A 282912-nucleotide genomic window follows, 5' to 3' on the forward strand; every position below is an offset into this window, starting at 1 on the left:
ATCGGGGTCACTGATGGACATCTGAGGTCACAGCCTGTGCGGCGTTGGTAATATTACACTAGTTGTTCCTCGATTGGGAACTTGTTGGTCGGTTGAACATGTGGAATCAGCAGCGGGGCCGATCAATCGACCAATCACTGATTGTTCTTCAGCTAACAGGCAGTCATGGAGAGGAGAAACAATACTGTTGGAAACCCGGTTCAAACCACTAACAGCCTGTCCGTCAGTATCATGGACTCCAAGCACCGCCGCTGTTTGTGCTCTATAATCATCACAGGACTTGGTCTCCTGCCCCAGTCAATGGGAATAATGGGCAAAATTATGGGATGGTGCTGCCAATAATGATAATTAGTGCTCCATACACATTTTCAATGCAATGTGGTCTGCTCACGTTGGCCCAAGAAAAGACCCACACAGAGATCTGTATGCACAAACCACAGACACACACACACACACACACACACACACACACACACACACACACACACACACACACACACACGAGCAATGCATGCAAACATTTATGATTTCTTTCCTTTTACTCACAACACATTTGATATCGACAGTCACCATTAAAGTTTCACATAAGTTAAGATTATTCTCTTGATGTGTGTCTTGTTTTGTCTATTTTCTTTAAGAGGAGCAGAAACTTCAATTAAAATTCACATGTTTTGTGGGGGAACCCTGATGTCTACATCTCATAATTTCCTTCTATTATTTTTACGTTTGACCCACATTTTAATGTGGAGGATTTTGAGTTTGTCATGTTTTTAGAGGACGGATGGATGAATGAATCCCCTCCCAAAATTCTAGATAGCTTTTTTCTGACAGTTCCACCAATAAAAACAGAACAGGTAATACTTTGTAAAAAAAGGTGTGACATTTGACCTTTGGAAAGTTAGTACAGGTTCATTCAAGGTTGACGATGCGGCGCAGTCATTAAATACCCTCAGATGTTTTGTTAAATAAGGCTTTAGTGGAAAAGTTTGGGTCCATATTTTGCGATCCCATGACGGCTGTTTGTAAAGTCCAGTTAATAACCGCCTTCAGTAGAGAAGCCCTAAATGGACTGAAGGGTTCGGGTCACACAGATCTGCCCGCTGCACCGCCTCACTCACAGCGCCGGTCCGCATACCAAAGGCAAAGATAGAACTTATTAATTCCTAAAGATGAAAATTGATTTTCCTTTTCTTGTCTAAGTTTAAGATCCAAAGCATTAACGGATCAGGGTGTTAAATCTTTGGGATTATTACGATTTTCTTTCCTGGCTTCTTTTAAATAACGGAACAACTCAATGATCGCCTGGACAGAAGGTATGAAACATAAAGGTCAGGTAGAACTGTACCATGTTAACTTTAGGAGTGATGTTCCTGTAAGTTTCCTTTATCACAGATGGAAATTTAAACCTCAACAGAGAACCCTTTGGGACTATGAGGGTCAATGAAGTTGGATTTTTTTAAAAAATCTTATTTAAAAATTGTGGGTTTTTATGATGGTTGTGACTCAGGGGCTTGATATTAACATCTTGTATTCAATGTGGAAAAATAAAATCCATTGTATTGAGCTGTCTGAACTGTCTGTGTATTTTATTGCTCAGTTCATAAATAGCTTCAGTCTGTAAGCCTAAAATAAAATATGGGGGCTGAAACATTTTTGTTTCCAACTGTATTGTCAGATCTTATCTCAATCTGGATAATCCAGTTTAAACAAAATAACGTGCAAGGAAAGTAAAAATTAACATCAGGCAAACAATACGTTTATTTGGCTTAAAAGAGCCATAAATAAAATTTTATTCTCTCAATTTATTAACAAGCCACAGGAAGTCCGTGGCCGTCTAACACAGCACTTAAAACATCTCATTCTGGCGTGGTTCACAAAGACAGGAGGCCCTTTGGAGATCCTCGGAGCCGCCGATAATCTGAAGGCTGTCGTTCTCTCTTCCTTAGAAAATAAAAATAAAAATAAAACAAAACGTGGTAATACTGTACCAAACCGGAGGCAGAGCAGCGGGGGTATGCAGAAAGAAGTGCTTCAGAAAAGGGCGATGAACGCATTTGGAGAAACAACAATAATAATAATAATAACAATAAAAATAATAATAAACTATGGAAAAAAAAAAAAAAATCCCAAACTTTTATTTTTTTTTTTGCAAAGCTGAAGTAGAATGTGCTTGGCTTTCAACCACTGCAGGACTGCCACTCTTCTTCCCTCCCATCAGTCCGTTCTCTCCTCCTGTCTCGGTGGCGTTTTATTTTATTTTTTTTGTTTAAAATAAAAGTGAAATAATATTTAGAATGATAAAACCTATAGCAGCAGAAGAGTGACAGAGGAATAACAGCGAGAAGCAAAAAATGACCCCTGGATTTATAAAGGAAGGCATGAGTTAAGAAAGGTCCATGGATTTGGGCCCCGGGGGCCGGGCCTGTGATAAGTGGGGGAGAGGGGTTCCCCTCGACGCTCATCTCCTCTCGGCGGACGCCCTGCAGACGGCGGCCATGATGCAGCTGAATCGCTCGCACAGCTCCAGCGTGGAGTAGGTGGGAAGTTTGGGGGGGTCGTGGAAGCTTTTGATCTCCGTCGAGCAGTCCAGCAACTTGGGGAGGAAGTCGGTCAGCTTTTCCTGGAGGTTGGCTGCCGGCGGGAGGAAGACAGGAAGACAGATAACCAGAGATTAAACATCTGATTCCCAAACACAGAAATCTCAGGGTCAATATTTTCAGTGTGATACTGGCAGCAGATTGAAAGCATGTTCCAACAACAGGAGCAGATTGTAAAAACCCCCGCTGACAAGAGTCTGAGTGATAAAGCTCAGCTTTACACGCCGATCGTCCACCGTCTGAACTTCTGTTAAAAAAAAAATCCACCATTTCTTTATTTCCACTGACAGATCAGAAAACTATTCTTTACAGTCCCGCAAAATGTTATCCTTTTCATTTGTTTTTATATCAATAAGATTATCCTCGTAATTTTTTTTTTTTAATCTAACGGTTTAATTTCCACATGGTTGAATTTGAACCGCCGCTAAAAAAAATTATCAAGTGGACAGGAAGACGAAAGCGGCCGAATTAACTTCGAGCCGAATGTCAGGCGCTGCAAGGACTTCATGTGCGGCTATGTGGCTTTAAAGAGCAGTAAAAACATCGTTAAATTAAAGTCATAAGGCTGCAGCTAATGATGATTTCCGTCGCTGATTATTCTCAGTGAAAAGTTTCTCATTTAAGGAGCGAAAAAACAAGAAATATCTGCTGCTAACGAATTAAAACAACGACAGTTTAGTTTCTGAATCCACTGACTCTTAATAAGGTGTTTGTTTAAACAGGAAGGTTTCCTGATCTGTATTGGGGACCCTAGGTGGGATGAGTGTTTTTATTTGGGGGTGGGATGGGGGGGGTGACCTCACATTCCATCTCCTGGCCCAGGTAGGAACACCAGCGGTTCCTCATGTCCTCCACCGCCAGCAGGTCGCGCTCCGTCTCGTGGACCAGCAGCAGAGGGATGCAGGGCACCACCAGCTCGTTCATGATGCCAAGGCCCGTGGTCACCTCCGGCTCCTCCCCCGACTCAAACATGGCCGCCGCCTGCTCGTTCAGTTTCTACAGAGGGGGTTGAGAGGACGGGATGGGAACAGCGTCTTTAAAAACATTAGATCTTATGTTCACCGATCATCAACATTAGAGGGGTTAAACTAAGCTATTAGTCCACAATGGAGACACGAGGGCCGGTAGGATTGGTGGCAGCTTGAATCGATCACCTACCACTCCTTCGTTTCCCCCTGAGATTCTGACGGGGATACTTTAACGTGGAAGAGAAGCTGACGACTGACGTGATTGTTATTACTCTAAAACAATATTCTTTACCGTTTTGATCCTTGTTATTTTCTAGTTTCCATTCGTTCATAAAGGATAAGCAGCAGACAGCCGTTAAAGTGCCGACATTAATCCCATAGACATCATTACTGTCGCATCCCATCCTACGGCCACTTGAACTGAAGTGGCTCCTGTCGTTCCTAAAAAAAAATAATAAAAAAAACAGACCCGCGAGCTTTTGTTCCTGTTTTTGGAACACCTTCGCTGCGACGGACAAACTCGCTGACCTCCTCTGCGAGGAAACGACTCGTTCTTTCCAGGCAGGTTTGAAATCCAGGGGATGGGGGTGGGAGACCGGAGGGGGGGGGGTGGTAGTGGTGGGGGGCGGGGGACGACGACGACTGCGATCCAAGTGCAGGAACTGTGTCAACGTTAAACAGTGTTTTCAATTAAAACAAGAAACTGGAGGTAAACAGCTGAGCAGGACGCAGCCAGGAGTTCTGGCCAGAGATCCAAGATGACTGATGGCGGCTTTTTCTTTTTTGCAGAGCCGAGGTTTGAGGTTAGTCGAGGACACGCGCTTGTGTCTCATGGTAATGTGTTTATACTTTCTGGCTCTCCTGCTTCCTATTCCCACTCCAGTGATTACATTATGAGCACAATGCTGGTGTAAGGTTACCGAGTGCATCAGCGAGAGCGTTTCGCTACAGACCAGAATGAGAATGATCAAACCAAAAAAACCCAACAACAACAACAACAACAACAAAAAAACCCTCAACCCCTAACCATCACTCTTAGTGGAGGTGAAATCAAAAGACACTCATATCACGACGCTGAAAGGATTTTCATCTGTCAGTATCAGATGAAAAATAAATAAAATAAAAAACCTTCGCTGGAATCTATTGTGGGCTGCGAGCAAGCCAAAGCAATATCTCAGCAAAAGTAATTTGATTTTAGTACCACGGTTCGGTACTGAGGATGAGGAGGATGGGGGTGAGGGTGGGGGTGGGGTGGGTGCTTGGCTGCGTTAGTTCTGCTGAGTCACTTTGCAGAGGAAAGAGAGCGACAAAAAGAAGAGACCAAATCACAGGCAAACAACCAACGGACATAAAAAATAAAAAATAAATTTAAAAAAAGCATTCTGGAACGCACCCCGTGAGGCCATAACTCCACCTTTGTGATCCCCTTAATGGAGGAAATGTGACGTGAAGGAAATAACATATCCCCTTAATTTCAGGAGAGAATCGACGAGCTGTCCCGACATTAACCGGTGAGTTAGTGCCGGCGCCGCCTCACCAGCAAACACTCGCGCCGGTAATGGCCGAGGAGCTCCTCGCTGTGGCCTCTGTATAGCCCTTTGGACAAAAGCTCCTTGTTGTACTGGTAGGAGTAGATCAGATACATCAGGGCGTCCATGTAGCTGCAAGAGAGAGAAACACTCATGTTAACTTCAGATAATTTAGTAGCAGAGCTGCACTGAGACCTCAGAAAACTCTTTAAAGGAAGAAATGAACTCCATGAACTCCCTGCATTACTATAAACCCGGGAGGTTGCACAGACTGTGAGCTGCTGCCCCCTACAGGTGACATTCCACCTAGCCATAAATGTGATGCACGACACTGAACTCAGAGGTGGTAAAAGTTCTGGAAAGAGACTTTTCAACATCAGATATAAAGAATAGAGCTATAAAGGTGTCACCGTACTTTGTCTTCTGAAAGAACTCCAAGCCGGTCACCATGAAGACGGTGGTGTCGCGGAAATTCCGGTAGGCTTGATGCCACATCTGATTGAGACAAACACAAACAGCCACAGGCGAGACCGGTGACAGTCACTCTGATTGGCTAATAATGTTGGTGTGTGTTTCATATCTAACGACAGCTGCTGGAACAACTTCCTAATACTGCGTTAAAAGCATTTAGGAAATGACTCAAATCTCTTTCCACAGATTTTATTACAAGAGCTGGACGCGGCTCCGACGCTCATTCCTTCCAGTTTTTCCCCAGCGGTCATTTGTTGGGTGTTTCATGATCCAAAAAAATATTTTCCTTATAGACCACAATTGTAAAAGAGGCGTCTGTAAAATAGCAGACAGGACACCTCCAGCTGGTAAACGTGGTCAATAATTGCTCTTTATGTCCTGTAATTTAAGCCGGGATGGTTGGCGACGTTAAAAAGCACGAAGGCTTTATTGATGTTTGTGCGTCTGGATTGGCTGGGCTGCAGGAATGATGGGGTTAACGCAAAGGGGTAACCGGAATGCTTGAGGCTTTTTGACTCGATTCTTATTAGATTGAATTGGCACCACATTGGAGTCCAGCTCTTATAATGCATGCAGGTTTGAAGTTTCCACATGATCACCTCACAAGATATCAACATTTCAAACCGATTAGGAGTCGAATGTTTCCACACACCGAGAAGAAACGCCCAAAACAAAACCCAGAAGACATTCCTGCTGACCTCATATTCATCCATGTTGACCTCCTCAGGCTTAATCAGGTCCAGTTTGGCACGCGCCACATTCATAATGCTTTTACATCTGTGGGAGAGGTGAGGAAACAGGAAGTGGCGTTAGCCGCGAAACGGGCCAGAGACAATGTGAGGTAGCGCAGGAAATGAAAGAGTCCATTCCGCCTCTGGGCCTCCAACGCGCCGTAATGAATCGCCCTTCAGTGCTGAGAGAAGTGAAACGCTCCTCCGGAGGCTCCTATTCAGGCCACATGCACACACAAATCTAATTATCTCGCTCAAAATAGAGGAGAGGGGAGAAATCAATTTTTCACTCATGAATATGGATTGAGGCCAACAAGCCGTAGTTGAAAAGTTTGAAGAGAAAGTAAGGGGCTTTAGATACCCCCAATTACAGGAGCACGACAACATTAACATGGAGGGGAATCTTATTTGCCAGCAGTGTTATAAAAAAGTCTTTATTGGATATATATCTCTTCAGATTTCTGTTTGACGGAGACAAAAGTGATACTTTAGTGCTTTAATTTAAAGTACTGAAGTACTGTCCAAGTGATTCGGTTGAAACTGCAACGGGAAAGTCAGAGTCAAGCACTCTGTTGCCCTCTGCTGGACATTTTTTGAGAAGTAGTTGTTAAGTAGATGTTTAACACCGACCTCTCGTCGAAGGCCAGGTTTCTGTCGGCGAACTGCGTGAGCAGCGTTCTCTCCAGGATCTTCTTGGGCGCCTGGTTCTGGATGAAGTAGACGATGATGTGCTGCAGCCGGTAGTCGTTCTCCGGAGGCGTGTCCTCCTGGGCGAACCTCAGAAGACGAGCGTACTCCAACTTTATGGCCTGGACCAGAGAGACAGAGACGGAGGAGCTGCGGTGAAAACGGAATCGCAGCTTTGCAGGTGTCTGTATGACAGTGATCGCTGTGTTGACTTGTGAAAAAGATCAACAGCACAATTTAAAAGTGGGGAAGCAGTTTAGTACCCAACCACCTGTGAAATAACGGCCACGAGTTTCCCTTCTTCCAAGTTGCTGCGTAGAGAAACGTGTTTGTTGACGTATTAATGTCAGAGTGAAGCCAGTTGGATGAATAACGTCAGAACTTCATAATTTTTCTTTTAGATCAGGGGTGTCAAACTCATTTTTACCGAGGACCACGTCGTTTTTATAGCTGTCCTCAAAGGGCCAGACGTAATTTATAAATGTAACTCAATGTAAACTAAATGTAACTCTGAATTTATTAAACTTAATAAATTCAGAGTTAAATAACTCTGAATTTATTAAATTACAAACATTACAGTTGCACAGAAAAAGTATGTTTGTTTGTTGCTCTGTTATAATATAAATCTTTTTCATTTGTCAGGTTATTAAACCCACAGAACTCCATCAATCAAGGATCAAGAGAATAAAGAAAAATAAGATCAAACACAAGTTAAGACATTTACTTTGTTCAAAACTTTTTTTGTAAAAGTTAAAATAGGTTTATTTACTGCATTGTGGGAAATGTAGTTTTAGTTCACAGCACACTCTGACCTTTTATGCCCTCGCGGGCCACATAAAATGAAGTAACGGGCCACATTTGGCCCCCGGGCCTTGAGTTTGACACACGTGCTTTAGACAGTCGTATGAAAGGTGGGACGCGGGACAGGAAGGAAGCCAAATTAGGATGCAGACTTGCGTGGATGGGTGGGGCCAACAATACATTAGGATGTGGCGTGTTATTGAACATTTGACTCAAATTACACGAAAAAACTACCAAACCAATTCACACAAAGAATTTTAGGGGTGGAGGAGCAGGAGCCAAAAAGATAAATAGATATGTGTAGAATAAAGACAGCGCGTCGCGCTCCACTTGACGTGACCGGCCCCGAAACATCAGTCGCTTGAAAACGAGAGGGTATCGCCCACATCGGAGGTTGTGCTCTGTTCTGGATGTGACTGACGTCAGGAAGAGAACATGCAGCCCAGAAAGAGACGTTTCAAGTTGAGCACCAGCGAGCAGCAAATATATTTCCCCCAAGACCCCGTGTTTATTGAGTTCTTACTTACTGTAAAGGTTTTTCTTCATCTTAAGACAGTTTGACAAAGAACAGATGACAACAGCAGGAAAAGGGAGAGGTGGAGGTGTATGTATGGGGGTCGAGTGAGTGAGTGCAGAATGAGGAAAAGGTAGGAGGATAGTGTGTACCTTAAAAAAGGCAGCCTCAGGCCCATTCTTTTCATACACACTGCCGGATTTGCCAATGGCCATAATTACGCCCTGCATGTTGGGGGTCATCATTGCCTGCCCAGGAAGCAGGAGCCAAGTTAAACACAACAGGTCCATGTGATGAACTTGTGTCAACATCTAGGTTACCTGCTTGGAGGCACTAACAATAAAAAGCATACCACAGTCAGGGGGGCATGCTCCACATCACTCAGCACTTCATGCATTTGGTTAGAGTGACATATTTGTGAGGGAGGCAGCCGGTCAGTTAAACTGCATAGTGTGTAATCGTAAAAAAAAAATTAATAATAAATAAATAAATTAAAAACCAAAGGCAGCAGCCGTGTGACAGCTGTGTGTGACAGCCAGCCAAAAAAAAAAGTGCAGGGACACTCAAAACATAGTGACCTCCAGCTGTTACCAAGCAAAACTCATGAGACAAAATTAACAATGAATGCATGAAAAAACAGGATGTGTTTAAAAAAAAAAAAAAAAAAAAAAGCATCCCAGGGAAATGCTTTTTCTCTTTTATATATGCAGGTGAATATTAGCTATCAAATGGACAACAGGCTGATCCATAATTGTCCTTTTCTTTATTTTTCTTTCGGCTAAAAGGTCAACCTGCCTTTGTGCCAAGCGTAACACAAAAAATAAAAATAAAAAAAGGCCAAAGAGGTCCGTTTCGTTTCACATTTAGCGACGCCAATGGAATCAGTTGGCACAAAGAGTCAGATTTTCTCAGGTGTGAAAACCTGCTTTTGCGGAGCCGCGTGAAAAAAGGGCAACGATGCTCTCAATGCAGACATCAAACAGGCACAGACTCCAACAGAGCTGGTCTACGGCTACCTGATCATCATAGCCCCCCTCTTCTGACTCAATGACAAAGGTCCCCACATGGGGAATGGCAACCTCTATTGTGCGCTGGCCAGGGGACTCATCCTCCATGACCAGGTCAGGAGGATGTGTGGAGGGGGTGTTCGCCTCGGGCACAGGGGATGTGGGAGGAGGAGGAGACTGCAGAGAGACAGATGACACAGGATGGATAGAGTGTTGATGGAACGTCAAGGAACAGTAAATGTAAAGGAATACGTACAGACATATATTAGATCTGTACCCACAGCTGACTCTACAGATCAAACCGTTTTATTCTTTTTTTTGCAGACTCACAACATACTTTTGAGGAAACGGTGCTGGAAAGTTGAATATTTAAAGTAAGAATTAAAGGAAAGCGTTTTTTGGGGTTTTTTTTTGAGACAATGACTTGCCTGCGTGTAGAAAAAAAGCTTCCTTTCGAATGTTTTTGAACTATAACGGGACTAAATCTACATTTTATTCATTAGTGGTTACTATAATCCATCCTTTGCATAAACATGAGATGATCTTTTATTCACCTCGAGGCAGTGGAACTAAAAACAGCCGTACTGTATTGTTACAGTTGATTTGTCGAAGTTGTTAGCATGGGTTGCTTCCTTCTCTCGCAGTTCTAACCAAATGTAATGAGAAAACTTTGGACTTCAGACATGTGAGTCCAATACGCCCTTGTTTTTTTTTTTGTTTTTTTTAGCTGCGGTTTGGTTTCCAACAACTTTTGACAGACATTTCCTGCATTTTCGAGACGTCGTCGACAATCTCAGTTTCTATTCATGCTAGAAAACCCATGGTGATGTTTGGAGTCCTGACAGAAAACCCAAAAAGCTGCCCGTCTTGAGCTAGCATACACGACATGACGACAACTACGGATGAACGTAGTCACAAAAACCAAGAACTATAATAAAAAAATATCGTCGTTGCCAAATGTAACACTTTAGGAACCACAAATAAGACGTTTGTTTGCTTCATAATAATCCTCACGGGTTAAACTTCAGAAGACGTCCACGGGCTTCTCTCTCAACCTTTCGAGGACACATTGAACACAACAGATAAACGAGGATCCTACGGGAATCCTGAACTCAAGGAGATAAGGGATGCAGGTAAAATGCAGGTAACAATACAACCTTTTGTTGACTGATATGAACAAACTGACTTGTTTTTTGTTAAATGGCAGGACGTGTGATGCGTGACGATGACTGGATGAAGGTACGTCTGACTCACGGCGTTCAGCAGGGCTTCGGGGCTCCTTTCCTCCTGTTCTGCAACGGCCCTGGAGATGGCACGCTCCGTGTCCTCCTGCAGGTGTTTGGAGTCGTTGGTGGGCGACGGCTGCTCCATGTACTCGGGGTCCTGCTGGGGGGCTGCAGCAGGGACACCAGACCGCCAGAGAAACACACAATTAAAATAAAAATGGTTTAAAGCAGTAGTGGAAGACTGGAAGTGCCTTTCCTGTGATGGATTGCACATACTGTATCAATAGTATAAATATCAGGCAGCGCTCTCAGACTCAACGCCAATATTTCAAGGTTATCTCCCCATCCCTTAAGAACTCTCTAGGGAACCAGACGTCTTCTGTATTTATGTTGCCACAAACTATTGATTCTCAATAAGAGCTTTCATTTATATTCGGAGCGCCGTGACCCTGACCTGCGTTGTCTGGAGTGCTGGACTCGATGCTCATTGGCTGAGGGGAAGAGGAGGAAGTGGAGGTGTTGGACGCCGCCGAGGCGGCTGCGGCAGCCGCCACCAGGGCCAGCTTCTCCTGCTGGGCCTTGCGGGCCTGTAAGGTGTCCCACTCCTCGATTTCCTTGTCGAACAGTTCGTTGTCTTCCTTCACAAACTGCTTCAGGTCCGGGGGCAGTTTGTCCATGCCGCTGAGAATCTGTCCCGTTTCTTTGTCGAACTCCTCTGAACAGACAACAGAAAGGTACAAAGACTATAAGGTGATCTGTGTCAGGTTTTCATTTCCAACTTAGTTAAATCTTCACACTTGGAAAAATACACAGGTTTCAGCTCATAATAGGGGTCCTATTATGAAAAACACATTTTTTTCAAGTCTCTGCATATACACAATGATCCTCCTTCACCAACCAAATCCTACAATCTGGAAAAGAAACGCTTCCTGCATCAATAGATATATTAAAAAATGAAAAATCCACAGCAAATACGCTCTGATTTGTCACATTTTGGTTTGTGACGTGACAAACCGACTTGAATTGACCTATCCTGAGTCATATTTGTTTGTCCACCCGGATATGGACGTGGTCATCCCCGAGGGGGAGGTTGTTCAGGCTACGGTAGCGGTGTGCGGTAATGTCCGAGCTCAGAGCTACACACTGAAAGTTCCTCACAAACTGTTGAAGTCAGCTAGCATTTGGTTAACTAGTTAGCTCCGCTTCAGTCAGGTGTGTGTCTGCGTAAGGTGTATCTTCAGCGTCATAGCGAACACAGTCCACACCGCTCATAAACAAACAGCCGTTTTTAACAAGAGAGAGAAGAGAGAGTTACAAAGTTTTGAAAGAAAAGTTCCAGAATACGGCGATCGATCCGACGCTAGGACGCGCGCGTTAATGTGATACATGTAAACAAAATGCATTATGGGACCTTTAAGCTTTGGACGGTTGTTCCAGATCCTACCACTAGATGCCAGAATTATCCAGCAGATGTCCCCGTGGCTCCAAACAAGGATTCATCCACCATAACTTGTGATGTAACTACACCCATATGACCCCAACATGTTTTTACTGACCGGTGTTCTCTCCTGTGCTTCTATTTTAATGTGTTAACGAAACAGTTGTTCGCGAAGGGTGCAAAGCAAAGCTGCTGCCCGGCACCTCTTTGGATAATCTGTTGTCTACTTGTACTTGTCATGACAGTAATAAATTAAAATTAACCTGAATTCATCAAATAATAAGTCTTGATTCATTTTGACAACTATAATATGATTAATCTGAGCCTTTTTTTAATAAACTCATACTGAAATCCTATCATCTCTACTGTATATTCTTCTTCTTAGTCTTTATCCTTCTTCACATCCCATTTATCTGAAATACTGCTGTAATATTAGAATTTCCCAGTTGAGGATAATTAAAATATTTCTGTCTATGTCTTGTTTTCAAGCCTCTTGGTTTCCTCCTACGGGGTTCAACCCTCCATATCTACCTTCAATGAGGAAGGGCTTCTTGTCGTTGATGTACATGAGACAGTAGGCACTGGCGTTCCGGTAGCCTCCGAACGAATCCCTGACCAGCTCTTCCCAAGAAGACTTGGTGACAGAGATGTCGTTGTACTTCATCCAGCAGCGCTGGTGCGGGTCGTAGATGTAAGCCCAGTAGTGGCCGGCGTTAGCCTGGCCCTCGTGGACCAGCACAGCGTGAAGCCGGTATGGAACCTAGAAGAAAAACAAAAGAAGACTTAGAATTCTGATGCACAAATGGAGCAGTTTTTGTTTGATAAACATGAACGTGTCCGCTAAAATCACCGCTCACCTGCATCATAGATTTGTCAGAGTACATCAACTCTATGGTTCTGTGGATTCTTGTTATGCTGCCCTGCAGATCTGAAGGCAAGAACATAAAACAATCTATTGGAGCTGATTTTTTTTTAAAAACTTTTACAGTGTTCGTTTCCTTCCCAGTCCAGGGAGCGCTGCGGACGTGTCGCCCTACCTCGGGTGTCGTTTTCCACTTCACTCCTCCAGCGATGCAAGCAGCCCTCCAGCACACTCAACTCTTCTTCCGTGATGTTGCGTGGGGCAGGATGCATGGGGAGGTCGGGGGGTAACCTGGACTGGGTAAAAGGCTTATGAATGGGGACTCGCTGCTGCTGCTGCTGCTGCTGTGGCTGAGGCTGGGCTGCAGGGGGCGCTGTAGTGGGACCTGAGGCGAGGCTAGCGCTCTCTAGGGGAGGCAAGCAATCCTGCTCGGCCGTGCTGCAGATGACAGACACAGAATATAAATTCAGCGTTAAAAGAAACAGTTATAGATAAAGTATCTGACTCAATAGTCCTAAAAATTTAAGCACAAGCAAACTGAAGAACATTTAAGAAATGAAGATTAGAGCGCCAACAAAACATCTGTGGAAATTCCCTGAACTCTGTCCCGTGGTTTGTGAGGACATGTCGACAGACGATACACCTCCTAGTCACTGCCTGTCCCCCCCGGGTGACATAAATAGGCAGTGACCGTGAACAGTAGGCCTTCTGTTTAGAAACTTGCCTCGGTGGGGGCAGCGGTTGTCCTGTTGTGCCACCGGGCGGCGCCGACGAGTCGATGTCGTCGACGGGAGAGGTGCACACCGGCTTACTGGAGGCAAACTCCATGGCATACTGGAGGACATCTGCTAGAGGAAACCTTTTGGGGCCTGAACCGTAACTCAGATACCTGAGAGGGAACGGAAAGAAAGCGGGAGCGTCAAAGAGACAGAAGGAGGTCGAGGAAACACGAAAAAGTAGAGGGCGTAATGACAAACTACAAAGGACGGGTCCGGTGAGGAATTACTCTCCGCGGCCGTCCAGAGAGCGTTGCTGACCTTGGCTGAATAAACAAGTGCGGGAGGACAGGAAGTACCTCTCCAGTCGCTGCTGAAGCAGCGTCAGGTGCTCTTTGAGCCTCCGGATCTCCTCCCTCTTGATCCGGGTTATTTCCCTGTTCCTGTCCATGTACCTAACATCAGTAGGATCAGAGGAGACCATTCAGGTCTTCATTAGCACTGAGATCATTCCTGTATATTTTCCAAAAGCAACCAGCGCTGATATTTGTGTTACCTGTCCATGTAGAGCATAGACGGGAACTCCAGCTTGTTGTGGATCTTCTCAGGTCGTCCCAGCGCTTGGTTGAATTCAAATCTTGACAGTTCGAAGGTCAAAACAGGAGGGAGTTCTGTGAACCAGTGCTGAAAAATAAAGTTTTATTTGCTTAGCCAAGTTTGAAATTACACTCTGGAGAGTTTCTTTAACATTTTCACCCGTGACAGTATTAGTTCTGACAAACAGGAAGTGTGTGGTGATAACTCTTTCCACCTCTCTTTTCAACGTTTGTGCTGCTGAAAGTTTTCAGGTTTCAGCTCTTAAATTATAATTCAGGTCGCAACTGGAACTTTGGCTGTTTACTAACGGTTATGTCCCTCTTTTTGTGATGTCACTCTTAAGACGCCCCCACCCCCACCCCCTATCTCCGTGATGGCGGCTAGGGCTTTTCCAGAGGGCTTGGCGCTATGCTCATCTGTGCACTGGTAATTAGCTGCTCTCAGGTGCTGCGGGACTTGATGGGCGAGGCTACAGCTAACCAGAATAGCACGCCTCGTGTCACATAAGGGCGAGGAGGTCAACCCTTCATAGAGAATCTACCACAAAGGAGGAATTATTCTACCTGATTACAATAAGAAGACTACAAATACATCTGTAAATGATTTATTTCAAACATCTGAGGGTGAAAACAGGACTGCGTTCTTCGTGTCTTCGTGCTGCGTTGTCACCGACCTCTTGTCCGGACCTGGCAGAGTTCTCTGCCGAATGCAGGGACTCGATCTCGCCCTCGATCATCGCCGCCTCCAGACATTCATGGAGATCCTTGAAGCCGTTCACCTGGAGAGGGTACTGCCCGAACATCTCAGTGTTTTCAAACTTTTTACCTGTGGAATTAAACACATACAAGACAAAGACAGTCAGGATTACGCCAAACGTCCTTCTACCAGTTGTAAAACAAAGACTGTAAAAGGAAAAGCAGTAATGATCCATTTGACAATAATGAGTTCTACATGTTTGGCAATCGCTCATCATTTAGCAAATGTACAGACCCCCCCCGCGTCAACAAACTGACGAGACCCCCAGAAAAAGAACAGAGGAGTTGCCGGTGGACACGCAGATGAGACATTAAGGTCATTTTACGAGGACGGGGGCCCGCAGGCCAGGATTGTGTGGCTCCCAGCCAGTATTGTCATGCATAATAAGCACAATGTCAATCAGCCATCAAGGACTTCCACAATCAATGCAACTGCTACCCTCTTTTACATGGACCACAACTCATTACGACAAGGTCACCTTTCATTACTACGGGCTAGGACTTGCCAGCGTTCAGACTATTCAAATTCTTTATCTCTCTGTGCTTCTCCAGCTTTCGCTCAATGTTTAATCCAACGGGTCGGCTCACCTTCCAGGACACCCACAGCGAGGAAACGACCGTAGAAAAGCTCCACCATGGGATTCTTTGGCTTCTCACCCTCCCTAGGAATAAAAAAAAAAAAAAAAAGACAGCGTTCAAACACAGCGTAAAAGTCCTTACAGTGATTTTGCTCCACGTAAATAATCGACTGGACTCTGCACTCCAATGTAGCACAAATTGCACATCCTCCTCTTATAAAAGCTGTGGTTACCTGTCTTCCTCGGCCTTCATCTGGAAGGCATCCTCCAGCCAGTCGAGCAGCTTGTGGGTGAACTCGCTCACATCCTGCTGTAAAAGCACATGAATTCATAAAATTATGAAGGAGTCTTAAAACAAACAGAGGTCACAAAGTGAAAGTCCAGTCAGGAAAACGATGCTCTGTGTAACGTCTACTGATCTACGCTGGCCGGAGCTAAGGGCTGACTCGCTGACTGTTGGCAATCCACATCCTGCAACTCTCAGAAATCAATAGACGCTAGATATTCAGGTCAAACCCTGTCTAACCTGACTTCTACAGACTAGAGACATGAATGATGAACAGTGGGCTGACCTCGCTTCACCTCCTGAGACACTGGCTTAGTGTGAACGATCACATAAGGAGGGGAATGGAATGATTTTGTACAACTGCCATCCCTTCTTCACACCATACAACAGAAATACAAAACAGCTAAGTCTTTGTCGATATAATTTTTTTTGCAAAGTTCAGAGGGGATGATGTGGGTTTGGGGATTAATAGTTGGAGATTAGAGGGGTTAAGTGTCTCGGATTTAGTCAAGCCGAGTCAATAGAAACGGTGAAATTTAGCAGGCGAGCCCTTGGTGTGAAGGACTGGGTGAAAACAGAGGATAAAAGGTATTAAATAATAACAGTTCATGCCAAAAAAAAAAAAAAATTCTCCATCTTGGAACAAAAAATGTAGGAATAATTAAATCAGGACACAAAAGTGTGCCAGCAACTGAAGCACTAAAAAGTGCCCTCAAGTCTTACAACAACTAATCCGTATGTCTCAGCAAGATAAGAACTTATTTATACAAACATTCCCAGAAAGCACAGCAAATAAATCAGTCTACAAAAGCCAACAACACACAACATGGATACGACAGCTGTTTATAACCTTCCTTGTAAATATAAATAGGCAGGTAGCTTTAGGACTTTTAAATTGGAAACTATAACCAAGGCAGTCACAGACTGCAACATCCTGCGACGCCCCTGAATTCAAAATTTTACCCTGACCTACTTGCATAGGTCAAAGAGCAAAGCTAGTGCTCTGACCTACTGTCATTGATCAAAGCACTAGCTTTGGTCTATGGTCTTACACTGGCCTTCTCCCTCATCTTTCTATCTCATCCTGTTCTTGAGTGTACAAAAGTTGAAATTTGACCTTGACCTAGCTTTCTCAAGGTCAAGGTCACCCCATCTCATTTTCATCCCCTTTGTAATTAAGGCAATTAATTTACATACCATAATTATGTCCCTACAGTAAACAGAACTGATCCAGTCACAGAACGGAGGCAACTTATGATGCCACAAGTTTCATAGCTTCAAAGTGTCAAAGTTTCAGAGCAGATTGCGGGGAACTCCGCATTGAGTGAATGAAATGAAATGAAACATGAGGTCAGATATTTTCTTCAAGAACAAGAAAAAAAACTTTATTAACCGGTTACTATTATCTTTTTCCAGAACTTCAACAATATATTAAGTTTCTGATTTTGGTTTTCGTTCCATGAAGCGGTTCAAAGCCCTGCATGAGACACGCCTGCACTCTGACTTCAGATGACTGTTATGCACTTCATGTGTTTCTGCTCTCCTCCCTGCCAAGATAGGCAGCCAAAGCTCTGAGAACGTACCGTTTCAACCACTGAATTCAAATCAGTTTTTCTATTACACAAGCTGTTTTGGGGGGATAATTTCCATGTGAATAATCGCCATCACCCCCCCACACACACACACACCCCGCAGTGATTACAGACACCGTGACATTAATTTCCGCTGTAATCGCCCAAACCGGGTGAATGTTACTGCGTCAAGCAGTTTGTGGCTAGAAAGAGGCTTACCTGCTGCGACTCACTAGACTTGAAGGCATCCTTGAGGATTTCCACGGCCCGCGACGGATCCACGTATTTCCTTTTGGATCCCACCATGAGGGAGAAAAGGTTCCTCAGCTCCTGCATGAAGGGCAGGTTTCTGTGCTCCTGGACATAGGTAAGAACCAAACTTAGGCCAGAGCAGAGCTCCTCATCGCAAGGGTTAACAGAACATTTTCTTAGTTATAAGGTGGCTATAAAATGTGTTGATCAATGATTATTCAGTGGAGATGGAGTAAGATGTTGCAGCATCATAATGTCACAGTCAGAGGTCAGGGATTAAGACCAGAGGGAATAGCACAGAGATGCAAACATCCAGAGCAGATTAAACTCTCCCTGCATGATCATTTTAGTGGAACAGAGGGGAAACGCAGACGTCTGATCAGCCTGTGCTGGTCGGGATCAGGAACTTGTTCGCGCTGTGTTACGTGAATCAGAAGCGAAGCTAAGCTAAGCTGCTGCGACCTGGGGTCAAGAAGGCACAGCTGCTGCATAGAGGCTCATAGCACAGAAAGGGTTAAACCCTCAGAGCTTAACCACTGTCTGCTGCGATAATCTATAGACGGTTTGATGTGAGGTTCCACACACACACACACACACAGCCTTAATGACACTTTGGTTTCGTCGATGCTATGCATTTTCCACCCTGATCACTAGAAGAGAAAACAAAGGGGGGTGGGGGGGTCTTACCTTCTGGTTCCGAGGCAGGTCGTGGACTCGTGCTGGCGGCGAGTAGTTCAGCACCAGCCTCTGGAACTCCAGCAGGTTGAACAGAGACTTGAGGTAAAAGAAATGAAGACGTATTTAGTATCATCTCACTTTGTCCCATCAGAGGAAAACCATGTCAGTTTCTATCATATGCAGAATCACTGCAATACCCTGCTGATCCAGCAGGTGTCATCTGTGTGCTTTTAATCAGGTGTCGCTGGATGAACTCAATGTTAATGTAAATGAAATACATCTTCATGGATGATGGATGAGAACGCTAAAAGAGCTATTAATGCTGTAAGTTCTATTATTACTGATATAAAATATTAGATATGATCTAATGGGAGATTTTGGCCAAATCCCTCTATTATTTCTTCGCAGTTAAATCGTGTCATGATGTTTTTGATCAGAAAACGAACACACAGGTTGTGTTGTCTGCTTCAGAGACAAGAAGCTGTTTACTCCTGAGCGCAGGTTCCAGCACTGCCTCCTTTTAAGTCCAGGGGGGGTTACATTACAGCACCATGTGACGCTGTATCCGGTGTTCATCTAGCATATTTCTGCTCAGATCTATTTCTACCACTGACTCCGGCAGCAGATGAGAAGCTAAATCTTTGTGACAGCTTAGCTGGGATAAAGATTTCCATCATTTTTTTTCAGCGTGTAAACACCGTTAATGCTTCTAAGATGAGCGCAGGAAGATTAAACTGTTGATTTCTGCATCGATACAATATACTGCAAACAAATGGGAAGCATGAGAAACAGATATGGAGATGCTCATAGTTCACAGTCAGTTTTTAATGGATATCTTTCTATGATCTGGCTTTGCTGATGCTAACAATCGCAGTAAAAACATTCCTTCTCCATCTAGGCTGGATTAAATCCACATACAACAAGTATTTGAAGCATACGATCCTGAAAACCAGAGGCTACGCTGCCAAACGGCAGAAGTCCGTGGTGTGTTTCCTCTTGGCAACAAATACAAGTGTAAGAGCAACAGACAAAAGCTGTTTGGAACACAAAGGGTCTGCAGAAACATTCTGAATTAAAGGGCTGGTCATGTTTTTGTCACATCACCCCTTTTGGGCTCATGTGTGTATTTACACACCTGTATAACAGCACTGAACCAGCAGGTGTTGCCAACATTTTTGAGCCCCACGGGGCAGCTCTCTATCCTCTTTCTGTCGTGTGGGTTGGGCGAATCGCTCCATACTTCTGTGTGGGTTCGCTTCAGGCTGGCCTTGTTCTCCGCTATGCTGGCTTCCAAAACTCTACAAAAATACAAAAGAGGGAGAGAGAGAGAGAGAAGAATGTGGACTCAAATAAGACCATTGTACGGCGAGGAATAGTTTCTCTACCAAATAACCAGTAAGTTGATTTAACAATCATTCGATCGACATGATGGAAACACGGCTTCATCTTGTTCACAAAAAAACAAAAACAAACAAACCACTGTGCTGCAAACCTGGCTGAAGCCACAGCCAAGACAGAAAGTTCAAAAGCATTGTGTGATTCTCAGAAGTGACAAACTTCAACATCTTTAATGGATTCGAGGGGCTTTATCATCGGTTCACATCAGGTGAGTCAGAATGAGATTTAATTAAACTGCCAGAGAGAGGCTCCTGGGTATTGTGATTCAGTCAGGTCATATTGTACTCGATAATAAGGGTTTTGATTTAATGTCCGGTGTTCTCTTCAGTCAGGACATAATAAATTAATAGAAAGCATCCTGGAGCCTCACAGAGAATACAGCGCCACGGCTAAAACCCTTCTCTACGTGGCGTTTGACAAACCTACACTGACACAAAGCTGCTGAAGAATGTGGTTTTTAATGGCATTCAGCAGCATCGGCAAAATGTGCGTATACATATAGGGGTGGTGTAAGGGTAACCCCATACCCTCCCTGTCAGGGGCGTAAACAAAAGCAACGTCAATACAGGATCCTGCCGATTTTTATTCAGCGTTATATAACGTGAATGAATGCGGTATATTTTTCATCACACCCTGGGTGAAGATGGAGAAAACGTAGGAGGGAAGTGTTCAGAATTGGTCCAGAATTTCTTGGCGTGTTAGGCATGAGTAATGCTGCTGAGCCCACCTGCTGATGGCCTGCTCCTCATCGGTGATGCCTGTCTCTCTGAAGGCCCGGTTGGACTCCTCCAGGCTGAGAGCGATGGCCCTCTGCAGGTCATCTTTATCGTCCCCGGTCAGGTCGATCACGTCTGTGTGAAGTAAACCAGCCATACGTTAAAGACATACCGAAAACTCCCCGAAACCTCTCCGGAACTTCTTTGCCAAACCGCTAAGGTGAGCTGCTCACTGGTGTCTGCCTGGCTGCCCACGCTGATGTATCTGTCGCTGGCCACCTGCGATGTCTGGTAGTACGTCGTCTCATCTTGTTGCGGAACTTTGGCGTTCTTTTCCGTCAGAAACGCCACGGCCTCGGCCATGTCTCCATTGCTCACCTGCAGCGACACGTTAGGTGTTAAGGTTGGTGTCAGCTGGGTCATCCATACAGGGAAATAATCAGTCAGATTGAAAAGACCTTGTGTGCACGAGGAGGAATTGTATACATGGAAACAGTCTGTGTTATGTGATGAAAGAACACTTCGCTGTAAGTGTGAAACAGAAAGCGAGAGAGCAGCGCGGATCAGCAGTGATGTAAGGATTTAAAGAACTGGTGCGTTTGATGACGTACCTGCAGAGCCTGCTGAAGCAGCTGAACGTCTGTGGTGCCCGTCACTTCTCTCAACTGGTTTAGGAGCGTCTGCTGGTGCTGTGGAAGGACAGAACAAAGTTCAGAACGGAGTACGATGGGAAAAGAACCAAAATGTATATTTTCACATTAGAAATGTTGATTCATGAAATGAGTAAGTGAAGATTTATTTCCAAAACTGGGAGACTCTGCAGAAAGACAAACAGAATTAAAGGCTTGGATCATAATGACAAATGGGTTTCAAAGTGGACGATTGTGTACAGAAATGACCCTGAATGATACAGACTATGTGATAATTCATGATCTCCTAGGAAACAGGATGGCCTACCCATTTTTTCAACCTACAGACAATGATCTGTATTATATGTGTGATTATCTGTGATGAAATGTAAGTAAAGAACCATTAAAGGAGCGTTTTTGGTTTTCTTTTCTGACATCAGCTGATCAATTTAGGAATCTATACTAAAATTAACGTACAGAGCTGATACTGGACAGATCTGACCTCCTACATTCTCAGCCCCGTTGTTGAGTTCATGGAGGTCTGACTGGTTACTGATGTCAAACCCAGCTGGGCTGCATGGCCTCAGTACACACAGGCAGCCAGCGATGCACACTTAAAGTAAACGCAGCATAAATAGCATGGCAGTGCTCTTAATGTCACTCTCTGAGGCAAAACAATGGGAGCGGGACTTGCAATAAGGCAGCAGCACTGCACGAAGAATGCAGGCTTTCATTTAGCGTGTCTTTTGTGCATCGATTACCTGAAGTGCGTGAAATCTGTACAACCAATCTGAACAGATTTAAGATAAAATAAGATAAAATCGGATCTGCGTCTAAATCGTATGTCACAGTTAACCACCAAGAATGAATTTACTGCCGAAGAACATGACCGTAGATGTGGTAGGGAAAAATAACTCCCACTGACGTGAATGTAAACATCACATGACAACAAACACACAATATTTAGTTTACATTGCTCCTTCATTACCACCACTTGTTCTGGTCTGCACATTACATGCACAATTAAATGTTTTACTGTAAATCCTATCAGTTTCCGTTTCAAACTAAAGAATCCATGTCTGTGTATTCTGGCGTTTGTTACTGTGTCTTAGATGTTCAGTATAACAACAATGTAGTTTATAATAAAGTCAAAAAATGTTTTGTTTTTGAGGATAATATCGGAGGATTAATCAGCTCCAAAACTTGTTCTTAACTTATTTTTTCGGTCTTTGAAAATCAACCATCAGTTAAATTAATGAAGTATTCACAGAATTCTAACTTTTTTACTTGCAGCGTCCTTATATTTGACAGATTTTAATAGTTGGATTCAGGTAAACAGAAGATTACTGCGTGTTTTGGTCCCTGTCTGAGTCCAAAACACCCAGTCACTAGTGTGTGAGAGGGAAATTTATAACTGTGACACATTTGGGCCAAGTTAACCACAACGAACATTACACACACACACACACACACACACACACACACAAATACATGCACATACACACACACATTCACAAACACACACATTTCCATGTGACATGTCTGGCATGAGTGCTTGTTACACTGGCTGTCTGCCATCGGGAGGCTGCTGGTAAATAACACCACATAATTCCCTGCATGGGACGGGAACAAGTTGGAAACACCACAGCGATCTATGAACGGGGTATCCCCCCGAGAAACCAACAACTTCTCTGAATGTGGATCTGAAGAAGTTCCCAACAAAACAAAACAAACACACACAAAAAAAAACCCCCCAAAGCGCTCAGACAAGATCTCATGTCATTACAGGTCACTACATGAAAACCTCACCACACCCTGTTTTCCTGGAGTACTGATGACTGTAACTAAGTTCAACAGCACACATTTACACCCACAAAACAAGTCAAGTCTGCACACCTGTGAATGAAAACTACAGAAACAAAGCTAGATGATCCAAAAAAAAAAAAAGTTATATCATTTCATTTACAAATGCTGAATCAAGCACAGTTAAGAGGACATGTATTGGGCAATTTTAGTCTGATTTGGTTTCATTGTTTTTAATCATGGTTTAAACTTAGCCCATGAAAGGTCGCCCTGCATTAGAAGGTGTCTGTTACACTGCTACTTTGACATTTGAGTCATCGAGGGAAGGCTAAGTATTTATTTTATGTCAACGCTCCAGGCTCCTATCATCCCATCGGCGCTTCGCCTCACACAGCTAGCATCTGTTTGCATGTGGAGAAGGCTGAAAACAGTGGGTTCTGTGCTGCAGGACAGCGCTAACGTTGTGATTACGTAACCATTATGCAAACCTCATTTCTTTTCACGGGACTAGTTCAATTTAAGGGGCGCAGCTCCACCTAGTAGCGCAAAGATCTGGCGCTAAACCTACGCATGAACTACATCCGACCATGAGGTTACATAACTTAACAAGCACGTCGCAATGCTGGGTACATAAGAAATCCCATAACTGAGGATCTGCAATGAAAGATGTGGTTTTTATAAACGTGGAAAGACGTCAAAAGTATGACTGGGTGTAACCCGACAGGGAGCGATCACATGCTTTTTGTCTTCTTCCTCGCTGGATGACTTACTGAAAAGTGCGCCAGCAGCAGGGTTTCCACCCTCAACGCTGGTGATATCCAAGCATGTAAACAAAGCTAGGAGACAGGTGAACAGCGGGTTGTCTTTTAAGAAAATATGTCCACAAACAAACACGCAGGATCCAACCTTAAATGTGTCCTTCTCGTCGGCGCTAAGCGACATCATCGTGAATTCAGCAAAGACTCCCGTTCACATTAAATCTGAATCTGGCCTTGTTTTATTGCAATTGACGACACGGTTAGCTCAAGATGCTAACGCAACCGAGGGGGGGGGGGGTGTTGTCCATATGATTAAACACGGTAAATGACGGCTGTCGCTAAGGATTAATAATTTAAACACAGAATGATTTAACTTTGCGTCGCGCCTTTAGCTAACATTCGCCAATAGTGAGTAACGTATTGGGAGTGTTTGGTGCTAGCATTACGGTAGGCCTAGCATTGACAAGCAGACCTGTGGTTTTCAGCAGCACTCTCCAACGAGTAAACTCATATTAAAAATAAAACAGAAATGTAAGTCTTACAAATTAAAGAGCGGAATAGCCGCTCCCACGAATACTTTGAGTCATAAAACCACGCAGCTGTAAGCTTTGGCTAAAGTTATGTCGCCACCAAGTTAGCTTGCAAAAGCTTACCTTCTGAGAATGTTGCTGGAGGACATTCTGCTCCACAGTCATGGCGGGTTCAGAGACAGATGTGATTTAAGTCAAACCAGGAGTAGCAAACCACAAGTGGTAACTTCTCACTAAAACGAGTTTAAAACGCGATGCTACGATGTCCACTCCTTAATCAGCGACATTACGGGCGCCATGGCAGACTGACTAGCATAGGTCGTCAGCAGGCATGAAAACATTGCTCTGCGTTGCCTGCGATCTGGGATCGATTACCCATGTCTGTTTTGAGGTGCATGACGTCAAGGTACGGCCTCTAGAATTATAAAGAAGACTGCAAATAAATAAAAAATAATTGAAAATACAAAAAATAAAAAACAACGAGGACTGTAAATATAATTTACACGACCATAAAAAAAGTTTGGACACACTTTTTGCATTTCTTTATAATTTTTTTGGTCTACATTTTACAGTTAAACTTAAGCGAAATGACCAAAAAGAAGCGCGATGGCGTGCAGCATCACATGACCTGGCCTCCATAGTCACCTGACCTAAACCCAATGACAGTGTGCAAAGGAGTCATCAATATAAAATATGATTTTGAGTTGTTTGACATTTTTGTGTTTACTACATAATTCCATGTGTTCATTCATATTTGTTGTGCCTTCAATGAGAATCTACAATGTAAAGATCTAAACTTTTGACTGGTTGTGTGTATGTAAATGACTATGAAATATCTAAACAACTACTTTTGATCATTAATTGAAAATACAGTGGATAAAAATATCTTTCAAATGAAATTGGAATTAATATATTTTTCTGTATAGTTTCATTGGGAGACAAAGCTCAGGGATGGATTTGACACTCGATCGAGTTGCTAAAACACCTCACAGCTGGCTTCAGATCATTTGAACCACACAGACTCATCCCAGCATCCAGGCATCCTGCTGAAGCTTTGGTCCTGACATTTGAATTCACAGACAACACAGATTTTGTCACGGGTAGATAAAGCAACTAATTTGTTTTGTCAGACAGATAAAATGACACAAACATCCAAACAGCGGGCATCCAGATCTGTCAGCTTTGATTCATTTGTGTAAATTGGAAAAGAACAGTTCTCTCACTGAACTGGGTCATCCTTCAGATGTTCAGGGTTAGCATTGTTGTGATACTCATAACCGAGGCAGTCAGTATGCTCCATTAACATGAACTGTGTCATCTAACTAGTGCATATAAATATTAATGGAAGTAGTTAGAACTTTGCTCAGTAATTGAGCGAATGATTAAAAACAACAACTCTAATGGTTTGGATGTCATCAGGGTTTATTATACAGTATAAGTATTATAAAAATATATTTTACAACTATAATAATGTGTATATTTATGTCGAACACAGTTTTGTGTTAAATACACATCATTATATCTTTTTGTTTTATATTTGAATCAACCTGATCCGTTGAACGTCGTCCTGTAGTTCCGCCTTTGTCCAGCAGATGGCATCCTCCTCCTGTGGAGCGCTCCTTCCATAATGACCATCTCAAACAAGCAGCAGGAGGGTGGCGCAAAAAGAATTCATGAATATCATTCCATCTGGCAAAGCAACAAGCATCATATGTCACACAGCCTATTCTCCGCTTTTCAAAGCTGCACCTTAATCAATATTTTATTCTTCTATGTGCAGCATGCTAAAATATTGACCAGCCACCAGAGTGCATGAAGGTTACCTCGAGCATCACTTCAACCAGACTGCGTTTCCCAGCAGACACATCATACAGTGATGCTCAAGGCCGGATGCAGGGCTCTCAGTCAGAGAATCTGGGATGTTGTCATGTAACCAATCAGAAAATAAGCTGATGAATCAATAAGTCGAAGCAACGAGGAGCTGATGCAGCCTGAATAGATTTATGGCTGACAGACCGACATAAAGACCTCAGACTGTTTGTCCAGATCAAAACCTGTGTTGAAAGTGAGCCAGAGGGCTGAATCATAATAGCTGCACTCACACCAGGATATTTAACCCCCCCCCTGCTCTCTGATCCGCCATCGACAGAATGAACCCTTTACCAAAAGAGCCAGGCGAAATTCAAATAATACAAATCAACACATTCTGCTTCTATTTGTCAACATAATAACCTCACAAATCAAAAAGGAAGTCAGTGAGAGAAGTTGGAGATGAATTACTCAACATTAGTTGAAATCTTCAGGTCTCAGATGTTGGATGTGGGAGTCATCAGCCACCCCATCCACTTTGGGGGGGGGGGTCAGACATTGCAACAGCTGGGTGGTGCAGTGGGGGTGGCGTCACCTTTAGGGTGACAGATTGAGGTTAAAATATTTCAGAGCAAACCCCCCCCCCCCGCATATCCTTTTTTCACTGTAATGACACCCCTTTCCAAAACAGACCAGGGTGAGTTGGCTCGGTGCAAACACTGCATACCGATTCCGTTACAGCAATGCTTTAAAAATGAAATCATGAAACACATCTTTGCCCCCCTTACACACACACAGACACACACACAGACACACACACACACACACACACACTTCTCTGTGTTGCCACCTCCACTCTTTAGACTTACCAGTTTTTAAGCCAGGCTTCACTCCCGGAAGGTTTCAGGCTCCCGGGCTGCAGATGGATATTATAGCCTCATTGTGACTAAAGCAGTTTTTGTATTAACCAAAGGCTTGCAGCAGTTACATGTCTGTGAATACGGCTGACAAAGCATCGTCCATTATCATCCACACGCTCTGGAGCGGACAACTGGGTCTGTCACTGCAAGAAATTGAGTTGTGATCATTTTTATGGGTGCAGGCTATCACATAATGGCTCTAAGTCCAAATGAGTTGGCAGAGTCGCTTTTAAATTGGGTATAATTGTTAGGTTCTGGAGTACAGCTCCTCCAAGCACACTGGGACTCATTAGCTTTCACCATTGAAAGGGTCTGAGAGTGCGAGGGCTCAATTAGTAAATCTTAAAATTTAATTACAGGTTCTAAAACATACGATTTGGATATATATGAAGTTAGTTCATGTGAGAATGTTTTATGTAGCTTTGCAGTGATTATAACATTGTACCTGCGTGTCCTTTTCCTGCAGCAAGATCTCAGATGTTACTTTCATGTCATCAGGCTTCTAGTTCCCCAAAAGGATATTTATCTGTCATAAATACGAAACCATAAAAACCAATGTGTCATCCAAAACACATGTTTCTCCAGTCTAAATATGGCCCCTTATATGAGGTCTTGCTCTTTATATAAGAAAGATAAGCCTCGGTGTGTTGTGTGGTCATGGGAAATTACAGTGCTGCGCAGAGGTTTTAGTGACTGATCCTTATATTTAATATCAAACACAGACACGGACGTCTATCATTGATGCCAGCGACTGATATGGAAGCTATGAACTCGATGTACCAGAGGCATCGCAGCGCAGAACACAGATCCATGTGTTTTCCTGGAAACAGGTATGGCAGCAATAATACATAGCTCATTTAATTATAAAACACCACTGATTGTGTCCTTTTCCCTCGCTGCTCTTTTCCTCAGAGCTCAGTATGAGCATTGATTTTATGACAATGTAAAGAATGAAGTAGTTAAAGCCTGTCGTGGCTGGATGCAGCACATCCTGACGAGATACTTGTTTGTGAGGATTTCAGCCATTTTCTGCGTTTCCATGGTAAACACGAACACATCTGCTCCTCGTTCCTCTGCAGCACATTTATTATAATTCTGTTAAAGCAATGCTAATACTTCAGAATAGGATTCCTTTATTTGAAGTGGGTGTTTTTTTGGGGGGGGTTTTTCAACCACACAGCTGACATTTCCTTCACAACATAGAACACGTCCTTTGTTTATTTTTGTAAAGCGGTTTAATGTGTTATCAAGTCACGCATCAAATAATTTTCAACATCTGATGGATTGAAATGTAAGTATTTGGTACATCGGTGCTTTGAGTGCTAACTAAAGCACAGCAACATGCACACAACAGGATAAAGCGAACAGTCCTGATTAAGAGCATGAGCATGATAGCTATCTGCTAATTATCACTAAAAAAAATGAGGGAAAAATGGTTGTTCTGATACAAGAATATTTAATAAAAATATTAAATATATTTAATAAAGAAGTCCTGATTCATGGAACAATTTTCTTAAATAAAGCTCAACAAGACTAAATATTCTCCTAATTGCATCACTTGTTTCTGCAAATTACAAATGCATTCTCATCATCCTATCACGTCATTCTTCTGTCCTCTCCTCATATCTTCCAATGTGATCGATCTTTTAAATACTGTAATAGAAAGAGTAGCAGTGCACGACATGGCCCTAGAACACACGTGTCAAACTCAAGGCCCAGCGGCCAAATGTGGCCCTCCACATCATTTTATGTGGCTCGCCAGAGCAATAAATGGTCTAAGTGTCCAAAAATAAATAGGTCAAAAATGTCCTTTAAGCAAAACTACATTTCCCACAATGCAGTAATCAAGCCCGTTTTAACTTTGATAACATGGAGTTCTGTGGGTTTCATAACCTGATAAATTAAAAGGCATTTATGTTATAACAGAGAAACAAACACACTTTTTTTTCTGTGCAACTGTAACGTTTGTAACTTGAATAAATAATAAATGCAGAGTTATTCAACATTAAGGAGTAGTTACATTTATTTTACACTTAGTTACATTTTGCTACATTTATTAGTTACATCTGGCCCTTTGAGGACAGCCATAATGCTGATTGTTAAAAATGAGTTTGACCCCTGCCCAAGAGGATCACCTTAGAATGATCCTTCCACGGAATAGACAAAAATCATTTTTATTTACGTAACTCTAACCATAGAAGAAAATCATGTGGAAACAACTAAAAATTTAATTCAAAGTTACAATAATAACGTCATGGAAGACGTACAGGATACATAAAGTTTGTATTAACTAGACTTCATAGTTTGCATAGTTGGCCAGTAATGACTTTTAAATGAAATCCCGTCTGAAGGCTGGAGGCCTCTGGGTGACTTCTCTTTGCCTGGAACATCAAAACACAAAGTCCACCAAGTTAAATTTGGCATGCTTCGTCCTGAATGACCTTTAACCTCCGCAGTACACTCTTCTCATCGCGAGCTGCTCGGTTGACACCGGCTGCCCTTTCTCATCCTACCGAGGGTTTTTCTCAAAAATGTTTTCTTGTAAAGTTCGCGACCCCCAAACGGATCAGCAGCGGAGTCGTCGCTGGAGGTGAAAGGCAAAGGAAGTTGACGGGATGTGCTTGAGTTTTCACATCAAGGAGTTCCCGTTTGGGTTAAGCGGATGGCCGATGTTGGGGTCAAGAGGCAAAACATGTCGGGCGGCCGAGGAGGGGATTTTCCTTTATATTCAGATGGATGTGAACATCAGTGAAGACAGAATCTCCCCTCCGTCTTAGAGGATCTGCGGAGGTAAAGGACGCTGGCAGACACGGAACCGCCATCGCCAGTTCTCCCTAGCCGGCTTGTAAAACATTTACCCTTGTGCTTATCCAACATGGCAAACATCATCCATGTTCTTTCACTGTCAGCCAAGATGCCTCAAGCTGACAGGCTGAACTGTGGACCGCAGGGACTCGCCTGTCATGAATATTACATCGGCTCTGTTTACATGTGTGCACATGGCCACCAATAAGGATAGCTTCCTGCCATTGATCTTTGCAGCTATATAAAAAAAATAAAAAAAAGTTTGTACTTTGCCCCCCTGCTGGTGAAAAGGTAGTCTGTTCACTTTGACCCGTTCTGCAGACCTGGCACATGAAGCTTATTAGTCATTTATGACTGATTACCACTTCATGTGAGTAGAGCAGGAGGTTATGGGAAGCAGCAAGGGTCAAGAAGGCATCAGGCGTTAAAGGAGAGAAAGGACTTAAGCTGCGCTGCCACTCCGTCATATTTACACAAAACAGTAGAAGAATGGCCCAACTGTAAAGCTGTGGAGAGGAGGTGTGTGTGTGTGTGTGTGTGTGAGTGTGTGTGTGTGTGTGTGTGTGAGTGAGTGAGGGTAGGACGAGGGAGGGGGGGAGGTGCCACAGCTGCAACTCAGCAGTTGATCCTGTCCCGGGAAACAGGATCAACCAGGTCAGGGCGAAGATGGAGGGAGGGGTGGGTGGGTGGGGGGGGGAGCAAAAGGTCGCGACCCCTGGGGGGTTAAGGAACAGACTTCTCAAAGAGGTACATCTTCAAAAGCAAAAAGCCCCCAGCGGAGGAACCAGTAGAAGGTTGGGAAAATAAACCAGTTTGACCTGGTTTTTCTCGGAGCAGAAGTTTCCCCAGGTGTTTGCTTTAACCTCTTTATTGTTGTTCTGACTGGAGGCGCTGCTCTCTGCAGCCACATTACTCCAAGGCAAAGCGGTATTTAAGTATTTTGTTAATATATTCTGTCATTATGAAATTCCAAATGGGGTCATGCAAGCCATAAAAAAAAAGTCAATCACACCCCGCGCGCGCGCGTGTGTGTGTGTGCGTGTATGTGTGTGTGTGTTTACATAACATGCAAGGTCAAACCATGTGCTCAAACACTTGCATGAGGAGAGGGTGTTCGAACATCTGTGAGCATATTTATCAAACCCATCACCATGACAAGTAGTTACAAGTGTTAGCTCCGTATGACCTCCATCTGAATAAACACAACACCCAGTAAGAGCATCTCATTAACACTCAGCCCAATGCACGGCGGTGCAATCGCTGCTTCAAAGGGATCATGTGTTCCCGTGTTAAAAAAAAACAAAAACCCTCGACCGACACATCAAATGTAGTCATTAAGTTGTTGATCAGAGAATGAACGTTTCAAACTCCTGGGATGTTTGTTTTTTGAACTATGAAAACGTCTCGATATTCCCCCGCCTCTGTGTTGAGTCACTGATGTCGCTCACATCCTCACGCTGAGGTCAGGAAATCAAAGAGCCGAGCCACAGACAAACGGCCGATTGTCGAGTCTCACACCTTGACCTCGCTCTAAACTTGCGACTCCCTCCTTCATGTTTTTGCCGCTGCTTCGTCAATCTGAGGAAATCAAGAGGTCACTGCTGGTTCAAGCCTTGATAAGAATCTTGAAATGGAGAAGTTCACGGGAGGGGGAAAGGTTATGGAGAGTTTAAAGAGAGACACGTCAGTCACGAGCAACGTTAAGGGAAGTCGGGGCCGAGGAACTGGGCTGCGATTTCAAAACTCCAGACAAAAAGTCGTCTGTTCGCCCGCCGGACTTCGTATTCTTACCCAGAGCAAGAGAAGCTCAGCTTGAACTCGTCTTCACCTTCAGGAAGTCTGACGATACAGGATGTTTTTGTCACCAAAGAACGGGTTTTGTTTTTTCTGGAGTGAGCAAGAGAATTAAAGTTTTGTATATCGACTGTAAAATAAGATCTATTTTGGGTTCTCAATCAAACATATATGGCCTGTTTAGTGAGGCACATCCTCGGGTATTCAGCGTACATCTGGTGACCTCTAGGCGTCCTCCCTCTTTTCAATGTCTTTCCTGCCTTTGTTAAGTGTAAGCACTTTAATGAATAGCATCAACTCAGAAGCTCAAGTTCTAGGGCGATTACAGGACATCCTCTCGCTCTATGGACCGGAGACTTTGATTTTAAAAAGCGCAGATTGGCTTTGATGTCTTTTTTTTTTAAAAATATTAATGAACTATATGGTGAAGCAAATCAGATATTGCAATATAATTTGCTACAATTTCCCTACTGGGTGCTTTAAATTATGTTATATTCTGTACAAGGGTGAACTCACACGACCGCAAGATGAACTGCATAAAAAAACGAACGCTAAGAATCAGATGGTTCCCAATCTTTAACAGAAATATAACCGTTTCATGATTTTTTTTCACAGAACAATACACTTTTAAAGACAAACTGGAAAAAGAGAAACACACTGATACTAGGTCATGCATTTTAGTACTTTATTTCTGAGATATCAGTGCAAATGAACACCAAAAATGAAACCAAATGAAATAATGTTTCAGGTCTTCACATGAAAAAAAAAAATGAAAAAAAAAAAAAAAAGAAACACCTTTTTTTTTTCTTTTTCTTTTTAAATATTTGCTGCTACAAATGTATTTCTTCGATGCACAATGCAAGATGTATGATTGTACGTCAACCCCCCGCCTCCCAACCCACCCCCGCCCAGCCACTACAGCCCCGGAGCTCTTTCGCGGAGCTTTTGTTACCCAGTAACAAAAAAGAAAATCACAAAAATATTCAATGCACATTTATTTTTCACACATTTTAATCAACTTGCTGAGCAGTCTGTGGATATTTAGGGACTGTTCATATTCTAAACGGACCTCTCTCTGTGATAAAAAAAGACCTATTTTAAGACTTGACATTTTTCCCCCCATCACCAGTAGGGATACACAGGTAGTTCCCATGCGTCTGCATGCAACAGGCAGCAGTGAGGAGAGTCAGACATTATTACACAACACAGCGCAGGATAGATTATCATTTACCACATAGAGACACATGCAAAGAACAAACCAACCAAAAAGATGGGCATAGCATCCTCTGCCTTTGTATGTACACTTGTAAGCATATAATTCATATTTACATATCAGGGCATTAAAAACTAGGGTAATATCTTTTCTTAAACATTACAAAATAGTCATCTTTCATACTGAAAGTACTATTTACACAAATATATTTAACCATTGTGAAAATGTATTAATCAAAGAGACATACTTCATAGGTATATGTATTAAAAAGATCACAAGACTAAATGGGTAAAGCAGTGTGTGAAATTAACTGAAAGAGTACAGTACAATCAAAATAAAGGAGCTAGACGTCCCTCAACACACCAAAGCATCTTGGTGATTTAAATGGGGGCAGGTACACCTATCCAGCTGCTTGAAAAAACAAACGATGTACCTGTGGTATTCTCTTCATTATCATGCAATTCTTTTGACATTTTGAGTTAAAGAGACCGCCACAAAAAATAAAAAATAAAAAGATGCTCATAAACTACAACGGTTAAGAAATGATGAGAAAAACAAAACTCCACAAACCGTCAAATTCTCAACAGATAACAATACTGACATTTTCATTACATGCCATTAAATTATTCTGAAAAGGACACTGAGGACTCAGCTTGGATAGTGCAACCTCGGGGTGCTCCTTATGTCAAAGAAAAAAAGCCATGTGCTTCACACTTTTGTGTGCATGAAGAAAAGTGGTGTTGGTTTATCTAGAGTCATTTTACACGCCTCTCAAACCCTTTCGATTGTTCCTCCAGAAACCTCTTTACATACAGTTGCTCAAATGTAATCCCCCAAATACATACACACACACACACACACACACTCTCTGTTGACCCAACTGCACAATCTGCAAAGGCGTCATCGCCTTAAAACATTAAATAAAAGCAGAATTCAGAAAGTTGTGACCGTTCGAACCTCTGGCGATATTTTCTTCATACCACTTCATGAATCTTTAGAAAAAGCAAGACAAAGCATTCGTCGTAGTGGGATCCTCACTGAAGCAATTGCGGTGTGAACGTTGTTCTCAAAGTCTGTTTTACAATGAATGTGTCATGTACATTGTCGTAATAGACCGGTGTGTCTGCCCCAGAATGACTTTATTTAGAATCGTATCCAAAATTGATGGGACTTTGACTGTCTGAAAATATTCGGATAGAGAACATAAATAAATGCCCGCTGAACTGAGTGCTAACATTTTGGAATCAATAATAAATGCTGCCTGAATTGATGTTAATATTGTATTTTATGGCAGGCAACAAAAAGGACATAGAAGAGTGATATGTGTACAATTTAGATACAAATAATAGATGTAAACTAAGACCAAATTATAAAGCAAGGCTTCATAATAGACAAAATGAAATATGAAATGTGTGACAGTGAGGTCAGATTTGTGACAGTTGCGTCGTTCTGCTTGAATCATTAAGACAATTTGTCATTATAGAACTGTTTTGTACCATCGCAAGACCTCACTATTTGAATGCAAACCAATCCAGGTATACCTTCCAGTAGGAATTTGAATTTTAACTTGCTCTTTTCCTCAAAAAGAAATCTTTTTCTCTTTCTTTCTTTGTCTCATCAAAGCAATTTGGCAAGTCATTTACAAAGTACAAACAAAAAGAGTCAATGAATTCGATTTTTTTTTTCTGCAGTTGATACAACCTCTATTCAGATGATTGGCTCAGCCCCTGGCTCTCATGGCTGTGCTTTTCGTTGCGGGTCGGCGATTGTGGAGTGGAACTCAGACTGTGTTCATAGGCATGCATGTCACTGATTGGCTCTTCTTTAATTCTGATCACAGACTGGTTTCCCTCTACCTGATCCCTCATCTCTTTCCTCAACTGAATACTACCCTTCTGTAACATGTAATACAGAATGGGGTTGGAGCGCGAGAGCCGTGGAGAGTCCAGGTTGGAGTCACAACACTCCTCCTCTTCGTTCTCCTGATTACTCCATCGCACCGGGCTCTTGGGCTCCTGTTTCACAAGAGTAGGAGGTTCCCATTTTTGAGTAACTGGCCACTGAGCTGGGTGGCGGTTCCAGGGGGTGCAGACAGGGCTGTCACTTACTGGAGGGGTCGGTAGAGGTCTGACATTACTCAGAAGCCCTGAGTTGAGGGAACCATGAGGGTGCCAGCTGGGCAGGTGGAGGAAACTGTGATTATGGGAAGGCTGACTGGGAACGCTGCCATTGGCCTTGCCGTTGGCCTGTAGGATGGAAGGACTGGGTGTCCCCCGGGGCTGCTGAGCCAGCTCCTTTAGGCAGTTGTCAGAGAGCAGCAGTTGTTTGAGCACATTGAAGCCCCGACTCTCTCTGGTGAGAGTTTCGCTTGGTGGGCTCCTGGGTGGACCCTCGTCCTCAATCAGATTTTTCTGCTGTTCAGGCTGTTCCTGAACAGCAGAAGACGCAAACATATTTGTCTCTCCACTGTCCACCGCTCTCGGTGAGCTGATATTAGTCAAACTATCAGTCCGATCAGAGCAGAGGCGTCTCTTTTTGGGACTCGGGCTTGGGTACTCTCTCTGTTCCTCTTTAACGGGTCTGGGATGTGACTCAGCCTGCATAGCAGCACTAGTGTAGTAGGTAGCAGTCTGTTGTTTGAGCAACTGGCTGAGGAGACCATATTTAGCCACGACCTCTGCAGGTCGTGGTTCTTTTTTAAAGCCTTGATGAGACTCTGACAGGAGGTTATTTTTTTCATAGCCACTAGGTCTCTTTCTGCGATTCAAGTCCTCACCTGTGGCTGTGGATGGTCCAACCTCCTCCTTGATCTCCGTTTTCACTCTTATATCAAAAGGGGGGCTATTGGAGCTGTCACAGACAGTAGAGGTACCAGAGCTCTTCTCGTAGCACCTCCCCGCCATCTCTACACTCCTCCGGCCACTAGGCCTTTCTTTGCGGTTGACTGTAGTGGAAGTAGATCCCGTTCCGAGGAGGAGTTGCAGCACGGTGCGCCTCTCGAGAAGATTCTCAATCTGCGAAGAAGGAGGAGGAGTTTCTTTTGGATTAAATGGGGTACCACTGCCTGATGGTCTGTCAGAGAGAGGAGTGGTCGTGGTCCTATGGATTGGAGCATTGAGTCTTTCCAATAGGGCAAGGGGCCTACTGGCATCATGCTCCTGACCCACTCCTTTGCTGGAGGGGATGGGAGGGGAGGAAGAAGCGGTGCCACATTGAGCCAGATTCTGTAACAGTTTGCTGGCACTAAAGGCAGGCTCTGAAGCCTTCTCAGCAGGGAAGGCTTTAGACTTACATAAATCCAGCGGACCAGACTGGATATTGGGGGAGGGATAAGAATAAGGGGATAGTGCACTGCTTGGGTCATGACTGAATGAGTGCAGAGGCTGGGCTGGGGTCACAGGTCTATCTAAGGGACTTTTTTTCCCAGTCTCCTCCCAAGGAACCAGTCCCTTTGTTTGGCCTTGAGACATTGTTGCCATAGATATATCAAGTGGCAAATCTTGGTTACCTATGTTCTTATTAACCATCTCATTTTTTCTGCGCTCAAGAAGAAGCTGCATGAGTGTAACCTTAGGGTGGGATTTTAGGTCTGGACTCATTTCAAGCTGCTTGCTTTTGGACACCTTTGATCCTGATGGCTCTGGCTTCCACTTTTTAATTAAAGATTCTGTTAGTTTGTCCAGTGAGGATGCAGAGATGGAGGAGGAGGAAGAGGAGGAGTTAGCATTGGAAGCTACATTAGAGGGTGGTGAGAAGTTTGCGACGGATGGTTGAACAGAAGCTGGAGGGGAGAACGCAGCTGGGGTTAAAGAAAACACCGTGGTGGACGCAGAAAGGGAGGAAGTGGATGGGGAGAAGGTGGAAGAAGGGGTAGAAGTTTCGGGTGCCGTGTCATGTGTATTAACTCTGCTTCTGATGGACAGGTCAATGGGAGAGCAACTTGAGTAGGAACTCTCTGCATCACTGCTGTCCTTGATCAAGCTCCTCTCCTGTGTGGAACACTCACTGTCTGATGTTGCAGAAGAGGAGTCGATGGGGGGTAGAAGACCAGAACTGTCCTCCAGGTGCCCATTCTTTGTCAGCTGCTTCTGGTTGTTGTGGTTGTTGAGTAGCAGAAGCAGTAAACTGCTGCATGTCTGGGGGGGCCTGGTTGGACGCGAGTCAAAGCCACGCTTCTCCCTCGGTGGTTGGCTGTGAGTGTGGTTGGGAGCATGTGGAGGTGCGGGCGGGGAGCTTTGGCTATGGCCGCGCAGCAAAGAGGGGCTCTGTGGATTGGACAAGGCCGGTCGAGGGAGTGCTGTTGTTATTGTAGTTGTCGCCGTCATTCCATTTTGGGTTGTTAAGGAGCTTAGTGTGTCTGGGGCTCCAGGCAGAGTCGCTCCCACGCTAGGTGGTCTTTTGTCCTGGCCATGCTGCTGGTTGGCCATGGCAGCTAGTCTCTCACTGGCAGATCTTCCCGAAAGCTGTGCTTTGAGGGCATGCTCCCTAGAATACTGCTGGAGATGGGCTTCACTTGACAGCAGAAGGGCCAGTTGACTACATGCCACACTGGGCTTGGGTGAAGGTGCTGGACTAGAACGAATTTTCACCATGTTGGCCACGGCTTTCAGACGCTCGGCACAGGAAACAGATTCCGCGGATGCAGGAGCAGAAGGAGGCGTGGCACTGTGTGCTGACCGAGGAGACTCTGAATGCCTGTCTTGATTGTGGCACCTGCGACTGTACGGCGTATTGCTGTGATTTTGAAGTTTGTTCTTCCTCATGAGGCCCTTCAAGCGGCTTGAGGCCGAACCATACGCAGGAAGTGTCTCTTTGTCTGCCGGTGGCGCCTTAGCTGGAGGTGAACCCTCACTGGGGGGTTTATTAGACTGCTGCGACATTGCCACACTCTGAAGCCGTGAGCTGAACGACTGAAGCAGGGAAGCCAACAGGGTGCTCTCCCCGGCATGAGGAGATTCCTCTAGCGCTCCGTTTTGCGTGTCCCCTCCTTGGCCATTCAGCTCCACTGGGGGCGAACTCATCCGCTGGTTCGCTTGGTCATTCCAAGCACCAGAACGTAGCAGACGAGCCTTCTTGAGGTGCTGCGAAGAACCTAATGTGGGGCCATTGGTTCCAGATTTCGGAGCAGTTGGACCGTGGTTGGGCAGTTGGAAGGGCTCGCCAACCTTGTCACCTTGCTCCTGGTTGCTGTGGGCAGCCTCAGACCTACCGCTTGCCGTGGCCGCAGGCCCGGCTACCACTGGATGCATCAGTAAACCTTCCAGATAAGTTAGAACAGCTGAATCCTTGTGTGTCTCAGGGCCAGGCTCCTCCCCATGAGTCATGTTCAATATTAGGATCCCCTCGTATAATTCAGTACTGCTACTGGAAAACAAACGTTTACTAGGTCATCTGGCTGATAGTCTCATGTACTTTCAAAATACCAAAAACGGGCAACCACAAAATGGATGCACCGGCCAGATGCGATCCTACGACTCCGTGTTGAGTACAGTCAGTACTGTGCTGAAAAAGCATCCATGCTTGGAGGCAATCTGGGGTAAGGGGGCCTTCCAGGCATTGTTGTATGCCTTAAAACACCATTTAACACCATAAAGATCAATCCAGGCTTATGAGAGTAGCAAGCAACAAGTCAGTAGGATTTAACCACAAAGATGTTGACACATTCCGGGGCTGTGGACGTTTGGGATGTCAAGCCTAAATCCTGGCTGGGGTTTGGTAAGTGGTGGCTTTCAGCTCTGCAGATCTCACGTGGAGACCTAGGGGAGTGAGCGAGAGAGAGAAGAGGGGAGGGTTATGTTGGAGAAGAGAAAAAGGGGAAAAAAAAGAGAAAACTGTGTGAGAAGCAGGGATTTACACAGCACTATATCACATTCATTTCACCACCTCGTCTGCCATCTCTGTTACTTAGCAACATTTCAGATTGACTGCACACGGTTCCTTCTCGCCGCACTCTCCTCTTGCAGCCACAGAACAGACGACAAATGTAAATTAGGCCTGATTGGATCCAAATTGAAAATTCAAGCCCACTACCTTGAAACCACTCAGGTCTTGAGCTGCAAACCCCTCACAGCGATGTCTTTCAAAAGTGAAGGGCCTTGTGAGAGCTGTGAATAATTTCTTGTGCAGCTTGTCATTTCAGTGGATTATCCTCTCCTACCACCTCCTGCTCCTTACGCACTTGAGCAGCATCTCACGCGACGCAAACGTTGATCTACATAAAATGTGAACCCACCCACATGCATGCGAGTTTGCATCTAATTATTCATGTCAAGACTTAACTATGAAATGGGCACGGAGTCAGAAATACCAATATATGACAACTATGACACGAGCAGAGTTCGTACAAGCTGTTCCGGTATCCGTCTCGGCTGTGTATTACCGCCGTTTCTCAAAAAGTTGTGTTGTTTGACCGAAATTTTTCCATAAAATCAGAACACGAGAAACATTTCCTGACTTGATGTGAGCTGTGTTCCTGGGTTCACAGCAGGCACACAGTTCTCGTTGAGCTTTACTCGACTGTCAAGTGTGTTTGTGCGTATTGAAGTGTGGGGGTGGTTTAAGGATCAGGTGCACCTGTCACACCACACCACTGTCAGGAGGGCACAACTTGTGACACCGGGGTGAGAATTGTGCCAGTTGCCATGACAGTGTCAGCAGCACTGCCCTGGAAGACCTCTGAACCCTGTCAACGTGGTTCCCGTGGATACAGGACACCGCCGACAGTCCTGGCTCCATCCCATAAAGGTTAATTAATACAGAGTTTCCACCTCGCCTCAGCTGCCGTCCGTGTCCTTTAGCGATGCCATCCTCACCTTTAGCGTACTGCGAGCAAAACCACATAGCAGGTCACACAACAGGACATCAGCCCTTGTTTATAATGAAAGGGAACCGCAAGCGATGCAGCCACTAGTCTAAATACTTCACAGAGAGCACAAACAAGGGCCAAAAACAACAAGGCAACAGGCCTCTAATCAGTCTGAAATCCATGCCTGTGGCCAAGGTTCACAGGTTGTCATGACAGTAAGGCCAACAAGGTGGCACTTTTAATGCCACCTTGAAAATGAGCCGGGATTAGGGGGTGGATTTAAGTTCATCAGTGCTTCATTAAGGCTGAGTAGCAGCAGGACAAGAATCAGGTTGGCAGTTTTAATGAGCAAAAGAAAGAAAAAAACAAAAACATCCACAGGTTGACAACATTGTTAACAGCGCGCAGCGTTTACCGGAATAAATTCTTCTGAGATTGGCCCATCAGCATCAGTTACAGTTCAAGGCCATTATTAAGCTGCTGACCTAAATCTGGCAACAATAAAAGCCAACCTGGTCACACTGGGCCATCTGACGTCTGTGGACATGCTAATCTTAGATGCTCAGGATTAGGGCTATTTTCCCGCCAGTGAGCTTAACGCAATAATAGAATACTTTTTAGCGCTACATTACATGTACCCTGTAAACATGGACTTGTTTACCTTCAACATAACATATTAAAGTACTTCCTATGCTGTTATGCTGACTCCCAGTTAGTGAGAGAGGAATTAAAAATGAGAAACAACACTGACACACGGCCACAACAAGGCAAACTGTTAATCTCTGCTGCTGGCAGTGAACCTTTGGAATTATGGTTGACCTTGTCTATGATTTTGTCCAAATAAATTCGAATGTGGAGCAGAGTACAGGGGCACGACGACACTGCAGTATGAGAGTTTAGAGACAACAAAGTGACTTAACTCGCTATCTCACATTAAGTACAAATATTCTCGAAAACCCTTTAAACAAAGTGGGAGCCTTCAGGCGCTGTTGAGATATGTTATGATAGAGCTGTTAAAAAGACCCGCGACAGCAAGGGCAAGAAAAAAAATATGTTCTCCTCCGTGACAGAGTTCTGTTAACAAATAAATGACCTTAATATTGGAAAAGCTGTCCTCTATACGGAGCCCCTAAAGCATACAGCCCTCCTCCTTCTCTCTCACAGACTGTGTGATGTGCATTACTATTACATTATCTCCCCTGGTGTATACATTGAAAATGACCTTAAACATCTGTTAACATGTCATCTCATTGGCGGTGGCACCCAAAAAGCCTGACCTACACCCCCTTCCCCCCACTATGAGACGCCACAGCACCAATGAGCTGCTCCATAGTTTCTGTGGTGATTATCCATTATCCTTGACAATGTCAGCCAATGACAGAGCACCATTCTAAAGTGATTTTTACCCCTACAGTCAGCCACGTACATGTGAGAGGGTGGGCAAGTGATGGGGAGGGGTGAAAGCTTCATCATCCCCCCGGCTGGTGGGCTCTTCTTCAATTTCTCCCCGTCAGTTACAATCTCTTTTACTTAAAAGATAGGAAGAACAGGAAATGCTGCTCCACCTGCAACTATTTCCTCAGATACATGGAATTACCGGCTGATATAAAAAAGGAGAAAAAATGTGATCATCTTACCTCCAGATTGCACCCACGAACACACTTACTGGTAATACTGTCTCTTTTTTTTTACTTTAAAGGAAGCTCCAAAAAGACCTTCATTGTCAGGAATGGTAATCCATTTAAGCCATTTAAAATGTATGAGACCAAACAAAAGAATTAAAAAGGGGAAGTGCCAAAGGAGAGGCAGCTCAAGTCAAGGTCATTCATGCCGCCAAGGCTTTTCCACTTGATGCAACAGCTGGTGTCCATGCAAAGCTCTGGGCGTTAATAAAAAGTGACAATGCTGCCCAAGCCGTGTGTATTACTAATGTCTGACACCGGCCTGGCAGATGTGTTCTCCCCGCATTTAAAAGGAGCCAAGGTTAAAGGAGTATAAAAAGGAGAGGCAATGCCTAAACACTGTTATATCGTGTAATCTCCAGCCTGGTCCTGCTGCACGTACTCAACAGGGTACCTCACTTACACATGCAGTGTGACCGCTATTTGCAAATTCAATATGGCCTGACATGATCGAATAAGACAAAACATAAGTTACCTGACCAAAAAGGCAGTTGTTCCAAAGCCTTCCACAAGTGAACGGGTGCACCAGAGGGAAGTTGAATCAAAAACTCTTGCACAACATGCTTGAGAGCAAGCAAGAGAGATAGAGGAAGAAGATGCTGTCTGCAGATAAGTCGATCAGGACAAGCTAACAATGAAATGAGATACACAGACACATGCACGCCTGCATAATGAGAACTAGTTTGCTGTGACCCACTTCTTAGCTGACCAACAAGTCATGCATAGCACATGTGCCTCCATGTGCATGCAGGGAAACCAGTCACTGAACCCAATGTACCCAACAGGAAGCTATGTTGACTATAATATGTGACCTGCATCAAACAGTTATCCTACATGTGTCTATTCGAAAAACAATGCATGATGCTAACATTTCAGACTTGGACACAACAGAACCGGGGTGCTAAAGTTCTCGGCTTGCATCTGGCGTCAAATAAGGAGCTCAGGGGCGGATTTTAACTTCATCTGCACTCATTAGTACAAAGAGTTCTTGGGGTTGGGAGAGAGAGCATAGAACAATTCATGCACACTGACTGATGAGTCATCTAAGTGGTTGAGAGCCCAGCTGACTGGCAGAGAATCCTGCCAAAGCAGCAAGTGAAATGATAGTATCACTGCACTGTATCACAGTCCCTTAACTATTATGTCCAAGCTTGGATGGATGTGCACCCAAAAATGTTTGTGTCAATAGCAAATATTTGTGTGCCATTTGGAAGACCCACCCAAGGGCCATTTCCTGAGAAGCAGAAAATGACTGCATCAATTAAACACACAGACATTCCTTCTTAATGAGCCGTGCCTGCCATCAATCTCTACCTGATTCATTTCTTCTGGGCTCCGAGGTAATCTTCTGCTTACATCGCCCGTTTAAAATGGAGGTCCATTTCCCCTCCCGAAAACAACACACATTTTCCACTTGTAAACAATGCTGCTAGAAATAGGAACAGCTGAATGTCCCATGGCCAGATCACCAGAAGGCAGAGGTAGGGTCTGGAAACAGACAACGGCGATATCTAAGGGAAACAAGACTCTTTGCTATCAGTATCAAATGTCTCGTTGTCAGTTTGCCCCGAAACTGGATAAAACCAGCTGAAAAACCTTGGCCTTTAATGATTTCTATAATATTCTTGGCATGATCCCCTGCAATTTCATTGCCGTGAGTCAGCAGGATGTTTGCATTTATTGGGTTATGGGAATAAAGATTTTTTTTTTTTTTTACTTTAAGTAATTTGGGATTGTTTGCACTAATATGGTGTGACAGTGGTCCAAGTGATAGAATAAAGAAGCAGGCAAATCTCTGCTATCATTTTGCCTTACATAATGTTCTCCTTGACCTACTTTCTAGTTTTTAAATCATACTAATGCTCGCTGTGAGAGTGGATGAGAATGATATTACAGGGTACAGTGGGCTGTGAGGGGGCATTTCATTAGAATGATCAAATACCCATTTTGAGGTTCTTTTTTTTACATATCAAGAGGACGGTCTTTTTCGAAGTTGCACAATAATACAAATCTTTTTAAATGAGTAGGGTACATTTAACCCAATGAATTATAAAACGAGGATGCATAACCTGTTCTGTGGATATCTCACAAGCAACGTAACTGCCAGTTGGCAGGGCAGACTATAATGAGTGGAGCACTTCAATGAGATTAATCCTGCACCTGGCGCTGGTTCCCATCCTGGCATTCAAAAAGAAAAAAGCTGGTGCAACCAACAAAACCAGATTCACTGTAATTATTTCCGGCAGTCTCAGAATCTAAATTAGCAATGAGGTTAATAGCTGAGTCAACCTTCAAAAACAGGGTTGTGTGAGGTGAGGGTGACACAAACATCTCCACAAACCTGTTAGCTGAGCCGGCTGCCTAACTTAGTAACAAACTACGCTGAAATGTGTGAAGCTTATGATGCAACGACAAAAGAATTACAGGTGGAGAAACCAGACACAATGAAACGCTGACGTTTTGTGAGACTGTCTAACATCTCAAAAACACTCAAAACAAGCTGTAGATAAGATTGAAATTTTTTTTTGACTCGGATTTTACGTATATAAGTTTTTAGGCCGTAAAAATACAATGTAACACTTCGCATAACCGCTAACAGCTGCTAACGGTGCATTATCAAGACACAAGCCGTTTCCAGGTCACAACGATAAAATAAGAAACAGTATACTCGCCACCTTGCCACCTCAAAGGACCTCACACCACCCCTGCCTTTTAGTTACACAACGTGGAGAGGACCCAAGTACAGGCTTCAGACAATCAGGTAGCAATGTTAATCTTTGAAAGACTCATGCGACGGCTCCTCAGACTAAACACTAGAAAAAAAATTAAGCTTCGATGAACTTATTTAATTACAAGCACAGATTGAAATGGAGCACCTGCCAGAAACACCAATTTCGAAAATCTTGGGTGTCCTCAACGGGTTTAGATGTTATATAAGGAGAAGAAAAATGTACAAGTTATGAAAAAAGAAACGTTCACCTCCTTTTTCTATACACTTGGGCATTAGGATGTGACTTGCAATAAGAATGATGACAAGAAATTATTCTTGGAAAAAGAAACAAAAGGGAACTCAATATTTTACAGGAAACTTACTGGTGTGTATTTATTTACTCATAAATCTATATCTTTAAAAAGTTCATGACTGTTTTAAGACATAATTCTCTTTACACACATTTACTGTAAAATTTGCTTCAACAAGAAATAATAATTAAATACAAGAAGGCCTTTGCAATTTCATGTCTTACAAGATAATGTCTGACCCCAGGATGACTTGACTTTAGTGCTACTAATGAAGGACGGCTATCTTTGTATCGTGACTGCAAAGAAGAGTAACAGAACATGTAAATGTTAAATAATAAGATAAAACACCCTTTTATGCAGGGATTAAATAGACCAAGACACTTAAAGCGAATTCTCAATGAGAGTCAAGATCAGCCAGATCAAATTCACATCTATAGATGCTACGACAAACAGCACTTTTAACTTGACCTCCTAATTTGAGTGCTGGCCTCACAGTTAACTCTTAAAAGCCATCATCTGATGGTTTGTAATACTGTCTGTGATCCATAGGCCGACACTGATCAGCTCAGGTATCGGTTGTGTTGAACAGCAAAGACGTGATGCGGATCCTCTTCATCACCTCATCTTTCTTTTTTCTCTCCATCTCCTCTTATCTTGTGTCACTTCCTTTCTTAAACATGAGCTGCAATCCTTTTTCTTAATATTTTCATCTCTTGCCGGTGCAGAAAGTAAACACAGGGTCAGCTGATATTAATGCGCAAAGGTCACCACCCTCCACTGAGTTAGTCTAGTACTGAAAATAAATTAACGTGCACAAACTGATTGCACAAATTAATTTGAAAGGAAAAGAACTTCAGCTTTAGTTTGAGTTCACCAGTCTGATATTTAATGTATAAAACTGGTGTTAGCTAAGGAGCTAACTCTATCAAGTGAACCAGCCGGCGTAACAAAAGACAGATGAACAGATAAATGGGATGGACTGATAGATGTGGCATGAGCTGTTTGTTTTGATGGTATCTGGAAAGAACTGGTATGAAACAGAAGACTTGTTCAACTTCTGTGGTTAACCTGCATTGGGATCCGATGAATTCAGCTGCCAGTCCGGTTTGCTGACACAACCAGAACAAAGAGTTGTCGTCCAGCCAAAGATGAGTTCCTTTCTGACAAGTGCTTCATGACTTTCATCACGTACACCAACGAAAAATATCAACTTCCAACGATTTCCCAACATGAGTGAACAAAGGGGTCAAGATGTCGGCCGGATTTTTAACAAATAAAAAGACCTGACATCCTGAACATGATCTAGGACAGGGTTCACTAACTAGTGGCACACGGGCCAAATTCAAACCGTGAGAAGCTCCTATCAGGTCCGAGAAGCCCTTTGACATAAAGATGAACATTTTCGTCATTAAAGATACTCTGGAGTCCCAGGACGACCAGTTGCTAGCAAATCCTGCTGAGTAGAAAGTCGCTCTCCAACAGAGAGCTACACCCCAACGAGACTCTACATTCAACAGACCGCTGTACTGGATGTACCTCCCGACTTCTAACTCCCTGAGTGGTGAGTAGTCTCTTGGTGTGTTGCCAAGCTGAGGGGTGCGGCGACGTGCGCGGAGGCAGAATAAAGGCGACACACCAGGACCCACGTTGGATGAACAGCGGCGCCGATCCCGCTGCACACGGCGTCCTTCTTGCCAACGGCCATCGTCTCGTCAAAAAAACTGGACGATACGCGACGGCGGATCACAGTGATAACGGCGACCTAGCTGTAAGAGAACACCCCGCCACGAGTTAGCAATGGAGCTATCCAGCCGCACCCACTTGTGTGCAAATATGTGATTGGACAAGAGGAAGGGGAGGGTGCTACACGTGTTTCATTGCGTCATCGGTAGACGGCATGAGTAGTAATAAGTTTAATGTTCTTCTGGACTGAAAGACATTCATCTCCACTTCAAATATGAAGTTTATCCCAATAATACTGTATCTTAACCAGCCTGAGAAGAGAAGAACTAAAATTGTCCGAGGGGTAAATTATGCCAAAAACATGTCACTGCAAAACTGTTCACATTCTTTTCAAGCAATTTCAATCAAAAGCTTTAAAGCAAAAGCAGCAGCTTAAAAAGCAGGAAGCAGATGAAACAGAACGAGTGTCCAAAGCTTTGGGTCTCGTTCCGGTCATCAGTGCTCAAACTATTGCTGACTTTCTATCTCAGCTCATTTTAATTACTTTCCTACACTTGGATGCCTCATGTTGTCCCTGGCTGAGATTTTACGTTGCCAAAATGCAGACGTAAAGGTTTTGGTGGAAAGGATTCCATCTTCATCAATGACTAAAACAGACAAAGACTGACAAGACTGTCAACTAACCCCAACTGGCCAATCACTCTACTGTAATGGAAGATGGCTGTGAGGCCAGAGAAAAGCAGGGACAACGACACCCACGCTATGCTACGAACGCTAAAATGCTAACACACCTGTTCTGCCGTGGTTGGGGAGGTGAACGCAGACACAAATCATGCTCCTGTACCTTGTCATCCTTAGCTGGGGAGGCTGATACAGGTAAAGTGCAGTAATCAATTTGCTCTACTGGCAGGAGAGCCGCTTTAGAATACTAATCAGGCTCCAGCCCTCCCCTCTTCCCTCATCTCGCCATCCGTCCTCCGCACCGCCCCCTCCGCCTGTCTCCTTCCTCATTCACCTTTCTCATGACTTGACACCCCCCAGTGCCCCAGACCTGACCAAATGCTAAAGGAGGGCGGGCTGTCTTCTGCACAGATAACTGCTGCCACTAATCAAGCCTACGTGCACCGGGGCGTGGGATTAAAAGAGCTTGCACAGCTTGACTCAGGCACTGAATGGCGTTGGCGCACGCACACACACACACACACACACACGTAGACGCACAAGCAAAACACACACGAGGTCAAAATAAAAACTTCTAGCGAAACCCAGCAGCACCTCGTCCCAGAAACGCACACATGGACACATGGGGTGGGGGTGGGGGGCTCCTCAGAGTCGAACAAACAACACAACAAGGTCAAGCGGAAGAGCTGATGTTAGGTGAACATTCTCAGACAATATAAAGAACACACAAGAGGAGATTAAATCTAAATTTACTCCGCCAGTCCACACGGGGACTCGGTGGCGAAGCCACCCATCTCTATCTCTCGGAACACATGTCACGCAGGGAACGGCGGCGTCGCGTGAATCTAAAGCGGGAAAAAACGGGAACAAACTCGACTGAATTGACAAGGCCCTAATTCCTGTTGCAAGGATGGGAGTGAAAATGGAGGGGGGGGGGTCTCATATCAAACATGTAGCAGAGATGCCCGGAGGCTGTAACAAAAGCGTCATCAATGACACACACACACACACACACACACACACACACAAATACACAACTATACGGCGGGAGTGTGTACGTCTGTGACAAAGGACGAGAGACAAACGCCACCCGACGCATCAGCAGGGATATTTCATTATGTACATAACGAGTGCCATTAATCGCTCTTAACAAGAGGACACAACCTCACCTTGGCAGTCTCACACTCGCAGCAGGGAGGTGGGGGCGGGTGGGGGTAGGTGGAGGGTTGGGGGGGGGGCAGAGCCGTGGAATTATCTACAGTGCGCAAAAGAAATTAAAATTCGCCATAGTCGAGGATCCGCCGCCGCCTCCTTTTGACCGACCACATCGTGGCCCGGGGCGGGGGGGCGGGGGTGTTGGTGAGGGGGCGGGGGGGGGCAGCAGTCATATAGAAGCTGCTGATCTGATCGGCATGAAAATGGACAGAATAGTAAAAAAAGAGCGAGGAAAAGATGACAAGGCGGGGGGGGAACAAATATATAAATAAATGGAAAAAAGGGGGGGGGGATGCCGCAGTGGCAGTTGCTTGCGGGGGCTCATGCCCTTGACATACTGACATGGGTAGAGGAGGAATGGGGGGGGGGGGGACTGTCATGTGACACTCTTCTGATTCGCCTGAACGCCCACCATGCCCACCTGGCGCACACCTCGCCCACCGTTGAGCGACCTCACCCCTCCTCTGACCTGACCCCCCCCCCCCCCGCCATCCACCACACAAACATGCATACACCAATTCCACCCCTCTGCAGTCCCGGCGCCCTGTACGCCCCACCCCTTGTGCTATGCACCCCCCACCCCCCCTTACACCCTCTCCCTCCCCCGCGGCTGTGCAGCAAGGTCAGGCGGGTCACCGTGTCCTCATCTGTAATCCGCTGCCATTCGTCAGCAGCCCCGGCCCAGGCTGGAGGAGAGAGAGGCAGGCGCTCCGACGAGGGGAGAATGCCCAATTAGGCAGCTGTCACACACACACACACACACACACACACACACACACACACACACACACACACACACACACACACACACACTGAACTCAGCACAGGAGGAGAGAAAGAAAGGGAGGGATGGAGGCTGCAGAATCAGCCTACTGTCCACAGACAGACTGGAGGTGGGGGCGGGGGTGAATCCTTTCAGCTGTGTTTTGTGTGCACTGGTACTGGTGTGGTACTGTGTGTGTGTGTGTGTGTGTGTATGTGTGTGTGTGTGTGTGTGTGTGTGTGCGTGCGTGTAGCAGTTGGGGGTCAACGACAGTTTAGATATGTATGAATGCAACCTGAGGTATGTCAACAGGAGGGGCAGCAGACTTCTGAGGATACAGCAGCTAAGTGAAAGTTTACGACGGGGGGCGACCGCTATCGCAAAATAATAAAGGGTGTTGAGTATTTCATCGAGTGCCTCCCCCCCATCTATCGCTGAGATAGATCAGATGAAAGGAGGCGGAGCTACTGGGAACAGGAAACAACAAAGTGATCTAAAGGCCAGAGGGTCAAGGCGAACCCAGCAGAATGTCTTTAGCACCTGACCAGCAGCGGGATTGAAATGGATGAGAAATATCCCATAATTGGATCATTCATCAGCGGCAAACACGTGTGTTTGGAGTAATGGGAAAACTAATCAGCAGAAACGATGCAGAGACCAGACGACTCCACGTCGAGCCATCCAGAACTCACGCCTCCACCTACATCGATTGTTTCATCATTTCGAGTCAGAACGGCGTTGTCGAAACACTCCGGCCTCAGCTGGCGAGAGGAAACCACACTTTCCACCCATTCTGTTTTGAAATGTCAAAGTTCACCAGGGTTCATCGGTTAGCTTCAAATCCAGCTTTGAGTGGTTAGCGTTGGAAACGGATTGCATCACAAGTGCGGGGGACACTTATCCCATAAATCCTGTCTGAGTAGAAAGTACAGTTCATAGACTCTTAGGCTGGTTGTCATACATATGTTCTTTTACCCCCTTTGGGCGGGGGGAAGAGTTTCACAGGGCTACAGGTGTCTGGGGTAAACCCGTAACCCCACGCTTACAAAACAGAAGGGAGGACAATGCAGACGCAGGAAAAATACCCTGTTACATTAATATAGTTAGAGCATGCAACGGGGATAAACAGCGAAATCCCCTGAGCGGCCCTCCGCCGAGACGGCTTCCTCTGCTGCAATTTCAATGTCAATTTATTATTCATTACTGGAAGTGACTTTTTTTTCCAAAGTAGCAATGCTTTGGTTTTCATTAGAATTCCGTTGCTGTAAATCCATTTACTCTTTATGCCACCTTGTCTCAGTAATGTGATTACTTTTTTCTTTTTTTTCCAGTAGGGAAGTACAGTGAAAGGGATTACAGTTTGAAAATTATTCACTTACTAATCAATGGATCCAGATGTAAATTCTGACTGCTCCTTAAAATTAAGGAGTAAAACCCCTTCACATTATCAAGGCATCTATTTTAGTGTATATGTAATGGGATGAATGGAGAGCCTGACATACAAATCAAAGAGATAAAAATGTATAAACTGTGCATATGCTCATGGGATTATGCAACAGAGATTATAAAATATGCCGACTGTGTTGACTGGCGCTCATTAAAACAAGGGTGATTTTGAATGTCTGGTCTGGAGCAGTCATTTTGAACATTTTATTTTATTTTATTTTTTTTTGCAGATGACACTCAACTGTGTTTGAAGCAGGATCTTCCTAAAAAACACCTTTTCTTTATTTACACTAAAGCAAACCACATCAGAACAACGCCGTTCAACCACATGCTTAAAAAATAACACGCCTTGTTCCAGAACAAAAGAGCAGGGCGGATCAGGAGGACGTCACGCCGCCGCCCCAATCTGAAGACGTTTTCGGTTGTTTTCATCCTTCGAGCTAATCGCTACGTGCTACATTCTAAGTGTTACATCTTGTAGTTGTGGGTCACATATATTACAATGTTACTACCAAATAGACACCCCCTCCTATACGTCTCTTAATTTTTTTAGGCTATATTAAAAAAACTTTATTCTTTGGGGCGGAAAGAATTTGGGATGACTCTTTTTTTTAAAAAAATCTCATAATATTTGGAAAAAGGTGTAATAACGCGCGATACGAGCGACTCTAAAGTTCATCTCAGAACACCTTCCTTATTTCCACAGACACAACACATAGTTCTGAGAATACTTGAGAAATATTTGTTAGGCTTTATCACCGCGTCTCCACCCGCTTCTGTGATTGTTATTATAATGACTCAGAGTTCTGTCAGCCAGTCCTCGCTCTGTTCTTCCAGCACTGAAAGTACCTCGAGTGCTCCCAACTTTTCAGATTTTAATCTGTGATGTCATATTGATGCATGGCCTGAAGCGGCTTCATTAGAGGCCTGACTGACTTTGGGGAATTCATAGAACGTCTGCTTGTACTTTCGCATCTACCAAGAAATTTAGATGACGTTGATAGCTTTGTTCCAGAGAACGTAAGCTCAGCTTCGTCCAAAAAAAATCTCCCAAAGTACTTTCACCTTGTACTTTTTTTTTTTTTAAATCCCAAATCATTTCATATTGGTAAAACATATTGGCGAAATAAGAGCATAACATCTTCTCAGGGCTTAATTAAAGTGCATAAAGCGAGAATGGATTCCGGAAAAGGTAAACCCTCTTTCATTTCTATCAGAAGTGGGGGTCAAAGTTCAGACCCTCTGTTACGGGGCTGGTAGTGATCCAGAGTTTCTCCTCAATACGATACCTGCTGCCAAAAACAGAGACCTGAGCAGAGGTTCTGGGGCTAATAGATGGTTTCTGGAATCACGACAACACTCTGACGCGCTCCCCCTGATGTGAGCATCTGTGCGCCTTCGTTGGAGAAGACATTGAGCAGTCACGTCACGGGCGATGCAAGGCGACACCCACCCACCCGACCGACCGACCGACCGACCAGCGGACACGACGTAAACAAGAAGTGGACAAGCCAGTCAGCGCAGACTGGATCCTCTGAGCGACGCTCTCAGGATACACGGTCGATATTCAGCGATGAGCCCCGCCCCCCCCCCTTTTTTTTAATGACGATACCGTAATGGAAATGTGCAACCGCTACCTCCACAAATCCCAATTAACACAATCAACAAGGTTCAAGTTGACTTTCTGATGTCTGTCCAGAAACCGCAGATGAAAAATCAATTAAAGTTTAATCGATGTCCCAAGCGAAAAAATATGACGAGCGTTATCTTAATGAACTCACCTGTTAGACTCCAATAAGGTCTGTGTTTATCAAATACTGGCTGAAGATTACATAGAAATAAAATTTTTGAACTACTTTTATCTTAATAAGCATCTAATTTAATTATTATGTTGTACAAATTAAACAGAAGCAATTGGAATATTCAAAAATTTTACATCAGTGTTTATGCTAAAGTTGGAGCAATGCCATTGATGCTTTCAAGTCATCCTTCACCTGAAGGAGCCCACAACACTATCGCATTAAAGTCTTGTAAAATAAAACACGCATCCAACCAGAATGAGACAAAGTGCACTACCTGTATGTTTTTTATTCACAGCCGATCATATCAAATATTAGATGTAATGTCTGTTCCCCAACCACAGCAGCTACAACCCCCCCAGTCTGCGATGCGGTGAAGTCGAACACGGGGCGTTCGACAGCTTTGGCAGTTCTTAGCGCTGAGATACCGACAATAATTTCAAAAGACCTGGATATGCGACACGCCTGTATGCAACCGAACGCCTCCCCTCAGATGATGGGTATCAAATGAAGTGCTGGTTTCTGTATCATCACTTTTTTTTTTTTTTTTAACCAACACCCAGCTCAGGACTGGTCCGACCTACTGTAACCAACGTCCCCCCGCATGACCCCGTTTGTCACTGATGAGCAATCGAGTTCATATCCATTCAGTCGATATTCATTGATTCGACAAAAATGCTCATTCCATTTCATTTAGCTGCTATTCAGAGCGATTTAAGCAAGGATCATACTTCCCATGTCGGAACTCTTTAGTTTGCGCGACATAAAATACTAGCATCAAGGCCTGTGTGCGTTGTTATGGCAACAACAGACAGGACAGCTCCTCCTCCTTTCCTTAAAAAGACATCACGCGAGAAACATTATATATATATATATATATATATAATCGACCGCACGTGTGTGCCGTGCAACCAGTTGGAATCCAGAAAGCATGAAGAGAACTCTTGTGCGTTTGTGTTGTGACAGTTTGGTATGAAGTCTAATAACAAACAGTCACACGCTTTAACCGGCAGCTACTTTCTATATCGACACCACCCGAACTTGATGCACAATAGTTCACGGGTGTGTGCGATCTGGAGTGAAATGCATGATGGTCAAAAAAAATAAAAAATGGTGACATTCATTTAAGTGAAAACACATTTGAGTCTCAGCCCTCAACTGGCCGCTGTCCCTTTAAATAACTTTAAGACCTTTTTTCTCGACTTTACCTCCCTCCCCTGAGGTTTATCACAGTGACTTCTCTCTTCCATCTTTCCCTCTCCTCTCTCACACACACACACACACACACACACACACACACACACACACACACACACACACACTGGAGCTGGCAACTACAAAGCAGTTACCCAAGCATCTCTTGGCTCTGTGCAGAGAGAATAAGACACTCTCATTACTGCCCTTAAAAAGCTCTTGCCCGAACAAAATCCACCCTAGACCCAGACGCCTCTGCAGAAACTTACAGGAAAGATCCTTCTTTTTTCCACCTACAGCTCATTTATGTGTGACAGTGTGTGTGTGTGTGCATGTCTGCGGTCGACGTTTTTTGCCCCCCCCCGCTCCCTTGCCGTTCCCCTTTCCTGTTCCTCTTTAATGTCACAGGGCTGGCTCATATGACCTTGAGCAGCAGTGTTGGCACGGCAAGAGCGAGAGCTGCCTCGCCTGCGGGCGCCCTTGAACTGGATCTGCAAGACAAAAAAAAAAAAAAAAAAAGCCTTCACGAGGCCTGATAGACATCTCAGCCCCCCCTCCCCCCTCCTCCCCCTGAAGTTATCCTCCCTATTTCTCTTCAGCCCTTTTATTCAATCTACGCCACTCCTTATCTGTTCCCCCTGGTGGGAAGAGATTTATCAGGATGCTGTATCTTTAACCTCTCTATCAGACCGAGATAGAAACAGAATTTCAAAATGTCTGACCGGCCTGCACTGATTTATTTTTAAACCATCTCCTCCTCGAACAGAGCCCGGCGTCGTTTCATAATGTAGCGGTGGTGGTGTTTTGTTTTTTTTGGGGGGTTGGGATGGAGGGGGGGGAGGGGTCTTTATGGAATACACCTGTGTCAGGGAGGTGTCCGTCCACTCCAGAGGTGTTGTTTATGAACGAGAAAATTCCAAGCTGCTTTTCTCCCACACTCCGCTTCGAAGCCATTGGCACAGAGTGACCTGTAGCTTCAAAACAAATATTCCAGCCTCAGTTCCAAGGATGAGTGGCTTACAGCCCGACCAAAAAGCTCTCTAACTAAGAGAAGGGGGCGGCGCCTGGAAGCCATTGTTTTGACAGGTTGATGATGACATGCTGGGTCCCAATGAAGATTTTTTTTTCAAGGAAAGCAGCACGGTCCAAAGTCCAGCTCTGCCCCGTTGAACTCTTGCACCAGAGCTGAGCCTACTGTAAAAGCACAAAGAAGGATTTTTTTTTTTTTTTTATCAACATGCAAATATTGCTGCACCCTCCCTGTAACTGCAGCTCGAGGGCACCGGGCTCAAGTAATACAGTAAATATTTGCACTGCCTTGTTAGCGATGTGTTCAATACTGAGACTTTTGAAAATTCATAACAGGCCATCTCTTTTGACCTGACGGCACACACACACACACACACACACACACCGCGGGACAGCGTGTGAGGCCAGCCCAGCCCTCCTGCTAGTTCCCTTCATGGCTGACCTTTCAAAACTGCAATGTTATCACATGTCATACGCAGGGCCTGCTGGAAACCATCTGCTAAAGGCACTGTTGTGGCTTCTAATCACAAAAAAATCAACAAAATTGGTCAGAGTGGCCAAGCGCTGGTTCTGACTGGTTCCTCTCCCCAACCACCCACTCAGCACGTCTCACCTTCACACATACGCACATAAAAAGACAGACGCTGACACGCATACAAGCCCCTCAGAGGTTGTTGTTGAGCGACATGAGCCACGAGCAGTAGCCTCAATTAGTGTTAAGGGGCTTTTGCACAGAGACATGAAGTTCTGGGGCTAAGAATAACATTAGACAGGTCTGCAGGCTGGCAGCGGCAGGAATCGGGAGTAGCGGCGCTGAGGAGAGCCGGGCTGCTAATCCGATTCCCCCCACCACCACCACCATGTTCAGCCCTACCTCGGGATATTATGTTATGTTTGTTAGTATGACACCTTAGCTAATAGAGCAGCTTTTACACAGAGCGAAACCAATGTGATTAACATTAGTCAAGACTAAAATAGGAGGGTTTTTTTTTTTTTTTTAATAAAAAGACACAAATTCTAATGAACCTTGTGCTAATTTGCTATTAAATCCCCCTCACCAAACACAGACATCTAGTTTTAAATCAGGAGGATGAGTCTGTTGAAATATTAAAAGGCCCACTATAGATTCCCACTCCCCCCAAGAGCCAAAAAGCACGCTCGGTTGTAAAGATACCACGGCGTCCTCGGAGATTCATTACAGGCAGATTTGTTCCACATAGTGAAATATGAGCGAGCTCTACTGCCTGAAAATTGCACTGCTCCATAAGTGGACCCCAATGCAAGAATAAGCCCCGGTTCTCAGTCATTTGTGAGGAGAACAAGCCCAGCGTTTAACCCGCTTGGTCAAAGAAGACACAAAGGTTGTTAAACAGTGAACCGGAGACATCCCACGTGAAATAAATATCACGGATACGTGACGATCAGGGCTGAGTGCTGGCAAGGCAATGGTGATACGATATGTATCACAAAAACCGAGGGTTACAATTCAGTTGGAGTGGCAGGGTGGTATACGGACAGTCTTAGTCTAATTTTAGCAAAACTATAATAAATAACACACCGTCAGAAAATCACAGTGAAAGAGTTTTGCTTCTAATCCTGAGAAACGGTGGGATCATTTCTCTATAGAAGCAAAACATCTTAAACTTGAGGCAGTCAGAGACTGCAACATCCCATAACACTCCTGAATTTTAAATTTTACTCTGACCTACTTTCAGGGTAGGTCAGGGTACGTCAATGGATGTTGCAGTCTCTGACAATTTTACCCTGACCTACGTTCACAGGTCAGGGTAAATCAAAGCATAGGTAAGATCAAAGCTCTGATCTACCTATGCTTTGATTTACCCTGACCTACTTTCATAGATCAAAGCACTAGCTTTGATCTGTGGTCTTACTCACCACTGGCCTTCTCCTTCATCTTTCTATCTTATCCGGTTCTTGAGTGTACAAAAGTTGAAATTCGACCTTGACATAGTTTTCTCAAGGTCAAGGTCATCATCTCATGTTCATTCCCTTTGCTGCCATAATCTGCTTTTTGTTTCATCTTTCTACCTGCAATGGTTGCGAAGATATTTGGTGGACTAACAGACGGACGGACGGGCGAACACGCAAGCACTGACAATTCCGATACACCCCCCTTGTAAAAGATGTAAAACACCCTTCAGCACATCCAACAGGTGAACACGCCCCTTTGACCTAGAAACGGTAAGTTGGAATCAGCGTTAGCATCAGCCATCTTGACTTTTGACCCTGGAAAATGTGTCAAGATAAGACCGACTACCATTTTAGAATGGTAATGCCATCTATTGTGAACTCTGATGAGATTCAGGGATATGACCTTTGCCATCACATAGACCCCCAAAGATACCCAAAATGCATCACCTGCATGAATCTGAAGGCCGTCTCTGCGACGGTTCACCAGCTGGGGGAGTAAAGACGGATGGACGGAGGACAAATATTTGTGGATGACATCATCCGCATTTTTTTAGATAGTAATTTACCCAAAATAAAGTCCACACGAAGGAAATTTAAATTTTTTTATAAACGATAGGTGATTCGTTTGAGCAGATGTTTCAAAAGCTTGTTGTTGGTAAGTACCAAACATCTCTCGAAAGACAACTAAACAAATCGTCTCTTTACTTCCTGGCTGCTTTGGCATTGGCACAGATGATATGCAAAGAGGTCACTGCGGCTGAATAAGCATCTGTTTTGCTCGTTTCTAAGCCACAGTTGAACTTGGTACAGTAAATAACCTGACCTGAATAAAGTCAAGCAAATGTGGGAGAAAGCAGACTATATTTAGCAAACAGCAACCCGCGTGCTGGAGCCGGAGAAACGTGAAAAGATCCTTTGCTTAAAAGTGCGTGTGGCGAAGGCTTTGAGCTTGTCAGGTCTGACTGCGGTAATCAAACGCTATTACTGAAGACTGAGAGGGGAGAGAGGAACTTATAGGAGGTGGCAGGGCTTCAGAGACTCCTGCTCCACTGTAATGCCTACATGTGCGTGTGTTTTTTGAAGTGCGTGGCTGGGGAGTGAGGAGACCTCAGCGCTCAGCTTGGGGCGTATAATCTATGGTTCATTTGCAGCTTTTCTCCCCAGTATGACAAGCCGTTTACAAGACGTAGCCTCTGCCGCTGACCCAGTTCTGGAAGGCTGCGTCTCGCGACAAGGCCCTGCCTCCCCATCAGGCCCTGCTCCACGTCTAACTGACGATAACACCACCACCCTCTGCCTCTGTGAACTGTGGGAAAAAAAAATAGGTCGCCCTGACCCACTTTTCTTCTTTTTTTTTTTTTCCTCCCCTCCCTAAGATCGTGCAAAGAGTTGTGCAGAGCATGATCGAGGGAGACATTGAGAAAGAGAGAGAAAGAATGAGAGAGAGAGAGAGAGAGAGACAGAGATATGATTTTTGATTTTGAATATTACGTTTATACATAAAAGTCAAATTACAAAATAATCACGTTGACACGAAATCCAAAAGTGATTCATGTAAAGAGGATTCTCGATCGTACTGTGCGTTTTCTGAACAAAGAAACATCTAACCTTTAAACATTTATCAAACTAAAAAAAGCAAAAAACTAAGAAAAAAATTAAGAAAAATAATTTATCCATTCTCCACAATCATCTCTTTTACTTTTTGAGAGAGAGAGAGAGAAACAAAAGGGAAGAATCTTTGTGATGAGTTCCTGCATTTTGGTGATGTGTTCCTGTAACCTTTGGAATAGAAGAAACATTATCAAAAAAAAAAAAAAAAAAGTTCATGCAACAATTTCTCCTGACATTAGACACCATCGGGTATCTCAACACTCCTCTTCCTGGTGGTCTCTATCTGTGTCTTACCCAGAATGCTAACTAGGATCCCCTGCCTTATTTAAACACATGTGAACACACTCTGTTTTGCAGTCACTTAACACCAATGAAGGTATGACATGTCACCCAGCCGGAAAACTTGGGAGTTTTTCTTGGCTAGGGGAAGCTATCATGAGGCTAGCTGTCCTGGGAGTTGCCCTAATGCTTGGTAGCATGACCTTGCCCCCCCCCACCCCGAATGCCTCTGTGTGGGTTAGGACAGCTCGTGATATATCTCAGATCACGCAAGATGCTCTCATGCAACCCCCCTCCCCTCCCTAAGCTGCTCTTGCTCATGCAACCCTCTCTGAATCCCTTTATACATCAACCACGACTCCCATTGAGAGACACGCTCCTCCGATAAAGGCCCAGACTTACATTCGGTTACAAACACTTTGTTTTCAGATGGCCTTGGTATCAGCGCTGGATTCCTGTTTGAGTTGTGAAATGTCTCATCAACACACACTCTTGACTGTTAATTTAAATATTAATGCCCCAGCCAAAAACCACCGCACATCGCTCGGTGACTTGGTGTCACTTGGCAACCTTTGTTTAGCTTCTGCTCAACAGTTATGCGTAGCATTGCAAGTTGTATCTCATTATTAGTGTTTCAAAAACTTTGACCTTTTCAGATCAAACTACTTCAGTGACAATGAGGCGCGTTTTACCTTCAGACTTAAAAAAAATTTTTGATCTACTTCTGATATCAATGTCTGACACGATGCATGATTGTTTAATCTGAGGTTTGGTTTAAAGGCCATATCCGGGCCGGCTTTTCATACATTAGCACGATTTCACAGATCTTAGCCTTTCTTAAACCACAGAATTACTAGTGGATGTCAGATAGCTCTTTGATCCTTATCGTTAGCCTCGCATTAGACATGCCAGATCATAACCCTCACTGGATGCTAGCAAAGGCACGTGTTTGCGTGCCTACTTGTTTGCATCCCTCCATTGCTTGACACTCCAGAGGAGCGCTGACCTGCTGCTAAACTTTCACTAGCCCATTGCTAAGTCCCTGCGTGCTATTGGTGACCTAGTGCACACAGACATGTTGGTGCCTCAGAGACCTATCACGAAGCACTGCTGCTCCACTTTCCTCTGCTGCCAGACACGCTGCTAAACCCATGGAGCTCTGCTGAATCTTAACTCTGGTGTGGAAAAGTGCAGAAAATATGGCTGTTGGCGCAAGTAGAGCAGAGTGTCAGGTCTCTTTATTTGGCGAGGGCTGGTGGAGGTTCTAGTTCCTGTTAAGGGGGTGGATATAGGTCAAGCCCTGCCTCCTCGTAAGCACCAAGGTCAACACTGAATGGAAGGGAAGGTGGCTTAGAGAGAAAGAGGCCCTGGATAAACCACATTTGTCTGGCTCTTGTGCCAGCACTAACCCCACAAGTGTAAACACTGTTACACAAGCCCTCAGCTCCTCTCTGCAAATCCTTGGTGTGCTACCATTAAAAAAGGGTCTCACATGTTGATGCCTGGCTCTAGCATCCATTACCCTTCATAACCCAAACAAGGCTTAACTTAGAATGAGTCCAGTTAGCAACACTTACATCCCGCTGCTCTCTCTGGATGTAAAACTGTTACACAAGACAAACTCCAGCAATAGGTTGAAGCCAAAAGTCAACACATGCTAGCTACAGCTTACTCCTCCAGCATACAGCAATTCCAGGTGGGTGGCAAACCAGTATCTGATTTTAAAAGTCACGTCCTAGCAGGAGATCACCTTTATATTAGGTGTGTCTGAGTCTCTCCACACAATCAAGAAAGATTATTAAAGTGCTGGGACCACGGGGGAGAGCACTGCGCCATCAGTGCCAGGATCTGGAGTTCGGCTCCCGCTGGGGCCCATCCGTGATTATAGTAAAAAGTCTGATAAATAAGCCCTCAAATATAATTTTAATACTTGTCAAAGTGAAAAAGTAAAGGCACTCTAAGTGTTCAAACATCTCTTGGCGTGGGATATATGCTCATCTAAATCACCTAAACGCCGACAGTCGAGTCTCTCCGTCCATCTTGGCCACAATGCTTAAACCTGTCTTACTCTATCCAGAGTCTGAAGAGACTATGAAACCCAAGACCCTACTTGCATCAAAGATTAAGGTTCTTTTTGTCTCAGTCTTAAACCCAATCCTGGTTCTCCCACTAATTCCTACCCCTCTGTTCCTGAACTCCCCTGTAGGAAAGTGTGTCCCCTTTGTTTCGGGGATGGAGGGGTAGTGGTCGTCCAGGCGAAATGTTCTCAGACACACACTCAAAACAGAGGGGTCAAAGAAAATTCCAGAATGTGAACAGAGGCATAAATGTAAGATAAATAACCACATAAATGAATTAATATTTATTCAAATATTTTACTATTGTTGATATAAATCAATGCGTACTAGGATTATTGCAGTACGCACTTTAGAAAAATGACTATTTACATGTTTTTACCCATTAATTTAATTCAGGTCAGGTCAGACGTATCGTGTGTTGATAATGGCAGCAGCAACAGGTTTGTATAAAACAACAGTATCTTCAATGGACTCCTGAACAAACCAGACATCTAAATACGATTTCCAGTAGATTGCGTGAAGGGCAATTTTTCATTTAGCTAAATTAAACTTAACTTAATTTCAATTTGGTACATCACACTACATTTTTCTTACATTCAAGCAGGTCTGTTCAATGTGGGCAAATGTTCACGCGTTTGCCTGCAACTTGCATAAAAGGATAACAACAATAAATCCACTAGATTAGCAAATTCTTTAAAGACAAATCAGACTAGAGCGGAGGGTGATCGAATCATAGCCAAGTGAGCCGGGATCATCTACCCAGCCATATGGTAAACATATCCAAGAGGCAAGAATGTAAACTTACTAAAATAAAAATACTCAAACACTGTAATGAGCTTTAAAGAGAGACAGAGAGAGACAGAGAGAAAGCGGGGCAGCTGCAGGGAGCGAGTGAAGGCAACTGCAACAACACAAATCCTAGCAGCCAGCTCACTCTGGACATGAATCAGTCTGGATTTGAAACAACCTTTCCCTGACATACGCTGGTATCAGTGATTAAGAGTTGAGAGGATGACTAAACTTGCTCATTTCATCACCGCAGCCCGACCAGTTGGAAACCAAATAAAGATCCGGGCTGGGCGGGGATCGTCGGAGTTGCAAATGCTAATTCGAACATGACCTTGACCCCGCTTCACCTTGGGGTGATTACCGGATTGAATGACAGGCCCTGCAGCTGCATGCATGCACACCCGTATCCGCTGTCTCCGCCCCCTCGTCCTCATAGACATACAAGGTCAGGAGAGAGGATAGGGGGTGAGGCTGGGTGAAGGGTGTCACATGATTGGATCTCTTTCTGGAGAGTTACTTAAAAAGCCCTTTAGCAATCAGGTCAAGGTCGTGTTTTTGGCCTTAAAGCTACAGGAAAATAGACACGTCTGTGAATGTGAGCGAGGGAGAATGAATAAAGACAGACAAGCGGGAGGAGGGGTGACTCCGTACTCCTGCAGCAGTCCTGGGTCCTTGATAACTTGAAAACACAAGCTATGATTCTATTAGCTGTATTAATCTTCCTGCTTAGTGGACACTTTTATTCAAAGTCACTTACACGATTATCACTCTTGCGCATCTCCTTTCATTTCTACAGCTGGATATTTACTGGAGGAATCCAGGTTAATTGCCTTCGCTCAAGGGTAGAGGGTGAGTAAAGTATGAGCCAGCAATCTTCTGGTCACCAGTCCATTTTCTCATGGTAATAGGTCATATGGCTGCCTCAAGTCATCAATGCCATGCTCTCCGGACTATCAAATGGCCTCTTTGCTACCGTGCTCCTTCTAACATTGCAATGAGAAAGCTGGACATCTGAGCCTCAAATTTTTCGGTGTGTTCACCCTGCTCTTGCGTGGACAGGCTGAATGGTGCCACCTAACTAATGGATTTAAAAGTGGGCTGAAGCTTCACAAAAAAAGAAGAGGCATGTTTTAGGAATTCAAGAGACCACTTTCAGCACAAGAAGGGGGCTGGGGTTATGCCAAATGTGCTCCATAACTTGCTTTGAAGAGCAGGAATGCATTCATTCCTCCATTAAGACATGTGCCACATATTTAATCATCCGCGCGATGAGTCATTTATGTATTTTGTTGAAATATTTAATGACGACGAAAAGGGAATCTGTAATGAAAGAGCCATTACAAGGCCGCTGTTCATGCATCCTAGCAAACAGAGCCTAATAACGTATTACTTTAGATCAACAGCAAATCATTTCGCTTGTAACAATAGGCACACATAAAAAAAAGAGGTATTTCAAAGAGGAGTCGATGTCATATCTCTTTTGGGAACCCAGATAATGCGCTGCAGGTCTATCTGAACTCACATAGCTCAGGCTCTCCGTGGCCACCCGCACAGGTCCCTTGTTGCCCAGCAACAATTCAGCTCATCACTAGAAGCCAAAAAGTTACACAATTACCGCTAACGCCAAAGGAGGATTTGGATTGAGTAGAAACGTTAACAATCAGAGAGTTCTATCAAACTTCTACAAGACGTCAATGAACGAAGGGAAACCCCAGCTCTCGTCTTTCCCAACCATCCTGAGTAAGAAATGTGAAAGCACATGAGCGATCACATGATCTTACTGAAGGTAACCCAAATATTGACAGAAGAAGGCGTACTATGATGAGCAGCTCTCAGATTCATCGTTTAATGATGCCTGAATTTTCTCCGAACTTCACCCCTTTGGCGGCAGAAACAAATCTCGCCGACGGAGGCTGGAAGCATATACTGCATATGCATCCTCCCCCCCCCCCTCCCTGCCCCGTCGTCCTGTGCAATATATCCATCATTCATTCATAAATTCTGAAAACTCCCTCTTTAGTTAATTGCCTAGGAAAATTTAATTTCAAACGAAAGCTTTTAAAGGAGAAAGATATAATTAAGTTGCGGGGATCTATCCGTTCCCCTCCTGTCCGGGAGGGGGGACGAGAAGACGGCGAGGTTTGCAGCTCTGCACCGCACTGCTCCATGTCAGGGAAGTCATACACCCATGTTTAAAGCAGAACGTTACGTAAAGCCTCCTCCTCTGCACAGGCTTACTGCACCAGACACTGTGTCCTTGCCTGGGCTGCTCAAGGTTCCCAAAAGGACAGGCTGCTAAGAAGTTGGGAAGGACGGGGCCCTGTGATAGCCTGCAAAGAGAGGGAGAGAGGGAGGGGAGAGAGGGGAGGTAGGGAGGGAGGGAGCTGCTGCCTGTGACAGCTTTGGACTTTGAATTCAGCGCCAGACAGGCTCATGCATCAATCCCTCAACTTACAAAGACAAGCCACTAACCTTGACGAGGCCAGGGACTCTTCAGGAATGAGTGGCATTTTCACTTAGCCCCCGCTCCTCCTGCCACATAACCTGGTTAAAATAGGACAGCTGAATAACGGCCGACCTCGGTCTCTGGACTTTTCTGACCCTTTGTTCTAGCCTTCAACCCCTTTTGGCGTCTTTGACGATGCCAAGGACGTATGCTGATCCCGATGCCCCACCAGAAGCTGGGTTTTCTTTCCAGCCAGGCCCAACAGGAGCTGTACGCCGGCTAACTTTTAATCTACGTGCAACACCTGATTGTTGCAGCTGAAATCCGATCTGGAAATATCAGCTGTCTTTACACTGAGTATTCCTTTGCAACAGGGAGATATACACTGTCTATCCATGTAAACACAGGCTGGGTATTCTCCCGTCTGTGAGCATCTGTCCTCATTCCCCTTGGAGCTCTCCGACTCCGTCATGCCTGACATTGGCCTGCTTGTGACAAAGCAGAGACCTTCCCCTTGTCTTACTGCAGCATCCTGGCAGTGCACTCACCACAATGGTAGTGAAATCTTCCTACTGCACCTCTACAGCCTGAGGCCAGCAGCTCTGCTACAGGAGCAAGGGAGGCGGCAGAGAGGGAGGGAAGGAGTCAAGGAGGAAGTCAGCTCCTATTCGCTCCTCTTTGCTCCTTTTACACGACTGCTTGGTGGAAAGTTAGGCTTCCGTGGCTGTTGCTTCACGTGGGTAATTTATTTGACCGACAATCTTTCTCTTTTAGCCTCCGTCCCCTTCGGTGAGCAGTTTCAGCAAAGTCTAAATAATTCACGGCAATTGCAATCAGCAGCGATCAATCGCCGGAGATAATTGAGGGGCCTGTCATTGCGCCAAGGCCAAGGTGAAATGTGAAGGCGAGGGGGTGGGAGAGTTGGAGGTGAGGGTGAAGGGGGATGAGGAGGAAGATGAGGAGGAAGAAGACAAGGAGGAGGAGGGGAGTCATTCAACAGATGAGCTCCGGCTGCTATAGCACTCAGGGGTTGCAGAAGGAGGCGTCCATCTTTCTTTCTTTCGCATTTTGTCATTCCAGCCCGCATCCAGGAGCGATGGCTGTAAAGATGCATTTAGCAGTTCCTGCCTCGTCATCAAAATGAGCCCCATTGACTTTGGTTGCCTTCTGTTCACAACAGAAGCACCAACAGGAGCCCGAGTGATTGTCTCTGAACGAGATAGCGCTGATGTATAACCAGCAGCCTCTCACTGGAGCCTATCTTCTAAGCGGCACACAGTGGGAATACTCTAAAACTGCCTACGCAACCATCTCATTTCAGAAAGGGAAATTGACTTCAGGAGTTTTGTGCCTTGTTTTGTGATGCCGTCCTGCTCTTTGGATGCTCTGGTAACAGAATATCATGAGAAAACACAGTGACATAATGACTAAACAGCAAGTTTCTATTTGGGAATAAGTAAAATTTGCAAGATCAGGTGAGAACAGTGGAATCCCACTGAGATTTATGACTGAATAAAAATGTTGTTCAGTATCGTCTCGATTTCTCAACTCCAGGTTGACTTTGTTGTGTTGCATTTTGTGTTATTGCTGTCTCTACAGAGTTCACCATGTTTGCGCAAAATGCATTGAGAGATAAACAAGAGGAGTCAAACAGAAGACGAGGGCGCCTCCTCTGAAGACCCTGAAAAATGACCATTTAAACTGTCTCATCATCTACGACACAGATATGTCCATTCGACTCATCAAACGTCACAAGTCTGATGATGTAATTTACGACGTAATTGTTTCCGTCTCATTCTCTTCGCCCAATAACAGCCGTATTATTGGGTGTTGTTATGAGTCGAGCCTCTACTGAACAAACAAACCATAAAGAGAACAATAAAATGATTTGGCTTAATGCATGCTCCGCACAAGAATTATGGAGACCAAACAATTAGAGGAATGAGTATGTGGCCCAAAGGTCTCATGTTGGAATCCTCAACGGGACGACAAAGTATGGCTCTGTGAGCAGATGAGAAATTCCCCTTCTATTCCTCAATATCTACTGTCAAAGTGCCCTTGAACAATGTTCGATGGCCAACACCACAAGTGCTGGGCAGCTCCCAGGTCTGTAATAAATCAAAAACTCTGCAGTAAACGCATGACACTTGTTCTGGTGGATCGCACATTAGTTTGTTTTTCTCAGTTATCAAAATTGCCGGATGCCGTCCTCGACTTTGTCTTCCCCCACCGACAGACAGCGAGGGTTTGAGGCGGCGCACACCAGTAGCTAGAGAGACTGTTAGCAGAAGTGTCTGGGCTCTTACTCCCATATCTTTGGCATCACCTTGCATAACACCCAGCTATTTAAAGAAGAAAGAAAAGCCAACCAAGTCGAAGCAAGCCGTGCAATTCGGCGATTACATTTCTGCTTTTATGCTGCAATCGCCTTCAACAATCTAGAAAACCTGCAAAGAAAAAAAAAAAAAGAAAGATATGTAGGACACACCTGCAGAGCAATCGCACACATCAAAACATGCCACTTTCATATGGCAGCAGAGGCGATGGCAGATAAGATTCGCTGTCATGAAAGGCAGCCAGTGGATAAGAGACTAGAGTCCAGAGTCCTGGACTTTTGACTCTTCAGCAGCCTCAACATCATTTGCATTTGGACATTTGAATGTCCTCCACCTGTGTTGCAGGCGCCGACACATCACTCCACAGCAGCTCCACACAAAAGCTCATGGTCCACTCCATTATCCAACAAAAAAAAAGGATCCTTGGGTGGCAGCGCCGTGGCAAACCACTCAGACATTAAGTACTTTTGCAACTTTAAAGCTGGGCTATAAATGTGCAGGTTTTTGTTATCAATGGCAAATGAGGACAAGCTGAACTACCTTGAACATCTTGTGTAAGGTCAGGTCAAATAATTAAGCAGCTTAAACGTTCCAACAAAAGAAAGGCTAAAAGCCAGACCCCCAGACGCAGACAGTATTTAAAAAGGCTTTAAAGAACTTTCCTCCACGTTAGATTGTTAGTTGTAGAGTGGTTCTGTGAAAGGTAGCACATTAACTCAGACCTCCTGTTTTTTTTTTTCTTATTTAATCCTCATATTACGACATCTGTAGAGAAGCTGTGCAAATTGGCCTTTGAGAGCGCGAGGTTACCGTGTACTCTGCCCGGTAACAAACTTCAGCCCCTGCCCTTTCGCCTCCACACTGATCCAAAGTCCAATGAAGCAACAGGACAGTCAGTAACACCTACGCAGAGTCTATTCAGTCAGCCTCCATGGCTGCTAGAGAAAAAAAGTCTAACAGTCTGTGAAGTATATCAAAACATATCTGACATGATGGTACGGTGAAGTGACAGGCTACGACAGGCCGACAGCCGGCAACACAGGGAGCCAGGTAGAAAACAACCATTAATGGGTCACGATTGCAAATCATGAGTGACTGCTGCACATTTTTAAAAAAAGGCCAAATGTCAGCCTTCCTCCTGACTGTAATTCAGACCGGATGTGGCAATACACAGCAATACTGCTGGACAACATTTCAGCTGCCTTCACCTGTGCTGTGTTTACTGTTCATGCCTGGGGATTAGTCCACTTCCCCTGAGGAGACGCCATCATGCAAACCACAAAATGACACCCAGAGAGCATACACAAGTATGTATGAAAGGTACAATTGATGGGTACACATTAATATGATGTAGAACCAATCTCAACCTCCCCAAAATATGAGTTAAAGCCTCCCAGTGAGGTGTGATATGGACACAAATGGAGATTTCACATTAAATAGTGTTAATTCATTCACAAAATATATTCTAACACCCTATTCATGACTGGAAATCAACGTGTCACTACAGCTGGGTCCTTCCCAACACCTTGGGGTTCATTTAAAAGCCTTCCTTTTTAATTTTTACATCCCGCAAAGAGGTGATGAATTGTAATTACATCTCACGAAGGGGATGTATTTTAATTGTCAGTGTTTGTGAATTTGTTCGTCCCGTTAGTCCACCAAATATCTTTGCAACCGTTGCAGATAGAAAGATGAAACAAAAAACACATTACTCAAGCAGCAAAGGGGATGAAAATGACATGATGACCTCGACCTTGAGCAAACTAGGTCAAGGTTAAATTTCAACTTTTATACACTCAGGAACCGGATAAGTTAGAAAGAGGAGGGAGAAGGCCAGTTGTGAGTTAGACAATAGATCAAAGCTAGTGCTTTGATTTACCCTGACCTATGAAAGTAGGTCAGAGTAAAATTTTGAATTCGGGGGTGTCGCGGGATGTTGCAGAGTCTGACTGCCTTGTTGTTGTTTTCTAGTACAGTCATTATGCTGAGTTTTGAACTGCCAGGCAGGAGACCTAGAGGAAGACCAAAGAGGAGGTTTATATAAATGTAGTGAAAGAGGACATGAAGGTAGTTGGTGTGAGAGAAGAGGATGCAGAAGACAGGGTTAGATGGAGGCAACTGATTCGCTGTGGCGACCCCTGAAGGGAAAAACCCGAAAGGAGAAGAATAGTCATTGATGTACAGAATTGTGCAAATGTGACGAGTTTCCCATTGGTGGTGCTAAAAGCGACTTCAAAACTGGATTCTTGTCTCCTGTATTCACCCTATGTGATGAACCACGTTAACTGTACATGACAAGTCATTTGACACGGATACACCTACAGTGTGTGTGTGTTCTGTTTTAAACGAACCCAACAGGGTGGATTTTTATTCATCCGGGCTCCTGATGATTAATAAAAAAAATAAATAAATAAAAATAAAAAAAGCCTGAAACACACTTGAAATTGCGCTTGAGGTTCATTTTGGTCAGATTTTCCCTGATATTATGAGCCGTTATTACCGATCAGAGGCTACAGACCGTGGCGGTTATTACCGACAGACTACCAGGGCTCTCTTTCGGGTCGGAGCCCATTCTCCACATGCAGCGTTTTCAGCGCACCGTCCTTATGCGCCTCTGGTCGAAACGCTTTTTCCTATCTAAAAACACACGATGATCCAACAGAGTCCTGGACTCCGTGTCCCCACTATCCACCCCCGTGGATTTCCACCCCGCCGACGGTTCTAATTCTCCAGATATGACAGTGCGTTTATCCGCGGATCCCCTACCTGCGGTGTCCAGACCTCAGTCAGCCGGAGAGGCGCATCGTTATTATTCGACAGGAGGAGGCAAATCCAAAGAGAACAGTCGCATCGGTCTTGACACTCTTGGCAGGAAACAGAAATGGCGAGGGCAGGCTTTCGAATTAAAAAAAAAAAAAAGAAAAGAAAAAAAAAAAAAACGGTCGGAAAAAAAAAATGTATCGCTGTTTTTATGGTTTTGAATTTTGTTTTCTTCTCTTTTCTTTTTTTTTTTTTTTTGCGCTGCGGCCGAAAGAGCGCTGAGCTGTGCGGCGTGCAGTCAAGAGGAAATTGTTTATTCTCAGCGTCGGTCCCCTCGCTGTGGAGAAGTGAGCAGACACGGACACACTCCTCCTACTGACTGCTGCTGACACCACCCTTAAAGGAACACTCAGCCTCCTGCTGCACGCGCGCCCACCATCATCATCATCATCATCATCACCATCATCATCATCACCACCATCATCATCACCACCACCACCATCATCATCATCACCGTCATAATAATAGTAATAATACTAATAATAATAATTCTAATAAGGGGGACTGAATTCAAAATTTTACCCTGACCTACTTGCATAGGTCAAAGATCAAAGCTTGTGCTCTGACCTACTTTCATAGATCAAAGCTAGCGCTTTGATCTATGGTCTTACTCACACTGGCCTTCTCCCTGAACTTTGAAGCGGGATGTAATAATTTAAGCAACCAGGAGATGTAACAATAGTCTTATGAGTTTTTACATACAGTATTAAGATTAAGATGAAAGATTCAATTTCATTTATTAATTCCCGAAGGAAAATTATATGCTGACTCTAGTGTTAGATTTTTTTTTAGGTTTTAGGTTAATCACATGTATAGTATATATGTACACACACACGGGGGGGGGGGGCTGTAAGCATGTAGATGAGAGGTAGAGCAGCGGGTAGCTCCTTCATGGTGTGCCTCAATGAGCAGCTTATAAACGGGACGGCGCCTTGCTCATTGGCACCTGGGCAGTGCTCAGGAGGTGAACTGGCAACGCATTGGAATTTTCTGCCTGACACGGGTCTTGAACCGGCGACCTTCTGGTCCCCCCAGCCCAAGACTTACTGGACTGAGCAGCTACTGCTGCGTTATTTTGCATTAAGGCATAAAAAAAATAGTATTTTATGTTTTTCTGATGTGTTTTTCGCTGAAATGAAGTTTCGGACTTCATTCCGTTCTTTTTCCACCCAGCAGCTAAAGTCCCATGACGCTCTGAGAAGAAGCCTCCCTGACCGGATTCCTAGAATTCGGTGTCACATTGGTGTAATTATTAGTTGAGTATTTTGCTGACAATGATGTTCTTCAGAGTCTATCTCTGTGAATACATAAAAAACATCACCAGACAAATATTTGAACCCGTTCTATGAAATGATGCTGAAGACATCAAAATCATTAGATAATACATGTAGAGTCATGTGGTGAATGAGTCAAAACTGTGAATGAAGCATAATAAGAATTTATTTCAGCTTTTTAAAACAGCCGTCTCTTGTTTGTTGACTGATTTGTTGTCTCTTTGTTTTTCTCAAACCTCTCTTATAAAGCCTTATAAATCCAGGAATTTTACTCAGTTCCAGATCAGATCCAAACTGGTGTCATCCCTGTGTGGGATCCCAGGTAGCATCCTGGCTTTCCTCCAGCAAATGAACCATTAGTTATAGCACATAATGACCGACTTGACATTTTGACGGTTTGACTCACACTGGTCCGGTGACTCAGTCTCAACTCAAGGCCCATTCCTGATCTACGCTAGAAATAAAGATACCGATGGAGCTTCTGTATGTGATCCGACATTTTTTCTGAGAGTTTATGAATACGGATGTGACCAGATGGAGCAATATCGCTAGACAATGATTGAGTGTACTGTAGCTAGACATGAAAAATATGTTCAAGAAAAGCAAAAAAGGTCAGATAAAGAAGAAAAGGAAACTCTGTCCGAGCCTAACGGAACGTTACCTCCACTTTTCCTGCTTTGTCTTCTCTCAGTACGTCATCACAACCTCCTCTGACTGTTACCTTATTTATTGCTGTTGAAACTTTTGACACTGTCCTACTGCAGTTGTAGCTACATCGACATAAAGGTCATAAGAATGAATGGAGTCACTGAAGGAAAGACCCTATATGGACGGATGTATCTGTATATGTACATAGAGGGAGCACAAATGACTCTTTATTCTGATTTATTCTTTGTCTCAGATTAGGTGGAATACAACACTGGGAAAAGCAGAATATTTACAGTAACATGATTATTAATGTCATACACTGAATAATTATAACCAATTTTTCTCTTTTTGTTCTTTTTTGTTGGGCAAACATTAAGTATAATACAAAAAAATATCCTATTTTGTGACATCGACATGAGTGCATTTGTGCATCACCTCCACTTGTTTTATGTTAAAATGTAATCCACAGCTATACAAATGGACGGCCTTAATGGAGCCTGTACAATAATTTCTTGAACCTATAACAAAAAGCTGAAGAATAAAACGGCCTTTCGCTTAAATGGAGAATTAAGTAAGAAGCGCCCCAACCATCCTTTTAGTCAGCATTGCCAAACAAATCATTCGACCTTGCCTTGGAAGCGGTCCAAAATATGAGAGTTAAAAGAATATATCTGCCACAGTACTGGAGATTTACAGCCCCCCCGAGCACATAGTGACCAAATGGAGAAAATGAACAGCATCAACACCATCGTGGCGCCCTTGAACGAGGCTCAGAGGCAGCTCCCAGGTGTGAATGTGTGTCACCAAAGTGTGAAGCAGGGTGTCGTTGGCAAACGGCAGATGTGCAGTGGGGTGGGGGTGGGGGGGTGGGGGGAACCTTTACAAACATCACTTTTTGTGTCTTCGGCCGTCGTTGTCACGATACGGTTTCCACGGTTTCTCGCGATTGCACGCTATCGGATTTCCCCGCCTTGCCGCCTGGCTCCTCGACACGGCCTTGAACAAAATGTCTCTACGGACCGGGGGAACATCAGTGTTCTCATGAATAAGAACACAACAACATAACCTACTTCCACCCATCAATGTCTCCGTCCCCCCCCCCCCCGTTTCAAATCTAGGATGCGAGCGAGTTGCGAGTCCCCCCTCCACTGCTCCGCTATGACATCATAATTTGTTATTGACCACTTGCATTTGGGCGAATGGGACAGCGGGCCTTGCAGCCTGGTGTTTAAACAGCGATTCAGTCCATTGCCAGCAGGATAAACAGACGCTCAACATGCCAGTCAGGTAAATGTGATAGTTTTCTTTTACAAGGCTCTTGTTCACAGTAGGTTTTACCTCCTTTTAGAATTTAGAGTACAAGAGCAGTTTAAAAAGTCTGATCAAAGTCCTCGACAAAGTGCACTTCATAAAGATTTGATGCACCATTTATAGTCGATGTCCCGTCGCGCCACAACCCGACTGCATTCGACTGTTGAGTTGGACGAGCAGCTCAGCAATTTGGATGGCGTCTCACCTTGTGACCTCTAACCCCGGGTGACCTTTCATCTTTGATCTCTGCTCCTGAATGCCACACAAATGGAGATACAATGTCCTCCCTCTCATTCCACCCCCCCCCCAACCCCCACTCAACCACAGCAGGCTGAACTTTGCTCCTGAACCTTTTCCACAGAAATGTAGTTTAGCAAACTCTGACCTTTGACCTCAGGCACCGGGACAGACCCCGGGTCCTTCCTGAAGGGTTTTGTCATGATTTAATTGATGTATTCTTGTGATTTAACACCTTCAAAGGACGTTTAATTTGAGGTTCAACCAAAAGGCAGTGTTTGTCTTCGTACAGCTGTGACCGGTAATAAAAGAGGTGAAGAAAAGTGTGCCGCGTCATAAAAGGAAGGCTAACAGGCATTTTGCCATCGGGAAGTGGACTTTGCTGTTTTGTAACAAAGGTTGGCTTTTTACGCTCTTGTAAATGCAATGTCATATCAAGAGTGTAAAAAAGCTGGAACATACAGTAAAAAAGAGAATTTTAAACTCCGAACGTTGTTTCTTTAGCATTCTTTGTCTTCCCTTTGCTATTTCTAAAGGTTCTACAGTTAACGTTGTATTTTCTTAAACAATGGATGATGGATGATGGATGGCGTAACTTTCTATAAAAAAAAATAAAAAAAAATCAACATCACTGAATAAGAATCGACATGGAGTTCACTAACTGGTCTCTGGACCATCTCACCGTCCAAATCTTCACATGTGTCACACGGAATTGATTTGTTCTTCCATGCAGTCACAGAGGAAGCTGACCCCGACCTCTCTTGAAAGTATTTTTCCAGTTTTTTTCCTACTGCTAAACATCTAAAGGCACAATTAAATAAAAATACAGCCCAACAGCATCAACAGAGTTTGGATTCAGACGCCCGATTGTCTCGGAGGGAGGGAACAGGAGTGTCACCAGACATTAACCCTCCACCTTTGACCTCCACTCCCTAATTTCAGTAGTGTCTCCCAATGTTTGGAGTGACGGAAGGCCCTCTTGGGGAGGGAGGCAGGTGCAAGCTGCAGGGGGGGGGGAGGGCCCGCTAGAAGTCACACCATACTGTAACCTTTGAACTGGAATGACTATGGGATGGTTGTGACATTCCTCACGTATACAGCTGCAGGGAAGGTTAGACTAAAGCTGTATGATGCTGCAAACCCGACCCCACCGCGGGACGGACGAGACGATCCATCGATTGTCTTGAGTTGAAGGAAACCCAGCGTGATCAATTCAGCGAAGGCGATTCGAAGAGAGACGGTAAATCCAAAATTCAAGTTTTAAAAGTGGGGGGAGGGGGAGGGGAGAGAGTCGTGAAAGTGAATCTTTACGGGCTCGACTCTGGCCTTGTGATGAATGGATTACTCATTAACAAGTGTAACTGTCTTCATTGGTGCAACAAACTCTTGGAAGGAGGGAGAAAAATGCGTGACCTCTGTTCAAAATAAACAGATGAGAGTGATTATGAGCGGATTATGGCAGACATGCTTAACAGCCATCTCAGCTATCTCGGCAAATATTCCACTTTTGTCCTTGAAGTGTGTTAGAGAGATGAAACTGTGTCTGATAGACACGACTGATAATTCCAGTGCAACACCTCCGCGCTAATGGAGGAGATAGAAGAAAGTCGCAGCCGCCGAACCACTGATTCAGTATGATGACCCCGTCGCTCCCGTTTCACATTATTTTTTCATCAGACTCGCTATCGGTGCGTGCGGTGAGTTATTTATGTTTAGGAAAGCTCCAGGAAAGCAACGTTATATTTGACTGAGGTCATCGGGGGACGCTGAGAAATGTCTTCTGGCGTGGGGGTGGGGGGGTATTGACGCTCCGACAGTTGATACTATGATCACCGTCCAGGTATGTCAGTGTTATTTAGTGCAGCATCAACGTGTTGGGTTTCCCCAACCAGAGCCAGCGATCTGCCTGAAAGGATCCACACGCAGAGCCAATGGATATCATGATGTTGGCCTCACAATGGAGACGGTGTCCTCTTTCCCCATTCAAGTTTCTTGAGTCTGTGCGACTGGCAAAGGAGAAGAATAGACTTCATAAACACCCATGCTTTCAACAAAAAAAAAAAAAAAAAAAAAAAAAGGAAAGGAAAGAAACTACAGAGCCAGGCAGCCTGGAGGTGTTTTGTTAAGACGTGAAACTGGAGAAGGGTTATTCAATAGGGCTGCATGACCCAATCGCACATGGCACGGAGGGTTTAGAGGTCTAGCAACTAGTTGGCCTCAAAAAAAATTTTTTTTTTTTAAAAAAGAAAGAAAAAAGGACACCCTCATTCTTCATTTCATCACTTTCCTGGGTTTTTTTTTGTGTGTTTTTTTTAACCTGACGAAGCAAATGTTCAGCCAGTGAGCTAAACGCGAGGTTGCTGACAGAGTGGGAGCGTTCACATCTCCCTACGCCCCGGCCTCATATCTGATGCTTAACCCTAACCCACTTGCTGTGAAATGGAAAAAAAAAAAAAAAAAAAAAATCAAGAGGAATTTTGGAGTTGTTTTTGGATGTCTGTCAAAGTATAAGAGAGAGGGAAAAAAAACAGGTCACTGCATAAGCGAGGGCTGCCTCTGCACGGCATTTGAGTGTGTGTGTGTGTGTGTGTGTGTGTGTGTGTGCGGGGTGGCGGGGGTGGATGGATGGGTAGGTGCAGGGGGAGTGGAGGGGGAGGGGGGTGGTTCACTCGTGTGAATAGTCAAGACTAGGTCGACTCCTGTGTGGGTGAGGCAGCTTTCACGTCCCATGCATACACACTGGCCCCCGCATCTTGTTGACCTAGTTGGTGCCGTTTGACTAATCCCTGACGGTTCTGCGGGTGGTCTGGGAGGAGCTCTCCTCCAGTTTCCTCCGCATTTGAATATCGGATGGCAAAGGCGGGGCTTGTTAAAAAAATAATAAATTTTTTTTTAAATCTCTAAACTGCCAAGGGATTGGACTGGAGCGCCTGCCAACACAACACAGATTTATCTTTTCTTTTCTTTTTTTTTTAGTGATCTCTACACCTCCTCTCCCCCTCTTTCCAGCACCATCATGGCTCTTCTACTTTGTCAGACATGAGAGGCATCCATACTTTTTTTTTTTTTTTTGCACATATTGACCCACTGGTTTGAAGCGATACCGATACATCCAATGTGTGTGTGTGTGTGTGTGTGTGGTTTTCTGTTCGAGGCCTGATCATGTAGCCACACTCACCATTCAGCCATCAGTGCTGCTTTCTCACATGTAACAGGAGTAACAGGAGTTTTCTCACGGGCACAGCTTGACATGATGCCTTCTTGTATGAGGTTTTATTACATATGTTGGTGCCATCCCAAGTCCTCTGTCACCTCGTGGTTTCACGGCTCCTCTAACTTCACTCCTGATTGGTTATTTGCACGCCTGACGAGTGCTATCTGTCACTATTCCTCAAAAACACATCCAGAATCCTTTTTAAACTCGAGGTAAGAGTTGAAAAGAGGCCATCCGGTTGAAGTTCCGACTATTTTTTTGTTGCTATAGCGCCCGTGCCTCCTATAAAGTGCATATTTGTTTAACATGTGTGCGACGAATGAAGCAGCGGAGCGACGACTAATCCATCAAAGCGGCTGCATTGATGTTGGTTTTACACTGGATGAGCTGCTTTGTTTTGACTGTGGGGGGGGGGGGGGGGGTTGAGCGAAAGAGTCAAATATCAGGGACAGTAAGGTGTCTCTGTCCCTGACACACACACACACACACACACACACACATAGACGTGATGCTGAGCGAGGACAGTTGAAAACAGCCCGGTGGCCCCTGGGGCCCGTGTCCGTCCTCCACCCATCCACCAGCAGCCGTTCCCACGGGGCCGTTAACATCCTATTGACCCCGCTCAGTCATTATCAGATCAGCATGGAACACACTAGGGCACTTAAACCTACTCTGTATGCACACACACACACACACACACACACACATCCACCCACTCCACGGTAACACTGGTTGCGGATTACTCAGTCCTCAGAACAGTATTTTTGGCCCTGCGCTCCATAGTAACCCTCCCATCAGCACCACAGTGGGGCACTAAGCTCGCTCCCATCATCGCTCCTCGCTACGTCGGAGCTCGACGCCCCACCATGGGGGGATACGGCCAACCTCCGCAGACGCCCGACGGGGGGTCTCGCGGGACGACCGCGGTTTTCCCAGCATCCCTTGCTGATTAGACGCAAACATGTCGGCGTAAATGCAGCGTTGCTCCTAATGAGCTGTCAACCTGCAAACCACTGCCAACGCCAGACAGACGGTGATCTGAGCTTTTATTACACCAAGACGTCTAACAATAGATGAAAGCAGGACGCGTGAGACGCTTTATCTGAAGGCCCGGCTCGTCATCTGTCCAACACACATTCGACTGCAGTACGGACAAGTAGCTGGCATGACAGCCTCCTCGCCCGCAATTGAAATTCATGACAGGTTCGACATAGTGTGATACTCGTGTAGGCACAAAGCCTGCACGTCTAATGTTTATTGATAGCAAAAGCCTACATAGGCTGTTATTATTTCAGGGCAAGTATGGGAAGGCTTAGTTTCAGCGCCTGCGTGCATGCATGTGCGTGCAACAGCAACCCCGTGTGTGTGTGTGTGTGTGTGTGTGTGTGTGTGTGTGTGTGTGTGTGTACAGGGACTCAGTGTTTGTTTGTGTCACACAAAAAACAGATTAGTGAAAACACTGAGGTAAAATAAGCAGCCTGACCTTGCTCTGAAACTGAAAGGCAATCCTCTGAATGATCCGCGGGTCAGTAGCTTCGTCCTTCAGACAGTTAAAGTCTATCCTTCTCATCCACCCCCCCACCCCCACCACCCATGCCTGTCTCACTGCTCCCTCCTTCTATCTCTCTCTCTCTCTCTCTCTCATTTTGCTTTTTCTTCTACAGTAGTTGCACATTAAATCTCTGCTTTCAATGTAAAACTTATTCTCCTTTATTTCCCCCATCCACTGCAAAACTGTCTGTCTCGCTGAGGGTGCACACACACACACACACACACACACACACGTTTGTGCATAAAAAAAATAATAATTAAAAAAAAAACACATTCAGAACTCTTGATTAAGCATGTCATCTTTTCATGCCGGCTCTTTGAACACGGCTGTTTTGTGTTATTGCGAGACTGGATTGTTCCCGGTGACAAGCTGTGATGGCCCTGATGCGTCTGATCCGCCTCAAAGACGCAAAGACTGCGGAATATACTACCGACTGTAAAGTCTTTGAGCTGTGAAATGTTTGACGCTTTAAGTGCAAAACCAAAGCAAGTTGCCAGGTGAGCGTTGGCAACCACCCCCCTCCCCCCACACAGTTCTGTTCCATTTCCTGCTCATCATGTATAGGATGCCTCCAGAGTTCCGTCAAGTTTCAGATGTCAGTTATGCAATGTCTAATTACAGCACAGCTGCTTGTGTTCGTTAGAAAGCATTTATGCTTGTCTGTGTGTTTGTACACGTATGTATTTTTTTAGATTTTATTTGAGTTCTTCTTTATTTTAGGGTGTTGTTTTTTTTGTCCTGTATTGTTGTGGATGCGGATGAACGTCCAAGACTGCGACCGAAGCCACAGTATACAGACCTGCAGGGAGGTCACCGCAACATCTGGGGTCAACCGGGTCGATCAAATCAATAAGAGGTTCATCGGCAAATTAGAGCGACCAAACCAACATGTGACTGCGCATTAACATGAGATGAGAGCAGCTCAAGATGGAGAAATAAGATTAGATGTGTATCTGTGTATCTATATGCAGATGACACGCAAATGTGCTCTTTATCGTTATAGAGCGGGGCTGTCCAACTCCTTTTCACCAGGGGCCACAGCAGCATAACAGCTGTCCTCAAAGGGCCAAATGTAACTAATAAATGAACAAAATGTAACTCAATATCATGCAAAATAAATGTAAATAATCCTTAAGGTTAAATAACTTTGAATTTTATTATTTATTCAAGTTACAAAACATTTCAGTTACACAGAAAATCTATGTTTGATTGTTTCTTTGATTTATAACATAAATGCTTTTGATTTGTCAGCTTATGAAACCCACAGAACTCCATCAATCAAGGATCAAACTATCCAATGAATAAAGAAAAATAACATTAAACACAAATTAGAACATTTACTTTGTCAATTTTAAAATGGGTTTATTTACTGCATTGTGGGAAATGTAGTTTTGGTCAAATCACACTTTTGACCTATTCATTTTTAGACACTCTGACCTTTATGTTCTCGCGGGCCACATAAAATGATGTGGAGGGCCACATTTGGCCCCCAGGGGCCTTGAGTTTGACATGTTATACGAGTATGTTCAAATTTAATGAATCCTTTTTTCCACATTCTCCTGTCAAACCACCATTAGTCTTAAAATTAACGAAAAAAACGGAAACTTTGGAGCATATTTCCAATCTTTGGGAACCGACACCAACAGGTTTATGCTGGATTAAATTGGTGACCTCCCTCCTGTCCCAGCCTGACAGTGATGCAGAGGCAGACGTATCCTTTTTCTAGCGTTGACCTTTTAGCTTTGGTCCTGCCCACCAGACTAACCCCGTGTGGACCATGACAAACAGGAAGCATCCATCACTGTGAAAAGCATAAAGCAAAAAAACAAACAAAACCAAAACACGTATGAAGCAGGCATGTCGAACCACACAGGAAGGAACGCGGAGGAGGATGGGTCAGACTGCAGGTCATCGGTACGCTTATGAATACCGCTATGCTAAAAGTGGCTGTAATGTTATGAGATCATGTTGCCTGCCCCCCCCCCACCCCCAACCCTGGCCGACCCCCGTCCCCCCTGCCCCCCCCCCCCCCCCATCACCTCCACCTCTGCCACGGAATGACGGATCGATCGAAGAGTGACAGCAGCGAGGAAATAGAGAGAGATTCAGGATTTACATCGTCCTCTGACACGCTCATATAAACGCCCCCACCATCCACCACCATCCACCCCCCCACCCCCAACCTGACATGATAAAGAGACTACACTCTGACAAGGACACCAGTCCTCGATTAGCCGCCCGCAAGTTTAAAAGATTCTCCGTTTCCCCCTCCTCCCTTTCCCCGTTCACTTTCTCCCCACCTCGTCTTTCTTTTAGCAGATTTTCGGTGCAAAGCGAATGACCTTTGTGAATTATTTAGTTTATTGACCTCTGCTGGGGGATTTAATATGAAGGTCGTTTCCTGCTGGCAGAGCAGAGCGCCGACGGGGTCCTCAGGTGACACGGCCAAGGTCGCCCGTCTCCCTCCAGTTAATAATATATTTGTCACACGCAGCGTGTTAGCCCCCGCCACGGCGCTACTGCCTTCCACTTGATTAGTGCAACCAATAAGGACTGCCAAAGATAATAAAGGAGACGTTGGCTTAAGGAGATGTGTCAAATGTCCACAGCATCCTTTCTATCCCCCCCCCCCCCACCACCACCCCCCACACACAGATCCACTGTGCACAAACACACACAAATTCACACCCTCTCCTCCTCCTCTTCCTCTTCCTCCTCTTCCTCCTCCTCCTCCTCCTCGGTTCTTGTTTTATTGTTTTCCAGATGAAGGTTAAAGGGAGATGCTGAACAGACAGAACAGCCTGAGGGCCGAGGAGGGCCGAAACCACCAAAGCCCACCCCCCACCCACCCACCTTCGCCATCCCTCCACAAGTCCACACAGTGTAGCGGTATGTCAGAGGGGCAAGAGGGTATGTCAGCCAGAGCCACGGGGGCAAGTGGCTTACAGAATCTGATGTACATGTGGAAGGAGGGTGGGGGGGGGAAGGGGGGAGCTGCTGGTCCCTGACCGCGCCTGTCACTGATAATAATCCCAGAGAGCTATGGAGCCTTATTAGCCCCCGCCGTTCGGTTTGGACAAAATGGCGCCCCGTAGGTGAAACCCAGGTGAAATATGTCAAGGAGAAGGAAGGTATTAGAGCCGGCGTGGCAAATAGATTCTCACACATCGCTGGGAAGAAGTCGGTGGAGCCTGTGTGGGTACAGAGCAGCAGGTTTAAATCTTTAAAGGGTGAACAAGCCTTAAGTGCAACTTCATTGATTTGATTGTGCGAGCGCTGGTGATAATGGAACTGCAGGAGGACCGGCGATGACGGCGGCGGGAAAGGTGTCGGAGACAATAATGAGCTGCAGTCTGACGCCTGTTTTGTACCTTTTATTGTAAAAGATTGCAAGAATGCATGCAAGAATTACACATTGCATTAATAATAACTGTTTTATTAAAGGTAAATCCCTATCTTGTTAAGAATAGCGCCAATTCCTATCAGAAGTCATGTTTTTTTTTTTTTAAAGTGTTATTTCTAGTCAGCCGTCTGCCAGTGCAACCTCCTGCCACCTCACCCCCCCACCCCCACCCCCCACCCATACATACATATATTGGGTGATGTCTCTGTTGCTCCAGCAACAAGCAGAAAGTGGAGGCAGTAAGAAAACAGAATTGATGTCCAAAGGAGTCGTCTGGTGAAGTATGGATGTGTGATTGAGTGAATGTTTACAGCACGACAACGGTTTTGAAAACACACACTTTTGAAAAAATGAGTTCCCACGTTGAATCTTTTGCAAACGACATCGCACCGGTTTACCGGTTGTAAAAGAGATCGAAAAAGCAACTCCTCCGAAAGCGACGACAACGCTTCGTCGACAGTGATCCTATTCTGCGGTCGTAACAACGCGCAACTTATTTTGAAAATCTATTTGGCTGCTGTCTTAGAAAGTAAGATATCACAGGAAAAAAAAAAAAAAAAACCTCAGATGTGAATCGGTGACCCAATTTTGAGATGTTCCTTTTTTTTTGTGGTCATTTTCTCGCAAAAAAAAAAAAAAAAGGGAAAAAGCTCTTTGAAATCTAAAATGTCACTGGAAGCAGATTTCAAATTAAAAAGAGGAGAGCGAGTCAAGATGGGAGGTTAGCATTAGCATGGTCTATAATTTGACTGGAGGAGGGCCACGCTATATTTTCACAGAAAGAATAGATTTGTTGAGTCTATTAATGACCTTCTATTCCAGACCTTTTTTCTCTATTATCCGGACGTCCCATGCACATCCATAACTCGGCTGATTCCTATCTGATAAATCATTTGTTCCCATTCCCATCTTCACTCTATCGTGACAATTAGGCTCAATGCTGGGATTCGTGTTTGCTAAACCCCGATTAACTCATCCAGCCTCTGTATCTACAGAACATACGAGGAAGATTAATGGATGCAATGCGCTCCATTATATCTGAGACTGTCTTGTGTCAGAGGGAATTAACATTACCCAGCCCTTTAATCGCAGCAGTTAGTCCTAATGCCAGAAAGTGACGCATTTTTCAACCCTGACGTGGCAAAAAAAAAAGTTTAATAATATGAATAATAATATGAATAATAATATGAATAATAATATTATTATTAATATTAATTAATAATATTATTATTATTTTAATAATAATATTATTGAGTGATGTGTGTTTGGCTGGTGGAACCATGACATGAGTCCATTTTTTTTTTAAAAGTCTGAGAATTAAAATTCAAACTTGATGAATCTAACTCCGTCAGGTGAGGCAATAAAGAGTTGGTTTTTTTAAGGCTGAATAATTAATGAATAAATAAATAAATACATACATAAATAAGATAATTATAATTAATAATAATTATGACATTAATAATAATAATAATAATAATAATAATAATAATAATAATAATAATAATAATAATAATAATAATAATAATAATAATAATAATAATAATCCATGTTCTTGTAGATGAGACGATCACAATCGTCTGTAGTCGCTTATCCATCTTGTGAGTCACAGGTCTGGTGACTGTGGATGAAAGAAGGGGTACACCCCAGATAAGACGCCAGGTCTTCACAGAACCACATGGCAGTCACTCAATCGCACATGTGGACAATTTTGGTGTGACCAGTTCACCTTAGCTACATGTTTTCTACGGTGGGAGCAATCCGGAGAACCCAGAGAGAACCCACCCAACAGGTGGAGAAGACAGACAGGAAATCCAGATGAAACAGTCAACGGGAGCGTGATGCTTGCTGATCTGAATCAGTGTGTGTGTAAAGATAATGACTAACTCCTTTGGGGATTTCCTCCCCCGCTGGCCTCTCTGACAGGTGTGTGACTGGGGAGGTCACCAACGCAGACACTTATTGGCCTATTCATTATGGCAGACGGGGGGCAGAAGTCTGGGGTAAGGTCTCCAGTTCCAGAGTAACTCCGTGGCCCGGACCTCATTTGCAACCAGACAAGCCTATTGTAACAGCAAATAAAACAATATTGATTTTGCAAGTGGCAACGGGGCTGTGCATCTTATTGATCAGGATCAAGCACTTATCACTCTCCAGACCCAGAGTGTACCGGTGTTAAGCGCAGGTCTCAGGTCTTAATTATGATGCTGGCCTTTACATGGTCCCCCGCCTAATGATGCTCCAATTACACTGCTGTGTTTGACCTTCCCTACCGGCTGGGTGCTGCTCCTCGTACATGGGAAACAATTTTTTCCTTTTTTTGCACTTCAATATTTTTATAAAACGAGCAGACCCGTGTTTGATTTGTTTGCTGCACACTGTTTTGTTATTTATTCTCTTTAATTCCCTCCTCGGTATGGGATATTCTGACGCACCTGAGCTGAAACGTTCTGCCAGAACAGATCCATAGACACCTGCGAGCCCGCCGAGGTGTCAGGGTGACCTTGTGCATGAAGTACAGTGCTCCGTAAATGGAAGGTTACAGTTTGTACGTCACGCTTGACCACAGTGAGTCACGCCAAACCCCGAGGTGGAAAGAGAATGAGTGCATTTACATAAACCAGAGTGTGAAGTACAATTAACGATTAATATTATAATTATTATTTTAATTGTAACTTTTAAAGTGATTTTATCTCATTTATAATGGGTCCTCCTCCATCACGTCGGGGTAAATATTATGCTTTTTATTTGACTACATTTATCTTGAATGTTACTATGCTTCAGATGTGTCAATGTTTTTTAGCTGAAAATATAATCTTCTAGAGGGTGCAAATATATTTTTTTTAAATTAAATTGCTATCTAACCACTTCTGGAGGCTTATGAGCTGCATAGACATTTAAAAAAAATTTTTTTTTTTTTTAATCATCTGTTGGATTCTTAGATTGCTGTTGTAATGAATGGAAAATATCAGGAAAACCAAAAACAAAGGAGTTTGTGTTAATGTGGAATTACAGAACGACTAATCCCTCAAACAAATGGTTCTTTAATTTTTTTTATTTAATTTTTTATTTTTAAAGTCTCGATAAAATCCAAAAATAATCATGCGCTATCGTTTTTAGCTCAACGATTCCAACACCAGACATTGTGCATTTGTCGGAGACTATTTCCAGTCGTGCATTAATCTACATTGTACGGGCCAGTGAGTATTTTCTGCAGCATGACGGCGTATTTAGTACCGACTCAAAATAAACTGGAACGACACTCCTGCGCCAATACCCAACATTTACTAAATGTCTCATTTGCTATGCCGGTCCCTCCTTGTGCAAAAAAAAAGGTTTAGTAGTTTTTGTTTTTGCGCAATCCTACCGAAGAACGAGCCATCGAACAAAAAAAAAACAAACAAAAATTGGACACGGGTGAAGACGCCACCTCGTCGACGAAGACGAGTGCAGTCGATGCCAACCTGTGGTTGGATGGCGACGCAGAACAATAGGCATAAGACACATCAGGCTTCATGGGACTGTAAAGCAATTACACTGTTTGTTTGTTTTTTTGTCTTTCCTAGGATTGGATTGGTAGACGGCGTCGGCGCGGGTCTATTACCAGATGCATCTTTTAAATTGTTAACATAAACGGGCTGATAAGGCATTGGAACAGACTGCAGACACTCTCCCGCCGCTATAAATGCCTTAAAAGTGCAGCTGTCAACTCAGCGGTGAATATTCATGCGTTTCTAAGACAAATCAAGTTGTTTGCATTCTACCACCGTCGCCTTGTTGTGTCTCGCGCAGGAGGCCCCCCCCCACCCCACCCCCCCAGCAAATCATCTCACTTGAGCTCCATTCCGCCATTCAAGTCGGCCGCTGAACCTTGGCATATGATTGCCTGCAGACTGAGCTGAACATAATGATAAAAACAAAATGATCCTTTAATAGACAGTTAGCCATTATACATATAAACCCTTTGCTGCTTCGTGGCAATGGCGCACACCTTTTTTTTTATTTTTTATTATTATTGGTTTGCCTTGTAGGGAGCGAGGTTAAAGTCTCCATGATTGCAAACCTGAAGGATGCGCAGGGTTATGAAAGCCTAATGAAGCATTGAGAGAATCGTGAATACATACAATGACGATCCTTGATAAGAACGCCAAACACAAACGCGCGCTAAACGCTAACGTGAGGGGCGATCTGCAGATGCAGATGGGTGTTTTTTGTCTCAACGCGTTGGCCTCTATCTGTCTATCTACGTTCTACGTAACGGGGGGGTGGGGGGCGGGACCTCAATCATAGATTAGCGGGGACTAAGAGGGAGCGCTGCCACTCAAGGTTCTCCTGTCAATCGCTGAATCTCGGTACTAGGTCAATCAATGGTTCCCCTGCTCTGCCTCCATCCTTCTCCTCCTCCTCCTCCTCCTCTCTCTCTCTCTCTAGTGATCTTCTCAGATCAGTGGAGGAGGAACAAAAATCAATGGAGTAAAGTAATCACTTGGCGGAAGATACAGCGAAAGCCCGAGGCCTCACCCAAGCTACCTGAGTTCCATTTCACGCATCAGCGGCTGTAACACAAACACACAACGCTAGCCTGTACTCCCATCTTAAACAACACGAGCAGCCCAACACCGCCTTGCCCCCCTGTGACCTCTTCCTCCCCCAAGAGGAAACTCCCAGATTGCACTGCGAAGCGCACCACCACTGTCTACCCCAATAGCCGGCTATTGATCGTCAGTCGCACACACTCAGGATCTGACAGCTTACAGCCTTACCACGTTTTCCAAAATGCCAAGGAAATGGTGCAGCCAGCCCGTGTAATAAATTAAACAAAACTGCTCTATTTGAGTCATTCGCCATCAAGTCGAAGAGTCTCACGCGCGCTGATGCCGCTGCCGCCGCCGCCGCCGCCGCCGCTGCGAAGGCTACTTCAACTTTTATCCTGCTTGTTGAGTATTTCTTTCGCTCTCTTGTTCAACCTCCGCCCTCCCCGGCTAACATTCGGAGCAGCCTCCGCGTCGTGTCTGCTGTTACCTTTGACTGTCTTGGAAAAGAGAGTGGGTGTGGGGTCACCATGGGTGGTGGTGGTGGTGGTGGTGGGGGAGCCACAGGAGGCTATTTGTTTAAGAGTTCTAAAATGCAAATGGCAGCAGACACTGAGGAGCTGCTGTACTGACAAAAAGACCTAAGGGAGAGGTCAGCTGGGCTTCACAAGGGTCAGGAAAAGATGGAATGACCACTGCATTAAATCCTAAGCAGACAGAAATCAGCGTGTTCCGAGGTCTCAGCAGCCATGTTGTTTATGTAAGAGGTCAATACGGGACAATACGGGTTATCCATTTATTAAGCCGCCCTTTTAGCTTTGCTTTAGCTTCACGAGTTTACATAGGAGCAGAGGGGATGGTGCTTCAGCTGTGAACTATTGAGTTTAGTTTGATGGAGAGAATTCGAACGCAACGGTTTCGTCCAAAGCGTGGGACGAAGAAAACAAAAAAAAAAACCAAAAAAAAAAACGCCTTTGAACAATTATAATCTATTGTTAATTCAAGATGTGGATTTAAATGCTGGAAGATAACCGCCTCTCGTGTGTGGATGCCTCCACCCACCGGGCAGAATCACATCTGTTTGGACCAAAATAGAAATATAGGTGAACTATAGAATAAAATAAAAATTTAAATTAGGTATGCAAATCACAAAGTGTTGAATGTCGCCGTCTCAGTATTTCACCAAATGTCAAAAATACAGGAAAAACCTCTCCTCCTCCACCTGCGTTATGTTGTTGAATAATGACTTCATGTAGGACGTTACTATCCGACCTTTGACCTCTTGGATATAAAACGTAATTACATATTATTTCATCCTGTCGCTATCTGATCCATATCTTCTGTCCCTGTGTGAAATGGTCGTTGCTGCACACATGAGCGGGGGGGGGGGACGGGGGTAGGAAGACGTGGATGCGCTCCCAGCGTCTCGCCACGCGTTTAGGTGACACGTCGTCGGATATTATCATATGCACAATCAGCTTTTTTGAGACGACCAATCAGATGAAGACGTCCCTCAAACATGTGAAGCATCCCCTTTCCTGGTTGAGTAAATGTCGTCCGAGCCACCTGAAGTAAGGAGTTACCGTTCTTAAGATGATTTATCTACCGCCTGTTTTTAAAGATTTCTCCAGTAAATACAAATGGGCTCATCGAGCGCCCTGGGTGGAGCGCCACGGCAATCAATCTGCTCATCGTTGAGATATTGCCTTTTCCCTGGGCCACGTCGTTAGCATGTCTGCTAAGTACGGGATATCACCGGCACTATTCTCTATCCGGTTGACATTTTTATCACGGCTCATGAATACTAAAAGCAACCGATCCCGCGCGTCGGTTTAGACGTTTTGTTTTGGAGATTATATGATTTCATTGATTTCCTTTTTGCACTGCAATGAGGAAATGTGAGATGAATTATCTTGTTTTTAATTATTATTTATTCTTTATTTACTGAATGCACCAACTCATGTTTTGCTGCATGTGCAGATAATTCCACAAGCATTGAGAATTTTTTTTTTTTTTTAGTTTGTTGTATTTGTCGCTGCTCTGTTTTGCAGGGTGACGCTTCAGCTTCAATCCTCCTCACCTCCACCCTGGAGAGGTTACTTATTCATCCAAAATCTGTTTGTTTGCTTGTGAAAACTTGCGGCACGAACCCAAGAAAGAACTCCAGATTTTTTTTTTTTTTTAAAAAAAGGACAAAATCCAAAAAGCCACCAAACTGATTTCCGCTACGGTTTTTGCGACAGGGTCAGCCGAGCCAAACGCCCGTTTGGGAGGCTGTTCGACCTCGATGGAGCTTCCGCGCTCCGCTGAGCGCCATTACGGTTTGTAAAAATGTCATTCATTAAGAACACGCTGTACCGCAAGCCTAATTGGTAACGAGCCCCTGTGACCACACAAACACACACACACACACACACACAGATTTGTCCTTTTTTTTTTGCCACAGAGAAATGCACATCCGGATGAGACGCACACAATCTGAAGATGAAGTTTATTTTTCTTTGATGGTGGGAAGGCTCCATTAAAACTGACATATATCAAAGCGGAGTACCATCTGCTGGGAGGCTTTTGTGAGAGTGCTTCTGCTCCAGCCTGCAGCGTCTCTAATAACCTCTTTCTGCAGACGGCTTTGCAGCAGGTGTATATTCATCCTCTGCTTTCTTGCTCAGACAGACTCGGCTAAGTATTTCCACCCAAGGAAAAAAAAAAAAAAAAAACTCTCAGTCCGGGGTCGGAGGGCGGCGTGGCCCCCGCGCCGCTGGAACGTGGTCACCTTCAAGGCCGAGTCCCCAGGATGTTGACAGAGGAGAGATTATCAGGTGGCAAACTTTAGGCGTCTCCTTTACCTTATAGGCAGAACGTGTTCCTGAATGGCGCAGGGTCACCCTGATCTCTGATGACTCTCCTCCTCCTCCTCTGTTATTTTTTTCTTGTCTTTTTGTGTGTGTGCGTGTGTGTGTGTGTGTGTGTGTGTGTGTGTGATGTTATCTTTTCACTCTCCTCCCACTCACTGCTGTTCCCTGAAGCTGTCTCGAGGATGAACGCCTCATTGTTTTTGTCCTTGCTGCTTTCCAAAAAAAAAAAAAAAAAAAGTGCATTACTGGACGTGCAGCAGTTTCACACTCCGTTTGACCTTTTTTTTTTTTAAAGAAGGAAAGGGGTCACGTCTGGGCCAATTATGCTTCATGAAATTACGCGCTTCACTCTTCCAACGCGTCGACAATCAATCGAGTTCTCCAGGTCTACCGCGGGAGACGGTCTCGTCTTTCTTTTTGAAAGCGAAGATATAACCACGTTTAAACGTCTGACAGCTGAACATGTTGCCCTGAACCTGCACAGAGCAAAGCTACACGCCTTTAACACACACTTTTTTTTTTTGCAGATATCTGGCACAGCGCAAATATTAGATTATGGAAACGTATTGTAAGTAAGACTTTAACAACACCATATTGTTTTTTTGGGTTTTTTTTTTTTTGACAACTGCCTCCCAGTTATTACGTGTTCTCTGAAGCCGTCTAGCGCCACATGTTGAGGCTCGATCCATCTGTTTACACCAGGTTGTGTGTGTTTATTCTATATTCCGATCATGCACAGTTCCAGTTTTTCACACAAATCAAGCGCACCCTTCAGATGTCGCTTCTCCACGGGGGGCTGAGTGATCGAAGACGAGAAGTGGCGCCTCCCTCACTGGGGGCTCTAAAATTGATTTGCCCTTTGGTTCTAGTGAGGGTGACCTTAAAAAAAAATCAGAAACACTCAGCGAGCGGTAGAGTCACTGTCCTACTGCTGATCAATCTCAATCCTCCTCCACACTTTTTAGGCTCCAAGCGATCCGAAGTACACATGTGCTTAAATTCCTGTTGTGTGCAGGCGTTGGTCCACCTTGCTTAAAAATCGAGCGAACGTCTCGTGCATCAAGTAAATTACGTCAAATAGCGAAACGTCCAATGAGTAAAGAGAAAGCTATTGGAGAGGATGTGCGAAGTATCGCAGATGGTCCCAGAATTCAAAAGTGACAGGTCCTGTCACAAAGTATGACAAAAACTTCGGGATGAGCTACCCGAATCTGTCGTTTCAGACTTGGTGTGATTTCTGAAAGGATTTTTTTTTTATTTAAAAAAAAAAAAAAAAAAAAGTCGCTGTCACCAAAAGGAAAAGACGCGATGGGAGCTTTTTAGCGACATACGCGATGATGATGATGATGATGATGATCGCACTCTGGCTTGGCTTCGCATTTATCTGTTTGATAATTGCTGTTGTCCCTTTAGATTTCTCATTAGGGCGATGACCTTGGGGAGGTGCACGCACCATTGACATCTTAACTATAGAGCAGAACACGCTTGCATAATGCACATGCAGGGACACTCTGATCACATTGTCCGCTGAGGGGCCAACTGGAGCGGAAAAGGCGAGTGGAAGTTCAGGAAGCGTGGATAAAAAAACTGAATGTGATGAAGTGCTGCAAGGGCAAGACGTCTTCAATGACCCCCCCACCCCCTTCCTCTCCTCCAACACACACACACACACACACACACACATTGGTATTTCAAATGCCAGGACACACATACACACTCACTCCCAACAGCCCATTACCTCAACCTGCCTCTCCACCTCCTTCTGACCCTGTCATCCCCCCCCCCCACCCCTTCAGACACATTACTCCCTCACCGCCCTATCCGCCGCGTCTCTCCAGCCCTCCACCTGTTCTCTCCTCTCGTCTCGCTCCCCGCAGGTCGGGCGCTCTGTTGATGTCAAGGTGGGCGGCGTGGTGAGTAATTCTCCCGGCGATGCCGAGCTCCTGACCTTTCGTTGCACCTTTAAGGAAAGAAGGATTTCTCTCCCACCTCACCGGCGTCACTCCTCATCTGCTTTGACGGCTCCTGGTGCATTCTGGGGGCTTCAGCCTGGCTCTGGACTGGGAGGAGGTGGTGGGGAATGTGCTGTCATGACGCAGACTGTCAGGCCTGACCCCCCCCCCGCCCCCCTTGGGTGGCCTGGAGGCTGACAGCAGACAGACCTGCTATTTGTTGCCTGAAACACCTCTGAGGAAGATGTCAGGTGGCATCAGAGCCTGACATCACCTGCCCCGTCCCCCCCTCTCTCCCGTGGCCCCTCCGTGGACTCTGCCTTCACTTTTATGAACCCCTCCAGCCAAACAAGATACGTCTGACACACACAACATCCCTCATGTCCGACAGAAGCTGTCCATACATTTGCTGCCAGCTCCTATAAGCAATGCTCTCAAGTACCTCCACCATACAGGTGTCTTGGTTAGTTACCATAACGACTAAGGGATTACCACATCGGTGGACAAGCCAGGAGAGGTCCATGATTATTAGCTCGAACATATTTACCCCCCCCCCAGAGAAGAGCTAACGTAACCGAAATAAAACAAACGGATGAACATCACCCGTTTCCTTGGAGATACGATGACTGTCTCGTCTACAGCTGCTAAATCACCTTACAGGTCTGTCGGAAGCTAATCCCAGCTAGCTATGGGCGAGAGGCAGGGTACACCCCGGACAAGACGCCAGCTCATTGAGGGGTGACCGATGAACATTTCATTTTTATTCTGTAGTTCCTTCCTTACTAAAGTCAGGTCAGATCGCCTTTTTACTTTTCCACGTCACAAGCGCGATCACAATGAAACGAGCAAATTTCAATGTCATCAGGTTCAGGCTGGACTCTTTATTTTTAAAAGAAAGCTCCACCCACTTACCTATCTTTGTGCAAATCCTCCAATCGGACGCTTTCCTTTCACATAGTCATTCTACCTTAGATCTTTTTCTTCTTTTTTTTTAATTTAAAGGAGGGTGTTGGTTGTACAAGCTTCTCGCTCAGGAGTCCTAATTTCCTCCCGGTCCCAGAGTGACAAACCCGTAATCAGCGATGAGGGCTTTGTAGATATTTATGAGCCGAGGGAGACAAAAAAATTTTTTTCATTATTATTATTCCAAACAATGGAGCTCACACGGGGACAGAAATGGGTCACAAATGGATTATCTTTTTTTTTTTGTGTGTGTGTGTGTTTGTTTGTTTTCTGACACCGCTTTCACTGCGCTCTATATTTAGATGTTGTAAAGGAAGCGTTTCATTATTGTTGGGGGGGGGGGGGCTTTTGATAAAGTGTGATTTAGCTGCAGCGACGCGGGTGTTCGTTGGTGACAGTAAATGGAAACGCAGGAACGCTTCAGATCTGAGTTTTACAGTGAAGAGTTACCTGTCTTAGTTATGACTCTTCCCTGCCTGTTTGCCTGCCCCTTGTCTGCCTTGTCTGCCTGTCTGGACTGATTTACCTGCTACCTGAACTCTGCTTGTTAATTACATTTTCTGTGACTCTCAACCTGCCTGCTTGTCTGTCGTGCTTTTGGGTTCCCTCTGTCAGTGTGGTTGGACTTGTGACAACACCGGCACACTGTTGCCACGACAACCGGCAAAACGTAACAGAAATCAATGCCGAGACGGCCACTTCATGTAGAAACATTTAAACCGGTCTTAAAGTGTTGGCAGCATTAGAGTACTTTGTAACTCTCCTTCTCACACACACACACACACACACACACACACACACACACACACACACACACACAAACACACACACACACACATGCAAACACACACATCCTCTGAAGGTAATTAGCTTCACCATACTGGAGGGAATGAAAGGGCATCTTGCGACCTCTGGGTCACGCTGGATCAAAGGTCACTTTTGGGGGTCAGTGGTGGGACTAGTGACCAGGAGACTGTTGTCTGCTTCAGCCTCTCTGTATTATCCACTGCACCACTGAGTTTAAGGACCTACAATGACGCAGTAGGTAATGTAAAAGAGGAGCAAACAGCAGCCTTGGCCGGTGGGAGACGGGGTCCGACCACCCTTCTCTCTTTTGCTACATTACTGTAAGGTTGAAGGGTGAACGCGGCCCCGGGGACACGAGCCAGCGGATGGCGATGGGCTTACTGAGAGTGACATTTAAGATAGAATTGACATCAAGTGTGGCACTGCTGTGCCCCGTGGCGAGCCACCACACGGAGACGATGTCAGCATGATCTGACTTAACCCTAAAATACTGTGGAACCCCCACCACCCACACACACACATACACACACACACACACACATACACACACACACACACACACACACACACACACACACACACACACACACATATCCCTTACACTTGTCAACTGCTTCGTATGTCACTGACAGGTAACAAGATCTGCCATCTTCCAGATGTGGATTTGCCATTCTTGCCTCGAGGTGGATTAAACTGAATTTAAATGAAACACACAATAAATGTTCTTTTTTTGGGGGCTTTTATATATGTATATATATATATATATATATATATATATATATATATATATATATATATATATATATATATATATATATATATATATATATATATAAAACCTTTTAAAATTCTTTTTTTAATTTTTTTTTAGCATTGGTAACATTAAAGCAACATCCTTGTGATCTGCCTATCGGAGGTGTTCGGCTCTGTCTGGACTAGATGTGCTCTTGATGAACCGACGCGTCTTAGCGTAGCTGTGGTGTTGGATAAAATAGATTTCATATCACATGAGAGAAAAACGGAAAAGAAACGAATTACAGTTGTCGGGAAGAGTAGATGCATCACCCCGGTGAGCTCTCACTATCAGCAAGCCTCAAAATCCAATTATCTTATTCATACGTGGCACAGCGACCTTTGACTTATCATTCAAATGGTCAATTTTAGCAGAACTCAGAACCACAGAACGCCTGAGAAATTGTTTCTCCTATTGCTGAAAGCTAATCTTGAACCGTGGCTGTATTTTATAAGATATCTTGGGGTTTTTTTTGTCCTACATAAGTCATCAGAACTACAACTCCCAAGGAGAGCGGAGATCAGATAGGGAGGTCCGGCATCAAGGACAGGAAAGCCATTTAAAGGTGACATTTCAGTCGGCGCAGCAGATGCTGCCAATCTATCTTCGCCTGACTCTATCTCCCGGCCACGTTTTAAGTCCCTATCGTTTCTCTCTCCGCCTCTCCGCCTCTCTTTCTTTCTTTTCTTGCTTTCATTTTGTTTCTCTCTCCCTCTCTCTCTTCCTCTCTCTCCACCCCCACCCCCACTCCCACCCACCCACCGCTCTGTGACGTGCTGACGAGGCAAAGGAGGGGAGGAAGCGGCGTAATAAAAAGAAGCGCTAATGAAAGGTTGACCGGGGTCATCGTGCTCGCATACCTTTGTCGGACAAGGGGAGAGAGGTCATTTATTCCAAGGGGACAGACTGTTTCACTTTTTGACTGGGCGGTGTCAGAAGTTCAAAAGGTCGCAATAAAGGACACCAGGTCACACCCTCTGGGCTGCGGGTCTGTGGGTCCCGAGGTCAGAGGTCATGGTAGGAATGCAGGGTAAACGAGAGGTTGGGAGGTGGGTCAGAGGTGTGGATTCCACCCTCTGTTTGGACGGGCATGTCCGAGAAAACGTGGATTGTACTCGGTGTATTACCCACCGAGGTCACGCCGTTCCTCCAGCAGCAGGTTTGGGATGGAGGTGCAGCTGATTTAATATTATAATTATACTATACTGTAAGCGTATAATGGGAACACATTATATTCAGACTGTCAAAAGATGAATAACAGCGTTCAATTAAACATTTTAATAATAACTCTTGCTGCATTGGATGATATTTATGCAACTAATATAAGATCCCATGACGGCCGTTCATCCCAGACTCAAAATGAATCCTGCACACTGCAACAAATTAGACCGGAGGATTTTAAATTATTCAAATAAAGACGTGCGTAAAATTTACCATTAAGAAACTGTTAAAAAAAGAAAAAGAAAAAAAAAAAGTAAAAAAAATGATAATAATAACCAGACACTCAATGACGGACACGAGCAGGAAATCAGTTAGTGTCACACTGCCCCCTACAGGAGGGGTGGTGAACAGCCAGGGTGAAGCAACAGCGACTCAAAAACATTTTTAGCCAAAGATTTCTCTGAAGTATTTTAATTATAAATAAACCCTCCACTTAATTCTACATTATAAGTGCGATGTAAAGACACATGTTTGATAAATTTTTATTCTTTAACGAGGATGCAAAATTAGAAATGTGCTTTCATGTGCAGTAGTTTGTAATAAAAAACAAATGTAATAAACAAATGCAGCGTATTTATATGTAAAAACTGAATGAAAACATTAACCTTATCAATAATATTTATTATATAATTATTACAAGCATGTTATTTCAGCTCCATTCTCACCTGTAGGGTTACCATATGTAATGTGAGGGTTTTGGACGGTGGGAGAAACCACCTGGGGAAGGTAGGGGTGTGATGGTGGGTTCAGGATGTAAACCCTGTCCTTTGACCTGATGTTCTGGACCACTACCAGCAGGGGGCAGCACCACAGCAGTCAGCACCACACACTGGTCCATCAGGACAATGACAGGCCATCCCAGCACGATTCTGATGGTGTCATCCATAATTAAAAAAGAGAAGGTCAGATTCTCTTTCCCTTGTTTGGTCCCATTAAAAATTTTTTTTAAAAAATCTCCATTTTTCCTGCTCTGCTAATCATTTCTGACATGTACTTGGGATATTTTGGGGCTGTGACATTTGAGGCAGGTCTTTATTTAATTAGGTTATCGTAACTTAAATCTCAATAAGTCATCCCAACTGGAAATATGTCACTAAGGGGCTGACAGGCATGAAACCGGACAGAAATGTTTCACATTTCACAATTCTTGATGTCAGACATCAGGTCTGGTTGAGGCAGATGTTCTGCAGCAGTGATCACAATCCAGCTGCCAGACCGTGTTAAATATGCAGCCGTGACATTTTTAATATGCTGCAGCACTAATGGCTAATAGCTACTGAGAGCGCTGAGAGGACGGATGAGTGACAATGGACTTGAAGTAAAATTTAGCCCAGAGGAGAGTTTAACCCTCTGCTGCCCAGGGGGAGCAGAGATCATCTCCATCCTAGAGACACACGTATGTAACATGTAAATGAAGGATTACATCACAATTCATTGTTTACACTGAATAACTGCTGCTATGTGTCATTGTTCATCACTAAAGCTTTTAGACGAGAAAAATAAATGTAATATAAGGATGATGATTTTTTTTTAACCTCTCCTTGTCCCCAAACGTAATGAAAGTATACATCTAAATGACTTCTTACATTATATCAGTGCTTAACGGTGATGCTTTAAAGACTTCATGTTGTTTGACTTCAAATAGCCGAAGCCAAACGGGGATTTTTAAAAATTAGAATCACGCAAAATGTTATTTTCCATGCTAAATCCCCTGCTGCAGTAACACCAGAGATAATTCCTGTGTTTACTGCCCCACATCACAGGTAACAGCAGCATAAAAAAAAAAGACAAGCATCTGATCAATGCCAGATGAAAGCTCTTCTTTACCTCTGGATGAGAGACAAAAAGACAGCGGGGCAGGAGAGGGTGTGGACGCCTCTGTGGGGAGGGAGACGGGTGAGGTGGGGGGCTTTCATGGGGAGATTCAAATTGAGACTGACATCAATAATAATTGTAATAATGTTATTTTCAGAGGCTTGCTCGCCGGGACCCTCCCCCGGAGAGTAGAAGAAGCGGAAGCTGAAGAATTGATCGTTATCCACAGTAAAGATCAGCATATTATTATGGGATTTAGTTAAAAACTGATATAAAAAAGGTAAAAATCCTCACTTTTGGAAAGATATTTAGTCTGTCTGACAGATACGATCCAGGTAATGAATTGACCGTCTCAGAAATAATGTTCTTATGTCTCACACAACACATTTGAGTTCTAACCAGAATCATTTCTGTAAAATTTCTCATCAGATCTTGAGTTTATTTAATTACATCACCAGATCCCCACTGCTGACAACACACACAGCCATTCACCTTCTACTTGTATGTAACCACTCCTTTCTTTTTTCTTTTTTTTTTGCAGTGCTGGAATGCATAAGCCTGCTGGAGAAAAGTCCATTTGTGCTGACGCTGACAAACTACAACCTCCACTGGAGAATTAGAGCTCTTTTTAATTACACCATTGACGTTTGATTACCCCCCCACCACCACACACACACACACACACACACACTCCAGGGTTAAACTTGTTTACTCTCTGATTCCAACTATGTAAAACGTTGGTTTTAACACATGTTCAAACACACACACACTTCATTTATTTGTATTTGTCTGTGTGGAAACTCTTTGAGAGGAGAAGCTTGAGCCTCTTTTATTGATGACTTCTCCTCCATCGTGTCTTTATCATTTCAGACACATGCCAAACAAAGTGGGCTCTGTTGTTTATTGTGTTGCTGTCACGGCTGGCCCGGCTCTTTGTGAGGCCGCTGTCGGGCTCCCTGCATCTATTGGATTAGGTGAGGGATTTGGAGCTGGGATTAGGCCATCGGGCGGCAGAAACATGGGGGCTGCGTGAGCGTCTGAATCACGGGGTGCTCGTGCGTTTGAGTGGGAGGCAGTGTGTGTGTTTGTGTGTGTGTTTGTGTGTGTGTGTGTGTGTGTGTGTGTGTGTGTGTGTGTGTGTGTGTGTGTGTGAAAGTGTGTTTGTGCGTACCGCAGTGGGCTGCATGTCTCTGTTGGCTCTTTTTCTTCAAACATGAACCTGTTCTGCTTCACGCTGGTAAGAACCATCATCTTCATCATCCTCTTCAGAAAGCTGTTAAACCTCTGCAGCGTCAGGAGATCTGGTAGCAGGAGAAAGTCTTTGTGTCCTGTGGGAGAGAGTGATTGTTGTTGTTGTTGTTATTGTTGTTGTTGTTGTTGTTGTTGTAGTTGTTTAGGATCTGGAATGATCAGTCAGGAATGAGGCAGAACAAACTCTACATCCGATCCTTTGCTATTCATCCTGCAGAGAGGAACTCGTGTGTTTGCTGTTTTTTAGTTCAGTTTTCTCATAAAGTAAACGCATAAATAAACAAATACTTTTATTTATATATATATATATATATATATATATATATATATATATATATATATATATATATATATATATATATATATATATATATATATATATATATATATATATATATATATAATTCCAGGGATTATAAGCATTTTATAAGCATTGTGGCACACATCTCTTCAGATTGTGACATTTGTTTACAGAATGTGCAAAATTGTTGAACAGTTGACACAAATCCCACAGAGTAAAGTTTGTCCCGTAACCATGACAACCAGAACACTATAAATGGTGAAATTTTCCTGAATAGCAAAAAAGTACATCTTCTTTTCTCGGTCGTTGTATTTAAAGACTTTTTTCTTGCGGTGGGGATAAAAACAAAGCCGTACAACAAACGCTAATCGATATTCTAATCACGTGCCAATGGCTGCAAAATTTGTTGGTTTATTTGTTTATTCATTTTTTTGCATTTACTGATGCAACATGACTGCATGTTTTCCAAGAGTCCATTGGTGACAATTTGGACTTGATGTAACTCCAACTCCCACCTGGTGCCAGATTTGGAGCTTTTAATCTAAATTTAGTAACGACAAAATAGCACAAAATGTCACACGGAGTCACATGAAGTCAGATGATAACAAGACGGCATTGGATGTTCTGCTCATCGAAACAAACCGTGACAGATTTATGTCAGCGGTTACACAACCGGTGTCATTGGAGGCAGGAGAACCGGGTTTAATGTGGGCAAGAAGCTCTGAGAGCTGCTAAATTAATGAAAAGGAGAAAAATGTACATCAAAAACATATCAAAGGCAAACACACACACACACACACACACACACACACACACACACACACACACATTGAGATGGTACAGCTTACAGTATCTATGTCAGTCTTGAGGTTTAGATGATGAGCTTCCAACCCATCAATCCTCCCTGAGCTGCGAACGACAGGATGGACCAATCACAGAGGACCGGGAGTCAAACCACGCCCACGAACAAAACATCACTTTCATACATGTGATGTGTCAGTCATATGTTGTTTAAACTGAATTTCCATCGTCATGGCATCAGGGATTTCCATTAATTTCTGCAGAACTTCTCAACAGCAGCACACATGTGTTATAAACCAGACTGCTGCCACCATGCAGAGTGATGGCTGTTTCTCACCCCCCAGGAGGGCTCCACAGACAGCATATATGAACCACCCTACCGCCAAACGCTCAGGGAAGCCCGGCCCAAGTACCAGTACAGCCCCGCTCTTCTAAGGCGAAGGCTCGAATGGGGGGGCTCAGACCCATCCATCAGTTCTGTACGTTCATTAGTTTTCTTTTATTTCCATAACCTATTTTCTTTTATTTTCTTTTTTTAAATTTCCCTCTCTGATTATCAAGCAGCATTTAAAAAAATTTTTTGGTAACTGATACCAGCTTTTATTTCCTGACACCAGAGTGCAGTAAGAGTAAAAAGGAACAACAGGAGGTATGTGAGGTTTTTTCCCCACTCATTTTGCACAGAAATATTTTTAAACTTAATTTCTTATGCATAACTAATGATTAATTAATTTAATGGATACTCTGCAGTTTGATTGTGTTGCAATCCTTAATATTATTTGTCATTTCAGGTCGTGTGTGACGTCATCGCCTGTGGATAATGAAACATTAGGTTGGATAAAAATCAATGCGGTCACTTATGTTCATGTTTCAAATTTTATTATTTTTTTTAATCTATTTATTTGTTTGTTTGTTTGTTTGTTTTTGTTTACCATGGCTTTATTTTAAGCATCTCCAGGCTAACTCTAAATTTACGTCATGAAACTCGTACGTATACAGTCACGTGACGCAGTCGTGCCCTCTCCCTCTGTTGCAGGCAAAGACCTGAATGACGCCTGCCGGATCTCGTCACGTGACGGGACGGACTCGTCTCATCCAATCACAGTCCAGAAGAAAGGTTAAACGATCTGTAGTCCAGAGAACTGCTGTCACGTGAGAAATGACGTCAGAAAGCGTTCATACTAAACAAGGATGTGTGCGTGCGTGTCTGTGTATGTTTGCTTTACAGATGCGTCTAAAGTTGCTGCTTCCGGTGACAGGACACGCCCACACCTACCTGCTCAGGTGACATTAATTTCCTTTATCTTTATTATTCCTTATTTCTGGCTTGTACATTAATACATTCATCTCTGTATAACACATTTAATTCCTAATAGTGTCTAACATACTGTGTTTGGATTAGAAGAAATAAATATTTATTTCAGTATTTCAACATTTACAATTATAATTATAATATATTTAGAATATAATTGTTAATAATTATAATATATTTGAAGAACAATTATTTTGTACCACTAATAATGAAAAACGTGTGCACATGGCCCTGTCGGTAGTAATCCCAAACCCACATGACTGCCTGTTTGGGGCAGGTAGATATCTACTGTACCTGGATGTGTTTGCACATCTGTGCATGTGACCTCACCTCAGAAGCTTCTCTCCTATTGGTTGATTCCATCATAGAAAGCAGCTCATTAGATAATAACACGCAACGTCAGACGTTCTGATGTGAGATGGAAGGATGTTATTTTTATCTGGTCTTTGCACGGGAGGTAAAACGTGCGGGAGGTCATTGGTTTGTCAGCCGAATCAGATCCACAGTTCACTTTAATCTGCTGTGTAATCTTTAATCTGCTTTATAAGGGCCCCGCCTGCTTCACAACACCTGCATTGTGTTCCCTTTTGATGCTTTTCATGCCCGCAGCTGATGCATGATGATAGAGAGGGACATCCCAGAAGGACTGCAGTCACATCCACACTAAAAAAATAAATAAATAAAAATGTGCATGCATCTCATTGGAAGCATTTTTCTTAATTACAGGCTGTTTTAACTACATCTAATGCAGCAGAATCAGTGCACAGCACAGGAAGACTGAAGAAGCTGCAGAATCTTGTGCAAGCAAAGACGGGACATCTGGGTAGAAAAGGAAGGAGCGCAGACGACGATGGTGAAAAACCAGAAACCGTGTTCGTGCAAATGTTTCAAGAAGCTACGTTGGATTCATGATTGTTGACACTGACGGTTTCTGTTCATCCTCAGACCTGAGGGCCTCCAGTCCAGTGTTGACCTGTATCGCCTTGGGGACGAGACCCCAGAAGAAGACTCCTAAAACTGCTACGTCATCAAATCTACATGAACAACAGGAGGATCCGGATCCAGAGGAGGGGGTTTGGAGTCCCGCTGCAGGAGACCATCGCTGGAGCCCGTTTGAGTGTTCTCAGCCCTGGATTCCCTTCTACCACACCTGTCACCAGCAAGGGGTCAGCGGGGGTGACCTTTCGTCGCCCTGGACGACGGATTGGGATCGTTTTGAGAGTTTGATATCAGAGCTGGACAGCAAACTTTCCGATCCTTCTCCTCCTCAAACCATCAGCTCCGACACAGATCTGCAGCTCTCGCAAAACACCGTAAGACCAACCTCACTGGGTGTGGCCAATCATGTCCACCTCTGACACGCCCCTGCTTTTAGCTCCTCCCAGCCAGGAAATAGAAATGTTTTTTTTAAATGAATTAAAACAGATAAAATGCGTTTGAGAGCTTCGGTAAGATGAGCTAAGTTACGTTATTTCTCAAAATGACGTTCATTTTTGGAATTTAATTCACATTTTTGGTTGTGATGGAATTCTGAATCTATTTAGTTAATTTATAAAAAAAAAAAAACCGGCAATCACGCTTGTCAGAAAGGGAAATACATGCGTGTGAATTATTTGCAGGATTAACAACAATAGTTCTTACAGGTTCTTTCTGTGACAATAAAGCCTTTAACGGTCAGAGTCATGGAACAGATGTAGTCAGAGCAACGCTGACAGTTTAACTGAATCTAATGGCAACAGTGACTTGGGGAACTAATAAATGTATGACTGGCAGGGTTTAACCTAATTTATCACACAAAGATAAACGACCACCCAAGCGTTTACAATGTGGGGTCACAGGGGAACACACACACACACACACACACACATATATATACAGTATATAACATAACCATCTGTCACCAGAAACACACATTTTAATCTCTCTTTTCTCCAAACAGTCGACCAGATTTGGGAGATTTTCATTCAGAGAGCCTTTAATGAAACCACAGGATGACGGCGACTCTGTGGTGAGAGAACCAACCCCTTCAATCCGACAGTTTCAATTCAATTTTTTACTCTCATAACAGCAAATTTTGAAATTTAATCAGGAAATGCACATCATGATAAATTGGTAAATTCTGTTTATCGTGTTGTTTTCTTAAAACAGGAACGGAATGGCGATCTAACCAACGTAAAGCTGCCGAGAAGGAAGACGGAGACATCATCGCGTGACAAATGGAAACACGTGACGGCCTCGCCGGAGAAAATGACCGTCTTTGTACGTCATGCACTCCGCAAACCTCATGTTAACACAATCAGAGTTCATTTCACAACAATATGCGCTCACTGCGGGTCTTACCTGATGACAAAACATCCGTCCCCAACAGCTATCAGCTGTTTATCAAGTCCGCAAGCCAACAGTCACACCAGTAATGGTCAATAAATCTATTATTTACCATTTTCTGCCCCCTTGTCTGACTTACTTGGTTTAAAATGGTTACCATATAAAAACACGTTTTAAATACCGTATAAAAAAACAGCAGAGCAGTATATTTGTAGTGATATACGATCAATCACCTTCATCCGATTGGCAGGTATTACTCATGAAAACCTCGGTCAGAAAAAATGGGCAGTTTTTCACAGGGGTGAGAGCACATTCTTAGTGGTGCATAAATAATGAATGAGTCATGATGATTTAATGCATGAATAAGTGCCGGGTGAATTATGAGTCTGTGTTTATCTGGAGCTTACAGTGACAACATCCATCCATGCATGCTTTGACTAAACCACATTCAAGTCTCTTGTATTTTTCCAAAAATGACACAAAGCCTCTGGAGGGCCCGGATTATTGTCAGAGAGCCGTCACATTATGGAAACAGTTTAACGTCCTAATAGCTGATGTTTGGCACATTACTGATACTATCTGTGACTCGTCAAAATGTGTGTAAGAGTGTCTTCTGTTTCAGAGAGTCAAAACCAAATGGGTTCGTGCATTTTGAGTCATTTTTGCACTGCTGTGCGCTACTATCACCTATAATCTTAATTTATATAATCAATAAGTACATGAAATTACGCAATCGGTTCATGCAGTCAGTCAAATGTCAGGAATCATCAGTTCATAAATAGTTTTGTGACATCATACTTCATGATGTTAATGACCGCGGCCTGCTTGTGACTGCAGGACCCCGTCACATTTAAGAAGAGAAATGGTTATGATCATGTAGCCATGCCGACCGGCGGTAGTGCAGTGAAGTCAGCCAGTAAATGGGTTGATGCAGATCATCCACGGTGTGAAAGTCGATGTTCAAGTTCAGAAGTGAGCAGATAGTCGGAGATTAAGCTCAGGACACACCTCCCAGGTCACAGTTATAAAAGGCAACTCTTTCAGGATTAAGTATTTTGCTTGCCAGAAGCGCTGCGTGTCCCGGTGTAACGTAACGCCAAGCACACGAGGAGTCAAATGCAGCGGCTTAGAGCCCTGACTCAGCTGTCTGCATGGGCGGCTTTCCCTTGGGTTCAAAATGACAGCTAGCCAAAAGCGCGTAGGACGCAGAATCAAAATGTGATTTCATATTTTTTTTACTTCCGCAGAACGGAAACGCAAAGAAAAGAGAAGATAGTGAAGAGGGGCAATTCAAGAACTCTCTGGAAAGCCTTTACAGCCTCAAAAGTGGACAGAGCTCCTCAAGTAAGAGCCTTCAGACGCGCCTCACAACACATCACGATGAATGATGCGACTCTCAATTAGAAAGGGATGGAAATGGAGGCCTTCATTGAACACTCTTGAATGTCTTGTTTCCCCAGGTGGAGTCACCAGTGGGTCCAATTGTTCCAGTAACAGAGACAGCCTGAGGCTGGAGGAAGACCTGCCCTGCTCAAGACAGTCCTGTGGAAAAGCCAGAGTCCATACGGACTTTGTCCCGAGTCCATACGACACAGAATCCCTCAATCTCAAGGTATAAAGGTCGATAAAGTAAATAGAGACGACATGAACTGGTGGTAGACTGCACAGCTGAAATAGCATCGTGCTAACACGGAGTTTTAATTGGCTCTGGTGATGGCAGAGGTAGTCGTCTTCATGATGATGAGTCCTTTTAAATTTTCTCCCAGGTGGGGGATGTGATTGAAGTCATCGCCAAGCCCCCCATGGGAATATGGACCGGTATGCTGAACGGCAGGATTGGAAGTTTTAAATTTATTTATGTGGATGAGTTGAGAGAGGAGAGTCCTGACACGCAGGAGGAAGAACAAACGCACAAAGAGAGACAAGAATCAACAATCCAGGAGCTGCTGAGGCGCGTCGGTTTGGAGGTATCGTGTTTTATCTGATCGCTTCCTATTTGTGATTCTTAGGGTACGAGCAAACAGCTGCTGAATCGTGTCTTTTTTTCTTCTTTTTTTTCTTTAAAACTTCATTCATAGGAGTATTCCTCAGCTCTGCAGCTGAACAGCTACCAAACGATGGACGACTTGCTGACGCTGAGGGAGCATCACCTGACGCGGCTGGAAGTGACTGATCCGGAGCAGCGGTCCCATCTGCTCGCCGCCGTCGACTCCCTGCAGCAGCTGCTCTGTGAGTAGTGGAGGTCTAGTTCATCCGAGGACGGCGACGTCACGTGGATTTTTTTGTGACATGATAAAAGTGACACTTCGATTCAGAGAGGGAAAGTGGGATAATAACATCACGCCTCATAGAGATAAGGCTGGAGGGATGTTCGGGCTGCAGCTAAAAAGGTTAGGGGATGACAGGATAACCCGATGGAGTGTATCTGAGAGTAGGGGAGGACACCGGAGGAGGGCCGCTGAAGACAGCTAGGCCTTAATGGACAGGAGTTATAGCTGCAGAGGATTACTTCCTGCTCATCTATTCTGCTCTGACATCACACTGTACCTATCCTTATTCTCTGCTTCACAGCCGATAGCTGTTTGGAGAACGGGGCCAATCAGGAGGGCGAGAACCTGAAGGCGGACAAGAACAACTGCCCAAGAGACTCCGGCTGCCACATGCCACCATGTAGCAGCCCTGTTAGCATTACAGAGGAGACGGATCAGTGTGAATACCCTCCACCAGGGGAGACGATCGCCTCATGCGATTGATCCGTTTTTCTCCACGCATGTTTTATCACTTGCGAATCCACAGATTGCTTTTTATTTCTTTATGTAATTTCTGATTTAAAGACTTATTTTGAGATTTTGTCGACACTCATCCTCAGCTGCACTGCAAGGGCGTACAGTATTTCCGTAAGATGCATTCGTTTCCAGAAATAAAAGGTTTTATGAATCAGTGTTGATGTCATGATAGTTACACTACTCATTTATTGATCCTAATGATTTCAAATATCGTGCATATCCAAACTGTGTAAACCATATTCACTCATTTAAGGAGAATCCATTTTTGTAACCATAGTAACAAGGTGATGTGCGCACTTACTTCCTCTTGAAGCTATTTATATTATATAATTATGTCCTCCAGCTTAAGAAGAAACCAGGATGGTAGGTTTACTTCAAAAATCATCAATGGTGATAAGGCGCTGTACCTTGTGCATAAATGACACAGACAGCCTACTGACAGTTTGGGGCTCCTGAAGGTCGTGGAACATGTCTTTCATGGAATGGAAGATGATTCTTATTGGTTGAATTCATATTTGAGACACATTTGAATAATGTGGTGTCTAAATTAAGCGCAATGCACATCTTTAGATTATGTTCTGTTAAAGGAGCAAACAGGAGTTTGACACAAACTAATTTCTCTTGCTCTGCAGACTTTACACTGTGAGTTGACACAGTGCCTTATAGTAGCATGGTTTTGTAATACAACGTAATTAAATATAACTTTTTTTATTTCCTTTTTTTTTTCATTGCTGTATTTGATTTAGATTTTTCCTTGTTAGAAATATTCCAGCAAAGACGCTCAGATCATTTTACAAAAGATCCCTTTTATTTAACAGCAGATGGTTCTGCTGCAAAAATCTCTACCATTAGTAAACACAAAATGTATTCTGTTGCATCTACCAGTTCATTCATTTAACAAAAAGGCAGTTATGTGAAAGTCGTAATTATTAACACACACAGTAAGTCAATCATGGCATGACAGAAAAGAGGCAGAAAAAAAAACTGATTACTTTCGCCACGCCCTCATCAAATAAAACAGTCATCATGGATGCTCTGATCTGCTTTTCACACATGGTCATGATAATGAATGCAAACATGAAATATCCATTGAAAAAATAAAAATGTCAAACAACTCATATTTACACCATTTTATAATACAGAACACCAAACAGCCCATTTCTTCTGTTATAAAACAACAGTGATGTAAATTACAGCATCGCAGCCTTTATTAAACCGACTTCTGAGAAGGGCGCTCAAACACTACTCCACTTCCGCCAAGTCATCGGATAAAGTTCAGGCGTTAATAACAGCTGATTCATCGCACTTTTTTGGTGACATTCAGATTTTTCACTTAACCCTTCAAAGTCATGACAGGATGGACACACACCATCAATGTTTAAGTGTCATAGCATCGCTTTGTCCAGCCTGGAGATCAAGACATTACATTAGCAGATACAGTAGTGGTTTTAATGTTGAGGCTGATCACTGTAAGAGTTAAGACAGTCACTGACGAGCTCAGTAAAGCTGCGGAATCAAACTAACAACCGACAGCGTGACAGCGGGTCGTGTTCAGCGATTGTGGCCTCCGTGAGAGTATCTCACGTAGCCGTTCTCAGGAAACAGGGAGAGCTCCTCTGAACTGCTGAGCCCGTTGTTCAGCTCTGGAAAAGATACGGAAAAAGTATTAATGATGTCATCATGAATGAACAGCTGTAATTAATCTGATGTAATGGTTTAGCTTTATTTATGGCACATTTAGATCTTAAGCTACTCAAGTGGATGTGGTAGAAATGAGATTCTTTAACGCCCCCTGGTGGTCTGAAAAAATCACAGCAAACCACTCAAACCTCAGTTGTCTTTTACTGCATCGTGTTCTCTGTTTTCTGCACAGCTATCACCACTACATGTAATTCAATTCAAATGAGTTTTAGTGCCAGATGAAATTAAATTTCCTCCATGCATATCCATGCATAATAACAAAGGATTCTGATTCTGATATTGGATGTCCTGCAGAAGAGGAGAGTGGATTCTGACCCTTACAACATTCAACTTTTTTCTTTTCTTCTTGAAAATGTTAGATGTAAAACAAAAGCTTGGATGCATGAAAGGCACATTTTCCTCTAAATACCACTTATAAATAGATAAATATACCGTAAATAGAGATGACTTCAACTCTATGTTAGCATTATTCGCATATCCGACACACACTGCATGCGTGTCTTTTAATGGAAAATACTGCCTGGCGCTTTAATGATTTATTTGTAGGTGTAATTCTATTGAAAGCTGCACCTGAAAATATGAGCTTCTCCTTCATGATGTTGACGTCCCGGCTGGACGTACGCGTGACGGCGCTCAGCATGATCTGCTCTGGATTACAGTTCTGCATTCCGCTCATCCTCCACCTGACCCAGTGCACACAAAGGCATCATCAGCCCAGATGAATAATGCAAAAAAAAAAAAAATTATCCATTAAATGGAACTAGCACCGATAAACAAGAGGTTAAAAAGCACGGGGAATGAAGAGAAAGGAGTGGGCCTCGGGGCGTCAGGTAGAAAAAAAAAAACCACAAGGACGGACGAGGGAGAGGAAACAAATGCTGAGGCGGTCGCAGCAGTTACCTGATGGTATGATAGCTGACAGATGCCAGGGGCAGCGGAGGAAGGTTGCATGCAGATCAGGCAGAGAACAAGACAAAGTAAGGATGTCAAAGGAGAAAGCGACCCAGAGAGGACAGAGAGAGGTCACAGCTTGGAGGGCAAACACGGAAACGTTCAGACGGACACAAGGAAAAGAGAAAACAGAGACTGAAAACAGCAGAACGTGTGGAAGCAGCAGACCAGACCGGATCAGGTCTGATCAGGATCAGAGGAGCGTGAGCCTCTTCACATGAAGGTCAAAGGTCGGAAGAAGCAAAATAATATATGACTGACAATAAAGTCCTATCTTTGTTCATAAATATAGAGGCGAGTGACAAAAATATGAGTTATTTAAACTCTGATGTTTACAAAGTTATTATTATATTTTATAGTCATTTACTTTATACTGTATTATAATTTAGAGACGTTAAATAAGACCCAATCACAATGCATAGCAAACAGTCAACATGAGAGTCTTGGATGACTGTGTGTGTTTATGACAGTACAAACATACTTCTGGAAAGAGAAAATCCCCACGACTACAGCCAGGGAGACCAGATCTGAAGACATCCAGATGAAGTTATAAGCGTTTTGACTCTGCAAGACAAGAGAGAGGAGGCAGAGCTTACCATAAATTTATTTATTTATTTATTACACCATTGCACACACGCTTTTATATTGTACTTTTTTTTTTTTTTTTTGCTATTTGCACTCTGCTTTTCTTTTTTTGTGCACCAATTCTGCTTTATTGCCTTACAATGCCCCTTAGGGATTGTTTTCTGAATTGAATTGAATCAACGCGTCACCTGGACGGCGGCTTTTCACGCCTGTCCTGGATCCGTTAACCGGGGTCCGGTCGTTTTCTGATGACACACTGAGCTGAGGTCTGTCGCTGAGCTGCCTCGCATCGCTCCTAGCTGTGTGACCTTACCTGTATGTGTGTGTGTGTGTGTGTGTGTGTGTGTGTGTGTGTGTCAGATTGCAGGAGCTGTTTACCATGAGCCAGATGGGGTAAGGCACCTTTCGGAGGACTTGGGGGGCATCGGAGGACACTGAAGGCACCCCGCTACACCACAGGATGGAGTAGAGCCAGGGCACGTTCACCGGGTAGACAGTCACACTCACGTTGTTGGCCAGGTATTCCCTGAGGAAAAGAAAACACACTCTTTTCTAATCTGTCCAGGATGCTATTCACTATATTCGCCATGGCGACCGGCTCCACTGACTGTATGTCGTTATGGCTGGCCTTGCTGTAGTGGAGGGTGAGGCTTGTTATTCCTCTCTGTTTTATCTCTTCCATTGAAAGCTTCTCGTGTGCCGTCTGCTGAAGCCCCCGGACCCGCCCTCTGTCTGTGTCGGGGGTCCACGTCACCTACCACACACACACACACACACACACACACACACACACACACGGGAAGACTGATCAGACACAATATGGCTGACCTTCATGTCCGGGGGGGGGGGCTACACTTATAACAGGAAGTTATTACCATCTTAAAAACTAAATCTGGATCCGCAAGAACAATCAGAAAATACATCCACCTGTCCTGACTATGATTCTAATCCTGTGGGAGAGCACAGAAAACCTCATTATCAACCACTTCTAATCCAGATTATAATCTGGATCTAGACTCACATATATCAGCACCATCAGTATGTTTTTTTTTTTTTAAAGTCAATAATACTTGTTTCTTAGGTGCAAATGTTGAAAAATGCCCACAGAGGACATGACAACGTTCAGGAAAGGTATAGAACGTCTAAAAAAAACTACCCAGTAAAGTTTATGACGGTCAGATGATAAGTATTTTGGAGGGACCTACAGTCCTCACCCTCTTCGGGGAGATTCCTGCTTTCTGCACAGCCCACAGTGTGTCCATGAACCAGTTCCGGTAGCGTGGATGCTCCGGCGGAGGTTTGCGGATGCTGAGCAGAGCGGAGCTGTTGGCTCTGGCCGCCAGACGTAGCATTTCCACCAGGCTGCAGACCGTCTGGTTCCCGATTCTGCTCCGGTCCCTCGCTGTAAGGGTGTCGGCTGTCCAATAGGGGTCGCTCTAGAGGCACAAGAAAAAGAGACAGGGTGATTAAAGCACATAAACATCCTCACTGGTGTTATTGGTGTCATGAGCGCAAAAATGTCCCGTCTGTAGCTTGTGTGGCGTCACCCGACCGGATGGACGTACCTCCAGAAACCACTGGCCTGCGTTTAGAGAGCGGATCTCCGTCCAGTTGAAGAAAGAGGAATCCTCAAACTGCCGGGTTGGAAATATCTTCCTGACGTCTGTGGTTCTTCTCAGGGTGTGGTCCCGCATCAGGAAGGGAACCCCGTCCACACTGCCAGAAAATATGCAGTTGTATATATCGGTCATAGGGAAATAACCTTCTAAATATACTGTGTGAAGACATAAAAGTGAGCATTGCATTAAAAACCCAGGAATGAAATGTAAGGAGTGTGTGATTAATAACCTGATGGTGACGTCTGCCTGCAGGGAGCTGGCGCCGTGCTGCAAGGCTCTGTTGAAGGACACCATGGTGTTCTCTGGAGCCAGCTGGAGGACAGACAGGAGGACGGCGTCAGTCACTACGTCTCACAACCACAACAGCAGCAGAAATACTTCGTTATTGAATTTTATAAAGAGAGAATCAGCCAAATTGTTAAAGACAGCCAAAGAACAGAAAACACACACAAGCTATCTTCATAATAATAGAAGTGTGTTTGAAAAATGGGAGCGAACCTCGAAATTCTTCAAATAATTTTTATTTAACACAAATGCATTGGGGACACGGCACATTATTTTTCAAAGAAAAAAAGGTAGAAAAAAGTAATTGAATTTGATCGTATTTTACAGAAAGTCGAGAAATATAATGCTCAAAAACAGCAGTATTGACATCTTTATTTATAAACTCAAAAACGTACTGCATAAACTATAAAGACATGCTTGAAGATTCAACTTTCCTGAAAATCCCAAACTAATATTTAGTTCAGTACTTTGATCCATGATCCTTGGTATATGATAAATAGGACCAACACCATAGTACGAGAAACAAATATGGTAAAAACCATATGTATTTATTTAGACGCTGGACACAGATCAGCTGAGGTGCTTCTCAGAGTTGGGGAGCTGTTTTGATTTGGGTGCATGAACAGGTTTCTGCCTCCAGAGGGCGTTAGATCACATCTCTGAACATCAGGAGAGTCAGTTCACAGCCAGTCATCTGAAACAGACTTTGCTCTTCCAGCTGTGAAATCCAGCGTTCTTGGCTCTCATGCTTACTGAGCCAAATAACTGCATGTGCATTCATTGTAGATGGAACACTCACCCCCCACTGTATGGTGAAACACAGTGCACTCAGCCTATTAATGAAAAACACCTAATCCAGATGGAATTCTGAAGGGGAAATAATATTCTAGATTTTAATCTAGGAGGACCTGGACATCTGACAGGAGCTGCACACCGTCCATTTGGACTGCTGACTGGATCAGACAGTGACGTATGGCAGAGCTCCAACTCACCATGGGAGCTCCGCGACGGCCGATGATGTCTGGTCGAGGTCTGAGGCCGTGGCGGTCCATGATGCAGGGGCAGGTGAACATGAGTGGCGCCAGATATAGAGCCAGAAGGATGATGATGTAGATCAGCAGCACAATCACCTGGAACGCTGGTGGGAAGGGTTTTTTTTTTTTAACCCAAAGAAGATGGATAGGGTATATTTAGCAGGAATTAAAGTCCGCACTTACTCGTTCTCTCTCGGCGAATCACATATCCAGCTATTAACCAGCTGACGGCGGTGACTGTTGCCAGGGCTCCGAGGTGCAGGAAAGGGGCTGTGGCCTAGAAACAAGACAAATGCAGAAATATAGAGCACTAATTGCTCGTGAACTGTTTGCTTTTCCCAACCAGCACTGCAAATGCAACACAAAGTTATGGTTTGAAAGAATGTGCAGAAAAAACAATCTATATTAACTCTATATATGTTGTGTCGATCTCAAAATGTGTTTCCTCAAATGCCCTTTCCTTTAAATTGGAAGTAATATGCAGCGTTGAATGGGAATTAATTCTTTCTAAAAGATTTGCAAAGATTTTGTGGCACTAATTTTGGAATAAAAATTAAATGAAAAATATCAGTTGTTACAACATATAGTTGTGTGATTGTTCCTCTAACCTGCAGCGATACGAACAGGATGTCCCACTCGTCTCCCCAAATGTCATGAACGGAGACGACACCAGAGATAGTGGTGAGCAGCGTCGCCAGAACTCCGATCTGGACACACAAACAGAAGATGAAGAGCTCTGGATTTATCGTGTTTATGGAGCAAATTCATGGGAAAAAACATGAGGTAATTCACTGCACCTTGTGAACCCAGTAGAGGTTCAGCTGCTGGCCCAACGATATATGGAACAGCGCTAGAATCTGAGGCGGAGTCGAGATTGAGAAAGTTACGTAGGAGCCGAGTGATGAGAAACATGAGTGCTGTTAACGGTTTGTTACCATCAGGAATGTGATGTAGCTGAATCCCACGGTGGTGGACGCCAGGATGGGGATGGTCTCGTCTCTCCATTCTCCAGAGAGGTTGTATACTGACCTGTGGTGTCAACAGATCCATCACACATGACAGCTCAGGTCAATCAGGTTGGGGCAGCTCGTTGGACTGGCCCCACAGACAAAATGACTTTCGTTTCAACCATGGAAAACGCTGACTCACCAGTTGAACTCGTTGAAATCATTTTGAGCCACCAACCAGAAGTAGGTCCAAAAGAGAAGCAGAAAGAAAGAACTGCACAAGAGGAAGAACCATGTACACTCCCACTGCCAAGGGAAACACAACGACATTTAGAGTCAGATCAGATTCTACCTTCAAGTGTCTTGAAGGCAGAGACAGGTAGTAAATTCCTCAACCAGTATTTCCTTCTTCTTGGTTGCTTCCACTATCCAGACCACCCAGACCCCCAGAAGCTCACAGCAGACATCCTGTCCCATCCTGATAAGCTAGAGATAAGGTAGATACCATCTTCCACTGAGCACTAAGACCACTACATATTCACAGGTTGGCTTATGAATAGAACTCTTGGCAAAGGGTTTTTATTTTGATACATCCAGGTGTACAACAGTATCTCTAAAGCTTACAGTCAAAGTGGTTTGGATCAAGTTCCTGCATAGAGACTGACTTTCTCAAGTGACTTCATGAGGTCAGTGCCACAGCTCAAATGTCATTGCTCTCATAAGTCGGATGAGGCGTGAGGCCTTTGAGGCTGTGAGGACAGTAATGATGTAATATGTTCTTGTTCTACTTTTGCAGAACCGCCTTTGTTGCCGCATGAAACACAACAGACCAATCGGTTGGACACAATCATCATTGCTGCGTCATTGCCTCATCGGAACATTCAGCACAAACCAATGGCCTAGGTGTGCCTCAATACTGTAACATGGGGAGTTCTATGGTGATAGCACCTCCCATCCTGAGGAGGTGCTATCCTGTAAAGGCAACAACCTGCAGAAAGGTACCAGAACGCAGATCTCCATCAAAGTGTCTATTTTTGTTCTCTCCTCTGGATTGGCATGTGGGACAAAGGTGTAGAGGAGAGCTTGTGCAGCGTTCAAGGACTCTTCCCTTCAGCAGTTAACAGGATTAGGAGTTTATGCCATGTGAGGGGAGGTGCCGAGTATGATAGGCCAAGTCAACAGATCCTGTTGAGCATTGATCAGCTTTGCACCACACCGTTCCTGGACTCACGTTTCCAACAACTTATGTAAGATGTTGCAGGATAATTAGATGTGTGAAGAGCAAATGGCTTCGCTAATGAGCCATGGAGTTAAATGGTTTCACTTCGAATATCTCAGCACATGCTTTGACACAACAGCAGAAGTGAGCGAATGACAAGAACGAGGGACTGATTTTAATTGGTTTAACAGCTACTGAGAGGTCAGGTGATAAGGCACAGAACCAGAATCATCTTGTACATTTAGCCAATGCATCAAACAATAGCAAGACTTTCAGGACTTGTCAGATCGCTCTCCGAAAACGAAAGATGTTGCGACCAGAGATGCTCAGCCTCAGCTACCAGGAAACAGGAGCAGGAAAAACCTTTTGTGGTTGAAGGGGACTTACGAGACGATACATCGAGTTCAGGAAAGGAAATGCTTGAAGAGTTTTCATACTCTCATTGAATCCAATTTGTAATGTTTATACCTAATTGCAAGATTCGTCTCCTTGTCATATCATCTGACATTTAGCAGACCCTTTTCACTGCTGACCTCAGTGTGTGACAAACCTCTATGGGCTCTGTAACACATCAAGGGCTGACGGGCAGGAGCAATTCTGCTCCTCTTCCTCCTCATCTTCCTCACCTAAATACTGATGCATTGAACAGAAGGCTGGAAGACAAAGGCTGAAGAAAGAACCACATACCTGAACCTCAACAAGACAAAAGACGCTGTTCAAACAGCGACCACCAACTGTGGGTGCATTCAGCTTTGAGCAGGACTGAGACATGACTCTCTCGTTTGGTTTAATATGTTTTACAAACAAAAAAACCCTAAAAATTAAAGCTCTAAAGTGCCTAGAAAAACTCTATATATCTGGTGAGATACTCTACATGCTGACTGTTTGTATTTCAGCGACCCACCTCGCACTTTTTGCTAAATGGACTGATTTATGGAAGGGCCGCCGGCTCCTTGTGATAAAGGCATTCAGCAGCGGCAGCTCAGCTGGTGTCCAACCCAGCAGGACGCCTGGCTGTACTTAATAAACCCAAACACTCTTGTACCTGACTTCAGGATCTATTTCCATGAATCACAACGGTCTGGATCAGCAGTAACGTAGGGTAACAGTAAAAAAGAAAAAAATGGACGGACAACATCTAAGGGACTCAACTTCACAGTGAACATTAAGCCAAGAATTTAGTATTTTCTGATCTTGTAGGAGTTTGTGTATGAAAGCAACACCTCTGGTTTGGAGACAACAAACTGGGTATTTAATCAAATAATATACAATGGAGCTCGTATGCTGCAATAAGAATGAATGCAAGTGTATTTCAACGTACTGTAATGTGGTTCTTTGTTACTTCCTACAAAGCTCGTCATGTTTTTTGACCTTCAGAACCACTTTCTTCTTTACCTCATTTTTACACCGGGTAAGAGGACCATTCATGACTTGTAAGACTTTTTCCATCAGTCTTGAAAGCTCGAGTTGTAAGCCAGCCAGCATTAGCATTTAGCAGATCAGTTGTTTAGACTACAGCTACAATAATCTGTTCTCACTTCCTACTTCATCAAATCTGAAGTCTCGTCGGCTTAAAAATTACAAGTTAGCGTCAAACGTTTAAAGTGATGAGCAACAGTCGGAGCCTGAAGAACATCATCACTGCAACAGTCAACCAACATCACTCTACCGGACCCTAAAGGAACTTACAGGTTCATAATCAAAGACCGTAAGCTTTCCGGGATGGACGACTCTGTTGACGTTGTTGAGTTTAGATCTTATCCCTGTACTGGATCATAAATACGTAATGTCAGACAGGAAGCAGAACTCTGAAGCAATAATACGGCGTACACAGGATGAGACAGAGACAGAAGATATCATGGTGGATGGCAGGTATAGTAATGAGTGGGATATAATCAGTAGGATATCCACTCGCTGCTGTCTCCGCTGTCATACCGTGTTGAAAGCAAAGATACTATTGATTGATTTCAAACTTAGAAGGTAAACAAATACATTATGAATGAGAAAAGCACTCGTCAGCATGTTAAACTCTCTCTCTCTCGCATCTCATAAAAGTTAAAATACAAAAATTCTGGCAGGTTTCATCAGCACAGCAATGAAATCAAATCCAAATCGAACATCTCACAAAGACATCCGAGGTATCGTCTTACCCTGGAGCTGTCGTCTTGGGAACGCTGGTAGCGTTTCCAGCGGCAACCATAGATCCCAGTGACAAAGGACACAAAGACCTGCTTCTCGTAGACCTGTAAGGGTTGGTGCTTCACCATGCTCCTTCAGCCTCAACGCGCCACCAGTCTGTTAGCATCCCACACAAGACTGGGAACCCTGGAGAAGATCCAAAGCGTTACCACAAAACAAGCCTTCAAATGATCGGTTTGGTCAGCGCGACCATGCAATTACGTCCTTCATCAACATGGCGGGTCATGTCATGATGATGATTGTGTGTGTTTTCAGTCAACACGGCAAACATGTTGACAGGCCTGAGACCTGTTTGTAGAAACAACACCTTGGAGAAGAAGTCAAAGCTCCATTCAGTATTGAGTCACGTCTGGGAGTGACATAATAACACGCTTACATGCTTTACACAACCTAAGGAATTCTGATTGATGCTGTGGAGTCTGGAGGAAGATTCATTTCTGTTTTTCATGGATTTCCAGAGGAGACTAAACGATACAATATTCTCTTTTGGATCAATCTTTTTGATCCAGATCTATCTAGAAAGGAAGGAAGACCAGACTCAGCAGGAACTTTAGTTCTTCTTGGGGTTTTTTTTGTTGTTGTTTTACACTTTGAACAACGCACATTATCAGGAAATAAAGGCCAATAATCTTTCATTCTATTTTTTTTCCCTTGGAATAAAAAACCAAAATAATAAATAAATATAAAAAAAACACCTCTGCTGGACTGGACAGGAGCAACAGAAGCCGCGTCTGAACCTCCTCTCGTTCTGTTTCTGGTCGCGTTGATGTTTGCGAGGTTGACTGTTCTGCATCTCTAATGATAGCCGTGACGACCTGGCTTTGTGCTGATATGCTGACCCGCTGAGTGTTTCCTGGTCAACAGTCTTCAGCTAAACAAACTGCTCCATTGTTCTCATCTCTGAGCCGACCAATTATGGCCTGGTCTCCCCAAAAGGGTCTTTGAATGGCCCAACAATGTGTTCAGGTGTTAACACAAGCTGACACACTACTAAACCAAATGGTTATAGGATATAGGTTTCAGGATGAATATGTGAAAGAAAAATGCTTATATTAGCTAAAATTATAGCAATAAATGCACAAAACAAGAAATTGATTGTAATTTGAAGGTTGGGTTGACATTTGAGGGCTTGGGCTGGACTTTTTGTTCCAAACTAATATTATCAGTCCCTCTAGAAAACCCAGAGTGTTTAATTTAAAGGAATATAATTTAAACCATCTGCAGCCTTAGCTGAGGAGGAATTGGCAGACTCCCATTATTCCCATCCCTAAAACAAGGGCCAACTGGAGCTGAAATTCCAGACCCGTATTCCAGCTAGGTTGGCCTTTTGTCTCTCTATGGCTTCGTTTGTCATCAGGTGAACAAGGGGGCCGCTCAGTGGGGGATGAATCAATCCGTTCTTCTATTTCTGCACAATTTCCACAGAAACCACATAAAGGATGCAGCTACATACAGTTTTCTCTGACCTTTCTTTTCCAGTGACTGTAAACACAGATAGGGGTCAGTGCTACGTGTTTGTGTAAAGCTGTGCAAAAGAACAAAGACAACACATGAAGGAGATGCAATAATTTATTGCAGGATTTCCTATAAAAGAAGAAATGTGCCTTTGCTCCGGTGAATGTGCCGCGTAAACTATAGCGTGTCTCTGAAGGAATGTCTTCAACAAGCTCTATTTACAGTAAAGCCACAGGGAGCGACCACAGACAGACAACTCCGAGGAGACTAGACACAAAATATTTTGACCTCTGCGAATGTTTTTATGAGTCCGGCTTCGCCTGAAGAAAATATGCATTTGCGGTTTTTTTCACAGGTTGGAAGTTCAGCGGGGTTGAAGGAGCTCGCTGCAGTTTATTGGCTGCTGTGACTCAGCAGAGTAAGCTGCTCTTGCTGCAATGATGGGAATGTTATCAATCTGTTTTGCAGTTACATCTAATGTGTTATAAAAAAATTTTTATGTGATTACTAATTGGCTCGGTGAGTTTCTCCCACGTGATGCGCAGAATAGTCGATCCCGATCAGGAGCAGCTTGAGGATCCCAACGTTTTTTAAAAGTACATAGGTTCACCTCCAGACGCTTCGACTACGACAAAGCTCTCCATCCGGCAGCTTTTCAGCCAACACACTGCAGACATCTCATCGTGCCAAGGATGAGACCAAAGTTAGAACCATGTGCTCCTTGAATAATCATGCAATTTATCCACTAAATCTCATCCGACTGATTGATTCACACTCTGGGCCATATCTTTCTAATATTAGCCTTTTATCTCTGTCACTGTCACCTCGTTCCCAGGATTCTATTTCTCACTCCCTCATGAAATTTATATGTGCATGAAATGAGAGTATCCTTAATCTTTTAGCAGATTGGAACCAAAATAGAGTTTCTGTGTGTGTCATTATCCTCACACAGGGAGGAGTGCAACGCCGCTGACTGGAAACAAGTCTGCTGATTTCAGGAAATTCTGGTGTTTTTGTCTCCTCCGTGCCAACCACTATCCATCAGGTGTTCAGAACACAACGGGCTCTACTTGTTCCGAGTACTCGCCGCTCATCATTATTGCAAGCAACACCCGCCAGTCCTGGTTTATTAATGATGACGTAAGCCTGGCAGATAATGCCAATGCTGCAGGAAGTCGAGGGTACAGACAGGGAGGAGAAAATTGGTAGTCATCTGCTAATCGCATTTATGAGGATGAAAGGACAGACCAATGACATTAAATTTCTCCTTTGCTGATAAGATGACATCACCACAGGATTGTCATCGTTTAAACCCGTACACAGATTACAGGCTGAATAAATATTCAGTCAGTCTAACCAAAGGGGCTCTGTCTACCTCAGAAGTTCAGTGTTTCATGTGTCAGAAAATGTATGCATGATGGGAAATGGAGTCAAATTAACTCGGTGTGTTCGGTGTGTGTGTGTTTGTGTAGGGAGGGGTTTCCATCCATCCCATCCATCCTAACTGTCATTTTCAGGAGCATACATCCAAATATTTCTGTATAAAAGGCAATCATAAGATAAAGTAGTGATTTTTGCTTTTTTTTAAAAAATATATATATTTGTATTTTTTTTATCCCTATGGTTACAGTAAAGGATTAAAGTCATAAACTTGCTTAATACTTTTTCCATAAAGTTTCACAAACATACCGAAGAGGTATCTTTTGATATTTGGGGGAATTTCAGATGTACTTTCAAGCAGAAAATTGAATCTTTTCACAGAATAGCCCGTAACAACTTTAAAAAAACCCAGCTTTTTTATTCCCTTTAGGGAATAGAACATGAATACATATACATGTAGGAGTCTTGATTGCGACTGAAATAACACTATCTGACTTTATTATGGGGAGGGGAGGGGGGGTTTTCAGTAGATCTGAGCCCGTTTCTCAGGTTAAATGAAGACAATCCGATCACACTCACTTCACCTCCACGACAGCCTGTGTATCCCGTTACCCGCTGACGCGCTCGGTCAGTCGAGCGTTCCCGTAGATGCTGGCATAATGACGTCTCCTCAGGATCAATCTTTATTCCAAGTCTTGAAAGTTACTTGAGAATCCCGCGCATCAACCTACCGGAAGAAGAGATGATTTGCCTTAATATAAACACTATTATAAGATTAAAACAAAAGAAAAAGAAAAACAAAACAAAAAAGTTCCGGTAGATAACCGGACGGGTTCTCCCGGTACGAACGGACCGTCAAACGGAGTTAAAAGCTGTAAATCCGTCTGACACGATGTGGGCGGAGCCGAGCGCGCCCTGCAAAAAATGTTCAATTTTTTTTTTTTTTTACACCACCCACAGCGCTAAATGGTGCGTTCAGGAGCGTATTTTTTTACAGTGCGCAATAGCAGTCAGGTAAACCGGACCTGAGCGTTTATACCAGTAAAGGAAATAATTCTGTTATTTTGTGCTCTTTATTCACCAAATAAATATATTTTACTACCATTTTCTGCTGCATTTAAAGACTTTACGGGCTGTGATGGGATTATTGCTAAATAAATGATTGGTTTCCATTTATTATTAGTAATTAAGCTATCATTAAAGGACTGCTTACATTGACCACGTCATTATGGGGAGAATGAGCAGCGATCGATTTTATACAAGCCACAACCCAAACTGTTCCTTAAGAATGAAATGTAGTCGATTAACAGAAGTCTAGTAAATAATTGATCAATAATTTACTGTCGCTAATTTAATGGAACACCTCATGGCTCTTCACCACAAAGTCAATTAGATTCCAGGTGATATTTTATAATACAAGATAGAGTTCTGGAGTTTAAGAGTGAAAGAATGTCACATTATTCTCCTCAATAATTGAAAAGTTTTGTTTTAAAATGTAAAAGAAGGACATAAATAGATGTCTCCATGTAGCTCATGCATCATCATAATACAAAATCCCAGAAGATCTAGGAGCCAGAATTAAAAAAAAAAAAAAGTCATTATTTCAGTGTTAACTGTCTGAATGAAGCACCACACAAAAGAGAGAGAACTCAGGTAACAGCAACAAATTCATCTGCTAATTCCAAAGAAACATCAAATATTGTGCTATTTTAGATTTTAAAATCAGTTCCACATCTCTTTTAGACATTAGAAAGCAGGCTGCAGTGCTTTAATTGTAAAGCTCCAGACATCTTTTGCAGCTAAAAACTGAAGTTTTCTGAATTTCCACTAGCAGGGAGGTGAGCTGTTCTTTTGAATTACGTTTGATAAATTATTAATTAAAGTTACTATTTTTCATCTTCCATCACATCATTTTGCTGTTATAGCAACTAAAATTGATACTCAGTCAAATAGGCTACCTGCAATAACAAAACTATTGAAACTAGGCTAACTTAGTTAGTATGCAAAAGTCTTGTGTATTCCTGTGCATGACTGTATGTGACTGTGTGTAAACAGAGGCAAATAATTTCCTTAAGGGATTATTTAAGTATGCATTCATTCATGCAATTCAACTAGTAAAGTTGAATTTTTGGTCATGGAGTTATTTGTCATCCCCGGGCTTTTGTGGTCCACTGTGAAGGCACAGACAGACGCTGTGAGATGTTCTGACAGGGTTAAAACTGTTAAAGAATTGGGAGAGACAAAGTGATGGGGATAAGAACTTTTTTTTTTTAATCAAACTCCTCTTCAGGGGTCTGAAGTTACAATGGAAGGTTGGCATAGACCCCATCTCTGGGAAAGATTAGTGCCTCTTGGGATTTGCATAGCAAAACTACAGGGGGTGAGGAGATTTTTATGGTACACGCTGTTTCCACAGGAACACGCTTGAGTAACAATGAAGTATATGGTCCAACAATTAGTAACTAGATGACATGTATTCATTTATGAGCCCCTTTGATTTTGTTTTGTAAGAACGATCACAATCTCCCAGGAAAGTCACTCTCCTCTGTCACTGTCCAATTCAGACTCCGAGAAAGGCTGCATTTCATTTGTTTCTCCAGCCTGTTTGTCTCAAAAAAAAGTCAAATTTGATATACTGGATGTAATTACATCATCTCCAAAGGCTGAAAGAACAAACAGTCTGACATTTACTGTTGACGTTACATTCCTGACAGTATCCAGTCTCGTTGGAAGGTTTCCATGAGACTGATGGGGTCAAAGAATATTCTCAGAACACAGAGAATCTTCCAGATGAGGTTTTAGGCCTGGCAGGACTCTTCACTTACATTTAAATGAGCTAGCATTATTAGCAGTTAGCATTCCAGCTGGTTATTGTTATAATTATGAAGCATTCAGTTGTACAACACTAGACCCAAGTGCATTACCCCCACCACCTGACAAAGAGGTAGGGCAGATGAGCAACGTCTTGTAAGAGATCTATTCCAGGCCGAGCACTGGGAGATTAACCCTTGGCTTGGGATAATTACGTCACACTCCTTTAATCTCAAACAATTTAGCAGTGGCAGCGGCCGTTCCTCAGATAGAAGTTCCTTTACAGATGAAAAAGCATGTTCCTCCTGTCGTGCTGTCAGGAATGGGAAACATGCATGGTGAATAATGGCATGACAGAAATATGTTGTTCTGTAAAAACTGATCCTAACTCCAAATTTGACAAGTTTGAATTTTCAACCTCAAGCCATGATAGTTTAACTAACTTTAACAGCTCCTTATGATGAAGGTAAAGGTAGCAGTGGTTGTCATGGTGACATATCCTGAAGGAGAAAAGCTGGTTTCATTTTAAGATCTTTGCCAGCCTCTAGTGGTCATGGGAATTACCCCCACTGCTCAGCTACAAGTCGGCATCTCAGCCAGCAGAGGGCAGCTGAATGAATCAATAGACCAAAAAAAAATAAAAGAGACTGACGTCACTGCAGTCCATTAGATTAGATTAGATTAGATTAGATTAGATTAGATTAGATTAGATATACTTTAATGATCCCAAAATGGGAAATTCACAGGTAGGACTTCAGGGATGATAGAGAAGATGAAGATGCTGGATGCTGGTGATGGAGTCGTTCTGGAGAGACCATCTGGAGGGTAAAACAAATACTATGGTAAAACAAATGAAATGATACTTTACTGCATTTAGTGGAGATAAGGTAACACATGAGGACAAAAAGACACAAAGAAAATTATTTAGCAGCAAGTAACTCATAATTCTTCTTTGGGGTGATAGAATTTAAAATCATCTGTTGGCACACAACAACAGATGAGAAGATGAAGACGATAAGGAGAACATAGACGGTGTTATTCCGGACATGTATCCGCTCCTTCTGTAGCTTCCTGCTGCCTGATTCCCCTCAACGCCTACCAGTGGGGAGAAAGAGGGGCGGACGCAACACCAGGAAGAAGAGAAGGATGCATTCATGGGAAAAACAGACCGTTCAGCTCACATAGGAAATACTCCTCCCCGTTTTTCTACAATATATCCAAAGAAATTGCTAAAACAAACAACAAAGAACCACCACAGCTCCTCCCAGCTACACGTTCTCAACTGACGTCTCATATGTACTGTCTATGTAATGATACTGTATCTGAAGCTTGTCTTCAGTGCTTCCTGCTGATGTGAGTGAAATTCGATCAAACTGTCATATCAAGGTTTCCTCTCTTATCTCTCGAGTATCGTGTGACTTTATTTTATTCATTACTGTTAGAGCATTTCTCCTTTTGGGAACAGAGACTATCTCTAGTACTGCTGAACTATGGGTTCCAACCATAATGAGGGGTTACTATTATGGGTCACCAAAGCTTCAGCTGGCTCTAGGACCTGGAGGGGGAGGATTCTTGTCTGGTTATCCATGGATACTATGGGTGGGACCAGTCTGGAAATAAGATTCCTCTGCAGAGATTTTCATGCTCTGACTATCCAGCATGAGAGCTGTTGTACCCATACAATTCTGTTTCTGACTACAGTAGTAGTACATTGACCTCACACAAAAGACAACAAATACGGGGATACATTTCTAAGTGGCCTGCAAACAATCAACTGACTCCTTGGAAAGCCAAATAAGGTAAGATAAGAGTGAAAGAATGGAGGGGGAGGGAAGTTATCCAAAGCTCAACTGGTGGGAAATGCCCAGGCTTGTGAAAAGACACCAGAAATTCAGATCTGAGATAGGCCGTCAAAGATTCCATGCAATGGCAGAATGATTTGTTGAAGCTGTTGCTATAAGAAAAAGCGAGAAAACACTAAAAGAAAGTGAGGAAAAAGTCAGATTAAGTTGGCATTTTGTCACAAAGTTGACCTGATCCCATCTGTGAATGGAGAAAGTATCTGTAAAACAATTAGAAAATCTGTACTGTAAGACAATTAGATAACGTCCTTAAAAGCACATGAATTTTACTAATGATGAATACATGAATGATTGCTTCCAATATGTAAACCAGAATTTGCATCATTCACTCAAAGTAGGGCAAGTTACTTTTCCAGTTAAGTATGTACAAAAGGCATTATTATATTAAACTGAATATTATGAAAGGTACTAAGGTCTACGGAAGATTCTGAACATGAACAGACATACGTACATTCATTAAATAAATCCATTTAAGGAAGAGTTTTCATAAAGTCACCTCAAGCACATCATCAGCATCAGAAAGATGTATTCATCCATAATTATTTTTATTCTGAGCCTGCACAAAACACAAAAGTCACTTTCCAGCATATGAGCTGTAATTTTGAAGTGACTTAAAGACTGTTCAGTAATAGAATGGTAAAGTTCACAAACCGATGTACATTGTATGCACATCCAGGAGTGCTTGTATAAATATGGAAGCTGTGGGAAATTATAATTATCTGTCAAGGTTTGTTAAAAACCGACCAACTCTAAAAGATCTTTTTAGGTTAAAACAATAACTCTAACCAGCCATATACAATGTTTTCTACATGAGTTGGTGGACTAGGTATAAAACCTTTGGACACAACCAATCATCATCAACAGAGCTCCACAGTTCACATACTTATATTCTGGAGAATATAAGTATGTTAGGCAGAGAGAATTCAACAGCTGGCCGGTATTTTGGCAAAGACTACTTCCTGCAGCTGCATACGTGGCTATTATGTAGCTGCATCTTGCCTTGTGGGACTTGCTGAGATTTAATGTGAGGGTCATGTCCTCCTCCTGCTGATTGAACTCTGAATATACAGCAAGTTCACTTTAGAAAAGTAATATTAACATGACATTTCAAACCGATGATCAACAAATATCAAGAGTTCATCTCTCTTTTTAGGATAGTTGGTTAAATTAATGACTAATGTCTGTCTTCTTGCCTTCTCCTAAGTCTTCACTACAGCATTGCACCATGTGGCTCACAAACCTGGTAGTCCTAGTCCTCCTGGTCACTTCGGCCTCAGCTGCTACCTCGGCCTCAGCAGACAAAGTCCTGAGCAACCATGCCACCATCCTGGCAGACAACAGCGCAAAACTGGCTTTCAATCTCTACCAAAACATCGCCAAAGAGAAAAATATGGAAAACATCCTCATTTCGCCAGTAGTAGTGGCCTCTTCTCTGGGTCTGGTGGCTCTTGGAGGCAAAACGGCCACTGCCTCTCAGGTAAAATCCATTCTGAATGCAGCTAAAGTCAAAGATGAGCAGCTACACTCCGGTCTAGCTGAACTCCTCATGGAGGTCAGCGATCCAAAGACCCGTAACGTCACCTGGAAGATTAACAATCGCTTATATGGACCCAGCTCCGTCACCTTTGTTGAGGATTTTGTCAAGAGCAGCAAGAAGCACTACAACTGCGAGAGTTCCAAGATCAACTTCAAGGATAAGAAGAGTGCTGTGAACTCCATCAATGAGTGGGCTGCTAAGTCTACTGATGGCAAACTGCCCGAGGTTACCAAGGATGTCGAGAAGACTGATGGGGCTATGATCGTCAATGCTATGTTTTTCAAACGTAAGCATGTGTTTAAAAAAAGGCAGTTCTTGTCCACTTGTTTCCAAATACCTCCAAAAGTAATAGTTGTTCTTCCGTCACAGCTCACTGGAATGAACAGTTTCATAACCAGATGGTGGACAACCGTGGCTTCATGGTGTCCCGAAGCTACACTGTTTCCATACAGATGATGCACCGCACAGGTAGGAAGGCTGTCCTTCAACTCTTCTCAGAAATGTTTTGGAACAACTTTTAAATCATGTTTTGTCTTCTATATGAATTTGTGGGAGATGTATCCTTTGCAGAGAACAAATGGGAACTGGAACGTGTCAGGTTCTCTTGTATCAGATAAGGCAACAGCATTTTAAATAAACTTCAGAGAGAAAAATGTGAATTAACTGCAATAAATAAAAAAGTTATGTCTTCTAGTACCCCACCGTCTTATTTTTGTCAACTAGTCCTAGACCACTTACAGTTTTACATGTGTGGAGTCCTGATGATTTAATTTCCTTCTCCAGGTATGTATGACTACTATAGCGATGAAACCAACAAGCTTACCATCCTGAGCATGCCTCTGGCACACAAGAAGTCTACTGTAGTGTTCATCATGCCTCGCCATGTGGAAACTCTGGAGAGACTGGAGAAGATGTTGACCAAGGAGCAGCTGGATAAGTGGATGGGCAAGCTAAAGCAGACGCCAGTAGCTGTGTCTCTGCCTAAAGTCAGCATGGAAGTCAGTCACAACTTGCAGGTAAATGATGCAATGGTCTGAAAATGACTGAGGTCTCAGCTTCTGCCGCAATCCTTCTGTTAAACTGAGCAGCACTATTTTCTTCCCCTTAGAAACACCTTGGGGAGTTGGGTCTGACAGAGGCTGTGAACAAATCCAAAGCTGACTTGTCCAAAATGTCTGGGAAGAAGGATCTTTATCTATCCAGCGTATTTCACGCTTCTGCAATGGAATGGGACACCGATGGAAATGAAATTGACATGAGCGTCTTTGGTACAGACAAGCTAAAGAACCCTAAACTGTTCTACGCCGACCACCCCTTTATCTTCCTGGTAAAGGACCTGAAGACAAAGTCCATCCTGTTCATTGGCAGGATGGTCAGACCAAAGGGAGAAAAGATGAGGGATGAGCTGTAACCCTGTCTTGACCTGGGTATCTTCAGTATACCTGACAATTCCTGACAGTGTGCTTGTGCGACCGGATAAGTCTCACGCCAACAACATTCCAAAAAATGTGACTGAAGAGATATGTTTTAACATTTTTCCCCATGTTTCATTGAGCAAAGAATCGTGCACACATCTTTTTTTTTTTCAATCTTCGAGATGCACATTTTGTTAAGTATCGGCTGGTCATATGGACTGAAGCCTTGCATAAGTATATATATATATTTTCTGGTTACAGTCTTAGGAATAAATGCATAATTGGAGCATACCTGTGAAATATTCTGTAAGCACAAAAGAAATCTGTCGTCAAGTCTTGTATAATCTGTTATTTTGGGAGAAGTGGTGCTCGTTTGTTTAATTCAGGGGTGTCAAACTAATTTCGAAAAGGGGGATGCATGCAACTTCATCTGATCTCTAGGGGGCCTGACCAATAAACTCACAGCAAAATTACATGGAAATGACAATAAATCCAGTTCTTTTCTTTGTATTAGTGCAAAGAAGAAGGAACAAATTATAAATATCTGATGCTGAACTGCACCGCCTAGCGGGCCAGATATTTGACACTCCTGGTTTAATAGGTCGGGCACAGCTACCTCTGAAAGTCTCATGATTTTGTAATTAATTTTTGCACTGCTTTCCTGCTTTTTTTTTTTTTTTTCAACATTGCAGTTTTGTCTTTTTCCTATTGATCTTCCCCTTAATGCACTGGTCCACACTGGCAAAGAAATAAAAGTAAAGCTAATATAATAAGAACAGACTTTTTAAAAATTGTGCACAATTTCTACAATTTCTAAACATGACTGTTACAAATTTCCAATGTTTTGCAATGATGGCATGAAAAATAAACTTAGTGATTTCTTTATTACATCCCACTTCATAGCAGTGATGTATTGAGATTGTCAGTGTTCGAGTGTTCGTCCATTCGTTCGTTCATCCGTTAGTCCACCGAATATCTTCGCAACCGCTGCAGATAGAAAAAGATGAAACAAAAAGCACCTTACTCGGGCGGCAAAGGGGATGAAAATAAGATGATGACTTTGAGAAAACTAGGTCAAGGTCAAATTTCCACTTTTGTACACTCGGGAACCGGATAAGATAGACGAGGGAGAAGGCCAGTGTGAGTATGATCGTAGATCAAAGCTAGTGCTTTGATGTATGGAAGTAGGTCAGGGAAAATTTTTGAATTCAGGGGTATCGCTGGATGTTGCAGTCTGTGACTGCCTTGGTTGTAGTTTAAATTGGTCCAGATATTTTTTTTTAAAAGACTGCAACCATTTTGCGTTTTCACTGGTCTCTAAATGAACATTGACAATCTCTCACATTGACAATATGTTCACTATAAACACAAGTACACTCCGGTCACTAGAGGGCGGCAGCAGTAAATTGTCATTCTAAGGTTTTTTTTTTCTATTAGTATGTGAACATTTGCAGTCATATCATTCATGCCTTTCACTCAGGCTCAATCTTTAATCCACACAATCATGGTCTAGGAAGCCCGTCATTATTATTATTATTATTACGATTATTATTATTATTAATACATTTCTTTTGATCATCACTGCAACGACAGGAAGTTGTTGGTTTTGTTTGCAAGTGAAAAAGACAGAATAAGCAGAACCCATCGGCCACCACCACCACCACCACCACCACCACCACCACCACCACCACCACCCCCACCACCACCACCACTGTCCGGACTCCGGAGTCACCATCGCCTGTTTTCTACTGTACTAACCCGATCCTCACAATCTCTCCTGGCCGCGGACTTTACACCCTGCTGGGAGGAGGGTTTAGGAGGAGCCCTTCTGTTGTGATGGGACTACAAATTCTCCACTTTACCCCCAGCCTCCTCCTCTTTCATCATGGCTCCGTCTATCGACAGGCAGGGATACTGGGGACGGCCGACCTCCACGCTCGACTGGTGTGAAGAGAACTATGTCGTGTCTTTCTACATCGCCGAATTTTGTAAGTAGGATGTTATGGCGTTATAAAATCCTGACATTTGTTCTGTGTTTGGTTTTATGGTTTTTTTAATTTTATTTTATTTTTATTTTTTTTGTGGTGGGGGGAGGTGTTAGTGCGGGAACAGCCGCTGAGGGTTCGTTACTGGACTGAAGGTAAACATCAAGTCGGATCCGAACGTCCGGCTAACGCGGCTAATCCTGGAGCTAAATGTTAGCTTCCAGACGTAGCTTCATTTTTATTGTCCCTCAAGTGTTCGCGAATCATATCGTAGAATATTAAAAAAAAAACTCTTTTCAAATCCACGCCACACCGTGGAACCACCCCCCCCCCCTTTTTTTTTTTTTTTTTTTTTTTAATGAAATAGTTCCATCGCTTCAAAGTAGCGCAGGTTGTCACGCAGTTTCATTTCACGCCCCTGACGCTCCGTCCGTTAGCGGACCGTTAATGTCCGTTAGCGGACCGTTAACGTCCGTTAGCGGAGCGTGTTAACGCTTCCCACCAAGCATTGACGCAAACATTCCCACTCCAAAAAAACACACAAAAAAAAACACACAAAAAAAACACGAAGCGAAAGTGCATCACGGTTGAAAATTATGAATGATAAAGAACAATAATTGTGCAACGACGTTACTCTTCACATCCCAGCCATTATTCATACATTAACGTGATAATCGATTAAAAAAATCGATATGGAATAATTAATTGATAGAATTTTAGAAACAGTCAGTATTGGCTGACTTCCGGTGGCAATAAGAGCTCCATTAATAAAATAATACCCAGATTTATCAAGTCTAGTTTGATTTTATTCCGAGTTCATACGTTTGTTATAACCATTATTTATTTGTTTTCTTTGTTATTTATGACTTAGAGTGCGGTTGTTAAATTCAGCAGTGTCAAATATTTCATATGTGGGTGTTTTCTTGCTGTAACCATCATATCTCATTGGTTGCCATGGCTACATTAACATGGTTTATTGTATGCTCACAGTATGTACTGTGTAGATAACCTCTGATCCCTGGACATTACATGACACACCGCTGAAATGCACACCGACTAAGACGTGACGTAACAATTAGTCCAAGGCGGATTCAATATAAGTGGGTCAGAGTTGATCCAAATTATGACTTACTCATTTTCAGTAGATTTTATAGTTATGCTCCGTGTTGTACGCCTACTCTCTCCATTCATTTCATTTCCTTTAGTGTGAACAATGCCACCAGTGTGAGGGCAGCGTATCAAGGCCACTGACAGCTGAAGCTCTTATCTGCACCAGTGTCACATGCGGGCTGAGCTAGAGAGTTGTTTCCAGGCGTAAAGGAATTGTTTGGCGTTCAAACTGTGATTCGGATTACAATGGCTGGAATGTGGCATTGTTCGCGCGGAAAAACAAACGATATACACGCCAGCGTGACTCTAAAACCCATTTCATGTCTCCTTTAAAAGATATCACGCCGACACTAGGTAAAGAAATGCAAAAGTTCAGGTGTTGGTTGTTGTCCTTGGAATGTGAGAAACAAAAATGCCATCATGCCGGATTTTGCTTGACGGTTCATCTCAAGGTCATTCTGAGGACTTTTATGGAAACATCTCGTGTTTTTATCAAAACATGCAGGACAGATGAAGGGAAATGATCCTGTTGGTTTTAGAAAGTACTCGTTGGAACATCCTGGTAACCCTGATTGTGTTCCACACCTGAGTTTGTACTCAAGGTGACCACACCCTGAACAGAACAGCCGTCTTTATTATATATTAACAGTATAGTAATTACACTCCAGTGTCCTGGTGGAGGGAGGCTTTCACACACAACTGCTCACACCAGTTTAACCATCGGTATCTTTTACAGATCAGCCTTAAACGTCTTGCTTGAGGGTGCGTTTCTGTGCGGTAGAGTCCATTTTTGTTCTGCAGCGATCAGGCTGGAATCAGCATCACTGAACACCACAACTTCTCTCCATCCACAACACTTCCCCGCGATATTTCTCCTCCCCTTACATTTTTTCCGTCGGGTGTCAAATACCGCAGATTTCATTTCACCTGGATCTAAAGTTCCTTTTTATTTCTCCCCCCCCCCCAACAGGGAACACCGTCAGCAACCTGATCATGATTCTCCCTCCCATATGCGGCGCCATCCAGACGTTTCGCGACGGCCTGGAGTTGCGTTACATCTGCTCCTTCCTGGGACTGGCAGGTCGGTCCGACGGAACCAGACGTCTCCTGGCTTTGCTTTGCCGATAACACCGATGCAATTTCAGTCCCTTATTTACACATAACGTGAACTAACAACACCCTCTCTTTGTTGACATTGTTTACTGCTGACACTGTGGGTCATGTGACCTGTGAGATTGCCCCTGACTTCCTCATTAACGTCATGTGGGTTTGTCTATGCGTTGCACAGCTGTTGGTGTTGGTTCCTGGTGCTTCCACATGACGCTGCTATATGAAATGCAGGTGGGCTGTAGTGTTACTCACGTCTTCTTCTTTGGTTTTTTTTTGTATCAGCTAAAAGTATATTCAGAATTACTTCTTGCTGAAACTGCATGAATCAAACTCATCCTGGCTCGAGGAGATATTTGAAATGCAAATACGAGGTCACTTTACTCAATCCGATATTGAAACAGTCAAAAAATTTTTTTAACGCTTTCTGTTTTGTTTTGTTTTGTTTTTCTTTTCAATTGCAGCTACTGGATGAGTTACCAATGATTTACAGCACATGCATCTTCGTCTACTGCCTGTAAGTAGCTTATTTATTGCTGTTTGAAGGCAAAAAACAAAGCGAAAGCACATCTTTTTCTGACGTCACTCTTAGACCTGGTGAACACCGGAGTACATTAGTAGGATTTTATTTAATTTAGATTTTGTAGTGTTTTTCTTATATTTCCCATTCCCTTGTTTCATTCCGGGCTGTAACGCCTGAAAGGTCGGGGTCGCTGTCACCTCACACTTTTTTTTGACGAATCACAAGAATTTAAACACTTCCAAATACAAAAAAGTCTGCACTTGTTCTGTTATTTACTCTCTGCTTTACTGAGATAAATATGTTTGGGGTTTTTTTTTTTTTTCAGATATGAATGCTTCAAACAAGAGAAGAGCATCAGCTTTTTTCTCATCACAGTATTGTTAATCTTCAGCGTCTCGGTCACCGCCGTGAGTATCCATTCCGACTAAAACAGTCGTCATCTCGCTGGGAAACCGCGGCATCACGTGAGTCGCTTTCTGTTTTGTCCCTACAGGTGTACCTGCAGTGGAAGGAGCCGGTCTTCCACCAGGTGAGGGTGTGTTCCGTTCAGCTCACCTGGTTCAGATTGCTCATTGTTTGCCATTGGGGCTCAGCCATTAGACTTCAGTCAGTTTTTTTTTCTCGTTTTTTTTTTAACCTTGTGCAAACAGTGTGTTTGCCGACATGTAAAACTCTTTTGCAAGACAGGTGACATTATCAAAATCATTCATGCAAAATCCAACATGCTTGGCCTTTTCTTTTGTTCTCTCTACAGGCTAAAACCTGCTTCTTATCGTTAACGTTTAGCGCGATAACCGGAGTTTCTCCTTTACCTGCTCAGCACTGAGGACGATGAAACGAAGCTGCGAATATTTACCCTCCTGAGCTAACTTTATTTACCCACCACTCGTCTCTGTGCTGCGGTTCGCATCAAGGCTCAGGACGTCGTCATTCTTGTTCTACCTGCCTTACCTTTATTTATCTGCCGACCTGTCAGATTAGTCTTTCAGGCCCTGGGTTGATGTCTCTGAAACAAATAATGTCAACTTTAATATAACATTGCTTTATAAATACTTTTAAGAGCAGATGAGCACATCGACATTGGGAGAGTGCAGCGATTCTGTGAACTAAATAGTTAATATTTATGTATATTTTTTTGTTTTGACTTTGCAATGTTTCCAACTAGTCCCTTGTGTTTCCTTCCAGGTCATGTATGGCGCTCTAGTCGCTTGTCTAGTGATGCGATCCATCTTCATTGTCACATGGTGAGCTTTGAGATGAATGTCAATATTCCAATGATATTGGTTAAACAGTGACTAATAGATTTCTTTTGCCGTTTCCGTGTCAGGGTGTACCCGTGGCTCCGACCGCTGTGTTACACCTCCTTAGGAGTCTTTTTGTTAGGGTTCCTCTTGTGGAACATCGACAACATCTTCTGCGAGACACTGAGGTGAGTACCCCACCTGGAAGAACCTCTAGCGGAGTCACAGTTTCAGGTTTCGTCAGCAGCTGACCTGAACTCTTCTTGGATACCTCAGAGCCAGCAGACACACACTTCCCTCCGGCGTTGGCGTCGTCACACAGTTCCATGCCTGGTGGCACATCTTCACAGGCCTGGGGTCGTACCTGCACATCCTCCTCAGGTAAGCACCCTGACGTAACAGCAGTCAGATGGATCATGACTCAGATTCATCTAATGATCACCGTCTGTTAGCCTGCAGATCAGATCAACCTACCTCAAGTACAGACCAAAAGTAAAGGTAAGGCTTTCCTCACCTGTATTTATTTAACTTCCCCTTCCTGTCGATCACATTAGTTTATCATTTCATTTGTCCTTCGTCCTTATTTTTAGTTTCTTTGCGGAGTTTGGCCGACGTTACACATCGAACCACAGAAGACCGGCTGAACTGAGCGGACGGGGACCAACTGACGGACGGCGACCGCCACATCCTGTCACTATCGTCACGGAGACCTGCCAGCGTCCACAGCTGGGACTTCAAGCGACAGCTACGGGGGCCGGTGGGCCCCTGAACGCCACATCAGGGAGCGTTTAGCTCTGCAATGTGGGAATTTACAAAGTATAGTACAGTGTGGCCCAGACCAGTACAGCCGGCTTCTAAGAACTGGAAGAGTTTTTTATTAAGCATCTTTTTTTTTAAAAACTAGCATCTCTAATTTTATTGAAAGGTAATCGTGTTATTTGGTCCTTTGTTTTCAATGCAAATGCAGTCAACTATGTGGCGGGGAAGGGGGGAGGGTGACTGTATAATTGGCTGTGGATGTTTAGGGTTGGGGGGCAGGGGGGTTAAAGGGAAAAGTCATTGTTACAGCATTGACATTAGCATGTTTATTGTCGTGTTTCACACTGTATTATATATCATAAGATCCGAAATTGAAACGTATTGGAATAGATTCCCAAAGGAAGAACGAAGGTCCGATCCCAGTTCCTCTTTTTAACCCCTCATTTTCCAGCACCTCTCGCTTTTTTTTTTTTTTTAGCTTGACCCTAAAGACCCTAAGAAAACATCAAAGTATTATAGTCCTACACAAATCTGTTGCAGCTGCCAGAATGAGCTAGTGATAAATCTGAACTCATTTCAAGAAGAACAGGTGAAAATAACGTAAATGGCACACAAAAAATATGTATTAATTGTCCCAAACTGCATGAGGTGAATAGGTAAAAACACCTAAATAGTGATTTTTGTAATATGTGTTATGGCAGTCCAATTCCATATTCAATTTCTTCTATATTAATCAGATGTCTGTGTAGGTTCTCAGTTATCCAGGTCATGGTTTTTCCAAAGTTGTTCAAATCTTTCTTAAAAGTCCAGTGGATTGATTTAAAACAGCTTTGGATACATGAATCAGACACTTTTTTTTTTTTTAACATTTTCATGACTATTTGTGAAGATATGTAACATTTATGCACTACTTTTACTGGAATGGTAACCAAATATCCTTTACGCTGCCGTTCTGGAGATTATCCACTACTATCTTCAACCCTCTGTTTTGAGAAATGGGATCAGGCTTCCTTACAGAGGAACAAATGTATAGAGGCGCGAGATTGGAGAACTGGGATTGAGTTTTCCTTTTGGTGCAAGTTAGCCAGTAGTTTTGGAGTTTATTATCCCCCTTTCAAGGAGTATTCCGATGCTAACTTTGGGTTACAAGCTTTGTTTTTATCTGATTTGTTCCAACAGCAACATGCCAAGCCTGGAATTATGCATTTCTTTTTTCTTTTCTTTTTTTTTTTTTTTATTGCCAAAGTTGCTCTGGGATTTTAACAGTAATGTGTGAAACATGTTAGCCTTCTACCTCATCATAATAATCAAGCAAGAGATGCAATGCGTATGCAGAAACCTCGTTGCACTGGATTGTCATTTTTGCTCCGGGCGCCTGTCGCCAGGCCTGATCTGGTCTCACGTTTCTGTGGACGGAGAAACACGTCTGCTGCTTTTGTTGAAGCGACGCACCTACACTCGTTTGTCCTCCGTGAAGGATTTGATCATCGGTCCTGTGGGTTCAAACAAACACAAGTAATGCAAATGGACGGAAATACTGGACGCTGGCTAAACTTGCACCTTATCACCGGCGTGACATCATTGTGTGGAGTACAGGTAGCTGTTAGGGTGGTTAGAGGTGACATGTTGGAACAAATAATGAAGTCTGCTAACAAAACTACCTTTCTAAGAGGGACATTTTTTTTATTTATGACTTAACATTCATGTTGATTTAGGTCAAAGGACCATTATTTACAGCTAACCCATGAGATGGCTGCATTTTATTTATTGCATTCTTATTTATTAGTCCTTCTGACTTTAATTTCCGCCCTAACATCAGAAAGCACTGAACCCGTTCTCACAGAGGACTCTGAAAGGGAAACCATCTGCTTTGCCACCACTAGGTGGTGCTGTTCCCCAGCTTGTTCCCCACATCGCATTGAAGCACTACCTACCCCCTCATACTGAACCTGTGGGGTGACATGAAGGGCTTTTTAACATTTTTTTAATTAAATTTCCAAGGTTTGATTTGCGACTGTGAATTCGTGAAGGTGTAACGGCAACAAAATGCAGTTAAATTAAGAAGATTCACAACACGCGTGTATCTGTGTGTCATTTATCCTGAGATGACATGTCAGTACATTCCTGTCACACCGATGCCCACATGTTGTGTCATTGTCTCGTGTGCTTTGGCACATGAACTGTTGGATCCCAGTGTTACAAGCACAAAGTGTTAACCATATTTCGTTAAAGTGTGTTCTTGTCTTGAAGAGGGTGCCTTATTATCCTTGCAGTGTAATCCAAGTTGCCTTGATGCTCACCTGAAACCATTCAACGTGTCCCGTTTTGATTTGCCCCCAGATTTAATGAAACACTAGGATGACACACAATAACCGCTGATTTTTTTTTGCCTTGCCATCGTTTCATGTGTCGATCCTCCAGGTTGTGATTATACAGCTTTATGTGAAGAGGAACACTTGGCCAACGTCTTGATTGATTTTTGATCATGTGCCAGACTTTATTGATGCCCTGTATTGTGAAATAAAAGAAAATGTGTCAAGTTTCCCAAAGGAAGGCTTCTTGTCTCGGTTCTTATCCAGAATACACCATTTCATGTTGACTTTTAGGGAAGGGAAGTGACACAAAAGAGAGGAATACTAAAGCGTGAGGTGATTCTTTAGGATATAGATGGTGCTGGTCATCATGTATTGGGTACACTGATGATGTCATGATGCTCTTTGGACTCGTGGATGTCAGGTAGTTTCCTGTTATTCATGATGATTACTTTCAGATAGATTATAGATAGATACTCATAGGTTCACACAATTCACAACACACCAAAACGATGACAGGACAAAATAAATACAGATAAACATAAATACATAAAAGAGACAACAATTGTACTGTAGAGACAAGATGAATGAAAAACGAGGAACACATTGATACACGACTGAGGACAGCTAAATAAGCAACTAGACAAACACAGAAGAGCGCACGTAAACATATAATAACACATCTACGCAAACAAAAGCAAGGAAACCTATAACACACAACTAAACAGACATAAAAGTACACAACCTAAAAATGAGCAAAAAATAAAAAAGCAGAAATGTACATCATCAACATCCCAATTCCACCCCAGTTCCACCAGCGTTGCTCATGAAAGTGGAATATTGAGAATAAAGAAGAGAAAACGTCAATGTCAGAATGATTTATTTAAACATTTACCTCATGTATTTGTTTGTTTAACATCAAGTCCAATTCACGTCTTTAAATCTGATCATTAACCCGTTGCGATTATCTTGATTAAAAAAATTTTTATTTTCCATTTCTCACACTTGTTCAGGAGATGCTTTAATAGTAGGATCCAGACAGAAAACCTCCAGCAGACTTTCTATCAGCATTGGATTGGATCGATAAAGACTGAACTTTAATTCACGGATGAGCTTTTCCTTGAAGAAGAAGTTCTAAATTCTTATATATATTCTTATAGTTATAAATAACAACATTATATTAAAATGTATTGGCGATGCACACAGCAGTTTTTGTCGATAATATTGTACACCAGGATGCAATCTTTTGTCTACTGCTGGTTTGTTTTGATCTCACTTCCAAACTACAAAAGAATATTAAAGTTTTGCTCACATTATCTGGATTAAAAAGTCTCTTAAACTATATATTTTCAACATTTGTCAATGTGAGGGCATTTAATGTCATCAGAAGGGCAAGTTCAGACAGAATAAGTTCTGTTGACGAGGTTCACTGCATTCCTCCCTGCATGTTACATCAGGGCAGTCGATGCAGAGGCGCTGCTTTGTCCCTGTCAGATACTGTAATCACACAAACACACATTTTCCAGCAGGATTTTCACTTCTATCCAAACAGAACTGTCATTCCCCAACGGATTGTGTCATTTTTGCTTCGGGCTGGACGTCATCCTGAACTTGGTGGAGATCCTGAACTGTCATTTGTGTAAAAACAGAGCGGCGGATGAAACCCTTCAGGGTCTCCACACCTGGATTTATGGGCTTGTTTGAGTTCCATCAGATTATTAAGAAACAGAGGAAAGCACCTCCTCAGTGTGGTGAACAAACTGTAAAACTCCCCTTCCTCTTTTGTGTTGGGTGACCAACTCGTTTTAGTCCCATTGAAAACAGTGAACAGTCACATCCCTCATGCAGACACACAGCTGACGTGATCGTTGTTGAAACACTCACCAAAAGACGTTTGTTCCACTTTGAGGCTCGGTTTCAGCAGCCTGAATGTTATTGGTGTTGTGCATGTCTGTCATCTAAGAAATGATTACCCAGGAGTTGCAAAACTGCACTTCATTCATTCGATGTGTCATAAAAGGCTTCAATATAGAGATTTATATTCATCTTTATCCTGCAGGATATAATGAGTCAATGTCAAAACTTCCTTTGACTCAGCGCTGGTTGTATCTACTGGATGTGGAGATTAGATTGTATTGAAGCGTAAAGGTTTGGTTCCATTCAAGGTGGGTGTCCTGGCTATAAAATCAGATTTAATCTGGGTGATGCTTTCCCAGTGTTAAACTGACTCACGATGGAAATGCCTGAAATGATGACACCAAAGGCTGCTGACGGACTTGGCATGATTTTTATTTTGAGTATACCTCTGTTTGCCCATAAATGCTGGAGGCATTTAAAAGAGAAAAAGAGAAACATGTTGTGTTGTGGGTTTTGTTGCTGTGGATTACAGATAAATCAAATTTAAAAAATATATTATGCCTCCACTCTAAAATGTGAGAAGTTCAGCTTACTTAAAAGAATCCGGGAAACAGATTGGACTTAAAAAGAAGAGTAAATATAATTAACCATGTGAAGTTAAGTTTACTGCATATTTACTTGCTAAATCTACTTCAAATCTAGTTTTATTTACTTAATGCCTTAAGTTATTTAAACTTAATAATAGCAAGTATAATTTCTGTGTGTGTGTGTGTGCGTGTGTGTGTGTGTGTGTTTGTGTTTGTGTTTGTGTGTGTGTGTGTGTGTGTGTGTGTTTGTGTGTGTGTGTGTGTGTGTGTGTGTGTGTGTGTGTGTGTGTGTGTGTGTGTGTGTGTGTGTGTGTGTGTGTGTGTGTGTGTGTGTGTGTAATGTTTAGACTAACTGAGCTGAACTCTTGTCTTCAAAGTCTTCCAGAATTCCATCAATCTTCCGTTTCTCACCTGCGGCAAAGACGTCATGGGCTTCCTGGTGAGTGATGTCATCAGAGGGCGGGGCAGATGCATCCCTGTGGCGATGCCTTCACTGATCCTTTGGAAGAAGAAAAGACCTGCTGTGTTCAAGCTAACTGGAGAAATGTTTGGAGCAATTATTCCAATCATTTCAGGATAAAAGTGAAGCACATGTTTTCTGGATTCATTATATATTATATTTGGTTATATATCAAATTTGTAAAATCTAATTTTCTCATACAACAAGAGGCTATTTCCCATCTAACACCCATTTTATTTTTGCGACTTTTCCAACTATAGATTCTAATCTTGAGCTCTGCCTATTTTGTTCATCCTATTAACCAGAAACTCCGCTATAAAAAATGCTAAATTTGCCATGACTGATATGTTTTATTTTGTTAGATTTGTTAGACATCCACTCCTGCGAAGACGACAATTAAGAGAATCCTCAGACGACATGAGCAGTGTGTGGTCAAAAGATTGTCACATGACAAAAGTATATCAGCTGAGATGAGATTAAACATTTTATACAGGTATGCCTCGGCTTACGTCATTCTCGATTATACATCAGTTTTAAAAAAAAATACACGGAAAAATAAAACTTGAGTTTACATCATTTTACTCAACTTATAAATAATAATAATTCCTGTATTTTTTAAAATAACCTTAAAACATTCATTCATTCATAAATAAAGCATCTGCGATGTAAACATCACCAAATTGTATTCTTAAACTTTTTTTTTCTGCACAATATCAAAAACTAAAATGCATTTGTTTGTATGCTTAAAATAGATTTGTATTAACCATATATTATTAAAAAATGCATTTGTAAATAAAGAACAGAATGGTTTCAAACTACATCAGTTATTGACTGTTTTTTTTGTTGTTGTTGTTTTTTTTACTATATTGAGAAGATTGTAAAAACTTAAAAATATATATAAAATATAAAAATAAAAATAAATAAACACCATAAATCCGACAACACCTGTCTGACTGCACAGTATAAAACTCTGGGATGAAAGCCAGAACAACTATCAACGCTTTAGCTCCTCAATTATTCTCCATCATAAAATGGAATTGAGTTGTTCTTTTTCCCCTTCCAGTATTCAAACACATTGCCAATCCATGGATCTCTAATGATGTTCTACCATGTGAATAGAACGTTAATAGAACTGTCTTGATTCATTATGTAGTGTCACGTGACTCTGGATTCCATATCTAATTATACATAAGAGGACTGAGCTTGCTTAAAGAAAGATTAGAGAGCACCGTCCTATGTGCTTGGCCTGCTTTGCTGTTCCTGTCGGGACAGGAGCGTAATAAGCAGGTGGTCCCCGCTGTAGCTTCCATATAGTCTTGTGTATCAGAAGCTTCACTGACTTGGTGGGATGACCTGTCAGAAGGGAAGATGCTCTGGTTCTGGAGTATTCTGACTCTTACGATGCAGGACAAGACGCCTTCCATGGCCATCCCTCTGAGAAACCCAGACCTGCCTGCAGGATGGTCTCACGCCGGAGCACCTGAAGCTGAGCGGGCGTTTGCAGAGGTATGGGATCTATGACACATTCTCTCCTTATACATCTCCTCACGCTTTGGTGTTTCCTAATCTATGGTAGCAATTTTCTGCAGTTAACAATTAACACTTTACATCACTGTTGAACCACTGACATTGATGTTATTTTTTCATAAAAAATCACTATGGAGATCTTTATCTGTCCACAGTCGTATAGCAGCGAAAGCTGGGTAAAGTTTCTGCTGAAGATCTAGGATGCTCTGGCTTCCTTCCAGTCTCCAAAAACAAAAAATGATAACTTTAAATGGGGAATAGTTTCTTCTTTCTGTGTGTCATAGTCCTTTAAAGCTGATATAATTTCTTTAATTTCACCAAATTACCTTAACGATAAGGATTTGAGTTATTTTTACTCAAAAAAACAAACATATTTTTTGATTAATGTTTATCTGAACCACCTTAACTGATTTGTTTGAGATGATCTCACCAGGTTTTACAGTGCATCTCCAGATCTTTGTGGTTTTTGTTGACACCTACAATTACACAACTGTTGCAATGTCTCAGCAATGTATTGTGATTAAAGGTTTTAAAAAACGCTTGGAATGTTTTACTGGATAGATTGCAAGGTAAGACAAGTTTATTTGTTGTACACTTATAAACAAAGCAGAATGTAAAAAAAAAGAAAAGAAAAAAAAAAGATGCATCGATATAAAATGCAAATAAAAAAAATCAAGTTAAAGTGCAACATACATATAAACATTTATAGAATTTAAACTTGTTAAATAAGTAAACGAAAAGCAAAGATTTTATCTGCTTGTTGTGATTTCAAATTTTTATTATATTACATTAGGTTGTAGAATATCACAATCATTTTTTGTTGTTTCCATGGAAACATTGCTTCAAGTGACTCTGAAAGGCGATCTTTTTGTCATATCCCGATGATGTCTTCAGATGCCTGTGCTCTGTTGCCTTCTTCAGGAATACCTGCGACGCTTCTACGGCTACAGGTCGAAATCAGCGAGACAGAAACGGACTTCCGCCACCGATGCGGATGTTGATCGGACGACAGAATTCTGCAATAAGGTTGAACAGATGCAACGCTTCTTTGGGTTACCTCCAAGTGGACAGCTGACCAACGAAACTCTGGCAGTTATGCAGAGGCCTCGCTGTGGTCTGTCGGATGTCGAACAATTCGGAGAGACGGTTCGTTGGAAAAAGAGGAACCTCAGCTACCGGTGAGGAGTAAAAACAGCTCAGCCTGAAAATAACGTCACAGATCAGTAAGAATAGGAGAATTCTGTGGCTGTTCTTCAGGATCACCAGCTACAACCTCCCCATCCAATCATCAAAGGTCCACAAGGTCTTCAAAAAGGCTTGGCGGCTCTGGTCCAATGTTACACCCATGAAATTCCACAAGCGGAGAAGGAAGGAGGCCGACATTGTCATCTCCTTCCACAATGGCGGTAAGCCCTGAAGGGACGATGCTAACACATCACATGAAGGGTTTACCGAGCTAAGGCTTCACTGTTGGCCTCAGAACACAATGACGGAACACCGTTTGACGGCAGGGGAGGAATCCTGGCTCATGCTTTCCCACCTGGGTTTGGTATTGGTGGAGACGTGCACTTCGATGCTGATGAAGACTGGAGTTTTACTAATACTGGTAATAACGTTAGTAACTTCACCTGAAAACAGCATAAAGACTAGAACAGAGTTAAGACTGTGAAACAATTTAAGTGTATTAAATCAAATGAATTCAACGCTTTTTAAAAATATCTTTGACGAAAAAAATGTGCCATTACAGTAATCCCTCGTGCATTCGCGCAAATTTTTAACAGGCAGTCACGTGATAGCATATGCGCATTCTATTGGCTGACGGCATCCGGAAGTGCGCTGCATTCTGTGAGTCTCGGAATGCGGCGCACATCCGTTACAACACAGACGTGCTTTAAAGAAGGTCGTTTATTATCACTATGGGGAGGGTTCATAAACGTTTAATTTACCGTAAATAATAAAATAAAGAGTTTGTCGGTTTTGCAGCTGCTTCCTGCTTCACTTTCACCCTTCACTGACTTCCATTATTTGAGGTAATCTAAATGTTTTTAAGAGAGCTGCCTTAACTCACCAGGTATTACAGTGGTGTTAAAGTATTTTTTTGGTAAACCAGTACACCTACAGTATTGTAGCTTTGCCTCTTCTCTGTTCAGTTAAGCCCCAGTGAGGTTTGTTCTCGCTGCAGGTTTTAACCTCTTTGCTGTGACGGTGCATGAATTCGGCCATGCTCTCGGTTTGGCCCACTCCTCCGACCCGGGGGCCGTCATGTACCCGGCGTACAACTTCGCCCCTAATTCTGAGCTCCAGCTTTCCCTCCAGGACGTCAAAGACGTCCAACGTCTGTATGGTGAGTGCAGCTGAATGCAAAGGATGAAGACCCAGAAGGGTCTCTGATTCTTTTGACAAACAAAATACATGCAACGTTCTGCAATAACATATTCTGCTGGCTTCAACGTCACCTCCATTTCTGCCTTAAATTGCGCACACAGAGTGTTTGTCTGTAAAGTATTAGCAAATGCCTTTACAGTGTATTCACATAGCGAAACATCTGTATTCCAACTGTAATTTGATTTCGATATCATTGTGTACATCCTGTGAGAAAAAAAAGACCCAGAGCTAAAACCACAATATCCTCTTTCTGAAGATTCCTCATCCTCCACTGAACACGCAAGAAAACGACCGACGTCAGAACATAAATTTCACATCTGTGAATGCAAAATATTCTGACTCACGGTTGTTGTGTTTCAGGAGAAGCGTATCTCTCACTTCCTATTTTTCATTCTTCCATGCAGTTAAATATTAGATATGTAATAATCATTCTCCTGTCGTCACAGGAGAAATTCTGAGGAATAATAATGTAACTTCTGTTTTCTGCAGGGGTTGGCCCTCATTTTGCTTCTCTATTCTCAAAACATCCTCCCCCAAGGACGCCTGACAAATGTGATCCCGATTTGTCTTTTGACGCCGTGATGAAATTAACACAGGAGCTCGTGTTTTTCAAAGACAGGTACGAAAAACCACCAAATCTCCTGCACGTTTGCACCTCGAAGGTGACCGACAGACGTTTGATGTGACTATAGTTTAAAGACACTGGACAAAAACATTCTTACAAAGGGTGTTTGAGATCATTTCCTGTCTATTTCTAGATTCATGTGGCGTAAACATCCGCAATTTGATGAAACAGGAATCACCTTGATTAGCAGTCTGTGGCAAGACAGCGTTCCTTCCTACCTGGACGCTGTCTATGAGAATGTGGAGAAGAAAACAAATCTGTTTTTTAAAGGTAAAATAATAAATAAACACACATTCTCATCCTCATGTACCACTGTAACCAGTATCGGTGTGATGTTGGCCTTTTGTTTCTGCAGGTCAACAGTACTGGGTGCTCATGCAGGTAAACCTGGAGGAGGGCTTCCCCAGAAACATCTCTGACCTGGGTTTCCCCTCCAGGATTAAAAGCATTGATGCTGCTCTTCACTTCAGAAATGAGGGCTTCACCATGTTCTTCACTGGCCATGAGTGTTGGAGGTATTCAGCATCCGTCACATGTTTGATCTTACTTCTCAATGCTAAACTAACCTCTTTTATGCTCTATAATCTCTATATGCTCAAATGCATTGTAAAGGCTCCTTCTTATGTTCTGACTTGTATATTTTTTCATTGTTTTTTTTTCTTCTTCTCCATAACATGTAGGTACATTGAGAGGCAGAGGATGATGGAGGGACCTCCAACACCTATCGAGCAGCAGTGGCCGGGGATTCCAACCCCGGTAGATGCAGCCGTCATCTATGATGGTACCGACATTCGTTTCCGTTCCTGCTTCCAGGTCCACACAGTTAGTGTTATGCACTGCTGATCGACCACCCAATGGTGCCCTTAAATATTAATAAAATACTGTACTGCTGAAAGAATCAATAATGCAGGTGTTGGCCCTGTCCTGTGAATAAAGAAGGTTGGGGGAGTGACAGATCACTTCCTGTCACATAGAGGGAAAGATAATATAAATTCTTGCATCATGTCTTTGAAAAGTGACATTATAATGATATTATAATTCAGTGTTTTAATCTGTTCGATCTCCAATCTCCAACAGATTTTGTTCACTTCTTTAGAGGAAACGTCCACTACAAGTTCGACTTCACCGCCAAACGAGTCGTCTCCGCCGGCCCGGTGAACGATCTGCTGGACTGCAGGAAGAAAACGACACTCTGACAGACAGACAGGAAGAGAGAGATGATGATGATGATGATGATGATGATGATGATGATGATGATGATGATGATGATGATGATGATGATGATGATGCAGTGTGTGTGTGTGTGTGTGTCTGCTAAGTGTTGCTGAGAAATGCGTTGCAAAAGCAGCGATGTATAAATCTAGGAAGTGGTTGAAGTTTAACATCCGTGTTGTTTGTAACACGACTCTGTGTTCTACTGAAATGTTTCTATGAATCTTCACAATGCATCTATTTCTCCTACAAGTACAAAAATGCATCACTATTATAAGTGCAAAACAACACATTGCCAACAGAAATCCAACATATTAACAGATTCCTATTCATTTTGAATAAAAAGGTGTTTTTTTCTTGTAACACAGTTTCTCCCAGACTGTTTGCTTTCGCTATAATTGATCAATTTTTCGAAGACAACACATTGCACCAGATGCTGCTGTTCCTCTCTGTCCACTATTAGGTAACATAGTTGACCAATTATGTGGCTTATAACCAACATTGATGCACAGAGTGGTGAGAAGTGATCACAGATGTGAGATGGAAAAATAACCACCTTTTGTTGAGTCACACATCTTCTCTATGAAGGCAAACAATCCTTGCAGTGGAGTGTGTTTAAATTTAATTTCTAGCTCCCAGCTAGTAACAAACACTGAACTCCTGAGGGTAAACAGTTGATTATGTGTTCCGAAATTTTGAAACTTCAATCAGATTTGGATAAATTTTTATCCAGCCTTTAATATGAGATTAAAAAGACGAAAACTCCTCCTCAAAACAAGCTGAAAAGCCGATGAGAAGACCAAAAAATTGCCCCAACAGATTTCTACTCCTGTTTTGGTCACTTACCTTCTAAGAGGATGAGGAGTAACTCTAATCAGGCCCCCAGTCCCAACACAACCAACCCACCCCCCACCATCTAAGATGACGTACCATCAGGACGGATTCATCACCAGCAGATCAATCAATGCGCTGCTGTGAAACATCTCAGTAAAGAAATGGCTCCGAATGTATGGAAACATTAACAATAATAAATCTTTAAATTCTACGCTTAATTATCATATTTTTGCACTTAATTTTGAATGTAAATTACACTATGTTTGCCGTCAACTGCAGCTCGCAGTATTGTATTTCATATTTGGTGATAGACTAGACCGTGATATTTTGAATTATCTTGATAAATGAGCAAATCAATTTTTTTAAATGCTTGTCAGAACAAATTATTCATTTGCAAGAATCTAAACATTTGAAATTGCAAGTGAATCACACAAATCTACTGCATGTTTTCTCAGCAAAGTACGAAGTGATCACTGCTTTCAGGATGATCTGGCTAACAGAAGAAATTTATAAAGTTTTTTTTGTTTTGTTTTTTACATTATATGGACTTACGTGCTTCGTTTACATTAAATTACCATATATAATTCAGTTTTAAGATACCCTGACTCCAATTAGTAAAAAAAAAAGATAACCGACTGGATTAAAATTCTGCATATTAGTACTTCACTGGAGAATGATTTGATTCTTTCAATGTTTATTTCATGAAATCTTCCCACAGAATGATTTGTAATATTGCCAACGGTGTCACATCATCATAATTACAGCATCTCACTTTGGGAAACTTTTTTCACGGATGACCAATCGATGCCTAACTTCCTCTCTTAGCCATATAAGGAATATTGAGTCACCAGCCGAGGCAGGTAGCGGCTGAACACGCCTCCAGCCTCAGACTATATAACAGCTGCCTGCAGAACACAGAGACAAGACGAATTCAACGAAACATGAAGACATTCACTCCGTGCATTCTCCTAAGCCTGGCTGCTGCGGTTTACTGCTTGCCGCTGCCACAGATTACTGCACAAGATGAAAATTTAGCAGAGGTATATAGTTTGATTGACTTTTTCCTTTATCCTGCAGTTTACAACTATTTTCTGCAGATAATGTTCATGTACATGTCTATCTCTTGCAGAGCTACCTGAAGAACTTCTTCAACCTGACGGAGGAGTCCGGCCCTGCCGTCAGACGGGGGATCAGCCCGTTGTCCAAGAAGCTGACTGAGATGCAGAAATTCTTTGGCCTCCACATCAGCGGGACGCTGGACACCAACACCCTGGAGATGATGAAGAAGCCCCGTTGTGGCGTGCCAGATATCCCAATTGCGCGTTTCTCCATATTCAGAGATGACCTCAAGTGGCAGGAGAACAGTCTGACGTACAGGTGAGTGGACCAAAGAGAGAAAACGTGTGAGAGAGAGTTCTGCTGTAAGGTTAAAGTACTGAATGTATTGTTCTGCCCTACAGGATAGAAAACTACACACCTGACATGTCTCAGGCAGAGATCGACGACTCCATGGAGAAAGCTCTGCAGGTGTGGGCCAAAGTCACACCTCTGAGGTTCACCAGAATCTACAGCGGAATCGCCGACATCATGATCTCCTTCGGCAGCCGATGTGAGAACATTTACACTTCATTGTCCTGCCAGTGGTTTGGTCCACGGAGCAGCAACTACGAGTGTTTTTCTGACAGATGTACAGATAAATGACAGCTGATCAGTTGATGATTTTTACCCTGATTGATTCCTGACATGAACGTGTTTCTTCTTGCAGCTCATGGTGATTACTACCCCTTCGATGGTCCTGACGGGACCCTCGCCCACGCCTTCGCCCCGTCCTCAGGCATCGGAGGAGACGCTCATTTTGATGACGATGAAACCTTCACTTTCCGCTCAAGAGCTGGTCAGTTCACTTTGTTCCCCACATCTCGTCTCTTCAGCTTCCATCATTAAGAGTTACCCCAACTGACCCGTGGTCGTATGTTTTCTGCTCCAGGCTACGTCCTCTTCATGGTCGCCGCCCATGAGTTTGGCCACTCCCTGGGCTTGTCTCATTCTCAAGACCCCGGTGCTCTCATGTACCCCGTTTACACATACGGTGACCCCGACTCCTTCGTTCTGCCCCGGGACGACGTCAACGGCATCCAGTCTCTCTACGGTTGGTGATGATTGGCTAAACAAAATCCCAGAAATGAAATCCAACACTGTATTTGTTACCGTTGTTGTGATGAGATTCTGATTTTATCTGACCTTCAGGACCAAACCCAGACAAGGATCCCCTTAATCCTGATCCTGAACCCCCAACCACCCCTGATGCCTGTGATTCAAACCTGGTCTTTGATGCTGTCGCCACCCTACGAGGAGAAATGCTCTTCTTCAAGAACAGGTAATTTTTTCACACGCGTTAAAATCCACAACGGTCTGAAAGCGGAGATCATAACTAGTCAGTTAAAAAAACTCTTCTTGAATTGTTTCCAGCTTCTTCTGGCGTATCTACCCTCAGAGCACCACCCCTCAACAAAGTCTCATCAGAAACTTCTGGCCAGAAGCTCCCAACGCGATTGACGCCGCTTACGAAAGCCGATATTCTGATAGTGTTTTATTCTTTAAAGGTATTCATCGTCTGGATCGACCAGAAATCACTAAACCAACTCTATTTCTACATTATTTTGCTTTGCTTGCACGTTCCTAAAGGATTTTTTCTTATACTTCAAACAGGTCGTCAAGTGTGGGCTTTCCGTGGATACACTCTTACACCTGGCTATCCAAAATCAATTTCCACTTTTGGTCTGCCTGAGAATGTGAAGAAAATTAATGCAGCCACTTATGTCGCCAGTTCTGGCAAGACTCTGTTCTTTGTTGGAGACAAATACTACAGGTGTGTGCAAACGGAAGTTTATTCAGACGACTGATGTCGACGATGAAGGCCGAAATATGTTAGTAGATAAGATGACGGTCGGTCTAATAACTGTTTATGTTCCTTCAGTTATGATGAGGATAGAAAGACGATGGACCAGGGATTCCCTAAGCGTGTGCGAGACGATTTTCCTGAAGTGGTTGACAGGGTGACGGCAGCGTTTGAGTTCAGAGGTGAGCAAAGACAGATAAATCCTAATCAACAAAACCCACACAAATAACCGATTTTCATGGAAACTAACAAGGAGTCTCTGTCCTGCAGATTTCGCTTACATTTACGGTAAAACAGTCATGCATGAGTACAGCCTGTATCCTGGGACCGCACCGCACTGGTACCGCGCCCTGGGGAACAACTACTTCCTGCCCTGCAATAACTACTAGAGGAGGATAACTTCTGCAAGCTGCCACTCTGAATGAGACTGAAGGAATGATTATTAAGTTGAATGAATGTTACACATTTAAGGGGATGTACTGGATGTATATCTATCCTAATAACAGCACCTTATGTTTTTGAAGTATTATTATTTTTGTAAGGTCAGCGGTCGCTCTCAAATATTGATTTATTTATATCATATTTACTATCTTAATTTTTTGCTGTTTTGTTGTTATGAGTGCTCATGTTTACACAGATTCATGCACAATGCCAACAAAAGACGTGAATAATGGAGAATATATGAGAATAAATTCGACTGATGAATATGCAAAATAAAAGTTGGTGAAGAAAACTTTAAGTATATTTTGTTGTTCTTGCACATATAGGTGAAAAGATAAAAGTCCGTGATCGTGACGGTGTATTTTCTCAAACGTACTTCAGAGGGTATGATGAACGTGTTCGCCATCTTTCTGCTAATTAGCAACAAACACCAGGCAAAGAAGAGAATGATGGGAATGTCATCGGTTTTGGAGATGTTTGGTGAAATGGTGAACTGGTGCTGAATGAAAAAGAAACGCTAATGAGTTTTAAATGACAAAATGTTCTTATCCCTCATATGATTTTGAAATATACTGAAATAACAAAAGCTGACCAAAAAAAAGAAGTGGCAAGTGGAAAACTGCAATCCAACAAAACACTGAACAATATTTGTTTGTTGGTCACTTCCTGATCAGGATTCTCCTGCCATCAGAAATAAAAATGTTACCTGTTTTTAAAAAAAAATCTTTTACATTCAAGGCAAAACATCGACTTAAAGGGGAATCAATGTGTGATTTCTGACATGCATTTGTTCACTCTGTCCTCCCTTCTTTCTCTGTGATGATCACTAGCTAATCATCAATGAATTGTTGGCTTTAGTGGTTATTATTTCCACCACTTTGTTTTTTCTGTGTACATTATATGTCTTTATTTGTGTATTAGCATCACTAGAAGTGGCCAGAAGTCCTATATACAATACACTGGTTTCATTTTAATATGATATTTTGTCAATTCCATCCTGTTGGTAATAAAAAAGTAATGCAAAGTAATGTCCTGTTAAGGACTTCAGACTCCAGTTGCTCAAACAGGAAGTGATGTCATGATTTGTTTTATGTCTACTTGTCATGATGAATAATTGAGGGGGCAGTAAAAAATAAAAAAACGGAAGTGATAAAAAAAATTGTTAGCACCAGCATTCAATACAATGTTGTAATATTGGTATTATGAGTGGCTCAGAAACAGATAATGTTTTCTTATCGTGTGTAAATTGCGACAAGTTTTCTGTTGATTCGTTGTTATGAACAAATATTTCCACTAGAATCTAAAGCCTCGCCAAAGCTCAATAGTCCCATGTAAGTCTCCTCTTTGATGCATTTGTGAATAATTCTGCGAATAAGCAAACTAAAAACAAATGAACAAATAGCAAAACCTCTTTGGCAGAAGTAAACTGCCTGATATCTGTAGAGCAACTGAGTCCAGGTGTAAACTCCAACACGTGGGCATGAAACCTCCATAAACAAACATTTAGATTAGAGAGAGTGATAAATATGTGCATATCCGTGTATGTGTGTGTGTGTGTGTCTCAATGAGGAAAAATTAGCATTAACATCTCAGCCACAAAGTGGCAGGCAAAGCAAACAAACTCGTATAGTCATGCCAGTGAGATTGAAGAATGCATCACTTCAAAAATCTCCTGTTGCATTACTAACTACTAAGTTCCGAACTGCCTCTGTTTGGAGTCCACATCTGAACAGACCAGTCAAGGTCAGACCAGATGCTTAGCAATCTTATATAACTTCCTAAATGGTTTAATTTACCTGATAAATGAATTCAACATCGAAGACTCTGCTTCTCCTCCTGTTGTCCTGGGTTGTGTAACAGAAGGTGATAAAGTAGTTTTCCACCAGCAAAAATGTGCAAATGTTACACAACACAAAACTGCATTTTTAAAATAAAATAAAAAACTGCACATATAAGAGTATGAAATAAACTTGCAGACAATGAAAAACAATATTATGACCTTATACATTCTCCTAAACTTGGAAGAATATGTTTCCAGAAAAATATTTGTTTATTGGCGACGCTATATGGTTGTGAAGTGGGTGCACGAATGAGTAGTCTGTGGTGCTCCAAATACCCCAAAGCTTGTCAGAAGCACTTCTGCTTGTGACGTGAATCAGCTTGTCAGGACCTGCTGATGTAGCACTGCAGGAAATAATAGCCTGAAGGCTGGAGAATGCATCTGGGGAGGAGACATGTTTACAATCAGGCCTGATAATCTCATCAAAATATGACAAAGAGACAAAGCAATCAGCAAAAACATTCACAATACAGATATTCAGCCAGGGTGTCTTGGAAAATGCTTTTTTTTTTTTGTAGACTTGCGTTTTGCGTTTAGACTTTTATTTGGTAGCAATGTTAATATTCATTTTTTTCCTGTAAAGACGTCTCATATCTTGACTGAGGGGCACCTAAATTTGGGGGATTTTTCTGTCCGTGTCATCTCACTTATCAAAGCCCATGTTTGGCGTCATCCACTTATGGAATGTTTGAGTCAGTGGCTCAGCACGCCCACTCCTCAACACATCCCCTCCTCAGCCTATATAGCAGTGGACTTCAGCCCACAAACACCAATCACCTCAAAGAGGAAGCATGAGGGCTCACAGTCTGTGCATCATACTGAGCTTGGGAGCTGCAGTTTACTGCATGCCAGCATCACAAGTGACCAATGAAGATGAAGGTTTAGCAAAGGTAAGCACGCGCATGTATTTATAAATTCACATAATTTCTAAATTCTGACAATTAATTTCCCAACTTTTTTTTTCTTTTCAGAGCTACTTGAAGAGTTTCTTCAACCTAACGGAGGAAACCGGCCGTGGACCCAGACGGGGGTTCAGATCATTGAGACGCAAGTTGAGCGAGATGCAGAGATTCTTTGGTCTCCATATCACCGGGACGCTGGATACCGAAACTATAGACATGATGAAGAAGCCTCGTTGTGGAGTTCCAGATGGCAACCTCGCCCGTTTCTCCACCTTCGGACGTAACCTCAAGTGGGAAAAAAACAGTCTGACCTACAGGTGAATGGCCTAAAGGGAGAAGTTATGTAGTAAACTATATTACCCAGCCCAATCAATCATATTTTGTGTCTTATTTCCGTTACAGGATAGAAAACTACACACCTGACATGTCTCCGTCAGAGATCGATGACTCCATAGAGAAAGCCCTTCAGGTGTGGGCCAAAGTCACACCTCTGAGGTTCACCAGAATCTACAGCGGAACCGCAGACATCATGATCTCCTTCGGCCGCCAAGGTGAGAACAACACCCTGATGGATGCTGGGAGAAATATTAAAATCCTTTACTTGGGTAAAAGTAGAAATAACAGGCTAAAACTACCACAAAATTGTATAGTAGTATCAAAAGTTAGAGGGTTTTGCTGGTTGACACCTGGAGCACAAACTGAAGTATATAATCCAGTGATGTTCATCCCTTAAAGAGAACCGTTTGAAGGTACGGTTCAGTTACGTAACTGGCATCACTCAACATGACAAGCAAACAACCATCATTCCATCAGTGGCGCCTAAAAGCCTGCAGACTACCTTTAACACTTTCAAGGGTTAAAAATGTGTAGTATTTTGGATTGTTACGTCCAACAAAACATCCAAACATAATCCATACATTCTGATCCATCAGTTTTAATGAATATGAAGAATGTGCAGGAGAAATTAAACATATGAAGTATTTCTTTTTTTATACATATTTCAATCCTGACATGAACATGCGTTTTCTTGCAGCTCATGGTGATTACTACCCCTTCGATGGGCCTGACGGGACTCTCGCCCACGCCTTCGCCCCTTCCCCAGGCATCGGAGGAGACGCTCATTTTGATGATGATGAAACGTTCACTTTCCGCTCAAACAGAGGTGAAGACAAACTTTTTTCTGTTCTGCTGGAATCAATTTTGAACCACTTTATACTTCGAAATATTTTATTGTCCACTTTGATAATCGTAACAATCAAACATATGTAGATGTTATTGGGTGAATGCGTTGAATTCAGTATTTTTTTCAAGAAAATCAAAGATTTTTCCAGTAAAACTGGGTTTTACTTTGTGTTTCTTGAAGTGTTTTGATTTATATGACATTTCCCTGAAGAGATATTTCCTCTCTCATTTGCCACAAATAGTTGCTTAATCCTTCTTAATCAATAATCTTTTGAAGAGTCTAAGAAAATGTATACAAAATTTGTCTAGCAGACATTTTTTTCCTTCCTTCATCTCTTGCTCATTTCACTATAAATTATAAGACCTTAAATTGTATATGACGTCTTAAAAGTCTTTAGTATTACTATTTAAATTCAGCTCCACCTCCAGGAGGAGGATAAAGCAATATCTCCACTGTGTTTTCACATGACGACTGTAATCATGTCTGTATCTGCTCCAGGCTACGTCCTCTTCATGGTCGCCGCCCATGAGTTTGGTCATTCTCTGGGTTTGTCCCACTCCGATGACCCCGGTGCTCTCATGTACCCCGTTTACACATACCGTAACCCTGACTCTTTCGTCCTGCCCCGGGACGACGTCAACGGCATCCAGTCTCTCTATGGTTGGTACTGAACTCCTGGATCTTCACTGACTCTTTGCTTGAGCTGCATTTGAGAAAACTCCCTCAAAAACTCTTTGGTCATACCGACTTGCAGTGTTTTGCAGCAAGGTGATGGATGGTTCCATAAATATTCAAAGACTACTCTTTAAAATCCAGGTTCCAACCCTGATAAAGATCCATCTGGGGAACCCGAAGCCCCGACTACCCCCGATGCCTGCGATTCAACCATGGTCTTGGACGCTGTCACCACCCTACGAGGAGAAATGTTTTTCTTCAAGGACAGGTATCAGACATCTATACATACGTACATACTTTATACACTTGTTCTCTTGGTGTCCCCAACAGTGGAGACTGTGTACTAATAAAGTCCATAATAAAGTTGTGTACCTCACTGGCCACTGTACTTGACCACCTCTTCCCAAAGCCAACCATAGTGTGACACTTGGTATGCATCAGAGTGATGCAATGGAATTTTAGGTCACCATGCACAGTGTACTTATGCCTACATACAAAATGTCTGCATTCCTCTTTGTTTCCAGCTTCTTCTGGCGTAGCTACCCTCAGAGCACGACCCCTCAGCAAAGCCTCATCAGAAACTTCTGGCCCAGCGCCCCCGTCAACATCGACGCCGCTTACGAAAGCCGGCAGTCGGACAGGATCTACTTCTTTAAAGGTGAGTGTTATTCTCGTCCTCCCGAGAGAACAATCAGACGTCATTATGAAGCTCTTCTCTGTAAATTGTGTTTCTTTCCTTCAGGTCAGAGAGTGTGGGCTTTCAACGGCTACCAGCGTGTTCACGGCTATCCCAAGAAACTCTCCATTTTCGGTCTGCCGAGAAATGTGAAGAAAATCGATGCAGCTCTCTATGACGTGGACTCCGGCAAGACTCTGTTCTTTGTGGACAACTACTACTATAGGTACTTCCAGCAGATATTTTCAATTCTCATTGGAGATTTTTTTGTCTGTATTGAACCCTAACGACTGTCTGTGATTCTTCAGTTATGATGAGGCAAGAAGGACAATGGACCAAGGATTCCCCAAGCGGGTGGATCGGTCCTTCTCTGGTCTGTCAGGCAAGGTGACGGCAGCTTTCCAGTACAGAGGTGAGCAATGTTTTATTTTATCAGAGTGGGAAAAAAATAATACTTACATTTTATGGTGGTTTAGAGAAGCAGATATTTATGTCCTCGAAGAAAATGTCGACTCCCTTTTATGAAAGAAACAAAAAAGATGCTAAGCTTAGCATAAAGAATAGAAACCAAAGAAAAGAGCTACAGCTCATCTGGCCAGAGGTCAGATGAGCTGTGCGACAAAATTATCTTAGTTGTTTGACAGAATTAGATTATATGTTGTGCCACTAGCCTGGCTGTATGCCAAGCTAACCATTTGCTCCAGCTTCATATTTAACAGACCGGTATGAGAGTGGTCTTTTTACCTCAGTCTTGGCCATAAAACAAATATATTTCCTAAGATGTTGAACTATTCCCTGTTGCTAGCTCAGGAGCTAAGTGTTGCTCTGTTCTGCAGGGTTTTCCTACATCTACAGCGGACCCTACATGTTCGAGTACAGCCTGAGGACCAAATGGTTGTACCGCGTGCTGAGGAACAGATACTTCCTGCGCTGCAATAACTTCTAGATTATTTAAGTTTTCATGTAAAATGTCAAATTATTGCTTTACATGTCTAAAATACAATGTAAAAATTTAATTCTGGGAATTGTACCTATAGTTGTAACCTACAGTTACATAAAGACTGTGTCTGTGTCTTATTTATGTGTATTTGATTCATGTTACATGTGACGCAGTTTAGTCATCTTGAGGATCACATATAATATATACATATATAAAGTATATACATATATATATATACACACGTATGTATGTATATATAAAACTATTAATTACATTAATTAAACAATTCTAAATGTCTATTTTTATATATATATACACACATATATGTATCTTTTTACCTATTTACGTTCTTGCTTGTCATAAATTCTTCCAATTATTTGTCAATTTTTCCTGGTAATTCTTCAATAAAATATGTTAATCACTGAAAAGTGGTTCCATATCAAAAGTTTTTCTTTTTTCTTTTACAAGTCCCAGACTCGAGGTTGCCGTAAGTATTCAGATAATTTCTGTCACCTTAGAGTAATGCATAAGAGTTAAGAGAATACAGTATAAGTAGGAGTTATTACCGTCAGTTTTGCTCTTATAATCGTTTAAGTATCTCAAGCATGTTAACAGCAAATTCAAAGCAACAGGAAGGAATGCAATTAAAAATAAGATAAGAAAAGAAAAATCAGATAGAAATTTATTAATCTAACTTAAATTTAACTTGATTGATCTTGAGGGAAATTCCGGTTCCAGGTTGCTCCAAACACTTACAGAAAATAAAAAAATAAGAACATTCAGTACATAAATAAAAGCACTGAACAGAATAAATATAACAATTATCAACAACACAAATGTAAATGTTTTTTGTATGTTTCTATGTAAAATATGAACATAAAAATGCACATGTTATTGCCAGTAAGACAAATACCCACCTAAACAACATGGCTAATTGGTAAAGCAGGCGGTAGAGCTTGTGTTTGTGTGTGTGTGTGTGTGTGTGTGTGTGTGTGTGTGTGTGTGTGTGTGTGTGTGTGTGTGTGTGTGTGTGTGTGTGTGTGTGTGTGTGTGTGTGTGTGTGTGTGTGTGTGTGTGTGTGTGATTAAGCGCAATACAAATAAAGGTTGATTGATATATATATTGCTATATACAGTATATAGATATAGATATATCAAAATAAAGGTTGATATATATATATATATATATATATATATATATATATATATATATATATATATATATATATATATATATATATATATATATATCAACCTTTATTTGTATTGCGCTTAATCACATCAGCAGACATTTAATATACTGTATATGCATGATTCATTCAACTAACTAGAGTGAGTGGCAGAGAAGTATGTTAGAGCAGTGCAGGACATGTATGAGGACTGTAAGACAGTGGTGAGGTGTGCTGTAGGTGTGACAGAGGAGTTCAAGGTGGAGGTGGGACTGCATCAGGGATCAGCTCTGAGCCCCTTGTTCACTATGGTGATGGACAGGCTGACAGACGAGGTTAGACAGGAATCTCCATGGACTATGATGTTTGCAGATGACATTGTGATCTGTAGTGAGAGCAGGGAACAGGTGGAGGAGAAGCTAGAGAGGTGGAGGTTTGTCCTGGAAAGGAGAGGAATGAAGGTTAGCCGCAGTAAGACAGAGTACATGTGTGTGAATGAGAGGGACCCAAGTGGAATAGTGAGGTTACAGGGAGAAGAGACCAAGAAGGTGGAGGATTTTAAGTACTTAGGGTCAACAGTCCAGAGCAATGGAGAGTGTGGAAAAGAGGTGAAGAAGCGTGTACAGGCAGGATGGAACGGGTGGAGGAAAGTTTCAGGTGTGATGTGTGATAGAAGAGTTTCAGCTAAAATGAAAGGAAAGGTGTACAAAACTGTGGTGAGACCAGCAATGTTGTTTGGTCTAGAGACAGTGTCACTGAGGAAAAGACAGGAGACAGAGCTGGAGGTAGCAGAGATGAAGATGCTAAGGTTCTCTCTGGGAGTGACCAGGAAGGATAGGATCAGGAATGAGTACATCAGAGGGACAGCACATGTTAGAGGTTTTGGAGATAAAGTCAGAGAGGCCAGACTGAGATGGTTTGGACATGTCCAGAGGAGAGATAGTGAATATATTGGTAGAAGGATGCTGAGTTTTGAACTGCCAGGCAGGAGGCCTAGAGGAAGACCAAAGAGGAGGTTTATGGATGTAGTGAAAGAGGACATGAAGGTAGTTGGTGTGAGAGAAGAGGATGTAGAAGACAGGGTTAGATGGAGGCAACAGATTTGCTGTGGCGACCCCTGAAGGGAAAAGCCGAAAGGAAAAGAATAAGAGTGTGCCACTAATTTCCCTTCGGGGAATAAAATCAGTGTGTAAAATTAAAACATTAAACATAAATTAACTATCATTAACTAACTATCATTAACTATCAACTATCTGTTAAACACAAAATGTTCCAGTGTTTCATTTTTTTTGACACATCATGTTCATGCAGGCCCAAACTATCCCAGATGTTGTGTTCAACTCACAACTTCTTCCCCCGACCCCCCACTCTCATCCTGCACTACTCTTATCCCTAATTTGGTTTCAAATGGGCCTGTTCAGACATTGCAGGAATGTTAATGTGAACTTGCATTTCTCTCTATTCTCTTTGTCTCACAAATTGAGGCTTTCAGGAAACAACCACACTAATGCGACACAACTCCGCATCTGAGCAGCACTGGAAGACTGATCCGTCTAGAGTTATTCTTTTCTCTGCAGCAGAAGAAACAGATGATGGAGGGGGCATTGATTGTTAAAAGCGTGATAATAGTTGTGATTTTGACACACTGTGGAGCGGTGCCCACCATTTCACCCAGCCCAGAAGACATCTCTAAAGCCCAGGTAAATGCATTTTCTCTGTTAAAATCTTGCAGTATTTTGGTGATTAAATACTGGACTTTACTGGAGTAAAGTTTTATTCAGTTTTTATTTGCAAAGTAAAAATAAAATTTACTTTTCATTCCAAAAAAAAACAACAACAACTATCTTCCTGGTTTACATAATTAAAAATTGGATTGTGATTAATGTTAGTATATTTGTAGCCTTTGTGGTTAACTTTAAAACTGTGCGATGCTACCAAAAAATCTTATGCTGCAACATTGATCACTGGAATCTTTAAGAATGTGCATAATATTGATTGATTATTACAAACATCCAAAGTAAAGAGGTTTTTGATGATATTTGATGATTGAGCCAACTCTACCAGTTTGAAACAGTTCCCTCTGGTGGTCACTGGGGTAACTGCAGCTAAACCAGCCTTCTGACTGTCACTAACTCCAAACTCATTCTATCATAACTAACAAGCAAACAAGTACAATCCCATATCCTTTACTCCTGTCTTCTTTTTCTAGGACTATTTGTCTGAGTTTTTCTCTGACGTGGGTGTCAGAGCCCCCGACAGTAAATTCCGCAGCTCTCTGGATTCTTTTGAGGACACTCTCAGAAAAATGCAGGAGTTTTTCAGGCTGGAGGTGACGGGTCAGCTGGACACTAACACCTTGGAGGTCATGAGCCGATCCCGGTGTGGTTTCACCGATGTGAAAAGATATGGTCATTTCGATGGTGGACCAAGGTGGGACAAGACTGAGATCACATACAGGTACTCCTCAAGATCTAGTCTCTAGAGCTTGATGTGTTGCTCTAAAGTCTAGACTCTAGAATCTAGAGCAACAGGTCTCAAGCAGTCACCCCAACATAAAATGTCCATTGAGAGATTCAATGTGCAAAGCAGTTTCCACTCTCCCATCAATATAGGATAACTCAGTACACGCCAGACCTGAGCCGGAGGGAAGTGGATGCCACCATAGCCAAGGCTCTGAAAGTCTACAGTGATGTTATTCCTCTGGATTTCAAGCAGATCAGGAGGGGCACCGCTGACATCATGATCATGTTCAAGGGTCAAAGTAATACAAGAGCCTTCAGCACTTTTGAAAATGTCTTTGATCAAGTTTGAGCTTAACTTCACCTTTGGAATACAGGCCATGGCGACTTTGCTCCATTCGATGGGGAGGGTGGCGTCTTGGCCCATGCTTTTTCCCCAGGGGAAGGGAATGGAGGTGACACCCATTTTGATGAAGAAGAGAACTGGACTCTCACCTCTGCAGGTGTTGACACATTCTGTTACTGAGGTGATTTAATTTGATTGACCACATTAACTTAATCGGCACACATCTGCAGGATCCAACCTGTTCCTGGTGGCAGCCCATGAGTTTGGCCATGCACTGGGGTTATCTCACTCTCAGGAGCCCACAGCCCTGTTGTTTCCTACCTACCAGTATGTGGATACAAAAGGGTACAAGCTACCAGATGACGACAGACAGGGGGTGCAGGCTATTTATGGTGAGAACAAAAGACACTGAGCATGAACCAACTCTTCTGCTGAATATCAAAGATTTTTCAGGTGCCACTTCTTTGTATTTTCCTTTTCAAAGGAGTCAGACAACCGGCACCACAACCTGAACCCAAGCCCACACCGGACCCTGTTCCAGACAGGTGCAGCCAGCGCCTGATGTTTGATGCCGCAACTACCATGCAGGGAAGTTTATACTTCTTCAAAGATAGGTAAGACTTTAAGCACTAATCCTTGGTCACAAAAACCATGTTGCTCCATTGGAAAGACTTTTTATTTTAATGCAACTGGTGATATTTGACTTCGCAGCATGTTGGCTGATTACCTTGGAACTCTTTTCCAGATATTTCTGGAAGAGGGCCAGCTCTTGGGAGGGCATCGCTGTGAAGATGATTGCATCCCTCTGGCCTCGAATCACCAATGTTGACGCTGCTTATGAGTACAAGAAAAGCAACACTACTATTCTCTTTGAAGGTAAAAAAATACTTCACTAGCATAAACATCATTCTTATCATTCCTAGAACACAACTTTCCCTTAATGCATCACAGGCGATCATTACTGGGGTGTTCGAGGAAGCACTGTCCTGCCCGGCTATCCCAAACCTCTCAGCGACTTCGACCTCCCTTCATCCGTTTCTAAGGTCGATGCTGCGATCTATAATCCCATCACAGGCAGAACCCTACTCTTTGTGAAGAACAAATACTGGAGGTGAGCTTTGCTGACGTCTAACTTTAGTCCAAACGTTGACCGATGCTGTATGTTGATGACTGTGTCCTGTATTTCTCATGCAGCTACAATGAAAGAAGGGGCAGAAAGGATCCTGGTTTCCCAAAATTAATTCGGAGAGGCCTTCCTGGGATCGGCAGCAGAGTGGACGCTGCTTTTGAGAACAGAGGTACCTTTCCTTCAAGGGTTTACTATCAGCAGTGTCACCAGGTCCTGGCTGGGGTGATAATGATGCTATATTTTCCTTTTCAGGTTACCTGTACTTTTCTTCAGGGGTCAAACAGACGGAGTATCACTACCAACGAAGAAGAGCACTACGCACTCTATTAAACAAGGCATGGATGGATTGCAACTAAAGACTCAAATACAAGCACACGCACAGAAAGTGGAGAGAATGCGGCTGTTGTTCACTCCGCTATGTTTTGCCTTCATGCATCAATACAGTATGATTTTATAAATCTTCAAAAGTAAAACACAAAACATCATCTATCTGTTTAACCATCTGTCCTGCCTCCAGCACGTCAACTTCAACGACAAAATCCTAATTTTAAATGTATGTGTGCAATGTACAAGTGCACAGATATTGTGTTTGCTCTGTCTGTTTCAATGCTTCGGAAAAATAAACTGTAAAATCAGAAAAGTATTTTATTATTGCACAAACCAGCATGGAGTTAGAAAAAAAGCACAAATTAAAACAATTTAAAAGTCAATCAGCAGAATACATGAAGTACTAGCACATTCCAAATTTAAACTTTAATTAAAGCTTAGATAAAAATAAGCATTGATCATGTTGGGTAGAGAGCAGGATTGCAGTTTTCAGCAGATCTGAGACTAAGCGCTGGTTTTGGTCGGCCTGACGATCACTGAGCTGCCGGTGAACAACGTGGGGAAGAAGTCAAACATGAACTGGTTCTTCACTCGGTGCAGAAAGTGGACGAATCTCACTCCGGGTCCGTATCCAGAGAAGACGTGTGACACCTGCAGGCCAACAGACAGACATGCAGTGAAACGGGTTAAACCTGGCCCGTTGGATTCCTGAACTCGGACAGAGGAACTCACCTCCTTCCATCTGTGTGAGTAAACGCTGAGGTCCTCGGTGGGGTTGACTGTGTGTTCGGAGATCACCGTCCTCTTGTCTTCACCCAACAGTTTGACATGCAGCTGGTAGATGAACTTGTGCAGCTGACTCTCCTCATACCTGGTAGAATGATAAATACACACAATCATAACAACATTCAGATAAACTGAACATTTATATCCTGCCTTTGAAGGAAAATAATCAGAACCTAAATCATATATTACACAATAAAAGTTCCCTCAGAAATAAAATGGCCTAAAGTTTTAACAAGGGTCACATGGGATAGACGTACATAATTTTATTACAATTAAACTTAGAATATCCCGTTATTATTATGCTGCAACATGTGAAAATTTAATAGTTATGTTTATGAAATATTGACTAATAACACTCCTATAAAGTCTCCAAACTGCATCCTGTCGCTTTTTCTCTGTAGACTTTGTGGTTGGTGGACAACGAATCCTCCTCCTCCTCACCAGTCTTGGACTAATATTTCAGGCTGGAACTCATCCATCAGTTCTTCCCACAGTCCCTCAGCCTTCAGGTCCACAATCTGCTCCATGGAGAACCAGCTGAGGAGACATGAACCACAAGGTTATTATGAGGTATAAACTTTCTTTACATGCTTTATAAAGTAGATAGAAGTATACGATCACTATATGCACCAGTAAACTCACCTGTATGTAGGTAACTGACAGATGACAGCCCCTTCAGGGATGCCGCTGGTGTCAAAGGGGAGAACTTCAGTGTTTGTGGTCCAGCCGCTGAAGTCGCCTGTGAAGACGGAGAACAATTAACATTCATTTCCTTCATTTGGATTTGCTGAATATTTTTTTCCTCTCCTCTCACCATCAGATTCAAAACGGGGAGGTCCATGTGACGGCGCTTCTGACATCGGAGGTTCTGGTGGAGGGGTGTCTTTGCACAAGCCTGAGAGAAATGAGACAAAGGGATGATAAATATTTCCCCAGACAACCAAATCGAGGTAATCCCAGCACAATTATCCTTAATCCAAAGGATCCATCTTTCTGACAGGGCGTGCCTCTGAGCGAGGAACACATCCCGTAAACATCAGTCAGAAAGAATCTGAATGTTCAAGTTTATTTTGTGAACTCTAACTATAACCTGCAGAAGGGTCCGTCTCCTCCCACGTTCATCTGCTGGTTGGTTTGGGAAAGTTAAGCAAACTGACGTATAATCAAAAACAACTTAATTCGAAATGACGTGTCCCCGTATTTTACTTATTTTATCGTCTTATGTTCTTCATGTCTCAAATAAATTTCATTTTGCTATAATTCGCTTATTTGGAATTGTTGCTTTGGATCTTCATATTACAGTACAATAATTATTAGTATTTCTGTTATTATTATTATTATTATTATTAATAATAATAATAATATTACGGCCCTCCTGGATTTACTGCTCATCACTTCATGGACTCTGCTTGCCTGTAAACTTTAATTATATTTAAATGAATTCACTGAACTGCATCCTAGTAAATCCACCTTATTTTTTCCTCTACCTGTGTGACGCTGCCTCTGATTGGCTCATTCCTGTGTCAATGACTGGTGAGTTGGATGATCCCACATTAAAGGCAGGTGGGTAGGTACAGGTAGGTGAGGATTAGAGTTTGTTTAAAGACCATCTTTTATAAACTTCCTCTATGGAGAGGATGTCAGTCAGCAATGGGGACGTTTTGTTGCACCATAGTTGAGATTGCATTAGTTCCTTAAAAAAATTGATCAACCTGAGCAAAGCTGATTTTAAATAGAGGAAAAAGACTCAGAATAAAGTCAGGTATAATGAATCCTACTGAGGGAACAGTCCTAGCTGTAGTTTCAGTCTAAAGGTTGTAACCTCCACTGACGTCATCAGCACTCACATCCATTCACATACAATCCCGCTGTGTGAACGCAAACCGTTCCTGGATCGGTACCGGACAGCTGACGCTGTCGTAGCGGCCTAACCCACCCTGAGGATTGGGGTTCTTCAGCAAATTCCTTCCGAACGGTTTGGCCTCATAGACGGCCTTCCAGTCCGGGCCGTCGGGCATCGGCGCGCCCCGCAGACTCCACTCAGCCCCGCATCTCTCCTTCCATTCAGCGGCGGACATGTCAGACCAGACCCGGACGGGAAGACTCAGAACTGAACTTTTACACCGACACCAAAAACCACACCCCCCCCAGGGACACGCCCCCTTAAAGTTACAGTTAAGTACAGCAGTTAAAGCAACAGAGGCTGTAATTCCAAAAGTCTCCGCTGGACTCCAGGGGGGCGCTGTGTCCCCAAAGTTTAATGAATGAATAAAAACAGTGGTGGTCGCTCATTCTGATGGTTATTTCCCCTCAAACACGTGACAACTTGAGGATTATGGTCTTGGTAACGCTATTCTTTGATAGAGATAGATAAATGCTTCGGTGATTCTTAAGGAAATTGTAACATTATACCTTTGTTTTTATAATATTTCAACTTTATTCTCAAAATAATTGATCTTCTATGTTAATGTAGTGTTAATCACTGCATAGAGTAGCTTTAATGGTGGAATCTATAACTTGTGTTTGTGAAGACCTTTGAACCATGAGTTCCTTACATTTTCCACGCTCTTTGCCCTTATATAATTGCTGCATGGTTACGTGTGAATTGTAGTGATACTGCTGCCTTCTCAGATCCATAGGTGTGATCTCTGGGTGGAGTTCACTTTATGTTCCTTTTGCACCAAGTAGATATACATCAGGAAACAAATGTCACATATTCGGGCGTGAATGTTTGACATTTACAGTTGTTACAGTATAGGATTTTTTTTTGTCCCTAGAGATTACTTGTGAACAATAAAGAGGCTTTAAAAAGGTGTGGTGTGTGGGTATTTTTGACATTGCATGACATTAAATCATGACATGTACCACGACTGTATAAATTCCTTTTACTATATTGATATTGTTATTTTTTTAAGATCTTTCTCATTCATTTTTATTATTTTTTCCATATTAATTTTTTTTTAATTTGCTATATTCTTAAAAGTTAGAATCCATTAAAAAGCAAACAAATCACAACACACATGTAGGATGACTGTAATACTTTATTTCTCTATCGGTCATCATGTCTTCACACATCTATTCATGGACACTTATTGATGATAGGCTGATAATAAGTAGATCGATTTACACACATTTCAAGAAAAAAAACTTCACACTTCCACTATATGTAAATATTGATGGTTGACAAATAAATTGCTCCCCCCCCCTAAAGCATTGAACGACCTGCTCCACCGCCGCTAAAGGAATGCATTGGCCGGGAATCGAACCCGTGTCTCCCGCGTGGCAGGCGAGAATTCTACCACTGAACCACCAATGCCTTTGGATTATGCTGGACATTTTTTAACAACTTTCCCAGTAATTCGTGAAGAATAATCTTTTCAGTCAAACTGTGCTGGTCAATTCAGCACGTTTTACTGGAGTGACTTTTTTTTTGTTTGTCATCAAAGCAGCACGGAGTCAAGGATTCAGGAACTCGACAATAACTCCAATTTAAAATGATGTATCTGTACGATCTCTGTCATGTTTACCAATACTTCTTCATGATAATTATCTTTAAACATCTTATCAGGGGAGAGCGCGAACGCAGTCCCCCACTACCAGAAATTATGCAGTCGAGATTCCCACATTTGGGGAATTCGCAGGGGTCAGCACCGCCCGAAGTGCAATGGCGGAGCCTCGCCCTGGGTGAACCACCTTCTTGATCATGGTATCTCCCCTGCCAGGTAAGTATGAGTTGTTCACGTCAGACACACCGACCCCATCCAGCCACACACACATCTGACCCACGGTGTCACGTCATCACAACACTACAGAACACACACACACACACACACACACACACACACACACACACACACACCCGATCATAACAAGCTAACGCACCGTCCACTAAGTAGATCTGACCCAAGAAAAGACACAAATATAATCACTGAACTCTTGCACCCATCATGCTTTGCGCGCCGCTTTACGTCACGTGGTGGTGGGTTACTTCCGTCTTTGACGTTCCCCGTAAACTAGTTCTAGATTTTCCCTCAAACTCCAGTCCGTTTTATCCGAGACGAGCGGATTTCAGACAGAATGTTTGCGCCTCCACAACGACCGATTATATTCACACTATTAACATGAAACACCTCAGAAAGAAAACACAAACAACAACACGTGTTTACATCACCACCACGTTTGAGGAGCTTTAGCGCCATCTGGTGACGAATCATATCAACTGTACCAGTGGAGAGGAAAACAAAGAAAGAAGAAATAAATACGCAAAACTATCAAACTGACAACAATTCGGTCACATTTTCCTCGCAAAAACTGAATTTGGAAATTTACAAAAACTGTCTACAATAAGTGACTTCAATTAGTTCCACGTGTTTCTGAAGAAACTTACCTGAGATGCTCAGACTCAGTCTTGGCGACACAAGAAGACATCATGTAAAGTCCAGAAAAACGCATTTAAGTCACGTCACTGTTATTCATCCAGCAGTACATAGCGTCATCGACTAAATGCCTACAAATAAACTGCAGAACAAATACGTTTAAAGATTAAATCAAGATAACATTTCCCCTCCGGCCTCTAAATACGCGTCCACAAAATGTTCCTAATTAGATGACGTCACGTGTCGCGTTGACCACCTAGAAATTGTCCCATCAAATGTTTCAGGAATGTTCTCCACTAGTGGTCAATGCATGGAAAACATCACCAGCCGCAATGACGATGAGTTTCAAAGCTAAAAAGCAAATACTGAAAATAGGAAAAAGTATAAAAGACAAAAATATGTATGGGGAGAAAAAAGTTATATATTATTATACATGATATATTAAGGACCAAGCCAATAGAGCTTGTTCATGGAATAAGGAGAATTTTTCTAGAAGTGTGTCTACAATGCAGTTGTAATGTATTAATTCATGCTACCAAGCACAGATTACATATTGTTAGAAATAAAGTTCCAAATCGAGTTTTCAATCAACTATTTTTATAGTCATGAGATAAGATAACTTGGTCGACTTAAACTCATCGCACTTCGGTTTTTATTGTCTCCCGATTCCCCGAGATCAGCGGTCCCCAACCACTAATTCTCATTATTATTATTATTTGATTTATTATTGATTTTATAATTGTTCCAATATAGACATGTTGGTTATCAATTTATATAAAAAGTTTTTTTTGATGCTTTTTTTCTCTGCAATTTACATAAAACCACTGCGTTAATTTATTATTAGACTACAGTTTTTCCACAATAGAACCGCTTAGATGAAACTGGTCTGTGGTGGAAAAAAGGTTTGTGGACAGGTGACTTGAGATAAATTAATTTGACCTCGACGTGATTTGAACACGCAACCTTCTGATCTGGAGTCAGACGCGCTACCGTTGCGCCACGAAGTCTTATTTCTTCAATAAGACAATGTCAGAATCAATGCATGTCATGATCAAAGCTTCCCCTACGGGCTCCGGCTGTTCTAAATACGCGTCCACAAAATGTTCTTAATTATGACGTCACGTGTTGCGTTGACCACCTAGAAATTGTCCCAAAGTTAAAAAAAAAAAAAAATTCCTCGAGTTTTTGGCCAACATCCGTAATTTCATTATTGATTTAACTGCGGTACTTTAATTTCTTGTCAATAACTTCTTTAGAATGTACCATCAAATGTTTCAGGAATGTTCTCCACTAGTGGTCAATGCATGGAAAACATCACCAGCCGCAATGACGATGAGTTTCAAAGCTAAAAAGTAAACCAAAATCACATGAACATCATGCATGCTTACTGGAGATGGCTCTCTAAAATAATCCTAGTCCTCAAAGGGGTAAATCAGGGATTTATTTTATATTCCCATAAAGTTGAGGCATTTACAAGAGACTGATTTAAAGAAAGAATTCAACTTAAGCCGGAGAGGCAGAGATATCTCCATCAATCATCTGACATCAGACCTTCCTTTGCCTGTTGAATATTCTGGTATGATCGATTAATCTTGAATAGTGTAGTGGCCAAAAACTATTGTAGAATACTTTGCAAGAAAATAATTGATTAGTTTTTCTAATATTACAGAAGATGCCATTGTTGTGTCATATCAATTTGACCAATGAATTTTTCTAAAAATAAAAAAAAATCCAACCCAGCGCTAGTTTGAATCATTTCGTCAGAGTTAGAGGTTTTCCTTTTTTTTTTAGTGTTGTGAACACAAGTCATCGAGCAAATATTTTTTATAATCAAATATTTTTGATTGCAGATATTCAATCCTGATGCTTTAAAATAAAAAAACACATTTTTCTGATTTTAGAGCATCAAACTCACATTTTCTGCTCAAAAATAAGAAACTCAAAGTGATGCTGATTTTATCATTACAGTCATTTGCTCAGTGGATGAAGCTCTAACATGTTTACTCAGGCTGTGTTCCATAATGATTACCCATCATGCATGAAGTCTGTGGTTCTGCCCCCCCAGCAGGGGTTAAACCAGTAATGTCCAGTAAGACCGGAGCTAATGGCGTCACCAACCGTCCTGCAGGAGTGGAACTGTTTGTTCAACTGCTTCACAAATGTGAGGAGATTAAGTCATGAATTATCAGGCAGTCGACAGTAACCTCTCAAAGTGCTCGGTAGACCACAATGCACTGGGGCGTGAAGGCAGATCACACATGTCAAGTCAACCGTGTGCATTCTGGTTCTGTGACTCCCTTTGCATTTGTAAAGACTTTTTCTTTGAAACAATAAAAACTGTACTAACTGACTGTTAGTCTTTCTCTGTAGCCAAACCCTGCTTTAAAAATTGATAATAATTTAATCCACGCGTAGACCAGTCTGTCCAGTAAAATGGATGAAGTACCAGGTAGCTGAGAATGTAGTCAAACACATCCAGTGTGCTGTGCTGGGTTTCTACTGTTGAATGACTCAAAGGGTTCAGAGTTTTACTGCAAGGCATTAGGAAAGAGTTTAAACGTATTGTAGAAATGTTGGAAGCTTTTCTCTTTGAGCCTCCGCGTGTTCGTTTGTGTTTGGGTAGTGAGAATGTTGGTCATGAAGAAAGACTGGAAACAGATGAAAAATTCTTCGAAGCTTTATTACAGAATATTCTGGGCACAATAGGCTTATCCAAAATGCAGTGCTAGTGTGCAATGAAATACAGAAATCACTCAGTATTTATGTTCTTCAGTAGGCGTGTCTTAACATCAGGCAATATTACACCACACTCAGTTCCCATGTGAAACTAACAGGCCTGTCTCTTCTCAGTAAAACATTCTTCAGATGACGTCGTTTTTTTAGGCACAAGTTACAACGCATATACTTTCATTTCTATATATGGAAACACCTTAATACAATTGAAAGGCACAACGGATATTGTCTTATAAGAAAGTGAAACATGCTCCACGAAGCAGAACCGGCTGATACAGGTCTCACTACAAAAATGCTGAGACCATACAGGAATACATCAACAAGAACTAGTTTAGGTGTAGTTTTTATTTAAATTAAATTCTATAAAGACATATTTAGGACCCAGCAGTGTGCTGCCCTTCAGCATTAGTCATTAGAGTTATACACTGCTGCCCCCTGCTGCTGCTGCCCTGACTTTTTATTTACCCCATGGATCATTCATTTTTTGTTTTGTTGGTTTAAGTATTAACTGCTCCTCTGTTAATATTTCTGAACTGAATTTGAATATTATTATTTAATGATTCGATTTACTTAAATTTTTTTGTATCAAATGGTGCAATGAGTTGGTCAAAATATTTACAATTTAAACCAGGATTTTGTTTTATTTCAGGCAAATGGATGCACTTAAAATCTTTTATGCATTAGATTATTATTATTATTATTATTATTATTATTATTATTATTATTATTATTATTATTATTATTATTATTATTATTATTATTATTATTATTATTATTATTATTATTATTTGAATGTAGAGAAAAAAATTACCTAGGCCTGCCTGTGGTGGGTTACTTCCGTCTTTGACGTTCCCCGTAAACTAGTTCTAGATTTTCCCTCAAATTCCAGTCCGTTTTATCCGAGACGAGCGGACACGAACAACCCGTGTCTACGTCACCACCATGTTTTGAAGCGCTTTAGCGCCATCTGGTGACGAATCATATCAACTGTAGCTGAATTTCAGAAGTAATTTTAGATATTTCTGGCACCATGAAGTGATCGACTCATTCCTAGTTGGAATCCTCAAAGAACCGTCAGTTTGAGTTGTGTCAAATCTGTTTACTGTTTTATTTTGAAAGTTATTAATCCATTGTGCTTTTGTTTTATTTTGAAAGTTCACTTATCCATTTATGCTTCCTGCAATTGCTTCTTATACCATCCAGGTCTTGTATTTCCTTCTGATTTCCTGTTCCGTTTTTGTGTCATCCCTTGTTCTTCATATCTCAAATAAACTTCACTTTCAATATTATTCCCTTGTTTGAATAAACTATCCTGGATCCATATTATTATATTATTTTGGCCCTGATGGATTTATCCAAATCCAAGTAAAGGAGCACAACAGCCTTTGTTTTTATATTGTTAGCTCACACTAAAATCCACTCCAACGCTGAGCCACTGCTGTCACTCTGGAGTTTCAAGGTTAAAAAATAAAGACAGGAAAAAGAAAAAAGTGGAAAAAATGAACAAGAAAGCAATTTTTTTAGAAGATGTCTTTGCAAATTACCAGGTTTGGTAACTTTTTAGTGATAATAAGTTTTAGTCTTAAATTCTTATAGAAAAACCGTGAAGTTGGGCAACTTTCTTAATTTGTCATTTTACCAATCCTCCCAAAATGTTCATCATGTATGATAATTAACAGGGGCTCGGTTCACAAATAAATTATTCTCCGCCTTTTTATTATGTCTGGAAATAGTAAAGAATTTTATGAAAACATTTTAATTCTTCAAAAATAACGTTTTCAATTGAGATGTAGAGATAGGTTTTTTTACGTTCTGCTGCCTTCATGTCACCTAAGGGGTTCAGTAGACCCCTTTAGGTGGAGTCACAGTCTCTCTATAGCTGTGATCATTACATAGATTGATTCTGACATTGTCTCATTGAATAAATAAGACTTCGTGGCGCAACGGTAGCGCGTCTGACTCCAGATCAGAAGGTTGCGTGTTCAAATCACGTCGAGGTCAAATTATCTCAAGTCACCTGTCCACAAACCTTTTTTGCACCACAGACCAATTTCACCTAAGCGGTTCTATTATTTCAATTATAAAATCAATAATAAATCTAATAATAATAATAATAATGAGAATTAGTGGTTGGGGACCGCTGATCTCGGGGAATCGGGAGACAATAAAAACCGAAGCGCGATAAGTTTACGTCGACCAAGTTATCTTATCTCATGACTATAAAAATGGTTGATTGAAAACTCCAACTTTATTTCTAACAATATGTAATCTGTGCTTGGTAGCATGAATTAATACATTACAACTGCATTGTAGACACACTTCTAGAAAAATTCTCCTTATTCCATGAACAAGCTCTATTGGCTTGGTCCTTAATATATCATGTATAATAATATATAACTTTTTTTCTCCCCATACATATTTTTGTCTTTTATACTTTGTCCTATTTTCTGTATTTGCTTTTTAGCTTTGAAACTCATCGTCATTGCGGCTGGTGATGTTTTCCATGCATTGACCACTAGTGGAGAACATTCCTGAAACATTTGATGGGACAATTTCTAGGTGGTCAACGCGACACGTGACGTCATCTAATTAGGAATATTTTGTGGACGCGTATTTAGAGCCCGGAGGGGAAATGGTTTCTTAACTTAATCTTTAAACATATTTGTGCTGCAGTTTATTTGTAGGTATTTAGTCGATGACGCTATGTACTGCTGGATGAATAACAGTGACGTGACTTAAATGCGTTTTTCTGGACTTTACATGATGTCTTCTTGTGTCGCCGAGACTGAGTCTGAGCATCTCAGGTAAGTTTCTTCAGAAACACGTGGAACTAATTGAAGTCACTTATTGTAGACAGTTTTTGTAAATTTCCAAATTCAGATTTTGCGAGGAAAATGTGACCGAATTGTTGTCTGTTTGATAGTTTTGCGTATTTATTTCTTCTTTCTTTGTTTTCCTCTCCACGGGTACAGTTGATATGATTCGTCACCAGATGGCGCTAAAGCTCCTCAAACGTGGTGGTGATGTAAACACGAGTTGTTGTTTGTGTTTTCTTTCTGAGGTGTTTCATGTTAATAGTGTGAATATAATCGGTCGTTGTGGAGGCGCAAACATTCTGCCTGAAATCCGCTCGTCTCGGATAAAACGGACTGGAGTTTGAGGGAAAATCTAGAACTAGTTTACGGGGGACGTCAAAGACGGAAGTAACCACTACCACGTGACGTAAAGCGGCGCGCAAAGCATGATGGGTGCAAGAGTTCAGTGATTATATTTGTGTCTTTTCTTGGGTCAGATCTACTTAGTGGACGGTGCGTTAGCTTGTTATGATCGGGTGTGTGTGTGTGTGTGTGTTTGTTCTCTAGTGTTGTGATGACGTGACACCGTGGGTCAGATGTGTGTGTGGCTGGATGGGGTCGGTGTGTCTGACAAGAACAACTCATACTTACCTGGCAGGGGAGATACCATGATCAAGAAGGTGGTTCACCCAGGGCGAGGCTCCGCCATTGCACTTCGGGCGGTGCTGACCCCTGCGAATTCCCCAAATGTGGGAATCTCGACTGCATAATTTCTGATAGTGGGGGACTGCGTTCGCGCTCTCCCCTGATGACGTGTTTAAAGATAATTATCATGAAGATCTATTGGATAAACATGACAGAGGTCGTTGGTCGGGTTGTATCCTTGAGTCCGTGCTGCTTTGGTAACGTGTAACGTTCTCCATCCAGACATCAGATGCTGATTCAGCTGCTCGGTGTGTTTTGTGCTGCCGGCTTCGACAAAAAACAAAAGTCACTCCAGTAAAACGTGCTAAATTGACCAGCACAGTTTGACTGAAAAGATTTTTCTTCACGAATTACTGGGAAAGTTGTTTAAAAATGTCCAGCATAATACAAAGGCATTGGTGGTTCAGTGGTAGAATTCTCGCCTGCCACGCGGGAGACCCGGGTTCGATTCCCGGCCAATGCATTCCTTTAGCGGCGGTGGAGCAGGTCGTTCAATGCTTTAAGGGGGGGAGGGGGGGAGGGGGGGGTGCTGTTCGATCCCCGCTCTCGCCCAGTCACCACGGAGTGTCAGCTGGCTATATAGAAACAAAACGTAGAGAGCAGTTTATTTGTCAACCATCAGTAGTCACATACAGTGACTACATTTTCTTGAAATGTGTGTGTAAATCGATGTAGTGATTATCAGCCTATCATCAATAAGTGTCCATGAATAGATGTGTGAAGACATGATGACCGATAGAGAAATAAAGTATTACAGTCAACATGTGTGTTGTGATTTGTTTGCTTTTTCATGGATATAAAATTTTCAGAATGAGAAAGATTTTTAAAAAAATAATATGAATATAATAAAAGGAATTTATACAGTCGTGGTACATGTCATGATTTAATGTCATGTAGTATCAAAAATACCCACACACCACACCTTTTTAAAGCCTCTTTATTGTTCACAAGTAATGCATAGGGACAAAAAAAACCCTGTACTGTAACAAAGCAGGCTGGGTTTGTACATGTCAAACGTTTTGTTTAATAGCTCACACCCGAATGTGACATTTGTTTCCTGATCTATATCTACTTGGTGCAAAAGCAACATAAACTGAACTCCACCCAGAGATCACACCTGTGGATCTGAGAGGGCAGCAGTATCACTACAATTCACACGTAACCATGCAGCAATTATACAAGGGCAAAGAGCGTGGAAAATAAACCGTAAGTGTCAGGGAACATTATTTTCATGTGGTGTGACAGTCTCTCCATTCAGACATCTGATGCTGCCGCCATCAGCTGGTTGTTTTGCGCTCTCGACAAAAATATCACTGCAGCAAAGCGTGAAGAAAAACTTGCGGTTACATCTTGAACAATGACCAATTATCACCGAGCTGGGACGTGGAAGCCGAAACATGCACATCTCCCACTCGTGGAGTGAAATCAATGCAAACCAATAATTCCAACAATCAGGTAAATGCATGGAAGACCATTCTGGTTACCACATTTTCAGCTCCTGCAAACAAGTAATGACAAAACCGCACTTGATGATTTAATGAAAAAGATGCTCATCGAAAAAGACAGAAAATTAATGAGATGCCAGATTCTCCTTTGTCTTAAGACCCAAGAGAGGGGCCGAGTTGGTGACCGGGTGTTTCTTAAGGTGATTCAGAGAAGTAATTTGTATATTGTGGATGATTCTGTGGTAACCATTTTCCAATGTTTTGGTTTGTAATTCCAGATTCAAAACTCTGCAAATTGACGTGAGAAATAAAGGTTTGTGCCAAATGAACAACATGGACCATTTCAAAGTTTTTTTTTTACCAACACGTTGTACAGATACGCCTCAATGATACCTAAAGGTAATAATCGGTATGTGTGACCAGTTAAAGGAGGACATTACAAGAAATCCTTGGCCATGTAATATTGGATGTGAGGATTATACGTTCAGCAAAGATGAATGGGAAATCATGGGAAAATTCAATCTTTATTATCATTGTTTCATTATTATTTTTATTATTTCATAGTTAACATACTGTATCATAGTTAACCAATCACATATAACTGGAAGTTTGTATTACACCTGATTTTCTTTGTTAATGATCAACATTAAGATAATTTGTCCGTTTGGGATGATAAAGTGGAGTTTAATCTTTTTAATCTTTTAACATGCAAAAACATGTGACCACCTACTTAAACTATTCAATGAAACTGTAGGAAAATTTGACTGATGTCTGTTTGCATCATTGTGCGTGTCTGGTTGTTTATTATAACTGGGTTATAATAAACAACTGTAAATGTTCGTAAATGTTAAACATTTACAACAACAAAAAACTTTCCAGCTAACAAAATGTTGCATTGCTTTTTAAGAGTTGTTTGCCGATGATAATATTTTGGAGTTATTCAAAATAATGAATAATGTCAAGGAGTAAGTTATAACCGGTCTGAAATATAATTTAAGGCTCAGAACAAAGTCATGCTTGAAAGAACCTCTGAAAGTGTTCACATTAAAAGATCATAAAACATGAAGACATTTCACATACGTCACACATAGGTCACCACGGAGTCTGATGAGCAAGTCAGTCTGAGGCGCTGACGCTTAATTCATTAATTTTACTTAGAATATGTGTGCCATTTTTTCTTTTATCTGTAATGTTTTTTGTTTGTTCGTCTGTACAGCACTTTGGTCGACTGTGGTTGTTGTAAAGTGCTTAACAAATGAAGTTGGATTGGATTGGATTGTATTAGACCTTCTGCAGTCAGTAACCGCTCCAAAGGGTACAGTTGATATGATTCGTCACCAGATGGCGCTAAAGCTCCTCAAACATGGTGGTGATGTAAACACGTGTTGTTGTTTGTGTTTTCTTTCTGAGGTGTTTCATGTTAATAGTGTGAATATAATCGGTCGTTGTGGAGACGCAAAGATTCTGTCTGAAATCCGCTCGTCTCGGATAAAACGGACTGGAGTTTGAGGGAAAATCTAGAACTAGTTTACGGGGAACGTCAAAGACGGAAGTAACCCACCACCACGTGACGTGAAGCGGCGCGCAAAGCATGATGGGTGCAAGAGTTCAGTGATTATATTTGTGTCTTTTCTTGGGTCAGATCTACTTAGTGGACGGTGCGTTAGCTTGTTATGATCGGGTGTGTGTGTGTGTGTGTGTTCTGTAGTGTTGTGATGACGTGACACCGTGGGTCAGATGTGTGTGTGGCTGGATCGGCTCGGTGTGTCTGACGTGAACAACTCATACTTACCTGGCAGGGGAGATACCATGATCAAGAAGGTGGTTCACCCAGGGCGAGGCTCCGCCATTGCACTTCGGGCGGTGCTGACCCCTGCGAATTCCCCAAATGTGGGAATCTCGACTGCATAATTTCTGGTAGTGGGGGACTGCGTTCGCGCTCTCCCCTGATGAGATGTTCAAAAATAATATATTTAGTCAATATTAGTCGGGCGAAGTTTATTGATATATGTAGAATAAGGAGGAAATACAAAACCCGGATGGTATAAGAAGCAATTTCAGGAAGCATAAATGGACAAGTGAAATTTCAAAATAAAACAAAAGGCGCAATGGATTAATAACTTTCAAAATAAAACAGATTTGACACAACTCAAACTGACGGTTCTTTGAGGATTCCAACTAGGAATGAGTCGATCACTTCATGGTGCCAGAAATATCTAAAATTACTTCTAAAATTCAGCTATTTGATTCTTTGCTGCATTCCATTACAAATATCCAAGGAGTATATACAGTGAAATTTCACATACAGGTTACTAATAGATATGGAATGTGGAATATAAATGAGCCATTGCCAAAATATTTACGTCAGACAGCACGATGGCTTGTGGTAATAATCATTCGTGGATACTTCTTGCAGTGCTGCGAGAAAGTTTTTGCCGTCTTCCCAATTTCCTGTTATTCTGCTGACTTGTCAACATTTAAATGTGTCAGATTTTAAAACAAATCTTTATGTCATGCAAATAATTTAAACGCAACTATACAGGTTTAAATGTTATTTAATTTATTTGGAGAGGAGGGGGATTCCCTGTGGAGATTCACGCTTCTACCCATCGGCGGACTGAGGCGCAGCATCCGGGATCATGTCCGTGACGTCAGTGAGAATCAACCAATCACATCACTTAAAAACACGCCAACGATACCGAGAAAGATAAAGCAGCCAATCAGAGAGCAGCCTCAGGTCACATGTCTGCAACTACCAAAACCAGAAAGTCTTCAGAGAAAAATGGACGGGATGTCGTTTGGAAACTCTTTGAGATAAACACTGTCAAACTGTTAAAAGTGTTGATAGTAATATTTCATAAACATAGTTATTCAATATTACCGAATTAATATTAACATTTTTCAGCAAAATAATTCATGAGAAGTTAAATTTTAGTAAATGTATGTCTATTCCATGCTCCCTTTATTAAAATTTTATTTTAGATTTGTTTTTACTTTTGATTATCTGATTATTCAAACCTCGATTATTTCTCAAATGTAACCCAATAATTTTGTTCGAAGAGAATAGGCCATGTTGCTCTTTGTCAGGACCATAAATAAGAGTAGGCACAAAGTTTGACCGCTAGATTGAGAGATTTATCTTTCAAGTTACCTTTCTCCACCACACAGCCCCTGTTGCCATGGGTAACCTGTCCTCCAGATAAAAAACCATCAAGGTCTCAAACCCATCAAAGTCTCCTGTGATGTTTTAGTGGATATATTAGAGTGGATTACAGGACAGAGACAAGTGAGTTATTGTAAACCGTTAAGGTACCAACCAGATTACAGTCTGTTACTCAGGTAAGACCCATCAAACACCTGTGAGTCAGGAACCGACCCAGAACATATCAGAAACATAGTCTGCAGCATCACATATGATCGGGACAGATGCTAGTGTATCTGTGATGGAGTCTTTAACATGTCGAAACAATTGTCAATCTACATTTACTTCCACATTTATCCCTCTTCACATCATCAGCTTCATTATGTGAGGGAGCCTTGAGGGGAACGTGGGTCAGATCTGTGCAGGTACTGACAACGGGAAATTCTAAAATAATTTAAAGTTACTAATCCAATTCTGTGAATATAATTATAATATAATCAAATTAATTTACCAGATTTCTACATCATTCACCTGCAATCCTGTAGAACTCCTTTTTGATTCCGACAGGTTTATCTCCAGGGAAATTGACAAATGAATATTTTTATATTAATTTATTTTATTTAGGCGCAATTCCGCGGGGGAGAAGCGCACATGTCAGCAGCTGAGAATGAAGTATAAAAACATTGTTCACACACACCAGACTTTTCCATCATTTCACGTGTCATTTTTATTATATCCCGCTTGATTTATTGTAATTGACAATGCGTTCGTTCGTTCGTTAGTCCACCAAATATCTTCGCTGCCCTTGCAGATAGAAAGATGAAACAAAAAGCACATTACTCTGGCGGCAAAGGGGATGAAAATGAGATGATGACCTTGACCTTGAGAAATTAGGCCAAGATCAAATTTCAACTTTTGTACAGTCAGAAATCGGGAGAAGGCCTGTGTGAGCAAAACAATAGATCAAAGCTAGTGTTTTGATCTACTTATGCACCAGCTTTGATCTGCTCTCAACCAAAATCGTGTTCTGTTAAATAATGAAATCTATATAAAACTTTTTAAAATTTATTTGAACAAGACCTTGATGGCAAAAAAAGTCATCAAGGTCTCAAAGCCATCAAAGTTTCCTGTGATGTTTAGTGGATATATTAGAGTGGATTAAAGGACAGGTGAGTTATTCCAAACCTTTGTTACATCCTGTTTCTCAGGTAAGACCATCTGAGTCACGAACCAACCGATCATACAGACAACTGTCTGCATATGACAGGACATCTAAAGGCGATAGAACAATATTCAATTCTCTGGGAATTAAAGCTAAGGTTTTTATCAAAAATGCCTCTAAAATACTGTTTTCGTGTTGCTTCGTTACAACTTTCTACTGTTTGCTACCCAGCAGTCAGTCACCGCTCCACGGGTACAGTTGATATGATTCGTCACCAGATGGCGCTAAAGCGCTTCAAAACATGGTGGTGACGTAAACACGTGTTGTTGTTTGTGTTTTCTTTCTGAGGTGTTTCATGTTAATAGTGTGAATATAATCGGTCGTTGTGGAGGCGCAAACATTCTGTCTGAAATCCGCTCGTCTCGGATAAAACGGACTGGAGTTTGAGGGAAAATCTAGAACTAGTTTACGGGGGACGTCAAAGACGGAAGTAACCCACCACCACGTGACGTAAAGCGGCGCGCAAAGCATGATGGGTACAAGAGTTCAGTGATTATATTTGTGTCTTTTCTTGGGTCAGATCTACTTAGTGGACGGTGCGTTCGCTTGTTATGATCGGGTGTGTGTGTGTGTGTGTGTGTGTTCTGTAGTGTTGTGATGACGTGACACCGTGGGTCAGATGTGTGTGTGGCTGGATGGGGTCGGTGTGTCTGACGTGAACAACTCATACTTACCTGGCAGGGGAGATACCATGATCAAGAAGGTGGTTCACCCAGGGCGAGGCTCCGCCATTGCACTTCGGGCGGTGCTGACCCCTGCGAATTCCCCAAATGTGGGAATCTCGACTGCATAATTTCTGGTAGTGGGGGACTGCGTTCGCGCTCTCCCCTGATTAATTGTATAAAGAAAATGATCAACATATGAACAATACGTTAATATATATATTATATATTTTGCGAATTCAAATTTTGACATAATTTTTATTGTGCATATACAATTTAGCCCTTGTCAGCAACATATTAGTCCCGCACAGAGAGGTTGTTCGTATAAATAATATCGTTGGTGTATAAAGTTGTTATAAGTACACCTGTGCATAACATGGTGTCTATTAACGTTATAGAAAACACAAAAGATATATAGTACTATTTATTACAAATAATTTTATTAACAATATTTTTAGTAGATAGATACTTTAATAATCCCGGAGGAAATTGCACAATAATAATAATCTAATGCATAAAAGATTTAAGTGCATCCATTTGCCTGAAATCCTGGTTTAAATTGTAAATATTTTGATCAATTTAGTGCACCATTTGATACAAAAAAAATTAAAGTAAAATAAAATCATTAAATAATAACATTCAAATTCATTTCAGAAATATTAACTGAGGAGCAGTTAATGCTTAAACCAAAAAAACAAAAAATGAGTAATCCATGGGGTAAATAAAGAGTCAGGGCAGCAGCAGGGGGCAGCAGTGTATAACTTTAATGACTCATACTGCAGGGCAGCACACTGCTGGGTCCTAAATATGTCTTTATAGAATTTAATTTAAATAAAAACTACACCTAAACTAGTTCTACAATACGTTTAAAGTCTTTCCTAATGCCTTGCAGTAAAACTCTGAACCCTTTGAGTCATTCAACAGTAGAAACCCATCACAGCACACTGGATGTGTTTGACTACATTCTCAGCTACCTGGTACTTCATCCATCTTACTGGACAGACTGGTCTACGCGTGGATTAAATTATTATTAATTTTTAAACTACAGTTTGGTTACAGAGAAAGACTAACAGTCGGTTAGCACAGTTTTTATTGTTTCAAAGAAAAAGTCTTTACAAATGCAAAGGGAGTCACAGAACCAGAATGCACACGGTTGACTTGACATGTGTGATCTGCCTTCACGCCCCAGTGCATTGTGGTCTACCGAGCACTTTGTGTGAGAGGTTACTGTCGACTGCCTGATAATTCATGACTTAATCTCCTCACATTTGTGAAGCAGTTGAACAAACAGTTCCACTCCTGCAGGACGGTTGGTGACGCCATTAGCTCCGGTCTTACTGGACATTACTGGTTTAACCCCTGCTGGGGGGGCAGAACCACAGACTTCATGCATGATGGGTAATCATTATGGAACACAGCCTGAGTAAACATGTTAGAGCTTCATCCACTGAGCAAATGACTGTAATGATAAAATCAGCATCACTTTGAGTTTCTTATTTTTGAGCAGAAAATGTGAGTATCGATGCTCTAAAATCAGAAATAAAATCAGAAAAATTTGTTTTTTTTTATTTTAAAGCATCAGGATTGAATATCTGCAATCAAAAATATTTGATTATAAAAAATATTTGATTATAAAAAATATTTGCTCGATGACTTGTGTTTACAAAACTTAAAAAAAAAAAGGAAAACCTCTAACTCTGATAAAATGATTCAAACTAGCGCTGGGTTGGATTTTTTTTTATTTTTAGAAAAATTCATTGGTCAAATTGATATGACACAACAATGGCATCCTCTGTAATATTAGAAAAACTATTTAACCAATTCTTTTCTTGCAAAGTATTCTACAATAGCTTTTGGCCACTACACTATTCAAGTTTAATCGATCATACCAGAATATTCAACAGGCAAAGGAAGGTCTGATGTCAGATGATTGATGGAGATATCTCTGCCTCTCCGGCTTAAGTTGAATTCTTTCTTTAAATCAGTCTCTTGTAAATGCCTCAACTTTATGGGAATATAAAATAAATCCCTGATTTACCCCTTTGAGGACTAGGATTATCTTAGAAAGCCTCGTGAAAACAAATAGCGTGCGTCTGAAAACAACCGTGTCGAACACAAACCAGAAACAAAAGGTGAAAGTTACGCACACGCTTCATACATGTCAGCTATATCTGGTCCCCAGGGCGGTGCCACTGAGCCAGCTGTAGTTCATGTTCTGTGTAATGACCCATGGTCACATACCTCTCTGGGGTGGCCTGTCTCTATTCATTCAGATGCACTGATACATGTTTGGCACGCCCCAAATAAGCATTCTCCAGTAAGCATGCATGATGTTCATGTGATTTTGGTCCAGTTAATCCTTCCTCCTTCTGCAGCACCTGCATGAATCCAGGTTTAATACTCTAGTAAAGGGAGAATGTGGAGGTCATCTTTATGTAATTTTACCCGCTGTTTCCTTTGCATAGCGTCAAAGTGAATATTCTCAGCACACGTCGTGATTACAAGGGTAAAAATAATGCAGCCGTTCATTAATTTTAGATTGCTGAAAATAATATTTGTTCATGCACAGATCGCAGTTTCATCAGCAGCTCAATCTCATGATTTTTTAGTCAGTGCTTCCCCTTTTCTGGACAGTTTTGCCAAGAGGTCCAGTCAATTTGAGATGGACGGACAACTGACTCGATGAAATTGAATCGGGGTCCCCGGTGGGCGGGGGCTTCTGTCTTACAGGGTGCAAACGGACCAACTAGCCTAGTATAATTATAGCCTCCCTGTTACCACACCATGCACACGTGACCCCGACAGCTTCAGTTTCAGTGGAGTAAATCCAACTCCCCATACTCCAGCAGGAGCTGCGACGTTTGGATTGGAAAAATGTCCAGTTGAATCGATATATCAGCATAATTGTCAATCAAATTTTCATTTCATTTTGCACAAAACATAGATCAAACATGAATTTTTTTTTTTTAAATTTTTTGAGGAGAAAATCCATTCCATTAAACTTCATGCTGTGTGCGTGATCTATAGCTCCAGGCTAACCCTGAACAGACAGGTGTTGAGTGGGAGAAGCTGTAAATATAGTCTGCCATAAAGGTGTTATTTATAGAGGCTTGCTGCGTTATTGTATTCGGCTGCCAAGCACATTTTCTTTCATTAAAAAAAAATGTCCCTAATGAAAGAACTCACTCCTCTACTAGTGGCAGGAATATTCCCCTCTCCTGATCAGAGGGGACTTGATCTGCTCTCACGCTGTACTCTGAATGTACCGCTGCTTGTAGCTGCAGCCTGACCCTGTGCTATTCTGATGCAGGTCGGTGCAGTTGGCATGCATTCCTCTACAAGGGTCACGCTGTATATGTTTCATCAGAGTTCTCCTGCAAGGCTACAAACTAATGCTCACTTCCTCCGACACGTTCTGCTGCACACACTGAAGGGAAGACAGAAATGAATCGCCTTCCAACCACCTGAGGCCTCAGAGAACGTGGGATGGGTACACCGAATGATTTCTTGATCATAGAAAACTTTTTTTTTTAAAAATACTCACTGGGTTGACCCATTCTATGATGGAAAATGTCCAAGGTGTAATGACTGAATATGTCAGTAGCTTGAAGCATCTTGTGAGGCTTAAGGAACTCAATCTGGAGGGGCATGAGGGGCGGTGAATTGAAATATCGCCAACTTGTTGCATAACTGTTCTAGACTGGATGCTCTGGGTTAAATGTCAGCAGCTAGCCGCCTTATCTGCCCTCTCGCAGGTGAAACGTTGCTGAATTTCAAGATCGGTTGTCACCCGTATGTGTGCTTGAAATGCAGCTAAAGTGCTTTCCTATCATTTGACACAAAATTCACGTAAATTCAATAATATCCATGCAGAGAGTTGCGTGCTGAACTGAGCGCAAAATCCTATCAGAGACTAATTTGGTGGCCTCTGACTCGGAGGGCGACAGGCAGCAGACAGCTGTGTAACCCGAGATAGGATTTCAGTTCAGCACAAGGGCACGGTGACCAACCAACACTCAGCTCTCCTCTATCTCTGGACAGAGCCAAAAGCAGAAGACGTGGAGTGACAACATTCAACAGGAGAAATGTTGGAGAACGTAAAAGCGTAGGCGGCAGAGGTCTGATGCGAGTTTGGCAGGGGTGGCAGGAAATTTAGGACAGACGGGGGCGTGTTCTACATGTTGGTTGTTTAGACAGGATCGGTAAGGACATGTGGGACTGGAAGAAGCAGGTGTGAACTGGGCAGCTGCCAGTCAAGGACAGCTGATTGGTAGCCGTCACCCCCCCCCCCACATATCTTGGACCAATGTCTCTGATTGCTCTTATTGGTCCTCATTGGAATTATCGCTTTACCTTCCACTTATCAGAATCTGTAACTGCTATTCTTTATCAACCATCATTACTAAACTTTTCAAGTAAGGATGGGACAACTGTCTTTCAAATCTTTTATTGTTCAGTGTTGTTGGGTGAGAGAGCCCATGCCCACTTAGAGCTTATAGTCCCCTGGTGGTCAGAATGGTTGGAGTCCACCTGTAGCCAATAGAATGTCTTCTTCCCACTCACCCTCCTGCATTTTCTGTCAACTTCTGAGCTGTTTTCGAACAAAAATAACTTTAAAAAACTAATGAATCATTCAGGTCTGAATGTTAAATGTCTTGTCTTTGTATTGCATTCAGTTACACTTATTTACATAGGGGCCTGGATTTATCTGGGATTATGGTTATAAAAAGCTTTAGAGGAAGTCATCAACCAGGCCGTAAACACAAGCGTTGGCAATACCCTTAGTTTTATAAGGGGAAAAAAATTCTCTCAATTCTTCAGGGCAAAACTTTTGAAGGAATGAATGAATGAACTGTGGAGCCTAAGCATTGCTCAAATAGTGTGAAACAGTTGACAGAATATAGCATCAAAGGGTGAGCTAATTAAGTTAATGTCAAAGATGGCCTCGCCTTTCATCCTCAACATTCTGCCCAACTGTCAGTATTCCCATTGACGATTCAACGTACGATAATCAGCACATCAAGTAGAGGTCGGTCAGTGAACGGTAGTCGCAAAAGAGTCCGAAAAGAACAGTCGTCGCTCATTATCGCAATCATGATTTTGAGTATCGGAGAAAAAAACGACTTCCAACTGATGGATAGAATGAGTCTTCAGAGAGCATTAATTCAAAACCACTTTTGATTAAGTGATGAGAATCACAGGACCGCCCCAATCACCATGAGACTCACGACAAAGTTAAGCTCATTTTATTGCTGCTGCTTCAAATATCACCCCTTACCCACCCTGTGACCCTCCTCCTCCCCATAGGTCCATAGATACTCCCACCGTTCAAACTGGTGCTATGTATGGGCCAAGGGTGGGTGAGGGGTGCCGAGAAGGGTAAGGGTAGTGGGGGGGTTGCAGCTGAAGTACCCATCTTGGATGACTGAGATGTAAATGTGTTCCTTTCGTAAACTGTTTGGAGTATCAGTACAGAGGACTGGCCAATGAGGGCGCAGCAGGCACTAAAATGGCCCGGCCAATGGCTGGGTGTTTGCCTGGTATATAAACGGGGGGCAAAGACCGGTATAGTCGGGTGACCCCTATTTTGGCTGTGGTGAACAGGATCTGATCCAAAGGACTGTTACCTCTGTTCTTGTCTGGTGTGCAGGTAAAGAAATATCAAAGATTGTTTTAAGGAGGAGCGGGAATTTGGACACAATCGGAGTTGAACATAAGGACTGTCAAAGTTATGCTTCTTTTCTGGAATGAAGGATTTTGGACTCCATGTCCATAAAAAAACAACAAAACAATGAATGTATAATTATTTCTTGTTAAAATCCATCCAGAGTATGCTGAAAAAATAAGTTTAATTTATATCAGAGAGCACAGATGTTTCTCAGATTAATGAATCATGGAGGAAAACTCTTTCCTTATGTTGCTTCGTGATGTTAATTTTTATCTCTCTATCGCTATTCTTTCTGCAAAGGACACACGTCTCACAGTCTAGATAGATAGATATACTTTGTTTATCCCAAACTAGGAAATTTAAAACACGAGTACGAATTGGCCTGAAACCTCTGGATCTCAAATTTGATCCATTTATGAGTCCCACCTCTAAAATGCTCTTTTTTGGCTTTTATACCAAAGAGACGATTGTACAAACTGATAACTGCATCAAAGAAGTTTTATTTTACAAATCCCCTTGAACGGATACCAAACTGCGACAGTGCAGTTGGCCGGGGATCACATTTCCTGTGATGTCACGTATGTGTGTCATTGAATGTAATTCACATTTATGTGAAGTCAGGATGAAGCAAGGTAGAGGTGGTAGAAGTATTTCTTTTAATCAAGTAAAAGTAGACACAGTGGAGTATGCGTTAGGATTAAAAAATAATGGGAATATCAAAAGTAGAATAATGTATGCTATATAATTGCATTGAAATAGTAATAGTTGATGCAATATTGCTTGTAAAATCTTATTAAAACTGGTAAAGGTGAGGTTAATTTTAATTGCTTTACATATTGTTGTGTAGCTTAATCTTTATCAACAATATCTGAAAATTATTAATCGGTATTTTGAGTTGTAACTCTGCTTTATCAAGTAAATTAAATGAATTAAAACTGGAGTATTTCCCAAAAAGTAGTCTCTGTGATACTAAATGGAATCATTCAAACGGTGTAGAATATAAAACTAGATTAAGAGTACTCCAGCAAAAATACCTCCTAACTTTGCGCCATCTCTACGTGGTAACATGTACATGGCATGTACTAACTGACATTATTAGATCTTGTTGGAGCCTGGTGGAGCAACAGCATGTCGAACGTCTGTCAGGAGTCCAGCATAGCGACAACTTTAAGTGATTTGAACCAGTAGAATGAAATACAAGTGTCATAAAAAGAAGGAGCAGAGAGAAACATGTGTAAAACAAAACCAGCAAAGACCTGTTTCATGTGTAAACATGTCAATTGGAGTTAATGTATGAGCCAAAAGAAATTAAATGCTGCGTGCATATGTTGAGGACATTTTACAAAGATATATGCTCAGATGCGTTGATGCTAAAAATAGTCAACGGACACGCAGTTCTCCCCCTGCTCCATTTCAACCGGACATTTGAGCTGTCAAAAGTTCAGTGTCATTTGTAACCAGGATTCCTTTTGCGGACGCCATTTAAACTGTGCAGCTGTCATGCAGAATATCCCATGTCTCCACATGTAAAAGATGCGTTTTTGAAGATCACCTTCACAGTCAGTCTGATTAGGATAAACTGGACTACGACTGCTCCCAAGATTGCTCATCCTGTATGTTCCTCTCTTTGCAGTGTTAGAAAGCAATCATGCCTTTCGGAAACACCCACAACAACTTCAAACTCAACTACAAAGTTGAGGAGGAGTACCCTGACTTGTCCAAGCACAACAACCACATGGCTAAGGTGCTGACCAAGGAAATTTACGGCAAGTTGAGGGACAAGCAGACACCCAGTGGCTACACCTTGGATGATGTCATCCAGACTGGTGTTGACAACCCCGGTAAGATCGGAGACACTTATATTCATACAAAGATATAGCCATCATAAAATCATTGCGACTCATAGCTCATCATGTGTTGTATAACTAACTCCTGCCTTCAGGTCACCCCTTCATCATGACTGTTGGCTGCGTCGCTGGTGATGAGGAGTCCTACGAGGTCTTCAAGGACCTGCTTGACCCCATCATCTCCGATCGTCATGGTGGATACAAGCCCACTGACAAGCACAAGACCGACCTGAACTTCGAGAACCTGAAGGTGCAGTACCCCAGAACACTTCAATTATGCAGCACACGCACACATAAGCAGTCATGACCAGAGAAAAGACTTACAAGTCTAAGATGTTCAACCAAACAGTCAAAACATGACACTCTGTGTGATATATTTGTAGTCTCTGTAACCTGACGTTTGTCATTAGGGTGGTGATGACCTGGACCCCAACTACGTCCTCTCCAGCCGTGTCCGTACCGGCCGCAGCATCAAGGGATACACCCTGCCCCCCCACAACAGCCGTGGCGAGCGCAGAGCCGTTGAGAAGCTTTCCGTTGAGGGTGGGCCTTTCCTTAACAATTAGTTTCATACTTTAAGGCATGACCTACGGTGGCAACCCCAGCAAGAAAACTTACTATGTGCTTATGAATTTAACGTCTGTCCCTCCAGCTCTGACCAGCCTGGATGGTGAGTTCAAGGGAAAGTACTACCCCCTGAAGTCCATGACTGACGCCGAGCAGGAGCAGCTGATTAATGATCACTTCCTGTTTGACAAGCCCGTCTCTCCCCTGCTGACCTGCGCTGGTATGGCCCGCGACTGGCCCGACGCCAGAGGCATCTGGTGGGTATAATCAATAGCTGTCTGCAGGCTAGCTGAGGAAATGTTTTTTAATACTCTGTGTGAATGCTTGCACTTTGACGTGATGTATTGATCCATTGCATCTCCATCCAGGCACAATGACAACAAGACCTTCCTGGTCTGGGTGAACGAGGAGGATCACCTGCGTGTCATCTCCATGCAGCTGGGCGGCAACATGAGGGAGGTCTTCAGGCGTTTCTGCGTTGGCCTGCAGAAGGTAGGCCAATGTATGATAGTTCACGATTGACCCCCACCCAATTGACAACGGGAAAAACATTTCTGGATCCACCCTGAACTATGTCCCATCAAGTTTGATACTAATCCCTCCAGTAGATTACCCTGATAACCAATCAAATGTCACACAGAAAAACATCTTCCTTGATGGAGGTAACATGTCATGATTGGTGCTAGAAGTTCCCCTGACTCTCCTGTCTTTTCTGCCAGATTGAGGAGATCTTCAAGAAGCACAACCACGGCTTCATGTGGAACGAGCATCTTGGCTACGTCCTGACTTGCCCCTCCAACCTGGGTACTGGCCTGCGTGGCGGCGTCCACGTCAAGCTGCCCAAGCTGAGCACACACCCCAAGTTTGAGGAAATCCTCACCAGGCTGCGTCTGCAGAAGCGTGGCACAGGTACAAATAGATGCGTGCTTTTGAACGCACATATAGATCAATGTGATCGATCATTTCTAACCCATCCCATTCTTTTGGTCTTCTTCAGGTGGTGTGGACACTGCCTCCGTTGGTGGCGTTTTCGACATCTCCAACGCTGACCGTCTGGGTTCCTCCGAGGTGGCCCAAGTCCAGCTGGTGGTTGATGGTGTCAAGCTGATGGTGGAGATGGAGAAGAAGCTGGAGAAGGGAGAGGCCATTGATGGCATGATCCCTGCCCAGAAGTAAAGAGGGACAATCTTATCTTTTTTCTAGTGACCATTCATGTGCAATGGAGCCAGCTGTTGGGTGTGCAGAGCAAATCGCTCCCTGAGAGACTCTTGACTCTGCTCACCTTTGTTCCTTCCAGGTTTTTTTTTTTCTTGTCTCGACCCTTTTTTCATGTTCTCCAGTGTCGGTTAGTAACACCCTGGGATCAGCCTCCACTGAGCCGGGTTCGCCTGGCAGACGTGGCATCACCTACTTTTTTGTTCTAAAAAGTACGGATAATTAAAGCTGTTCATACTTCTCAATAAAAAGTGCCCCATGAAACAACAAAATGAACAGATTTTGGGTCTTCTGTGTTGCATGACATGACGTAAGGATATCCAAATATTCAGATGGCAGATTGTGAACAGTTACCATGAAAACAAGACAAATAAAGGGGGGAAAAATGCCAACATCAGTGAACTTTATTAATCTTCAACTCCATGTTCTCCTTATATACCACTCAATCTCAGTTTACAGTTTGTTTTCGAGGGGGAGAAATTAAACAGTGAAGCAGTGTAAAATTACTCATACTGGTCAAACCGCGTGTTCTCTGGTCTCTTTTGCATATCAACTGTTTCCAGATCGGTTTTGAAATAACAGTGCATGTTAAATACTGTGCCCCATGGGGTCATAATACTGCGCTTATAACCATCAGTCTAATCCAGATCAGACTTTTAAGGAGATATTAATGCATTTCATCAACAATCAAGTCGATAATCGATTCCACTGTAAGACAATCCTCATTGATTTGATATTTAACAATGACTTGTTTTACACTAAAGGAGCAGTCGACAAAAAAATAATTCATCATCTACTCAACACCATGTCGATGCAAATACAAGTGAAATTTCTTTGTCCACAAAAACATTTCTGGAGCTTCAAAACTGCTAAAACCCTTTGAAGAAACTAAAGATGGGGATGTTTTAAATAATTTTAAAGCGAAGATTTAATGACTCCATAATACTCGCACATTACGATCAATGTCCACAGATGCCTTGGAATTGCAGCTGCGACTTCAGCAGTGCTCTCTCTCAATTACGTGTGACACCCAGATTGCAAGCGTGATGTACTTATATGAGCTAGAGCACTTTTTTTTTTAGGGATACCATGGATTCTGGAGACATGGAGCTGCATTAATGTAATTTTATATTGTTTTGCAGCAAAAAAGACATATTTTGTAGACTAAAAATTAAACCTGAATGTGTTGCTGATGACTAAATTTTAATTTTTAATGTGAACTGCTCTTTTAAGTTGTTAGTCTTTAAGCACTTTTCATTTTTTGTAATCAAGAGACAGTGACAGAATGTTTCTATGGCTTGGATGCAACCCAAGGTTTTCAACTTGCCAGGGGTGAACTAGGATCAATGTAAATTCAAGTTAAAGTAGAACCACGCCGCGCTATTTATTCTCAGAGTTGAACATCTCTCGAACACACTGTGGTCCATTTGACAGCGTACCTACATACCAAGAAAAGCCCAGAATCACTCTTCAGCATACTGAAGCAAGAAAAGTGAAGTTATTGTGTTACACTCAAACCTTCTTATTTGTGTTTGTGTAAGGGGGGGGGGGCAAGCCTGGTGCTAAAGATAAGCACAATTTCTTTAAGTCAATTCATTTAAAAATAAAAATCATCTGCATTTCACAAAGCTTCCAATCCTAGGTGTGCATTATGATTCATTTCCCCCCTAACACCCAAACTCTGAAGTCATGCAGGATTGCAGGTTGGTTTTGTTCCTTGTTGTCACTGACAGAATCTGCTTTAAACTAGAATTTCTTCCCTTGCTCTAGCTATAAATAAACCTTGAGCTCTAAGATATATACTATATTCATATATTTTATATACAGCCATCAACTGACTGATATAAATCCAGTTTTTTTTAAATGATATTATTCTAAAAAATAAATAAAGTACCTGTGCAAATATCCACAAATCGAAGTGTTTCACATTTAAGACATTGGCGCCCTCCAGTGGCTAATTCTGCCTATACAGGTTACACTGGAAGGAGCTGATTCAAGTCAAAGCAAAGTGCATTGAGGTCTATATTACCTAATGCTAATATACACCACAATGAGAAACTCCCAGGGAGAGGAAGAGGACAAGACTCCCGGTGTCCATATTGGTGTCTGCTTCACAACACACACACACACACACACACACACACACACGAGTCTCCTGTTGGGCTCCATGAAACAGCACACACACACACACACACACACACACACATACACACACACACCAATCAGGGCACAGAAGATGTCATACATGGGTCTACGATGTGAGAGTGTGGATAATGGCTGAGTGCTTCCCTGTCAGAAAAACAAAGAAACAAAGGAGCAGAGGAAAATCGAACTCTCATTGTGATGACGGAAAAACAAAACGTCGGTGGTACATCCGGTGGTGGCGTCCCTGTTAAACGAAGGGAGTTCAAGGTGGGTGGGAGAGGAAATGGGGAAGGGAAGGAGGTGTTCTGGGTTACTATGAGCAAAGCCACAACTGAGAGATAGTATTAACAGTAAATCAGCAGCCGAACAACATGATCTCTGTAGCCTACGTAAATATCACAGTACATTATTCACTAAAAACAGGGAGGGAGAGTTTTCTGTCTCTCTTTTTTATACATTGAATATGTACTGCATGAAGGCGCTGGGGGTTGTTCACTTTAAAGGCAACTGGACTAACAGAGAGAAAACAGTGCACACTGCCTTCATCATGCCTTCCTAGATTCCCCCTGATCCCCACAGCCATCAGGTTAGAGACTGTACCACCAAAAGGAGGGAGTAGATATTTAGAGATGTTTTTTTTCCCCCCCAGTGTGTGTGTGTACCTGGGTCTGAAATCTGAGAGGTTTTTGCTGCTTGGCAGATCTGCTTTTGGTGTTTGTTTTTTTTCCCCATCAACACACTGAAATGATAGCTGAAGCGAAATCACATGGCACAGAACAGATCTAAAGAACTGCATTGCACTGAACATAAACTGGACATATACAGTATCTCAACCGAGGGCCGAAGGTTTTTGCGTGACAAACCACCTTCGTCGTCACACACTCAACAGTTGAAGGTTCTGAGATGTTCTCTGCTGTCGCGTCTCCAGTTACAATGCTACTGAAAGGTAAAGAGATGGAAAGGGGATGTGGACGGGGCGGGTGGGGTGGGGTGGGACATCGGAAATTCACAATGACCAGCAATGACAGACAATGAAAACAGCCAATCAGAGAGCAGCATGTGCTGGCTTTGCAGGCCAGCGTAGAGAATGCCAGTGCAGAACAAAATCGTTCAATGAAAACCAACGTGAAGTTAAATACCCTGTAGAACTTGTGAAAATTATCTCTGAAGCCAAGAGATTCTTGTTTCTTTTTGACACTAGATAAACTATTAGTGGATTTTAAAATAATTACCTGTCAAGATAGAATTTGTGCAAAGAAGGATTACATTTAGAGGCCAATATCATGAATAATAATTAGAATAATACAAAAAATAAGGTATGGACAACAAATAATAGTTAGGCACTACACACAATTGAATCCAGATCTGGATCATAGTGATGTGATTAAATCTGTATTTAGAGAAGATCAATATTTGGCAGAGATGTGTGCAAATTCATTTAAACTGATTTTGTGAACCCCCCCCCCTGCAAAAAAAAAAAATTATAAAAAATAACAAAGATCCAGATTTGCCATTGTAGAAAAGAAACTTATATGCAATATGATGACAAACACATGACGATGTAAATGATATTAGTAGATTTACAGGATCAAGGAATTAGGTGGTGTCACTTAACTTGGCATGAAGCAGATCCTAGTAAAGCTACGTCGTCATGGTGACATCACCACTTTGTGTGCTTCGCTCTGAGTGCAATAATACTCCTATGAAAGATCTGCTCACGGTTAAATGCTCAGATTGTAAAAAAAAAAAAAATTCATATAAATGCCAGTTGGAAACTATTTTGTGATTGTTCAGGCGTTAGAGACAGTGACCCTATGTGCTCTTTGAGATCTACTTTTATTTTCGCACTGGACTAGACGGTGCACTGCTGTTGTCTTCTACGTTTATTGATAAGGATTTTGCTCACCTAGAAGTTTAATTTTTTTTTTTTTAATGTCTTCTAGACCCACACAAACATCCTGGTTGAGAGAAAACTTTTTTCAAGCTACTGGAAGTGGAAGATGCCACCAGCCGACCTCTGATTGGCTGCTTCATTGGGCTGTCAAGATTACTCCCACTGATTTTAATCCAGCGCAGTCATCATCACTGCAATGTGCATGAAACAAAACAACGCACGCCTCCTCCACGGCTGCTCATGTGATCGCTGAGCCCGGCCCACATTTGTGCATGTGATTGTCCCCAGTTGATAAAAAGTCAGCAGGTAATCACATTATTGGTAATTCGTGGTGTGCATTAAGGTGACATAAAAAAGAACAATTTTTTAAAAAAACGTCTAGATGGTCAATGATGCCCGATACTGCAGTGGGGAAGTAAAACAATGATTAGAGCAATAAATAAAGAGTCAGTATGGCTAGAGTAGCATTAAAAAATATTCAGTAGGTTCCATCTGATCCAGGTCCAGTGGGTGCAGTCGCTCAGGGAGAAGTTGGAGGTGGAGGGGGTGTTTCAGTCTGTGACTCTACGGGTCAGGTGTGTGTGTCTGCGTGTGTGTGTGTGTGCAGGGGGGTAGCCGCGCAAGAGACAGAAGTCTTTTCTCTTGGGTCCAGCCCCTTCTCAGCTATTTTTCCCCATTTATCACCCCCCCCCCCATCCCTCAACTGCGCACGCACACCAACACTCACTCACGCAAAAACACACCCTCACACGCAAAAAAACCGCACCCTTCCTTCAAAGTTCAAGGTCCTTCGAGATTTGGGTGGCAATGTTCCGAAAAGCAAGCGGCGCCCCCCAGAGTCGCGTGTAGCGCACCCCATTAGAAGTCTCGGAGGTGCCCGCAGAAAGGTGGCAAACCTCGGCCTCGAAAGCCACACGGCCCCCAGCCCCGCTGTGGGTGCAGGAGAGCAGAAAGGGGCCGGCGTGCTGGACCTGGCAGCCACTTCCGAGCGCCGCCTCCCGCAGAGCCAGAACCACCTCCGCAGGGTCCCGCCGCACGCCGCCTCTCAGATCCCAGCCACGTCCGACGGCCCGGGGCTCGGACGCTTTTTGATACCCAGGTAAATGGCAACTAAAAGGAAGTCAAAGACATGCTCAGGCGGCTAATATAACCAGCGTCACCATCAGTTCTCTAAACGCTCTCTGCAGTTGGAACTCCTGAACTGACCTTGTGACCGCAAATCTCCTGATTCCCTCAGATTCATTTGTGACCCTGTAAGAGAATAACAGGCATGAAGTGGTAATCTCCCAGAATGCTACAGGCCTAGTTAGCAACTCACAAATCTAGGATGGTATGCATTCAGCAATCAGTACTGTACGGTCAGAATGGGCAAGCATCAACAACAAGCATGTGGCGAGCAGGATGGCGAGTCCTCACCTGGCAAGAAGGTAATTTCCAATTTCTTAGCTGTTCTATTTTAAGCATGCATATACACATGTTATATACAAGCAAACTTTGGTTTTTTCGAAAGCTTTAGACATCGAACAAATCGGAATTCGACCAAAAAATTCTGAATTTTTTTGTCTTAGAAGTCGAAAAACATTTGGAAGTCGAACGCGAAACAAACGCCTTTTTCTCGCCGCCAAGCGTGATAAAGGCGAGAAAAGTCGAGAGGAAACGTGACGGTAATGTGCTTTTCATTTTAGTTCACTGTATTCAATAATTTTTCACTTAATTTGCATTCCATTACCTATAGTACGAGCTACAGTACCGTAAACTTCTGTCCAAAAGACAACGGTACCTTCTTACGTGGATGGGTTTTTTTTTTCTTTCTTTCTCGTGTTTGCTTCTGTCTTTTAAATTTCTTTGATATGTTTCATTACTATACAATTTGATATATAAATAACATTTTGAAACAACATTATGTTGAAAAAAGGTAGTTTTCTAGCGTCTTGGAACGGATTAAGACCATTTACATTATTTGTAATGGGAAAAATGTATTTGGAATTCGAACAAATCGGTATTCGAACAACCTTCCGGAACTGATTGTGGCCGGAAACCGAGGTTTGCCTATATATATTATATATAAATATTATATATCTACATATTTTATATACACATATATACACACACACATTTATATGTTTAGATGTATGTATACATTATACTGACAAAAAGTACTCTCTCACCTGCATTGACTCGCATATGAACGTAAGTGACATCCCATTCCTAATCTATAGGGTTTGATATGATGTTGGTTTTTCCCAATAACACATGGAGTAAATGTTGAATGAATTTCAAATCCATAAAGTATAAATAGAATATTAAAAAAATGAAGCACCGTTACTAAGGGTAGGTTTACACACAAGGTCACAAAAGACTGATCTCCACTGGCAATGACCGAAACAAAAAACAAAAAAATCTCGAATCAAAATGACTCCTCCTTGACTGCAACCATGCTTGAAATAAAATGTGTTGGCCTTAAAGGATATATTAATGAAGAAGGCATGCAAACATGCATTAATTCATAGATAGATGTATGACAAAGTCAGGCAGGCGTTCACAGACTGGAGCGATTCCCATGTGACCAACAGACAGCTGGGGCGGCACAGGCAGACAAGAAAGAAGCGAGAGACATGGGAACTTACTAACTGTTTTTGATCCTTGTGGAAGAGTACAACCCGAAACTGATTTGTTTGAGCCCTGGCGCTTGGATGAGTCAAGGTTGACCCTGATGCCATGACAGGGGTAAGCACAACAAGATAAAGATGGAGAGAAAGAGGGAACAATGGGGGTAAGAGTAAAGGGGGCGGGGGAATAAGAGAAAATATAATTGAATCACAGGAGAGCAAGTAGAGAAAGAGTGCAGCGCGGGAACTGATTGGTAAAGGATAAAGCTGAGGTTTGATAAGATTAGACACGTGTGATTATGATGACTGGGAGGGACAGGGGAGCACAGGATAATCCAGGGCTGCAGAAAGGCTCGCCAAAAAAAAGCCAGAGTGAATCAAATGTTCTAGTAAGCATGGATTCATATCCCGAGATCAAAGGAACACTACGTGAGGTCAGGTCATATATTAGATTTTGTCCGATTAAATGTGAATCCTGTTGTCGGAAAATTCTGAACATTTTTTTTTTTCTTTTCAATTGATGCACTTCAGCAACTTACAGTAAAAATATTAGAACAAGCCTCAAATCAGAAACAAAAAGCATTCCTTGCTATTTCCCCTAGTCTTTTGCTAACCCTCTCCCCCATTCTTTAGATTACGTGTCAAACTCAAGGCCCGGGGGCCAAATGTGGCCTGCCACATCATTTTATGTGGCCCGCAAGAGCATAAAAGGTCAGAATGTCTCAAAATAAATTGGTCAAAAGTGTGCTTTAACCAAAAACTACATTTCCCACAATGCAGTAATCAAGCCCATTTTAACACTGACAGAACTGTTTTGAACAAAGTTAATGTCCTAACTTGTGTTTGATGTTATTTTTCTTTATTCTCTTGGATAGTTTGATCCTTGATTGATGGAGTTCTGTGGGTTATATAACCTGACAAATTAAAAGGATTTATGTTATAACAGAGAAACAAGCAAATATATTTTTTCTGTGCAACTGTAACGTTGGTAACTTGAACAAGTAATAAATTCAGTTATTTAACATTAAGGAGTAGTTATGTTTATTTTACATTACATTGAGTTACATTTAGTTACATTTTTTAGTAACATCTGGCCCTTTGAGGTCAGCCATTATGCTGATGTGGCCCTCTGGTCGCAGCCTTTAGCTGGCTGTTTCCATAATCTTTATACTACACTACGTAATACAACAAATTTGAAAACATTTCAAATCAAGCTATGATGTTATTTTCTAAATTACTTTTTGTTTTATCAATTTGTGATGTATTGCATTTCAAATATGTATTGCACCCTCTCCTAACGTTACCTGTGACGTGCACGCACGTACCTGCGAGTGAGTTTCGAGGTCAGCTTGGTGAAGAGGTTGGAGGTCGCCCTGGTCCGAGCGTGTGGCAGAGGACTGGCGTCGTGGTGGGACAAGGTGGGTGAAGTCGGCGGGGCCGAGTACACTGGGGGACCGCGGTCCCTCAGTTGGCCCCCATGAAAGGTGCTGCGGATCGTGGAGCCGCGGGTCAGGCGGCATCGGTCCGAAGCAGAAGAGGATGAGGCCGCTCCGGCCCCGGAGATGCTGAGCGTGGAGGGAGATGCTGCAGTCATGCGGTGGCCCAGGGAGCTGCAAAGAAGAAGCCGAGTTAATTAAACCATCAAATATATCACTAAAATGTAAAAACTCGTTCCTCTTCATTTAAATATGATGGTTTTTAAAGCAGAATCATGGGATAGTTGCTGGTTTAACTTCCATTTAAAGGTCAGTATTGATGAGTTTGAACGTTACAGCCTCCAACTTGCGGTGATACCTGTTGTCTTTGCCGTTCTGCAGAAGAGAATGTCTGTCGGCGCCAGAGCGGTCCGTGCACACGTACGTGTTGCGGCGTGTCATGGCGCTTCCGGGGATGTTATTCTATGGATAGGAATAAAAAAATCAAAGTCAGTGTCACCTAATCCGCTCTACTTTGTTAGCATGTCTTATTGCATAAACACAATAAATAATATATATTTTTGCTGCTACTGTGGGAACCACGTTTTACCTTGAAATTGCAAAATAAGGCGTCTTCCAACAGTTTTAATTCACTAAAAACACACTTCTATATAAGCATTTGTTTTAACATTTACAAATCTCTGCACACAGTCATGTGTTGACTTTGTGAAGCTGAATACGCAATGATAGACTGCGATAGGATCAGAACAAGTGTAGTTCATCAGTATATTTTTATTTTTAGTTATAATAAAATATAACTAAAATGCCTATTATATTTAAAAGTCTATTAAATATCCTACTATATAATTAAAAAACTGTATAATTTAAAGAAGGAGGCTTCCTCCCTCACTTACCGTGGTGGCAGTCATATCTTTGCGGCGGTCCGGTATCTCAGACTTGTTTGGGTTGTTGGCGCTGCTGACCATAGGGCTGGATGGGGGGAGGCTGTGGCTCCCCATCACGCTACAGCTGGCCTTACGTGAGGGCATCCGTCCCTCCCGCAGCTCCCGGTCACCTGTGCTGGTCGGGCTCCGTTTGGGGTGCATGACGGGCATGGATGGCCCGCCTTTGTTGTGGAGGACAGCAGAACGCACAAACACAGAGACTCACATAAGGCATATTCTGAATTTACTGCAGGGGCCCGTGGTGTAAAACCCATCTATACAGCCGTGTGGAAATTTTTTTTTTCGATTTTGGCTCCAAGAGATGATTGAGAAGTCGGAAAAGACACTCACAGAAGTCGCTGTGTCGCCGCTGCCTGTGGTAGGTGGAGGCGCTGCGCTGGGTCTTGCTATGTGAGGAGGAGGTGGAGGAGGATGAGGAGCCAGTGGCTGAAGAGTGCTTGTTGGTCCCGTTGGTGATGGGGCTGGGTCGGACCCTCGCTAGCGACAGGCTACTAGCTGTGCGAGCCTCACTGCCCTCCTGTGGCAACCCAGTGATGTGGGGGGGGGGGGAAGTTGAGTCCAGGAATTTATTCAAAGAATTGAGACACATAGGAGGAAGGAAACCAATAAACCCCAATGCTTCTGGGAGTATTTTAGTTCAAAAGTTTATAAAATGCCTATAAATATGCGTGGGGGATGGGGAGAGATGTGGGAGTTTTATTCATCTAGATTTTGCAGCTTACAGAGGACCACTTAAAACGTTTTAAACGATGCACGGTTATAAATTAATGAAGATTTAAGACGTCAGTTTTGAGGAACTTTTGAGATCCTACTTCAAAACAGGGACTCCTAAGATAACCATCAGCATGCCATGAGAAGTATTATCCTTTATCATGTACACCCATAAATGTGTGACTTACGTCGCCTTTGCGGCCCAGCAGAAGGTAGGTGGCAGTGACCTCATTGTATTTCTGATTGAGCAGAGAGTCCTTGATTTCCTCCGGTGTGAAACCCATCCCGACCATTACCTCTGAGGAACGCAATCAACCAAAGAGCAAGGCAGTACACACATTTAGAACATCCAACAACATCCACCAGTGACGAGGTACAAGCTGCAGCTCCCGACGACTCACCGATGCGAGCCGGATCGCTGTAGTCCTCCACAGGTTCTATATGGGGCTTCAGATCATCCCCTTCATGCCCTGTATTTATCCACTTGTCCTTCATGACTTGCTGTAAAAAAAAAAACAGAAAAACACAGAAACGCTTCAGCTCCATCGGAATTTCTAGAGGTGGAGTCACGCAGTCGTCATCGTACTCCTCACCTCTAGGGTGCAGCGTTTGGCGGGGTTGAGCACCAGGAATCTGCGAAGGATTGCCTCGCAGTCTGTGGACATGTAGAAGGGAACACGGTACTTTCCCCGCAGCACACGCTCCCTCAGCTCCTGTGGGTCACATGTCAAGAAGCCCGACATAAACCAGGGCTTTGAGCAAAACCACATCAGAACTCTAACAAGAACTTCTGTGTTTTCTTTATTTTCTGTAAAGTGGGATTGAAAGAATATAACCACGAATATTACATTTGAATATACGTTATCCAAACCATGAGATTCCTCAATGTGCAATCAGAAGTCTAGATTATAATTTATCCCACCCGGATCTATTTTCTGCTTGGTGCCCATAATGAATAGCAAACCTCGTTCTGCCTGGGATGTTGCGTTACTTTGTAAAATCGATGGAACCCTGATTTCCTGCTTTTTTAGAAGGCCAAGCATCCATCCCTTATTCTCATGTTCTGTTTAGCAATGACAAAAAGTAGCTGAACATCTATTTACACCATAGATTTTAGACACTATATTTTAGTTTAAATTGGGCCCATAACCTTTATTTAATCATATCCAATGTGACACATTCTGTACTGAAGTTCTTGATAAAACCAGTCTGGTGTAATTCTGTCTGTTACATAAAGCGCTGTTACATACACTCGCTTTCTGCTCTTTTTGTAAAAACACAAACAAAACGTTTTTATTTCAGAGACGTTAATGTTGATATTTGCATTTGAATCCATGTTTTCATACTAAAACACAAACTTTATTTCCAAATTCAGTGGATGAAGTTACTTAGGATGGAACCTCCAGTGATTAAAGCACTCAATTTTACCAAACAATCCATACATAGGGAACAAATTTTGGTCATGGATTTATAAAACAACTAAAAAGGCACGGGGGGGGGGGGTCCGTGTTCTAATCTGTTGGGTTTAGGCAGCTGAAATCTGACTTAAAATCACATGTAACCTAATGATGTTGCTCCATTTAATTTATTAATACAGACAAACAAATGTAGAGTATCAGATCCTGATTAAAGATTAATGTTGCTCAGCATTGACTAAAGCAAAGACCGGTAAACGCGGACTCTCCGTTCATCCACTTGCCTTCAGGTTTTGCCCATCGAAGGGCAGCGAGCCGCTGACCAGCGTGTAGAGGATGACCCCCAGACTCCAGACGTCCACTTCGGGCCCGTCGTACTTCTTGCCCTGGAAAAGCTCGGGGGCGGCGTATGGCGGCGAGCCACAGAACGTGTCCAGCTTGTTGCCCAGCGTGAACTCGTTGCTGAAGCCGAAGTCGGCAATTTTGATGTTGGCGTCGGCGTCCAGCAGAAGGTTCTCCGCCTGAGTCATACGTGTGTGGGACGTGTGCGGAAAACACGTCGAGTGAAAAAAGAGGGGGGAGCAGTTACATAGAGGGGTGGGGGGGGGGGATAGGAAGTGGAAGATAGGAGGAAACAATTGTGATGGAGAGAGCAGAAAAAGAAGCGTGAATGACGGACAGATGGGAGGGGGGGGGGGGGTGCTGATTGCACGTCAGCTGACAACACGGTAACGGGACGTGACTCATCCTGTGTATGTCACTGTGTGTGTTCAGGAAGCGTGTTCTGAATGCCTCCCACCCATCATCTCCTTCACTCAACAGCGATTAAAGATCTTCAAGAGCTTTTTATACAAACGCAGATTAAGACCAGGCCCAGATTAGAACTTTCGCTTCAGTCCGATTCACAAGCATCCTGGTCTTGGCCTAGCCTTAATCTCGCCTTAATCCCAAAAACTCTCACCTTCAAATCCCTGTGGACTATGTTCTTCGTGTGGCAGTAGTGGACGGCGGAGACGATCTGCAAACAAAAAGACGGGAATAGATGAAGCCGTGGCAGGCGGGGGGGAATCGGCGGGAAAAAAAAAACACGCCGGCTGGATGTGTTTGTACCTGTCGAAATTTGGCTCTGGCTTCCACCTCCTTCATTCTCCCATGAGACACGAGGTAGTCGAACACTTCACCTGTCGGTGAGACGTTCTCAGTCAGGTCACAGAGACGGAACCATTCCAGACTTATTGTTATTTGATAAGAATCACGTATGCTTTCAGTTTCAATCGCGTCGATTAAATTGAGATTATTCATAAGGATGCTGACTCCATCTTCACGGTCGCCATAGAGGGGGAAGGCGACTGGAGAGTCAAGGGCTGATATGATAATCTAGATGTCATTATAATAACTATTCCAAAAACAAAACTTTTTTTCACTTTAATTTTTTCATGGATAAACCGCTGATTTGAGCAATAATGTCAAAATAATCTATTCCGGATCATCATGAGGAGGTCATTTGTTCAATAGCACCCAGAGCATAGATGGTGATGTCACCATGACGACGTCTCTTTACTGAGTTTATCAAGTGGTGTAATGCCATTTTATCCCCTTGAATCTGAAAACAAACTCCTTAACATTTGGAAATGTGTGTTTATCATCAGTGTATGTGTAGCAGAATTTTTTTGAATATAAAAAAAAAAGAGAAAAAAAAAAAGAAAGAAAGAATAATCCAGGATCTGCCTCAAATTTATTTCTGTGTTGCTCTTGTAAATACTTGACCACCCAAACCGAGGAACCAAAACTACAACCGATCCAAATGTTGATCTCACTCATGACAGGATCCTGTTGGACCTGACTTTAAAAGATGCGTTTCGAGCTAATTTGAAAGTCTTCCTCTCCGTTTGAAGCGTTTCCGGGACGTGACGACCGACGTACTCACCTCCACTGGCGTACTCCATGATTAGGTAAAGGGTCTTATCAGTCTCAATCACCTCGAACAGCTGCACTGTGGGCCAGAACAGAATCAGATTAACATCACGTATTATATAAAAAAAACAAAAAAACGCCCTGTGTGTGTATTATTGTGTGTTTGCGTTGTGAGGGGATGTGGGGGGGGGGGTGTTGATCCATATGGCATTCCAGCTTTAGTAAATCCAGCCCTGTGACCTCGATGCAAGGACTATGATGTCGCCTCCTACACTTCCATCAATGAACGCACTAAAGCTTATTTATGGCATCACATTAACGTCTGGTCTCACATGTGGAAGCAACACACACACACACACACACACACACACACACACACACACACACACAAACGCCAACACACAGACATAAAGCCCATTCAGATAAATGTCTTACCTATGTTAGGGTGATTTAAACCTTTCATTATTCGCACTTCCCGAAAGAGCTGCAAGGGGGGAAAAAAAAAAGAAGAGTATCAACGTCTTGATCACATGACATGTGAATAATTTTTGTGTTGCAGCCGCTGCCTTCAACAACCGTGTGCTTTTGAATTCTGAAAAAAATTTAAATATTGTACTGATGGCATAGCTTCGGAGGGGAAAGACAAATCCTAGTCATCGTAGAGACAAAACTGGACCCATAAAGTTGTCAGGTTTTATATCAACATCCTCAAAATGACAGGAAGGAGGATCTAGTTAATACAAAGAGAACAAGTCGGACTCATCAAGAGTCTAAATTTTACAAAAAAAGCAAGTCAACTTATAAAATGTCAAACTTCTTATTGTGAAATTGTGTTTAATATTGACTGATGAGTTGGTTAAAAACTTCCAAAGTTAGAAAGAAAAACCTGAAAGTTTGTAAGTCCAGTTCAATAATACTCAATTTTTATACTCAGAGTTTTTAGGGTTTTTTTTTTATTTTATTTAAAATGATTAAAAAATGTTCAGAAAGGATCAAAAACTTTACTAAAATATTAACAGCTAACTTTAATAATATAGAAAAATACAAAAAAAAAGAACAATATTAACATCAAGTGTGTTTTATTATCATTTGCATGTTAAAACAGGAATTTAAAATAATAAGTGAACCTTTTTTTTTTTCTTCTCAGTTTCCTTGACAGGAGCATTGAAAAAAGTCAAATGATTTTAAAAAAAATGGACAGACAGACACAAACAAACACACACACACACACACACACACACACACACACACTCACACACACAAATGTGATGAATCTGCAAAACCTGCCAAAAACGGACCAACTTCTTCTCTCTGTGACGCATCTGCTCTGAGGATATATTTGAACACTAAGTCAGAGCAGAGCCGAGGATTAAATGTGAGCCAGTTCCCCCGGTTTCATGTATATATAACGGTACACTTTTCCCAACAAAAGGGCTGAAAGCTGTTGCCATGGCAACCCAGCTATTAAGACTTAAGACCCTTTTTTTCCTCAGCTTCTCCAGCTGTGCTGGAAAAGGGGTTGGGGTGGGAGGGGAGAGGAATCTTGGGATACGTAGTGCTCAGGCTTTCCTCATCATCCGGGCGTCCCGTTAATTCCCTGCTCCTCAGCACGATTAAGGCTGAGCGGTCAGATCCGTCAAAACAATAAACAATCCCCGAGCAACATGTTCAGCCGCTCGCCGTTAATGACTGCAAATAAACAGCGCCGACAGGACGGACACACACACGCTCTGTGGCAACACAACCCCCTGGTTTTAATTATAGACGGAAACACATTTAATCATGTAAGTTTAGGTATTATTTACTCCCCCTCTCTCTATAACATATCTCTCTCTCCTCTCTACATACATTACCGAAGACGGAATATGAAAAAAATCTATGAAAGAAAGTACAGAAAATCTTTAATCACTATGTTCTGTAGTGCAAAGATGATTTTGTGGATCCAGAATATCAATATCCTCCTTTCTGGGGGACCAGAAATCCAACTACCCTCCTGCCACTTTGATTCTGTGGATACACGCTGGTCTTTATAACGTTTGTAACGAGACAGAGGAACGTCCTTCAGTTAAATTAAATCACACGGCGCACACATATACTTAAAGAACAATTATTTCATCCATGATTTGATCCTTCTGCTCTGTTCACTCCTTGCCCAGAGGCAGCGGAGCCGACGCAGGCCGAGGGAAGCCTGAGCGATCAGAGGGGAGGGGAGGATGACTGGGGGGAGAGGAAGACCACCTGAGACCTTGCTTCACTAACATCGATAAAAAAAATTATTTAAAAAAAAAAAACTCCACTCCGTGACTGCAGATAGACGACTTTAAGGTGCTATTTTTAATTTAAAAAAAAAAAAAAAGTTGCATTTTTCTGAATGCATAAAAAGGTAGGTTCTGCTTTACAGACACGGTTGGGTGATTTCTGATGGCAACAACTTTTGGCTTCGACATTGGGAAGTATTTCAAAATGCGTTTATTTCCTTTGGTTTTTGTTTCTTTTTTTTTTCTTTTGCGTCAAACTAAGCAGGCAAACTTTTTGAGATCTAACTCCTGTCTTAATCTCAAATCTTTGTTCCTTGACTGCAATTTGATGCTCAAATGTAAGATTTCCAGGACAAAGACAGAATTTGCTGACAGTTTGAATTCCAGTTTTGGTAAAACAAAACAAAACGATGCAATAAATCTTCAGTCCAATTCCAGGACATACTAGAATACTGGTTTTGTTGCACATGTTGCCAAATAATTAAGATTCATGTTCATTTGTCTGCAAAGAGGGAGAAGAAATAGACCTTTAGTCCGACTCACTGTACTTTATCTTACTGGATATTTGCATATTAGCATCATTATAATCCAATAAGAACCGACTGAAGGGTCGTCTCAGATTCCTCCTTTCCTGATGCTGTGATTCAGTTTTTTGTACACGAGTCTCACATGACAGGGTAGAAACCCTATCGATCGGAGCGGTTGAAAGGTAAGCTGGAGATATATGATCACACGATCAACATGATGATCGGTTCGGGCCTGCGTGTCAGCCATGTTGTGTCTTCTACCAGTCTGGGTATGCCTTTCCAGACATCCATCAGTCCAGCTCCGGACAGATCTGAGTCAGCCGCGGTGAGGTCGTCCCTGATTGGCCACTAAACCCACCGTCACTGACCGCAAAGCAGCTACAAAAGCCTCGCCGTTTTCCATAGAAACACAGAAAACAAACACAAAAAAATACGAGTTGGGTGGCCGTCGTTACTGAGTTGAGATGCTGAGATCACAGGTGCTCTCTTCCTATCAGCTGCTGTCTACTTCCTGCCCCCTCCCCCCATCTGAGCAGGAAACAGCTGAGGATCACCTGAACACCCCCCCCCCCTGCTAGTCCATAAAGGCCAGTCACTATTCCGTTGGATTACATCAGAGCGGCCGTTTCAGAAGCTTATCTGTGACATCCGTTTAATTCTTCTACCTGAGGTGCTCATAAAAAATGTCATCATCTCTGAGTACAAAAGTAGAAACTCACCTTTTGTAGGCTGGTTGGGTTCAACTGAGTTTTGTCAATGATTTTTATTGCAACCTGGAAGAGAAGTCAAGGACATTTTGGATGAGTAAAAATTAAATAATATCATCATTAAATCTGGATTTTGTGCCACACGCCAGTCAGAAGTCCCTCCTATCAACGCTAACTTGAGCAAAGAACAAATAAAACTCTTTTTTGCATTCCACGCAGAAAGAATCCATCATTTGTAAAGGTTTTAGAATTTTTTTTAAAATAATTTTTATTATACAAATGGTTGCAAAAGCCTCCCCCCCCCCGTCTTCTCACCTCCTTGCCCGTCAGGATGTGGCGGGCCAGCTTGACCTTGGCGAAGTTTCCCTTGCCGATGGTTTTGAGCAGACGGTAGTTGCCGATGTGCGGCTGCTCGTCGGAGCAAGAGGCGATGGAGTTCCTGCACCGGGCGCCCAGCGAGCGGCTGGACTGGCTGGTGGCCTTATCTGAGCGGCTGGCCCCCAGAGATACATGCTGGAAGAAAATGGCAGGGGGGGGGGGGGTTAAACTCACTGGAATGAAACCGGAGCAGATAGAGGCAACAGGTTGATGAACAGAAACACGCTTTAATTAAAGGGGTAGTGGATCTTCTTTGAGGACCTTCAGGATTGTCTGTGCCCACTGAGCCCTCCTGGGTGGGTGGGTGGGGGGGCTATAAACTCACACCGGTCCAGATAACTCCTGGACTACCTGCTGTAATAATAGAAGCCGCCGTGCATCCCACCACCGCTTTGGAGCATCGCTGCGACTCCGAGGCGAATCGTTTCCAACCAGGAAGCAGAAAAAGAAGAGAATCGGAGGACGGATGGATTACAAAATGAAGAATCTTGTTGTCGTGTGGCAGACTGAGCAAAGATACAGAAGAAGGAAGACAGACTGGACTCTTTGGAGGGTGGGGGGTGGGGTGGGGGTCAGGATATCTGATGGCACAGGAACAGGAAAGGAGGACACAACCGGAGAAAGGGAGGGGGACATAGCTGGAGAGATGAAAAACAGGGAGCAGATGCCGGCACAGTGGTCCCTGGCTGGTCCACGGCCCTGAGGCCTCACACACACACACACACACACACACACACACACACACACACACACACACACACACACACACACACACACACACACACACACACACACACACACATCCTCAAGCCCCACCTTCAGACACTCCCTTCCCTCCCATCATGCTTCCATTCCTGTTCTCACGCCCCACCTGACCAATCCGAACCCCCCCTCCTCCCTTGTCCCTAACATAAACACACGGTGTCCCCGAACCGACTCCGAGCCTCACCTGAACCGGCTCTTCATCAGTTCTAACGCAAGGAACGGATCTGCATCCGTGATCAATCACGCATCTTGTGAACTCTAACGCGTCCTTTTACGCACACACACACACACACACACACACACACACACACACACACACACACACACACACACACACACACACACACACGCACACATCCCCTGGCTTAACCATCCCTCTGTGCTGAAAGCTCTGCTAACAAACAGATGGAGGGGGGGGGGGTGGTGGTGATGATGATGATGATGATGGAGGGGGTGATGGGGGGGGGGGACACACAGAAACGACATAACGCCACATCAATCAGTCCTGTCACCATTTTGATGACGGACGGACGGACAGACGGACGGATCCTGTCTGTCTCTCATGAACAAACGTGTCCTCGCAGCAGCAGGCCTCTTCCTCCGTGGATGTATGGCGCGTCTGGGTATGGGGGGCGGCGGAGGAGGAGGAGGAGGAGGAGGAGGAGGAGGGGGGGGGGATGCTGCGCAGCGGCGGAGCGCACATCATTTTACGCAGTAATCCCCTTCGCTTCCAAACGGACGAGCCACATATTCTCTAGACGTTCATTTCGGCCTTGTGCTGCGCGCTCGTCCCACCCATTCCAATTTTTTTTTTCTTTTTCTGACCGCGCAACACACACACACACACACACACACACACACACACACACACGCACACGCACCCGCACAAACGCATCCCAGGCAGCAGCAGTAAGGAGTATAATGTGACATCACTGTCTCTCCTCAGCCTAATAATAAGAAGTGACGGCCGGGTTTAAGGCTCTCTGTGCGCAAACCGTATGGACTCATTCCATCAGCGCAGACACTCAAGGTTAGCCAATTTGGAGCGAGTCTGCCCTCATAAAAATATCATCCAGTCAGGGAAAAAATAAATTAAAAAAACCAGCCCATCTGTGCGCCCTGCTCCACTATGAACCCCCGTTTGAATGCCACATCTCTGAGGAGATCTCTTGTAAAAGATGCACGGTTTATCTTTCTCATGCACACACACAAAACACACACACACACACACAAACACACACACACACACACACACACTGAGGATGTAGATGCACTTACATGGTCTCCAGTACTCCTGTCGTTTCCAGACGGTAATGCAGATCGAGAAGACATGTTGTTTTCTTTTCTTTCTTTCTTTCTTTTTTCCTGCGTGTTTTTTTTTTCCCTGAGTAAGAAGAATCACGGTGCGTTGTTTTTTTGTTGTTGTTTTTTTTTTGTTCTATTTTTTTTTTTTTTTGCGCGGATGATATTTTACACGCTCCACAGACGGAAGAACATCCGCAGATGCAGACACCTCCGTCCCCGAATCAATCCGCCTCTTCTCCAACCGGCCGAGCCGCGGTCGAGAGGAGACCTCTGCCTATCATGGCAGCAATGGTTATCAGGAAAAGAGAGAGAGAGGGGGGGGGGGGTTTGTCCTCAAACAAAATGCATTTTTCCACCATGCACTTTGCAAGAAAAACGATGAACGATGCAGCAGATGCAATGCAAAATCCCCCACCACCACCACCACCACCACCACCCCCCCCCAGCAGCGAATAAGTGCTAAAATGCGGTGATGTTTGGCCGGAGCCCAGCGTCTCTTTGGCGTCTCTCCACCCCCTGCTTCATTTCTCCATACAAAACAAACGCGGCTCCTTCTGGATGGGTGTCATCTCCTCTCGTCATAATACTGACCGATCCAACCTTTTTTTTTTTTTTTTTTTTTTCTCCCCCCACGTCGAACCCACCACGCAGGGATGCGACCCACTCCCCTCTGCAGCCGCTCGCAGAAAAAACACCGCTTTCCCGTGCAGCGGGGGGGGGGGAAAGAAAGGCCGAAATGTGCAGAAGTCGGTATTCCCGGTCAGCGAGATGCGCACCGCCGTCAAGTAGAGAAGAATGTACCGAGAGAAGACTTCCGGTGGTGGCTGTCAAAGTAAAAGACGCTGTTGAAAAAATAAATAATCTGATTAACTCCAGGATAAACTGGAAGATTAAACAATGCAGTTTTTAAAAATAAAAAAATTAACAAATGAAGTGTTAATGTTCACATTTTGATCACTCATAAAATCAAATAAATGACTATATTTAATCACATGACTATAATGTCACTAAATTCCATTTTTGACTGAGCAGCTTTATAAAAAAGGGAAAAAAAGAAAGGAAATGCATTCTGTTGATTGTGAGAGAAATACTTTTAAAGCAATAATGTTTAATCAAAGATCCAAACAACCAAATAAAACTTTAATTAAACTTAAGCTCCTTATCGCTGCAGCCTTGATGGGATTACTGGATTTAGAACAGCCAGCCGTTTACATCAGATCCACCGACACCCCCCAGCCAGGCTTTTAGCACGCCCAACCCATACATAAAAGATAAACCTTCTCCTTTATCGAGACTTTACTGATCTTTAGCAGTCATACTAACATACTAACTGACTCAGGAACACAAATGAAAACACAACCCTTTAGTGAAGGAAATTATGTCAAAGTTAAAACTTTTTTAAAAATATTTTTATTTGATGTATTTTTATTTATTGTACCGATCGTATTTATTTATCTATTTAATATTCCTGTATGTATAAATATACCCAGACCTGGGGGGGGGTCTGAAATGTTTGTACTTTTATTTTGAAATTCTACCCTCTTCTTTTCCTGTCTTGTCCCTCCGGCCGTTCTGCTCTTGACGCAGCCGAGTTGCGCCACATCAGGGATGCTTCCAGGTCCACCTAGAACACAGATCTGATGCCGGCCTGTTGTATTTGTGCGTGAACGACCTGAAACACTCCACAGAGGCCCGAAGAGACTCTCCTTCAAACCTCGGACGCGTCTGACCGTTTTGAATGTGGTGTTGATGATGGTCAATGCTTATTTTACAAATTATTACATCATCAGATCAGAGTAAATATCCCTAACTGAGCGTCAAGCTTGTCAGATCGGCTTTCACACATCTGGTGAAGCTGGTGAGATGAACCCGGAGCGGCTCCTCAGGGGCCCTGACATCCTGGCCCCGCAGAGCATTTAGCCTTCACTCTGTCCATGACCAGTCCGTCATCCATCCATCCAAACTGACGGCCCTTATTGACCCCCAGGGGTCATCTCTGGGGAAGACAGGTGTTCACATCATCCGCTATGATGGAGGACTTGGTCCCTGTTGGTTCTGTGACGTCACCGTCTCACCACTGATGTCCATGTTTCTTCTTAATCAAGGCCACTGACTGAAATTTGTGCAGAGGCCCTGGAGGACACGTGCACTGGTGTCATGATTCCTGCTTACCTCAGCGTGTACCTGGAGGTCATCGCTGGGGTTGAACTGGTCCCAGTCCAAGACTTACTGGACTGAGGCGCTTCCGCTGTAAAAAAGGAACATGGAGATGCCGGGGATTGAACCCGGGGCCTCATACATGCGAAGCACGCGCTCTACCACTGAGCTACATCCCCTCTTGGAAAGAGCAGGTTTCTGTCGTGTGAACCTGTGATCATGTGATTGCTGTCGTAATGTATCGGGACAGAATTTTGAGCTTGTCTTTTTTTTTTTTTTTTTTTTTTAGTGCTCTTTGTGTTCCTCTTTGTTGAACTGAAGCTAAACTCTGGAATAAAATCCGTTTAATTCAAGCTTCTGTTGACGCCTGACATCAGCCTCACATTTTAACCACCGTCCTCTTTCTCTCAGAATGTGAGGGTCTTTGTGTCGAGTCTGAACAGAAGAAACGCTGCCTTTGTTTCCAACACAATCATGAATAAATCTACCATTGTCTTACTGTTAAATTTCATACATACTCAAAGTTGACATGATTTTTTTTTTGCATTGAACCAAGTACTTGAAAGACCAGATGCTTTCAGCATTGAATGGACGGACAGACGGATCTCAGCCACCTGAGCCAAACCAGACTGAAATGACCAGCCTGCAGGTGGATGTAAACAACATCTAGAGGTGACTAGTCATGACACCTGGAATAAATGATCATTCCCTCCATGCACATGTCAATCAAACATGACAGACTGCACACGAATGAGGAAGTCATCTGCATTCACATGTGATGCGTTGAAGTTCTGAGAGACGAACGAATCGGTGCTTGAACAACAAGCCTGATGCAGCTGGTGGGATTAAGAGAAATGAGCAGAGGAAGTCTCCCAATCTGTGATTCTGTTCAAATAGCTTCCACTGTAAATCTTTTCTGAGTCACTTTAACTTCAGGATCTTTAACCAGCATCTGATGCAAAGAACGAGAACAAACAAGGACAGGAAAGTAAATACAAACAAATGGAGATAGTTAGTTTTTTGACTTCAGTGCGTCTAACAGTTAACTTCTGGATTTATTTATTTATTTATTTATTATATTTTATTTATATCCTGTTTTGATTTATTTCTTGATCTTATTCCCTTGCCTTTTTAATTAAAAAGTGTTGGGGTCTCACCTCAGATTGACGCCGGTCCGAGGACTCTGGTCTTGTAATACTGCTTTATGACCACCAGAGAGCAGCAGCTGTTAATGCTCGTCTGAGTTTTTCTACCTGGAATGATTTGAAAGTTTGTCAAAGAGGTGCCACTCAAATGAAAACAAAACGGTCTTATTGATCATTTTTCTTGTGGTTATTACAATAAAATGGCATATTAAATATGAATTTATCAAGGATAAATGGATAATTTACTTTTTTCCCCCCCATTCATTTACTTTAATTAAATCATTACCACATCATTTTGTAGCCGTTGATTTAGCTCAGTGGTGGAACACAGGCATCACATTGCATGCTGTTCTGGGTTCATTGCTCGGCACGTGTTGAGGCCAAGCCAACCTAAAGACTCTACATTCATCCGCACAGGCCCCCCAGGGCCTCTGCTACCATGTGATGTTCCACCTCTGCTGCCCTTTGATTCCCTGCTGACTTTTCTGTTTAACGCAACGTACGTTCGGTTTGGGTTTGGTCGGCCCCCATCCAGGTGTTCTGCAAGCCCATCTCCTACTTTCTTAATGTACACAAGTCCGTCGTATCACGCAAACGGGAAAGCAGTTCCACCGAGGCATGAGAAAACGATGAGTACATTCACGTGTCAGAGGTCAAACGGACCAATTGTTAAGTTTTGGAGGTCACGTTTGCAGGAGGACAGAGAGGATGTGGAGTCATTAGGCTCCAACTTTGACTCTGTGTTGATGAAAGATGGTCGGAGGTTCATGGAGGGGTGAGGACATCTGCTGGACCTCACGAGGCATTTTTGTTGGCAGTGTTTCGAGCTCTTAAATCATCTGAGTCTATCTGGACTCTGAGTATAACACTGAGACGTCTATAGATACGTCTGTGAATGAGCTGCAAAGACATGAATCCTATGTCTGAGGCTTGTTACGAATATCTCTCCCAAGTTACGTGGCTGAAGTTGCAGAACTTCATCTCCACGGAATCGCTCTAAAGATTGCTGCAAAGAGACTTTTTAGAGTTGCTGATAAATGGCTTTTACTCTTGAATTTATATGCAGAAATATAAGTGAATAACTTCTTAAATGTCCAGTTTTTTCTACAACATTTAGTTCATCAATATTTTTTTCTCATGCATTCCTTTAACTGAATTCCCCGCCCCCCCCCGTTGCTTATCATATCTTGATGCTGTCAAATGTTTTTTCTGCATCAGCGAGTATCTTAATAATCATCACTACTGCTGGCACACAATGCAGCCGTTTATCTGTTGGTCAGCACAACCTCACAGCAGAGAGGAAACAACACGGCCTCCAAACAAACCCCAAGCGGAGTGAATCTGGTGCACGGGTCACGCTTGTGTTTACCTCTCTGTCAACTCCCTCTGAGATCTGATAAGATCTCTTTTGGGGTCTAATATTGTGAGTTTACTCTAAATCCTACCTCAGATTTAGGTTTCCTGCAACACCTTTTCCTGATGAGGTCCGGGACACAACCGACTTACGTAAACAAGCCGGAGGGGGAGGAGGCACCAGGAGCCAAAGGTGAGACCCTGCTGCCATATTTCACAAGAGGAACCATTGTTCAGCTCCAGACCCATTCCTAACCATGCAAAGTAGTTTCCGTTCCTGCCAATGGCCTGAGCCAATTGGGTAGGACCAGTGAAGAGGCTGGGGGGGAGGATTCTTCACCGGGGAGGGAGGGGGGGGTGTCATCTTTGTTTAGAGACAGACACAAAGACACATTCAGAGCTTTTTATTAAGCGTAAGCAGAAATAAACTCTATCATTGGTTTAATGACCGACTGGTTGGTCCATCTGTTGCCAGGATGAGTTGTGATTGTCGTACAGTCAGTAACCAACACCCCCACCCACCCACCCACCCACACACACACACACACACACACACCCATCCACCTCCGTTTTTGTTTTTAGGGACACAACAACTGGAAAAGTTCCTCCTAGAGAGTAGAGGATGTCCGTTTGTCCACCCTGTTTACCGCTGACAGACCCCCACCGTCAGTCACTGTCACCCCCACTCTCTCCTCCGTGTTTTAACTCTCCTCTATTTTTAACTGCTTGTTTTGGAGGTTGTTGTGGGAGATAGGAGAATGCAACCCTCTAGACCCCCCCCCCCTCTCTCCCACAACTAACAAAAAGAGGCAAATTTCGGAAATGAAGACCTTCAGCCATGGAATCTATAGAAAGAAATCTAGGAAGAAATCTTTTACCTCTGGTGGTTGGGTTTGTAATTTTAATTCATGAAAGAAGAAGAGGAGATTTTTCATGTTTTTATTGATGAATATTTGAGATTAATCCACATTTTAAAGGTCCGGTGACAGCGGGCCTTGGTGCTCTGATGTGATGCCAAGCAGGCACCATGTTTTCAGTCTTATTGCGTGAGAGTGTTTACTTTTTAGCACACGACTCAGTGCAGCTGAGCCGATGAACCCGTCTTCAGTTGAATTTATTAGACTTGGAATGAGGGTATCTATCTGGATGGTGCCAAAACATTTCACCTAAAGCCAAACATCAACCTGCCCGATGGCGCTAAATCACGGAAAGAGCCCATCCAGGTGCAGCAGGTCAGAGGTTCTAACCAAGTCAAAAAGCCACCATTGTCTGGAAACAACGCACGTCATGAATGTTTTGGAACATCACAGCCATCCACGTTGACAGATCACCACACAAAAATGACTGAAAACCAATCTGAGAGAGAGAGAAAAAAAAAAACCCTGTCTAAGCTCGTATTTCATTTGGACACGTCTTTCATGATGAGCCCATCCTCTTATTTACGGCCGTATCACTGGATTATTGGCGCTGATGCTGAGCGTCCTGCTGACAGGAGGCCAGGTCCGTGAGGTAAGGGGATGTGCTGGAATAAATACAGACACTCAGGACCAGCAAACACCCCTCTTGTTTTTTTCTCACTATTATATAGACGTCAAAATAGTTTAAACAAAGGAAAACAAATACCTCCACAGGTTGGGATGTTTACAGTGTGAGTGGCATCAGGCCAGCAGAGACCTGAGCAAAATATTTATATCCGCGTCTCCAGTCAGGATAACTCCGAGCATAAATCAAACGTTATCAACAATTAGAAAAAAGAAAAAAAAGTTAATGCATGCGTGTATTCTGCTCAATTTCCAGATAGATAAAATGATTGTGTTGAAGTTTATTTTGGATTGAGGGCTCTATTTTGAACAAAAGGTGAACTTCCTCCCCTCGTCTGAGACCGAGGTCTGAGGACGATGATTTAGTAGCAGCTGCTGATTCTGAAGAAGCAGGTTGGCGTTGAGCGGGCAGCGGCTCTCGCATCTCCAACCCTGCTAAATAAAGATCCGCTAGGATTGATACTCTCAGACAGAATAAATCAGGATATCCCATCAAGGACTGACAAAGTGTACCATTGTTTCGGTTGAAGTGGGCAGCCATCCTGACAGACGGTGTACGCTGGAGACGGAGAGAACGGGAGGTTCTCTCCCATTGAATCTTGCCCTGGTGGGTCATGTCAGAACAGGTTGTTTATGCGTTGTTATGTAACGTGTTGACCAACACAACCGCCCCCAAAACCACCCACAGGGAATGAGCCCTGTGAGATTTATGATGAAGAACTGAGAGAGACCGATAATAACCCCAACGCATTCTTTAGTTGTCATTCCAAGATAGGAAAAATTACACACAAAAAAAATTCGTTGCAGTTGTTTATTCCTGTCTGATCGACTGGAAGTATGGGAATTATGAAGGTAAATTCCTCCTGGAAAGCTCTTTAAGAGGATAGTTTGACATGTTAAAGAATGTACTTGTCTGATGAGAGCGTCAAAAGTCAGAAAAAGAAAGAATGCAGGAAAAACAGAAAGAAAGAATGAATGAAAGAATGAAAGAAGGAAATATTTTTTTTAAAAATAAAAGAATTTTTAAAAAATGCATTGCGGTGCTTAGTTTTCCTTCATCATAATCGTCCGCTGTGTAATCGTTTGTTTGTCTGTTGTTCTGTTTGTGTAAAAATATCTCGCCATGAATGGGTTTAGATTTCCAGGAAATATTATAGATGGGCCTCCGGCCAAAGAAAGCAGGATTAGATTTTGATGAGATGCAGACAGAGATGATGGGTTTTTTTGTCTTTCTATTTATATCACGATTATTCACCAATGTTTAAATTCAAATATTTTGACATTTAAAATCGATCTTTGAAATCGTTTTATCACTTAATGAAGCTTTTGTTGCGCTCGTTGTTCTGGAAACTATTTTCCGATTGTTCCAGTCTTGATGGCTGCTGTTGGCAACGGTTTGAGCTCTCCGAGTTCTTCGTCAGTGAATCTCCCCAGACCAACAATAATCTAATAGTGACTCCGCTTGAAGGAGATAACAGAGTGTCCTGGTGCTCTTAATGTTTCTCCAGCTTCTGTTGGTGTAAAACGTGAATGTGGGCAAGTATGAAGAGTTTTTATAAATCTCTTCTCAGTACTTTTCTTTCTTTTCTTTCAATTACATTGGGTTTCTTTTTGTTGTTTTAAAATATTTTCCCCCTTTAATATTTTTTAACATATTTCATAGGCCCTTTTTTCATCTCTGATTTCAGTTAAATTATGTGAGGCACCCTCTAGTTATATTAAACCTAACCTTAAATTTATTTTTATGTTTCATTATTGCCTGAATTTGTGGAATTTTTTCCACACGGCTGTGAAAGTTGACATTTTCTAAATGTTCAGTCACTGCCTGGTTGACGAGTAACCTGCAATGTTAGTCCTGTAGTCTGAATGGATTAACAGAAGCAGAAAAATGACCAAATTAATGCAAATCAGGCTCTAATGCTCCGAATAGACCAGCAGAAAGCATCCTCCTCAGCTCCAATCAGTCTTTAGATTGAGCACTTTTCGATATGTAAGGATGCATCCGAAGCCCAAAAGAGTGGAACCCCAAAGAGTGCATGTCAGTGTGAACAAAGACAGGGCACGGCTTGTTTCCGAAAACAAACAGCGACTGCTGCCAGATGGATTTTCCATTGCTGAGCCGTGTTAATGAGAGGAAGCCGGGGGGAGCTTCCCAGGGATTGCATTGTGATACCGCCAACCGTTCCACCTTCGAGAGTTTCATCGAAGAAAAACTTCCAAGAGTTTAGGCCCCGCTTCCTACCTGAGATGGGATCCCTTCCCACCTGGAAAATGAGAGAGTCCTGGCATCCGCCTTGGGCCGGTTACCCGCAGGCCTGCCGGCGATAACACTCCTGGATACGCCGATGACTCAGAAGATACACTGCCAAACTTAACATTCAGTCAATGCCAACTTCACTTATTGTTCTTCCTGTTCTGCCCCCCTCCCCCTTGATTCATGGAACATATTAAAAATAAAAACAAGTGCACAGTGCAGGTCAAGGTCAGAGATATCTGGGACTTGTTGTTGACAGTCTTGATTCAGACGTGTGTGAACTCCCAGGTGAGGCGTTTGCATCACGCAGGTGACGTTTAGCGATAACTGAAGTTGTCGGTAAGCGTCGATCCCAGCTGACATCGGGAGAGGGGGTGAGGTCCGCTTCCAGCCCAAACTCATAAAAACCAATGTGACTCCCACTTCAACAGAATATTAGTCATCACCGCACAGAAAAACGAATTCTAAGATAAACACCAGAGAGGTCAAAAGAAGTTATCAGAGGAAATATGAAGCCATCATCTTCACACATTCTTCTTCAGTTAAAAATGTGTTTTCCTCATTGTTCCTTATCTGTGACGTCTAAAGATTCACTCTGCAGAGTGATGGATGGATGGCGTTTGACACCAGAGGTCTGTTTTCACATCCAGCTGCTGAGCAACGAGTCGAGACCAACCAGGGGGATTCTGGGATACATTTAAGAGCCAAACAGGGTTCAATGGGCAACTCTAATCAATTATTTATATATATATATATATATATATATATATATATATATATATATATATATATATATATATATATATATATATATATATATATATATATATAAAAATAAATAATTGATATATATATATATATATATATATATATATATATATATATATATATATATATATATATGTAATTGATTTATTTAGTTAATATTCATCAACTGCTGCTCAAAAATACTGTAGGCCAAAAAAATAGAATACATAACTTTATTTGACTTCCCCCAGTAGCTCAGGCCCATCATTAACCCCTGGGGAGGGCGTGTGATGGACGTTGACCCCACTGGCCCTTGCTGATGTTGGGGGGAAGACCCCCCATTGAGGTTGGATGAGCAGCCCAGACATAAAGAAGCTGCTGGACCTTTGCTCTGAGCAGCGGGGAGGAAGCTCCCTCCCAGAGCAGAACGTAAACTTGGCTCCAATAAAAGCATCCGTTGGCACCTCGCGGGACAACAGGAGATCTTTGTCTATCAAAAAACATCCCATTGTTGGCCTCAGGGTGGACGACCCCTCTTGTTGCAGAGCGTCAGAGCATATAGCAGTCGCCGTGGTGGAACCCATCTTTCAAGCTCTGGGGTCACCGAACAAAGCTAGCATATCCTTAGGATAAACAACGGAGGCACGGAGTGTGTATGTATACGTTCTGTCAGCGGTTCCTGCGTCACACACATCAGGACTGGGCCCGTTTGGGAATGTACCCTTTGGTATGTATTGTTTAACTGTACATTCTGTCACTCCCATGTTCAGGGGGCCACAAAGGCTAAAGTTAGAAGTAACCAGAATAACACAATTATTCAAAGACACATCAGTTCTAACTGTTGATATAACTGTGACAGTATGCAGACAAAAATCTGCCCTTATACCTTCAACCCAACTCACAGACTGTATTCATGCTGACAATGACAGAGAGTGTGTTTAGTTAACCCAGTCAATGGGCTTTTATTGTGTTTCCAGCAACAGATCCATTTCATTCACAGTAACAGTTCAACACATTTACATACACACACCAGAGAATGTTTTATATGTTTGGGTAAATATGTGTTATGCTGCAAAAAAAAAAAAAAAAAATCTGCTTGCAGTGTTTTTCCTGCCATGATGTTTGGGAATAAAAAGCTAAAATAAACCACACAAGTTACATTTTGAGGATATTTGATGCCATTGGTTTACTGGTATAAATGTGTCGACTACAATAGTACAAATCAGGGTTAGTCTGTTCGTTTCCATTACATCTGGAGATGGGATAATACGTCTGTGAGCGTGTACAGTACGAGGAGTACCTGAAGTCAAGTTTCTTGAAGTGGCTGGTAATAACTTTTGGTACAATCAGAGTTAGATCAAGGTGCATGTACATCTCATCAGTATCTTCACAATAACTCTGGGACGTTCTCCGAACACAAACAGCTACTCATCTCTGTGAAATCTGTGTGTCTCTTCCATATTCTGGCTCTCTATGTGATGAGGTGATGCGTTCCTGGCGCCCGTCCGGCGGTGGCGTCTCGGACGGTGCTCTGAGAACCAATTGGAGACCGTCATGGCAAGTCGGAGGAGACCCAGGCTCACGCAGTGCACCTCCGAAGTGATGGGGATGTCGGAGAACAAGGCGTGGTCCCGACTCATGGCGGATTTGTTGCATTGAAAGTCTTTCACAATGTTGAGGATCTCCTGGCGCTCTGCCTGTCGCATCATCCCTCGAACGTTCAGCAGGGTGGAGACATGCTTCTTCCTGTGGGGGGAGAAGGACGCAGGGAGGAAGAGGGTCAGACTGGCGTTAATGGAATCAGACAATGGCTGTCATGATTTTGAGAGACATCATTTTGAGTCATCTGTAACTGAGAAGGAATGCAGGTCGACTGGAGATTACTGTAAATGTGATTCCTGTAAATTTTTACTAGTGGTTTATAGAGAAACTTCCATGAAGTACATCGCAAAAAGTTGGATAAAAATTTTAAAATATCAATAAAGAATAAAATACAATATTTTATATTGATTTAATAAGGATGTTAAAGTCTGACCAATAGATGATGTTGCATCTTAATGAAATAAATAATGATAAATAGTTTCAGCCCTAATCATACATTGAACAGTTTGATCTAAGTAACAAAAATTGAATTTGAAGTTTTACTAATATTAAAAGATCTTTTTCTTTTTCTTTTCATTTATATTTTGTATTTTCTTCAGTTTCTTCATTAGTGTTCCTTTCTTGTCACTTCTTTTAGGATCAAGTGTCTAAACGGAAATAAATTACAGATATGAACATTAATTGTATGATAAGATCAAAAAAATAAGAAATTTCTTAATAACAACAAATAACAACAACAGAATGTCTGATGGTTACAGGTTCTGGATCAACTAAAACATACAAATAATGTATAATGTAGTTGTTAACATGATGAAAATGGGCAAAAAATAATATTTTTATACAAATACAAAAAAGGAATTCTGATTTTAAAAGTATGTTTCACTACTTAATGTTTACTTTTCTATGTTGCCCAAATAGCTACAAACTAAATCTTCTTTCTTCTCAGAACCAGAAAAAAACATTTCAATAAAATGTTGTAATGTTTAATCAAAAAATTTTTGATCTGAAATTCTTTCAAATAAGTCACATTTTCAAACATGAAAATTGAGATAAAAATATCCTGACAGACCAAAAAAAAGCAATAACTGCTTAATTTGAGATATCTAAAAACATCTCGCTTTGAAGCGGTGATTTATTGTTATTTTCAGTGTTCGTGTGTTCGTTCTTTGTCCGTTTGTATGTCCCACAAATATCTTCACAACCGTTGCAGATAGAAAGATGAAACAAAAAGCACATTACTCCGGCAGAAAAGGGGACGAAAATGAGATGATGACCTTGACCTTGAGAAAACTAAGTCAAGGTCAAATTTCAACTCTTGTACACTCAGAAACCGAATAAGATAGAAAGACGAGGGAGAAGGCCAGTGTGAGTAAGACCATACCTATGCACTAGCTTTGATCTATGGTCAAAGCGAGTGCATAGCTTTGACCTACCCTAAAAAGTCAAAGCTATGCACTTGCCAGGTACTACTTTCAGGGTACCCTGACCTACCCTTCGCGGGATGTTGCATTCTCTGAATACCTTGTTTTATCTCCTTTTGTTATGAGACAAAAGACAACCTCTGACTGAGAAGATTCTGTCACCATCAGGAAATTTAAACTGCTTGTAAATAACAAACAAAGGAGGAAAGGCCCACAGTTACAGATTGACCAAATATAGTCACAATCACATGAGCATGAATGGCCGTCGTAGCACTTAAGTCAAACACCCAGAAACCTCGAGAAAGTCCGGCAGTCTTTGATCTCCTAAAATATCCGCAGGGGTTTCCATACAGTAAACAAAAGGCTTGACTCAGGCGGTGAGTTAGCATGTCTCCGAGTCTGAACTGCTGTGTTTTGCTCTCCTCTTTGACACCTTAAAGTGTGGCACCAGTCTGTCTCCCGCAGGGTGGCAGGAACAGGAAGTACTCGGCAGCAGCTTCCTGTCTGCTCTACAGAGACTTGTGCGTCACACGCGGTCGTAGTTTGCCAACTGTACCTGAGTCTTAATCTGTGCACAAATATCCTCAGCGGCTGGGACTCCCCCACCCCCCTGAGGACTCTCAAAACAGACCCACAGTCTTGTCCAAAAATAGCAAAGTAATGTAGATATGTTCCCAAGCCTATTTCCCCTGTTTTGATACATTGTGACAAAAAAACAACAACGTTTTCTTACATTTTCCTTGCTTTGGCAAAGTCCCAAAAACAGCACCAAATATGTAGCCGTAAGCATAAAAGAATATAGGACCTCCGGGGGTACAGCACAGAGAATCTGTTATTATAGATGCTTCCTGGTTGCATTTCAACATTTCAACACTTCTGCCAAATTGCTTACCTTATGTCTGGGAATTCTTTCACAAGGACAGCAACCTCCATCTGGATGGAAGGAGTGTCCTCCAGGAGTATGATGTCAGCCAGGTGGCTGATGATGCTGTCCAACCAAGATGAGCTTGATTCCTTGAGTAGTGGGAGACAAAGAAGGTAACAATGGTTTCATCGTCATGCAAGCATTAACTGAAAAAATACCTTCAAGTCTTGGCCAAACACGGCTTTGAAAATGTCATCAAAATGTAAGACATGACCGGCAGTGAACATGCAAATGATTAACCCCATTCATAAGTTGGTCCAAAGAGAAAAACTTATTTCAGTGGCTAGCAGCCGATAGCAGCCAGCACTAAGAATAAGAAACTCAACTAGAAATATCTTCATCTCAAAAAGACAGCATGATGTTTGGTAGGTCTTTACCTCTGATTAGAGGACGATACTAACCATTGTGTAACAAGGAAGCAGAACCTTTTTTTCCCTTCTTGGAAGACACACAAGACTTTTGAAGGAAATGCAGGCAAATACCTCTAAAGACTCAGCGGCCAACCTTTAAGTCATTGACGAAATGAATAACAAAACTCCACCTCTGGTTTTTCATCCTGTTTTTCTTTAAAAACACTCAGGAAGAGAAATCAGAATTCCTTGGCTTGGCATTCACTAAAAATAACGAGGTCTTTTTTAGACACCCACCCCCCAATTTCCCAGTTTCCATAGACACTTCATCCCCCTCCTCTGCGAAAAAGGCCATCAAGGCCATCCCAGAGGTACATCAAAGCTGCCAGCTGACAGGAACAGGAAGTTTCCTCTGAACACAGCAGCTTCCTGTTGTCAGCCGAGGTGATGGACACTCGTTTGAACCAGCAGATAGAAAGGGGCCAAATGCCACGCTGTCAGGCATGGCTGTTTTGCACTGTCTTGCACCCTCTGGTAACTGCTAACGTAAGCCTGGTTCATCCATCTCCATCTCACTGACCACAGCCATTATTCACAGCTCACTGTATCAACACTGTCTGAGCTATTCCTGACCTAGGAAGTTCGCGGGTCAGGCTCCATTCACAGCCACCAGACTCCAGTCTCTGCAACAGCTCTGCTAACCGTTTGGATGAATCAGCCTTACCCAGAGTCTCCAGAAAAAACTTTATCGGGACTGCTTTGGATGATTTCGTTATCATTTTGGTGGTTCAAATGAGGATTCAAATTTAAATCACACTAAACGTGCCCTCTGTAATGAGATTACTTGACAGAAGTACAGACTTACCAGATCCTTAAAGAGTCCTTTCAGCTGTTTGGATTCATCTTGCAGCCGGAAAGCCATCCTCTTTCTCATCTTAGAGGATGTGCAAATAAGCCTCCCTCGCATGATGGCGCGGACATATTCCACCAACACCCGCCGGTGCACTTCGCCCACCAGTGTCTGTTGGTTGGTCACAAAAGGAATTATGTTAAAGCGACGACGTATAAATGCATTTGAAAGCATTTTCTTACATCCCGCGAAGCTGTGATGTATTGTGATTGTCAGTGTTTGTGTGTTGTCCATCCATCTGTCTGTGCACCAAATATCTTCACAATGGTTGAAGATAGAAAGATGAAAGAAAAAGAACATTATTCTGGCAGCAAAGGGGATGAAAATGAGATGATGACCTTGAGAAAACAAAGGTCAAGGTCAAATTTCAACTTTTGTACATTTTTTTGCACACATCTCAGAAACCGGATAAGACAGAAAGGCGAAACAAAAGGCGTTATTTTCAGGGAGGCAATTGGATGAAAATTAGATCACAACCTAAACCTTGAAAAACTAGGTCAAGGTCAAATTTTCACTTCCATACCTTTTTAGGTGCACATCTCTGAAACCTGATGAGATATATTCTCCAAAAAAAAGCAACATTTTCAGGAAGCCAGAGGCACAAAAAGGTGTAGGTCAGGGTAAAATTTTGAATTCAGGGGTGTCGCGGGATGCTGCAGTCTCTAACTGCCTTGAAAACAAATCTTCTTGAACCAGAACAGCTGCTGACCAACAAAAAAATATCTGGGGTCTGTGGTCATCACAAGTCAGTAATAAGGTCTTCTGACTGCACATTGTACGCAAAATTGTTCTGAATATTTAAGACATTTTTGAAGATGTTTGTACTTCAGTGGGTTCTGTCGGGCTTCACCGCGACAAACCTATCTGGGATAGGATAGGATGGCGGCGCGTGCACACGCAGCGCTCCTCTCTCTCCTAATAGAGCGGTTCTTTCGTGTGTTTTTTTGCTGCCTGTGGGTCTGAGAGGACTGTAATTCCATCTGTGCTGCATGTCGTGCATATATGGTACATTTGACAAAAAAGTTGACAATGACTACGACTTACAAAGACTGTCAAATTTCTGTTATCACCAGAACAGCAAGGCAAATTCCTTGCAAGTGTACACATTCTTGGCAAGGAAACATTTCTGACTGTAATGTGGCTACTTGCACCACTGAATTGGATGCTAAACTGCATTTAACTGCTAACGTCTTATGCTGGGTAAGAACAACACAGTTGAATCTAGTCTAAAACAAATTAGCAAAGAAAGCGCAGCCACAATACTCCATTGCTAACATATTAGTCTGTCAGATGTGAATGCTAGTAGCCATGTTTGTGTTCATGTTGGTAATGTTGGGTGTTTCATGAATGACAGTTGGTACAGCTAGCAGCTATTAAAATATTGCCCTTGGCTCATAGAAACCGGGTCCTGAACCAGTTTCTGAGATGACGTCTCATTTAGAGGCTAACCTAGTACTGCCAGCAAAGAGCATGCAGTGCAAAGCATCTGTTGGGGGTTGTGGACCTTTTAAGGCCACGTTCATAGCAACTATTATGCCTGTTTTTCTCCGAATTTGACTAGTCATTCCATTCAGTTGTCATGCTTAAAGAAACAATGGAGCCTGTTAAATATAGCAAGCTAAGTGCTAAAATATGCTTTCTCAATGGCCAGTGGGGACTATGGGAGTGTCACTGTGGTTCATTTGAAGTGGCTTTGGAGGAAGGTCTGAAGCAGGTGGTGAGTTCCTTGCAACAAACACCATCTTTTTGATGTAAAATATTACCTGATACGGTGGAGAATCCATCCTTCTGAATTTCTTGAAGTGTTGTTTGATGCTGACTTCAATGGCTTCAAACGCCTCACTGTTGTTCAGCCATTTTCTCTTCATCAGTTTGTCAAAAAATGGCTGGAAAAACAGAAGATTTTGACAAACAGGGTAAACTAACAAAATACATTTACACAAGTAGCATGCTAAAGTAACATTTTAAGGTATTTTTACTTGGATTTTACTTTAGCTAATGTCCTATATCCCTGCCACATACAGGCATACAGTCATGTCTTTTTTGGTGGAAACTAGATTTATGTTGGGATGCAACTTGCTTATAGTACTCACCCTGATGTGCTCAAACAGTTTGTCAGTCAACACCCTCACTGATTGGTTGATGATCCTGTCCAGGGAAGAGTTGGCCCTTTGTGCTGACTCCTCGCTCCCCTGTGGGTCACACTGCCTGCAGCGCTCCACTAAGGATCTACAGAACACAGGAGTTATGAAGCTGAACTTTACAACACATCATGTCACTTCTTTCAAAAAATTATTTATCTACCTGAGAGGAGGGCAGCTGTTGACCAGAGCTATAGTCTTGGAAATATATCCATCCCCTCTGTCTCCAAATTCTGCCTGAGTGTCATGAAACATGTCCACCTTCCTGTGGAAACTGGACATATACAGGTTTTATGAATCTCCAACCAGGATGTCAGTTCAAGATGTCAGATGCCAGTTCCTTGAAATAGAAACCCAAACTTACAACTTCTGCTAAAAGTTGCAGTTGTAGTTTCCAATTCCATCAACACACATCTATGTTTTCAGTTAATTTAATAGGAACACATTAAGTTAGGTTTTTTGATTACATAAGTTATAGACACATACAATTCCAGTGAATCCCTTCCAGAAAGGTGAGGTTATCATTTAGTTTGTCCAGTCTGTCAGTGACACTTCATACCTAGTGACTTTGACTTCAAACTTTGTGCCTTTATGTCTATAGATTTCACAAGTATCCAATCAAAATCTGTGTTTGCACTCCGTATTAGATATTAAGTCACCCAGGAAAACCATGCTGAAGATTCAAGCTAACAGTGTGTAGTGAAAACACAATAATTATTTTAAAAGTTCCTCAGGAACTGTTGAGATTGTTTTCATGAGACTGTGATTTTTAGACACCAAAACATTTGTTTAAAGTTTGGTTAAATCCCTGGGCTACAAACAAACCTGTAGAGAAAATCAGCCAATCCAATTAGAGTACAGCGACCCACTCTTGCCCCTAGAAACTGATTCACAGACGTAGATCTGTCCAAGTCTACCTTCAGCCTCTGAAATTGTAAAACCAATAAGAGACAAATGTGTTTTAGGGTAAATATAAAAAAAAACAAAATCAATTTCAAAGAGGTTTTTTCACTTTTGAAATGACACATGAAAACTGTACGACACCTGAATGACTGAGCGTGCCAGGTGGGACTGATAGTCTTCTATGTGCAGAGTCAGGGACCATCGCCTCTCCTCTTCATCCAGAACCTGGATCAGCTCTGTTGTCACCTTCTCCTGAAAGCCACAGCATGAAATAAAAATCAATTTATTATCCAAAGCTTTATGAAGTTTCAAATGTTAAGTATAATTTCTTACCCTGACAATACTGATGCAGTCTTTCTCTAGTCTGTCCACAGTGTGTTGGGGTAAAATGGGTTCCAGTGACGAATAGCTGATCTGTGTTGTTGTGCCAATGGTTCCAAGGACATCCCTGGTGGAAAAATTTTAGGTCATGACTTTTGAAGTTTATTATCAGATTTGAAAGTTTATCATTGCAGGATGACATTAATGTTCACCGTCGAGTAAGGTACACTACCTGTTGTAGATGTTGTAGAACCAGTCCAGTAGTGAGTAGACATCTGTGACCTGCAGCGGGCCACTGGTAATAGTTCGAAGACGTTTGCCCACAGCCTGATGGTAACTCTCTAAGTACACCTGGAAGGCAGCGAACTCCTCCGGGTAAATGGATATAGCGTTCCTCCTTGCTGCATCCAAGTCATCTACCATGCGACTTCTCAGACGCTCAAGATATGAAGCCAGCTGGCCCGCTTGAGTGTCTACCTGATGCGGGAGGCTCCAGTCCGCAGCCTCTGCTACAGCCTGCCTCCACTTTGTCTTCAGTCGCCTAGGGCGGTGACTGGGCTGGACATGGGGGTTCTCTTGATCCGACTTGGTCTCTTCTCTCAGGGCCCAGGCAGCATCAGCATGCTCCTCCTGTTGAATCACCAGCACCACCAACCCAAGGTTGGGACCAGCACTGGGCTGACGGAGGGACTCTCGCACCACATCCCACATCTCCCTCTGAAGGGCCTCATACAGGAGCTCCACATCCTTAGCCTTCCGGCGGCTAGAGTCCAGGGTTGCATTGGAGCTGTCGTCTAAGGATGGGCATGAGAAGGAGATCATGCTGGGAGGGGTGTAGGGAGTAAGAACAGGTGGTGGTGGGGAGGGAGTGGTAGGTGCCGGCAGGAGAGACAGCAGCTCGCACTCTCTCTCCAGTTCCTGAATGTGTGTATCGGCCTGGAGGAGGTCCCTGTGGTTGACCAACTGGAGGATCTCAAGGACTGTGAGGAGCAAGGAGAGAAGAGGACGGCTGTATTTATTTGTCACAAGTATTATGTCGGCTAATGAAGAAGGAAAATCAATGGAGTAGTTGTGCATGCGCCGAACTGAGTAGTTGGGTTATTTGTTGCTCTTTCGGCACACTACTCACTGCCTAGTAAGGTTCCCTGTGGAGTCTGTGAACAGCAGCTATGTTGAACTACCTAGAGGAACCTGGGGTTGCGAAGGAAGTGCAGTCATTTCCTTATTTCTCATTCTGGTGGTGATTGAGCCCAGTGGCTCAGGGATCTGGGGACCTTTCTGCCTCATCAGAGAGCTGAATAGGATTGGGAGGAAGTACTTCTGAAACATGACCAGAGAGTGTTCTCTAACCTGAACGCTAAGGAGACTCTTCTAGGTGTTTTAATATGTAAGACTTTTACTTTACTAGACCTGAGGTTCCCTTTATTGTTACCTGAGAGGGGCTCTCTAGTTTTCACAACCAGCTCCTCCTCTACTGCTTCCTCCTCAGTCTCTTGGGATGCTTTGTCCGACATGGATTCCCTCTTCAACTTGCCCAGACTGACCATCCTGAGGAACGAGGACCTTCTGGAGGCCTCAGCCTCGCTCTCTGTGCTCAGGTTTCCGCAAGGCAAACTTTCCCTGCGCTCCTCTTTACGTCGGCCTGTAACGCTGTCAAAACACAACCGAGACAACGGCAATGTGAGAGACTTAATAAAACACCCCATCAGAAAGTATGTGAGGATGTATGAGCTGGAATATCGGTTATAAAACATTTAAAAATAGTTCCACTAACTACAAATGTAATCACAAACCAAGAGATTTCTGTAGGTCAATAACGTATTAAATAAATAAATTAGCACTCTATGAAAATCTACCACTGAGCAGCAATGGAGACAGTATTCTGGGGATAATTTATCATAATGTTAAGCACCTTATAGCTGATTCTTGAAAGTGTTTTTCATGAAGAATGAAGAAGTATTATCTCTAGTATGGAATTTGTTTTCATTTTTGTCTTTGTTTGTTTGTCTGAATGTTAGTTAGCAAGATAAACTCAAAAGACTGTGATATATTTCCATAAAATTTGGTGAAAGTTTGGGGCATGGGCCAATTAAGAAGATGGGAAGGTAGAGGTTGTTTTTTTTTAAAACTTTCACACTGCAAGAAAAGTTATTCAACATTTTCCCTAAACTCGGATCCTTTTGCTACTAAACTACTCAACTATATATTTTTTTTTATGAGTGGGATTCTGTTGCATCTTTAAAGAGTCTATTCTGGTTTTATATTTACAGTTCCAACAAAGGCGATTATATTTTCATCATTGCTTTTGTTTACCAGCAGAATTTTCCAGAAATTGATTCAATGGATCTCAGTTGAAATTTGAAGAAAAGCCTTCGGATTGAGAAAGACGTGATTAGATCTGAATTAATGAGTAGATCCAAGAAAATGTTTTTGTCTTGGCAGAGACTCTAGGAGTGTCTGTCAAGTCACAGGCTTTTGTCAACATGCTGATAATCTGATGGTAATGCTGCCCTTTAGAAAGACTATTAACGACACTATAGTTCTACAAAACTTCTACAAAACTGTAAAAATCTCCAAAATTCCAGTCTACATAGAGGCTAAAAAGTTCCATCTCCCAACCCCTTCTCACCGGAGCAGGGTCATAATCCCTTCAGAGCTCCTTCGCAATCCTTTCCTTTTCTCTCTCTCTGATGGGAGAGTATTGGAGTCTCCAGGGCTGTACTGTGGAGTGTTGTTCCCCCATACATGGCGTCCAGATATGCGAAGCCCTTTCCCTAGTTTCCCAAGGGTTTTGAGGGGTGACACTCCACAGATCCTCTCCAGGGTACCCTTGAGGGGTTTCCCCTTAGGATTCCCTGTTCCATGCTTTCCTGCGTTCACCTCGTTTTCCTCCTCTTCACCATCAAGAGAGGACCGGACCTGGAGGTTACCCCTGAATTCCCCCATGATGAGGCCCGAGTTGTCTCCATTCTTTTCGTCGTCATCCAGGTCCACATCCTCAAAGGGGTTTAAGTTCTTGTTCAGATCTTTCAGGTCATTTAGATCATTGAGATCATTCAAGTCCCTGAGGTCCAGGTCCAGCCGGGGCAGGATCAGCTCCCCGTTCGCTCTGGGGAACTCGTGGCAGCTCTTGGACCTTCCTGGGAGCTTCTTCAGAATGGGCATGATTGCACTCAAGATTCTAATAAACTGAAATGGAAGATAACAACATTATCAGCTTCAACAATTCATCTTTACCTGTAGTCTGATGCTTCATTTAAAATTTGGGTGAAACAATGAATATATTGATTCCTAATAAATGATATGTACTCTGAAAAGAGACAAATCTGTCCTTTTAGCATCACAGCTTGAAAATGAGTGTCAGAAAGTTGGCCTTGAGTTTTTTTTATGGTACATCAATCATCAGTGAGCTTATATAACCTGAATCAAAAACATCCTTTCACAGGCAGGTTGTGCAATGAACTTCAAGAAGCAAAACGGAAATATATATTCTAAATATTGCTGTATTTACGCGTGCTGGACTACAAGCTTACATAAATATTTTACAATCCAGAAGGCAGTGATTATGAGAAAGGTTGACCTGCAGCTTGTTGAGGATAGTCCGTGGGAGGAGAATGATGAAAACAAATTTTCCCCATGAAGGAATTTTTTTTCTAGAGTTTTCTGATTACATCATCAATGTCTTTGGTAGCCTGACCTGAACATTGACAAGGATTCAGGATTCAGAATCCAGATTTCATTCTTTCATATATTTTCTGACTTGGTTTTCAAAAGTGAAGTTTTAGGATTTACCAGAACAGGTAAATTTTTTCCTCATCATGGCCTAATACAACACTCACATAGTCATACATATTTTTTTCCTGTGAAATCCAATTATGTTATGCACAAACTGCTTTCCTTAATTAAACCAAAGCTGGTACCAGCAGCCGAGAGTTAATTTAGTTTTCACTATTCACCTCAGAAAAAGAATCACTGACCCACAAAAATAACAGAATATTGGACTGAATTGTTTGGAGTCAACCAGCTCTGAAAGTTGAAATCTCACTTTGGCTTCAACAACAGAATAAAAAGTTTTACACTATAACTATGAAAAATTCTCATCACAGTCAGTGTACCTGAACAGCAAGAATGATTACAAACGTTTGATCGCCACAGGATGCAGAGCAAAAGCAATTTGAGGAGGAAAGTCTCTACATATTAAAACTTTCATGTCTTCAATTCCTTTAAGAACAGCACAAGGAAACAAATTAATATAAATGCACGATTTGTCACCTTCCTAATAATGAATCTGTTTTCTTTGTGTTCTTCGGTTCTGCAGATAAACACTGGAGAAAACTGTTTTTAGTGGGGAACTGGACTCAATATAATGACTCAGTGCTTTTATACTGAAAGGATGAATAATTTAGTCACCTTTCCAATAGGTAGGTAAACGACATCCTTCATAAACCTGACTCTAACATAAAACAGAGCTTAGACTTCTTCTTTTTTTTAATTTTTAATAAGTCTGTTTTGACTTGTTAACGCTCAAATTCCTTTGTAGGAGTTGACTCAGCAGAAATCAACAATGTCGACTTACAAAACTGAAACATTAAGCATTTATTTAAGAATAAGCAAACACTGGATGGTTTGCATTCATGTTAAACCTCATAGCATGCACATCAATTTTTTTCACACTTGCACTTAATAATGATTTATTGATTCCTCTTTGAAAATATTTAGATTAGTTTATTGTATTTATTTAGCGTAGACGACAGGAAACATCTGTGGGTGGCTGCTGACAACCAGCGCACTGAGCAGTACTGTAGGAGTTATGAAGAATCATCAATGGCTGCTCAGTTCACTGAGTTCAAAGATAATCTTTTCAGAATGGGGAGAATCTTATAAATTGTGTGATTTAATTTTGTAAAATCCCTAAAGAACACAAAGTTTACAAACTGAGTGCCGTCAGGTGCTTCACACCTATTTGAGAAACACAGGACCAATAAATGTACAGGAAAATTAAAAAATGAAATCCCCTACAATGAATTGACAATATTAATTATCACAGTGATATCATGCATGCATTGGTTCATGGTAAATAAATGCAGAGCGTAATACTCACCTGATGAGACGGCCTTGCAGCGTTTCAGTACAATGTCATCCTGGAGAGTACTGGCTGTGCAGACTGCCGGGCTGTGGAGTGTGTGTGCATGTGTGTGTGTGTGTGTGTGTGTGTGTGTGTGTGTGCGACTGATGAGTGGAAGAGCGTGTCCGAAAGTACTCGGTGACTCAAGAGAGCAATGTGGCTGCTTCTGGTTTCCTGACGGGCTCTATTGTGGTGGAAGGTGATACGTTTTCCTGAGGAAAGGCCCGTCCTGTCCTTTCTCCCCCTCCCACACGCAGACCCTCCACAACCCCCTCCACCCGCTCCCAGGAGGCCCTGCTAATTACAGTAATTGCATTAACTTTACAGTAGAGGAGGGAAGAGTAGGTCAAAACCTCCCCCTCTTGCAGCATGTTGGGTTTTTATCATCAGTTATCAGGTTTTGTAGGTGTTTAGTGTTTCTGGAAGAGAAAAGTCAGCAAAGAACAAGTCAGTGGAAGTCACTTCCTGCTGGAAGTCGAAAATTTACTACGAGGATGAATCAGTCTGTGGCCTTGATTCCAGATTCCATTCATCCACCATCAGTGGTGTATTTTTCCTCTGTGGAGAATTGTAGTCACACTGACCCGAACAAAATTTTTTAAAAAATGTAAAAAGAATGAAAAAAGAGAAAGAAAAAAAAAGAACCACAATCGACTCCATGCTGTTGTTTTAGTATCTTTGCTTTACAGCAAAGCTTCAAGGTCGCTGGAGTCTTGGCAGGGCAGAGCAGCAAAACAAAACAACGTAGGGTGTGTGTGTGTGTGTGTGTGTGTGTGTGTGTGTGTGTGTGTGTGTGTGTGTGTGTGTGTGTGTTCAGGTGTGTGCGCGCCCTCAGTGCTGTATTGTCCATTTCTGAAAACAACCAATCAAGGCCATGCGTAAATAAGGAGTAACCGTAGCTCCCTTCTGCCACCTAGTGTCCAGTCAGGTGTGTGACAGGAGGCCACGCTCACACACACCTGACTGCTGGCTGACGCCACCTGATGTTTTTTGGCAAAATGTTTCAGAACTGGTCAAATTTTCATTACATAAGTGTGACGTGGAATCTGTGATTATACTTTACATCTTGTAAACTCCTCCTGATTTGTAAAGGAATGCTCACTATGGGATAATATAACACATCAAACATGAACCTATAGTGACAGAAAGACTTTTATTTGTTATATCACCAAAGGAAAAACAGAGCAGTATGTAGAAGAGACACTATGGAGGCAACAGAACAGGATTACTTCAAGTATCAACTGCTGTGTCTCCATTTCCTGCAATCATAGCAATAAATAATATTCATGACCATCACATATTTAACCGATGTTAAATAAGACTCTGTTATTTCACTGTTAGTACTAATGTGTTCAGTGGAAGGTATTCAGTGATGTTATCAGTCTATGAAGGGAACCAGGTTGTTTTTTTTTTCTCTTTATGAACTGTTAGTTGTGTTTTTGTTGATCCTATTTTCCTCCTTGACTCCAATCGGATGATCGATAACACGATATTAATACTAATCGTAAAGACACACAAAATGAGACGGTTTTTCCAGTTGAGCAAAAGAATTACTCACACGTTAGGGCGAGGGGAAAAACATTCGTATTTAATTCTACTTTGTGGGATTTTTTTTATGATTTAATGCTGAATTGGATCTCTAGACGTGTGTTTTCCATAATAAATATGTTCAGAGTTAAGGTTGAATCCACACATCAGGCGACACATCCCATTAGCTTAGTTTGGCATGAGGTGGAGCCCTCCTTGCTGTTTTGGCCTTCAGTTTTGTTCTCAAGTTATCACTTTGTGTGTGTGTGTGTTCATGTGTGTGTGTGTGTGAAGGCTGTCAGAGGGTCTGGTTCTGGCCTCGGGTGTGGTGAAAGTGTTGGTGCTGGTGCGGGTGGTTGAAGTGGTAGGGCTCGTGGCGGTGGCTGTGGCCGATGACGGGGTGCTCGATGCCTTCGCTCTGCAGCTCCTCCTGCTTGTGGACTCCGTCCAGCTTCGCCACCAGCTCTCTGATGAAGGTCTGAGGAGGAAGAGGAGGAGGAACCAGAGCAGGAGCCAACAAAGAGTTTTTAGTTCTACATTTGTAAGTCTTAAATGTCACAGTGGGTTATTTAACAAGACCATTTCATCAGTTTGTCAGCTATCCTTGATGATCTTGATGGTTTTCTAAGTAGGTTTTGGGGACCTCTGTTGGTCCCTCAATGGTCTCCAATCCAACTGCACATGAAAGCATCGCCATTTTTCATCTGCTTGTGATGCTTATTGAACAGCTTTTATAATTAAGAGAAGAAAAAAAAAAGCTGGATTAACATTCTACCAAATTTGTGCCACTTCAACATCAAGAAGGATAATAACAGCCTGTCACGTGTCCTGAAACAAACAGTAAAGTGGCTCAAGTGGTGCCATTTCCCGCCTCCTCACCCCCACTTTGTTGAACGTCCATATGTCCATAGATGGAAAAAGTCCTTGGAGCAGGATGGAGCAGGAAGTTCTCAGCCTTCCTGCTGTTGGTGTTGTGGTGTAAATATATTGCTGTACAAATAAGTACCTAAATTCCTACATCAACCTCTAGATTGGCAACCGATTGGTTCTCATCTCATAATGGTGTCAGATTGCGTTCGCAGACTGATGAACGGTCAGATTTGGTGTGTTGTGACAACAGTTAAAGCAGAGGTTGATCAAACCCACCGGCCTCACGCTGTTCATACAGATACAGGTCTGATCCTCTAGAGTCATCTGAATGGACTTTAATCAGCAGATTTTATTGTTATTCCTGTCTGTATATCATACAAACAACAAATATGTAGAGACTAACCGGTTTGAGTCTGTAGGATTGTTACTAAAAACTTATTTAGTCCCAAATTGTTGAGTCAAATTCAGGTGCATCTTTAAAAAAATATTATGGATGCCATTCGTCAGTAATTTCAGAAAGAAAAAATATGTATAGTGTATACTCGGTAGTATAAATCCTTTTTTTTTTAAAAGTACTTTCACTTTCATTTTCACATTTTCATTTTGTGATGGCAGATTTTTTATTTTTATAAGCCATAATTATCAAAAATAAAACAAAAAAAAAGGCTTGAAATCCAATCCAAGTCAATAATATCTGAACTTAAATTCTAATTAAATAATGCTGGGGAATATAATTTCCAGAATACTTTGAGATGCAACTGGAGTTTTTAATATGTGAAAAAAAATTACAAATAAAATCACCCCCACGGCCTTTTTTTTAAGGAGTACTGCCCATATAATCTTAGATCCAAAACTGAATTCAGTTCCAAAACATCTACATCCAAAGACGGTGTTTGTCTGCTGTTATTTAGGAGTGAACGTCCTAGAAAACACGTCCCTGTCCTTCAGGAACCCCTCAGAGAGACCAGAGCAGCTCTGCTGTCTGTTAGCCGGTCTGATTCTGTTTGTTATTTCCTGTTTGCTTTACTCCTTCCTGTCGTTGCCTTTCTCCTGCATTTTGCTCTTGTGCTTCCTCTGTACAGGTTTCTTGTTCATTCAGTTTCCTCCACTGTGATTGGTTCCATCTGTGGCCAATGGGCCTGCTCCCCCTGACTCACTTGTCTCTGATTGGCTCATTACCTTCTGCATTTAACCTGCTTTTTCTAAACGTCCTCCTCATGTTTTCTAATTAGTTTACTTTTTTTTTTTACTCGTTCTTTTCATATAACTTAGACTTTTTTTTTCTTTTCTATTAAGTATCCTGTCCTGAACTCATTGTTTCCTGCATTTAGGTCCTTATAGGTATTTTCACACTTCAGCCCACTTTAAAACAACTCATACTGATTACTCAGCATTTTTTTTGTGCACATACAAAGCAATTCAGATTGATGACTCGGGATTTCTTTTACACATGCAGTATGTGAACAGCCCAAACAACCCCTCTAAAACAAACTGCCAACGTCTCCTGGTGCAATCCTTGTAATATTCTTCATTTTAGTTTGTGAACACACAGCAGGTTGACTGTATTCTGTCCCTCTAGGCTTGCCGTAGATTGATCGTATGCGCAGGGATGCTCGAAAACACAAACCTGCATGCAAATAAATGACTAAACACCTTTTTGAGCTGTAGGATAACCCAGCGAGTCCAGATGGCCTCATTGTTTCATGCATATCATGTATCACCGAGGCCAGAGAGCACAGAAAACCATTGTTAGGAATGAAACTGCATCGCACGTCCAACTGCTTGTGTGTGTATTCATGAAATGCCTGCAGCACTTTGACCAAGCCTGGGTTGGACGCATCATTTCCAAGTTGAATCTTACCTCTGTGTCGTTGCTGCACTTCTGAAGAAGCTCCTGTAAAGAAAAGGAGACTAAGAGTGAGATGATGAGAAAAACCAGATGGACAGTGTTAGTTAACCCTTTCAAATGCGTGTGAAGTCTTTAAAAGCTCATACCTGTAGCTTTTTGACTCGCTCCTCATCATCAGACAGGTCGATCAACTCATCAATGTTTACCTCCTCCGGCATATCGTCCTCCTGCAGTGGGCGCATAACAAGAAAATTCATTATTACTGATAAATAGAATCCTTTATACCTTAAATAACAACCATAAAACAGTGTTAAATGGCTTGTAGCTTCATGTGAGGTAAAACATTACAATCTTAGCATGCTAACATTTGCTGACTGAAATTCTGCACAGAAAAAAAGTCAGTAAACAAGTATTTCAGCATAAATGTCGAACACCAGATGTGATGCAGATGCAGAAAGGCTGTTGTTCCTGCAGTAAAACTGATCGCAGGTCAGCCGTCGTCTTGTCTCTAAGCAGAGATTCCAATCCGTGCTGAAACTCATACATGTTTAAAGTTGTAAAAGTGTAAAGTAAATGTGGGATTCCAGAGTTTATAGAGGATGTAAACGTCTGTAAACATCTCAGGATACTCCCTCTTCTGATCTGGTCTCGCTCTTCCAACAACTAAGGTATGTTTAAATATTATTAAACAGCACAAAATCAAACCACTTATTCTTTGAGCCACACCCTACCTCTCCTTAAACAAGTATTAAAGTCCCTGAGGATATGTTTTAATTATGCCAGGAAAAAAAAAGACACTTCCTCAGAGGTAATCATAATCGAAGTGTCAAGTGGTTCCAAATAAAACCCTGAACAACTAAAAGAGCCTCTTTCTTCTCTGTATGGAGAAGTAAATAATCTACATGCAGCATCCATGTGAGAAGCGAGCTCAGAAACAGTTATAGAACATCATCCTATTCTAGAATATCAACTATTTCCCATTTCGGGAGCGACTGAAGACTTTGGGTTTGTCCCACAAACGTTCATGTCCATCATTTGCATTTGAAACAATGCTGATGTAATACAGTAACAGTGGTTTGTTCTGTTGGAACAAACAGTTGTTGTGCAGAAGCAGTGAAGATCGGCGCACAGCAATACAATAATACACTGTTAAATACTGTGAGATTTGGAATTTTTCAGAATAAAAGAATCGGTTCAGGGCTCCACGTCCTGGAGCATCATCTGAAATGGTGTCATAAATTGTGATATAAAGTCTTCTGTCATCTGCGAACACTTTAAACAAACGGATCTCCTACATGACGGTTTGCCGATTCCTTACGTGTGATTTCTGGATTGAAGGATTTCTTATCTCTATCGTTAACGATCTGGATTCCATCATCTTACATCAACATCCTTCCACATCCTAACCCTGCATTCCTCTCCCAGGCCTCCCTCTGGAGTTCCTGGACTCCTGTCAGCTGCCTCAGCAGCAGCCAGATGCAGCCTTCGCTCCTCCGGGGGACCCACAGCTGCACTCCTCTTTCACTCCTCTGTAATCTTTCCCTCGTGTTGGTCCTCATCATTCATTCTTCTCTGGGTTCAACCCTGCCCATGTAAGGCAGCGAGGCCCGAAACGGAGACGGATCTCCTCAGGAGGACAGGCAGAAGCCATCAAACAGGATACTTGTCCTTGTAAGGGAGAGCCGGGCTGCCCCACTTCCAACCTCAGCTCCTCACACCCTCATTCAAAGGCAATAAATGTAATTACAAATTAAAATTCTCTGTCTTTACTATTTTAAATGCTCAAAAATGGTTTCATTAATTTTTAAAGATTACTTTACTGAATTTCTCTCTGGGTCTGCTTCCACCCACCTGACCCGCATACAGCTGATCCAGACTGTCCTCGATCCACTTCTCCACGTCCAGCCGCTTCTGCAGCTCCTTCCGGTTGTACTTCACGGTGACCCGGGCGTGTCTCTTGGGGATGTGACACCTGTGATCCGGAGAAGATCCGCGATCCGCCGGACGAACCCCATCGTGTCGCTCCAGTGACATGCTGGGCCGGTCTGCTGCCATTCCTGCCCCGGACTGGTCTGACTGGTTTCTTGTCTGTCTTTTTTTTTTTTTTTTTTAAGGCGCAGGAGGAGATCCGCGGTGGGAGGCGACGACAGCGCAGACAGACCCAGTATGTGTTCAGTTCGAGGCTCTCTCTGGCGCAAAAGCGCACAAAGAGACGCGACGAACATAAAGTTCACTTCAGAGTTCTTGTGAAATTTAAACAACAGCTATAAAATAACTTTATTTGTGACATAAAAATAATTCAATAATAACATAACAAAACAAACTTCAGGCGTCGATGATGGTTATGGCTTCTTAAATCTGGTTAAATCTGTAGTTAAAGTTGAGGAATGAAGTCATACGTTTGCGTGACGTCATCGTGTTTGCGTGAACTGCAGATCAGATGACGTATGAAATTGTTAAGCTTCCATCGTCTATTCACAGCTATAAATTCATACATATACTCATTGAAACACAAGAAATAAATGACTTTTTTTTTAAAATCACAAAATATGACTTGTTCTGTTCTTTAATCTTAATTTCCTCTAAATTTTAGATTTTGTCCAAGAATAAACTTTCTGCACTCAAAGAGTTTATAATAACATCTTTTATTCCACATTACAACCACATGATGACATTAAATAATATGAATGGAAACTTTCAACTCAACTCAAACTTTGGCATTAACATAAAATGGCACATGAAGGAGCAATGTGATCAGTAGTATATACTGTGTATATATATGTATATTTAAATTACAGTAGCACCGACTTAATTTCCTTTTACTCCTGCAGTTAATATCTTTGGGATATTTCACACAGCCTTTAAAGCCAATAAAACATCCGCCGGTCTTCATTCATCATATAAATACATCTCCACATCCAATCAAACTGAAGGTTTTCAAATAAATAAATAATATAAAGAATAAAAATAAAAAAAATGATGGTGCGCACAATAAGGAAATAATGGTCAAAGGAAGATTGAAAAGCGAAACAAAAAGTTTTTTTTTAAGAAAACAAAAAACGATGAGAGACAATTAAACAAAGTGAATTAATTAAAACAAAAACCCAGTATACATATTTGTGGGCAGGTTTTTTCCAACAGATGACCAGACTGACTTCCGGTATTTGGTTTGTGTTGTAGGTCCTTTGAGAAGTAGATTATATTATTTGTTTCTTTGGGTCTTGATCATGAAAGAGCGTTGCCCCATAAACATTTTAATAATCTTTGTAAATCATCTCCGAGCAGTTCGTTCATCAATATTTTGTTTCTTCTACTAACATATTTATTGGTATATTCCCAGCAGGAGGGATTTGCTCCTCTCTTCACCGTGCGTAAAGAGAGAGGAGCCACAAGTGCTTGTGTTCTCCTACACCAGTGTGAAGGTTCTTCTAGTTCATCTCAACCCTGCTCCGGAGCGCACGCCGGCCTCGTCCCTCCACATGAAGTCCTGCCGCTCGCCTCTGACCTGGTTGCTCTCCGTGGGGGTGTGCCTGAACCCGGATCTCCCGTCGGGGCACAGGGCCAGGCTGAGCCGAGCTGCGCCGTTGCTGATCTTGAATAAACCGTTAGGACCCAGGAAAGAGTCTCTCTCGCTTCCTCCCAGATTGTTCACTGCCTCCAAGTCATTGTAGACCGCGATATCACTCAGATGCTTCCTCCCCTGCAGCCTCCTCCTCCTCCTCAAGAAGATCAGACCTGCAATCAGAACCAGAACCAGGACGGCCAGGACGCAGGAGATGGTCAGCGTGGCGGAGGTGGGCTGGGAGGTTTGGCGTAATGCGGGTTTGAAACTGGGCTGGAGGGTGAATTCGCAGCTCGGACCCATGAACCCTTTCGGGCACTGGCACACCGGCCCGGTGAAGTGGGTGAAGCAGGTACCACCGTTCTCGCAAGGCCGCGCCCCACACGCGTCAGAGCGCACGCTGCAGTTCTTGCCAGTGTAGCCCAAGGTGCAGGAACAGGTGTAGTCGTTCACACCGTCTTGGCAGGTTCCGGCGTTCTGGCAGGGGGATGAGGCGCAGTCATCGATGTTGACCTGGCAGTTGGCGCCGGTGAAGCCCGCCTGACAGCGACACAAGACACTCTGGCCGAGGTCCAGACACTCCCCACCTGCAATAGCAAGAAATATTCTGTTTAGCATCTTAATGGGAGAATTGTATATTTTGGAAACTACTGCAAATGCAATATTATTTATTGCATATATTATTTATATAAGTATTATAATGTATATTATTTATATATTGATATTTATATAAATATTTATACATAAATAAATTCTTTAGTAATATTAATAATATTAATAATTAAATAAATATCATTAATATTTATATATATATAAAAAATTAATATCGGGTTCTGTTCAGTTCAAATATTTAGAGTGCTGTTCCGCCCTTCGGCCACAAGGTGTCGCCAGAGGACGCAGCGCCCTCACCGTTCAGACACGGCCGGTTGCTGCAGCGGTCCAGCTTCTTCTCGCAGTTGGAGCCGGTGTAGCTGGGGGGGCAGCGGCAGGTGTAACCCCCGGTCATCGTCTCCACGCACGTGCCGCCGTTGAAGCAGGGGCCGTCTGCGCATGTCATGGCGATGATCTCGCAGTTCTTGCCGTAGAAACCCTGCGGGCATGTGCAGGAGTAGTCGTTCTCCAGGTCCTGTGGACAAGAGGAGTTCAATAACTAAAGCAGAAAATGATTTTTTTACAAATAAATCAATTTGAATTATAATTTTTAACTCTATGATTCCAGGTTTTTTTCGCCTTGTGTGTCTCTAATTTGAATTGTAAATGTGTTGCATTGGATGAATAGGATTTATCTCATTTATCTAATATCATTGCACCTTTAAACCAGACTTAATTCCACTTTGTACTCACATTGCAGCTGCCTCCGTTCTTGCAGGGGTTGCTGTCACACTCATTGGTTTCCAGCTCACAGTTGGTGCCTCCGAAGCCGGGCCTGCAGGTGCAGGTGTAGCTGCCCTGGCCCGTGTTGGTGCAGGTCGCCCCGTTGGCACAGGGCTTGTGGTTCGTGCAGTAGTTGAGGTCCTGATCGCAGAAGAGACCCCCCCAGCCCTCCTGACAGTTACACTGCCACGGCTGGCTGCACGTCCCGTGGAGGCAGCCTGGGTAGCGGACGCACTGCTTGCAGGAGGGGCCCTGCCATCCCATGCGACAAGTACAGCCCCCTGGGGCCTCGCAGTAGCCGTGCTTCTCGCTGCAGTCCGCCGAGCAGATGGCTGGAGAAAAAAAAAAAGGGGGGGGGAGGTGTGATTACAATGGCTATGCCTCCTCACACATCACACACATGTAATGGGCCCTCTGTCTGACCCCGGCCCTGTTCCAGACGCCACTGTTGGTTAACTATTAAGCCCATAGCAGCTGGCAGACACACTGCTGGAGAAGAAACGCTTTCTTCTATCTCCTCAGTCACACAACACACACAGATCACCTTGAAAAATGACTGTGTGTGTGTGTGTGTGTGTGTGTGTGTGTGTGTGTGTGTGTGTGTGTGTGTGTGTGTGTGTGTGTGTATTTACGGTGGGGGCCACAACTCATTCTCTTATTGTAACAGAGAAGAAAAGGCAGATGGAACAGGAAAGATCATCTATCAAAAGGGCAAAACTAAACACTACGGCTCATCAGTCCCATAAAGGAAATACAGTATGAGCTCTGAATAGATTCCTGTTCAGATACCGGAGGAACAAAAGCCAAAACACAACCTGAGCAGTGAGATTCAATCACATTTTATAATAGTGCTTTTTATTTCACCATTGCAAATGAACTCTACACAAACTCCTTACTTACATTTTACACTGGTTTTCTGGTGATAGACAGTTAAGATTGGAAACTCTTGCATTTGAGAGAAAAAAGTTTTCATCATAATACATGTTTCATTTATTTAATCTGTTTTTATCGAGAAACATTCTTTTATTGAATTATTTTTGAAACTATAATGTTAATTTAAGATTTAGATTTCATTGAAATCCTTCAAAAACATGGTATGTGTATATTTTGTGATGTTAAATCTACAAAATAACATGATGACATGTCGTGCCATGAGTTTTAATCCAATTTAATTTACTCCCTCTACAGATTAGACACTGAACTACACTCGCAGAATCATAAAAGTGTGTTGCTCCACGATACTCGGGTTAATTCCTACTGATATATCTGGTATAAACTTACGCTCGGAGCAGTAGTTTCCTTTCCAGCCCTCCAGGCAGATGCGGTTGCCCTCCTCGTCGCAGGTGTAGTGTCCCAGCGTGTCGTCCCTCGGTCGGCAGTACTCCGCGCATCCGTCTCCAAAGTAGTACTCATCGCAGAAGACGTGGTAGGAGTAGCGCAGCTCGCTCTGCTCGCCAAAGTGCACGTCCTGGGACCAGTCCTCCCCGATGGCCAGTCTCCTCCTGGTGGCCAGACGACTGACGAGGTTGTTTTGGTTGTCTGCAAAGGGAAAGTGATTAGTAATGGGAATAAAGTAATCATAAATGAAGGAAAGGAAAGGAAAGGAAAGGAAAGGAAAGGAAAGGAAAGGAAAGGAAAGGAAAGGAAAGGAAAGGAAAGGAAAGGAAAGGAAAAAGGAGCATACCTGTGTATTCAGTTGGAGACTCGGCGTTCCAGGCTTCAATTATTAACGAAAAAGTTCCCTAAAAACGACAAATGTGTTTTACAGATGGTGATAAACATAATTCAACCTATCTAATAAAATTAATTGATTAGTTTATTATGCTTCTGTCATACAGGAGAAAATACGCGACAGAGTTAATCAACTTTGTTGTTAATTATGATGTGATGTTAATTATGATTATGATGTTCGCATAAGAACTTATTGATAAAATGTCACCTTCACGGCAAGTGAAGTTAAAACTAAAGTTAAAACTTTGGTTAAAAGTAATAATCGGTATAGAATTCTGAAATAAAAACTGTTGTACCCCACAAAGCAACACTCCATCATTTGTGTAGCTTCATACTCACCGGCCACTTGAAGTGGAAAGGCACCCTGATGGGAGCGCTGCTGGATATGGAGGTGTGATCGGCCCTGATGACGTTGGTGTGTCCCGTGCCGAAGGTGCAAGGTGGTTCCGCTGAGATCACATCCTCAGGGTGTTTAAGGCAAATCCTGAAAAATATGTGACAGTCCCTGTGTCTCCTGCAGATGCGTTGCGCCGTGTGGAATGAATGTATTTTCAGCTCAAATACACCAGAAGACAAAACCTGGAAAGACAGGAGAAATGTTGGAAGATGAAATACGCATAAAATGCATTTAGGGACTGATTTCATCACAACCAGAAGCCAACTTACGGTGTGCACTAAGGCCAAAACCAGGAGGTATGTCAGGTGCATATGTGCCATTTCTTCACAATTGTTCCGTTTCCAGTTCCTTGGAGGATGTTCGCATTCGTCTGCGCAGCAATAATCCCAAAAGGTGTAGAGAAAAGCTCAAAAAAGTTTCATCACTTTGAACTCCGTTTTCCTCTTCTTGGGTCTTCTTTGTTGCACTGGCTGATACTCCTCCCTTCTGCGTTACGCGCACGCTTGTTTTAGTCCTGGTGCGTAAAGACGCACAGGGGTTATATACTCTCTGGAGCTGCGCGTCACAGTCAAAGAGGTGGAGCCGGAGCAGACCTCGGGGGACCCGTCTGACACAAGGGGACCTGCCTGGGGATTTAGACGCCCCACGTAACACCTGGATGGAAGGTTTCTGTTTGGTTTGTTGATATGTTTAACCTTGCGGCATGAATCTTAATCACCCAGAAAAAGTGGAAATGATGGAACAGAGTTGTGTTTAGATTAGAATTATTGATTTTATTAACTACAAACTTTCACTGGTCTCTAATTTCCAGGTTGGACCATCTTTTAAATTTAATTATTTTATTAAATTGTCATTTAAATATTAAAATGAGATTCAGATTTTTACATCGTGGTCAAATAATGAACGTGTCTGGAAATTCCTGCATTTCATCAAACGTGCACTTTAGAACTTCATATTAACAGCAAACAGCGGTTGTTTGTGTGTTGTTGTTGTTGTTGTTGTTGTTGTTGTTTTTTATAACTTGTTTACCTCCAGATCAGAGGGAGGCGCAGTGAATAGCAGCTCGTCTTTCTTTACATCCAACATTCTAATTGCTCTGACGCGTGTGAGGTGACAAAGACCGGCCGGGCCCAGGATAACACGGCATTGTGCGTCCACCCAGGCCTCTTGTGAGCCCCTCAACATGGAAGAGAGTATGGGGGAGAGGGGGACGCTGCGCACGTGTGCGTGGGGGTGCAATGTGTAGTTTGGACTATCATGTTGCTTTTGTCTGGGCCTTACGCGAACAGCTGTATGGTAATCAACGGCACATGGTCGACCGTGTGGGGCTCTAAACTCGGCTATTGTCTCGTCGGAGCGTCCCCCTTCCCCCACGCACGCACACACACGGACTGCTGCCCCCACCCCCTCTTATTGATTTGGAGGATGGCGGTTCCAGCACCTGTCGCTAACAGGGATGTGTTGAAGGGTAAACACACCTAAACTGTTATGATCCAACTTTACGCACAGCAGACTTTTAATTTCTTTCCGGATTGCAGCCTATTAATATTGATCTGTGTTTAATTATTGATATTTCTTACGGTGATTATTGCCTGGTGGTCTGTGTTTTACTGATAGATTTGCGTTTCATTTAACCCTAAGCTGAATTTATTGATGTAAAACTTAGTTTTTCACCGGTTTGGTTAGAGATAACCCGACTGACGCAGCAGTCACTCCAACAAACCCACTTCCAGTCTAACATTCTACGACGCAGTATGAAAATCTAGCTGTTATTTATGAAGACAACGCGCATGGGTCATTTTTATGCCCCCACTGGATTGATATGATAATGAGAATGGGGGGGGGGACGCGTGCCTGAGGTGGAACTGTGGGTATCCTGGCACGCTTCCTGCTGAACGAGGAAGACAAAGGAGGGAGGACAGATTAGACAAAAGGTTTTGTGGAGTTGTGAGGCTCAATTTGAGCTCAAATCTGGAGTGGGTTGTAAAAACTGGACCGGGTCCAAGAGAACCCTCATAATAAAAGTTCATTCCAACTTCCGCAGTTTTGTCCATTGGAATGAATGAGTGAGTGAGTGAATGAATGAAGTTTCATACTTGTTTTTCATAAATACAGGATATAATATGTGACTCTGAAATCTGCATTTATGTGTCAACTATCTAAACTTTCAGTTTGATGAACCTCTGACTTATTTGTTTGGGGGGTTTTTTTTTCTTTCCCACAAAGACAACAGAAAGAAAAAAGTCACTTTTGGCTTCTTTTAAAATTGTGATTCTAGTTTAAACATATTAGAACTATGTGTAACCCTTGACTTTGCTCCGCTAAAATAGCAGTTTCTGTTTCGGGGCTGTTTAATCACCCACAGAATTCACAGTGTGCTTGTGGAGCTTTAGAGAAGAGCTGTAAAAATGTCTAAAAGTATTCTCTTGTGAAAGCAACATGGAGGACCATTAGCTGGTCTGGTGAGGTGGAAGCTAACAGACAGGAGCTGCAGCTTTATTTTTTTTTCCGGACTTGTTGTTACGACAGACTCCATCACCTTCATCACATTTGCAACATCAACAACATCCGGAAAAAAGGGCTGATGTGACACAGATTCCATTGTAGTTCTGCAATCTCGCACACACACATGTGTGTGTATGTGTGCGTGTCTGTGTTTGTTTGGCATCATATGTCTTACATTGCACAACCCTTATGTCACACACACACACACACACACACAAGCTCATACATCATCTTCTATCTGGAGTGTGTGTCTGTCCGACTACAGTACCTGCCTCATCTCTCGGAGGAGGAAGAGGAGGAGGAGGAGAAGTCTTTGTGTTAGCAGAGCAGATGGACGGTGCTCCCTCTCCGCTGTCGGAGTGTGACATGAGCGTGCCACGGGGCATGGGAACCAAAAAGGAGTCATATCACCCCACCCTCCCTCCCCCGGACCTCCTATTAGTTTGAGTGGCCAGCATCTGCCTCGTCTCTCTCCTGCAGCAGCTTGGAGATCCTTCTCCCAGAGGACGTTTGGAGAAAGCCTGAGGAGGAGGAGGAGGAGGAGGAGGAAGGAGGGGGGCAAAATCTGACTCCCTCAGGCCCTCAGGGGAGAAGTCGGCCTGTTGTGGCCACTTCTGCGGCCCCGGCCTGCTGTCTGACGCGAGGACAGTGGGAGGTGAGGAATGGGTGTCTGGTGGGCTGTGAGCTATAGGAGATGTTGCCTGGAAATTATGCATGCAGTGGGTTTGATCTCATTAGGCTGCTGAATGCTGGAGGACCGCTGAGGACCGTAAAGCATTTTGTCCATTCAGCAAATGCATGAGTTGAGTCAGAGGTGTGTGAGGCGCTTTAAGACAAATGACAGCCGTACAGTGATCCAGACAGTAGTTCTAGACTGTATATCACGGTGCTTCTATCTGGTTATGCGTCATTAACTTGGGGTTATGGAACATTTTAGAGTAACGTCATTACATCAGGTCGTCTGTGTCTGTCCTGGTGAGGCAATTTTTTTTTCCACCCTCCTACAGGATATCTGAAAGAACCTTTCCTTCAATTCAAGTTTTTAACTGTTCATTTTTTTTCCCATGTAAGAGCAGAAATTCGAAATAAATTGAGATGCATTAAAATGAAACCATACGTATATATCGGTAATGAGAGAACTATAAGCGTGTAAAAATATAACCACAGATGTTTGACATGGAGGAGAGCAGCAGGTTGTCTTCATTAGGACAGGACAGAAATAGAATCATCAAGTTATTTCAGTAGTTGTTCAAAAAGAGGCTGCAGCAGAGAGAAGATACAAATAAATAGTTGAGCTCTCTACCTGCAACATGTGCTGTAATTCAGAGATGCTCTGTGTCTCCTTAACAGCAGGATTGTTGGAACCACATGCATTATTTCCTTTGTTACCCGACAGTCCAGGCTGCAGAAAGAACAGCTTTGGTTTCTTCTTCTGAGCCTTAAAATAGAACCGCAATGTCCCTCTGATGTCACCCAGTCAGTAGAAGTTACAGTACCGTGACATAGGAATACTTCAACAGGCCTAGTATTAAAAGTTCTGGTCCAAGTAAAAGTAAATGCACATAGACATAAAGGTACCAGCAGGCAATTTGTAGTACGGATCCATTAAAAAATGTAATATAATATATACAGATAGATATATAGAAGATATACTGTGTGTCTCAGATGATGCATTTGAAATTGAAATTAGAGTCAAAGCAGATGCTAAAACTTTTACAACAGGTTCGGCTTTTGTTTTATGTGGTTTATAAAATAAGTCATGAGCTGATTGGAGCACGTAGCATAACGGATGGATTATTATTACAGAGGCATTAACTCAGGAGCATCGTTTTAGTGTTGTATTTATTAATATCAAGTGAAATCACCTGATTGTGGACAAGAAGAGAGACAATGGGACCAAACTAGTAAAATCTGAACCTGGATGTTAACCTCAGGTGTCCAGAGAATGTAGAGAAACACAAAAAAAAACAATGTGTTCCTCTGAAACGCAGCAAAATGAAGTGAAATAAAATTGAAAAGTACAGGTGCTCCAAACATCCTCTGAAAAAAGAAACACTGAGGAACAGACCCATTATTATTAACATTATTATTGACATTATTATTAACATATTATTATTATTAGAAAAAATATTAATTGCTATTATCTTTAGAAACCAGTTGACAATCTGTTTTTTGGTGGTTTGCATCTTGTCAAATCACATATTCAAAAGTTCTTTTATTTATAAAGTTAATATTTGCAGAAGGGGCATGGCTTTTTGTCTGGCATTTATAAAAAGGATGAGGTGTATTTTTACCCTAAAAAAGTGTCAGAAAGTGTGTTAATTATGAATGTAAATTATAACATATCCAACAGGTGACGTGTTTTCAGGATTGTTTTGCCTTTACCTACACCATGTGTTCAGTTAAAACAGTGCAACTATTATAAGGGCCAAACAATTCTTACTCATTTCTTACTTATAATTCCACCACAAAAAGGTGAGCAGACAGAGACACAATCTTCTTATCATATCCACATATGGAGCAAACAAACCAGTCAGTGACCACTTCACAAATCCTCCCCAAAATAACAGATAAAATGAGGTAAATAAAACTGAACTGTTTGACTGAGCAGCAGATGTTTAATTTCTCTATTGTTGAGGCACAAAAGCAGCCGTGATAATTACTTAATCCCACCCAAACTCGGCTACAGACCCGCCTTCCTTCAATCCCACCTTACCTCTCTGTGGCTCGGTCCTGCAGCAACCGCGGTGACAGATGGGAGATAAAAGAGGGAGCTGGGAGGAACGAGGGAATGAGAACAGGTGGGGGTCAAAACTGAAGAAAAGGAAAGGGGTCAGGGGTCAACTGGAGCATTAGAAAGGGGGAGGAAACTTACATATAGGCTTGCAGAGAAAAAAATCGATGGATAGATTTTTTTTTTTTTTTTTGTGGTTCATTGTCCCTCCGGCGGTTGTTTTGCCAGATGTCGACTGACCGATGCGTAACAGGATAACTCATGGAGAAAGATGAAGATCGGAACTTGTTGTGTCTGCGCTGGTGTCTCTTTTACCGCTGCAGCAGCAGCAGCAGCAGCACGAATGCACCAATCTAATGAGGAATAATCCAGGGAAATATACCGCTCAAAGGAATCCAGGACGTGACTTTAATCAGTCGCAGATTTATCAATATTTTACTCTAGCACAAGTTTATTCTGAAAAGAAAAGGGGATTAAAGTGGAGCAGAAAACAGTGTCACCGGTGCTTTCAGTGAATAATGACCCATCAGAGGCTTAAGCTTCAGGTTTAAAGAACTGGAAGCAAAAGACTGACTCACAATGTGAATACAGCTGCCTATTCAAGACCCCAGCCCCCCCCCCCCCCCCGCCCAAGCTAGACTCTAATGCCACCCCCTGCCATCCTGTACAAGAGGAAACCCCAACAGACTGCAGCAGCCCCCCACCCCCCTCCCTGCTGTGGCACGCCAGGCCGGTCCCAGCAGCTGCTAAGGCTGCAGGGGAACAATGCAGTTTAACTCAATCTGTTTATCTGTGAGCGTGTGTGTGTGTGTGTGTGTGTGTGTGTGTGTGTGTGTGTGTGTGTGCCCTCTTGTAAGTATCTAAAAAAGGAGCTTCAGATGTGGTTACACACCCATTCTAACATCAGGAACTATTAAACAACAGACCAAAGTGGATGAAAAACTATTTTTACCAGTTGTATAATTAGAAATTATAGAAAGAATTTCTATAGTTAAATGTTCCAGTCATTTCACATCATAATCATAACATGATGTGTGCACCAATGGATCAAATCAAGTGGTTTGTGAACACCTCCTGGCAGAAACGCTGATTCTGGCACTGAGTGTAACCGTGGGTTACGCTCTTCACTTCAACAGATTAGCATCTGTTTGGTGCAATTTGGTGCTAAGTGCCTCCAGTTTGCCTTAAGATGCAATAAAACAGGCTAATAAACAAATAAAATAGTGAATTATTTTTAAAACAGGATAATTGTGCCTCTATATAGAAGAATTTAAATCTTGGCAAGTGTAGAACAAACTTTCTTTGACTAGTTGAAGTAGAAATGATAAAAACTGATTTTTTTTGACTGAAAATTCTGCAAAATACCATCAAAATCAAGGCAAAATTCGCTTATGTCTGTTTATTCTTTGGTATTTATATTTATTCCTTCTGTTTTTGCAATGGTTAATTTTGTTTCACATGTCTGGTGGTTACTTTATGAAGAAATGGCTTTATCGTCATCATCATCATCTTCATCAGGCCCACCCCCATACACTAACTGGCTTCTAAAACAGACTGTGCAGCAGAGCCCCCTACTGCAATTCATGCAAACCTGACCAGAACCAGTACATCCTGTCCAGGTCAGACAATTAAGGGGCAAATAAAAAAAGAGTTTGGAGTGGAAATGATCCTTTAAAAAGATTTAAAATGTGTTTACTAAAGTGAAATCAGGTCATTTTGATCAACAATACATCAAAATATCATCTTTAAACCAGATAAAGAGACCACCAGCTGCAAATATGTTCTGTTTAAATTACATGAGGAGTTTATTCAATATGTAACTGAACTTTTTCTCACTTCCATTTTCAAGTGTTTATATTTGCAAGGTAAAAAAAACAACAACACAAGTCAGACAATTACATACTAAACAGATACGGGTATTTTCAAGAATCCTCCTCAGCTTTCAGACCATATGATGGTCAGGTGCGGATATTCACTCACCATTACAGTACTAGTGATCACCTGCAGACACTGACACTGGGCTTGTGCATCATGTCAACAGTATAAGAAAGTAAAGGCTTTAGATGTGGTGTCAGCATAATAAAAACAGAAGTGATGGACTATCACTGTCAGTAGTAAAAAACAAACAACCAAACAAAAAAACCCACCAGTTTTTCTCCATTTCCATGACCTCACAGAAAATAATTCATCATTAAAAGGTTTATGTGAATATGGTCCTAATACAACCACACACAACCTGTCAAGTACTATGAAAGAGTCACCAGCAGTGGAACCAAAAGGAACTCGTAGGTTCCTGCACCTGTAAACCAACTATGCAGTCAGTGACGTGACTTGATGTGTTTTTCGACTTGCTATAACGCGGGCCGTCCATTCAGTTTGTCATGCATGAGCGCGATGGCTCCTCCTGTGAATTCTCTGAGAGCCTGCACCGTCTCCCGCTGGAGCTGCAGCGACTCGCGGACAAACTCCTGCTGAGTTTCCGCCAGCTGCTGCACCGACTCGGATAGAAGCTCCAATGATCGTGAAACTGTCTCCAGCAGGATGTTGGTGGCGTGCTGCTCTTGTAGGCTCAGCGATGCATTGAAAAGCAAGCTGTCTCTCGTGTTCTGTGACGGTTGGCCCAGCAAAGGAATTGTGGGTGATGGCACCGACGGTCCGGAGGATGTCTGAGGTTGTGATCTTCTCTGGATGCCGTTGTTTCCTTGGTGATCTGTTGGTTTTGTTGTCAGAGTGGGAGGAAGTATGCCATCCTTTTGGTCATCGTCTGAGTCTGGAAATGTGTCAGCATCTTGAGTTAAAGAAAAGACTCATCAGTGTTCTGCTATTACTAAAAACAAGGTCACGTCTGTCTTGATTTATACCCGCAACTCACCTTCTGTCACAGGTAATTCATACTGCCCATCAAAGGGAGGCTGCGATGAGTCTCCTGCAACATTCGAAAATGAGTCTCCCTGGTGCCAGACACTGATAATTTATAAATATGAGAACACATGAAGAAGTTCACAGGATTTTTTTAAACCTGATGTGCTTTTCAATGATCAAACTGTATAAATTTGCTGGACAAACAGCAGCCAATCGAGCCACAACACAAGATGCAAAAGAGTGTCAGTTAATCTATTAACTATTCATCGGTGTGTTTTGGATGAAGTATGAAATAAAGCAATCATTACCATCTCATGGGAACACAGTTGCTATTTAAACAGTGGCATTGTCTTTAGTGACGGGAAGGCATGTGACCTTTTGGAAGTAAATTGTCTCGCAAACTTATGTCCATTGAATATGAGCGCAACTGTAACTTATGAAGACGAGGAGCTGCTGTGCAGCCCAGTGAGTAGAAGAACTGGTGATTCTCTCAAAATGCAGGATACCAATAAAATATGCAAATGACTGCAGCAGAATGGCTGAAATAATATATTACTGTGAAAGATATTGCTTTGCTTGCAGCTCTTGAACAGCAGCAAAAAAAATTAATAGATCTGCTTCCGATTTCGGAGTAAATCAGCCTTCCTCCAAATAGATCACAGATACAGGTGAGGTGTTCATGCGGATGTGAGACTGTGCATCATTCAAAACAATTAGTGTGGGTGGGTAGTTACAAATGTATGTTAAAGTTTATGATCTTAGAGCTAATGTTTGCATCGTTATTGTTTAACGGGCGGCATGTGGGTAAAGCTCAAAGCGACAGGAAAAGTAGTTTTAAAAGAAGAAAAAAAAAGCATTCTACTCCCTCAAGATTGCAACACACCCACAATGCCCCCATCTTTAATGCATTTGAAACAAATACTTTCATGGGTAAACGGATGGGTGGAAATGTATTTGCAACTTCCACAGTGTGGCGGGAAAAACAAAAGTATCAGTGTGCAGGTAGCCATAAATAAAGGCTGATAACAATAAAAAAATTTAATGTTTGGCTTCATGCACTCACTTGTGCTGTATGACGTCGATGCCATTTCCAAACCACCATTAGGAGAACCTTGCATTCCAATCATATCATCCTCATCCATTTCTTCCTCCTCCTCAGGCACATCGTCATCATCTCCCAGCGGTCCAAAGTCACCTGTGTTTTGGTCTTCATCGCCCATCTCTAGAATCTGGAGCACTATTTTCTCTGTCTGATTAAGGTCTCTGGAAAGACGCGAGTTGAGACCCCTGTTGGGTACCGTCCCTGACCGCATGGCAGCCACTTTCCGTTTGGTATCACACTTTAGATCTGACCATTTCTTGATGACCTCGATGATCTCACGCTGACACTCTCCGATTTCATTGACGCGTGCGGTGATCTCTGCCCATGTGCGCTTCTTCATGTCTGTTGGCACACCACGATTAAATTTACCTTAGGGGAGAAAAAGGAAACAAGTTTAGTCACAAGTTTAGTCACAGCATCATATATTTATTCACGGGCCCATTGTCACTACCACCGCATACATTTTACTAAACCAAGCCAAAGCCTAAAAGGAGGTAAATGACTCCTAAACACATGGAGAACCTGAACACACTTACCCACAACAACCATGCGATGCTTCCTCACTTCATCCAGCAGTATGTGGACTTCACTAAAAGTGAAACGAGCTTTCCGTTTCTTGAACCGGGCAGCGCTGTCATGGTTGTAGTACATGGGTGAGGACATCCTCCAGTGTCAGTAGGTATCCAGCTGCTCTGGATTGACTTCTGCTCCAGCTTCAGTTGGATTTTACACGAAGAAAGTGTTAATGCAAAACCTTCTCGACTTTAATTTGGTGATGCACACATTAAAAAAAAAAAAAAATTATAAATGCAATAATAATTTTGAAACTCTGCCTGAGGGTAAAACACAAACAGATGACTTTGTGCTTAAAGTTAGTGCTGATGCAGACTTGATAATCATTACACTCCTGCAGGATCAGTAGTTGGACGGGTTAACAAGTAGATTTCTGAATGGATACTCACTCCCATTAAAACATTTAACCTATTTAGATGCATAAGTAAATATTCTCGCATCGTTATGCAGGGAAACAGTGTTTGATGATGAACACAACATTGGCACACAGGTGAATGAACAATGGACCAGGCTAGATGTGCTTCACACACTGGTTAGCTAGCTACACCTGGAGCCAACTCACAGCTACAGTCAAATCTATTACTATATTTAGAATCAAGATTTATCTACAGTATCCTTATTTCTTAAAAACTATTTATTGTCTTTTTATATTCCTAAAACAGTCATGTTATTTTCACTTTGCTGGTTTCAGTGAAGTGTTCAGCTGAACCCACTACCAGGTTAGCTCTCTCTGCAAGTCAAGCATCGATGGCTAACGCTGTTAGTCTGAAATGGGGCATTGAAGCACTTATGTCGGATAGACTTCTTACTTCCCCGAGACATTTTTTTTTAAATTATAAAAATAGATACTGAAATGGAGAACATACCCCGAATCGAAGAAATTATGTTTCGATCCAGAAAAGGAGCGATAAACTTCCTTAAGCGGAAAGATACCCACCGTCAAGCTAGCGGCTACGAGGCTAACGTTACACAAGATATCCGGTTAGCTTTGTATGTTATTAGAGCGGTAAGCTGTATAATTACCAATGGACATATCATTAGTATGATCACTGTATGTTAACTTTAAATGTTTACTGTACGTGAAACTTATAATTACATCGCTTCATTTTACGTCTTTTATTTTCTTGTATTATTGTGCTTTTATTTTGAAGAAGTCTTTTTCCGGTAGCGAAAACAACTCGGGCAGCAACAACGAATTACCGTCAGTTCCGGCCGGTGGACACCAGGAATTCTTTATATAAAAAAAATTATTACTAATTCACACTTGAGATTGAAAACAAGCCAGAATTTATCACATCTTTTTATTCCAAGCATTTTCATGATTGGCTATTAACTACAGTTAAAAACCATTTTAATAGTGGCACTACTTTCAGCATGCATTTGAGTTATACACACACATATATTATTCATTCAAATATTGGGCACTATCTCACGCCAGTAAATGCTCAGTGATAGTTGAAGTAAACTGTATGCTGAAGAATAGATAGTGCTCTGGCAGTTGTACAACCAGCATTAAACATTCAAATGAAAAATATCAGCTTTTCCAAACAAGGTATTTGTGAGAGATACACAATTACAGCAACAGTTGAATGCACTAATCATTATGCTGCAATCTTTTTAAAATAGACTGATTTAAGTACATTTCCTTTAATCTGCAAACAAATGGGTAAGCTGCCTTACACTGTTTTGATGACCAAGAATCTCATGCTTGGAGATGGTCTCACAGAAACACTGACTGTGACTGGGATCTTAAAAATTGTTCCCATTAGTTGTGAAAGTCTCAAAAGACAAACCCAGATGTTGACCCAGATTAGAGTCCTGGCCAGGCTGACAAGTTTTCTTCACACTTTTCCAAACAGTCTTTTTATTTCTGTGGAACTTTAGATTGTTTTTCAGAATTTAGAATTTCTCTGAAATGCTTGAGGTGCACAATGCGCCATTAAAATTTAAAAACGCATAAAAAAAGAAGAAGAATGAGTCAGTTTAAACAAGTCACAGTTTCGTATCAGTAACCTCTGTTCATTCCAACAGCTGTGGGCCATAAGGGACATTTGATGAAGGGACTGGTTTTCAGAAGGCATCAAGAAATTTCACTTTTTTATTTCTGTGAAACTGTCCATGCTATTTTAGCATTATCGGTCAAAAAATAAAGTAATATTCCCCCCCCCCACCGACATGAAACCAGCCACTTTGATATAATGGAGGCCTTCACATTATTTGTTTTTCACTAATCTGAAGTAGTGTCACCTTTACACACCTGAATTATGTTTAGGACTGGACTCATTCAGTGTTGATCCACAGCTATGGTCCCACTGTGAGTGCAGGTTTTCACTTTTCTGTGTTGCTAATACTGTTAGGAGTTGATTATTTTTTGTACAGTAAACAATCTTCAACTATGGCATAGAGTCAACACCGTAAATAAACCTGCACACAGAGGGGATTTGCTGGATAACAGGATGCTGCAGTGATGGGGACAAGACTTAATGAAGTACGTAGACAAAACGAGTGGTTCTGTATGAAGAGCAGGGCGGAACCCGTCGGACTCAAGAGTACATGGTCAGCTGAAGCCACTGAAAAAAAAAAAGAGCACAAGGACATGAGAGCATGTTGATGTCAACTCCAGGAAATATAGTAAAAAATATTCCAGTGAAACATCTGTGATGGTAACGATAACAGGCATCGCTTTACCTCTTGAACGCTGAGTTTGATGGTTCCATTGTTATCCTTATCCAGGGTTTTGAAGGCACCTGTATGACAAAAGAGAAGATGATCCCTGTGAGTTATAATGTGATCAGCATTATCGCCATCCAGATAAAGCCGCACAAGCAATAAGTGAAAAATCAATGCATTTAAGACTGTGTTCTCCAACTCACGGCACATGGCATCCAGCCTCACAAGACAGCTAATATAGTTGTCAAAATCCATGTTTCCGTTATCATCGCAATATCTGCGAATCAGCATCTGGAACAGCTGGTCGTTCAGAGGGAAGCCTGAGGAAGAGACGCAGCCTTTAGCTGAAGGCAGCTTCACACACAGAGGTAATGAATCAACAGCTGATGACAATGATATTCTGATTCCATTGAGTAGTTGGAATACTGATTGAGCAAATATAAATTAAGTTAAAGGGGCAAGTAATTAAAATATGTCACTAGGAGCTCAGCAGGAGTGTCACAACTGTTTATCACTGTTTCCTCGCAGCCATTAGTTGCGAGAGAAAAAACATACCAGCAGCTTTGAAAGCGTTGGGCAGCTCATCTGCACCAATGGCACCAGAGCAATCTGCGTCATGAGATTTATAGATTCCCTAAACAATAAAAACAAAATTCAAGCATTCAGGATTATGGTTTGCAAATTTGTGCTCTAATGCTGAGGTTATCTGTAGACTGTGGGAGTCAGGAATGAACTCGACAGAATTTTACGGCTTCCCACTGGTGGAAGCTTTTCTTGTGCAGTAGATTTCATTCCTCAAGCACTAAATACACACCCTGCCAGCAGTTAGGTTGCTAAAGAGTCAGTCGACTTTATTGTGTGTAATATACTATACAAATTATTTAATGTAGAAGATTTAAGCAATAACTGATTTCACTAAAAATCATTCATAATGTCAAATAACTGTTATGATGCTTTCTGCTGAAGTTTTTTTTAATGTTCTCACAGACCACAGGAGCTTTAAAAAAGATGTGCGGAGTAAAGGAAATAAGCTTTCTGTACTCGCCTGCCATTTCTTTATGTTGTTCCAGAGGTGTTTGAACTCATGAAAGCCCAGTTTACCAGTGCTGTCACTCTGAAATAGCATTAAGGAAGACAGGCAGCAAGTCATCAAGACCACATCTTAGCAAAAATGTTGCACAACTTTTGGTAAGCTGTATTTACCTAAGGCGTATTTTCAGCTGCCTTGCTTGTTCATGTAGCAGTAAAAACTGAATATAAATATTTTAGTTTGCAGAGATGATTTAGCAGAGATGCTAAAAAAGTAAATTTTTGTAAGCCTAAGTAGAATCTCAAGCTCCTCAAGGTGGGAATGACCATTTTGTCCATTAATATGTGGCATCTTACCTCTTTAGATTCAACAAAAGAATTGCTAATTGATATGTTATTTCTTTACAACAGGATGTGCGCTGCATTACAAAGCTACGTCCAGCTAGAGTCATGCATAATGAAACATCACAGAACCCCATTTGTGCTGGACAGAAGACTGAACATTATCTATGAATGTATTGAGACAAATCAAAAGTACTGTTGTGTTGCACGCTGCAATAATCCAATGGGAAGAGTAGGAGGAAAAAGAGCCAATCTTACATAAAACATGCCATCCAACATCCAAACAGTAATAAGACAGCCATGAAAATCTGTACTAAAACTCATCGTTAAAATGTCTGTCTTCAGTTTTAATGTGCCGTTGGTTGCCGTAGAGTCTGATGAGACCACACGCAAATATTTTACAAGCGACTGCCGAATCTTTTTACCGTGTTGTCACTGCTAACATCATTCTGTCATCTGGATTAAACTACACAAATTCTACTGATGATTTAAAGGATACATCCATGACTGCCACCATGCTCCTGCAAGACTCGATGCTGAAGCCATCTGTCTTCAGGTCTTCATCTGAAAAACAAGAGTCCCCCACCAGGTTGTTCATTACTTTTCAAGACACAAAAATGTACACTGATTTTGTGTATGTAAAAGTCACAATACAGTTGTGTAAGAAAATAGTATAATAATCCACACTGGATTTGTGAGTAATCTAAGGACATGTCTTACGTTTTGAAATGATTCTGTTGAGGATGTTCTTCAGCTCAGACGGGCTCACCTCCATGTCCTGCAATACAAATGTTTAAAAACACAATATGATAGACTAGATAGAAAGATATACAGACAGAGAGACGAGTCATAACACTTACATCTCCAGCGAGTTGCTGAAAGACTCTGCGAAACTGTTTCTCCTCATCACTCTCATGCTGCTCTGCATATACAGCTGGTCTGCGTGGTGGAGGCTGCCAGGAAAAAAACGATAACTTCAGCATGGAGAGTTAGCAGGACAGTGAGGGAGTTGCGAAGCAATGACCGTTACTCACAGGATCAGAAGGGAAAAACTGGCTTGGATCAAAGGTGCCGGTGCTAAAAAGGGAAAGAAAAATGAGGAAACATGAGATCACAAAAATCACCTCTTTTGACTTGGACTCTGAATTTATGCAGATTCTCACCTTAAGACATTGACGAGGCCACTTAGAAATCCTTTCCCAGAAAACATCTTTTGTCAACTGTGTGAAGAATTCAAATAATTTGAGGTTATCATAAAAAAAAAGGTCACTTGTGGCAAGTGGAATGCAATAAAGAGAATTATTTCAGTCACTCTTAATCCTCTCCACGATGCATTCTGACGTTGGTGTTTCAGTGACCATCCAGAGCCGCTATGGCACTTCCTGTGTTTTCTTGGATTAATTAGAGGCACACCCACCTCTTGAAAACTTTTCCTGTTATGGAAAAACATGCAATGCCGCACCCAGTCCGCGATAAATAGATCCCTTTTGGAAAAAGGACACCCTCTGTGTGACACGGTTTATTACGACTTGTTTAAATCCCAGAACAGCGTGCTAGTAAATAATACATTACCTAAAGTAACGGAGTCACTGAATCAGTGCTGCTGTAAACGTTACAACATGACTGTTGCGCTTCAAATTCGCCTTTTTGGCAGCTAACTTTACATCGTGGATGTAATGTTATGTAGTTAGATACTTACACAATGTTCAAACACAGTTTAAAACTAATAAAATACAGATTTTGAAAAGCGCGTTGACGCTAGCTTGAGCTACAGCTTAGCGCAACCCCAAATTTAGCATCGGCTAACCTTATTTTGATGCTCAAATTTTGCAAAACTCGGGATTGCCTGGATTAATATCTGATTTTAAGGTACACGACTGTTCGATTATGTGAAATAAGTAATATTTACCGTAATGCAACGAGGCTTCACTGAACTTGACAGCGGGGTTATTTGGCAGCGCTGACGAAAGATTCTAGCTAGCAGGGGCCCCCAGTCAACACGCCCTGACAAAGATGAGCTGAAAGATGAGATGAGTACGTCTACGCGTTTCCGCGTTCGTTTTGGGTTTCAGTCAAGGTTATTACGTGTGCAATGTCACGTGACATTTGTTTACCTGTACATAAATTCATTTTTTTGGCTGAACTAAGAGAATGTTAAGTGCTGTAAGTTTTCAAATGGACGTAGATATAGAGGTAATCTTGTGCATAATGTTCTGCAAATGAGTCTTTCGAAAGCAAATGAAGCTGGAGAATTGCATCAGTCAAACACAGCAATGAACAAGTCAACCAGAGAAAACTAGAAGATGAATACAATGTCACACCTGAGGAACAACATGGCAAAAGATAAGTGAATGAGTGCAGGTTTTGAAATGTATATAACTAGAAAGCAGCCATCTGAAGGATATTTATATCAGTTGTTTTTCTGCAAACCTAACTGAACCTTATTTCATGTTTATATAATACATATTTATTGGTTACTTGATATCAGTTTCTGTTCCTTCCATTTACAGACAACTCATCCAGTGTGACCGGTTTATTATAAAGTGGACACAAAAGTGAGCATTTCCTTTGTTGAAGAGTGTCATGCATTTATTTTATGTCTGATGGGCACACACAATTCACACTGACCATCTTCTCTATTTGTTATTGTCCGTTTTGGATGAAATCGAAGGAGTGGGATGATGTATTTGTGTCAAAATGTGGGGACTTGGGTTTTCCATTTCCTCTCTGCTAATCGTTACTGAATGCAACAGGAAGGAAGTCAACTTTATCTTCAGGAGCTCCTCTGCTGACCTCAGTTGGCCCTTAGACCCTAGTCTGAGTCCTCACTGCATTGTGGGAACAGCTACAATTCCAACCTCCCCCTCAGGGCAATGTCTTCCTTGGCATAAATCATTCAATTCAACTTTTTATATATTATATTGAAAATAAGTGCAGAATATTGTTATGGCATTTGAGCAATTTCATAGAGGAAACAGAATGATGTTTGGAAAGCCTAACAATCACTCTGAAGACTTGCCAATGGACTGAGGGCATGTTTAAAAATGATAGCATGCCACACTGAATAATTAAACACAGCATAATGAGACCAGAGAGAAAATTGTGTTTTCATTTATTTTGACAAAATCCCATTCTCTAATAATTGGATCATATAAGCAGCAATTATCCAATTCTTGTGATATTGTGCCAAACTGTCAAAGGAATGTTAAGGAAACCTAGATGGAGGAGAGCATGAAGTCTTCATAGATATAGTAATCACATATTAGTTTCTATTCTTCTGGGTTCATTGGGGGTGCCGTCATTTCTTTATCTTATCATCTTTCTACTGTGGATCAAATAAAAAATAATTTTTTTAAAAAAGTGTTCATATGGTTTATAAACAATAATAGATGTTTATGTTTATATTATAACTAGATTCTGAACCAACTAGGTTTTGAATTATTATTTAACATAAACATTCTATTTATATTTATGTTGTTTAATTATTATTTATATTTATTGCTTATGTTTACACTGAATATTTGCACTTTTACACCAATCCTGCTTCATGTATTTTCAATTGCCCCTTGGGGACCAATAAAGTTTTTTCAATTGAATTGCATTTTTATTTTTTTTGTCTTCTTGTAAAGATGACACCTTCAAGATTTATACTGTAATATTTATTTATAATTTTTTAATTTAAACAATGACTACCTGGCAGAAAATGGTTGAATGTGAAAAATGGGAATATTGGCATGAGAGCTTAAACATTTAATGATCTGCCTTCTTGCCACAGACTGCCACCCCCAGAAAAGCTCAAGCGTAACCAGCACGACATGAGACTGAACACCGGCTGAAGGAAACAAACGTGTCACCATGAAGTCAAACTGGCACCAGAGGCATTCATCAATGGCAGTCTTTTGTCAAGCATGTTTTAAATATGACGTGTGAGCTGAGCGCCGAGAATAAAAATGCAGATTTGAACCAGCAGGTGGCGCCACAGAGCATTTGACAGAGTAGAGTTCAGTCTTTCAGTCTGCAAATACTCCAGGTCCAAGTCACTTATATTAATGTCCATCTGTCCAAAATTAGCTGAAGGTCTCTGTGGATCATCTCCCCTTTTTTCCCTCAGCTGAGCTCAACCATGTGCTTTTCTAAAATTTAATGATCAGGAACCTGCTGTTTTCCCTGTTTGACATTGTGAAACTCGGGTTGGTGACTAAAATGTAAATTTTAAGCATGATACGATTGGACTACAACCATTTCTAATGTCATTCAGGAACACCCTGACCAGATGTATTGTATTCAATTTGAATATTTTTAATCTTCTTGAAATTTCACTCCATCATCATTAAAAATAAACTATCATGACTATGAATCATAATGCTCCCCCAAAAAACGTGAATCTAAAAATGTGAATCTATCTGACTCACTAGATAATCAGGTCTCTTGTGTCTTGCTTCCTAAGCAACTGAGTTTGCCTCAGCGCTGCTCTGTTTTTATCATGGCTCCATCTCCTCTTAATCCCTCATGGCCAACGCGATCATGGTTGCCTTGACAGTGCAGACACCTCTCAAGCTCTCTCCTCAAACGATAAGTCTCAGCGCTGCTACCCTCTATTCTCAGCATGCACAGACATCAAAGTCATGAGTACATCAGCAACGTATGTGTCTACAAATGATGTTGTGCCACACAGCAAACCCCTGAGAAGAATCTATAAACTTCTATTGACAAAAGATGTATTTATGTCAGCACTGCTTCCAAATTATTTATAGGTTCTATGCCAGCTCTGATCCCTCAACCAATATTCCTGCAAGCAAAAGAAACCCCCCAAAACATCTGTATTTCTGCAGAGCGTCACACGGAGGGATGCAAACTATCCTCACATGACATTTCTGACATGTAAAAAAATGTGAAAGACTTTTTGAACGCATGTGTTTCAACACATCTTGAATGTAACCTAAAATTTAGGATGTGATAAAATATGATGTGCGTTGCAGAAACGACATCTACCCTTCAGCTCCCACTCAGTTAAAATTACTTCATCCATGAAATACGGGTATCCATGGTTACATCAGGAGCCATGTTAAAGGGTGCCTCACAGTGTAGCTCCATTCTTCAGCAGCCCTCACCTTTTCTCTCATTCATCATTTGGAAGAAATCGCCATGCCACCCCACCCCGAGATTTCCGGCAGCTATGATTTGGTTTTTAACAAATGAGATTTGCACTGAAAAATGTTAATAACATTGATGAAGATCGAATGCCTTTTTAAAATATCTCTAAATTATGGATGCGAATCGTATTGTATCTGCATTTACCTGCTCAAACTGCTTTGACGGAGTGAAATGCAAAGCTTGTGTGGTTCAATGCTACAGAGGTGGTTTGAAATATTGTATGGGAGCATCCCCAATACGTAGCATTCGCAGCCTTCAGAATAACCTGTTACCTTGACAACACAATTTTATCATTCAAGCCCATTGCTACCTTCTCTCAAAGCAGGAATCAAATGTGCCTTAAATGTATACTGCTGCAGGATTTTACATCCCAGTTGAAGGTAAAATAAGATGTGCGTGGGTTGAGTTGTGCAGAATTTCTTTTCTTTTTTTAAATTTTGATTTCACTCAAAGGATGGATGCAAGGTGATTTTCTGTGCCTCTACAACAGCATAACAGTGCCTTTTGATCTAAAGCTGCCTGGACAACATGATGAATGTAAATATATCTGCAACTGGGTGACTTTGAGAGATAAACTATTGGGGATTAAATTCAAATTGGAAACATGCAATGCTCCAAATACCACAGATGACAGAGTGATAACTGTTTCCAGTGACTCATCCAGTTATTTGCCTGATTGTCGAGCCACATTTGCAAGTTGCAGTGCTGTTGTGTGTCCACAGGCATCCAGGGAGGAATTCATGCGTTTTTTTTCCAAAGTTCTGTAAATCTAAAAAAGCAATAAATTCCAAAAAGAAAACATAACAGAGTGGAATCTAAGATCAAATATAACTGGATTTATTTCCAACATTCAAAAGCAGATATGGAAATCAGTTTATTTATTTGAGTTTGGTCCACCTGTTTTTCTTTTTTCTTTCAAATGTATTGCCACCTTGTCCACACACACAAATTAAGGCATATAACACTACACAATGTTCTTTGCACCCCAATGCTGTCTGGAATAACATCCACGTGAGGTGAGCATATTAAAATATATGGGAGCAACCTTTAAATAATGCATAGCATTGGGTATCAATTCAGTGTGGTCACTGTATCTCAGGTTGCTGGTACAACACAAATGTCCACAGAAAGAAGTGTGGAGGATGACGACATGGCGTCTGCCCTATATATGTGACCTTCTTCAGTCGTGTGGCAGAGCTCAGAGGATTAGGGATGTATTTGCTGAATGATGACAAAGGTCATCAGAAGTGACAGCAGGCTGTCATATCGCACAACTTTAAATCCTTTTATCTTGACTTTAGGTCAACATAGAGCCTATCAGGAAGGGCTGACACCGAGTCTCCATTCAATCCCATAAATAAAAAATATAGATTATGATCATTCAAAATCCACTGATCATCACTTTAGGCCTTAAATTGATAATTGTTTGTAAAACTTTATACATGATAACAGGATTGTCTGGCACAACATAAGGAATGACAAAATGTCCTGTCGAAATGCTGAAGCTTGTAAAAGAGGAAAATGTCCTTTATTCCCACCCTCCCTTACATTTTATGTGAGTGGTTCATCATTGGAGTCTTGCCGACAATGTTGGAACAACTATTGGATAACTTTTCAGATCCCTTAAATTTACATTGAAGAGGTCAAAGTTGAGAATTTTCCATTACTTCTACTAAAGCCATTAGCTCTGTTTAGCTGGGATCCGGTCCATTAATTCTTATTGCTAATCAGAGATATTATGCTGACGCACTAAACTAAAATGGTGACAAAGTAAACATTGAACCCGCCTGACCTGCTGGGATTGGCTTCTGTCTGTGGCCTTACTTTATTCTGTATCAGCAAAACTCTTTACATCACCCCCCCCCCACTATGAGTCACACACACTGTTAGATATAGGATGAGTAGAGCTTCGCTCCCATCAGGACCAGACCTCACGGCGCATGCGCCGCCATCCTGGAACCAGGAGTATATAAAAATTTTTTTAAAAAACGGGTAATAGATTGAATTAATGTTCAAATACAGTCGGGCTTTAAAATGAATACTTTTGTTTCGGGACATGAGCGACGCTACTTACTACAAGGAGCACTGGGCAATTAACTGCGGCTGCTGTTGTTGCTAGGCGACAGGCACATCCCCTCCAAATGTAAAGGCAAAACCAAGAAGAGATGGTGACGGTCAAAACCGGGACTTGTGTGTGGACTTGTTTGACATCTTCTTCCCTCTCCTGGGGTACACACGTGGAAATCAGTGGAAACGTTCCGGCCCACGAAATCCAGTGTTCTGGAGTCTTGAACATCCACAACTAGATTTTGGTTACGTTTGTTTGTTTGTTTGTTTGTTTTTCATCAAAAGTTAAATAATTTAATTTATTTGGATGGATGGATGGATGGATGGATGGTTTAAATGGTGGGCTTTAAGACAATAAATATTTAATTATAAGTTGATCCAGTATTTCTTTATCCAGTCCTTTAAAATATTGTCAGATCGGGGCTTTAATCGTGAATTTTTCAATGAATAAAAGTGGAAAAAATACAAAAACAAATATTTATACACTTATATTATGAATATTTATGATTTTGTGTGAATAAAAATTCACTGTCTTCATTCAGCAACAACCATAAAATGAAGCAGGTAGACGGAGGCGTTTGCCTCTGAGAGCTTTCTGTTCTCTCCTGGCCTTTCAACTGAAATCCATTTGTTTGTTTTTACACTTTTGCTTCGTTAGCGACTGAAACTCCAGTTTTGTGACAGCAGAGATACATTTTCTTTTCTAATTTTATCCCTGCTTCTCTCTCCTCTCCCTCCGTCCTCTTTCCTTCATCCTGATCTCAGTGATTCAGGTTGTTCAACCATCTGGACTCTAGTTTTTTAGAAAGCGGCAATCTGACGGACAGGCAAAACCCTCACTTTACCATTAATAGTGAATTTTTTATTTATTGTTCTGTTTTCTGAAAGAATTGTTAATCTTTCTTAGTGATTTGAAGTAAACTGAGATATTTTTTGAGGTTAAAACTTACGAAATACTTTCAACTATTTTTCAGATTCCTGCTACGATTCATCTTCTCCCTGTGTGAAGTTATCAGCATCGTGCAAAGCTTTCACAGTAGCTTCCCCACTGCCGCTCAAAATCCTATAGCTTATAAATTTATTTCCCAGTGAAATAAATTATTCAAAGTTTTATCAAAGAGGAGCGAAACGTTTGATCCTTTACTAAATGAACCAAAATGTTAATGTGTACAGATGGGCTGTGATGAAAGTCAGCTCCACTCTGACAAAATAAAATTAGTTTTTAAAGCTTAACAACATAATGAGGCACTAAATGCAGCATCCATGATCTAACAGCCCCATCCTCAGTAAACAAACCATCAAATAAGTGCATGTAAATCAGCTGTGAAATTTATGCCTCTTTTTTCACCATGTAATTGTTGCACCTTCGTCTGATCCCTCATTGTGTCCATGAAAACATGACCATTGTTCACGTTTCACACGTGCTCTCCAGAATTCGGTCTATTCAACCAAACGCTTTTGGCTGCAATCACATCAGTGCTCGACCTCTGGCTCGAGAGCGACGCGATGGAGGGACGCGGTGGAGAATAAAAGCAACAGAAGACAAGTGATGTTAAAATGAACATTTATAATGACTCTTTGTTGCCGTCGCAAAAATAATCTTTAAAAAACAATTCAATTATTAACACTGAAATGCTGACTTCACTGGTAGTCCACGAGTCATAAAACACAACTCACTGAATTTCTTTTACAAACACAGTACTACAGTTACATTAAATAGTCATTACTGTTAAATCTATCAATGAATAATGTTTCAAATCAACTAATAATAAAAAACAATGACACTTTTAAAATCCTCTCATTCCCTCGCCATAGTAGTTGTTGTCATTTTTATCAACAGTGTTTCATTTAGAAAATATACTGCTTCTGAGATGTTTCTCCGTCAAAAGCAGAAAACAGACTGGCAGCATAACAATAATGGTACATGGGCTCAAACGTCACACAATTAGGTTGATGTTTTTCAAAGGGGGGGGTGGGGTGGGGGTGTGGAACTAGGATGTGACCATTCCAGTGATTTAACATTTAGTTATGTAGGCTGGATGCCTTTTGGCTCAGTAAAGAATTATTTGGCACTCGTGCTGACAAAATTTGCCATAAAAAGCTTTCCCTCTTTTTTTTTTTTTTTTTTTAATGGCACAAGAAGACATTTTCCTCTCATTTCTCAATATAATTAGGACTTTTCATCTGAAAACACACATAAATGCTGTCCTAGAAAGCCCTTTAGGTACTTAATGCTGTGGACTTTCACAGATTCTCCTTGTCACAAACTTAAGACAGAAACATTGTCAAGAAATGCACCCAATCGCTTTTTCTTAGGTTGGAATATTTGATCTTATGCTGTCAGTCCATTTTTGTTCTGAGATGGAAAGGAACAGAGGTCGAATGAAGCAAAACCAACCCCCCCCCCCCAAAAAAAAGAAACTTTACAATGACATGAGAATGGTTGCAAGGTACTGGCATGCTTTCTTCAGTTTACACGTGAGCAAAGCGTTCAGCCCTGCAGAAGTTGTCCAGGTAACCAGAAACCAAAGTAGAGTCTTGCAGAATTTTGACGGTAAAATATCCAACACATACATGAGTTCTTGGTGGATGGAGAAGGTCAACCAAGTTCATGGGAGGTTCAGAGGGTCAAAGTCAAAAATGGCCTCATATCTGCTTGGCAAAGAATCCTGTATTTTGTCAGACGAAAGGGCTCAGAGATACCTTAATCCTTTTAAAGGGCGGACACAGTAGCAGGTGCTCAGTGTGATGAAATTGTGATATCGTGTCGGCTGAGGCAGCGAGACTCAGGGAGAGGAGGTTGTAAGAGAGGATCAAGCAACCTGAGCCTGTTTGTAGCTTTTGAAACCAGTCCTAGCCTTCTGGTGAAAGGGCTCCGTGGGGGGCAGATGAATGTCCCGGATACATTTGTGAGTGAAAAATAAAACACAACATAACAACTTTTGGAATGATAATGTAATTCATTTGGCATTCAAAATGTGACGCAGTAGGGATTGGTAACACAAAATAATGAGAGAAATATCATCCACGTAGCCAAGCCACTGAAAGTCTAAATAGGTTTTCCTCTGTGGTTTTTGATCGTGTTGAGGTGGCAGAGGGTATCTTTGTTTTGCTGGTGCCGATTACGTATCTTTACGATCCGACTGTTTCATCAGTCAAACCTTGAGTTTCCATCCCTCAGTATCTTCAGCCTAGCGCTTCAAGTCCCAATTAGCTGGAGGAATGAAGATCATTTCGTAATGTGTAATTTAAAGCCAAAAATAAAATTAAAAAAAAGATGGACAAAATTGTACAGATCGCTCTTGGTTTCACACGTTAGTTCACAGCAAAGCACCGAAGTGATTGACACAAACCGCTGCTGGAGGGAATGTGAAGGAGAAGCCTTCAAGTGAGGAAACAGGTGCTACTTCTCTTCCTGTTTTATCTGAGACTCCAGCCCTTCCCATCATTCATAAGACCCCACAGGATCGGGGAATAAATAAATAAAAGTAACATCAGAGCAACAGTGAAGAATGGCAAAAAATAAACTACTGAAAGTCAACATGGTTTGCTTCATTTCACTCCCAATATGACCCACTGATCAGTAAAGTGCATTTATGCAACACCAAACAAACAAGATAATGTTGACAGCGGATCGGAAGTTGTGTTAAAACATATCTGGATCATGACTGTGGCCGTGTGAGGCCTACCTGACTATAGCTGAAATCTGTTATTGACATAGATATTAACTCTGCGTGTATTTGACATTCCTGCCCTGAATTTACATTAAAGACATTCAACATAAAGTTAGAAATAAAAAGGAGTAAATGAGTACATTCATAGATTAGATCTGGGCTTTCAAGCTGTGACATTAAAAAAAAAAAAAAAGAAAAAAAAAAAAGAGACCAATATGGGACAGGTTATATGAGGTTCACGCTGTTTGTAAAAAAAAAAAGAAAAAAAAAAAGCATGCCTGACATCCTAAAAAAGCAAAAACACAAGGAGCCAATGCACTGAGTAACATTTTCACGTTTGCTTGTTTCACATTTCAATACTCCTCACTGTACCTAAACATCAATTCTTCTCTGATGGGATGTCAAGAGGTGATGCGAACTGGATCTGAAATGAGTGTGTGTGCATGTGTGTGTGTAAATGTGTGTGTGTGTGTGTGTGTGTATATGTGTGTGTGTGTGTGATTGTGTCTATTTTTTGGGCCAACATGATACTAATGAGCTCCCTCCCAACTCACGACATTAAAAAAAAACAAAAAACTTTTTCCAACATGAGGCGAGTAAACTTAAGTGCTTTACATTTGACTGCATGCAGTGTTATGCTTTTGAATGTTGCGAGACCAACTCGCAGATTTTTGTAGTTTTTTTTTCCTCCATAATTTACTTTGATACCATGCAATAGAAGACGTGCAAAAAGATAACACCTAACTCCACAAACACATTTTTGATTGTTAATGGTATGTTATGAATGCTTATAACATGTTATGCTTAGTCCATGCTGGCCTATAGAGACATTTGTGAGACAGCAGTACTTAAGCCACAGGTCAAACAAACACACAAGGGATGCATGGAGTGTAAAACAACATGGATCCATAAAAATCACAATCTTTAACTCTTACTCTATGTACCTATGGGATAAAACAATGCACAAAAAGTTCTCTGTCCTTTGTTTTCTCAAGTTATGTATTTGATTATCTTTTCTTAACTTAAAAGACAGTGTTTGATTGGCACTTGATCAGCACTTCTAAACAAGTTATTGATATCTAACATTTGATCGCACATCTACAATTTCAGAAGCTGCAGAGGTCTAGTTTGGCACATGTTGTACTATGGAGTCTATTATTACTTTTACTATCTTACCAATACTGTATAGTATTCTATACACCTCGTCGTATGCTCCATCCTTTTAGAGCATGTCTCTAATTAACAGACCAGACATCTTTTCAACTAAAATATTTTGTATAGTTTACTTATCAAATAGCAGCATTTTCATAACTTACAAAAAGTACATGTAAACCTATTCATTCAAAATCTTAGTAATTTCAAAGGTTCATACAACAGACATAAAACACAAAACAGGACAACATGCTACTATATTGCTTCCAATATTCTTTACATTTTCTTACTGTCAAACTAAATCATCAATGACAGAAATATGGACACCACCGGCTGATGATGAGTCATCATAATGCACAAACAAATCGCGAAGCTAATCTTAATCAGGCTTAGTTGGCACTCTCATCATCCACACAAATATAACATAGTTCACATTGTATTGACAACGCTGGACTGCATTTGGACTACAAACTAGAATAGCTACAATAAAGTACATATAGATCATATGACATGACATATTGTATTCCACAGAAATGAATTCTAGTAATTTTCAGATAAGAGGATATGCATAAAGGATGTCATTTTTTTCGGCTTGAGGTCACAAACACGTTCCCACCTTTACTCTCTCCGTCTTATGCAATCTGTCCTGACTAGGTTTCATTTAGAGGCTGAAACTTGAGCTCAGTTTGTTCAGCCAACATTTTAATATTCGTTCAACCAAGATTTGCCATCTTTTGGAAGAAAAAAAACCTCTTTCGCTTCCCTTAATAAAAGGCCATAGTTCATGGTCTTAACTGTCCTAATCTCCTTCCACAGAGGGAATTTGATACGTTGAGCTAACATTGCTGGTTGGTCTTGCAGGTGTCACAGTTTTGGGAGGCGGGTGTTTTCTGTGCATTTTAGCCTTGTGAACTCTACGGCCTGGGAAAATATTTTCATACCCTCATGACCTATAGTGCATAACTCCCACCAGCAGCACACCCAACACGCCGCCCATGAGAAGACAAGACAGGAGGAAGGAGAAAGAGGGGGAGAGAGCACAGTGACAGAAGAAGCACAGACGGAGATCAGGTCACAGGAGGACTCTCAGAAGAGAGCGAAACAGCAACACGCAAGGGGAATAAAATGTCGAGAGAAAGAGGAAAGTTTAATGAGGGGCAGAGAGAACTAGTATTTGGTACGATGTGTAGATCGGAAAGCTTAAGAGGTGAGCTCTCTGCAGTCAAGCAGTCCAGTTGCATTGATAAAGCATCCCGTTTTGTGCTTGTTTATTATCATATGCTAAAATGTTGGGCAGTAAAAGGTGTTGTTAGAAGCCAGATAGTAGTTATGGATGACAAAGCCTTCCAGATAAGCAGTATAAAAAAAGAAAGGCTCCCAGCTGCGATAGCCACGCCTGATGTCCGGACACAAAGAGTCGCTATCAACACTTTCAAATCCCATTACTTTCAAACATGAATTATGAGAATGAAAACACAAATGGTAATCCATTAAACCCCGCAAAAAAACCCCAAACAAAACAGAATTTTAAAAAACCCAAAACAAGCGGGAGTGGGTTCTGAGATTTTCTAGGATGCTAGTCAGTACCAACCCCTCACAGCCGTGCATTCAGGAAGCTGATCATAGAGCTTGGGTAGATGGAGGGGGAACGTGGGGGAGTGAGGGACACTTGAAAGATAATAAGAGAATACTGTGCAGGAAAAATGTGGTGGGAACAATTTTATGGTTCTCTGATCAGAAAATGTCCGCTAATTCGAGTGCAGTGCATCGGTACTGGTAAACAGAAACGTCACAAGACGCCGGAGTATAAATGCTCTTGTGGAGATTTCCCTTCTGTCCGTATTGGTAGGTCTTGTGTATGTGACATAGATGTGCACATTAAAATATACTCACATCCCTGCATGGACAGACACGGTGTACATTGTGTTCTAAATGTCTCACAGTGCAGTCTTCAGAGACCCAGTGTACTCAGCATGAACACCATGGATAGCAGCACAAATGGAAGCCAAGGTAATCTTCGAGTGCTCTAGTCAATTAGCCTCCCTGCATTAGACAAACAATCGCCCATAAAAGACAACAAAGCCAAAACATTTCATGTTTTACTACACGCCCCACCCGAAGTTAGCGAGCGTTAACGTCTTTTGGGAACGATAACAGGCTGTCTGGATTAACTGCAGAATGTCTTTTTTTTTGTTGTTTTTTTGTTTTGTCTCGATGCAAATTGGGAAGGATGTCTCACAGAAAAAGTGAGTCAAAACCTTCTGTTCAAGTGTCGTTCTATTTCCCTTTTATTAGTGTGTGTGTGTGTGTGTGTGTGTCCCTTGACTATTTGGTACCCTTAATGTAAAGGCAATAGATTCTTTATTCACAGATATTGGTTCATACAGCTTTTCTTATCAAAACGCTTTTTCTAGTGCTTTGTTGTCATGGGTAGACACTTCTCCCAGGTAGCTTAAAGTGAGTCCTTAGGAGTTATAAATGAGTGACTAAGGCAAAATGATTGTAAAATCTAGAGTATAGCCAATTCTTTGGGGGGGGGGGGGGGGGGTAAAAAAGACCTTCATTGGGATTGTGGATGGACTTGAAGTATTTCGACTGGATCAATTTTCATCGTGACGCGCTAAAATCGATCCCTTTTCATTGGGAAAGGGTGAAGGGAGGTCAGATCCAATGGGCGACTGATGGTTTGATGACAAATCAGCTCAATAGAGAGGTTCTGATTAGAAATCTAATCCTATAGCACCAAGAAAGGGTTAAAGAGCGACATTATTTCTGTGAGTTTGTAGAATATGCAAATATGTTTCAGCGTTGGTGTGTTTGTGGGAGCGTTATCTATGTGTCTTCATGTAAAATACATTTATACATTCCTGTGTGTCTCCTCTATCCTCTCACATTGATTATTTAACCCCTGAACTATACTTGCAGACAGCAGCAGTGAAGTTCAGACTGGGTTTGAGTTATACATTTCTTTCACTGCAACACAATAGTTTGATCCCTGTAAATAAAAAATAGCAATAGGCTAATATTGTTTTTACATTCATTTCAACCTGTATTCACAGGTTTAAATAATCTATTTGTGTTTGAATGAGACCATGTCAATAAATAAAGAATGCAAATATAAAATAGCTAAATTTAGAAACTTCAATTATGATATGAGCCAGAATTCAACATATGTCAACAAAGATATGACTTCTTCAAAAGAAATTATACTCAGATTGCTTCCCCATAGACTGAGATGACCTCAGGTGCTCGTCATAAAAACCTCTAACCTTTAACAATGCCTTCTGCATTGTGTACAAAGAGTAAGGTTTGTAAAACAGCTCAAACAGCTGGCTGGAACTTCATCTGGCACGCTCAACTCACCGGGAGCTGAGGTTTTGCAACTGAAATCAAAAGCAACAAAATCTGAACAGAAAAAGAAAAGAAAATAGCTATGAGGTTTTGGAGGAGGGCAGCCTCAGCCTTGACTCTGCAGCTTGGCAGTGGACCAGTTCACTTTACTCTGATCACCATTGTCAAAAAGACTCGACACAAACTTTTTTTAAAAAACATCAGGACGTAAGTCCTAAAAACACATTCACATATCACACACACTTGGTTGTCTCCCCCACCTCCTCCTTTGTGATTCTCTCATTTGATACTGAAATATTGAACAGATATTTGGACGTTTCTTTTTCAACTCATCGTGACCCTCTCAATTCCCTTCTATCTCTGTCTTCATCCTTTTCCCTTCTTTCCTCTTTTTTCCTTTTAGCCCACCTTTTGTGGGTTAGTGGCGCGAACGCCCTGCTCGTAAGTGATCCGCTGGCTGATCAGATACTGTGCTGCTTGTGTAGCGGCTGGCGACCCTGTTATGGTAACTTTACGGTTCCGAGTACCAGGAATGAACTCTCCCTTTTTGGAGATTTGGATGCGGGCTCCTGTTAGCTCCTGGTACTCTACCAGCGTTTTCCCCCCTTTCCCCAAAATGGCACCAACCAGATTCTCGGGCACAGCGATCTCAACCACGTCCTTGGCCCCGTCTGCCAGCTTCTCTGTCGCCAGCAGGGAGGAGGCCATCAGTGGGGATGAAGCATTTAGATACCCATTGGAAGCCCCTGTTGCAGCTGCGAGAGAACCCAGGGAGAACCCCCCGAGACCCGTCGCAGGGTGGCCTGCACTGCCGGAGGCGTCGCTGGCATAGGAGGCCAATAGGTTAGCTGCAGCAGCAGCAGCTGGGTTAGCACTAGCTGCCACTGCAGCGAGGACCCCAGAAGCGGCTGCGGGGTTGAGCCCCAGACCCAGGGTGTTAGTATTGTAACCGTAGCTGGCCAATGTGTTGAGGGCTGAGGTTATGGCCAGCAGATCATTGCCGGAGAAGCTAGACATAGCGGCAGGGAAGGCACCCATACCCGTCAAGCCAGCCTGGCCCAGAAGGCTGGACGCCGTCGCAGCTGCTGCAGCTGCGTTGGGCAGCACCTCGGCCGTGTTAGCATAGGGGGAGCCAGTGGGGTTGGAGTTGGCCACCGGGCCAGAGACGTTGGAATAGCTTATGTTGAGGCAGCTGCTGCTCTGAGGGTCCTCCTGGATCTTCTGTACAATGATTTCCACAGCCTTGCGGTTCTGTTCGGGTTCTCCACTGATGGTTACTACTCTCTCCTGAAGGTTGATGCCTTCTGGCTTCTGGGAGAGCTGCACCCAGGCCCCTGACTGCTCCATCACTGCCTTCACTGTAGCTCCACCCTTGCCAATGATCAGGCCAGCTGTGCTGTTGGGCACAATCAATTTGGCCTGTAGAAAAAAAATAGAAAAGTTGTAGCAATAAGAGGTAACAAGAGAAAGATTTAACACCATAAGTGGCTGACAGGAAGAGGGATATATCTCTCTCTCTCTCTCTCTCTCTCTCTCTCTGTGAGTTGGAGTACTACACCAGCCCCCGCTTTACTCAGCGATTCGCTAATCCCAGGGGTTTAGGCTGCAGCTGCCACATGGCTCTGTTAGCTATGAAAGACTGTAGGTAAAAATAACCACATACCCTCACATTTTCCTGACCCTACCAAACTGGGGGTCACGCCGACCTGCAGAACAAGTAAGACTGGCAACTAACAATGAGATGTCCTGGAAGTGAACTGTTCCCTTCCACATAGCAACGACAGACCCCTACCGACCCCCGGTGAATGTACAGTATCTCACCTGCTTGACACGGTCGGGGTTGACGGTGGTCTGTGGCTGCAGTATGCTGACTGGTTCGGGTTTCTGGGCGCTCTGGGGCATCTCGCGGACTTTCTCTGCGATGAAGTTGTGGACACCATTGAGGGCTTCGACTGTACCCTGTATCAGACAGACGCGCTCTGTTGTTCCTGTGACAAGAAAGGAAAAAAGAAGACAAACAAAGTGATCAGGGAATGTAATTTGCTCTCGGGGTATTCTTGGCAAAAGGGATTCGAAGGATTTCTTTGGGGGCTGTGTAACTAAATGTACATTTGTGTTTTAATATGTCTTGACAATGAAAAAGGTTCCTTAATGTTTCACAAACAGACCCGATTTCTAAGCCATTCCCAGATTCCTTCATTACACAATCAACAGAGAAACAGATGAAAAAAGAATGGTGCATGTTTAGTAAACCACAGGGGGAGGTGGAGGATTCCTTTTGAATGAGGTAACTCTTTCAATGCCGTAATACTGAGCATGTCCTTGCCTTGCGGCTCTATCAGATGAAACGCACACTTGTTCCTCCTCCAGGCTTCTTTCTACATACGCACTGATGACCCAGCCGGCGTTTCTGTTGCCATGGCAAAGGGGCCGATCCGTGGAAACAGGTGATGCAACAGTGAGTCCTTTATATTTGCCTGCATAGTTTTAAAAACAAACTCCTCTTTGATTTATAAATAACAAATGTCAGATATTCTCGGAAGACGTAAAGGACAACAAAATTCTAAATAATGCTATTATCTTGGTGATGGGGAAGCATCACATTTTCCTCATTTCCTTAAAACTCATTGTCGATCTTGTGTTTGAGAGGTGCTGCTTTACTTCCTTGTCATTTATCATCGCTCTAGAAATAAATAAAAAAATATCCAAGGTAATTTGTCAAAGTTATACCTGCTTAGTTTTACACAACATCTAATCATTGCATTAAATAGGTCAGTTCAAACAACAGGCAAAACAGCAGGAGACATTAATTAGGCAAAATAGAGGAACCGGTACCTGACCGGGAAACAACCTTAATTAATTAAGTTGTTGATTATAGATAAAAATCCCGACATAACGCGCAAAGACAATTAAAACCTTCGGAGATAAGTCCTGCACATTTGACCTTATTTCTCATTTGTGCTTCATAAACCTCAACAAAGAAAACAAAACACAAAATCTACCAGAAGTCAAATAATTGGGTTTATAAATGAGATTCTCCCAAGGTTTGGAACAGAAGCAGTTTGGTGTCATTTCGCTGCACCTGTCTGCCATTCCTGAAGCGACAACTTCAAGAATTACAACAGGACAATTGTCCTTTTGCACAGTTCTATGTCGGAGACATTCCTCTGTTTGTCACACACACCAGATTTCTAGGCACAGGCTGTGTGAAAATGTCCAAAATCAGGGTTGTTTGTCTGAACACATATCAGATAAACAAGATTATTTTGTGATGAGTCTATTTCCTGTCCTCTCTCTTTATTTCTAGTAACGGTAGGACTGCTGAGGAAATGGCAAAAGGGTTGAAATAAGGATTCCTGATGTGCAGTGAAGTTATATTTGAGATAAAAACAAGCACAAAAGAAATGCACAAAACTGTGGCTTACAGACAGCAATCTCTGCTTCTTCGAAGTGATTGGAATTTCTTCAGACAAACCTAAGCCGATGTTGAATGAGGTGATGTTGAGTGATTTGGTGTCCTCAGGAGACACATAGCCTTTCCTCATCGGATGAGCAGGTTTTCCTCCTTTCTTTATAAGTCAATCTCTAAACATCAAGATAAATCTTCACGGAGTAGCAAAGACCGTTATATACAGCACGACTACGACTTTTGTCTCACATCTCGAAATATAGACGACATGAAACCGTGTGAACGTCACATTTCAGTGTCCACCCTTGTCACGTCCTCAATTACTTGCATCATTCTAACATCTCTCTTCAAGTTTAACAGATTCCATGATAAAACTCTGGGATTTAAGATGCAGTAAAAGTTAGCTCCTGTTGGCAGGAAGAGGTAGAAATGTGTCAGTACCCATGAGAGCACACATCCCAGCCTCCAGCTCTCCCCAGAGGCCAATGACTCTCTGCCGTCTATCCTCATCCCAGACTAAGAAAGCAATCCTTCAGTTTTGTAGCAGGACCAAGAATCTGCCATTGCTTTAACTCGCTCAAATCCTTTGTCTGATTTATTCATTCTGTTAGTTTGCCTCACATAAAATATCCCCCCACACAACTACTAAATACCAGATTTTAAAGGAGTTATTCGAACTACAAATTGAGCTGAGATGCTGTAGCTGGAAACCTCCATGTTGAATATATTCATTCTGTCCTGTTGTTGCCATATGGCATGATTCTAAAATCTAAATAACCAAATATGAACATCGATTAAGTCGATTAAATCTCTCTGAACAACTTTTACTTTACATCACACCCTGCTCAGAAGTCCCAGACAATCACACCGACAGACTTACTAGATTACTGTAAACTCTTTCTGGCATTTTGTGCAGTAAAATGTCTTCACATTTTAATGCTTCATGTATCTTGTCCTAATAAGCTGTAGTCCGACAAGTAATACTTGCTATTACTGCACTGTATTGGATGAAAGATAGCATCAGTTGGAACTGTGGTAATAGAAAAGTCTGTGTCACATTAAAATACACTGGGGATTTTACCATAAAAGGAATTACTGACTCAAAGTCTTCCAGGGCAGGACTTTGATCAGTCCCTAAAGAATTTTAAAAAAATCATCTCTGGTCGTTCACTACAATTTTTTAGAGCGTTAAATGGAAAGGTCCAGCACTTCCTACTAAATCAACAGATGCTCACAGTTAAACAATTAATTTCTTAAAAAGTAATTTCCTTTCGCAGAAATTATTCTGGAGGACATTAGCACTTTTCAATCTGGATAAATACACTAAATTTGCATATTAAAAGTATAAAATACATGAAACACACCAAATATTAGACGGAGCCGCAATGAGAAGCAGAAACTAATAAAACAAGATGTAAACAGGAACACTGGTTCAGGACAGTCTGTGAAACCATTCACTGAATTCAACTGTATTATTTTCTGCACAAATGACCATATTTTTGATTGCGGTGTCGATAGACGCCGACATAAACGATTGTTGTGTGACGTGTTTTAGCAGTAGCTCCACTTATTTCATCACCAAAATCTGTGTCTGGACAGATCGTAGCTTCTGCTGTACAGTTAACCATCTCAGCAATGTGTCACGCACTATTTTGGTTCGTACTGATTTTCCTAATAAAACCGTATCCTTCTACCCTAAATTAACCAATCACGTTCTTCAGTTCAGTCAAAAGTTAGCAAACTTAACGTTGGCAAACATTCGACTCCCATTTTATTTGGAGTCTAAGCAAATTAATACATTTGCTTCAGTTGGCAAAGCAAATTCATGCCTACGTTTGCTTATGTGTGACTTTACCCTAAACCAAGCAGAATACGTATCAGCAGAGTGTTCACAAGCGCACCGCAATTCATAATACACCTGCTCTGATTGGGCGTGGGTCCAATTTGCATCATATCTGTTCACGCCCACTGATTAGCCGTTGGAAATCCAAACTGAAATGGGATTTTCTCGGCTGATTTGCCTGATTACACTTCAGCAGCACACGTTTTAAAAAAAAAAAAAAAGGCAAAAAGTTAAAAATCATTTAAACTTTTTCCATTAATTGCATTTAATTTTCCAGTTGCACACGGGCGACACACTGCTGTCCTGCATTTCCAAAACCATTTTTGAAGCAGCTGTGAGATGAGCCTCTGTGTGATCGGGGCCGCATGACGACAATTTGGCAGCTCCGCTATCTCCTAATTTGGGAAGATGTCCATTATTTAAATTGGTATTTCAGTCATTTAGTATTTTACTCTCATAGAGAGTTCGGGGACTCACAGCAGACATTAAAAAAGAAATCTTGGCTGCAGAAGCTGAGTTTTACTGTCTCTTCATCAGTAGCGTGAGGTAATACTCCACAAAAAAGCTGCGTTGTAATATTTTCTTTACTCTCTCCTGGTTTGCAAATGCCAATGAATGAATGCTCTCCAGGTTGTATTGCAGGATTTCGAATAAAACTCTGAATCCCATCCTGACCTCAGAGATTAAAGTGGTTCTGAACGGGCCAAAGGGAGCTGGAAAGCATTCTGTCACATTCAATAAATAAATAATCAAACCGATTGACATTTCACACATGATAAAGTCAAGCCAGGTTCTTCCATCAGGCGACATTGAGATACTAACGATGCACCCCCGCCCCAATGATGTGACAGAGCACCAGAGGCTTGGGAGGGAAAGGAAAGTAAAATTCAAAGGATTTTTTTTTTTTTTTAAATACATGTTTTTTCTGATTATGGTGTCTGGATTTAAAACTAAGTGACACACTTGTCTTCACACTAGTATTTAGTGTCTGCTCCCCAAACAGAAAACGGCAGCGTCGTTTTGTTCTCAATCCTTTTAGATTCATCCTGTTTCATCCACCTCTGAGATTCATTCACGTCAAAGCAGCAGATAAATGCTACCCTGAGTTTTTAACCAGCCGCTGTTTGTTGGCCCGTCTGAGAGGAGACTAGCTTGAAATTGCTAATAATAATACAGTATAAATGAGCATCTATAGCTCCAGTCAAGGACTTTATTACATGTAAAGGAGCGTTGATTCACATTCTAAAAGGTATAGAAATTACATACATATGTTTGAACCAGGCTTGACCGATCTTCACGTGTGAGGATCGGTCATCGGTAATGATTTTGTATGAAACGTGACAAAAACTTGATTTCCTACGTTGTTAAATTTCACATATCAGTAAAAGACAACAACTCCCAGCACTCCTTTAGCACCATGGAGTCACATCACTTCACCTTCACATCACCGTCAGCCGGGACACCAGCTCCATCCCGGTATGTAGATACCCCATCTGCCAAATACCACTTTAACCCTCCGCCCCGCCTGACTCTGATTGTATCTTAGCAATAGTCATTGTTAAGTAAACTGTCCTACAAGTGTAGAATCGTGGCTCCTTAACACGTTTCACTGATACCGACCAAAAAAGATGCTGCAGCTGTTTGGTTATTGTGTATTCTAACGACTAATCCACACAGAGAGACACACAATAGTGCCATATAAAGCAGAATAATACTTCAGAATACTAAAACATACACCCAGTGTGACATCAAAGCTGCTCTGAGTGTCCATACTGGACAGAGTAACACCAGCTCTCTGGCCAGGGGCCGACTGCACAGTGCAGAAGGTTTGAAGTTTTGTTTCTAACTTTATGTTCAAATCGTGAACTCCTACGACTCTCTCTGCAGCTGCTTAAATATGCCACAGTGTGTAAGTAGGTGTGAGTAGGTGTGTGTGTGTGTGTGTGTGTGTGTTTGTGTGCATGCACTGAATGCACGATGTGAGTGGGTGAATGCATAGCGCGTCGCTCGGGGGCTCGAGCGATCCAGCCAAGAGTTCAAATGGATTCAGACCAGATAATTAAGACAAAAAAACCAAAAAAAAACCAACTCTCCGTTTCGATATGCTAGCAGGCGAGGAGGCGGGAAAAGAGAATCTAAAGAAGGATGATGTCATCTAATCTGGGGTGGGGGGCTGGGGGGTGGGGCTGAGCTCTCCAAACTCCTAGAAATCAAGTCTGAGAGAGATCATGAGTGGGGTTGGTGGAGGGGGGTGGAGAGAAGAATCTTGGCGTGAGTTGGGGCAGCTTAAGTACAACTGGGAGAGGGGTCACGTCCACAGAGTGAGATTGAAACAGGCTATTTCTGGTCCTGCCCCCCCCCCCCTACTCCCCTTTTCCTGCTCGCATACAATCCAGTATCATCCACACACTTCACTATCTCTGCTGATCCATCTCAGTCCAACACAGGGCCCCCCCCAGTCGAACAGCAACCATCAGGACCCACGAATCCTCGTGTCTTACGCCGACAAATGGGGGATGTGAGGTGGGTGGGAGTCTCAGACTGAGTTATCACACACGACTGCAGAAGAAAATGGCTGCACCAGTCACTGTCCCTTTATTTATTTATTTTTTTAGCTCGCCATCGCGTCGTAATTGTGCTCAGGCTGCCGCATGATGAGAGATGAGGGCGTGAACTGTCTGAAGCCAACAGCATTTGGCGTGTGAGCTCAACGTCCAGCCGGTTCAACGGTAAAGGACGGTGGACTAAACATAGCTGCGAGATTTGACGTGATGAAACCCCTCGCGCTCAAATCAAGATGGGATTTTATTTTATTTTATTTTTTTAATGCCATCTACAGTAGCAGTTTCATTTTAGTTTGTAGGAAAACTACCCAATCATATTCCTGCCAGCACCCTCTCCCTGAACTCCTTCTCACTCATCACGATAATGAGTAGGGGGTGGGGGGGGGGATGGGTAGAGCAGGTGTTGGCCTATGAACACATCCACAATCCATAGAGACAAATTAAAACGCATATCACTCCCTTCATTTGAGACCGATGCAGTAGATATGTTTCATTCCCATAGAGGCCGCTTGAAAAATACAGGAACTCATGATCTTATAGTGCTGGAGCTATCTGTCGTTAGCTCAGTTAGCTCAGGAGCTAATGACTCTGCAGCGTACTGGATCGCAACCTCATCGCACAGCGAGAGTCACGGCCGGAAGCACGGCTCTGCTAAATTGAGCAATCAGCCCAGAGGAGATTTAGGATTGTGGGAAGGCGACGTTAGCGAAGAAGCGGAGTAGCGAAGAAGTTAGTGTTACTCTGTGAAATTATGATTTATAAGTTTTATTTCTATAAAAAAAAAATTTTAAATTTAAATTGTAAGGTACCAAACAATTGAGCTTGTTCTAAATTGTTTGTATTTTTTGTGTTTAGTAGAGAAAAAGCTGTAATAATTTACTTCCTAGGGGTGTCATGAGTTTCTTGTCTATGTTAAAGACAGATACAGGTAAGTGTGTTCCATTCGTACTGCAACGAATGTACCAACAAAGTACAGCAACACAACTAAAACTGTTTGGGGGGGTTGCGTAGCTAAAATTTAGAAGAAAAAAATAAATAAAATTGAAAAGTTAAAGAACCTCTCGGCCCTCATGCCATGATTTACATCCATGACCTCTCAGACTGTCGCCGATCATATTTCTACCTCTAGCGTTATTTCTACCACCTCCTATTCTCACCGTATTGATTCCAAACTGTTGCCTCTTTGTCGCCATACTTTGTATGTATTGATACCGATATAAAACTGTGGAAGCATTGATGGGTGTATCAGAATAAATGAGCTGTAAATCTATAGACAACTTATCAGACTTTGCAACTTCCTGAATCTAAGGTAAAAAGGTAAGTGAAGATAGAAAGTGGTACTACGAGACAGGAGAGACCAGGTCTAGCCGCTTAACATGAAAACTGCAGTTGCTATCTCTACAAAATAACACAGATGATTCTGACATCACATCACTGCTTTTGTTTCTTAACATGTAGATGCACTGTACACTAATTTTCATTTTAGTTGGTTTCATCTAAACATCAAGCTGCAGTCCCTAAACAAGAATCTTTTCTCGTCTAAAAGGAACACGATGGATGAAAAAGTACCAGAAAGATACTCCGTTTATTAAATTTGCAAATCCGCTTTTTTTTTCTCTCACCCTTTGTTCGGTAAATTCTCCACCGGTTCAGTCAGTTCAATATATCACATACAACTCTTGACAAAATAGGTCAAAGTCAAACCATCTTTGTGAGCATTATTCTCTCCTGTGATAGTTTCTGCTCCCAAAATTTCATCTTTCAGCTGAAAATCCTGTCGTTACAAAAGACGTTCAATATTTCAGCCTCCATGAAAACAATCTAATGTATCCTCCTCCTTTATTTTCTTGTAGTAGTTGAGTAAAGCTATCACATTAATCCCACTCTAAAACATAGTATTTCTCACATACACGCTTGACAGTTTATGCGCAGTGCTGTAGATTTCCTATGTTAAACAGGTACGTGTTCATAATAAATATAGAATAAAACGTCTAGGAATCATTTGCTTGCATCAGTTACAGAAAACATCTGGACCTAATAAGCAGCGAGACGCTCGGCACCTGTTATTTTTCAGCAGGTTGTAGCCTCCTCTGAGGCATGAAGGACAAACACCCAGACTCCTCTAGGACTCAGGCTTTTTATATTTGCAGTATGAGACGGTTCAGCTTTGACATCCACGTGATGAGGGTCACCGAGCTCCACCAGCATCTTTCTGTTGTCATTTTTTTCGAATGAGGCTTTACAGGACAATTAATGCTTGTGACATATGCTGCGCCACAAATATCTGAACTCATCTATGGGCGTGTTCAAAATGGTAGCCGTATGTGATTTTTTTTCTTCTTTTTTTTTCCCCCAGACAAAACCTCGTCATGCAAAACCTGCAACCTGCAAGCCGAAGCAACTGCAACGCTATCAAAAAAATGGAAGTAACTGCAGGTTTAAATGCTGCGTCTGAAGTCTGTGCCGTCTCCATGCATGTGCACACACGATGTACACTTAAAATGAACTGCAGCTACTTCATGAGAAGACCCCAAAAAAAAAAAAAAAAAGTAAAAATAAAGAGGACTTATCAAAAGTTCTCCAGCACAAAATCTCCTCACAGCTGGGTAATGATCCAGACAGCTCCTCTCATACAAACAAGTCTTTATGTGCTTCCATTTTAATTGCTGAGTGTCCATCCTTACCTGGGTAGAAGTCTTTGGATTTAGACAGCTTAATGGTGGCACCCGTCTCTTTCTGCAGTTGCACGATGGTCTGGCCGCCCTTGCCAATTATAGAGCCGGCTGCATAGCTGGGGATCAGCACCTTCAGGAAGTACTCACCCTCCTCTGGGGGAAAGACACACAAAGTGGGAAGGGGTTACATCTTGTATGTTAGTTGTGCACATCATCATATAGCCCATACTGGTACACCCAATACCCCGAGCAAGCACAGCTGCATAATGGGAAATTATACCTTTTGACGTTTGCGTGAGTAGAAAGGTAATAATCTCGTGTTTGTCTTCCTCTAGTGAAGGGAAGGCACCTTTAGGGTTTGTTGTAGATTTTCAGCGCTTTCACATTCATCACAGATTGGTGACATGTCCTGTCCCAGATTTCTGGTAGAGTAAATGGTGACCTCCTTTCCAGTTTGCAGAGGTCTAATTTTAACTGTTTTCAAGAAGTCTGAGCAACCTTTAACTAAAAAAAAAAAACAAAGCAAAACAAAAGCCAGGTCCGGCGCCGCTAAGCATTTCCTTAAACGCGTATAAAATAAATTTTTAAAAAAAGGGGAACGTTGAATTAACGGTTTAATATGAATGCAAGACCAAGGAAGAATGTAACACACGGAGGACTGAATGCAAACACACACACAGTCATTAACCATGCGGTTCATGAATGCCACTAGTGAGTGAGCCTTCTTAATTAACAAACATGAGAATAACATATGGGAACCAATCCCACAGATTTGTTCAGAGGCTATACTGCCAAGATGGTCTAAATCTCCTCCATTTTGGAAGGGGCCTCTATGGATTACTGTGGCTTCAAGCAGTCCGCGATTGGAAAAAGCATGACAGTTTGAAGAATTTGAAGCCGAACACGTTTCTGGTCTTTCAGTTGGTCAAGTTGATTTTCCTACAATGCAAATTAAAAATTAATCAGTACCAAAGTGGACAAAGAGTCCATTGAAGGAAACCGTGATCATACTGAGTGCGCTAATCTAGTGGAAAAGCAATCAACCACATATTGAGAATGGGAATGAATATAATTAATCCGCCAAACAATACATCAAAAGTGTATTTATAGATGTGGAGCGACTGTGATTCCCCACTGAAAATACATCGATGACATCAGGGTAAACACTTGGTTACAGTTGTGCTCTTAGCAGTGATACAAATAATCCCCTCTGCATGCTGATTTCGATGCAATGACGTCATGTTCAGTCTTTTTCAGCAGCCTCAAGGGTAACGTCTCTGGAGCGGGCAGAGATGTAAAAAAAAAACAAAAAAACGCTGTCCATCGTCAGAGAACAACAGTACTAAAATGTTTTCCAGGTGGCGAAGAAGCAGATTTTTTTTTTTTTTTTTTAAATAAAATGCACAATCCATCAGCGTGTCGGTACAACCCTGGGACGTACGGATTGGCGTCGAAAATGAGGGCTTGGTGGGTTAGGAAAGACGGGAGGATGGAGGTGAACCGCCCTGCATGGGAGGCCAACCTGTTGCCTCAGTAATGCACTCATTAGAAGGAGATGTGAACGAACATGGCACTGTGACACCAAGGAATCTTTCAGCCCAGATGTTAGCTCTTGTCCTTATTGCATTAATATGCCCCTCATGTTCCATTCAGACACAGACTTGTTTTTGTGCACATCACCCATAACCAATGGCTCTGACAAATATGCACACAAACGACACGATAGTTAACAGGACTTCACTTTTGATTTGCTTTAATCGGCTACGGCTGTGGAGACAATACGATAATTATTTCAAGATTTAACTAAGAGCGCAGACGTGAAATTAATATTGACACGAGCAATTAAAACTAACAGATATGTCTGTATAGATATATATGTAGCACAAATAGGAGGTAAAACCTTTCACACAGATGACACACAAACAGCGTTGTTACTCTGATCTTTTGAGATTTTCGTGCTATATGGGGGGGTCGGCATGCTGCTCCTCTCTCAACAAAATAATAAAATGACCTTGGTGGAAAAATAAATATCCCGAATGTCAGACACGGGAACCAGTGAGGTTTTTAGCTTTCGCTTCTATCGCAACATATCTGATAATGTGCCAAGATGAAATATTGAAATGGAGAGACGCTGACTGCAAACATTCAAAGACCTGTTGTTGACAGACAAGACAAAACCCAATGCGTAACTTTCTGCTTATCTCCAACCGGAGTAAACCCAGCAGGGGAGGAAGGTATTAAGATTCCCCTCCGTCGCCCCTCGCGGCCACGTTTGCTGTCATTAGTCAATAATTAATTCTGTCCTAGTGTCACAGATCACAGTAACAGGTTTTAATGGCGTCATGTGGTAGAGTAAACATGACAATCTGTTGCTGCAATCCGCCAGGGAATGGAAGCAGTTGGGGCACATTGGAAAGCTGAACCAGTAGGGGTGTTAGTTCAAATCCCAGCTTCCAATACTGGAAGGGATGGCTAGGAGGAGAGACGCTGGATGCCGAGCCAAAATGTGTTTAGTTAAGTCACTATAGGGGGGTGGGGTGGGGGGGTCAGGAATAAACGCCTTGTGACCGTCCTTCCTTCTTTCTCACCAGCCTTCCAAGTACACATTCTGCATTTTAATGGACTAACCTGCTGCCGAAGAGGAAGCAGCAAAAAAAAAAAGGGACGATGGAAGGAAAAATGAGTAGCGGAGGGAAATAAATGAGATTTAGGTTGTGACGAAAACGGAATGATGGACAAATTCAACAAGTCAGACTTAAAAAAAAAAAAAAAAAGAGTTTTGAGGCTTACCCATTGTGAGATGTGCTGCTTCACGAGTCCTCTGTCAGATCGCCATCAATGCCGGGGCGCAATCTCTAAAGGGGATCTCAACATTAGCCTAGGCATAGGTGCAACGGTGGTGTTCAGGAATGTGGCCAGTCGACTTTTTTTTCACGAGGTTCTAATTCATCAGCGGGTTGCAGGAAAAAAGAGATTTCACCGCAGCATCCGAGCCATGCCTGCAGCTGGCCAGAGCCTCAATTGTCTGAGAAAATGCTAATGCAGGCTCTCAGTGTTTTCAGTGAAAGACGGCACGCATTGTTCAAGCCTGCATCGGTTTGAAGGGGGGGGGGGTCTTCCCTGCCGCATCACCCTTTTCACTGTTCTCATCCATATTCATCGAGTGGCCTGTCCGTCTGCAGCAGCACGTACGACTGACACCTCGCTCCACCAATGGGCAGCCTCCTCCCGTTGGCGCGTCACGTCCCCACCTCCCCCAATGCCGGTCCCCAAAAAAATTGAATTTTCTCCCCTACTCCGCCTCTTTTGACGCAGCACTATAAAGTATGGCAATCCATTCACTTACTTTTTCCTTCCGTGGAAAGTGACAAAGGTGAAGTGGTCGGTGTGGGAGCGGGCTTCGGCGATGAATGGGGAAAGGGGGGGGTGGGGGCATGGAGAGTGACCTTCAACAGTGGCTGAAGAGGTGTATGGATAACATAAGCAGATGATGAAGGAGGTGGAGGAGGAGACAGCTGAGACAGCGTGCCTTACGCCACCCACCCACCCTCCTCTCCTCCTTTCCCCCACCCCCAATCCCTTAGACGGCCATGTTTGAGAGGGCGGAGGGGCTCATCAACCATTGCAAATGGCAGTGCCGCAGAATGGTGGAGGGGGGGGGGTGGTGGCGGTGATGAAGCCAATCACTACACCTATAAATCTTACACAGGGAGGTGTCTTTAAGTGGCTGAATGTGTGTAAAAATGATCATGTGAGTGTGTTTGTCTGTGGACGCAGGGTCCGGATTTATTTAATGCTGCTTTCTAGGGAAGCTGTAAAGAAAGAAAAATGCTTTCTCTTTCCTGGCTGCTGATGAGTTGCGCCAACAAATCAGACCTTAACATTATGACATATTGGATTCAGAACGAAACGGCTTCCAGAAAATTCTCCCAGACTCCGTGAGATGCTTTAATATATAGACACAGCCTCCCTGTAGACTCCAGTCTCCTCTCACAGTCTATCTTTCTGTCCTCCTCTCTCTCTCTCTCTCTCTCTGTCTTTATTTCTATCAGTCTGTCTCATTCTCTCTTTCACTGCCACCTGGCAAATTCACAGTCCACTCACGTCACATCGCTCTGCAAGGGCACCTGTGTCCTTCCCACCAAAAAAAAAAAAAAAAAAAAAATACAGCTTGCATTCCTGTGCCAATCTTTCCATTAGCGACATTACGAGATCATAGCTAAAAATCCCGCAGCCACCAAAACCATTTTTTTTTGGAAGACACGTGCTTGGCAGCGACATGGGCTCGGAGTATGGGTAATTAGAAAGAGAAAAGGAATGAAAGATGTTCATTTTTGAGGAGAGGAATAATATATAATGACAAGAGAGGAGTAATTTCCTCATTCAGTGGTCCACAGCTCTTAATGCACAACAAGGGGCTCAGCTTTGAAAGAGCACAGAATTTCTTCCCTTTGTTGTAACTGCCAGTCATGTTAATGATCAGCTCGGTAGGAATAATGTGATCAATATCAGACATAGTCGAGGGGTTAGTGATTACAGGGATGGCTGAGGATTATCGGGGCTGTCTACCGCCGGCTGCTGCCGAACCAGGCAGTGAATTTGCAGTTTCACACATAATGCATGTGGATCACATAAAACGGAAGGTGATGCTGAAAAAGCCAATTACACAAAAAACAGAGTGACAAGATATTTAAGAAACAAGTCTTCTGGCATCTTTGTTAGT

At 42.4% G+C, this 282912-nt stretch overlaps 18 protein-coding genes, 1 long non-coding RNA gene and 8 other non-coding genes across 33 annotated transcripts in view; 12 read left to right on the plus strand and 15 right to left on the minus strand.

The window, feature by feature from the left end:
* Positions 1–1638: 1638 nt before the first annotated feature.
* On the minus strand, positions 1639–24449 carry usp25 (ubiquitin specific peptidase 25). Of its 2 annotated transcripts, XM_068330639.1 has the most exons (26): positions 24222–24449; positions 20990–21067; positions 20612–20756; positions 20390–20513; positions 19400–19562; positions 18274–18360; positions 17554–17691; positions 15711–15787; positions 15488–15561; positions 14818–14969; positions 14104–14231; positions 13907–14002; positions 13556–13720; positions 13007–13269; positions 12827–12897; positions 12501–12729; positions 10986–11246; positions 10560–10699; positions 9315–9482; positions 8451–8546; positions 6927–7105; positions 6264–6342; positions 5510–5589; positions 5103–5226; positions 3401–3593; positions 1639–2631 (listed from the first exon to the last, which is right to left on the minus strand). In XM_068330639.1, the coding sequence occupies exons 1-26, from the start codon at positions 24261–24263 to the stop codon at positions 2459–2461; spliced, it is 3525 nt and encodes a 1174-aa protein (XP_068186740.1). In that variant the 5' UTR covers positions 24264–24449; the 3' UTR covers positions 1639–2458. The 2 variants fall into 2 exon arrangements, with proteins under 2 accessions (XP_068186740.1, XP_068186741.1); XM_068330640.1 differs by lacking the exons at positions 8451–8546; positions 9315–9482 and having other exon boundaries at positions 1640–2631.
* Positions 24450–25499: 1050 nt separating this feature from the next.
* LOC137606674 (uncharacterized) lies at positions 25500–26922 on the minus strand. Its single transcript, XR_011037894.1, has 2 exons — positions 25922–26922; positions 25500–25787 (listed from the first exon to the last, which is right to left on the minus strand). It is a non-coding gene; the product is annotated as an uncharacterized lncRNA (long non-coding RNA).
* Positions 26923–31849: 4927 nt separating this feature from the next.
* nrip1b (nuclear receptor interacting protein 1b) lies at positions 31850–68920 on the minus strand. The gene is made up of 2 exons (XM_068331354.1): positions 68195–68920; positions 31850–38395 (listed from the first exon to the last, which is right to left on the minus strand). Exon 2 carries the CDS (start codon positions 37961–37963, stop codon positions 34343–34345), a length of 3621 nt encoding a protein of 1206 aa, XP_068187455.1. The 5' UTR covers positions 37964–38395; positions 68195–68920; the 3' UTR covers positions 31850–34342.
* Positions 68921–95883: 26963 nt separating this feature from the next.
* samsn1b (SAM domain, SH3 domain and nuclear localisation signals 1b) lies at positions 95884–103733 on the plus strand. The gene is made up of 15 exons (XM_068331725.1): positions 95884–96059; positions 97520–97654; positions 97793–97824; positions 97967–98007; positions 98212–98292; positions 98404–98459; positions 99214–99340; positions 99433–99800; positions 100427–100495; positions 100636–100746; positions 102060–102156; positions 102273–102424; positions 102579–102779; positions 102891–103041; positions 103384–103733. The coding sequence occupies exons 1-15, from the start codon at positions 96036–96038 to the stop codon at positions 103563–103565; spliced, it is 1827 nt and encodes a 608-aa protein (XP_068187826.1). The 5' UTR covers positions 95884–96035; the 3' UTR covers positions 103566–103733.
* A 639-nt stretch (positions 103734–104372) lies between these two features.
* On the minus strand, positions 104373–117839 carry gdpd5a (glycerophosphodiester phosphodiesterase domain containing 5a). Of its 4 annotated transcripts, none has more exons than XM_068331987.1 (17): positions 117558–117839; positions 114090–114264; positions 110923–111026; positions 110709–110802; positions 110571–110630; positions 110382–110480; positions 109957–110050; positions 109732–109877; positions 108684–108766; positions 108401–108551; positions 108041–108271; positions 107444–107589; positions 107214–107361; positions 106732–106814; positions 106200–106214; positions 105870–105982; positions 104373–105241 (listed from the first exon to the last, which is right to left on the minus strand). In XM_068331987.1, the coding sequence occupies exons 2-17, from the start codon at positions 114204–114206 to the stop codon at positions 105150–105152; spliced, it is 1776 nt and encodes a 591-aa protein (XP_068188088.1). In that variant the 5' UTR covers positions 114207–114264; positions 117558–117839; the 3' UTR covers positions 104373–105149. The 4 variants fall into 4 exon arrangements, with proteins under 4 accessions (XP_068188088.1, XP_068188087.1, XP_068188090.1 ...); XM_068331986.1 differs by having other exon boundaries at positions 117553–117839; XM_068331988.1 differs by having other exon boundaries at positions 104374–105241; positions 108050–108271; positions 117553–117839.
* A 3583-nt stretch (positions 117840–121422) lies between these two features.
* On the plus strand, positions 121423–125486 carry LOC137606046 (serpin H1-like). The gene is made up of 5 exons (XM_068331084.1): positions 121423–121583; positions 122851–123469; positions 123553–123651; positions 123967–124199; positions 124292–125486. Exons 2-5 carry the CDS (start codon positions 122872–122874, stop codon positions 124592–124594), a joined length of 1233 nt encoding a protein of 410 aa, XP_068187185.1. The 5' UTR covers positions 121423–121583; positions 122851–122871; the 3' UTR covers positions 124595–125486.
* An 831-nt stretch (positions 125487–126317) lies between these two features.
* acer3 (alkaline ceramidase 3) lies at positions 126318–133300 on the plus strand. The gene is made up of 11 exons (XM_068331085.1): positions 126318–126586; positions 128664–128774; positions 128982–129034; positions 129265–129317; positions 129649–129730; positions 129817–129852; positions 130509–130567; positions 130651–130752; positions 130841–130945; positions 131017–131062; positions 131155–133300. Exons 1-11 carry the CDS (start codon positions 126484–126486, stop codon positions 131206–131208), a joined length of 804 nt encoding a protein of 267 aa, XP_068187186.1. The 5' UTR covers positions 126318–126483; the 3' UTR covers positions 131209–133300.
* Positions 133301–137911: 4611 nt separating this feature from the next.
* LOC137606427 (uncharacterized) lies at positions 137912–146760 on the plus strand. Its single transcript, XM_068331678.1, has 20 exons — positions 137912–138045; positions 138988–139244; positions 139324–139472; positions 139547–139672; positions 140249–140410; positions 140941–141070; positions 141210–141346; positions 141432–141591; positions 141757–141857; positions 142154–142230; positions 144034–144162; positions 144252–144499; positions 144583–144731; positions 144888–145016; positions 145110–145271; positions 145370–145499; positions 145592–145725; positions 145832–145991; positions 146100–146203; positions 146292–146760. Exons 1-20 carry the CDS (start codon positions 137941–137943, stop codon positions 146408–146410), a joined length of 2868 nt encoding a protein of 955 aa, XP_068187779.1. The 5' UTR covers positions 137912–137940; the 3' UTR covers positions 146411–146760.
* Positions 146761–149090: 2330 nt separating this feature from the next.
* LOC137605701 (collagenase 3-like) lies at positions 149091–153034 on the plus strand. The gene is made up of 10 exons (XM_068330401.1): positions 149091–149192; positions 149274–149521; positions 149607–149755; positions 150238–150366; positions 150886–151047; positions 151204–151330; positions 151587–151720; positions 151805–151964; positions 152047–152150; positions 152575–153034. Exons 1-10 carry the CDS (start codon positions 149094–149096, stop codon positions 152682–152684), a joined length of 1422 nt encoding a protein of 473 aa, XP_068186502.1. The 5' UTR covers positions 149091–149093; the 3' UTR covers positions 152685–153034.
* A 2239-nt stretch (positions 153035–155273) lies between these two features.
* LOC137605700 (macrophage metalloelastase-like) lies at positions 155274–158377 on the plus strand. The gene is made up of 10 exons (XM_068330399.1): positions 155274–155546; positions 156056–156303; positions 156459–156607; positions 156683–156808; positions 156882–157043; positions 157136–157265; positions 157397–157527; positions 157603–157762; positions 157846–157949; positions 158033–158377. Exons 1-10 carry the CDS (start codon positions 155436–155438, stop codon positions 158134–158136), a joined length of 1425 nt encoding a protein of 474 aa, XP_068186500.1. The 5' UTR covers positions 155274–155435; the 3' UTR covers positions 158137–158377.
* Positions 158378–158411: 34 nt separating this feature from the next.
* nccrp1 (P1, F-box associated domain containing) lies at positions 158412–161027 on the minus strand. The gene is made up of 6 exons (XM_068330402.1): positions 160830–161027; positions 159708–159788; positions 159536–159632; positions 159335–159430; positions 158840–158978; positions 158412–158758 (listed from the first exon to the last, which is right to left on the minus strand). Exons 1-6 carry the CDS (start codon positions 160969–160971, stop codon positions 158612–158614), a joined length of 702 nt encoding a protein of 233 aa, XP_068186503.1. The 5' UTR covers positions 160972–161027; the 3' UTR covers positions 158412–158611.
* Positions 161028–162458: 1431 nt separating this feature from the next.
* Positions 162459–162623, minus strand: LOC137606775 (U1 spliceosomal RNA). The gene has a single exon (XR_011037920.1). It is a non-coding gene; the product is annotated as a U1 spliceosomal RNA (small nuclear RNA).
* Positions 162624–164204: 1581 nt separating this feature from the next.
* On the minus strand, positions 164205–164276 carry trnaw-cca (transfer RNA tryptophan (anticodon CCA)). Its single transcript has one exon. It is a non-coding gene; the product is annotated as a tRNA-Trp (tRNA).
* A 3655-nt stretch (positions 164277–167931) lies between these two features.
* Positions 167932–168003, plus strand: trnaw-cca (transfer RNA tryptophan (anticodon CCA)). Its single transcript has one exon. It is a non-coding gene; the product is annotated as a tRNA-Trp (tRNA).
* Positions 168004–169440: 1437 nt separating this feature from the next.
* LOC137606787 (U1 spliceosomal RNA) lies at positions 169441–169605 on the plus strand. Its single transcript, XR_011037932.1, has one exon. It is a non-coding gene; the product is annotated as a U1 spliceosomal RNA (small nuclear RNA).
* Positions 169606–169894: 289 nt separating this feature from the next.
* Positions 169895–169965, plus strand: trnag-gcc (transfer RNA glycine (anticodon GCC)). Its single transcript has one exon. It is a non-coding gene; the product is annotated as a tRNA-Gly (tRNA).
* A 2766-nt stretch (positions 169966–172731) lies between these two features.
* On the plus strand, positions 172732–172896 carry LOC137606785 (U1 spliceosomal RNA). Its single transcript, XR_011037930.1, has one exon. It is a non-coding gene; the product is annotated as a U1 spliceosomal RNA (small nuclear RNA).
* Positions 172897–175977: 3081 nt separating this feature from the next.
* LOC137606786 (U1 spliceosomal RNA) lies at positions 175978–176142 on the plus strand. The gene has a single exon (XR_011037931.1). It is a non-coding gene; the product is annotated as a U1 spliceosomal RNA (small nuclear RNA).
* A 5329-nt stretch (positions 176143–181471) lies between these two features.
* ckma (creatine kinase, muscle a) lies at positions 181472–185542 on the plus strand. The gene is made up of 8 exons (XM_068330693.1): positions 181472–181623; positions 183275–183482; positions 183584–183738; positions 183899–184031; positions 184141–184312; positions 184424–184547; positions 184775–184964; positions 185053–185542. Exons 2-8 carry the CDS (start codon positions 183290–183292, stop codon positions 185229–185231), a joined length of 1146 nt encoding a protein of 381 aa, XP_068186794.1. The 5' UTR covers positions 181472–181623; positions 183275–183289; the 3' UTR covers positions 185232–185542.
* Positions 185543–190023: 4481 nt separating this feature from the next.
* Positions 190024–205115, minus strand: mark4a (MAP/microtubule affinity-regulating kinase 4a). Its single transcript, XM_068330694.1, has 17 exons — positions 204252–205115; positions 202146–202343; positions 201843–201896; positions 198774–198822; positions 198352–198417; positions 197535–197605; positions 197386–197442; positions 196709–196945; positions 195603–195722; positions 195411–195510; positions 195198–195307; positions 194629–194815; positions 194248–194459; positions 193713–193816; positions 193244–193528; positions 190516–190560; positions 190024–190419 (listed from the first exon to the last, which is right to left on the minus strand). Exons 1-17 carry the CDS (start codon positions 204303–204305, stop codon positions 190083–190085), a joined length of 2286 nt encoding a protein of 761 aa, XP_068186795.1. The 5' UTR covers positions 204306–205115; the 3' UTR covers positions 190024–190082.
* A 1427-nt stretch (positions 205116–206542) lies between these two features.
* On the minus strand, positions 206543–206614 carry trnaa-cgc (transfer RNA alanine (anticodon CGC)). The gene has a single exon. It is a non-coding gene; the product is annotated as a tRNA-Ala (tRNA).
* A 7804-nt stretch (positions 206615–214418) lies between these two features.
* Positions 214419–227328, minus strand: exoc3l2a (exocyst complex component 3-like 2a). The gene is made up of 13 exons (XM_068331963.1): positions 227150–227328; positions 224678–225237; positions 223481–223698; positions 222281–223028; positions 222061–222175; positions 221869–221979; positions 221650–221750; positions 220988–221098; positions 220777–220912; positions 220447–220569; positions 218639–218794; positions 217391–217512; positions 214419–215221 (listed from the first exon to the last, which is right to left on the minus strand). Exons 2-13 carry the CDS (start codon positions 225211–225213, stop codon positions 214900–214902), a joined length of 2799 nt encoding a protein of 932 aa, XP_068188064.1. The 5' UTR covers positions 225214–225237; positions 227150–227328; the 3' UTR covers positions 214419–214899.
* Positions 227329–228307: 979 nt separating this feature from the next.
* Positions 228308–233847, minus strand: ppp1r14aa (protein phosphatase 1, regulatory (inhibitor) subunit 14Aa). Its single transcript, XM_068331053.1, has 4 exons — positions 233271–233847; positions 231566–231646; positions 231432–231464; positions 228308–229178 (listed from the first exon to the last, which is right to left on the minus strand). Exons 1-4 carry the CDS (start codon positions 233472–233474, stop codon positions 228999–229001), a joined length of 498 nt encoding a protein of 165 aa, XP_068187154.1. The 5' UTR covers positions 233475–233847; the 3' UTR covers positions 228308–228998.
* Positions 233848–234068: 221 nt separating this feature from the next.
* dlb (deltaB) lies at positions 234069–238979 on the minus strand. Its single transcript, XM_068331511.1, has 7 exons — positions 238753–238979; positions 238426–238665; positions 238040–238097; positions 237637–237894; positions 236326–236687; positions 235891–236107; positions 234069–235568 (listed from the first exon to the last, which is right to left on the minus strand). Exons 1-7 carry the CDS (start codon positions 238801–238803, stop codon positions 234853–234855), a joined length of 1902 nt encoding a protein of 633 aa, XP_068187612.1. The 5' UTR covers positions 238804–238979; the 3' UTR covers positions 234069–234852.
* Positions 238980–245528: 6549 nt separating this feature from the next.
* Positions 245529–249360, minus strand: zgc:153990 (uncharacterized protein LOC768125 homolog). 2 transcript variants are annotated; one of them, XM_068331806.1, is made up of 5 exons: positions 249126–249360; positions 248223–248399; positions 247648–248055; positions 246595–246648; positions 245529–246492 (listed from the first exon to the last, which is right to left on the minus strand). In XM_068331806.1, the coding sequence occupies exons 2-5, from the start codon at positions 248347–248349 to the stop codon at positions 246074–246076; spliced, it is 1008 nt and encodes a 335-aa protein (XP_068187907.1). In that variant the 5' UTR covers positions 248350–248399; positions 249126–249360; the 3' UTR covers positions 245529–246073. The 2 variants fall into 2 exon arrangements, with proteins under 2 accessions (XP_068187907.1, XP_068187906.1); XM_068331805.1 differs by having other exon boundaries at positions 245529–246510.
* A 183-nt stretch (positions 249361–249543) lies between these two features.
* On the minus strand, positions 249544–254345 carry capns1a (calpain, small subunit 1 a). Its single transcript, XM_068330849.1, has 11 exons — positions 254210–254345; positions 253464–253520; positions 253335–253377; positions 253161–253253; positions 253021–253078; positions 252800–252864; positions 251975–252043; positions 251485–251563; positions 251133–251249; positions 250948–251006; positions 249544–250829 (listed from the first exon to the last, which is right to left on the minus strand). The coding sequence occupies exons 2-11, from the start codon at positions 253508–253510 to the stop codon at positions 250803–250805; spliced, it is 657 nt and encodes a 218-aa protein (XP_068186950.1). The 5' UTR covers positions 253511–253520; positions 254210–254345; the 3' UTR covers positions 249544–250802.
* A 6744-nt stretch (positions 254346–261089) lies between these two features.
* Positions 261090–282912, minus strand: part of nova1 (NOVA alternative splicing regulator 1) — a 25100-nt gene continuing 3277 nt past the window's right edge. For both annotated transcript variants that reach the window (XM_068331050.1, XM_068331049.1), the window contains 3 exons: positions 278199–278342; positions 269520–269686; positions 261090–269117 (listed from right to left, as the gene is read on the minus strand). In XM_068331050.1, the coding sequence (XP_068187151.1) occupies positions 268098–269117; positions 269520–269686; positions 278199–278342 (1331 nt within the window). In that variant the 3' untranslated portion in view covers positions 261090–268097. The remainder of the gene's footprint in view (positions 269118–269519; positions 269687–278198; positions 278343–282912) is intronic.

This window comes from Antennarius striatus, chromosome 13 (genome assembly GCF_040054535.1).
Source record: "Antennarius striatus isolate MH-2024 chromosome 13, ASM4005453v1, whole genome shotgun sequence".
In the NCBI taxonomy this organism is placed as follows: Eukaryota; Metazoa; Chordata; class Actinopteri; order Lophiiformes; family Antennariidae; genus Antennarius; species Antennarius striatus.

Bases quoted from the DNA above. Each gene is read 5' to 3' on its own strand.
- acer3 (XM_068331085.1), top strand. From the start codon at position 126,484: ATGGCTCCGTCTATCGACAGGCAGGGATACTGGGGACGGCCGACCTCC. The intron at 130,753-130,840 runs GTGAGTACCCCA...TGGATACCTCAG, and splicing joins ATCTTCTGCGAGACACTGAG to AGCCAGCAGACACACACTTC. The intron at 131,063-131,154 runs GTAAGGCTTTCC...CCTTATTTTTAG, and splicing joins AGTACAGACCAAAAGTAAAG to TTTCTTTGCGGAGTTTGGCC.
- usp25 (XM_068330639.1), bottom strand. From the start codon at position 24,263: ATGACTGTGGAGCAGAATGTCCTCCAGCAACATTCTCAGAAG. The intron at 12,730-12,826 runs GTGAGCGGTGAT...TTTTTCTTCTAG, and splicing joins CTGACAAATCTATGATGCAG to GTTCCATACCGGCTTCACGC. The intron at 3,594-5,102 runs GTGAGGCGGCGC...CCCCCTCTGTAG, and splicing joins ACCGGCGCGAGTGTTTGCTG to AAACTGAACGAGCAGGCGGC.
- zgc:153990 (XM_068331805.1), bottom strand. From the start codon at position 248,349: ATGTCCTCACCCATGTACTACAACCATGACAGCGCTGCCCGGTTCAAG. The intron at 248,056-248,222 runs GTAAGTGTGTTC...TTCTCCCCTAAG, and splicing joins GCATCGCATGGTTGTTGTGG to GTAAATTTAATCGTGGTGTG. The intron at 246,511-246,594 runs GTGAGTTGCGGG...CTTTAACTCAAG, and splicing joins TGAATTACCTGTGACAGAAG to ATGCTGACACATTTCCAGAC.
- gdpd5a (XM_068331987.1), bottom strand. From the start codon at position 114,206: ATGGTGAAGCACCAACCCTTACAGGTCTACGAGAAGCAGGTCTTTGTG. The intron at 110,481-110,570 runs GTGCAGTGAATT...TTGTGTGTCCAG, and splicing joins ACCTCTACTGGGTTCACAAG to ATCGGAGTTCTGGCGACGCT. The intron at 107,362-107,443 runs GTCAGTGGAGCC...TCTTTTCCTCAG, and splicing joins GCCAGCCATAACGACATACA to GGAATACCTGGCCAACAACG.
- ckma (XM_068330693.1), top strand. From the start codon at position 183,290: ATGCCTTTCGGAAACACCCACAACAACTTCAAACTCAACTACAAAGTT. The intron at 183,739-183,898 runs GTGCAGTACCCC...GTTTGTCATTAG, and splicing joins TGAACTTCGAGAACCTGAAG to GGTGGTGATGACCTGGACCC. The intron at 184,965-185,052 runs GTACAAATAGAT...GGTCTTCTTCAG, and splicing joins TCTGCAGAAGCGTGGCACAG to GTGGTGTGGACACTGCCTCC.
- nrip1b (XM_068331354.1), bottom strand. From the start codon at position 37,963: ATGACTCATGGGGAGGAGCCTGGCCCTGAGACACACAAGGATTCAGCT.
- samsn1b (XM_068331725.1), top strand. From the start codon at position 96,036: ATGAACCTGTTCTGCTTCACGCTG. The intron at 98,460-99,213 runs GTGACATTAATT...TCTTAATTACAG, and splicing joins GCCCACACCTACCTGCTCAG to GCTGTTTTAACTACATCTAA. The intron at 102,157-102,272 runs GTAAGAGCCTTC...TTGTTTCCCCAG, and splicing joins AAGTGGACAGAGCTCCTCAA to GTGGAGTCACCAGTGGGTCC.
- LOC137606427 (XM_068331678.1), top strand. From the start codon at position 137,941: ATGCAGGACAAGACGCCTTCCATGGCCATCCCTCTGAGAAACCCAGAC. The intron at 139,245-139,323 runs GTGAGGAGTAAA...GCTGTTCTTCAG, and splicing joins AAGAGGAACCTCAGCTACCG to GATCACCAGCTACAACCTCC. The intron at 145,272-145,369 runs GTTGGTGATGAT...TCTGACCTTCAG, and splicing joins CGGCATCCAGTCTCTCTACG to GACCAAACCCAGACAAGGAT.
- nccrp1 (XM_068330402.1), bottom strand. From the start codon at position 160,971: ATGTCCGCCGCTGAATGGAAGGAGAGATGCGGGGCTGAGTGGAGTCTG. The intron at 159,633-159,707 runs GTGAGAGGAGAG...CCGTCTTCACAG, and splicing joins TCCCCGTTTTGAATCTGATG to GCGACTTCAGCGGCTGGACC. The intron at 158,759-158,839 runs GTGAGTTCCTCT...GTTGGCCTGCAG, and splicing joins ACTCACACAGATGGAAGGAG to GTGTCACACGTCTTCTCTGG.
- mark4a (XM_068330694.1), bottom strand. From the start codon at position 204,305: ATGTCTTCTCGATCTGCATTACCGTCTGGAAACGACAGGAGTACTGGA. The intron at 197,443-197,534 runs GTACAAACACAT...TTTTGTTTGCAG, and splicing joins CCAGAGCCAAATTTCGACAG to ATCGTCTCCGCCGTCCACTA. The intron at 195,308-195,410 runs GTGAGTCGTCGG...TGCGTTCCTCAG, and splicing joins CAGCGATCCGGCTCGCATCG to AGGTAATGGTCGGGATGGGT.
- dlb (XM_068331511.1), bottom strand. From the start codon at position 238,803: ATGGCACATATGCACCTGACATACCTCCTGGTTTTGGCCTTAGTGCAC. The intron at 238,666-238,752 runs GTAAGTTGGCTT...CTGTCTTTCCAG, and splicing joins TTTTGGCCTTAGTGCACACC to GTTTTGTCTTCTGGTGTATT. The intron at 238,098-238,425 runs GTGAGTATGAAG...TGTCGTTTTTAG, and splicing joins CTTTCCACTTCAAGTGGCCG to GGAACTTTTTCGTTAATAAT.
- LOC137605700 (XM_068330399.1), top strand. From the start codon at position 155,436: ATGATGGAGGGGGCATTGATTGTTAAAAGCGTGATAATAGTTGTGATT. The intron at 155,547-156,055 runs GTAAATGCATTT...TTCTTTTTCTAG, and splicing joins AAGACATCTCTAAAGCCCAG to GACTATTTGTCTGAGTTTTT. The intron at 156,608-156,682 runs GTAATACAAGAG...TTTGGAATACAG, and splicing joins GATCATGTTCAAGGGTCAAA to GCCATGGCGACTTTGCTCCA.
- LOC137606046 (XM_068331084.1), top strand. From the start codon at position 122,872: ATGTGGCTCACAAACCTGGTAGTCCTAGTCCTCCTGGTCACTTCGGCC. The intron at 123,470-123,552 runs GTAAGCATGTGT...CTTCCGTCACAG, and splicing joins CAATGCTATGTTTTTCAAAC to CTCACTGGAATGAACAGTTT. The intron at 124,200-124,291 runs GTAAATGATGCA...TCTTCCCCTTAG, and splicing joins AAGTCAGTCACAACTTGCAG to AAACACCTTGGGGAGTTGGG.
- ppp1r14aa (XM_068331053.1), bottom strand. From the start codon at position 233,474: ATGGCAGCAGACCGGCCCAGCATGTCACTGGAGCGACACGATGGGGTT. The intron at 231,465-231,565 runs GTATGAGCTTTT...TTTTCTTTACAG, and splicing joins AGCGAGTCAAAAAGCTACAG to GAGCTTCTTCAGAAGTGCAG. The intron at 229,179-231,431 runs GTAAGATTCAAC...CTTCCTCCTCAG, and splicing joins AGTGCAGCAACGACACAGAG to ACCTTCATCAGAGAGCTGGT.
- exoc3l2a (XM_068331963.1), bottom strand. From the start codon at position 225,213: ATGCCCATTCTGAAGAAGCTCCCAGGAAGGTCCAAGAGCTGCCACGAG. The intron at 223,029-223,480 runs GTAACAATAAAG...TGCTCCTCACAG, and splicing joins AACTAGAGAGCCCCTCTCAG to TCCTTGAGATCCTCCAGTTG. The intron at 220,913-220,987 runs GTAGATAAATAA...TGTGTTCTGTAG, and splicing joins AACAGCTGCCCTCCTCTCAG to ATCCTTAGTGGAGCGCTGCA.
- LOC137605701 (XM_068330401.1), top strand. From the start codon at position 149,094: ATGAGGGCTCACAGTCTGTGCATCATACTGAGCTTGGGAGCTGCAGTT. The intron at 149,522-149,606 runs GTGAATGGCCTA...TTTCCGTTACAG, and splicing joins AAAAACAGTCTGACCTACAG to GATAGAAAACTACACACCTG. The intron at 151,721-151,804 runs GTGAGTGTTATT...TCTTTCCTTCAG, and splicing joins CAGGATCTACTTCTTTAAAG to GTCAGAGAGTGTGGGCTTTC.
- capns1a (XM_068330849.1), bottom strand. From the start codon at position 253,510: ATGTTTTCTGGGAAAGGATTTCTAAGTGGCCTCGTCAATGTCTTAAG. The intron at 253,378-253,463 runs GTGAGAATCTGC...TTCCCTTTTTAG, and splicing joins GGCCTCGTCAATGTCTTAAG to CACCGGCACCTTTGATCCAA. The intron at 252,044-252,799 runs GTATCCTTTAAA...ATGCTATTTCAG, and splicing joins GCATGGTGGCAGTCATGGAT to AGTGACAGCACTGGTAAACT.